Here is a 288358-nt window from a genome sequence, read left to right on the forward strand (position 1 = left end):
TTTTATTCACGGTGGGCTCAGTACAAGACTTGGAGTACCATTACCGTCTATTGTTGACATTCGTGCTGCATCCAGAGTGGACCTATATTCACACCTTTGGAGGAGGATCAGGAACCAAGCTTTTCCATGGCAGGTGAAGAGGTACTATGCAATTGTTAGGAATTGATTTTAGAAGTTTGCCTTCTCGGTATCACCTGCATTCCAACACTCAATTACTAGTTTTTCTGTTTTATTCTATGATCCAATTTTTGCTTTCATTGCAGTGAAATTAATGCTTATTAGCCCAGGGCTTCATTGTACTTGTCTTGTATCTAGCTGCAGCCCAATTTCTGTCTTGCGGTTTATGCCAGAAGTCATTGCTGACTGCTACAGTTTTAGACATCTGAATGCAATTAGGTTGCAGGATCTCCCATCTCGTTGCCTTTTTAAGCTAAGTTCTGACTTTTAAATTGTACTGATAAAATAGAAAGAGCCTAAGTCTTAGGGCAGTTACGTACGTGGAGTGTTTGAGTATACTATTACGGAGTTATTCTAACTGCACTGTCCCGTTGGCAAATCTTGACACTTAGGTTTGATATGTGGCGGTAGGATGAACTTTTAGTACACTGCTAGGATCTTATGCATTAGGTTTGTTTGTAGTAAAAAAAAAATTGAAATCTTCAGAGTCAGACTGCATTTTGAGATCTTTTCTACTCTACTACACCTCTGATGGAGAAAAAATATTGACATCTGCTGTGCCATTCTATGGGAATATCTACCCAAACCCCATCTGAGCTTTGATTTGAATCTTTATACATAGGAAAAGCACCTTGCAGCAGTGTTTTCCCTTTCAGTTACTTACAATTATTAGTATTTCCCAAACAATGAATTGCTGTTTGTGTTTCTCAAAGTTCAGGAAAATAAATTCAGGAAAATTGAGTTCCAGAGGATTTTTAAACAGCTTAAGACAGTCTTAAGATCATTGAAGCGTCAAGTTAGTGTTCTTTGTGGCAATAAGGCCTTTGTAATCTGTCCAGCTCAGCACATTATGAACACTTGAGCTGGTTTTTATGTGCCATGCTTTCTTCTAGGGAATATATAAAAGAACTTCCGAAGATCTGAGGGTGTTCTGATTTCTATGTTGTGTGCAGAGCTCCAGACTGAACTGGGACTGTGACCGGAGCCATAGAGAGGGATCCACACCTAAAGAGCTTTGCCTTTTCTGAGGTCAGCTGAGTAGAGCTGGGATGGCAGCCGAGTTGTCAGGCTTTCTGAGCAAGACGTATACATGCATACAGGAACGCAGAGATGTGGCATCCCTGGTGCATGGGTGCTTTTCCCAGTTAGGCTCTAGAAGCTGGAGTCGAATGTGTATTTTGTCAGTGAGATCCCTAAATGGGCATTGTACGATGAATTAATTCAGGGAAATCCCGTGGCCTGTGCTCCGCTGGAGGCTAGTTGATCACAGTTGTTGCTTTTACCTTGTAGTCTGTGCATGGATGACGTCTCTGAGAGTACAAGAGAGAAATACAGATTAATAACTCCAATGTACGAGATCTTGCTATTTTCCTCCAAAATAACTCATTCCGTTCGGAGATTCTCTGAATGATGTCACAGAGAGCACAACGTCTACTGCATATGACCCAGCTGCTGCTCTTTTTTTTCTTCTCCATAAAAAGCATAAACTATACCCATGAGTTTCATTTAACATTATAATTTCTTTCCTCCCTGAAAAGCTTTTGATAAGTAGCTTAATACCAAAACACTGTGGTGTTAGGTGGTTTGGGTTTTTTTATTTTATTTTAAATTTTTTTGAACAGAAGCCTCTATCCCAAAGGAAAGAATTTGTAATGCCCGATAATCTCACATTAGTCTGATGTTTAATTAATTTTTATTTCAGTTGCTCAATTTCAGGGAATCTAAAGTGTTTTGCAGGAAAAAAATAGAAAATGGGAGCGTTGTGAATTCTGCTTAAAAAGGAAAAAAAAGTCATGAAAACAAACCTCATAGGAGAGCACTGCCTCCATTCAGAACAAAATCTTTTTATTCAAGTTTCTTTTAATGAAAACTATTCAGATTGCTTGTTGTTTTGTTATTCTGATGGATGGATAGTTTGAATGCTTTGCAGGACTACTGGACCTCATAGAACAAGTTAGCACAGAGTCAGTGCACTTAAGCTGCAGCGAGCTGGAAGCTGTATTTTATCATTAGTGAGTGTTATTATTTGCTTCATTTGCCTGAACCAGAGGAGCAGAGGGCAAAATCAAACTAGCAAAACCCTACTTCTTTACATAGAAATACTTAACCTGGCCCCAGATGTTTCATCTGTAGATCATAATTCCTAAACAGTAAGAAATTACGGTAGTAAATATTTCCAAGTGACTGAAATAGCCATTATTTGATTGCTGTTGGAGTGAAAGGAATAGGAAAGAGGCCGAGTCTCTCCCTGGATCAGTGCCGGTGTTTGAGAGGAAAATGAAAAATGGAAGCCCTAGAGAAAGAGTGTGAACAAAATAGAAGAAGGCTCTCTACCTTCTGAGTGGTCTGCTGTATGCAAAGGCCGAAAGAGATGATTTTTTTTATGCTGTCTCTTTTTTTTTTTTTTTTTTTTTTTTTTTACCCTCAACTGTTTAGACTTTCAGTCCCATAATATGTACTGACTTTGCAGGCATAAGCAACATTGTGCAGGACTTAGCATTACTTGCCGTCCGAGCACAGATCAGGGACCATTCCCCTCACTAAGGGTAAATTGAATTTGTCCCTGTTCCTACAGCTTTATATGTGAACAGGTGTCTTAGAATATAAACTTCGATGACCAGGGTAAAAAGCAGATGCTTTTTTGCTGATGCCTCCTTTTAATCTTTTGGGAATGTGGTTAAGTTTAATACATGTTGTGAAGATAACAAATTTACCCGTGTTGAACACATATAATCCAAATAGAAAATCCCTAGTTATAATTTGTTTTTAAGTAATGGTAACAAGACAACCCTCCATTTATCTTGACTGTTTCTATACTGCTCCAAGGTCTGGTAACCCCTAGAGAGTTCCATGTCAGAGCAAACCGATGAAAAAAAGCTTCATTAACCATTTAAGACATCTAAGAATGAAACTTTTACTGTAATTTTCAAGACCTTCTGAAAAGAATATGATAAATCCATTGATGAACACTACCAAATACTTACCAGAATATCAGAAAAATATGCTTTTAAACATACCAAAGATTGATAATTCTTCCTCTGTGTTTTGTATGTCGGAGTATCTGAAACTAAAGCATAGTGCTCAGAGGAAATGTCTGACTAGCTGAGCAGCAAACTCAGAACAAAACTACCTGCAGAAGTGTTATTTTAATGTTATTTATTTGAAAGTAGGGCTAAATGCCTTACAGACTAATGTAGTTTAGACATGGGCGTAGCTACTGCTTGCCTTCAGTAACTTGCTTACACGCACTTTAAATCTCACCATACCCAGCCTCATGGGAATTCAGTTTTGTGGGGTAATGATTATTCAAATCTGAGTAGAAGCTGTTCTGAAAACTGTTACTTCTTGTCTTTCTTTCTCCACCACCCCCCCCCCCCCCCTATTTTTTTTCCCATAGGCATTTTCTACCTGTGCCCTTGCAGTTTGACAGGAGTTTGATCCAAACTTTAATGGGACAAGGGGTGGGCTAGTGAGGGACAGCTCTGGTCTTTTGAACAGTCTTGTATCCCTTTTTTAAGTACTTTGGGGGCACCAGGCATGTTTATCATCCTTGCAGAGCCATGTCAAATTTTTTGGTAAGAAAAGCAGAGACACCTGCTGGGAATACCCTCGATGACCCCCGGTTTCGTAACCGGAGCTGTGAATTTCTTTAACTAGTCTGAGGTACCCTGACAGGAGGAATACGAGCAGGAGTCAGGGAAGAAATCTGAAGCTTTCCTGCATTCTTTGTGCAGGGCTACTCTGACCTTTTCTAGTAATCCTTGTGTCATTTCTGGCTTTCTGTCGTATCTTTGCTTCTTGATTACAACTTTCTTTTCTGCGGGGAAGCTGTAGGCCACGATATAAAGTGATTAATGCGTTCAGAGTAGAGTGGTTTATTTCACTGACTACACTGGAAACTCCAAATCGGAGAGTTTGTTTTTGTGGCAATAATTGCAAGAACTGGAATGGTGTGAATGAGGAAGGTTACACAGGCACGAGCTTAACTTTCCTGGAGAAAAGCTCCAAATGAAACCTTCAATCCAAACCCCTCTGAGTCCTTACTATAAAATGTCTTAGCATCAGTGGGAAAGACGTTTGACGTAAGATCACTGGGAGCGATGCATACCGTCAGTGTGTGTACAACATTGTTATTGTGTAGAAGGGATTGTACAAATGGGCCGATGTAATGTTAGTGTGGGAATAACAAGCACGCCATTAAGGACTGCAGTAAATGGCTTGTGAATTACAGCACAGCAGAAGTTGCATTTGGCAGAATTATAAACTACGGATGAGCATATACAGGTGGGACCCAGCAATCCATCAGAAAGACATGTTTCCTAATCCCTAATGCCAGGAGGGCTGGCACTATGCAGCTAATAAAATGAGAGAGACAAGGGTATGTGAATGCATGCTTTGCAAAGGGTCCTGTCCATGCATGCAATTAATGACGCTTCTGAATTATGGAGTGAGGACAAACACCATCACTATTGCAAAGGATACCAGACGGTTCATTCTGGGCAGATAAAATAAATTATGTAGTCATAGAATCACAGAATGGGTTGGGTTGGAAGGGACCTTAAAGATCACCTAGTCCCAACCCCCCTGCCACGGGCAGGGACACCTTCCACCAGACCAGGTTGCTCCAAGCCCCGTCCAACCTGGCCTGGAACACTGCCAGGGATGGATGGGGCATCAACAACCTCTCCGGGCAACCTGTTCCACTGCCTCAACACCCTCGTACACAGCTCCTTAGATCTTCTTAGCCAATGGCCTCAGGCAATTAAATGAGCCAGAAACTGAGCTCTCCACAAGCATTTAAATAGCAACTGTTCACATGCATGCACAAGCAACTATTTGGTGTTGAAATAAGAAAAGAAAATTGAGGATAAAATCTGTTGGGTAGGGAATAAAACTATTTCAGTTTCTTGGTCAGTCAGAAACTTTGCTAAGCACAGTTCCAAGGTTCGGATTAAAAAAAAAAAAAAGTATGAAAAAGAGAATAGAAACACCAAGAAATTTTGGATAGTTTCTATATGTTTGATTAAGTTGTGGCACAGTGTAAACACTAGTCTGCATGAATGCACACCTGCCTTTATTGAATATTGTGTGTTTCAAAAAGTAAAAGAACCATTAAATGACTATCTGTACCTAATTACCTGTAGAAGACCCTGCAATGCTAAGCAGACCAATACCTTAAACTTAAAATTACTGTATTTTGGTTTCCATATGCACTGGGAACATAGGCAGGGCATCCAAGTGAATGATGACATAATTGGGTGAATCACTCAATAACTTGAACAGTGAAAAGCTGCAAGGCACATATTTGGTGGAGGCATTTTCTAAATGTAAAAAATGGGCTCAAGTTCTTAAACAAATAATTTTGCATACCTGAGACAACTTCCACAGTATCACTCTGATTTGTTTTTAATTTCTTATTGGAGTTTGGTAGTAATGCAAACTTTTAAAAGATCGCTGCAAGCTTAACATTTCAAAAAATCATTAGTTGTTTTTCTTTCCAATCAGCTGCTTCTGATTCCTTACTTTTTTTCTGCAGTGCCAGAGTCTAGCACATGTGAAATCAAAATTCATTAGCAGGAAGAAACTGTGAGTTATAGTATTAGATTATCAAGTTAACTAGGTTCAGAATGTTAAATGTGTTGAGGGACTACAAATTTAAAGGGCAGACTTTTGGGGATGGTTATGTCTCTACTCCTTCCTGGACTACAAATTCTAAATACCTGTAGAGACTTTGATCTTTAAATGGAAACCGTTAATGTCAAGTTGTCCAGCTCTAGATTTCTTTTATTTTTTAAATGTACTTAAACATCTCATGGGCGTTTCACATGCAACTAGATCCCATTAAATTCCAGAAAGTTTAAATATCTAAATGGGTTCCTATCTTGTACTGGAAGGTCTTAAAAAGTCTGGCTCTAGTGAAGGGTGGATGAATGTTTCAACAAGGAACAGTCTTTTTTTTTTTAAAAAAAAAGATTTTAATTTTATTTTATTGTGTTCTCTTTGTGCAAGCAGAGTAAACGACATTGGCGTCTGGGAGAACCACAGTGCTATAGGATGATGAAATCCTTTCCCGACCGGTAATAGAGTCTCCAGGGCTGTCTGGGTGTGTTTGGTGCTGCTGCCTGGGAGTTGTTGGGTGCACAGCTGGGCTTTGGGATTTGGGCTGTGGGACCTACAGCCCCTGGTGTCCTAAGGGTAAGGTGAAAAGCAATTCATGCCTTTGCTGGAGAAGGTTCTTCCTCCTGGATGGAGGAAAGTTGCAAGGAAGTTCTTCGTTTGTGAAGCTACAGCAAGATGCTGAGAAATTCAGGGAATGTCATAAGGTTATAATACAAAGTAAGATTTTAGAAGTTTGCTCAAAATTCACTGCCTTGTAAGCGGCTCCTTTATTCTCACTGTTTTTATTTTCTTTTCTTAATTGTGATAGCAGATGGTACAAAGATATCTAAATAAATTCAAATCTTTAATGTACCCGATCAGTGCATGGTGTTTGCATTAACTCACTTTCATGAGTATCCATTTGCTACTTTTATGGTGAGTTTGTTGGTAGTGCATTGTGTTCCAAACAGGCACATGCACACACTTTTCTTTCCTTCAGATTTTACTTTGGTTCTCATCTTGCTGGTTTTTTTCTTCATCTAAAGTAAGATGACTGTGAACAGAAAGTGCATATTTGCTTTTCATATAGAGAGAAGATATTAAAGTTTTTTTTTTTTCCTATTTATTAAAGTTTTCTAAAGTGATACAGTAAGATTTCCAGATGTTAAAAGTGAAATACCTTGTAAGCTGTTTTTTAAAGGAAAAAAATAAATTTTTTTGAACTATGATCTATAAGCTTATAGGCTTTGAACTCGTACATAAAATGGCATGTCCTTATTGTGTTTTAAACTTGTGTATTTAGCTGTACTAAAGCCTTTCTCTGTAGTACTGTAGATTTTTGCAGTGTCACCAAACCACTGTAGAGATGTGCTGGCATGTGTGTTAAGTAACCTTTTATTCTAAGGGAATTTTAATTTAGTGGTAACGTTTTTAATAGGGTGCAATTAAAAAGTCAATCAGCAGTATTCTGTGTGCGTAGTGCTGACTTTCAGAAATGTAAGTAAATATATGGTGTATTTTTCTATGTTAACATGTGTGAGCATCTTCAGTTGGAATAACTGCTTTGACTTGCCAACTACAGAATCCATAAAAATGTTTAACGTGTATTTCAGAATGTGCAAAACAGCAGAAAGCTTGCTATTAAACACCTTATTTTCAGAGCTACCATGGTCCGAGAACCTGCTGATGTTTATTGAAGTTTTTCTATCTGAGACCCTGTTATTGAAAGATCCTGTTTTGATAAAGATAGGTATCTTGGGGAAGTCATAGGTGATTTGTGTGTGGACTGAATCACTCTGAACAGCAGTAAAGAAAGGCATTTTAAATAAGAATGGAAATAATGAAAGATAATCCTGGATGATACATCAGTTACTTCTCGTATCTTGTCCACTTCTCTTCCATGATAAAAACTGTTTCTGAGATGGGAATTTAACAGGTATTTCCCATGAAATTTCTTGATATGTGCTGATCTGTCAAAACCAGATTGTTGATGGCAGCCAGTTTATTCTGATTTGTTTCTGCAGTCGACCATCTTGAAAAAATATTTCATGCAGTTGACAGATTGGATTTTTTAATTTAACAAAATTCAAATTCTTGTGTTGAAAATTTAAGAAGAAATTACATCAAATCAACCCCCTGCCTGTAAAATTGAAGTTTGACTCAAATTCCAATGATTCAAATTCTTGAAAAGGAATATTAAAAGTATTTCAAAGTGTGGTTCCCCCCTCCAGATTTATGGCCGATTTTGTATACTCAATTTTTAGCTTAATATTTGTAACACTCCAGCGTTTGTGGGTTGGTGAGGTATTTCACATTCCTCTTCAATGTGGACTGCCATTGTGCTTCTCAGTGTTAAAAGGAAGTTAGTAATTTATTGTTAACAAGACAGAATTTATGATTAGAAATGTGTCTGGCTTTTTTATTTGGATAAGGATGCAGGTGCATGAGAAATTCTCAAGGAAGTCAGAAGTGCTGAGATCTAGATTGAGTGACTGGTATCGTACGTCTGTGAGGGCTTAAATATATTCCTCAAGAATCACAGGGCAGCAGGAAAAGTGTTGCTAAATTCTTGTACACCTGAAACTTTGTCTAACAGAGGGAAGTGGAATAGATCAAGTTAAAATGAGAGGGAATATCTAAACTGAGATTACACAATGAGCTTGAGGAAATTTTTTTCCCTATGTTATTGCCTTGGAGTGGTGCCTCGTATACATGGCTGTGACTGCACCAGAAAACAACTTGATGTTGGGGTGATTGTCCTTTAATAGTTTTACTTTTTGATGATGATTTAAATAGAGCTGCAGCTGACTTTAAAAATCACCAAACGTACTTGGATGCTGGCGGTCTCCCCTCCCTCGTACACCCTGCCACCACGGCGTGATGTTGCCAAGATGAAACTTAGAGCGACATTTGCGGCCAGTATGTTTCCATTCAGTGACCTTAAACCAATTTAAAACAGCAGTTTCTGCCATTACAGAATTTAGTGTGCTCTGTTCCTGGGGAGGAACATCACATCCATTGAGCACAGCACTATAAAAACCAGCGCACAAGTACACTCATGATAATATAGAGAATTCTCCTGCATGTTATCCCTTTTATTTTCCTGCTACAAAAATAAAGGGCAAGCCTTAAATCCGACTGAACTATAATGTAAAAGCTGAGCAACTGTCGTTTTTATTTTGGCTGGCTTCCCTGTGGAATTTCGAAGACACGAAGCAAACCAAAGGGCCACCATGTGGGAAGTATGTAGAGTTCGAGGGCTCCCTTTATGTCTGCTGCAGTTACTGAAGTAAAAATGCACCCTAATTCCATTCAATTACCTTCACTGTAATGCTATTTTTGAACTACCATACATATGCATGGTGTGCTGCTCAGTGTGACCCTGCAAAGGTCAACGGAGCTTCAGGAGCTGCATGGTGAAAGGAAAATAATGATCCTACATGGGAAGAAGTGTTACTTTTTAATTATTTTTTTGGTTTCAGCAGCTCTTCTTTTTCTTTTTTTTTTTTGCTGTATCTCATTTGCCTCATCTGGGAGGAGTGCTTCTTTCTGGTGTTATGATCAAAGGGAGAAGGATGTCTCATAATACAAGGACTTCCAGAGTGTGCCAACGTTAGTAAAGAAAAAAGAGGGGGAGGAAGGAGAAAGTGACTTTTCAAAGTATTTTCTTTTCAAGAAATATGGTTTGTTTCAAGAAAACATTGGTGTGCAAATTGAATTGAGACCACTCTGAAATCATGCTGTTGTACTTTTATGCTTTAGGAAGGTGTAATTGTTCTTTCACAGTCATCTTTTTTTTTTTTTTTTTTTTAAACTGTAATGTTTGTCAGAATATTTACCCTGGCTTCCATTGCTTTGGCTATGAATTCAATGGTATAAAGCAGAGGAAAAAACTGGGGAAGATAAATCCCTAGAAAATAATAACTGATTAAAAGATGGCAAATCTTATCCTTGAGAGTAGGAAGTGTTAATGAGACACAGAAGTGATTTTGTTCCTTTCTACCAATGAAGGATTCATCTCAGCAGAGGAGGCTCAAATTGTACGATTGATACCATCTGCCTTGGAAGCTGGGACTTACCACTGTCACTTCCAGGATGGAAGCACCCAACAGATAGATTTTTACCCAGTTTTCAGTAACTCAGACAGGATACAGAGCTGGACTTTGCAGCTCATGCTTATCTTAATAAGAAATATCTAATAAGTCAAAAACTGTAGTGTTTTGTTGCAGTGCAAAGAGACAGAAGGTCACTCCTGAGCTGCAGATGAATGTAGACACGTAGCAAAGCCTTTTTCCCTACTTCTTACAAAAAGTTTACTTCTCACCATCTTATCTTTGAAAGGCCTAAGAAATTGGGACTTAGAATATTTAATTTTTGTTGTTGTAATCTTTTTATGAAGATAAAAGTATTCCTTTTTGACATGGAGGACAACGTTAGGGATTTTAGATTTCCCTTCTAACTCTCTTTTATCAAAAACATTGAATGTCTTGCTCTATTTTTTTTCTTATGTACAGCAGAGCTTGCAAATGCCTCAGTCTCTTGGGGAAACAGCAGTATTTGTAAGTGAAGAATAGAAAGGTGGATGAAAATTTGTTAAACGTTTGCTGATTTTTTTAAATTTATTTGGTGAAAACAAAGCCTGTTGTGTGGGTTGCTTTCATAACTGTCTCTTCACCAGTGTTCCTACAACTTATATTAATTAGGATCTGCACCACGTTCTCAAACTCTGTTAGGTTGTTCATAACTTCTAAGGAAGGGTCTTTCCAAGTGACGACAATTAAGCTCCTACTTCTTTACAGCCTAAGACAATTCCTCCCTTCATCCGCAGCGATTACGGCTATTGGATATGAAGCCACCTGATGTATTTTCTGCTGAGCTCCTATTTTAAGTGAGATTCAAAAGTAGAGAAATTACAATATCTACAACATTAACAGTCTTGATTCTAAGGCTTTCACTTTCTCTCTTCTTTGCATCCAGTTTCCTCGAAGTGTGTGAGCTCTGCAGTCGCGTCTGTATGTCCAGGGGCGATGGAGAAGGTGCTGCTCAGAGGGTGGTTTGTATCACCTTACCTGACAGCCATCTCACAACAGCCTTAATTTTGTTCCGCTGCAATCTAGTGACCTCTGCTCGCTCCTCAGTGATGTGCCCAACCTGTTGTTATTTTTCTGCTCCACCGAAGAAACGTGGAAGTATTTGAGCTTTTTTTTTAAAGCAGCTCAAACATCTTCCGCTGAGGTGTATTTGAATAAAGCTACCTGATCAGCAGGTTGCCGTGCAAGGTGCTATGGCTGAACTGGGTGGTGGGAATTTTGTAAGGAAAGAAGTGCTGGAATTGGTGGTGCCCTCTGAAACTAACAGCATCCCTGCCTCTGCTTTGGTTCTCCCTGCAAGTGGGGGAAATCATAGATAGCATTCATCTGGGGAGGCTTTTCAAAAGCCTGTTTATGCTTGCAAATCCCACTGATCCCTCGGCAGCCTCCTCCTCCTCAGCCTTTGTCCCGGTCCTCGTTACATTCTCTCACGTTAAATTCCGTGAACTACCTGTTGGCGTTGAGAGACTAGAACTGGCTGGCACTTCGCTGCCCATGTCTCTTTACATGGCATTTTCAGTTTGCAGGAATTCTTCACAGGGCTGTGTCTCCCAGATTGGGATCAGAGTTCACTATCTTATTGCCTGTTGAGTCATGTTGAATTTGTATCTGGATCGAGAGCTATTGAATTGACTTTGAGGCTGCTCAGATTGTAATTAATAAGCTATGTGTAACACATTGTGATAATTTATATTTTAAAGACCACCAATATATGCACAGCATTGGGCTAAAATGTACGCTCAAACATAAATACTAAAAATTACATTTTGAAATCCATATATTGATTCCGAAGTTTATGACCCAATTTCCTCCGTGTATGCTATGCATAGTCTGTGTTTCCGAGTCAGGCTTTCATTTAAACTAGAAATATGAGCTGGTCCTTAATAATTTAAATGACTTTATTATAAAATTTGAAGGAGAAGGAAAAAAAATATCTCTTTTTCCTTGTGTACCCACCATCTCCTTGAACAAAGTGTATGAAAATGTACCTAATGAGAAAGAATAGGCATCCAAATTAAGAGTAAAGTTTTTCACCTGGTTTCAGGATGCAATAAATGTCATGCTCTTAGCTGAGGTGTTAGAGGTCACTTGTTTAACTCAGAGAAGCATGGTATCCAATTAAATATGTCACTTAGTGTGCTGTAATTGTCACTTCTTGCCACAGAGGGGCCAAGGAGTGGGACATAATATAGTAGACTTAGTCACCCCTTGGGTTTAACTGAACAGCTCTAACTTCAGAGATAAAGGATGTTTGTGGGTGGTACATGCTGTTTCTCTCGGCTATCTCTAGATAAGTTACACGATAGTCAAATCATTAAGAAAAAAGTGGTCTTTCTTTTGGTGCCTTTTGGTAAATCATGAAAAATAGCACAGCATTGTTACTGATGCAGCGTCAATGATTCTTTACCTTCAAGGACTTTGATATAAGAATAGATAAAAAATAAAGACAAAATGAAAGGGAGCACGGAGATGCTGGAAGTGCGGGCAATCAATCTTTACATTAGGCCTTTAATGTAGCTGGCTCCTCTCTCTGGGATTTCCCCTGTAGAAATGAGGTGAAATTACGTGTCTCCAGAAGCAGTCCACATCACCTAGAATAGGCTATTATTCAGAATAACCTTTTCAAAACCCCTGGTTGCTCTCCAGTCTTTGTAAGGAAGTCCACAGAGACTAGCAGGCGAACTAAGTTCGGTGCCTAGAGTTAGATCGAATGAGTCTCCTTAAAACTCTAATGATGCAACTCTGCAAACGTGAACAAGGTGTCCTTGAGGATGCCATGTGCTCGGAAGAATAACAAGATGTGAAACAGGCTATGTTCAAAGTTTCTCTTTTGGATGCATGTCAAAGATCAGGCAGATGTAGTGAGACGGCCTGCTTCAAGGACCTTGAAGTCTGTCTATTATATTACTGTTTCTTCCACGAGTAATACCCGAGTCATGGGCTCTAGCTAAATTTGCTATTCTGCTTTTCAAATGTGAAATTCAGATGCATGCTGGTTTCTGTGACGGTATTGAAACATACTGTTGCTTTAATTCTTTATAGTTAAAATGTAGTTATATTTATTCCTAGAGATGGTAGTATTTTGAAAGAAAATTATTACTTCTTTATTATCGGTTTGCAGAGTTCTTTTGGGATGACAGGTAGTACTTAAAAAGCTAGGGTTTGGTTTTTTTTCCTTTTTTTTTTTTGCTTTTTCCAGTGCAATGAAAAATTACGCTCAGATTCTAAAGCAATTGAAACCAAATATTATAAAAGCTGAAAACATGATCAACAGACAAAACAAAACCTGCTTATTAAAAGACACCCCCCCAAATCTGTCAAAAATAAAAAAAAATCCCTCCTATTGATGTTAAGCAAATGTAGGTCATGGTTTCAACTATTATTTTGTAAAGCGTTGATGCAGTGAAGTTGGGTTGCTTTTTGACAAGAAAAGAAGTGACTATTCCACTCCAATGGTAATAAACAACAGATACAACTGCATTCAGCTCTGGGGCCCCCAACATAAGGACCTGGACCTACTTGAGTGGGTCCAGAGGAGATGAGGAGAGGGCTGGAGCACCTCTCCTATGAAGACGGGCTGAGAGAGTTGGGGTTGTTCAGCCTGGAGGAGAGAAGGCTCCGGGGAGACCTTACAGCAGCCTGCCAGTACCTAAAGGGAGTCTACAAGAAAGCTGGAGAGGAGCTTTTTACAAGACCAGGTGGGGATAGGGCAAGGGGTAATGGCTTTAAACTGGAAGAGGGTAGATTTAGAGTAGATGGAAGGAAGAAGTCCTTCGCTGTGAGGGTGGTGAGGCGCTGGGACAGGTTGCCCAGAGGAGTTGCCCAGGATGCCCCATCCCTGGCAGTGTTCCAGGCCAGGTTGGACGGGGCTTGGAGCAACCTGGGCTAGTGGAAGGTGTCCCTGCGCATGGCAGGGAGGTTGGGACTAGATGACCTTTAAGATCCCTTCCAACCCAAACCATTGTATGATTCTATATACATAGGATATATTTTTTCATGCAGAATAACATGGTTTTTGGAAAATGTACCACTAGTGCAGATGTAAAGAGAGGAGAGGAGACCTCCTAAGCATGCCATAAACTCAAAAATACTGTCAATCTGATAAGCTGCAGTGATTTTGCTGTTCGTTTTTATTAAATGCAGTTTATTAGGTTCTTCATGCTTCAGAGATATCTAAAGCACAACATATTTGTAGTTTCAGTTTTCTAATTGACTCTGATTTTTTTTTTTTTTTCTCAAGAAGTCTTCATTAAAGGGAAACGATTTTGCAGTCGATACCTTATGATTTGTTATAATGCAAATAACATTTAGCACATCTTGTAGACTGACTGAAGAATTCCCACAAGCTTCCTAGCAAATGTCATCTTACTTCTGAATTGAGCGAAGCACTGCCTTCCTTTTGCTTTCCTGCAATTTGTCATGCTTCATACTTGGCTAAATCTGCCAATTTTCATTGTCCTCACTGACAACAGCTGTCAGCATGCCATTTATGTCTTCAAAACTCTTGGTGGCAGCATCCTCTAAGTTACAGGACTGACATGCAACCTGAGCAACTTCGAGATTTAGATCTATGTGACTTCTTGCCGTATCATGCTCGGAAATAGCGCCACAACGTCCCTTAATTGCCCTAGAAAGGAAGAACACAGCTAGATGTAACAAAGTGGCCAGCAAGTCCAATAAAGTCATCCTTATCTCCTACATTCCTTTGAAGAACTCATGTTGACAGTGATGGAATTAAAAGTCGTTTGGAGAAGCATACATGTAATGAATCCAATGTCTGGAAAAGACAGGGTGCAGGCCAGCTAAATAAGTTTCTTCTTTTGTTAGCTACAAGCCGAGTAGATGCTTTTCTTTGTACATTCTCATTTGTTGCAAACTCACGACTGTTTTTGAATTCCTCCCAAACCTAAGAGCTGGGAATCTATAAGATACAAATTGCGGACAATTCCCACTTTTGACAACAGAGTTGGGGATAATTTTTGGTCTGCCATGAGAGAAGTTCCACTCATCTATAGTTAACCTATCAGTTGGGGAGGGTATTTTGCAGCTTTTATTATGATTTTTTATTAATTTGGGAGAAATGTTGGAATTCCTTCTGAATCACAACCTGTAATTGAGTTTGCATCTGCTGTAGATAAAGATGTATTGTAATTCAGTCACTGTTTATCCAAACTCACAGTCACTGTTGTAAAGAGCTGGGTAAGTTATTCCCATCTTCCTGATCTGTTGTTAAGTGGAATAACTCCAAGGAGGGTTTTGGTTTCTCGAAGGTCTCTCGTTCAGAATTTTCTTTTGAAATCATTCAAAAAGTTGATGATTCTGGTCATTAATTTTATCTAACACAAAAATATTTGACTTCGTAATTAGGAGAAGTAATTCCAGTTTGAGGCATGGTTCAAATAATCATTATTTATTGTTATTATTGCAGTTTACTGTCATTTTATGAATACCATAATTTTCACTTAAATGTTTCAATTCTATGTAAAAGGGATGAATACAGAAGACACTGAAAAATTATTTTTGCCTATTTTAAAATGAAAAGATATCTAAACATTATGATATATAATGTTGCAAGTAAGAAAACAGAGGCCCATGAAATCTGTGGAAGTAGAAAAAAATATATTACATTGAGGGTTAATCTCAAATAATGCTTATCATTTGGAGTAGTTTAAAAATAACTGCGGTTTTTCTCTGCCTAAACTTGAATATGCAGCTTCAAGGAGGATGACATAATGGTTCAAATGCTGCATTGGATATTTGGGATGCTTTTAGTTCATGCAGAAAGACAAACAGAATCTGTGAACTCACCTACCTGACAGCTGTTTAAGGAGCTGGGGAGGGTTCAGCGACAGTATAAAAACGTTTGCTGGCAATACTTCTTCTTGCACAGATGTTTTGGGTCTTCTCCTATGCTAAGAAAAACGTGGCTAGCTCTCGGTAGCTCTATAGAGAATCGTTAATAATCTACGCTCTTTCTAACCTGTATTTCCATGGGTGTTTTTAAGGAGGGGGATGTGTATTAACATGGATTACTGGGTTTACGACTCTGGACGTTCTGGTCCTCCATAGTTGATCGTGATTGCTTGTTAGATGCTTCGTGTAAAAGGGTTTTATTATGTCCAAGCATTATGCTGGCACTATACGCTTAGCTTGTATTTAGGGATTAAAAGAATAATAATAAAGTGACTCGAGTCTGTCCCAGTAAGCCCCCCATCAGTTAGACTGGGTGTCTGGAGATAGCAGCCCTGGAGCTATTAGCTTAGCCTGCCAGTGAGTTTGCTGCAGGGTAGTGTTTTAGCAGCCCTTCTCCTGGATGAAGAGTTTATAGTGCTGTTGGGCTCAAGTTGCTTTGGGCTGCAGGTGCAATTCCACCCTTAGGCAATTCTAGTTTGTTGTTCAACTTTCTTTTCCACTGAAAGGTATTTGGAGGACTGTCTCTCTTTGCCAGTGTAGCTGTGGAGGGTGGTCACCAGAAGCGGTCAGGCGTGGCGTAAGGGGTCTCTGGCTCCTGGGAATGGTTGACCCGAGCAAGCGGTGTTGGGCTGTATTAAGAGGTTATCATTTTGCACTGAGCAGGGAAGGTAATTTTGCTCGGGTAGGTTGGTACAGAGGTTTCCATAATAGACTGCCTGTAACTTTTTAGGGTTGTCAGTATGAAAGTTTTCTGCTAATTTTGGGTACGGTCTCTAACTTGGCAACACTGCTGTTATAGACCAGCTTAACAGTGGGTCTTACTTTGATTAGGTCTTAGCGACAGAACACATCTAGAATAACTCTCTCTCCCCCAATATTTTTTGCAACGCTTTCTGGCTGTGATGTCTGTATGAATATCCAGCAGCGCTCCCTTACGTGTCCGTATAGACGTGGTTACGCTTCAGCGACTGCCACCTCGGTTAACTTTTAACAGATTACCTAGCTACAGCTTTGCTCAAAAAGTTCTAGAAGAGCTGTTGCCTAGTGGCTTATTTACTTCACTTTCAGGCAGGTTTCGAGCTCTGCTGTTGAAACCTCTTACAAGTACCTGAGACAGCAAATTCGGCTTCCATCCGAGCTGCATCTCCACATCTTTGTGTTGTAGTAGCTGTATCCTAAAGTGCCGGTGATTGGAGAGGTGCACCTGGTAATAAATTGAACTGTCTTATGGCTGGTGTTTGGGTAAGAGCAGAACGACACCGTCGCTGGAAATGGTCTTTAATTTATTTTTTTTCCCCCTGTTCACCACCGCAACCACGAAAGCAATGTGTTTTATCTATAAGCAGTGTCTGTTATCTGCAGACGATGTGGTTTTCTCTTGCCTCAGAAAAACATCATTAGCTCATACTACAGCAGCTTGCGCTTTTGTTTTTTGATACTTTCAGTTTATCAGCCAAAAATGAGGATTAGCATGCATAATCTAGTGGATCACATGAAGGCCAAGCACAAAGTTAGCCAAAATCACAATGTATCCTATGTAGCCTTCCCTCACGGCTGTTAAAAGGAGAGCTAATACCGTCCTTATCTCAGGGACTGAGGTAACAGGGGCCTATCACCTTGGGATCTGTGTCCTGCTGTGCATCCCAGAGTATACTAATCTCCGTATTTAGCTCTTCTTTCATATGCATTTATGAAAGAGCTTTGCACAGATGGGTAAGAGCTTTTATCCACATTTCTTGGTGGTTTAGTGTACTTACATCACGAGGAGTAATTATTTCTATCAGCAAGATTGTGACAGCCACCCCATATTATGGAAATTTTCTTCATTGAAGCTTTAAATATTTTTTTCCTTTTGTTTGATTCTCATAGTAGCACAAAGAATAGTTAAGAAATATACTTTCAATCTCTAGAAGAAATATAACCAGACTGGCTATGAAGCTGAATCGCATTAGAGCGCTGGGAATAGAGCCACCTATAAAAGAAAATGAGCAGAGAGAAAATCACAGCTTGAGCAGTTGTCGTTTGTCAAGGAAGGGGAATCTGTGCTGAACCACCACCAACCGGCCACCCAGGAGAACAGGCATCTTGACAGTGATGGTTTGTAGCCTGCCACTGTTGGAAAAATCACAAGGTAGTTCTTTAACAGCAATGTTTACTTCATCGTCGAGCACATGCTGTATAGTTATGCTGCTTAACTGCATTTGTCTAACATATCTTACCTTGTATGGCCTTGGGTTAACCAGTGGTGCAGAGTGCTAATACATTTAAAGTCTCAGTTAAGACCTTGAACAATCAACAAAACCTTTCCTAAACTCAAGGGTTTGACTTGTAAAACATCTGTGCTTTGCTGCCAAACAATAAACCTGGCTGCTTGTAAGGAATCGCAAATGAGATATTGATACAGTTATAATGTTCTCAAGAAAATCTGTGTAAAGGTTCAAGTTACTTTATTTAATGAAAGCATTAATTCACGACACAAATCTTTTAATGCCTCACCCTTTCTTAGTATTGTGCTCACTGAATCACAGTTATGTATATTACACTTTCAGATATTTTTATATTATCCTTTCTTGGCTTTGCATACGTGCGCTCTGTAGTAACATACAATAACTGCCTGCAGAAAGTATTAATAATATTTTGTATTTCTATGTCTAGTAATAATAGACTGTTCTAAATTTTTTTGTTAGGTGAACCTCGTAAAAGTCTTGTGAGAAATCCGAATTAGAGTTTCACCAGATTGAGACATACACAAGTTAACTTTTGAATCCTGTTCTTCACATATGCTTTATGAACCTAAAACTTTTAGATTGACTAATGCTCACTGACCCAACAATTCACGTCAGCATCTCTTTCTCACCTCTGCACTGTGAAGAAATCTAAAAGTCATATAAGTTTTTTTTTTAAAAATATGCGATAAATGTAAACCTGCAGCAATACGCGATTTAAAAATGTGTGTGCGTTCATATTCCAGTATTGCTGCGGTACAAAAATATTAGTCCAAGACATCCTAGAAATAAGTGTAGATCATCTTAACTGCAAATGAGAGCCTTGCGTTTAAAAACAAAGCATATTTTAGATTGGAAAAGAGAAATGTAACCTTCTGACATTTGAGACTGGGATAATTATCTTTTATTAGTATTTAATTGTAGTGCATGAGTGTAGAGATATTACCTAGAACTAATTACTAGTTAAAAACAGAGGTATGATTTGTTGAATGCTTTTATATCTGCAAATTCAAAATAATTGGCTTAGCTATGAAAATATGCATTTGCCTAGGGTGTAGAATAGAACTTAAATGTTTCCCCCTTAATTTTAGTAAGTACTAGTTTTAAACATTATTTAAACATTGCTAGATACTTTCTTGCAAAATCTCGAGTGCGTCGTCAAATCCTTAATGGGGCAAAGGCTCCGCTGAAAGGGTGGCCTCTGTATTTATGTCCATGTAAGGAATAACAAGAACATTTTCAAATTAATAAACTCCTTACTGATTTTGATCATCCTGGAATCATTTAGGCCCTGAGAGACAGCTGGTGAGGAGCACTTTTATTGCGTTTCATGTTTCCACCACTCTCTTTAAGAACTCTCTAATGCCAAGATGGAAGGAGAGAATTTTGTCCCCCCTAGACACAGAGTGGATGTTTCAACCCTGATAATTGATGGAGAACTTCATAGAAAAGGACAGTTCATGTAGTGCTGTCCCAGCTGCTGCTATTTCTGCCGGTATTGGTTCATCCTCACTGTTTGTGTAATTGCTATAGGGACGTTGTGTCTGTAAGAGGGAAAGGTGAGCAAATTTGTTGTGAGAGGTAGGGAGGTGATCTGATAGCAGCTCATAGACTTTTGGATCGTGCTATGGGAGTTTGGGACCGTTGGCAAGAGATGGTATTCCAGGGTTAGAGCATACATGTTATGTATGATAATCGTACATGTTACGTATCCCAAGAAGCAAGACCAGAGATGCGGGGTTTGTAGGAAGAGGTAGTAATTTTTTAATTAGAATGGCTGACATGATTGAAAAAGTGATGAGTTTTGAGCTTTGTGTTCTTTTGTCTGGTCCTGAGAGCAGATTGGTTCTTTTCCATCAACATCAGGTTTTCTTAAAAAAACCAAACAAACAAAAAAACAAAACCAAAAAAAAGAGAAGGAGAAAAAAAAACATCTTCTGATAATTTTTTTTTTTTTATCAAAGTACTTTATTTTGTGAGACCTAAATGGGGACAGTAGGAAAATTTATTTCTATGTGTGATGATAGAGCTTGATTTATTTAGAGTGAATTACAAGAATCTGAAATCCTGTACCTGATCTGAAATGGTATCATGGTATAGCTTATCCAATTTTCGATCTGTAAATTAACAGTTGAATTAACCACTGCATCATGTAATTACTTTAGGAGTTGTCATCTTATCTCCACGAAGCGCTGAGCCCTCGCCTTACACAAGTTTGGTGATAGTTCCCGTTATGATCATCCGTTTTCTTTGTCTTTCCAGCTGTCTAGACTGAAAGTGTAGCAGCAGGGAACAGAGGGAGGAGGACTGGTGGAAGGAGGTCACAGTGGCATTTCTCTCCGAAACAGTCGCCTTTTGCGTCAGTCGCACAAAGCCACGTGTTCAAGCTGCAGTCATCTCTCACCTCCCTACACATCAAGGCAAACAGCTCGTGTTTGACATTTTCTTGGTCAAGTTTGTGCCCTTTACCGGACTTGCGATGCTTAGTTCTGCGTAAGGACTTCTGCGCTGTCTTAGGTATGTTGGGTCTGACTTTTTTTTTCCTTTTGAGGCAGAGGTTGGAGGAGGGAGGGGGCGAGTGGCTGCATCTCTGAACTTCATTACAAATGGCACAAATTGCTGGCTTAGGTTCTTCTCTTGCCATTGTTGCATGTGTTGGTGAGCAGAAAAAAACATTTATTTTGGTGCCATCTGGGGACTTGGAATCACATCCTTGTCAGTGAACTGAGTCAAAACTGGTTTTAAGATACTCTTAACTCAGGCAGATGCCGCTGTACTGTCATTGTTGTTCCTACCTTTAAGGCCATTTCAGACATTTTTTTTTTTTTTTAATTAAAATGTTTTATATTAAGAAATACTTAAAAATAAGGCTTTTCATCTAGAGAGCAAGTAGGTAACATTTAAGAGCTCTTAACTGCTCTCAATTGCAGTATGTGAAACTGAAGCAGAGCTTGACTGAATTGAGCTGACAGTAGTCAAGAGAAGTGATGTGATGCCCAGAAAGCCATGGGGCTGGCCAAGATACTCATTTTTGCAGCAGGTGAGTGGGAGGAAATGAGTTTCAATGAACAAAGACACCTTTAAAGATGTCTCCTTGACATTAAACCAAAGCAGCGTTTTACTGTTAAGTCCCTGAAGTCCTCTGAAAGAAAATTTGCCTGAAACATCTATGGAAATTGGCAGGATATGACCAAGAATAAAATTCATCAATTTGATATTGCAGTGTAAATGACATTGATTTGCAGCATTCTTACACTGATAAAAGACAAAAAAGAGAAGGAAAAAGGAAAAATTACTCTTAAGAACTAAGTTTTCTCATGTTTAGTTGTGATCACTTGTGACAAAGGAAATGAGTGTTTTCATTTCTGGAAGTTATTCTAGATAGAGATAAAGTGGTGGAAAATGTGTGTTCAAAGGCTGTATCAATGCTTTCACTACTGGCACTTTTTTCTTTCAGCCATTCATTACAGGCCAATAAACTAGGAGTACAGGGAAATTTAAGCAGAAAGGAATGGCAAGTCAGTAACAGGTAGCATGTATTGTTCAAATGATTTAACGCAAAAACCTCTATTATGGAGTATTTCATGGGCAGAACTTGGTGAGTATCTTGCATCATACAGTTTGTATTTTAAACAGCTAGCAGAACTACTATGCTACCATTCAGAAAGTAGAAAACTACCACTGTGCAGAAGTGGAAAATACCTGCTATTGTGCTGATGGAGCTGTCAGGGGACTCTTGCCGGAAAAAAATAGCTATGAGCTTGCTTGGGTTGAAATCGGTGAAGTTAGGCTGACATAAGCTGGAGAAAAACAATTGTGAATTCAGTCTCAGGTATTTCATAGAAAATGTTAAGGGGTTGTGAGAGGTGTGTGTTTTCAGGTAAACATTTAATATTTTATACAGTGACTTTTTAGTATTGGTGTCACCACTAATAAAAGTATCATAAAAGAGAATTCTGCTTGTGTCTGCTTTCTTATTTTAACCTTTTGAACATTTAATTATTTCTTGTAAAATTGCTTAGCTTTGACAGTTACTCTTACATCAGAATAAGCTTCAGTTGACAGTTGCTTAGGACCGAGAGGTTAAGACCTGTCAAAAAAGTAAGTGATATAGACATGAATCTCTTTTGGGTAGGAAAGGAATTGAATATGGGTACTCTTGTGCCTCTGACTAACCTAACTACTGAGCAGCCAAATAAATGGAAGATAATATTTTGTCCCTCAGCTTCTTTTTTGTTCTTTTTTTTTTCCTTTTTTTTTTTTTTTTTCCCTAGCTGAGGCAAAATAATACTAGTTGGTTAGGTTGTTATGGGGTCTTTATGCTAGGGACCTCAACAGATATGGTGAGTTAGGGACCTTGATGGATAGAGCAAGAAAATTGTGATATTTGTTTTTTGGATGGGTTTGATTTTTTGTTTGTGGTTTTTTTTTGTTTGTTTGTTTTGTTCTGTTTCGTTTTGTTTTGTTGTTTATTTTTTTAAAAAACCTGTTGCCTGTGTCGTGTCATGAATTTCTCCAAGTGACACCAGAAATTCAGTGTATTTAAAAACTAGCCTTTTGAAATATGAGTATCATTAAAAGTAATTTTTAAAATTAAGGCAAACTCTTTTGAAAAATTTACCCTGGGACAAGTGTCAAGAAAAGATTAAGCTTTGCAGGCAAAGTGTGCTGAGATGCACAGTCATTTTGGGAAACACTTTTCTTTGGTAGCACAGAAAATGCAGACACAGAGATAACAGTTGATTGCTTTTCACTGTGGAATAAAGTATAGTTTTTTGAATTCCTTGGTAGTTACTAGCTTCATTAAAGATTTTTAGTGAGCAAATGCAGCTAACAGTGCTTTGATTCTTAGTTAAGTGGAAGTTATTAAAACAGTTGTCTGAAGTTTTTGTAAAAAACAAAAGATGTAAATAATTGAGGTTTTATATAAGTTAGGAGTAGTAAGTGTAGGAAAATATTCTATCTTAATAATAGGCTTAACAAGGGAAGGCAATAAATCATTTCTAATTACTAGTCTTGTCGATTATATGTTTCCTCATTCTAATCTTCCAAATTGCATCCTAAGCTCAGACTTCTTGGTAAATGAGATTGCTTTTCTTCTTCTTCCGTTTTGTAGGATGTGTCACATTGCAGAAAGACATGCATGTCCATCAAAATCACTTTCCTGCCTTTTGGATCCCTATCAACATTTTGTTGAAAAAGAGGGAGGACTTTCTACAGCCATCTGGAATATTGCTGTTGTATGGCTGGCTTCAGTTCTTTTAGGGGAAATGGGCAAAATGGATTCTTGGTGTGGTCGGTCTAACGAATTAAATGTTGATTACTTTTGTGTGTCTGTTTGATTTAAAGTCTGTTATTGAGAGTCCATATTTTAAAAAGAGAATTATTGAGACGTTACATCTCTGAGGATGATGGGGGAAAACGTGAGGTAGAGCTGCTGAAAGATGCATCTCCTTCCATCATTTTAGGAAAGCACGTGGTACACAAAGCTGAGTAAATACTGGTAACTTTCTTTTCCTGAAAATTGAATTGAGTCTTTGGTTTTTACCTAGCCTTAGGGGCTAGTTAATGAGTAGTGAAAGAGAGCTTGGGTTCTCTGTTTTACTCCTTCCAGTGTGTGTTCCACAATACTTTGCTGGTGTCTCTGAACACACTGGGCAGCAGGGATAAAAATGCTCAGCGATCCAGCATATTGGGAAACTGTATGGCTAAGAAGTAGGGTCCGTAGCTAAAATCAAGTGTTCTTGTGATTTTTGCTTCTTGTCGTCACTTAAGCTCAGCATGCTGATGGAAAAAAAAAGCAAAGAAAAATCCCCAAAACACTTAAGGCAGTACTGTGCTGTGGAACAACATTTCTGCATCACACTGCTTTCCTAGTGCTTCTCTGAGGGCTACAGATTGTATACTTACACCCAGGAGTTTACAAAAAAGCATGGTTTAGTTTTCAAGTGTGTGCAATGTGATACCTTTACATTTCTCAGAGTTGTTTACTGCTAAATTGGAGAAAGTTTGGCCCAGTAGTACGTATAATTACAAGAAGAAACAAAAGCCCTGTTTTTGCAACCCTGGCCCCTGTAGGCAGTCACTTGCTGACACAAGTGGTCATTAAAGTGAAGTAATTACCCGTCCCCTGACCCGCAGAGGCTGCGCGTGGGAGCGCGGGGCTGCGGCTCTCGCCCAGACCTTGCCAACCCCGACAGGAGCTGCAGGACTGCGGACACCTGGTCCTTAGGAACTGCACTTGGACCAGAAGCTGGTTTCACACGAGTCACTGTACAGCCGTCAGAGCGGTAATGACTTCTGGTTTTAATTATGTGGTTTAAAATCGCGGGGTTGTTCTCTGCAGCTGTTAGCGTTCGCTGTCTTTTGACAGTTGTAGATTTAGACAGTCCATTCGTAGTCTGTTCTCCCAGGATGGGGACCTTACCGATGACTGCAGGAGCCTGCTGTTGGCAGTTTTTCTGACTACACGGTGGTTTAGTGTTATGAGAACCGAATGGCCGTCACTTTTTTGCGCTGAGCTTAATTTTTTTTTTAACCTGGTCTTGTTCAGGAAGTTCACGTATCTATGTGCAGCTCAGGAAAATGAGTCTGAAACACCCATAACAGCTGCACGGCAGTACCCTGGAGCTTTACGTGGGAACGCAGTATATATTTGCTACACTACATGCCATATATTCCTTTAAAAGATGAGTCTTGGGGGATTAATGCAGTGGCCAGGCTCTGGCGTGTTGTGCAACCACATGGGTATCGGAGATTAAGTTTGATGGTTGGTTTCTGTTCCTTTCAGAGACCTGCTCTGGCAAGAGGTGGAAGCACTAGCGAGGCAGCACACCAGACGCCGGGGGAAAGAGCAACTTGCTCGCAGTTGATGATACCTCTGGCCAGCACCCAGAATGGTACTGACGAGCTCGGTAAGAGCTGTCTCCAACCCTGCCCAGCTGTGGAGATGGCTGTTGTGTCTGGCCTTAAGGGAAGGAAAAAGTAAAGAGTGGAAAATTAGAATGTCATGCAGGATAATTGGTCCTGAACTAGTTTTAATTTTTTTTTTTTTTTTTTTTTTTTTAATTAAGGGCTTAGGTTAGCACAAGAAGACGACAGTAAGCAAATAACAATGTCTCATGACCTGCCGGTGATTTAGGGAATATATTTTGCGATCTGTGAAATTATAGGTAGAATACAGATTGATTTACTTATTTTTGTGCAATAGATTGCGTCTATCTGTGGTGTAGTGGCTTAATAGATGTGAAAATCAGAGATTTGGGGTTTTTATTTTGTTGATTTCACGTAATTTATGTTTTTAAATCAGAAATGGGATAGAGTTTCTGGGGAAAAAATGATCTTGAGAAGGTTCTTATAAAGAGGTTTAAAGAAGCTAGAGGTATGATGGGAGAAGCTGGGAACCACAGCATGTGATGTGTTAGGGTAATCAGAAATATTTGACTGAAGGATTTGCAAAGCTTTTTAAAAATCTCTCTCCTTTTCATATTTAAGAGAACTATTATGCACATCTTCAGCTCTGACTTTGTTCACATGACTGGCTTAATGCAGCTCATAATAGTGCTGAAGGAAAGTATTTGCAGCAACATTTCTGAAGTATTTTGTCATCGATATGATGCAAGTCTCCAGCCACACCAATAAAACCCAATATAATCCGTTGAAATGTTTGCCAGTTTCCCTCCAAGCTACGATGACTAAATGTATTTAACAGCCTGGTATAAATATAACAGGTAAAGCCTGTAATATGGGCAGGTGTAGATAGTATGAGGATACTGAGAATTTAACATTGTCTTCGTTTATCCTATTCTATGCTCAATATTCAAAGCAGTGTTTTAGAAGGAGTTTTAGCCTATGGATTAGATGTGATAATATGGAATTTCATTGGTTGACCAGGGATAATCTAAAGCAGCAGCCGCTTTTTTTTTTTTTTTTCCCCCCTAGACATCTCACCCATTACTCTAAGTCTCATTAACTTGTAACCAAATAATATATTTTAAAGAGCAGCAGTGTTTTACAATAAGGCATTCTTAAGAACATGGGCCCACAAACAAATTACCATAAAGTAAGGAAAGGTGGAAATTTACTGACCGTGTGTATTGGTTGCTTTGCTTTAACAGCCTCCGGGCAGAACCTTACCCCTTGTACTGTAGGAGCAGTAAACCACTTATTTTATTGTATTGAGGGTATGTAAGGGCATGAGGGTAGTAAAGTGGAATAGTTGGGATTAGTTCTCACTGTGACTTACTTTCTGGAATCTCTGCTGTTTGCTTGTTCTTGATGGTAGTTTCTCTTCTACCAAGTTTTGGTAGGGTTTGCACTAAAACACATGTGAACAGCAGTCCAAAAGTCAGTAATAATTTTTGCTATACAAAGACCCCCACAGTAACCTGGAGTAGGTGTTTAAGGGAGATATCTTTGGGCAGCCTTTCTAACGACTACGGAAAGTTGCATTTCTTTAACTCGCATGAGTGTTTGTGACTAGAGTTCATGTTGCTTCAGGGAGCAGAGAAGGAAATAGGTTGTGAAAAGTCAGTGGTCGTGACACGACTTGCAGTGAAAACTGGGAGGCAATGGAAGTTTGTTGGACCTCGCGTGCCATGGCAGTGCAAACAGCTTTCCTACCACCAGAAATCTTGAGGCAAATTATGCTGAAAGAAAAATTCTCCAGGTAACTGTTGGCTGGAGTCAGAGACCCTTTCCTCTTAGACTGAAAACACGTAAAACTTCCCGAGTATGGGTGTACAACAGTGTAAAGAAATACTTATTTTACAAACTTTTGTTGTCTGCGCAGCTGGAGTTTTCCTAGGTTATCTTGTTCCCGCGTGCATAGTCTCAGAAAGGCGTAACAATTTGTATGCTCCTGTCTGTGCTATGAAGCTCCAGGCAAAATGCCTCCAGCGCTCCCCTGGGGCAGTGAGACTCCGCGTGCTGCCCAAATGGCCCATAAATTATTTGCTCACCTGTTTTGAATATTTACAGCCTCAGCAAATGAGAGCCTGTATAAACCTGATGACATTGAGGTGTTTCACAAAACCTGATAGTTTCATTCTTTGATTGTCTCAACTTTTTGAATTCAAATTGTCTTAAGTATAATTTAAAAGTTGTCTTAGTGTGGGAACGTGAGAAACAACATCCTTGCAGAAATTTGTCAGTAAAATTGTCACTAAAAGACTAATCAGAGCACAATTCGAGAAATTAAAACTAGGTTTTGGGGGAGGGTGCTTTTCTTGTTTTAATCAGGGCAAGTTATGTGCTAGGAGTTGCAAGTCTGAAAACAAATTAAGCAAATCACAGGAGCAAGAAAGCGTAATGTAAAATTGGTGTCAGTACAAAATACATGTAATTCACATAAATCTCTAGGACTCCTTTCAGTGCTCAGTCAAAATAAAAAAGTTGTAATGAGAATATAATAATCAACTAAGGTATCAGCCTGATAATACACCAGATACATGCCTTTTTTGTTTCAAATGGTATTTAGTACCGGTCAGAATAAGACAGATAGAACTCAACATAATAACTAGATCTCTTCTGTTATGTTTAGCAGAATAATTTCACCACAAATGGTATTTTAACTCTGGCTGGTTCACAAGTCCAAATTTTCTAACTAAGCTATTGTTATAGAAAGTTCACTGAGTACATTTCCATTATGTGAATTGCAGCATTCTGGGGGTGCCTAGCTCAATGGAGGATGATAAAATTAATATCAAATCTCTTGGTTTAATACCTTAAGGATGGAGAAGGAGTCACAAATAAAGCAAATTTCATAACTGGCCTAAATAATATAATCATTTCAGGGGAAAAGGAGAGAGGGTGAGATTCCTCAAGACTGATTTGTTGGCCTTTTATGTAGAACTAGATAAAGAAGATCTGTTACAGAAGTAGTGCAAGCTGACATAAACGGCCTTTGTAACAGAGGCTACAATGGATTTAAGATCTCTGAGCTTTCAACAGTATCATGGAATTTTTGCGAGGTGTCCAGTTATTTATCCAAATTCATCCTGAAGACTTCATCTATTGGTGAATATTGTATTGAGATCAGGATTTTTTTCTGGTGTGTCCAAGTCCATTTATCACTAAGTTTTGATTGTTTGTAGTTAATAGAAAACTTTGTCGGTACAGGCGTCTCCTTAATAATCCAGATGCTTTATTTGAGAATTCAGGTAATATACAATTTACAAGTATCCTAGGTATGGAGAGAGACAGGCTGTTCTTTGTTTTTAATGCCTTGGCTTCATGTCTGCCCTTTTCTGTATTTTCTGCTCACTCTTTAAACTTTTAATGGGTACAAAGTTGTAGCTCTCAGACCCAAATTTCCTCAGGTAGATGGTGTTGCCTGCTCAACCTCACACCATTTCTACAGATCTCGTCTTCAAGAGAGAAAAGGAAACACCATTTGATACTGCCTTTGAACTCAGACTTTGACCTAGAGCTCAGGAGAAGCAAGGACTCTTACCTGCCTAAGTAAAGAGCTGATATCATCAGAGAGCGAAAAAGATTTGCACTTGTTACCTTTTATTCTTTCCCTTTTTTCTTCTATCTGTGTTTAAGTTGGTATCATGAATGTGGACAAGAAGTTTCTATAATCTCCATTTTTCTCGTGGGGAGAATGCAGGGGGAGCTTCCAAGAATTTAGGTTGTGTTATTGCGAGGGTTTATAGCATAGAGTGGCAGACACGTGATGCTGGTATAGAGGTACAGACAATGTCGCCATACCTCTACAGGTTGAACAAGTTCTGCAAACACTTCACTGATGCAGTAAATACTTGACAAAGAAAATGAGGATGGCTTTATTACAACCTGTCACATGTAATGTGTCCGTTGTATAATGCTAGTGTACGGTCTTGTTCAAGCTGTGTACTCACTTTCTGGTGGAAATCAGTTCTAAACCTGCTAACAGTTAACCAGTTAATTCCTCTTTCTGAAATACCTGAAGATCTTCTGATCTCTTATGCTGCGTGGTGTGTTGGAGACACTCTGGAACTTGCCTGTGCGACACTATCAGTGTGGTTACTTACTCAGGCTTAAAGGGACCTTTGGGGCAAGAAAGTCCCAAGTCTTGGACGAAGCTTGTTACAGCACTGAAATCCAAACAGTGACTTAAAACACAATTACATCTTAGGTCAAGCGTCTGTTATTCTCCTACGTGGCTTCTAGTTATGTACTTTCCGTCTTGCATGTAAATTGCATACGTGTCCATCTGTGCAGCAGTTACACGTAACTGTGGAGTGTCTCGTGTTTCCCAATGTGCCCAGATTAGCCTTTATGGTAAATTTGCTCTTTTGCAAGTTAATATAACTACAGAGTTTTAAACATTCTCATTTCATTACTACCATTAGACTAGTGAAGTATTACATCAGATCATACTTTTTGCGAATGAGAACTTTCACTTCCAGTGGCCCTTACCTCCCCTTCCTAGCCAAAGCAATTACATTGAGTTATACTTCATATGTATAGCCACTCAATTACTTCCAGAAGGCAGCTGCAAAAGTCATTGTCTTAGGCCAGAGTAATCTCTATAATGCAGCTCTACTGTATATATTAGCTCTTGCTCTTTTTTGTAGCGATACTGGCTCTATCAGCCTCTTTACTTTGGGTTTCTCTGCCTAAAGCTTCTCCAAGTTGTAAAGCTTAGAGAAGAAGTGCTCACTAATTGGGTATATTGTAAATGGAGAAAAATCTCGTTAAAATCAAGGAGTTATTTGTGGATGTTGAAAAAGAAAATAAACCTTTGTAGCTGGAGTTCACTGCATCGTTATTTTAATTTATATGTGGCTTGGACCCACATACAAAGGGCAGTCTGGGTCACTCCTACAGGAACTTAATGGTAGCTGTTACTGTTTAATCAAGAAAGGAGAAGATGCACTAACAATGGAGATACATACACACACACACACACATATATATATATATTGCTGTGACAGAGAGCTGGTTACAACATCCAGAATTCCCCAAGGGTCTTGGCATAGATTTACTTATATTTTTTTTAAATACACAAGGAAAGCTGGTCAGTTTGAGATAATTTTTTATTACTGAAGTATCGCAGGCATCCAGACTGAGTTTAACAAAACTTATTAACACGTGTATGTTCGAGCACAAACAGGGTGAAGTTGGGAATAATTCCAGTCCAAGTATCTTTCAATAGCTTTGTTCAACTATTCTGTGACGTTATAGTTTGAGTGTAAATACTTTCACATCCAAAGGATGAAATCAAATATGAATAAAGGTTGAATAAGACTTCGGATAGGTTTTAAAAAAAAAAGATTAATCAGAGAATGGGAGAGGAAATAATAGGAGAATAACTATGAATCAACTGTAAATCTTTGTATTATAATGCTCTTGGATTTCTTTACCTTTCTCTGCAGGTCTCTTGGATTCCCATTCCCTTTTTTCTCACGCAGAAATACATGTTTGAGTTATACTTAATAGGTGAGTGAACCCACATTCCAACGATGTTCCTGTGGTGGGTCCTGAGAGAAGTGTGAGTATCAGCTTTATCACAAAGAACTTGCAGGACAGCAGTAATTTTTCCAAAACAAAATTGTATTAGTTTGAGCTATGGAAGTTGGCTGCTTTTGGCACCCTGAGGATTCAGTAAGGAATCATTTTTCGAGAGGCAAGTGTGCATTTCACGCATGCTTTCAGGGTTTCTTGAGATACTCTTTTAAAAATTAAATTCCCAACAGTGTGACATGATTGTATATTTCCCCTCTGTACTCCATTTTACAGGGTGTGGCCAGCAACTTGCAACAAGCACAGAGGTGATTTCATTAGCAAGTCGTTTCATGGCTGGGAGACACAGAAGTAGTTTCAGGATCTGATCTTCATGAATGGTAAATAATGTCCTGGGTTCTTTTCTAAGGAAACTCATTTTTTTGATAAATGAGACAGAGCAGTGCATGAGATTTTAACTGAAGGTTGTTCTAGTTATTTTTCCTTAATTTTGTTGGAGTTTTTTTGTGGGGTTTTTGGTTGTTTTCTGTTTGTTTGTTTGTTTGTTTTTTCCCCGATGGGAATGCAATTGATTTGGTAGACAATGTTGCACTAATAGCTAGATATATTTCATGGGAAAATAAATACCAAAATAAAATTAGGGATTAACTAGCTCTTCTTAGTATTGGAACTAGTTCACATAATATTCTAAAGAGTTATTCTGCCACTGGAATAGAGGCCCTAATTAACTAAACCATGCCAACTAGACATATATAAAAGGAAGAAACCTCCACCGACTTAAACCTGTAAATGAAGTTTTCCATAATTAATAAATAATGATATGTATTTATTATAAAATTGATTCTGTTATCCTTGCATTAAGAAATACCTTGGTCTGCAGCATACCAAGAAAGAAGTAAAGAAATTACTGCTCTGAGGCTTTGCGGACAAGACTCTTCTCTCCATGCAATTAGAACTTCTCTAGAAATGTTGGACTTGTTTTACTGTTCTATAGATAATTTACTTGTTTCTTGAAAAAACTGACATTCCTTACAGCCTACTAAGACCCTAGGATGGCCTGGCCTAGGTTTCTCTTTGTTGACTAGTGCTAAAGTGTGATTCTAAGTTCTTTAGGCTTGATTTGAAGAGCATTAACGTCAGTGAGGTCCTGGATCAGGACTTTATTAAAAACATTCACTAGAGTATCCATCAATAAATGGTTCAACGCCTACTGTTTAGGATAGTGATACAGCATTGTTACTTATTGCTTATATTACCATATATTTCTTTTCAGAAGAGCAATAAGAAATACTTCTCAGTGAAGTTACATATCATTGAAAACTCCTGCAATGTTGTGTTCCGTTCTTTCTCTTTCCACCACCTACCTTTGGTCTAAAAGATGGAAATGTATTCATCCAGTATATCTATGCACAGCTCCAGAGATTTTAAGAGTATCTTGTCTAACAAAAGTTTACGAAAGAGAAAACTCCTTTTGTTTGCTTTGTTTAAGGCCAGAAGAGAGTACGTAGCCTGACCTTCTGTAAATGTCAAACCTTAAGAGCTCCTGAATTGTTCTTTGCTTCTAATAGAAAACATGCAGTCATTCCTGTTACTGTTAGAATTGTTATGACTTCTGATGGGTTGTTCCAATAATTCGTTAACTTAGTTATACACGCTTCAAGGCTAATTTGCCATGCTCAGCCTCCATGTAGTTTTTCTACTCGATGACAAAATTATGTTGTTAATATTTTGTTCTCAAAATTCATGTAGCATTCTATACAGATGCCATTGTAGAGGTTTGTGAATAAAATGGTAGACATTCACATACCGCAACCTTTTCAAAACCTTGAAGGTGGAGACACATAATTCATGCACATTAAACAATCACATTATTTTGACAAATACCATTTGTGATCCTATAGGCCAGAACATAAAGCTAGTAGATAGTTAAATGTACTCAATCCTTCAAATAACTTTTGACAAGTAGATCATAAAATTTACAGTCTGATTCTGTATTTTGTCTTTTCCTTTATTCATTGATGTAAACATCACAGCACCTGTAGCCTAAGTAGTACCCCCTGACCATACAGCGTGCACAAAGCGTATGCTGTACCACTTGTGTGATCGACTGCATTTCCAAACTAGCAGAGGTGGTGGGTCGCTGACTCTCGATTATGTGCTGAGCAGTTTGTAACTCCGAAAATAAGACATTCTTCTGAAAGATGGAGTAAGAGAAAGAACAGTTTTGAAAATGTACACGGATGAATTGTTCTTTCTGAGGGCAGTCACGAAATACTTAGTAATATTCAACCAGTCAGACTGCACCACTGATTTAACCATCCATAAGCTGTAATTAAGCAACACAAGCTGACGGGTGGTGCATTTCTATAAGCTTTTTGCACATCTCAGATGCCTTTGAGATAATTAGGCTTTCAGACTCCTCTCTCCCTTTACTCTGGGCCCATAGATTCAGAATCGATTTGACTTTCAGCAGTTCCTTACTTCTGCCAGGTGCAATTATATTTCCATTCTTTGCAAACAAAAGAAAATCCCAAAGTATTTAATGTTTCTTTTTTTGGTCTCAGAATCAAACTGGTATATGTGGCGACAAAAGAAACAGTCTTGAAAGCCACTGCATGAATCTGACATTCAAGGAAAGGAACTTAAATATGGCTGGTGTTATACATTTCCCAGTCCTTTAATATAAAGATGTGTTTCCAAGGAGGAGGAATACTGCTGACATACAATCCAACTCATGCTTTTTTTTTTTAATTTTTTTTTTTTTTTTTTTTATTAATAGAGCCCTTCATTGAGAGCATCATATAATGCTTTATATCAAGTGTGAATTACAAGCTGTGGATAGTAGCTTGACTACTGCATTAAAGGAGCTCTGAAGTTGAAAGCTGGAATTTAGGGAGGGCATAAAAAAGGGGAAGGGGCCAGCAGTGTAGCAGCTCAGGCATGGGTAAATCCTTTCGTGGTACAGTCAAGGTGGGATCTGTGCTGGCAATATTCCACTTGCGATGGAAGATCTGGGAGAGAAACAAGAATCTGGAGTCATAACCATCCCCTGGTATTTTGCCACCTAAGTCACGAGTGAGGAGAGTGTGGAGGGAACGGGTGGATCCAGAAGGAAGAGTGGAGGAAAGTGCTGTAACCCCAAGGAAGGTTTCTAAGCACTTTGAAGCTGTGGCTCTCTGGGACCTAAGCATAGCATAGCAGAAATGATGGGAAAGTCAATGGTGATGGGGAACTGTCTTTGCAAACACTAGAAAATTAGAATGGGATAAGGGTAGATTTCTGAAAAAGCTAACCAAACAACGAAAAACCAAACCCCTGGGGCTTTTAAAAGACTTCAAGGTCTCTTGCAGGTTACTTCTGAGTTATGGAGAAAGCAGTCAAATTTAAGAATATTTCATTAAGTTTGCCTTTTCACCAGATAAAGAACACATTGCTGCCCATACTGATTTTAAGACTACTCTGATCAGAGACTGAAAATCATCATAGAACAGTTTGTCTTCCCAAAATCTTACAAGGGACCGAGACTTATTTTCACTTCTTAAACTACTGCGGCTTGTATGCAAGACCAAATACACAGCTGTTTTAAGCAGGATTGTGTTGAAGTCTTTTGTATTGAAGTTAACCAAATTCCAGCTTCTAGAGACAAAAACTAATCATACCGAAACTCCAAAACGAGGATCCGGAATAACAAGTGATAGGTGAACTTGTTGCTTTTATAGGGTGCTGGGTATGGTGTTATTACTGTCCCAGATCTGTGTTTTTTTCAATACCAAGAGGAGTAAATGTCATATTTTTGTCTGCCTTTTTTTCTAACATAATTATTCTGCTTTAAACACTGAGAATTGATGAGGATAATAGAAAAAAAAAACCGGTCAACTAGTAATGCTTTTCTTTTCTAGTTAAATGAATTTTCATAGAGCACAAACTTTAAAGGTAAATAGTATAATTTCTTAAGAAAGTTTGAACAGCTAACAAGTGTCAGAGAGCAGTTAGACGATTATTTGGAGTTATAGTTATCAGAAGGAAAGAAGTTTCCCATTTAATATCTTGACAGGGATAGTAAGCAGACCAGAGGTCTGAACACAGAATCAACAAATGCAGGCCTCATTGATGTCTGCAGCATAAATGCTAGAAGGGACAATCTGTTTTAGTTATGCTTTTGAGCACACTTTACATCTAATTTTAGTGCACAATAAAAATGAATGCTCTGTTTTCCAAATGCATCTGCTGAGCTTGAGTTTCCATACCAGATGGCTTTATATTATGTTAAAACTCAACATACAGTATGCTAGTGTTCACTGGATCTGCTGAAAGTGACCTTGCATTTTTTTTCTGTGTGAGCACAAAGTATGACATTTATTAATTTTGACATGCAGAAATGTTGGTATTTCTAGCTTGTTGTCATGTTTGGTTTTACCTGGTTTTAAGGGTTAGTTGGTCTTTTTATGGTCAGAAGTGTGTGGTGTTTCTGCTTTAAAGATTGATTCAGATACAAGCCATAGCAAAATTGCATCTAAATCTTGTACTATATATACAATGTATATATTACTAAATACTGTGCACAAATCACACCGAGGCCTCCAGTTACGTCTCTGAATTTTGTATTTTTGAACTTACATCTGGCTGATGTCCATGCTGTATCGTTCATTCATTCCTGAGCTTCCTCTGCCCTTGCGCTATGTCATTGCATCCATGCAAGCTCTGACCTAAAGGCGTTGCCATGCTGACATTAAACCAGTGCAGCAATGCTTTTGGATGGCAGTCAGCTGCTGTCCCTGGAGCTCTGGTGGCTTGACCTCAGTTTCTTCTGCAAAGACTCTGTGCACAGAGCAGTGCCTAAAATTAGACCGTGAGTAAAGCCTGGGCTCCACCTTACAGGTGAAATCTCGATGAAAAATGAAATTTCACCATGTCATTGACTTTTGTATGATTTATGCCGCTTCCTACACTGAAAACCCTGCAGTCCTGCAGAGCTGTAGCTGTGCAAAGTGTGTGCAAAACGCTCCCTTTTTGATTGTTTTTCTTGTATCTGCTTTAGAATGGCAAACGACTATCCAAGCTGCATGGCAGCTGTGAACGTCTAATTATATATTTCTTTTCATAGTCCTCTCCTCAGAAGCTTGGCCCTTCTTTAAAAGCAGGGTGAAGTTATAAGCATGATAACCTGCTAAGGGCAAGGGATGCTTCTGAGCACGTGCGAATGTGGAGCTGGTTGTCTTTGCATTCCTTTGTGGCTGCCAGGTGCTGATAACAATTCATTTTACCTGACCTTTAGGTGGTAAGTACGCGGTGTAAGAATGAAGTGCTGCTCTGGTTGGTTTCACTTTGATTCTTCTATTACTTGGACCATATTTCCCAGCTACAGGTCATGCAGACTACCTATTTCTCGGTGATTTTGTTAATTTGTACTTAATTGGCCTGGCTGTTTATTAGTCTGAAATTTTATATGGTTTCCATCCTCTTTCCGTTTCAGTTATCAACAGTCATCGATAACATTAATCCTCACAGAGTTTCTGAAAAGTGGAAAAAAATGTATAATACTTTATTCTGAGGCTTGAGAGATTAAAAAAACCTCACTTGCCACCAAGCGCACAGGAATCCGTTGGGGATGGATTACCCATTCCAGGATATTTTCCTAACTACTGAATCATCTGTTTTCCTTCTAGCAGCAGACTGTTATTTTATATGTGAATATAATGTATATAAACAGCGTACAATTTAATATTATTTAAGTATTTGGTGTGACCCAAAACTTGTTCTCTCATTATTTTTCACGTGTTTTCCACTGTTAAGTCAATGTTTACTCACAATTGAAACACTGCGATAATATTTCAGCTACTGAAATTATTCTCTTAGCTTAAAAACAAGTATATTTTAGAAAGTGAAGTAATATCCAAAAAATTGGGGAACAGCTATACGCAGTGTCTCGTTACATGTTGTTCTGTTTCTCTGCACGCCAGATTTCATTAAAAATTTGGGCCTGAATGCTTTATGTCCTCAGTGTCCTTTTGAAAGTCCCTATGACAGGGTTTGCTTCTGACTTTCCTTGGTGGACTTAGTCACTGCGTTAGCGGGTGTCTAGCAGGCTATCTCTGTGAGCGTCTCATATCTTCCTGACATTAAGTGAAACAGAAACAACGGTGATTGAGACTGGCAGTTTGTTGGCTGGTTTTTGGTCATGTCTCACTGAAGTCAATGTCATTTGAGAGCTTCTAACACCTTTTTAGCCAGGAACTTTTGTGTTAGTTTTGGCAGCAACTTGTCTTTTTTCATTTTACTCTGGTACCTTATCTAGGTCGTGTCACCGTTGCTTATTTAGTAACTTAAAATACACACGGAGACACGCACAATATTCTGACTGCTAACGTTGCCTGCCATGCCTTAATCTAAGGGTTCATAGGCTTATGGTGATGCACAAAGAGGTGGACATTTCGTTGTTTTGATGTCTTAAACTGCTTAAAAAATATCGAAAGATGCGTGAAGCAGTTTTCTTTGTAAGCAGTCCTCACATTCCTACAGGCCATTTGTGAAATGACAGATGGAGAAGTAAGAATCCCAATGGCAGGTACTATAGAAATTCTTGTTCATTGACTAAGAAATGTTGAGCACCCCTATAATAAGTCAGTATATGGAAATTTTGTATTTGGGCCAATTCAGAAGTTTGTTGGATGCATTTTCTCTCCTTTCCATTGCGTGTGTACATTTTATCCAAAAAGATCTTGTCTACACAGCATTCTCACAGGACGGGGAAAGTGGAGTGATGCTGCATAACAAGGACAAAGCTTTTTAGACTTCAAAAACAAACAAAGAAACTGCAATTTGTTAAACGACAGCAGTGACCGTGTTCAATTTTAGGCTGGACTTGTTCATTTTTAAGAAAACTATTGAGTGCAGGTACATTTTTGTAACAATTATGGCAAAGAGAAAGACAAGGTAACAGGAAAAAATGGTTTAGCTGGGTCGCAGCTTTATTCACTAATACATAAGAAAACTATCTAACAGTAACTCAGCCCTAATCCATATCCTGGCAGAGCGCTACAAGAAGTGCGTTTTGTCTTCTCTTAACACTGTTGATAGAAGCTCACTGAGGATGAGAGGGACAAGCAAGAGGCAGGTCCTCTCTTCAGGGGGTTTTAGGAACCCGAGGCCCTTTCATTCACCTTCTTCAAAGGCTGCTTTCTGTTAAGCTCATCCCAGTGTACCTTGCCAGAGAAATGTGTGAGTGTGTAGACATTTATACACTCAGGAAGCTAGGGGTATTGCTGAGACTCAAATTCACAGCTATTTGTGTAACTGGTAAAAATGGTTAAAATTGTAAAATTTGGGAATTCAAAGGTTATTAAATTTTTTTTTCAATGGTATTTTCAGTTTTGGAAATGGGAAACTCTTGCAGTATTCTAACTCCTGTTTACCTAGCTATCCCATCTCAGATGAATCATTTCCTCAATTCACCGGTGTGTTGGAGTTCCATCTACTGATGTCACTCCACCTGTTCCATCTGTGGTGAAATTAAACGTGATAGTTCAATGTTTTCTACGGCTACATTTTATTTGGTTATTTTTGGTCAGTTCCTCTAGAGCAATGTAGCATGTGACGGGGAATTCTCCTTTTTGTTACTTTGCAGCACCTGGCTGCTACTCTGGCTTTGATCTCAGATACGGAAATATTTTTTCAGTGACAGCATCTGTGGTCTTTTGGGGGGACTGGAGCTGACAAAGCCACCAATAGGGCCATTACGATTTTGCAGCTCACTGGAAATTGCTGTCTAGGGCTGTGCTTGGCCCTGTGTGGCCGAGTGGTCACTCTGGGATCTCTGAAAGACCCCTGGCTGGCAAGGCAAATTTTTCCTGAGATGTAAGTAGGAACGAGTCAGTCTTTTATACTGATTTCAGTAGACAAAGAAGCAAGAGAAAAAGGTATACAATTTTGGTCTTAATTGACATTTGTCATCACCTGCTACTTGCAGTCCTAAATGAGTTTCTTGTGGAGGCATTTGGGTCTGTATCTAAGACTCCTGTTAGATACCCTTTGGAGATCTTGTGCTGATTCAGGATCAGTTTAATTTATTTAATCAATTTTTTCTTGTATGACACAGAAAACAGTTTTACTTTATACTTTTAAGATTAGACTTGGTGGTTTTGACTTCTTTGTGTGTTCTGATATTATTGAATTATTACCTGAGACGTAGTGTTTTTGACTTCTTTGTGTGTTCTGATATTATTGAATTATTACCTGTTTTACCATACTTTGTCCAGTATTTATGGAAGATTGCATATCATTGAATACATAATAGTAATAATACGTAATGTGGATTCTGGAAATGTCTGTGGACGGTTGTGAAACATGAAAAGTCATCTTATTATTGATGTGTTACTATTAATATTGATGTCATAACACAGTGTTGCATCAATTGTAATAAATTGCTCAGATAAGGAAAGTAAACAGAGAATGTTCCCAGTAAAGTAATTCAAACCTTACATATAGAACAGCAGTAGCAAAGTCAAGCAAGGAGACTTTACAATGGCATTTTACTGAATAACTAAAATTTTATTGACTTATGTTTCACATGATGGAGCATTAAGCAGTCCCCCACACCCTAATTCCTTTCTCAATGGCAGCAGGAATGACCTGCAATTCCCATCAAATTATGTTTCCTTGGTACTGTATCTTTTGCGCTTTATGTTGCTTTTTGACATTACCGCCTTTTTTTTCCTTCCTCAAACCCATCTCTAGAGTTAAGGATTTTCTTTAGAAAAGTTTAGAAGCGTGTTTTTAATGCATTTTGAGAAACAAAACTTTTCACAAGATTTGCCTCTATTTCACTCTTCTTTAGAAATGCATAACGATAATCAAAGGAGTCCTACCTATCTGCAGAAATCTTTACCACAGACCAGACATTGGAAAGTGTTGATTCATCTCCCCAAACCACAGTTGAGCTGAAAGATGACAATATGCTGGGTTGTTTGACTGCACCAGCACTTTGAAAAGAAAACTGCTGATGTGAGGGCTCAGAACTTGTCTTTTAAGGGAGAGTATTTCAGGTTCTTTTATAGTTCTTATACAACACATACCGCAGTAGCATAATACATATCCAGACTGGTACTCAAGTACACACAGGTCAATGCAGACAGCATGTTATGGTTTTAAGTTCAGGTTGCTCCCAGGCATGCTCTGGAAGTTGCGGGACAAGCAGGGGTAAAATGCTGCTGTCCCAAGCAAGTGCTCCGCTTGTTAGGCCCAAAATGGGTGGTGGATTTCCTGCTACTGTCTGAATTTAAAGGGAAATATTTGATTATGCAACCAGTTGTATACTCTCAAACATCCTGCTCTGGTCATCCACGTGAAAATACAATATGAAAATCTGAAAAAACTGGGATTTAGGCCTGTGAATCACTCCTTCTGCCTAGGTGAGGTAAGGACATAATCTAAGGAGTTGTTTCGAGTTGGAAACTATCTCACTGTTGCTTTTTTTTTTTTTTTTTTTTTTTTTTTTCCCCGACAAATGCATTGAGAGGACTTTCCTCTGAAGGCAGTACTGATGGTAGCTGTTCTCACACTGATTCTAGAGGTGAGGAGGTGCAGTCCTGCGCTGAGTCATCCAGACTCATGGCCAGTTATAACTACACTGAGGAGCTGCATCTGGTTGGATTTACTTCTCCTTATATGTATGCTAAAGCAGTCATCTTAACATTTTCAGGATGAAACTTGATAAGTTTGGTCTAGCAAGGTAAAAATTCTCGATCATGACGTTGGAAAGAAGCTTGCAGAAATAAGGAGAACATGTCTTTGCTTCTACTTGACACTGATTCTTTTCTCATCTATCAGAATTCTTACAGCATGTCTCAAACCCTGGGACTGTAAGAATAAGTCACAGAGCCACGTTTCGCCTCCCAGATCCCCCAAGAAATGAGCTGCAAGGCAATGGTTATGAACTTCTGTAGTCTGATGTCAACTTGAGGCCATGTAGAATAACAGCCTTCTGAGCTACCTCTTCCCTTGTGGAACTTTGCCTCTTCCTTGGGCTTCTGGATTTGTATCCATACTTTCATCTTCCAGTTAATTCCTCTGGTATGTTTGGTAATACAGAGCTTTATGTTCATTTTTGCATTCCTGACTGCTGTAGAAATGACACCTGTCACTAGGAAACAGACACTGAGGAAGCCAGATGTGCTTCTGGGACTCAGATGCTCAACCAAAGGAGTCATAAATTATAATCCTGTTCAGATTATCAGTGTTCCCACTTTATTAGTCTAGATATCGCTCATGGGATGGTTGTGGCTAACTTTATTGCAGTGTTTAATCAAGCCTTGTATTGTCTCTGCTGTCCTTTTGCTAGGTCAAAACTTTCCCCCCTAGTACTCTTAAATTTCTGACTTTTGAGGATACTGCTGGTGACTCTTGCAGGGGTTTTCTGATTAACACCCAGTAACTCTATACGGCAGTTGCTGGAAGCACTGCTGGTCTAGCCACCTTGCTTTGGACTGTTGTTATACCTCCCCTGGCAAAAATTTCGAAGACACAACAGGGAACCTTTTCAAAGATTCACTTCTATGGTGAAAACTGGTGCATGAAACATGAAAAGGCTTGAGATTTCCTTGCATGAATTGTTCTTTCCTAGAGATTTCGTCCTTATTAGGTGTTTAAAAAGGGCAAAGATTATATTTTTTTCCACATATTTTAACTATGAATGAAGTCTAGTTAAATTCCCATTTTCTTCCTGTTGCTGAAAAGAATGTTTCCAGCACTTATGAAATAGTTTAGAGGTTAGACAAAGTGGAAGTTATTGAGTAAACTTTATTGCCTCAGGATAGAAATGATAATATTTCCTCCTGAGTCATCTTATTTTTGAGTAGCCATTCTGTTCGCTTAGATTGTGATATTTTCAAGGACATTTTTAAGAAGCAGCATGTACTCTTGAAGACAAAATTTGCTTCAGATGTCCTTGTATTACAACATGCAACTGCAAATGGTCAAACTTCTCTTACAGTTGGTGCCCTGCAAGCACCTTGGCCTTAACACATCCTACCTAGTACCTGAGTGCTTGCCAAAGAGATTTTCCATACATACATACACAGAAATATTTGTAAATTGCAAGGGCACTGTGAAAACCAGATGCAGTTGCAGTGGAAGATGCAACTTTTAATCATTTACTGGATGTATTCCACATTTTGAAGTGTTTGAAGTGGGGAATACGACAGCAGGCCTTTAATCTTTCTGATGTTGATTGAGCTCTGTAATGTCATGACAAAAGACAGTATATGACAAGAGAAAATATAGCCCTAAAAAGATTTTCCTATTTCTCTTCCTTATTTGTAATTCGTATTAATTTCCTTTTTGGACATTCTATTATCTGTTAATGATATTTTGCCTTGTAATCTTGCTAGTTTAATTTAAAGGAGTGATTTGGAAAACAAGGGCAAGATAGTCTGGTGAATAATTGCAGAAATATGTGATACGTGTTGAAAAAGTCTGAGCTCCTTAGGCAAGACAGCCAATATTTTCAGCTGACCTCTAAAAAAAAAAAGTTTGCAGGTGCATGTATTTGAATTTGAAAAGACCAACATTTGCATATGCGTATCACATAGCTGTATTTGCACAGTATAGTTGGATGAGCAACTGATTACTATATGTGCAGCAATAGTCATTTTTGTGTAGGTGGTGGCTGTTTCACCCCTCTTTTAATGTTAGTTTTGTGAAGCTGTGCCTGACCATGGTTACTTTTTGTGTCAAAGGTAAAAAAGATCAATTTTCACAGCTAAGGATTTGCAGAGATAGGTGGACATTAGAAACTTCGACTCTAAAATTGCCAAACAGTCGCATATTTTGTTTTTATTTAAATCCATAGATCATAACATAGCTCTTCAACTTTAGACTTTTCATTAAACATAAAATTGCAAAATCTATATTTTTATCATTCTTACGCAATATTGTTATTGAAATATGTAGACTTAAGATTACAAATGTTTAGAACAAATCTTGCAAGGGTTCAGCATTTAATGTGAAGTGCAAAATCTAACAGAACCAATGTAAAAAGGCATATTTTAAAAGTTAATAAGCTATGCTTTGTCTAATGCTGCCTGCCTACGCCTGTTGCCTCTTTTCCATCTCTGCCTATTGATTTTCTATCTCTGCCTATCTATAGAGCATAATTTGGAACCAGAGGGTGACTTCTTTTGGTCTTCTTAGAAGTTTAGCTTGGATTTTTTTACGGTTGTGTCCTGAAGAGGACATAGATGTGTAAATCCCAACTGTCTCCTTGGTGCTTAAACTGAAGATAATGACAACCCTCTCCCTGACCTGTGACAAATTACCTATCTTGTTCATGCGTGGAATTCTTACGTGCTTCAGATTTTGCCCATGGAGTCCCCTAAGAGTTGAAAGTTTTGTTTCTGGGCATGCCAAGCTCCTTGTTCTTGATACTGTAGAAAAAATAGAAACTAAGATCAGGCAGTTGTACCAGGGATCACAGACTGGATATGCACATATCCACAAACATACCTTGATCTGATAGGATTTCCCAGACAAGACTACAACAGATTTCAGAAAAGAAAAAAAAAAAAAAAAGATCTAGGTAGGGTTGCAATGGCTTCCTTATGAAGAGCTTGGCAGCCAGAATAGTCAGCCAGCAGCACGCAGGAGACAGAAGCTCATTTCTTACCTTCTTGCAGGCATTCAAATCTCCCTTTTCATCAGGAGACTGTGCAGCTCACAGGTGTGTAATAGCTTTGCTCAGCTCCTCTATCTGACAAGATTAACTCTCTCCAGAAAGCGGTAGGCCCCTCTTGGAGGGAGAGATGTTAGGTGAGAGAGAGACCAAGTAAGCTATTAATCTCATCTGTTTTTTGTGCCAGAGAGAAATACAGCAAAAATAAGCCTGAATTACTAGCCTAATATTAAAGCAATCACTGGGGACGATTAGGTGCTGGAGCTTTCACTAGTGACTGTGCCAGTCATTAGGCGAAGTCGTTAAATAGTCATGGGAACTTTTGTCTCCCCCTCTTTGGTACAGACTTTATCCATCAGGAAAGAAATTTTTTTTCTGCCTTTGGAGATGAGAGCGATCAGGCAAATGATCCACAAAAGAAGCAATTACTAGCTGGCTGAACATCATGGTTCAGGTGTAGCAGAAAGAAACTGGGTATGCTTCTGTCTGAACCGTGACTGCTGGAGGAGGCAGTCAAAATGAAAATCTGAGGCTTGTTAGTTGTTGATGTAGTTATGAGAGGTGATCGGGAGTTTGTGTGTGTGAATGCTTGTGAAAAACTTGGATCAGTGGGAGCCAGAGTATATCCTGTGCTGAGCCCGGTTTTTACAACCCTTGTGAATCAAACCAGACAGATTTATATGATGCAAATAGAAATGTCCCAAGTTCAGCTTTCTGAATATATCTTTGGTCAGCCTGGCAGGAAAAGTGAATTCTAGCTGCAGCGAATTGGACCTACGGATACTTGGAAAACTGGGTGCTGAGATGTAGGAACTATGTGATGTTAAAGGAATAAATTTCAGTGCTCAAATGGAAAGAAGGGACTCATCAAAGAAAGACCCTCTTGATTGATTCTCTTCTCACATGCATCACTTCTAGATTACATTTTGTTCTCCAGGAAGCTCAATATGGCTTGTTACCATCACTATGTCGACAGAGACACGTTCCAGCTACAGACTGGGATAATGAATAGTACTAATTTATATTAATTTTCTTGTCTTTATTTGGTATTCTGTACCACCATATAATTTTTTGAAGTTTAATTGTGATTAATTTTAACCTTAATGATTTTTGCAAGCTGCAGAACTACTGTGACACTGCAAGCACCGTGGTGATTTCCAAACAAAGAACTTAAGAGGTATTATCTCTTGCTTTTAGTGTGAATACAGGTTTTGTTGTACAGAGCTTTTCTTTCTGTCTTTCCAGCTTCTGATATATGTTCGTTTCCATCAGGTCCCCAAAGAGCACATCCAGGGATTGGTTTCTGCACTGTGCAGTCACTAATTCTCAGTGCGGCAATCCCTATGAGGTATTAAAGCAGAAGTGGTGGTTCTTAAGGATTTTCTGTGTAATGGAGAAGACAATGTATATTATTAGAACTGCAATTTTTTTCCCTCGCACACACTCATCTGCATCGGGAGGTAAATATTACAAGAGATCCTGACAGAACTGGAATGTCAGGCAAAGCATTTTGATATCTCACTTAACCAAATAGCCTAGAATCACTGTGCAAGGGCTAAGCCAACTGCATCAAAAGCAAGAATGAGTGACCCTTTTTATGTAGATTGTTGACCTAATAATGAAACACGGTTCTTGGATTAATGATTGTGATCGTGACTATATGTGTCTGAAAATAAGAATTCATTAAATATTTGTGTATTAAGCTCACAGGCAATGGACATTTGTTTATTGCCAGCTAATTAACTACAACCCAATACACCTACTAATGGTATCTTTTCTCCTGTGCGGTAGTATTAACCTTTCTTTGCTCTTGCTTTTATTCATCCTTTTAGCCACTCAATAACATTGTCTGGAGAAACCAATACTGATACGGAGGAGAAGCATTCATTGTAATCAGAAGTGGAGAGGACAGAGGGAAGGGAGACAGCCTGAAAGACTCTTTTGCCTGGTTTTACTGCAAGTCAAAGCTGAAGGAGGTCTTCTGGAGTGGCTCCACTCACACCTGCTCTGATGGCTTTTCCCTGTTGCACCCCAATGTGACATCTGCCTGAAAGTCTGTATTTCTGGTTCCATTTAGGTCTTTTCTGCATCTCATTTCCATCATTTTATGAAGGAGAGAAATTTTGTGAAATACCTGTTGCTGGAAGTGTTTTGGAGCAGGTAAAGATGCATTTCTATCAGGAAGGATGTAAGTACAGTGGAAGGTGCAGGCATGATGGGTTTAGATAACCTCCTGATTTCATGATTTGGTCATTCAACCTCATTTGATGCATACTGACTCCTGTATCACTTAGATACGCTTCAATCATTTCCTAAGCAAAGGCTCTGAAGGGAGCACTTTTTATCAGGGATTAACTTAGACTTTAGCCTAGGGTGCTTGATGAGTTCTAAGACTTACTTTTTTTTTTTTTTTTTTTTTTTTTCCCAAATGTGGAAAGGAAGAAAAGAGAAAGGAGAGGCCATTAGTTTCATATGTAACTTCTGTCTTAGTGAATTATTGTATATTGGTCATTTTATTTCTATAATTTTAATTCAATTTGTAAAAATGCATAATTATGATATAATGAAGTGCAAAATATAAAGTGTTAATGCAAAAAAAAAAAAAAATATTCCAAGTCTTTGTGAGTATATGCACTCCTCGTGTAAGTTGTTAGTAAGTTGTGTATGTTGTTAGTAATTTGAATTAAAAAATCAGAAAGCGTTTCATTTGCAGGGTTACCTGTTTATGCATGCAGCATATTTTTTTTGTTAGTGCTTTTCTTTATACAAGAGGAAGATGTTGATTAGAGTTCTCATGGTGGTTTTTTGATACACTTATTTATTCCTCACACAGAGGCGCTATCTCATCTGGATCATCAGACTGGTCCCACAGAGGCTCGTTCTGTTCTTGTACTGAACTCACTGACTTCAGCAGAAACTCCGTAATAGGTGTTGGATTTCCTCACTATGAATGACTTCCAAGAGTAGTACACATTTACCTTTTAGAGAAGGTAATCAATTAAACAAACAAGGCACATCTACTGGGAAAATTGAGTATCTTGTTAGTCCAGTGGACAGAGATTATGAGAACTTCATCCCAAACACCAGTTCACAGGTGGAGCTACATGGGAAGAAGGTGGACAGCCCATGTAATTCCTTGTACTTCATACAAACTTGCACATTTCTGTAATGTCTTGTCCGTCAGAGAATTTTTCCTTCATGCCAGAAGACAGAACATCATGTGTATCACAGAAATGCATCACTTAAATATTTTCATCATTTTTATTGGAAGGAAGTGTTTTACCTTGTCCTGCAGACCAGATTTCTCTTTCATTCTTATTCACACAATGACACATGTAGTAAAATCAATCACTATATTTCAAAATGAAGCACAACTCTTTCTTCAAAATACTCAGCCTTTGGGTGAAATGCACATGAGTGTACATAGCTTGATAAATTAGGTTGAGATATGTATGCATAAAATGTAACTTCTATGCATCTTCATGATCTTCCCTGGTCTTCACTCACTCCTGAGGTCATGTCTCCTTTCTGATCCTTTTCTTGTAGTATCTGTGGCTTTGCTATCTTGTATTCCTTCCTTATGAACTGAAAGCAAAAGATTTGCGCAGATTGTTTCTTATGCTGAGGGGACTGCACAAGCTGCCTGTGTACCATATATCTTCTGCAAAACGATTAAGTGGTCAGGTAAGCGATGCCTTTTTGTATGGGGGTGAATATAGGACTCGCACACGTGACCACCAAAATAACTAGGAGTTGAACACAAGCAGGACAGAATTTGACCAGCGTTCTCTGGGGAAGCATCTCCCTTCAAAGAAATTCATGTACAAAAGTTCCATCTCTGAATGATCATGTCAAATAAGATGATGTTGTTTTAGCAAGGCTATTTATATCACCCTTAAAATACGGTTAAAAAGGATTAGAGTGGTGTCCATAGTACATTCTCACTTTCTATACAAATCTGAATTTCATTTATACAGAGGGACTTGGACAACAGGAAAAGGAAAACTTTTTCTTGATGGGGATCTTGAAAGGAAACTTTATTTTTTTCAATAACTTTGTGTCTAGAGTGGACGACAATGTAAGATACAAGGATGAAAGAACAAAGGCAAATACTTTACCTTGAAAGAAAAAACCTAAATGTGTGATTGAAGTGGCCATGAATTGCCATCATTAGTATAGTGCTGACAAAATACTGATCCCAAAATTCCTTTAGAAATCTTTCAGCATTTGACTGATTGTGGTGCTAATAATAGGATGATGCAGCAATTTTATTGTCAGGGTTGTTCTTGGACTTGACATTGTCTTTATCAATCTGTTAATGAAAATAATGCTTATGTAAGGTGTTACTATGAATTCCTGGTTCAGAGCCAGAGATGGCGGCAGTGATATTCTGTTCTATAGCATGTTACAGAATAGTTTTGTTTAGTTTCTTTTGTGAGCACTGGAGAGAGAAAGATTTGGGTAGTGGAGTCTTTTTTTAAAAAAAAACACACAACTGTTCTGAAGCAAGCAGTGAATCCACCCACATTGTCTTTCAGATTTGAAAAACATCGGCATCAAAAAGTGAGTAAAAGCTAGGAAATTCAATGTTTGATATAATTCCGTTGACTTTTTCAAACTGCAGATCCCTTTCTAACATCTTTAAAATATAAACATGGATCAGTCTTTGCAGCTATGCCTGCACTTGCAAAATCTTGGGAGGAAAGCAAATAGCTTGCTATTAAATTCCTAATCTATGTTAGTGCTGGGTGTGCTATGTTTCTCAAAATAAGTCAAAGCTCCATGTTATGTGCTCGCATAAGCATTATTTCCTGGACTACTACATTTTTTTTTGAATCCTAAGTTTAGGCACATTATAGCAATATTTTGTTCCCTAGTTCTGTAGGAACTGGAAGGATTAGAAGAGGCATGTGCTTATGGTGCTGTACTGTTTGTCCCTGCCAGATGATTCCCAAAGTCTTCTTCTGGGAGAGTGCAGCTATGTTTCAGCTGCTTTGCGGGCAGATTGTAAACTGGCAATCTAGGTCATTGTAAATACAAAATAAAACAGCTGCCAATAAAACTGAAATATAATTCAGTATTCCCAGTACATGCAAGCAAAGAAACAAATCCAAGATATTTGCACTGACAGCTGACATTCTCTTCTCAGTTTATGGTGCTATGTTCTTCCACTCACTGAACAACCTCAGGTGTTGCAAGGACAAAGAAATAATACGGACATAGAGGAAGGAAATTTCAGATTCTGTGACACTTATGTTGTAAAGGACCTTACTTTGCAACTAAGCACCTGGCTTTGAGTTGAGCTATTTGCAGGATAAGATATTGCCAAAGGTGACAAAGGGCAACAAAATTAGAAATCAGATTTATTTTGAAAGAGGCACAAAGTTTGCAGTGTCATTTGGCAGCAGAAAGTACTAATACCAGTCTGAGCTCCATTAACATCTGCAGGATGTAAAAGATCAGGTAGGTATTTAGCTTTTTAAAAATGAATCTCACGACCACATGCTAGAAGGTGCAATCATTTCTAGTCATGTTATCACCAGACAAAAATATAAATACACAGGGAGTTCAGCAAAGATAATCAAAGGTTTAGAAATACTAACTTATGTGGATTAAAAACCTTTTTAGGCATAGCTTGGTTAAATGCTGGCTGAGCGGTGAAGCATGCTAAACATAAATATTTATATACACCGCATGCTAGCTTGCAAGTTTCCAAGGTGATTTGTGTTTTGTTGTTGGTTTTTTTTTTTAAACCTTCCTGTTGTTTTTCCAACATTTCATTTTGTCAGAAGGGTCTCTTGCAGGTAGATCATTATTTGAAGATGGGAAAATTTAGAAGGAATGATAGGTTGTCCTAAAAAATGAACCTACCTGAGAAACCTGTCAGGGATACCTGAGGTTGCCCATTGCCTCTCTGGCCCCACCTACACACAACACACAAGAAAACACATATATGCATACAAATGCAGCCAAGGAAAAAGAGCAAGATTTTGCAGAATGAGAAAAGGTTAAATAAATTTAATCCAGGTCAGCATGACTTGGGAAGTAATTCCAGACTTGAAGGGAATCATTGTAAATGCCCTATTTCTTACAAATTTGTATCGTGAGGGTAATCTATTAGTTTAAGTAGTTTGAGAAAACCACCTCAGATGTACGAAGTTCATTTAGATGTTTTGCAGTTCTTCACTCTAAAAGCAACTCTTTCTGATCTTAACCTTTGACTGGAATGTGGCCCTACTTTGTTGCTTCCACAGACATTGCTTTTAGTTTGTCAGGCCCACAAATTATATCACTAAGTGGGTCTCTACACATTTGCCAGTGTCATCAAACACTCCTTAATTGACCCTCTTTGATCTGGGACTGCTGACTAAGTCAGAATAATACCTGTGAAGAATGATGGCATTTTTGGTGGCACAAGCTTGCTGTCTACCATAAAGTAATAATTGCCATACCGCGGTGTGTTTTGTCTGGCAAAAAAACCAGTGCGAATACTGTGTTTTGCTGTTTTGTTGATGTTAGTGGTCTGGACTGGGCTTTCTACAGTCCTAGTGAACGGATTCTCAGAATGTCTCACGGTGAGCATCTTCTAGGGCTGTGCCAAATCGGAGACTTTTGTTTATTATGGTGATATTCTGCTGTCATAGCAGGTGACATGATTTCCCCACTGGAGCAAAGTCAGGTTCATAATCTGATTCATAATAGGAACAAAATTTTATCTATGGAGATAACATATGGATTTTCTAAGTTTTAGAAGAGATGAACTTCAGCATTCACTGCCTCTGACATTTTCACTGACCTGATTCTAGGAGTAAGGATTGGTCTCATTAAAAAGCCAAATCTATATCTTATTTTCACTCTAATACTGAACTAGAGAGAATTAAAGACCTGTTCTGATAGATTTCTGACAACACAAAAAATCTGGTGACATGCCATGGACTTCATTGGAGTCACTTCTAGTTGCATTAATTTGAGAGAAGACCCAGAAATTCTGTTTGTTTGCTTAAAGAAAAAAAAAAAAAAGAGCACAGTTCATTGTTTCTTAGACAGTTTTAGTCATTTTACTTGCCAAGTTTCTCTCACAGCTGGATTAAGATAAAGTTAACAGTTTACTCTCCTGCTCTCCCTCAGATCAGTCATGAGCCTGTGGGAGATGTACAGGGCTTTGGAGTACAGCCTGAATCTGTTCAAACCCAGGCATGGCTCATGCTAATGCTTCTTTGATTAAAACTGTATTCAGGCGCAATGGCACACGCATTTTTAAAACAGTGAAAAGGTAAACAGTCACAGCCATATACATTTTACACCATATAAATCCTAGAGTTTGAAAGGGACATCATGTAACCACCTTTGGTCAAACAAGTTGGTAGCATTTGAGTCCAAAACCATCTGGCCTTACCTGCAGAAAAACAGGAATTATAAGGAAGCTATAGAGGAAGGACCCCCCCCCCCCCCCCCCAGTTTTTTTCTATAGAAAAAGATTAATTTTATTGTGACTTAGTGAGGTAAACATACATTCTCCTTTTGCTTTTCTTTCTCCAGTGGCATCACTTGATGTTCCAGAGGCACACTGAAAAAGAAAAGAATCACTAACAAATGAGTCCTCGTGAAGACCCAGCTGAAAAGATGTGTTGTTATGCTTTTTTCCACTCTCCCTCATTCGGAAGCAGATCCAGACTTCACTGGAGTGGATGGAAGGATTTTTGTTGGCAGCAGTTTGCTTTCAGATGAGACAATTTATAAGATACAAAGGTTCAAATCCAATTTTGTGAGTGAAATTTATTCACAATGGAAGTTTTATCACTGAGTTCAGAGAGACCAGAACATTACCATAAAGATTTCTATATATTTCTGTTAACATTAATGTTATTTCCACATATGGTTTATTGAAATCAACAAATTCTATTGTTGCAAATGAAGCTCAGGAGATGCAGCTTAAGTCCATACTTATCTGTGAGTCACACAAGGCCTTTTCATAAGTTTACTATGGTGATCTATCTATGTTTAAAAAAAAAAAAGAGGGGGGGGGGGGGGGGAAGGAAAAAAAGCAATTCATAAAACAGTGAGCAGAATAGGGAATGAGATGCCTGGTTTCTGTTCCAAACTCTGCCAGTATGACCTTGCACAACCACTTCTCTGTGTTTCAGCATCCACAACTATAAAATGTGAGTAATGAGGTTATAAACGCATCATTTTTTATTGAGTAATGGTGTTGCATGGTTCTGTTTTGTCCTTATTTCTGTTTGCTCTGTAGTTTAATATTTGCTGGTAAAAAGCATGCAAGTAGCTAATTACATTTCAGGGTTCTCAATCCTCAGTTCATTGCAGCTGATGTATTTATTTGTATCTGTACAAAGGTGATATTAATCATTTGGAGACTGCTACAGCCAAGTTACCTAAATGGAGAAAGCCAAATGTGTAGTGCTTTTGCAGGCTGCAGGTGCAAGGCAGCACAAGGGAATCAGGTTTGAAGCATTAGAAAGTTTTCTACAACTCCTCCTCTAAAACCCAACTTCCACCCCACCAGCCTTCCTGCCTTATACAAGTCTATGCAGTAAAATTAATCTCCTTTCTCTTTAAGCCGTTTGCAAATCATTAAAAACATTTGTTATGGTTTAGTCTTACTATATTCAAATTATTCCTGTTCACTTACTCCTGTGTCACCTAGTTTCTTAATCTTTTATTTCTACCCAATATACATAAATAAAAGTCACTACTAGAAGCTTTGCAGTGCACAAACTCTACAGGTAATTTTTTTTTTTTTTTAATTTGAAGTTACACCTTTGAAGTTGAAAACCAAGTGACAATGAAAAGTCACAATGTCTCTGAAATTATATTTACCAATTTAGAATAAAGCTCCTGATGATTGCGTAGTAGTAAAATTGTACGTGTTCTGCCCGTATGCTGTATACTATCTGGCTCTTTCTTTGAAATTCTAACAGAAAGGAAAACTGCAAGAAACTTACAGATCTACAGAAACAGAGACAATAAATTTGTTTGATGCTGAATATGTTATCTATATGAAAACAAGGTCTGCTGTGCCCATTGTAGTAATTTCTCAAATGTGTACACCTCACTGGAAATCTGAAGTGTCGAAGTGTGTTTCAGGATGATGTTGTGGTGCAGTAATTAAGAAAAAAAACAAAGGTTGCCTTTTCTTCCCATTAAAAACTTTGTTAGCATACTTACTATCATCAAAGCATTTGTGATAGTAAATTTAGCTACACTTTTGTATTCCAAATTACAAAATTATTCTGAAATATGTTAAAAGTATTTAATTGCTTTAATGATATTTGTAAAACATTCAGTATATTGCTCTGGAAATTGTGCTTCGTGTTCTCTGTTTTTTCTATTCATCATTAGATACCTGTGGAGTTTAACAGAAATATATCTTATGTTAACCTTACTGTTAACAGGGAGTATTTTAAGTCTTTTTTTCTCTCTGTTGCACATCCTGTAAAGAAAAACTCATATTTTTTTATAAGAAACAAACACATGGATTGTGTTTGTCATCCAAAAGAATGCATGGCTTCTATCTAAATTGCTGGTGCAGCCTTTTTGAAGTGATGCTGGATGTTTAAATGTCTTCTTGCTAGTGGAGAAATACAGAGTTTGAGAGAAGGCATGGTCTGACTCACTTTGCAAGCCTGTGGTGGTCTTAGACATTGCTGTTTGAAAGCTGCAAAACCTGCAAGAGATCTTGGTGGTTCTCTCAGTGGCAAACACTGGAGGAGCTCTGCTAAGCTTGTCTCAGCGTATTTTATAACAATGATGTTTCTAATTCTGTAAAATCTTAGCTTTAAACTATTCCATCTCTCTCTCTCTCATCTATTTGAGTCATTCTTCAACTAAAAGTCTTTGATTTTAGTCATTTAATCACAGTTTGCCTCAGGCAAGCCGTGTGTCTTCCCCTGAATGGCCATTTGTTTCTGTGTTTCTAAAGAGCATCTTAATAAGGAAGCCAGAGAGTTTTAAAGATTTTAAAAGGTGTCTTTGTAAGGTCTCATACAGTATGAAATTCCTTCATTTATATAAATGGGAATGTTCGGGTTTTAAAACTTTTCCATTGATGTGTGCGACACAGGTAGGTAGACTGCTGAGTGTTATGAGCTGACAATGCCATCAGTACTGCAGTGATGGTCTGAGATACAAAAGAGGGTAAGCTTTCCGGGTAAAATGCAACTTTTATTAGGTCAATTGACTCATGCCCATGCCTCTGAGATCCAGTACACTTTTTTAAGCTTTATCAATTAATCTAGTACAAGCTATTGCCCCTGCCTTGCCCCCTTTTTTTGTGTTGTGCATTCATCTCAAGGACAATAGTTTATCTGCACATTTTTGCATGGACATTGGCTTTTATGATGTTTTTTTACAGATTTTCAGAATAGAGATTTAAAGAGAATGGAGAGATCAGAAAAAGGTAAAACTAGTAAGCAGTGATCACAGGTACTGTTAAAAAAAAACAACCACCAACAAACCAACCAATCACTATTATTTGTATTACAATACTGCATCAAAAATCCAACAGAGGTTGAAGATCTGTTGTACAAAGAACTTCAGAGATAGTTAATTTCTGCTTCAAAGGAATTGCATGCAGCAAACAAAGCTACAAACGTAAACTTATTTTCTCAAAGTTGCACAGTTCAGATCGGTGGCGAGATGAGGAATTGCCATGAAGTCTCCTGGCTATCACCTGAGCATTCGATACACTAAACCAATAAGAAGAAGAACCAATAAGAAAAGCAAGAGCAAAAATTTTCTGGATACAGTTTTATGTAGAAAACATTAAGAATTAGTGTGGTGCATGAAAGGAACGATCATAACCAAAAGGAGACTTTCCAGTCCTAGACTGTTAAAGCAAGTGACGCCATCACCCAGCACCTGCCAAGATTCCCTTAGATAAACGCAGGTGTAGTATATTGATTTTTATGAAAAAGATCAGGCCTCTGCTCGGGCAGCGGGCGGTTGCCCTGTGTGGGAGGAGGCCATGACCCACCCCATGCCCAGCCCATTCCAGCCAGCTCTGTAATGGCTGACCACAGCCCCCTTCCCGCCGACTCTGTAATGGCTGACCACAGCCCCCTTCCCGCCAAGGCTTCAGCCAATCAGAGGCGGCGATGTGGCGCCTCCTCCCTGGTCTGTTCTGGAAGGGGCAGTTGCAGCTGCTGAGGCGGGAGGCGTGTGAGGAGGCGGGAGGCGTGTGAGGAGACGTGAGGCGTGTGAGGAGACATGAGGAAAAAAGCGAAGGGGCTTGTCTGGAGAAACAGAAGGGAGGAAGGCCATGAAGGGGGGCTTGCTGGGGATGCAGCTGGAGGAGCAGCCTTGGAGGAAGGTCCTCTATGCTGGGCCCGAGGCGGGGCTTGGGCAGATCGACAAAGGAGCCCTCTCAGGTCTCCCCAGTTACGGTGATCAAGCAGACCGACAGGCTGGTGGCTCAAAGGAGAGCATTGCTGAGGGATGGGTGGGCCTGTGCCGCTTATAAACACCACCCTAGGCAAAGGAGGGTGGCTTTGGGATCCGCTGATGGAGGTATCTGTGGAGCAATGCTCTGATCCAGTTCATCCTGCCATCGAAATACCCCTGTGGAGGGACCGGGGAAAAAGGAAGTAAGTGATCAACTGCAGTTTGTCGGACTGTGGGACTGTGTTTGTAAGCAAGTAAGAAAGGACCCTGAAAAGGTAGTGATCACTAACATCGTGTCTGGCCAGCTGGGCACTGATGCCACTTGGGTATCCCCTGATAAGCTTGCTGAACATCCAATTGATCAAGAATTATGTACGCGTACCATAGTGGGGTTGAGCACATGGAAGACAGGTATGAGATTAGCAGCATGGCCAAGGATGAAGTAAGGAGTCCAGTAGTATGGTCAACCTTGAAAAAAATGTCAAGAAGTGCTGAAAATTTTCCTTGTTCCTCCACCAGGAGTTACAGATGTTCCTGAACAAAAAGGGGGAGGATGTGATGAAGGGAACTAATAACTGTTTTGAATTTCTAGCCACATTGAGAAACCATTTCCAGTTGCTTCCAACACGTTCTGGATTCAACTCATGATCTTAATGATGAAGGACACCACATCCCATTAGCAATCTTCTGAGCCATACAGTTCTCCTGAGAGCCTGTTTCAGTAAGTTGGTTGATGTTTCTGTGTGATGCATACAAAATATATTTTACAATTAAAGTATTTTTTTCATTCATCATTTAAATCAAATTACAAGGCACTTGAACATTGAATAATTTATATTCCCCAAAAAGATGTTAGGATATTAAATAGCAGGAATAATGTTAGGTTTATTAAATTGTTGCAGAGAACTCTTTTCTATCTTTGGTACTGCCTCAAACTCTTCATTCCTATCCAGTAATTGTTTCCATCTTTGGCTTGATTGTAGGGTTATTTCAGAGGGGTTTTTTTGTTTGTTTCTTTTTTTTTTTTTTTTTTTTTAGTGTTTACTGGGTAAATTGTTTCAGTTCAGGCATTCCCCAGCTGGCTCATCCTGTCACTAAATTCTGTAAAAGAAGGTTCTTTTCAAAACCATGTATTCTCTGCATTTGGAGAAAAATGCACAACTCTTTTTCCCAGATCCGTATTTCCCTCCTGGCAAAGGGCCGCATATTGCCTCAGTGCCTGGCTTGGTGATGTATTATCATATTTATATAAATGGATGCATGTCTTCTGCTAAAGAATTTTTAGAGAGATACAGAGGCATGTGGAGGGACAATTGTATGTGGGTTATTTGTTGGCAAGCTTCAAGTTGGGATGCTGACTATGTGAGAATAACAGCAAAAATGTTACAGTTGGTTTTGCCCCTGAATTTTGGCAGGATGATTTCAGGACCCCTCAAACTGTTTCAAGGCCGAGGCAGTATGCATAGGAATGGGAATTTGCCCTTGTGAGAGTTTCATTTGTAAACAGAATTGTGTAGACACAGTTGCTGCAATCCAAAAAGAAAATGGGGAAAGAAAATCTCATTGTGATCAGGCAAGTTAATGCTCTGTTTGAGGGAAGAGTTAAAACCGTAATGCAGGGGTCATATATAAACCTTACCTGCCTCAGAACCACTGAGATGAAGAAAAGGAAGCACTTGGAGGATGATAACAAGGATATTATGATGGGTAACATGACATTTAAGTGCCAATGGAATGGGCAATTCTATAAGCCCTCAGGAAGATAAGTGTTGCTGAAACATGACAACTTATTGAATGAATTTCCTAACACACTTGTTACCATATATTTTTCCCTGCAGTACCACAGTGAATTCTGTCCTGTCGTTTGGCACAAAAATAAAGGGAAGAGAATGTCATCCAGCAGCAGGGTGCTAGAGCCTGGAGTCTGTCTGTTCCCAAATGAAGAGGGTGAAGAAGTAGCTTGCTTGTTTCTGCAGAATATGGAGAACTTCTCCGCAGAAGATGGAAGGTCCAGATTGACAGATATTGTCAAAGGGACTTAAAGTAAGGTTTAGCCTATCTCACTTCAAAAGATTGGAAGTGGTAGTAGAAGGTATATGAGTGAGGGGGAAAAATAATTTTCCTCTTGTGGAAGGTAGATGGGGTAGGATAGTTTTTACATGGAGGGAAATGGAAGAGGGGGAATAATCAAGGTAAGGAAATAACATGGCTTCATTTGTAGTGGTGACTTCTAAGTGGACGTTTTGATTCCTGATTTCAAATAGTGAAAATGCATACAAACAAAACTGAAAAATAGTTTCATTTCGACCCCATCCTGCCCAACACTACCTGTTTTGTTTTATAGCAAAGGTATATTGGTGGATGCTGGGCATGAAGGCTGGCATCTGTTCCACTTGCTTGAACAGCTTTGGGAACCGCTACAATGCTATATTTGTAATGAAGGCTAATCTCGGTCCATATTAAAAAGTGACCACATAAATCAGCTGTGTTTCTCATCTCAATCAATGCCCTATAGTCATAGAGCTGCAGAACACAGTACTGACATAAATAGTAATTCATCCAATTAAAGTGCAGTATCGTTATATTGCATGGTTTGTCTGTGTCTAGCCACATCGTGTGACATCAATCCAGAGTCCAGCAGGTGACCTATGTAGAGACTCTACGTACTGGAGGTAATAAAAATTATGGTGTAAATTACACACTCTTTCAGGGAGGGTAACTGCTTGAGCTCATAAGTGAAAATAGTCTGTGTATCCTTCAACACAGTATAGGGAACAGTAGCAGCTGGGAGACGAGGGTTTCTGTGTCTTCTACCAAAGCACTCCTAACAGCTGCCATGTAGAAGATTCATGCTAAACTTGGCTTTCTGAGCCAGAAAGGGAAAACTGCACCATTTCAGCTCTAAAGAGTTCCATACTTTTCCCCCAAATTATGTCTGAATTTGATCACTAAAGACAGAATATGGTATTTTCTATGTGAAAGCAATAAATAAGTGGTATGTGAAGTCTTTCCTGGCTGCAATGCAAAGGGAACATCTTGTCTACACTACAACTGAGACTTGAAATCCTTTGGAAACAAATGTGGGATTTATGGATGCTTATCTAAACCAAACAAAATCTTTGCAAGTTTATACAGCAATGCACAGGAACATCAGGTGATAGTGTCTGTTTCTAATGGTTTGCCTAAAGACTCTGGTTGTAAATTTTCCAGTGAAATGGAATCTTATCAGAAAATGGCTATTTTTCATTCCAAAATGTTACAGAAAATGCCTTAGTTTCAGCAAGCTTCAGCCAGACCAGTTGTAATCTAACAGAATGGACTGCCGTGGGTGTCCATATCCCCTGATGTGATGCTAGAATAGTTAATATTAGTATTAACTGTTCCAGGTTATGGCTTTTAGCCACTCCTGATTAATACTCCAGTGTATGACTTAAACCAAGGCTAAAATACTTTCTGCCCGGTATCTGTAAACTGATCCAATTTTGTTCACCTCAGTAACTGCATGAGGTTACACTGTCACTTTTAGTGCTGGATCTAGTCTTTTATGTGTTTTTAAATTACTAGGTATCTGCTAGCTAGAAAGGAAGAGCTCAATGAAAAAAGGAGATGGCCACAAAGAGGGACCTTGTGGAGATGATAGCAGCGAAATATTTGCTTGAGCCTGAAACAGTGAACCAAGGCTGAATCCCAGCACCTTCACTACTTCGCAGTGAGTCACTTAACCTCTTCATGTTACAGGGTTTTTTAAATAAAATCAAGCTAATTACCTGCCTGAAAGAGGAGTTGTGAGACTAATTAATTAATGTTTGCAAAGTACTTCAAAATTGTAAAGTGCAGCAATAACTGCCGAGTGTTGTTACTACTTTTTTTGAGGCAGATACAGTATGAGCAGTACCTGCTTTTGTAAATCGGTATGGAGGACTGTTTTCTGTTTCAGACTTTCCTGCCTGATTTCACTGATTGCTTCAGTCTCTGATGTAGTAACCTAAAAAGAAACAAAACATATCAGAAAGCTAAACCCTTGGCTGCCTGCCCCTGTCACTCGCTTCTTGTGTACATTCCCACTCACAGGGATGGTATGTCCTTCACTGAAGTTGCCTGGAAAAAAGTGTTTCCATTTATGTTCAGCAAACTTTGAGAGAATTCTCCTGTTTCAAATGTTGTCTCAGTCACCCTGCCTTTCTCTATTCATTTATTTCTATCATTTGGTGTTATATGCCAGCAGGTTGCTGCTTCAAAAATTGCAGACAAAATAAGACAGATGTGCCAAATGCAAAGATATTAAGAGACCAGTTTCCATAGCAATTGTAACTATGGTCTAAGATCTTCATTCCTGGGTTTGGAGTTGTGTTATAACAGCTGAGCAGATAGAAAATCCTAGATATTGGTGAATGAGTACTTAATAACATACTGGCTGCCATCTTGTCCTACATCAGTTTGAATGGAGATAACCAAGTTCAAATTTCTGGAATTTCCACCACTTTTTGTGTCATTCGTTCCATTTCCATAATACAGCTCTGTCCTGGTTTCAGGATCTCATGTAAGGGTATCTCATGAAGATTGGCTAAGGGAAGTAGTTAAGAGCTTAAATAAATATTACATAAATCATTGTATATAATAAGATTCATACATATAGCATATAGTTAGAATATAATATGTAATAATATATGATATATATACACACACCATATAGTTAGCATATAATATATAACAATATATATTATTTATATATTGTACAATATTAAGATATGAAATACATGTTAGATTACCTAGAAAAGTACTAGTTCAGAACTGAGGGCTTCAGGGCTTCATCTGGAAAAAGAAAGCAATATACAACTTTTCCTGACATATTTTAATGTTTATTTGCGTTATAAACTCTTTGCTCTTTCATTGATTTTGGAATTGTCTCTGTAGAAGTATGCTTGCATACACCCACCTTCTATCATGTGGATGTTACATAAATAAAAATATTAATAGATAAAAGTAGCAGCCTTTTCACTGTAGCCAAGGCTGGGAGTAGATGAATTGTTAATTCAAATTAAATTGCTTTTATGAACTTCTTGTTCATTCATATTAATTGCTTGTACTGACCTGACCTAACCTACTTAGGTGGAACTGCAGAAATTAAAGATGCTTCCATTTTGCATGCACAAAATGCACAGAGAATTACTTGCTTAAATGCACTCACATACGCTTTCTACATAAAAATTAATAAAACTCATTGATATTGTGGCCCAATAAGAGTAGACATGCCTTTGAGGTTTCTTTCTATCAGGATTTGGGTTGTACTTCACAGCGGGATGGACCGGAATGGTTTGCCTTGAGGTTTGAATGCCTGATGGATTAAAAAATATTCCCATTGCTTGTCCCATGTGTGCTGGAATAAAGACAGAACTCCAGAGATGTGGTTTATTCAGGTTGCCACTTTATTAACTTAGCTCAGTAGGGGATTATGCAGCAATAACTCATGCAGTGTTAATTCTCATCCTTCCTCACCTTCATGTATTTATTTGAAGGCTTCCATCACTGCTCTTGACTTTGATTTTTGCTTGTTGGTCTCACAATATTGCAGGAAGAGGTTTGGTTCTTGAGAATGGTTAAGATGAGGAGTGGAAGAACTAGCCGAAGGCACAAAAAGACTTAATGTGTTATGTAAGCTACTAAGACTAGGTCAGCTGCTTGGAATTTTTTGTCTCTGCTTCTCCATAATGCCTCCTTCCTCTAAGGCTGGGGCCAGAGTAGTGTCCGCTTCCTTTACATATAAAGGTTGTGTGCTTTTGAGATTGTGGAAAACATAATAAATGCTTTGAGAATGGATTGTCTGCAATAAACGGATCCATGAAATTCATACCGTTACCTTGGCAAAACCCGCACAGCATACTTGTACATCCTTTTTGTAATTTGTCAAAGTGAAAATAATCTTTTTGGGTTTGTGCATGTGTGTGCTTCTGGACTTCTTTTTCAGTCAGTGTAAATGTAAACACTGGGAATTTGGTCATGGAGATTTTATTTTGAGTAATACCGCTCAGCATGACCAGGAGCTCTGGAAAAGGTTGCCAGAGCCATCTAGAACATAAAGAACTGATGGAAGCTGTCATATATATTGTGAAATTTTGCTCAGTTATGTAAACTAAAAAATTAACTTGAGAGTGTTCTAAGGTACTCAAAGCAGGCAGGAGAGGGAGCACATGTTGCAGCAAAGCCCAACATCCTTAAGAGTTCTGTATTTGCATACCTGGAGTTAGAATGGTTCCCGTTTTGTATCAAGCATAAGTGTCCACGTATTATTACCGTAATTGTGATTCCCATCAATCCCATGATAACTTTAAGAGAATAAAGATTGAGTGGCTTCTGTGAGTAGGCCAAAACTAAATAATGGGTATTTTGTATTTTATTTTTGTATTCTATCTTTTTTTGGACCTGTATCCAATTCAAAAATGAAAAGGAGAGGGGAAAAAGAATACTTGGCATGTTTCAGCAGATATCTCAAAAATACTTTTTAAATCTCAGAATACCTTTATGCGGGGTTTAAGGAACAAAACTGTTATTACTAACTTCTTATTTAACCATTTTCTGTGTGATAGTTGGCTATTTTCTTCAACATATCAGTCTCTAGAGCCCCATGAGTAGATGCGTGAAACAGTTTTATTTTGTACTGAAGTACGCTTCTAGCCATTTTGGCTTCAGAGTGACTGTGGCAGCCTTCTTCCCTTGTAGAATCAAAAACCAGAAAGCAGGTACAGTAAGACTTGAAAATAATATTTATGATTCTCAGGTTTAGAGTGACTCTCTCCATTTTTGTAAAGCAGGGAAATTCTCGCTGGAGACTTGCTTATTTAGCCCCCTGTGTATGGTTAAGTTTTCTAAAAGGTTTATAGAGCTTCCAGATAAATACTTGTAATAGAACTACTACTGCTTGGAGAGAGCAGTGTTGAAACCCTAGTGATATGACAACTTAAGTGAATGCACAGCAATTATCTATTGGAGATATTATTTTGAAGACTTTTTGTCATGCAGATTGGCACTTTGCCGGGATGGGGGGGGGGGGGGGGGGGGGGGCGAGGAGGGAGACACTCCCCTCCCCCCGGCCCCCCCCCCCAATATATTAGGTACGGCAGTGTCTTTTAGTTTCAGGAAACAGGCTTCTCCATTGAAACACACTATAGTCTGTTAGCAAGTTTTTCTGTTAGGCAAAAAAATTTGCACATGAAGAGCACAATGAGGTGCAAAGAGATTTGCTAGAGAACTGATTAGGCTTTAGTAAGCAAAGCTCAGAAGTATTATAAATGTGTATCATCCTTTGTGCTTATGGGTTAATAGGTGGTCTCTGTAGATTTTTCTGGTAAACACTGTGGGTTTTGATTCTGTGATGAAAGCCCTGTAACAACAGGAATAAATTTGTGTTTTGTCTGCCCTGTACTCAAATAACAAGTCTGCTGTTCTGTCCAGCTGATAACACCCATTCTGAAACTTTGGGGACAAGGTTGTTCTTGTAAAGTCATCTCCAGAGACTGGTGAGCAGTGCAGAACAAAGATTGTCACTGTACTTTATTCTGATTACTTCCATACCTTCGATAATGCAAATTCTTGGCCAGGATCTGGATTCTAAATAACAAACAAGCATCAGAGGGTGTCTCTTACTTCATAGTCTGGAATGATTTCCAGAGTTTGGCATTTGGGAGTCAGTACCTTGGAAAGGGAAAGAGCTCTGCTGTGTTGTATAATTGATGCATTGAACATATCAGATGCATGCTAATTTGATGGCTGCTCTTTTTTTTCATGTAACTCTGGACACAGATGATTAGCCAGAGCATATACTTAAAGACTTCAGTATTCCAAGGGTGTTAGCTCTTTTTTCCTCAGCCAGCAATATAGGAAACTAACAAGTAGATGGCATTCTATCTCTGTTTTTAAATTAAGAAAAAACTGCTTAGGATGTCTTATAGTCTATTCCTTTCGCTTCTTATGTTACATTGTTAGTCTGAATGAAGAAACGCATATTTATGTAATTTAACAGTTATAGCCTCTGATTCTAAAAATTATAATGATCAATATAAACATTGAATTAAAATTGATTCAATGCAAAATAAATTCACTTTTAGGTTGAAGAGCTCTGGTTTTGATAAAAGATCTGACAGGAAATGACCTTGTGTTGGAAATGGCCAAGTAATGAAATACCAATTTCCTGAAAATCAAAAATATCTGAAAGTAATCAATGGGGCTTAAAACCAGAAAGAAGAAAAAGGACTAATTTTTTTGGCTGTAGTTTGCATCTTCAGGTTTAACATTGAGGAAGGAATTATTCTCCCTCCAAAAGTCAAAGGGAAATGTGAACTAAAATGAGAGCATGAGTTTATCAGAAGGATTCAGTAAACAGTAGCTGAGTCTAGTTGTGGTTTCAAATAGAGATGGACAACAAAAAAATATATATATTGAGATATTGAAAAAAATTTTATCATGATGCAGAGAAAAGTAAAATACTTTCAGTTTGTCTTAAAAATTCAGCAAAACCAAAGAGCAAATACTCTCTTTTAAGTTTTACTTTTCTAATGGTTTATGCTGTCTTTGAAAATGTTTTACTTAGTTAATTACTTATATTATAGTTTTCCAGATATTTTTCCTTTTGAAAAATTCCTGGTCATTGACCATTTGTATATGTTTAGGTTTTTAATAAAATAGCTGCTTTGAAAAATTTCATGAACTGTCTCAGAAAATTCTACCCTAGTTCCTAATAACTACCCAATACTTGCAGGTTTTGTTTCCTTTCATTTTCTTTCCTTTCCCTTGTTTCCCTTGATGAGTTTATTCAATATCTCTCAAGAAACTATTTCTTTATTCATGACATTTATTTCTATTGTACTGTAACTAGAAATCTTACACCAGGACAAAGGGAAATTAAACCTGGAAGAAATGTGAGTAATTGAATCCAGGTGCCTTCAGGCAGGTGTGCCACGTGATCCCATTTATTTATCTGTCAAATTTCACCTTAAAGCTTGCTCCTCGAACTTTCCCTGCTACGCCTATTTGTAATTTTATTTACTGATTGCCATCAGTCTTAACCAGTAAAGATTTTGATGGGGAACTCCTCTGTATTTAGGAAGTTGAACCCATCTTTTCTGTATCCTTCCCACTCTAGTACTCTTTCCTGCTAATTCAGCCTAGTGCAAATGGGGGAAGTAGCTGCATGTTTTCTCACTAGAAGATAAAACACGTAAGGTATACAAACTGACCTGGATCCCAAAGTTGCTGATGTTACTAGTGCGTGCTCAAAGCAAAATGGCTCTAGCTGGCTGGCAGCCAAATGTATTTGTGCAGTGTAGGTAGTTCAAGTGGGTGTGGGGCCAGGTACTTGCTCTATGAACTTCTCATTTTGCACATCTGCTCTTCTGAATCTGATTCTCAAGCCGTTGAACATGGGATGGCTCCAGTTCTGTGAGGAATGTTAAATCTCTGAGCAGATCCTGATTCAGATAGTCTTAAAAATTGACATTGGTCTTAAGCAGTTGGTTCTAATACTTGGTTCTTAGCATCTTTTATTTTCTTTTTTAAAGTGCAGAGAACACTGCTAGAGTCATCACTATCTTTATCAGCAGAATGGACTTCATGTTTGCTGGTTGTGTACAGTATGAATCACAAAGTAGCTTGTACTTATTCACCAGGAAAGTGAATGGACTTTTGGCTGAACTGTGTAATTAATATTTCCAGCTGAATTGGCCCCAAAGGCTTGATTTATAGGTTAATGATGAGATACATATGTACATATATTGGGGTAAAGTTGTTTTGCTTCTTTAAAAGCCTTTCTTCTACACAAGCAGCACAGTGGTTAACTGTAAGCAGTTTCCATGTCTCCTGAATAGGAAAAGCACTTTTTATTTTTTCTGCAAAGCTTTACCTTCCATTCAAGGAATTAGCAAAGGTGGACCACTAAAGGTTCAAGGTTGCTGGCGTTTGTTTGAACTCTGATAGGAAAAAGTAGTTTAGCTAGTGAACTTAATTTTACACCAGATAAATATCTTGCACACCTTCCAGTACTTCAAGTTTCTGGCCAAGAAACCAGGCAAAGCCTTTCTTATAAGTGAGCATTTATTGTTGTTTTTTTCTCCACTTTTGGGGAAGAAAGGGGGGGAAAAAAGATGATACTGTGTTGTAATATTCTAATACTTTCCTCCACACATCACATGCTGCTAATACCATGCTCTCTATGACACCTTGGAATAGAAACTTGAGATTAAATGTTCCCAAATTGTCCCAGTTCAAACTCTTACACTGCCAAAAAGGTTTCAGTAGTGTGTGGTGGGTCAGGGACTCGACTGTATCTGAGGAGTGCTGCAGTGTTGCTAGATGATGCTGGTTGCTATTATCAGCTAAGACTTGCAGAGAACATTTTCATCCTCATTTCAGCCCAATCAGTTCACCTACCCAAACCATTTATTTTGGCTGTACAGTAATGATGTTCTCATTTTTAATAATCGTTACCATTTGAGAGAGCAAATCTAAAGTTAGCAAATCAGATAAGCATTATGAGTTGCAGTGGGTTTTTTTTTCACAAAGCAGCCTACTTTCATTTGAAAGGAAAAGGGTTTCTTCTTTGAATATCATCAAAATATAAATCCATGAATGCCCAGAGAAGTGTGAAAAGACAAAAAGTGCAGCACAAAGGCAGTCTTATGGTGTGCTGAAATTCCAGACTGCTTAAGCATAACGTGGAGACTTATTTAATTAGTGTCAGAAAATAACTTAGGATGAATTATTTTCAGCCAGCTCCTATTTATGTTTCATTGTTTCCTTAAGATTTAAATTCTTACGTATACTTTGAAGAAAAAAAACAATTCAGAAGCTCTAAATATTAAGCACTATGCAATACGTAAAAATATTTGCTGTAAGTATATGACGTTTGATTATGCTTTTAAACATACAAGAGAAGTTATTAACTTTAAATTTTCTTGTAAAATGTATGTTACATTTTCATTTTGCTTCATAGGCATACCCAAGGTTGTTTTTATACCTTATATTTGCATTACAATAATGTGTAGGACTCCTGTACGTTAGATATTGCAGTCATATACGTGTATATGGGATACGGCCATAATGGTAGTCCTCAACTCAGACAATATGCTTTCTCTTGTCTCTGACGAGACACATAGCAAGACGGTAGCAAAATTAACATTGTAATCAGGCCCTAAATCATATTCAGTGATGAATTTGAACTTTGCTTATCTCCTGCCTGCTGGAGAAAGGTGCTTCCGAAATCAAGGTAAAGGTGTTTCCCTTAAGTAGATTGTCCTTATTTGCTCTGACTTGAGCAAGCAGACTGTGTCAGTTTTGATGCCTCTTCTAGCCATGCTTAGCTCTAGCTGGATTCAGTGTGCTCATCACAAGGAAGGGCACAGTAAATACACAGATACTGATTCAAGTTGCCTAGTTATTCCCGGTAGAATCTAGGGTCAACACCAATTTTTTTCTTTAGGCCAGAAATGTGGCCTAAAGTATCTGACTTTTCTCTAGAGCTCTGAACTGATTAACCCATCCATGACAGATTGAAATTTATGGACCTTTTGCGTAATTTTCTATGGGACTGTGCCTTTCATAGCATTGCTATCTGTAATGGCAAAAAAATAACTGTTAGAAAAAATAAACTTTTTTAAAAAAAGAAAAGGAAAAAAAAAAGTTAAACTTTGCTTTTTCATGGTCCAGATTTCCTTGATATTCTTTCCTTTTTGAGAAGATTTGCTTGCCAGAAAGGTGACTGCAATTAAAGAGACTTGCAGTTCTTGCCTGAGGGCTTTCAAGAAACTACCTCACCTTAAAGTACGTTGTTGAATAGAGGTTAAAAATGCAGTTTAAACTTAATGAATAGTGATGAAGTGTTAAAAGGCAAGGTATCTAAATGAGAAACAAAAATGTATTTGAACTCTAGTCCCATAGTCTCATTAAAATCATATTAAAGTTATCTCTCTAGGAAAGATTGTCCAAACTGCATGAAGATTTGCAGCACTGATGGACACGATTGCATCTCTGAATTTGGTGGAAAATCTTTGTCTGGGTAATGAAGTGCTACCATGCCCTGCTAGGAAGGGCAGATTCCAGTGTTCAGAAGGGAAGGGAAGAATATGATCAGCTGTAGCTTCAAGTTGCGTGATGTTTCAAGGCACAGGAGGAAACAGACTCTTCTAAGGATATCATAAAGCATCCCTTGTCCTCCTTCTCTCTCAGGGGTGAGATTTATAGAGCAGCAATGGGACTGTAATATCAATAGTAAGGGAAGGGAGAAAGGTGCAGTGCAGTGTTTGGACTATGAGAGGGTACTGTGCTAACCGAGTAGGTTACCAGCTCCTCAGCCTTTCTGGTAAATCTGTGAGTGCAGATATATTAGTTTTACTAAGCCAGCTTTTAATATGATTGAGTGCAAGGCTTTTATGAGCTTCATCAGCTGCACTGGCTCTAAAGAACCAGCGTCTTTGCTGGATGAGTGATTTATCTGGACTGCAACTGCAGCTGGAGCACTGTACTGCTGGGTTCCATGGACCAGATTTTCAGCAGGTATAAAATGGGGCAACTCTTTCCTAGATGATGTGTAGACTGGAAGATCTACAGCTTTCACTGCAGGGAAATAAAGAAATCATCAAAGGCATCCTAATTAAATAAGTTAATAATGCAAAGGGATTATAAAATCCTATATAATTAGTTAAAAAATAAATAAATAAATAAATAAAAAAGTTCAGTCCATATAATTAGTAAACAAAATGATATATTTAAGTTCAGTCCTACAGCCTGTGTCTATAAGCAAATTGAGTTAATATTTTTAAAAAATCTAAATCCCTATAACTATTTTTCTGGGATAAGTATGATAAAATATTCAGTAAATATCACAAACATGATAAATTTTGGACTAAGAAATGCATGTGCTTGGTGAGTGTCAGCATTCTGGCATTCTTAGAAATAGTGGCCAATTTTATTTTAAACTTGTAAATCCTTACTAGATTATTTAATATTAGCAGTAAGGAACTCTAGGCAGAGAAATGGTGACTGCAATTTTATTAAAATAACACTCTTGTAGATTGCTTCAGTAAATCTAGAAGATCATCAAGATAAATGAAGAAATTAATTAAAAAAACACAAAGGCCATATCCTCAGTGATTCTAGCTATTGTACAAAGAAGCAGTGGTACTTAAATAAAAAAGTGCACAAGTTGAAGGATTCAGTACAGTTTATTGTGAAATAGTCCCCTTTATTCAAATTCTTATCCCAGGAGTAGTCATTTCAGGGGTTATCTGTTTCATGTGATTCCATTCTTTTCTTACACAAGTATCAAGCAATTATTATAAAATTAACATTTACAAACAGTTGAAGTCATTGACATTTGAGACTGAAGAAAGAAGCAGTATATTTAATGAAAGGAAGATTGGAGTAGCTCAGGTCACCTTGCATAATAAAATAGAAAAAAAAATATCTTAGCAATAATGGCTGCACCCATATTAGTAAAGGTTGTTTCATATATTTGGATACTTTTTCAATGTTACATCTGCATTAGAGCAACAGGTACAGTTTTTGGACTCTAATAACAAAATACATGAATATAATATTTCTTGTTTGTGCAGTAAGCATCATGAACCAGACTGTATCACCTTAGTCCCTTTTTCTATATGTGCCTGTTAAGATTTTGCCACAAATACATGTGTTGCACCAGAAATGGGACTACAATGTTTATCCAGCATTTTAACTAGTGTGCTTTGAGTTTTGGCTTTGATACTTGCTCTGAAAATTTTTGGCATTTGCTCAACTCATGTTTGACATTTAACAGCCCTATTGCAGTTACTCCATGTGCATGTTACTAACTCACCCCTGATACAACTTATTGTTCTTTCACTGGAATTCAAACTAAGTCTTGTTTCATCTCATCTGAGAAGGCTACAGGCATGCACACACATGGTCAGAGTTGCCACAGCTGCTCTCATATATGCTGAATTTGTAAGCCATCGAAGTGTCTGTTTGAGCCTTCCTTAGAACAATGAGGGATTACGCCTTACCACGGCAAGAAAAACAATAGCTTGATTATACAACAATTGCTCACTGAAATAGAAATGAAATCAAAGAATGTGAGTCACATGGCTGCACGGATCATCAATCATGTTCCTCATTACTGTTTGCTTTCTGAGAATTTAAATACGTAAAACATTTTTCATGGAATTCTCTACAGAAAATATCTTATTTGGATCTTCTAAAGGTCTCAGTCAGCTAAGTCTAAAGGCTTGCTAGACTCAGTCTACCTCAATCTGCCTAAAATTGCCTGATCTTACAAGGTAGGGCCCACTGGGCCTACTTGGTGACAAACCCCATAGATATCATTGACAGAAAATTGAAAGTCATGTTTCATCAGTTGGCAAAATTAAAACATGAAAATTGTATGAGCTGGAAGTATCAGTTGTTCTCCATCATAAAATAAACTTAGGGAAGAGAAAAGACAAGGAAATTCCAAAGAGATAAGAAGAACTAGTGATAAGCTATGAAAAGAGAAAAATTAAACTCTTAATATAGAACTTAAATTTGTGTTTCCTGAAACTCATAAAATCCAAGTGCTGTTATCCACAGCCAGGGGACACCTCACCTAATCCGCCCATGATTTCTGCTGTCCAGTTTTAACCTCCTGACTAAAAGCTGGATGAATGTGTTAGTTTGCTGCAGAGTCCAGGGTGATAAAAGATGCCAAAGAGAAAAGTTTATTACCTCAGGTTGTGTGGTTTCCGCACTGAAACTGGCTTGGGTCTGGTTTACCTGGTGCCCACATTGGAAAAGGAAATATTAAATTTCCATATTGTAACATTTTTATGAAAATAAAAAGTAGATTCTGCACTTTTGCAGAAATTCTTTTGATGTCATGGTCAGTTTTACTAACGTAGTGATCATGAGAGATGTGTGAACCTGGGGGGAAACTTGGAGGGAGAACAGATATTCGCTTGCGTGACTGAAGGAAAAAAAATGCTTATTAAAAAGCCCAGAAATATTATATAATTAGATTCAACAGAGAAAATTTAAGCAAAAAGCTAATCAACAAAAAAAATGAAACTGATAGATCTAGAATTATTATTTTTTTTTATCATCTGGAAACCAGAGAATTTTCAAAAGAATTATAAATACAGTACAGCTTACTGACAACATACACGTAGTTTATTTTTGAGAATTTTGTTGATTGCATTTTTCTCCACAAATGCACATGGGATGATAACTTATAATTAGTGTTAGAGGTGCTGCAGGCATTTGATCTCCAATTCTGAATCTGTAATAGAAACTTTGGAATTATTGTTATATTGCTGCAGTTTCATGTTGTGAATATAGACAACTATTCCTATTGGAAGTGCTTCAATTTAAGCTAAGTGGTTTTTTTTAAAGTAAGGCTTTGTAATTTACTCCAGATCTGAGGGCAATCATCCCCACATTTGTGTATATAAACCTAGTTCGTATAGTGGAACACAGAAATGTTTTACATTTCAGATGGAGTAACTGTGAGAGAGTGGTTTGAAATGATCTGGGCAAAGTTTCTTGGCCTACTGGTGACAGTGCAGAGAAAAGAATCCATTATGACATTTCCTTTGTTTTTGTTTGGGGTTTTTTTTGTGTGTGTGTATGTGTATACATTCACATGTGTTAAATTTGTGGCTAAACCATTTAAGGAAGGACAGCAGTGGTTAAGGTAGACTATGTTAGTTTCAATTTTTATTGGGAGAAATACTATTGGATTTTTAAAGATACGTCCAGTAACTCAGAAATTTGATTTGGATTTCATGATTTTGGGGGGAAGTACTTATGTCAATACCACACCAGTGCTCTTAGGTAGCCATGTATCCCCCAACATGTGCCAAAAGTTTGGGAAGATCAGGTGAGGGTTAGAGTAAAGGCATAATTTAATGGATGTTTTCATATCCCACTACATTACTTTCTGCTTTTTTTTGTGATTGTGTAATCTGCATTTAGATTATATATGTCCTGTCTCCTCCCCCCCCCCCCCCCCCGCCTTTTTTTTTCTATTTTAAGCCATAACAATATTTTTGCCCTGTAAGACAGGTGTCTTATTTTCTGGCAGTTAACTATTCATTGGTTTTTGTATATATCCAAGCAATGTGGATACAAGGTTGATACCCAAATGTTTCACTTGGCCTGTATTGGTCATATATAAAGCCTTTTGTTAATTGTTTAATTATGAACTAGACACCCACCCCCCCCCACCCCCCCGTAAATGACAAGATCAAGCTAAGTTCTAAGCTGTATTAGATTGTCAAATACTTAATGTATTTGCCCTGTAGTAAAGCTAGTTTTTCTACAAATTGGAAATGCAACTCGGTCCTTGATGTACCTAATTTCCTCTATAAGGACTTTTTTTGTCCAGGTTGTTCTCCTGCTTGTATTTTATGCATATATACTGCCCTTTCCCTCTTGCTACTTTAGCTATCATCAGTTTGTAAAATCCTCTCTAATAGCACTTGTTCTTTTCCAGTTTGAGAAGTGGCCTTCCTTTCCTTGTGCCCTTTGCATGCTTTGAATACTGACAGATAGTATAGGATCTACCTGGTGTATACAGGTGTATGCAGGAGAGAAAAATTTTACTTCTTGTTACAATTGTTACTGATATTAAAGGCTACAAAGGTCTCCAGTCCTTAAAGAGGATGCTTCAAAAAGCTGCAGCAAGGTAATGTCTCAAGACTCGACCCTTTATTTAGAATCTCTCATCAGAGATATGTGCTCATGCTGTTATTCAGTGCAGACATTTTATTGCATTTTTTATTTCAATAACAGAAAGGTATAACTTCCTGTATTGAAGATGCCTAGAACTTTATCTGTAGCTCTTTTGGATTTGTTATTCAAAAGCATCTCAGTGACTTACGTATCTAAGTCCCAATGAAAGTCAGTGCAACGTAGATAAATGGATTTTAGGGACAGGATTATAAGCATTTGCTATGAGTTTCAGCATGCCACTCTCCATGGAATCTTAATTACTAACAAAGGTTACAACATGTCTCTAACTTCTTCTTGAGCTATAATAATTATCTTCAAAATATAACAGTCTTGATAACAGTCAGCTGGGTGCCTGGGCTGCATAGGTGAAAACCTTACTATTTATTTTTTATTCACTCTTCTTACTGCGTCTCTGGAAATCTCCGTCACTCACTTTGGCTGGCATTCTTCTAATTTAATAGACTGTGCTTGTCAAGATTGTATATCAAACACTGCAGACAATCAGCTAAGTCCTTATTCATCTGTCAAATAACGGGGTCTTAGGTGCACTGAGAATAAGTTGGCAAAGTAGGGTATGTTGCATTCTGAAGTTTAAACTGGAGCCCTGTTTACTCGTAATACAAAAAGAGCATTAAGAGATTGATAGTCTATTTGAAATTCCTTTGAAAATATATCCCAGACTGGATCTTTTTTACTGCTTGTCTCTTGTGAGCCTCTTCTTTTAAAAAAAAAGCCATTCTTTTAGATCCACACTGCTATAAAACCAGAAAACTGTCAGAGCCCTGCTGATCCAATTACAACTTTAAAACTTTTAAGCTTTTGATTTACAGTAAGCTCATTCCAGTTAAATACAAAGGAATCTTTTTCTCAAACTCTACATTGTTTAACAGTGTATTTCACACTGTATTTCACCTCTTTTTCCTTTCACTTATGGAAAACAAAATAATCGTAAAATCATAGAATGGTTTGGGTTGGAAGGGACCTTAAAGATCACCTAGTCCCAACCCCCCTGCCACGGGCAGGGACACCTTCCACCAGACCAGGTTGCTCCAAGCCCCATCCAACCTGGCCTGGAACACTGCCAGGGATGGGGCAGCCACAACTCCTCTGGGCAACCTGTCCCAGTGCCTCACCACCTCACAGTAAAGAATTTCTTCCTTCCATCTACTCTAAATCTACCCTCTTCCAGTTTAAAGCCATTACCCCTTGTCCTATCACTACAGGTCCTGGTAAAAGCCTCTCCATCTTTCTTATAAGCCACCTTTAGGTACTGGAAGGCTGCTGTAAGGTCTCCCCGGAGCCTTCTCTCCTCCAGGCTGAACAACCCCAACTCTCTCAGCCTGTCTTCATAGGAGAGGTGCTCCAGCCCTCTGATAATTTCTGTGGCCCTCCTCTGGACTCGCTCCAACAGGTCCATGTCCTTCTGATGTTGGGGACCCCAGAGCTGGACACATGACTCCAGGTTGGGTCTCAAGAGAGCAGAGTGGATGAGGAGAATTGCTTCCCTTCATCTGCTGGCCACGCTCCTTTTTATGCAGCCCAGGATATGATTGGCTTTCTGGACTGCAAGCACACATTGCCAGCTCATATTCAGTTTTTCATCTGCTTCATAAGAATTAAAGGTAGGGAATAATTTGTTTTCCTAACCTCATTAAAGCTGGACTATGAGCCATGCGCTGTTCCTCTGTTGAGAGAGGCAGTGTTCTACTGTAAGACAAAAAATGATTTGTTTGGTTTTGTTCTTTCTTTTGTTATGTGAAACCATCAGTAAGTTGCTGGTAAAGACAGTGTAGGACTGTGTAGTGCAGCAGACCAACCTTGCAGTACGTGGTGTGACTATATACTTAGGTTTTATTTACTTATAATGTAACTTTTAGGCAAAATATTTAAGACAGTTTAGGCATGTGCTGCTGTAACTGAACTGTGTCATTAATGTCTCTTTTTAGTCTGGCTAGAGTTCTCTTAAGATAATCCTCTGGCTCCCCAGTTGTGCATTCAGAACTTTCTTGTTAAAATGTACAGGAAGACAATGCTAGGAAATTTGGATTTTGCAGTTTTTCTCAACATTCCACAGCCCACCACGAACTACAGAGCCATGAAGTGTGGAGACTTTATGAAACGATTTCTAGTGAAGTCTGCTGGACATATTTGTGTGAATGTAGGGTTATTTCAGTTGCAGGGTAGCTGCATTTCAAAAGCAATAAAATTTCACTCCATAAAGTAGATACTTGACTATTTCATCCTCCCAATAACAAAGAGGCTGAGGGGAAGAGACAGTCTCTAATATGCAAAATGCTTTGTGATTCTTCAGGCACCAGAGGTTAGGCTGAATAGAGATGACCAAAGTCATTATTTCCAAACAATCTTGTAATTAGTTTAAAGAGGCAGTACTACACAAAGCAAAAGCAATATTTAAATGCTATCCTTTCAATCCTTTGAAGTAATTGTCATGTAGCCTCATCACATCTATCAGAACTAGTATAATTGGATATATTTACTCATTGAAACTTTGAGCTGGGAATTATCTTTGTGCACAGATGTCATATACATAAAATGGTATTTTAAACTTCCTAAATAGTTGTTTCTGCAGCAATGGTGTCCAAAATAGTAGACTTTTTTCTGCTAGATGTCATCAGATATGCTCACTCTTGATTTGCAAGTAACAAGAAATGTGCATGTCCAAATAAGGATAGAATTTGCCTTATTTATGATGAGTTATTACAAATCACCAAGAAGGATGTGATCTCTTAGCATATTGTATGATTTAAAATGACCAACTTTATATAAACAAAGGCTAGAGATCTGTTGTAATAGTGTTGAAATTTGCTTTGTAATACCACATTTGGCAATTACCTGTTAAAAATAATTATTATTTAATTTGATAATGTTCCTGTAAACCCCTGAATTTGTAAATCTATTTGCTTATCATTTAATAATAACTAAGTTTTAAAATGGAACAATGAAGTAAAATGTTACCAGTTTCTCTGGTGAAGATCTCAGTCTGTAATGCATGAAAAGCTATGTATTCATAACTAATGAACTTAATCAGCTAGGACATTATAACATATTTGCCTTCTCTGTTTATAATTAATTCTGAGGGGATGTCATTATTAGATGCTGAAATATTTTTGTGCTTAACAGTTCTGATGATTATTTCCAATTTTTGAAAATATGTTCTGTAAGGGCTCTGTGCTAAAAACAGTTATGCATGGGAACAAATTGTCTCGAAATCGATTTAGTACAAAGCAAATGAAATCAATAGGACTACTTATGTGAATTTCCTTACTCGGATTTGTAACTTTTTACCAGATCAAGGCTATACTTCACTTGGTGGCATAGGAGTTGCCTTTTTCACAAAGCTGGAACTGTGGCAGTTGGTTGACCTGTGAAAGTTACTACTGAGCAAAGATAGTGCATAGTCAGGAATGCACAGCTTTTGATTCCTAAATTTAGGAGACTGAAACCCTATAAAATGTTATGTGGTTAAAATAAGAAGGTAAATTTCTTAATTCTCAATTTTTACTAAGGTTCATGTTGGATCTCAGTAATGTTCCTCATTACCTCTCAAATATACTTTTTTTAACTTCTGTATGCTAGGTTAGTGGCCGGCACTTGTCCTGCTCCCTGCTCCTTCCCTATTATTTAAAAGTTCTTGCTGAATAAATCACAGTCCATCAGTTTCTTTCTGGAATATAGTTGTTAGTATTCACATTGTTTATTTCTTAATATGAATTTAGAGTTTACAAAATAAAAATTACTGTGTTTCTGAAGTAATGGAGGAGCATTCTCATAGATTATATACCTGCTATTTAAATGTTTTAGACATAAATGACAGCATGGATTTTTCTTCAAAATGTAATGTTCTTTAAAAGTGTCTGCTCAATTTCTCTTAAATAACGATATTGTTCTCAAAAGAAACATTCAAAAAAATACTGTTTACTGTATCTCATTTATGTAGATAAATTTAGTGAATTAATCCCATTGGATGACAATGGCTACCTTACACACATAGAGTGCCAAAGCTTTACATGAGTGATAATGTTCAGTATAAAGTGTCTGAAGTGACAATTCCCCTGAGCACTAACGAGACCTTCAATGAAAGATGTGTTTGTGCTAATCGGTTTTGTGATTGCAGAGAAGCTTGCTGAATAATCATCTCTGAATCTCAAGAGCAATTCTAAAGCACAGTAAAAATGTTTACATGACTGATGTATTGTTTGTATTGATACCCATCAATGGTTATTTTCATAAGTTAGACACATCACAGAGGGAACATATCCAAGCCTACTCTTTTGTGGGAGTAGTCATGTTGTCACATTTCAGGCAAAATTCCTACAAAGCCCAGAGGATTATGTATAATGACACATTTGGAACTGAAGGCAGAAATGACAGAATTTCTTCACGTTGTAAGAAACCTTGGTGTTTTGACATCGTTAGTCCTTCCAGTGTGTATAGGTCTAGTAATATACATTACACAGCTGTGTGATAGGTGCAGATCAGTTTGACAGCTCTCTAATCTCCTTAATCTTCAAGAAATGTGGCAGGTGAGGAACACCGCAAGTCCATTTCTCTAGAGACCATCTTCACTTCCGTTAACAGAACTCTTCCACCCGTATCTTTGTTTGGGTTACGCAGTAAAAAAAAAAAAAAAAAAAATCATTCTCGTTTTCCTCTCTTCACTGCTGTCTCCTGGTTCTGCTTCTCTTGGCTGTACAATTTGCCAAATGATGGTGCCTGTGCACTTCAGAAACTTTGCGGTCTCATTGCCTTTATTTTTCCAATATTATTCTTTCTTCTTATATTAATGTTGAGGTACGGTTTGAAAATGCTTTTGTACCTGTCATCTATTCCAGTAGATCTTGTTATGGCCATTATTGCTGTTTTTATTTGTATCTCATTTACAATTCCAAACAACTCAGCTGATGTATCTGCCCTGTTGTTTTTCGCATTGTGCCTAAACATAGTGAAAGTAAGGCTGTTTGTAAGGCAATTCAAGTGAAGGGTGGGAGTACAAATGGAGAGAGCGAAAGTGATAGTCCTCATGGTCCTACCGCTGAACACAGGATGGAAGTTGAAGAGTCCTGAGACATCTGTGTGATCTGCCCCCTGTTTTGTCATCTTCTATTGACTTGTCTGCTCTTTTGACTAGTCTGACAACCATTTCTTCACTGTGCTATCCCACAAATGTGCCTTTGCTGTAAAACCCTATTCCTCTGAAGACCCTGCCATCTGGAACAGCCTTTCTGAATCTCTCTGCCTCATTGACTTGCTGTATCTTTTAAAATCTCATTGGAAAGCAGCTTTTCTCACTTGTCTGAGCCTCTTAATACTATATTTCATCTCTTCCATTATAAGCTATTTAATTTAGTGATTACATTATTCTAATCTGTAAGGCGCTTTAGAATACTATTTGGAAGAAAAATGCCCTGTGTTATAATGCTGTGTTATATTGTACACTTACTTTATGAGGAAAAAAACCACATTTGAAGTTCTCGATCACAATTTTTTCAATTTTTGTTGTTGTTGTTTTGCTAGCATGTCCTTTTTGAGTAAGTGTTGTCTACTAGTAAAAATGCAAGTAAAATTGATTTTTTTAAGGTCTTTTGAGGGTGTCTAGGACAGGAAACTTGGATGACTGCACCGCAATCATTCGTACTTACCCCAAGTCATAGTAATAGTAAACAATTTGTTTTCCCGTATATAGTTTTCTGATCAGGTATAACTGTTCCACATGAGAGGGGGATGAAACTGAATTCAGACTTAAGACCAAAAAAAGCCAAGACTTGTTGATAAGGAAAGGGACTTCTTTAGTTCTTGACTCCATGCCATCTGATTCTTTATTGTTTATATGGATTTCTGTGTTACCGGATCTGATACTGCAGGTTGTAAGGCTTGATATTATTACCGGTCCCTGATTATCTTTTAAGGGAAGCATTTTTTTCCATTTGCAAATACATAAGTCTGGTAGAAGGAAGGTTGGTCATCAAAGACCCAGTTATATGGCAGGAGCACTACAATAGATGTGGTGGAAGTCCCATATACAAGGGTGTAGCTCAAGAGAAGATTGGCAGTGGGGATGTCAAATGTGTGACTGTCTCCTCCATGAATTGTCTTCCAGAAAGCTGAAGGGCAGCACAAAATTATCTTTCCTTAGAGACTCATCCATTAATGATGTTAATGACTGTCGGTTATATTTAATTTGATAATTATCATCCGAAATGATTGATTGTAGCTATGCTGCACATGGATATTGTTAGCAAAATGTCCCTGCACTTTACTTATCCTAAAAGATTTTGACTTACTAGCATTATAGGTTGATGGCTAATACTCTTTCGCTGATGCTGTACACATCACTGTTATACATCGTGCTGGTTCTTTGTTGACATGTGTGATGGGAATATTGGACTGTATTGTGAAGGGAAAGCAATTTACAAGTCTACACTAGCTGGTTTGCTGCCTGTCTCTGAAGCTGGCTTTGTTTACCAGCTTGAGCTCCATATGTGATGCCCTACCAATCATGGAAAATGGGCTACTGGCATCCTCAAACGTTTTGAAAGCCCTATTGCCACAAAGGCTTCCAGCTCAGAGGAACCTCTGCCTATAAAGAAGGAAAGAGATACTAGAGCATAAGTGTCAATTTAGATGCCATAGTTTGTCTGGCACACCTGTATGGGGCTGGCAGAGGTGACTATGAGTGGCAGAGAGAAGCTAAGCAGCAGCTCCAGCATGTTTACAGCACTGGTAATCTGTGTCTAGGTAACTGAGTCACTCCTTGGATTTCTCTCTTGGGAATCTCTACTCATTATGTTATTACTGGTTAAATCTTGGAAGCACTGCTTTGTCACACTGGACTTAGTTAAGCAATATAATTAACTATTTATGTAAAATCTCAATTTCTCCCAAGTTCAGAGGGAGACAAATAAGATAGATTCTGGTTTGGCCTATTGCTCAGTTGGACACTTGAGGCAGAAAGCTTGGGTTCAGATTCATTTCCATATCCAAACTTCCTTGAAGCTTCAGGTCTGGGATTGGGACCCATTATCGTAATGCATTATGTTAATGCTATAGATGAAATTCCAATTCAATCTTCTTCATAAGAAAGCCTTTGACATGATATATTAACCGTCAGATTAGAAGTAGACTGACTAATTATCATTTAATGCAATTGAATGCCAGGGTTTGTCATTTGATGAGGCTGGCTGGGTGGGGAATATAAATCTGTTAGTACCGATATCGTTATGAACTTCAGATGGAAGGAAGATTAAAATTCTGTGAATGCAATATTTATTCACAGTCATTATTCACAGAATGACATACCACAATGTCATAAAAATGCTAGCACTTACCTTTTTATTCATATGTAGTTTTAGGAAAAAGATTAATATGATCCCAGTCACAGTTTATATGGACCTACATGCTGTTATTCTTTAACAGTACTTCATGGGCAAACATGTCTGCGCTTCTCTATATTTACCTGAAAGAATCCTGCGAATGGGTGGTAATTCTGTATTATAAGGGCATAAAGAATGACAAAGGAATAAACCCTCTGAGTCATTAAGTCTAAATCCTTGCTATCACAGGGAAATTTAGCCTAAACTCATCAGTCCACTCTTCTGTCTGTTTCACATGGTTCTCTGGCCATCGTAATTTTTTGTGCTGATCCTGATCTAGACTACTTTAATGAATAATTTCCAGTGTGACAAGTAATCAGATATTTTACTGAAGTCAAGATTGATTAGATTTACCTCATTTTCACTTCCAAGAAACTGGGGGTGGGTGGGGAGGGAAACCAGAACCAGTAGGTCAGCATCACTAATCTTTCCTTGGAAGCCTAGGCTCCACTGGATCCTGTTTTTTTTTCATTTCCTTTTGAGTTCTTTATTTCCACCCCCTCCTTAAGGGTGTTTAAAATCTTACATGCACTAGAACTGCAGGAATAGGTCCGTGATTGCAGTCATCACTTATTTCTCATTTAAAAAAAAATAAAATATTGCTTTCACTGCTCTCTAGTCACTTAGAGAGTCATTTGATGTCCCTTAATTTAAAAAAAAAAAAAAAAAAGTCAAACATTCACAAGACTTGAGAATTTATATGCCAGTTACTTTAATACTTTGGGATGACAATTCTCTAATCCTGCTGACTGATAGAGGTAGTAAGTATTTTGCTTCATCTCAACTTTGGTCATTTCTGTGACTGTGCTGTCATCCTCACTAGCCATTTTACTTTTGCCCCAGGTTCAGTACTGCTGTTATTAAAAATTTAATGTATCCATTTACATTTTTGACTATATCTAGATTAAGTTTTATCTTACTGCCTAAAATGCCCACTCCGTCTTTTCCAGTTCTTCTTTTACTCATGTGATGAAACATTCTTGTGCTATTTGCTTTCATTTTTGTTGTAAAATCATCTTGAATTTGACAGTTTTCGGTTTCTAACTTCTAAAATCCAACTTCTTTACTGATTCGGCTCTTTGTTTCATTCTCTGTGGGCTTTTTCTCAGTACCTTTTCTCAGGTGGTCGTTTCTCCAATTAAATGAGGAGTAGGTGTCCAGTCTGCATCTGAACATTTTAGAATTTTCCATAATTATATTATTCTCCAATGTATTTATGTCCAAACAAATTCAAATAATGTCTACTGATACAGAAATCTGACTGTAGGATCTTGTAGGAAACTTCTTAAACTGTCCCAACAGAAATTATTTTACAATTACTTCTCAAAATCATTTCAAACCACTGTTTTACCTGCACTACCATTTCAAATCTCCCGAGAACTTCTTGCTTTATTTATATACAATCCTAACCTGTGCTTCCTTCATTATATTTCTTTTTTTCCAAACAGGTTTTAAATGCTTTTATTTAATAACAATTTATTTGTGTACTTCTACTGAAGTTTTAATTTTGTTCTCAACTTTAAGTCACATGGTACTTCTGACCCCGCCTTCCCTTCACATCATCTCACTGCTTCCAGATAATATCAGCACAAGGTGAAAAAAGAAATGTTTGGTTTTTGCTAATAGTAATGTGTAGCCCCTGAAAAGTGTCACTCTTAAACTGTACAAAGGAATATTATGTGTAGATGCTATCTTCATATCAAACATATTCTTTTATTAAGTGATATGCACTGCCAAATGATGTGTCACAGATTTTTCCACAGCTGGTTTAACTGCACATTTCTGGTAAATTGTAACAAAAATAGAGACCTTAATTAAAAAAAAACAACAACCAAACAACAGTTGCAGAAATCTGGTTTAATATCTGAGGGTGCCGATCTTGGACCATTGGAAGGATCCCCATTTGTCAGCGAGGGAAAATTAAACAATGAGTTTAGATGTAGGCATCTAAAACAGTTGATGAAGCAGCTAGAAGCCATTTTTCTTCATTAATAAAATGTGCAATCTGCAGTCAATATTGTATGCAAATTAGAAACTATTGCAATTTTAGCAATATAGGAGTTTTAGACACGAATACTTCATAGGTGAATCAGTCTTTTTCTTAGATCAGTGTGTATGAACCTCTCTGATGCTGACCTATGTGAAATTCATTTTTAATTGTGCAACATTTAGTATAGAGGAAATATTTTTAGGCTAATAATATTGCATAATATTATGCAATATGTATATTATGCACCTGGAAGACTGTAAATCATACTTCTAGTTTGGGCTATTTATGTATAAATCTTCATAGGCACACATCTCTTTTGGAAGGGAGATCAACATTTTAAAGCCACCTCTAAGCATTTTAATAAAACACTCAATATTCAAGCAAATGTCTCTTAATTTTGAGGCAGCTCTAATGAATGATAAAGGAAGACCCTTTAACAAATTTGAAAAAGTTTAAATGTATAACTTGCTAAATTTTTAACCTAGAAAATATTTACCACAGAGAGGAAGGAAGGTTTCAGAATGTAAGGGCTAGTCTTCAGCTCCTAATTAGATATTAGATGGGGTTTTTTTCCTCTTTCCTTCTGACCTGTGATAGCTGTACTTCTGTTTGAATGAACTCAGGAGTGTCAGCAGGTTTGGCATCTTGCTAGTTTGGCAGCTGTCTTCAAATCTTGTGTGCTGTAGGGCATCTGTGAGGTTCAGACAAACAGTTTGGACTGTTTTCCAAATGATATAATCCAAAGAAGACTTAACTAAATATGTTTGCTGTAGCTCAACAGAGACACTTCCAGACCCAAATAACCTCCTCTGTCACCAGAGGACTTATTGAAGTATAGCAGCAAGAATGTGAAATATGGTGATGTGGGTTAACAACATGAAAGGGTGTGCTTTTTGTCTGGTTAAGGGAGAAAAGTCTCTGAAAAAGGACTTTCAGGTCATAAGAACCAAAGCCATGAATTTCAAGATCTCTCTAGTGCAATTCTCTGATCCATGCCTTCAGCAAACAAAGCTACTGAGGAAAATAAAACTTTATTCCAGAGAAAAAAATGCATAAGACACGATAGAATCAATTTCATTGTTATTTATTTTCTTGTAATAGTTTACTTGTTGTAAACTGGCATTATCTATCAAGTATCTATCCACTTTCTCCGGCCTAACAAAATTCCCACTCTCTTTGGCAGCAGGACTGCCTTTCTGATTGGCATAATTACATGATTTCTTTTATATTCTGTAGTGACAGCTCCTACATGGGCTGGTCCACGTAGTTAAGTTATTACCACAAAATTTTTACCAAAACTGTCCTTGCTGCCTCCAATGTTGTCAAACTAGTATTTCTTTTGAGCACAAAAGCGGGGGGGGGAAGGTAAGTTAAAAGCTATACACATCATAATTTACAGGTGTGTTTACAAATATTTAAAAATGTCTATGAGTTTTTAATTAATCCTATTTGTGTGTAAATGCAAGAACCAAAATGTCCCCTACAAAAGTGTTCTATAAAAGTGTCTAGTGTTCTATACTATTCTCAGTAATTAACATGCCACAGGCATTTGAAAGACATGCAAATTTTACTGGAAAAAAACCCTAGTTTTTATTTATGGGAAAATCTTGCAAACACTTTTCAATGAGGTCTATTTTTAGTAACTATCTATATTTCTGGTCATCTGTCTCTAATCTCGTGGGCTATAATACCACCCAGTGGATTAGGTCCTGTCAAAAGAAAAAGAAAGGCAAAAATATTGTCATTCTGTGAGGACAGAGTGACACATATTTTTATAAACCTTCCTTGAACAATTTAATTTCTGGTAATTAGAGTTGTTGCAATCTTTCAGATTAGAAGGGTTTAGTGTTTATTAAGAGGTTGCCTTCTGTGTTGCAAGATGGTTATCAGCATGGGTCCAGTCTGGTGTTACCAAAGACATAATATTCAGGGAGATGGCTTTTTTCTACCTCTTGCCTTTCTTAACCTGAAGGAAGGAATTAGATATGTAAGAGCTTCTGATCTTATTCATGCTCTGTTGATCACAGATTTCCTCTACAACTTGAATAAGTAGGTAGTGACATATTTTATGGCAATGCAGACCAGATCACCCCAAATCAGTATTCTCCCTCTTTAATGAAACTCAGTGCAAGTTCTGGGAAGCATGCCAGGTGCGTGAGGGGATTTCACAAGCTGGGGTGGGGGGAGGGCAGGGATTTTACAAAAAGGAAGGAGATGGCAGGTTAGATGATGTAATCTCTTCTCATACCATTTTTGACATAGTGGAAAAATTGGGTATATGAGCTCAAGGTGCCCTCAGGCATCTTGACTTGCCAGTGGTACTTACTCAGCACATCACTGACCTTGGCATTGTTACAGAATCACATTTGTTCACAGATGAACTGCTCTTGAAGAGTTTATCCAAATACCAAGGCACAAAGGCACCTGGGTGCATTACTCTTACTGACTTCCAAAGTTGATCAAAATTGACAGTGCTCCATAGAATTTTTATTTTTTTTTTTTTTTTCTGCAGTCTGGCATTTTACTTTAAAACCCTAGGTACAGAAGTCTCACATCTCTTCTAAAACTTGCTGTCTAATGTTATCCGAGTTGTCTAAGGTGGACTTTAGCGAGCAGAGAATTGATTGTAAGGCTCCCAGGTTTAAGGTCGGCTCCCTGTCCATGGGCCATTTGTACTGATGTCTTCTCACAAAGTTTGGTAGGTTATTCAAATTCAACAAATTTCTGAAGTCCTGAGAAGGACATCTTTTGTTAGAAAAAAAAAAATATCTTCCACCTCTGACAGCATATTGAAGTTATCTCTGTAAGGAAACTTCACATTGTTTGGTGAGAGGATGGGAAAGTAATATGGCCCCTGCTATGTATTAAGTGGTTTAGAAATGACAACTGTATATACATAGATAGTTTACCACTATTCAACTTAATAGTTCTAAATTTGATTACATTTAGAATATCTGAATTTGTGGTTGTACAATCGGGTGGGATTTTTATTTTTATTTTTAAATTTATTTTTAAAAGTAGCGTTGATATTTTTCAAAGCCAGTTTTGTTTTTCTATCTGAAGTGTTTTGAAACCTTGGTATGTTACCTGATCACGCTGTTGACAACTTCATCTCTGTGGGATTGTTACAATGTCTCTTTAGTTGAGATGTAAAGATATATGATGGTAGTATTTTCTGGTTTATGTCATTAAAAGCAGAGCTTTATCATTTCAGGCTTCAGAAGATCCCAAACAAGTGAACATCCTAAAAATGGTTTAAAATTGTCCTTCCAGATTTAGTTCCCAAGATTTTTTTTGTATGGTAAATTATATTTCTTATGTTCTTGTTACTAAAGTTTTATTAATTTTTGATGGCTGGTTATGATCTGAAAATACTAGATATGTGATATCTAAGACATTCATCTAAAAAGATTAGAAACTAAAATACAACAAACTAGAATATTAGCGACAAAATTTTTATTGGTGTTGGTATAAAACTGTATGTGAACACTAAATACTCCTTACTGCAATTCAGACCTTCTTAGTTGAGTAAGGGTAAAAATATGTCCTGAATGCACAACAAAACAAGCAAGAAAACAGTGTGATACACATCGGTCACCCCTTGAGGAGTTCTTTTAGACTCACCGTGCACATGGATCACAGTCTCATCTCTGTTGGTGTCCTGCAGGGTGTGCCATGAGGTCTGTGAGACTCATGGTTGTAAAATGCTACCAAACCTCTGCTCTTTGCCATGATGGTCTTTATTGTTCTTCAAGTCTGGCTTTTTCAGGATTTATGCAGGGTTCCCACCCCCAACCCCTACCCCCAGTGGTCTGGGTGCTATGTCTCCCAGATCTGCAAACACGGTTTTGTATTTCCTTTTCTTGCTCTCTGTTTTCTCTAGTCACAGAGTCAGCCGAAGTACTAGATAATGTTAAGCATCTCATTAGCATTCAAGAGACTGTCTCAGCACTCACCTAGGGATTCAATTCCAGGCCAGGAGTCACTGACAATACATTTTCTACAGTCTCCTTTCTTGCTGCTCCCTTTGTTTCAATTGGCAGCTTCAAACTTCTCACATTTCTGTTCTTTGAATAATGTTCCCAACATCTCAGGCTTTTGCCATGCATAATGTCATTTTCCACATTTCTGTCTTTTAGTACGAAAAAGTATTTCTCGGGTCATGGTAGGCTTTTTAGCTAAGGAGTGAGTAAACTTGCTTTTGGGGGCGAAAAAGGGTGTCAGGTTGAACGAGCTGAAATCAAAGACAAGAATGAGCCATTTCAAGGTAGGGAAGGAAAATATATGTAGCCTTTGCAATAAAGGAATGAAACAGCTCACAGAAAGCTGAGATGCTTTCAGTTAGTGATCCACACTACTGCAGAAGAGATTTCTAGGGAATGGTGCTTATTTGGCTGAAAGCACTGCAGTATTTGGTTTTTTCCAATGGATCTTTGTCAGATAAATATCTTTCTGACTCTCCCTCTACCTAGGCTAGCACCTAAGATGTAGGTTTAGGCTTCTAAAAAGTGAATCTTTTCTTAACCATCTGTCCATGGACTTTCTCTTGAGTATGTGTCATTGCTTTTTGAAATTCCCACAAGTCTACTTCTCCTTGCTGTCCATGCGGATGGCAGACCTGGAAGTGTGGCATGGTGAGCCGTGAGGTGCCAGTCTAGCAGGCATGCTAACATGCTTGCTGGATCCTCTCTGGGGGCTTAGTCTGACATCAGAAGAGCCTGGTCAGGGAGTGGGTAAATCTGGGAGTCTGACAGATTCCTCTCAGCTACTGAACTGCATCTTAAAGACCAGTGTAGACACAGATAAATGTTCTCCAGCTTTGGCAATAATTGTCAAACTGAGTGGGTAATTTTGCTGCCTTTACATAGCCAGTTGACTTTTTTTTTTTTTTTTTTAATATTGGCAATAATAAAGTCCTTTTTTCAGTTTTCCTCTGTGGATTTAATATAACTGTGGATTTTTTCTTGCTGGACTGTAGTTTTTATGCATGATATCTGCCCTGATAAATGTGTTATTAAAAAAAATCTTTATTCAATAATAAGTAAATAAATTTTTATCGAGACAAGTGTCAGTAGAGAGATTCCTGCATGGCATTAATTGAAAAATAGTCAGTACCCTTCTGAGTCATGTCTGTGTATACAGGCACTGTACATATGCAGTGCCTGTATGTACCTGACTCACCTTAAGTGCTATGTTTGCTAATGAATTAAGAGGCCTGTTCATTAGAATGACATAAAACAATGCAGAAAGCCTATCTGTGATGGGATCTGATCTTCACCAGTGTGTTACGGAAGCTATGGCTTTGCTAAAACTCTGTGGTGTTTAATTCCTGTTGTTGTTCTTTGGGTACACTGTGAGGTATCTGAAATCCATTCATTACTGGTGGGACCTTTTCAGAATAACTTCAGAGAAGTATTCTCTGAAATTCCTGAAAATATTGCAAATTTGAAGTATAGAATTTGAGGACTTAAGATTTTATGTTTGCAGAACTTGTAAGCTCTGAGTAAGAATCATGTGAACAGAAACATTAACAGGTTTTCTCCTCTGTATCGGTCATTGAATGTTTAAATAGCTGGCAGAAGTCTTTACTCTTTTATTTTAAATAGTATATTCCCAGCCTTAACCTTTACTATTCATTTTTCTTTGAAAGTATAAAAAGATTTATTACTATAATATCTCTTGCTAAGCAGATCTGGAGACTCAGTGCATTACAAAAAAAAGTAGAAATGATTTTAAGGAACTTTTTTTATCCTTAAGTCTTCTGTCTTTCCTGTAGGCTGGTTGTTTTCAAAGCTTAGGAATGTAGGGACTTTACTGATGTCATCAGTTCAGATATTAATAAGTTAGAGGATCTGTTCTGTGGTATCAGGCACAACATGAAAGAAAAAAAAAAAATCCACATTCTCTTTTCTCTAAATCTAATTGGGAATACCTTCAGATTCTGTGGTAAGTTCTGCTGGGTTATGTCCACTGTAATACTGCTGAAGCAAATTTAACCTGGCTTTATGTTGAGGAGACTGCACTGAGCTACAGAGCTACCAGGTATGTCATACAGTGCAATCCTCCTTCATCCTCAGGAAACATGGCTTCTGAGGATATTCTGTATGCTGATAGAATGATATCAGCTTAGAACATGCCAGAAGATACACCAAAAAGAACCACAAAAAGCCACAACAAACAGAAAAGGATGAAGGAATTGAGGGCATGTTCAGTTTGTCTTTGAAAATAGGAGTAAAATGCTGTACCTTACTAAGAGTGGCGCAGTAATTACTCCACAGGAGGAGTAATTCACCTTAACTGTGGGAAGCTGCTTGCCTAGCTTTGTGGTCCTTCTAATAACTTCTGTGTCTTATTCACTGTTCTTTCACAAAATGTCTATTGATTAGTGATGCAGTTTACCCTAAGACTCAGTAATAAGCAAAGAACAATATTTTTTGGCGCTCTTTGGTACATGAACTAGCTCAGGAAATGTACACGCATTCCTCTCTTCTGGATAGTATTTCTACATAGGAATTGATGCACCTGGTGTGTAGACTGCTGAACTAACAACAGTTAAATCACAAAAAGTGTTGTGAAGAAGCTAAGATAGTAAGGCAGCTTGGTACAACAAAAGACCAAGAGACCTGAGGACCTGAAACAGAAGTGAACCCACCTAACTTCTGGAATTGCTAGAAATAATGGTGAGTGTTTGCAGAAAAAACTTGTCCTAGCTATTCCACCAGCTATTGTAAAACTCTGACTTCTAACTTTTTGTAGCATCACTAGAGAAAATTTTCCAATCTATTCTCATTTTTCACCCACACCAGTACTGCTGTTTCCTCTAAGACTTCTCTCCAACTGGGGGTCTTGCAACCTCTTCTTTTTTCACTCATCCACCTTTTTTTTTTTTCTTTTCTTCCCCCCCCCCCCCCCCCGCCCCCCCCCCAGCACCTTCATTATCTTCAGTTCTCCTCTTCATCTTGGCCAGGAGTACCTTTTTCCCTTTATGGGTAGGTACAGGAATCACTGCTGAAATCTCTGTTTGACCCAAATGAGCGTATCCAGAGTCAGGTAGCCCTCATTTATTCTTCCCAGGTCTCATGGTCCTTTTGCTGTTGGCTATTGCTGGCCCCCTTGGCCCTTTCTTGGTATCTGACCTTAGTTGTGTGGTAAGACAGAGCTTCACGCTCTTGGGAATGAAAGCTAAGATCATGGCTTGTCCTTTGACAGTGGAGATGGATAATGGGCACTTCAATGCATTTCTTTCAATGCAAAAACAGCTGAGCTAACTGTTCCCATAAAAGTCCAATTGATTGCTGTAGGCATTATATTCATTCTGACAATGATAAAATGATTGCTTTAGTATCTGGCTGCGTAACCCACTTACAGCATGTGCACTAGTATTATGAGAATGTTTCAATTGTGAAAATCATTGAGATGTAAATGTCATGATCATAATTTATCTTCATTAAAAATTCCATTGGAAGAAGGAAAATTAATACATGTGCTGTATAGAGTACCAGCTACTAAAAAGTAATATGTTATACTGAAAATAGGGACTTAGGAATGTAACTACATCAGAAAATAACTCAGAAGCACATTCTAGTGATGTGACAGGTGGTTATCTCAAGGGCATTGCCAGAAATATTTTATTGGCTCTCAGTTCTAATCTGGAGTGGTGTAACATTTCATCTTTCTCTAATAGCAATCTTAACAGCTCTTTCCCCCTCCCCACGCCGCCAACAGAGACAACCAGCCAAACAGAAGGGTCTGTCATTATTGTGTTTTAATGTTTAAAAATGATTGTATCACCTAAAACTGCCATCATCTTTGAGCACAAAAGCCAGCTCTGAATTTTATTAATGTCACTGGAAAGACTTCCATTAAATTCATTGATCATTGACTCACATTATTTCTCCTGTAGTCATTCCTGGTTCTTTTATATTTCACATTTTCATTATTTTATTTACTTGCTGATTTATTGACTGACTACATATTTGTTGGATTTTTTTTTTTTCTCTTAGCATAGATGACTTAATAGATTAACTTCTTATACATATAGTTTTGGGATGTTTTTTTTCCTTTATTCACTGGTGGTGTGGTGTGGAATTTTGTGGGGGGTTTTGTGTTTTTTTTTATCTAGTCCAAATAAAAATTGTGATATTTGTTCCATTTCATTTGACTCCTCTTTTTTAATAAAATAAATTGTGTTTGTTTGGTTTAAAATCAAATATTTTAATTGGAAAACAGTGGGTGGCCACTGAATATTCATAGATTTATGCTGATTAAGTGTAATATGTTCTATTGCTCTGAGATATTTTTTCTTTAATTTGATCTTCTGATAGCATGTAAGTGCCTTCCCTGTGGTTCTCCTATAGATGAAATGTTTCATCTCAGTGAACAACTTCTCTGCCAGATTTTAAAAAAAAAAGAAATATTCATCGTTCATGTTACATGTTCTGTAATTGCCGAATCTCTCTGTAAATATAGAATAACTTCTGAATTTATGTTATTATTTTATTTGCTTTTAAGTTTTAAGGAGTTCTAATGATCGTCACAGGATGAACTTTCTTTGGTTGTCTGTCTTTCTGCTTCTACAATTGTAGTACCATTGCCGGTGCACAGCCTGGTCTTACTGCCATAGTCGATACCAAAGGCCTGTGATGTAGTAAAAGACATTTTATAACTTGAGCAGTTAATATTAATTTCCATATTGTAGATATTAGAGATTTGAAAGGTATACTTTTTTCCTGAGCTGAGTTGTACTCTAGTTCATTAGATATCCCACCTCTTTGTTCATCAGGTAGGTTTTGCTCCTCGCGTTGGTTCTTTAGAGTGCAGTACAGTGGTGAAAAATGTGTTGGAACAGGAGAGGGAGCTCTCAGCCTGGCTATGAGGGAGGGGAGGGCATGTGAGGGCACCGCTCCCCCAGCTCTCAGGGGGAAGGGGAGCTCCCCTCTGGCTGAACAATTATTTTTACCTGCCATTCCGGGCTTTAGCCATAGTTACCTCTTCTGCCGAAAGGATGGAGAGTGACCGCCTTTGAAAAAGAAATAAAAAGAAATAAAGAATGTTAGGTAAAGGGTGAAGAAAGTTAAGGCTAAATGACCATACGTGTAATGGAAGAGCTTGGGGTCCAGTCTACTCTCCATTTGGCATAAAAATGGAAATGTTCCCAAAGGTGAATGATGGGGACAAAACATATTTTGAACGAGTGCCGTGAAGAGCCTTGATCTTTCAATTTTTAATTAACAGAACTTTCTCATGTTTCTGCTCTCAGTGATGCAGGCCTTCAAATTTACTTTAAGGGGGCTTGTTATAGGTGTTGCATTCTCTTTTTTACATACATATACTTACAGGTATAGGTACATGAGCCTTTCTTACAGGCAGGCAAACAAATGTGGTGCCTGCTGGCATAAATTGGCAGTACTTTTTTCAGTCGAAAGTGCAGTGGAAAAAAAAGCTATACAAAAAGGTTTACGCTGCTCCATCAGAGCTTCTGATCAAACACCTTCTGTGAGGTAGTTTGTCTTCAGCTGTCATTGACTTTAATTCAGAGGGTGGGGAAACACTTGTCTGGGTTATTTGGCTTGAACTGATTGTGGCTGAGTTATTTCACAATTAAATATTTTACTTTTAACAAAGACTGTGGAGGCTTTGAAGCTTCCCATAAAAATAGGAAAATACACCAAATAAGCACAGTAAACTGCTTCCACCATATTTCAAATAGAAATATTTGTTCACAGTTAATTTTTTATTTAAAAGTCTCATACTTTTTATATCCTGAAAGTAGACTTTTATCCTGAAGGAGTGTTGTCTTTTAGAACCAGGGCTGGTATTTTGTAACCTCATAGGATCTGTCATCTTCAGTGCACTCCACCCCCTCCCCCCCCCCCCCCCCCCCATAAACTACTACTAGCTTCTCAGTAGGCTTCATGAGGTGCTTTACATGTTTCCATAACAGAATCTACAGTGCAAAATCACTATACTGCTGGCATACAGCCTAGATTTGTGCTGGCTGGGCCATGTGCACATCTGGGCAGCTGATGTGGGCACCTTCACTTCCCACTATTGGGAATAAGGCTTGGGTGGAAAGGCTCCCTGTGAATCATGAATAGCTAGAGCTGAGGAACCACTACTTTCCACTTCAGTGGTGCTTATACTATGCAATAGGTTGCTGAATACAAAGAGGCTGTTTAGAGCCATGTCTGCAGCCTATTACTTGCGCCCTTTGTCTATCAGAGACTAGTAGTTTAGCTTGACCAACTCTTGGACAGCTATCTTGGTTTTCAACTACATAGTATGTTGAAATGGTTAAGGTTTTAGCTTTTATGTCATACAGAAAAGCAGTAGATGAATAGTATGAAAAAAAAGAACAGGGGTTTAAAGTCTTGGAATTCTAATAGAGAAATTAAACTTTTTTTTTTTTCTTTTTTTTTTTTTTTCATTTGGACCCATGTAGATGAGAAGGAAATCCACCAAAGTCAGCGAGTAACACAGTTGGAAACCTAGGGTAAATATTTGTGACATAACCTTAGCGAAAGTCTTTCCAAAATGTGAACATTTTTGACAGAATGCTAAAATACTAACATTCTGTATCAAATCTTATGAATGGAACATGTACCGGAGATTTTGTCCAAAAGGCAGGTGAGGTAATGGTCATGTATCAATCTTTATGGTGGCAAAGGTTTCACAAACATTAACATGCTTTGGATGTGCACAAGGTTTTGTTCTTTGTTTCCATGTTAGTCTGTGGCTCACATTTATAGCTAAAAATTGTGGGAAAGGTAGCTGTCAAGTAAACCAAGATGAGAACATAAATGAAAGCTGCTGCTTCAGAAAATAAGAAAGTCAATATAAAATGTTTTAGAGGGACTCCTAATGATCTGCTTGATCTTTACAAAAAAGTCCCTAAGGATCCACTTGTACAGAGTCAAAAATACATTACTTTTAAGAATGTTTCTGCACTTGTTGGTATGTTTTACCAAGGAAAGAACAGTTCTTTTTCTGACATTCATATATGAGAGAAGCATGCTGGAGTACCATTTTCAACTTAATATAAATGCGCATTATTGAAGCTTTAATAGAATATGGCAGCAAGTAGTAACATCTGTGCCTCTCAGCCTTGTTCTTTCACAACATACTTGAGGCATGTTTTCTTTTCAAAACTGTGTCGCAAGCACATAAAAGTCTGTTTCAAAGGAACAACATTCAAAAATATGAAGTGTCATTAGTAGTGACGCCCAAATCTAGGCACTGACTGACAGGTTACTGCCTGTCCTTGAAAAGCTTTACATACAAAGTGTAAGAGCAAAAGATGTGAGTGATTAAGGTTCAACAGCCAAACCAAGCTCCTGGGTCAAAACAGTTCAAATGCAAGAGTTTAGAACCTTACTGGAACTTTAGTGTAGCATTGCAGACCCACACGGTGTTCCACTTTTTGAGAAAAGTTGCTTTACATCCCCTTGTATGTTTTGTTGGATTCACCACTGGGACTTTGAGTTTTGTAGAAAGTTTTGAAGACCTGTAGACCACACCCACAGCTTGCAAAATGTGGTGTTTGACAACGCCTGATGTGAAGAACATGCCCTGTGCCAGTCTTAATTGAATTATATTTAGAGCAGGTGAGGTGTTAGTGTTCTTCTCAAGTAAGAGAGCATAAATAAGAATGCATTAAAATGCACTCAAACGGCTTTTGGTTATTATTGTGAACAGGTTAATTTTCCACTAATGTAGAGTGTAAAATAGGAAGGAAGCACAAATCAGGACTGTTGGGCATATGTACAAAAATGTATTTCTTGAAGCAGTTATTACGAAGTGAATGTTGCATAGTCTTTTATACTCCCCCCCGCCGAAATGGGCTACCTGCTTGTGCCACTAATTATAGCATCGTGATACAAGATCACACTAATCTACAATATAAATTTATCAATTCTACATGTGCCTGCCTTGGATTAAGGCTATAATCACTCTTTAAAGGGAATGATCCAAATTGAACCCTTGTTTAAATGTGCGCAGTTCCTTAGGACAGTAGTAAAAACTGACCCTATTTTTCTGGCTGCATTTTGTCTACTTTCTGTTAAATACCCGTCTTTTGTACTCAGTTATCTGTTACATTCTCCTAGAAGAAAAATGAATTCCTAGCAAAAATCTAACCTTCCTCTTTGGAAGTTTAACCACTTACAATATAACCTATAATTGCCTTTTTTTATCATCATTTTTTTGTCATAAACCCTGTGGTTGTCCTTGAATAAGGGAAAATGTAGATTTTAGAAATGGTGGAGAGCTTAGGAAAGTGAATTACTTTGGAGTTTATTTCTTGAAAAATGCATTACAGAATAAATTATGTACTGTCCTTCAAAAATGAAGCTTTTGGTAATGATCAGACCATAGCTGTTGCTACCATTAAAAGACAAGCTTTTATGAATGAATAATTTTGGGTCAATAGTATACTGCAATGCTCACACTATACTTGAAAAAGAACATTTTAATAAATTTTGAGGTCTTAATCTCACTTTCAGGTAATCTGTGGGATTAAAAAGAATACAATTATTAAAAATTGATATAGCAGTATTTCGTACTGTGGCTTGTTGTGAATATATAATAACTTCTTTTATGCAAGCATCCTGTAATAAGTTGAAAACTTCCCTGATGCCCTTACATATTAAAAAAACCCAAACAAATGGAAAACAGGTTAAATGAGTAAAGGACCCCTGAGCTTTTCCTTGTATACTGTGGCAGGACATCTTTTTAATGCACATAGAAATTATTTTTAATATCTAAAGGAACTAAGTTAATGCACATGTAGATTTATTTGAACAAGCATAATTTAAATCATCACATTGCTGTCCACCATAATAATTACTGTAACACTGATTTTCAGAGCTTTCTGCTGATTTAGAACTACTTGGAATCTTGTATTAATATAAAGAACATAATCATGTTGGAACCCATAGACTCGATTAATACTGAGAGGTGTTTGCAGAGTAAATATCAGAACTGTATTTGGGTTAGAGGCAGATGAAATACCGGGAGAAAGCAAAATTGATGTCTTCTTCAAAAAAGCAAAGTACAGGAGCTATGATTTGGAGACCAGTCTGCTTAATTTCACTTCTCATAGGTATCTATAAGATACCAACTTGATAAGTGCCAACACATCTTTTTTTAATATTGATCAATGTCAGAGTGATCTGATTTCTTTATATAAGACAGAAGGCTTTGTGGGTGGAGTACAATCTTTGTTACATATCTATTGATATGGTTAATATTAGATATTTTAAAAAATGGTAAAGAAACATTGATTAGAAAACCATGCTAGAGTATTATAAATGGATGAGAATCCAGACTGATCTTAACTAACCATAAAAAACACCATTCAGCAAGGCAGGAGTGCCTAGGCAGAATTAACTACCTGTGTAAATACAGTATGGAAAACACCACCTAGACATCGGAAGACACTATACAGTATACAAAGAATCCTTGCTGGACCATATAAACTAAATGTTAGACAACTGTGTCAAAATACACAAGAAGGGGCAAACACAGTGTTCTCGGTATGTAATAAGCTATTTTGAAGAAGCTGTACATAAACATAAATAGATGTGTGATTAAACTTGTTCTGTTTGACACACTGGTCTCAGATTGTGTCCAATTTTGAGCACTTCATTCCAAGAAAGATGAATCGATTAGAAAGCGTGGCATAGAGAAGCAAGAGTATCAGATTCTAGAAAAGATTTTACATTTTGTTTGTTTCAAATAAAAGGCTGAAGGGAGGTATAGTAATACTTTTCAAGTGTGTAAAATAGCGATACAGAAAAGACAAGAATAAAATGGTCTGTATTTAGATAGACAGGATGTAATGGGCTTAAGTTGTGGCCAGGGACATTTGCACTAAACTTGGAGAAAAAGGGCAGTAAGACAGCGCGATGGATTGCTTAGGGTGCTTATAGACTCCCCACCGCGGAAGGTCAGACAACAGTGGAAGGCCAGGCAAATGTCATGTCGTCTGTCACGACAGGTGAAGTTATAGCTGGTCCTTCCTATGAGCATGGGGAATGGACCAGATGATCTCCAAGTGCCTTCCGTCCTTGTGTTCTGTGATTATATGTAAAATCTGTCTAGGACCTTAAAATAAACAAACCCGAATGCTTATTAACATGACAGTGGTTGTTAGCATTAACTAGACTTAATCAGGCCTACTGTCCCTTTCTGCAGAATAATAATGAAATGATACAAGCCGTGCCTGCAGCAGCTACTTCTGTTTACAAAGAAGAGAAAGATGATCATGTCATCTACAAAGAGTGTGATTCTATAAGAAAATGAAGTGTTTAATGAAGACTAGACATCAAACTGACATTTAATTTTAAATTAAAAAGCCTCCGAAACATAATATAATATACTTTCTGGTAATAAATAGGAACAGTGAAGTTTGAACATTGTGTTTTTTGACTCAGATGGTGGTTGAATGGGGCATGAGCTGATAGTAACTGAGAGAGTGCTTGAATCGTGTTGTATGTCTGTCTGGCAGAGGAACATAGCAGCAGCAGCAGATTGAAACTTCCATCAGGACTCCTCTGAGTTTGACCCTATGCTGCTGCAAGTAGAACAGGTTTAATTTTTTGCAAGACTGAAGTTCCAACACTAGGTTAACAAGGTGAGGGACTATCCATACCCTATTATTTATTTATTTATTTATTTATTTATTCCATTTGAATTTATTTCTAGTTTCAAACAAAAACAAAACCAAAAAAAGGTAATTCTGAAAAAAAGAACACACTTATTTTGCTGGTAACTGTATCTTTAAGGCTATGCAATGCAAATGAGCTAAAGCAGATTTGAGAGTCTGTCTCTTGTCTAGATTAGGACCTTGATTTTTCATAGATTTTTTTAAAACAGAAAGGATTTGCCAACACCATCCATACCAGAGAGAATGGGATAACTTTTTGTAGTGAGCCCATTGTCTGGGTATCATTCTGATTGTTGCAGACTTGACATATTAATATATGAGAACTTAAGAATTTTAAAATACCAGAGCACTTCTGGCCTTTATTCAAAAAGCAAATCCACTCAGAGTAAAACATCTGTCTATAGACAATCTCGATAGCACAGTCTTTCAACATCTTCAAACAATACCTTTTTTTATTTTTTTTTAAACTTTTCTTAATTTTCAGCTGTGAATGCTCAGGAAAGGAATTCTTGAAGAAAGTCTGGTTGCTTTCCCTTTTCATAGGCAAAATTAGGCATTTTTTTATGTTATTATTTGTTTATGTTATTATTTTTTTATTATTACAGAAATGATCTTGTATTGAATTCATCATGTCATATTTTAAAAGCATGAAATGTATCCTTGAGAGAATTTAGATTTAATAAAAAAATAAACTTTCTGTTAAATATTTGAATCAACCTACCAAATTACATAACAGAAATCCAATCCTCATTCAATTCAGAAGTTTAAATTTTTTAATAACAAAATAATATGTTCTGTTATCTTTACTATAATAATATAATGACCCCTTTATCTCATATTGGAAACTAATATTCTTATCCATATTAGAATTTCTTAGAAATCTAGGACGTTTTCATTATGCTTTTTAGTTTGCCCGTAGTGCTACACAAATATAGCCAAACTGCATTTAGATATTAGATGGACTTAGTCGTCTCTCTCTCCATTTGTCTGTACCCACAATATAGTGAAACCCAAAATATTCTGAAGGAAGTGTGAAACGGAGACTCAGTTTTCCGCTCTGTGTCTCAGTTCTGTTAGCTTGATAATGATACCCGAGTTGTTTGTAAAGCACTTTGAGTCTGATATGGAAAAATGCTATAGAAAAAGCTCAATTTTAGCTCATTCAACTTTTACAGTTAGATTACAATTGTAGTATTTTATTACAATATAAATGTCATATTCATATCATAATGATTTTTTTCCTCTGAAGTATAATCTGATTCTGTCCATATATGCTAAATATGAACATGTTTTGTTGGAATTTTCCATATTTTAGAAATTTCTTAAGCTTACCCTGGAAACTAGCAGCAATGAACTGTAAGTTCCTCAAACTGTATTTCTTTTAGACAGATGTGCTGGATAGTATGTATTACTTTTGCTCATCAGATAGATGCAGCTACTAAGGATAATTGTGATGCAGCACATTCTTTCTGCTTTGAGAAAATGAAAACATGTAATGGATCCACTATGCTAAAGGAACAATATTCTCCGCAAGCAAATTGATAAATTTTCCTTTTATACTTATGTAGCAAGGTTAAATGTCTTTCCTTTTTAACAAATAATTTCTCTGAAAAGAGCCAGCCCACTAGTCACACAATATCAGAATCTCATGCCAAAATGTTGAAAAACGTGTCCCTGAATCTGCTTAGTGTGAGACATCAAGACTTGCTTTAAACTACCTTTACACACTCAGACTGATATAAAGGGTTCTTAACATAGCTGAAAGTAGGGCTTTGATCTCAGTAAGTTCATACTTCCCTAATAAGAAGTTGTTCCTTATATAATTCAAAAGAATTAACAGTACAGCAGAAAAGAGAAACCCGCATATATTTTATGAAAGTCAGAAAGAACCAATATTTCACTGCAAAGAGATGAACTGAAAGTGCTTCATATTGTGCAAAAGCATGAAAAGGTAAGTGTTTCAATGAGGTGTCACAGGAGAAGCCTCCCTGAGCCTATATAATCCAAAATGTCTTTAGGGAGGGATAAGAGGGAAAGGTATATTAGAAATGATAGAAGGAGAACAATGATGTCCTGATGTTTTAGACCAAAACGTTAAGGAGAGTCTTTTGAGAGGGATTCTTGTGGCGATTCACAATTTAAAAGCCCAATGCTGCACAAAACACCAGGGGGGGAAAAAAAAGGGGGTCCTGTTGCATCTTATGGAAGGATTACTAAAATGGCAAGTAATTACTCCCCACTCTGTCATCCAGTTCATAAGAGAACAGAGTGAAACTCTGCAATATCTAATAATCAGAAATAAACAGCACTAATGGTATTTGCGCAGTAAAAATTACCAAGTCCCCAAAAGAACAACAAAAGAATCCAGGCAAGTTATCATGTCGAGAAAGTTGTTATTGCTGGTAAAGTGACAATAAGTAAATAAAATTAAATTAAAACTGTGAAGAAATGTTGCTGCCCTTGAGACTTGGGTAATTCTGTGGCATATTATAACAAGAAAGACAAGCAATATACTTCAATGCCAATTAATGGCAATGCACTAAGACCCCCAAATTCCCTTTCAGTACTCGCTGGCATCACGGGTAGGCCAGTGCTGCACAAAACTCTGCTGGCTTTAGTGGCTGTGTCTTTATAGGAGTGAGGAAAGTTCTTTTTCTTGTTTCTGCCAGTAATGATGTGTGATTTTTGTGAAGTCATGTCCTCTTCCTCCCACATATTTCAAGCCACTGTTTAGGTAGTGAATCAATCACAGGCTGTTTCTTCCTATGCATTTGCAAAATACTTAGGTAAATAATAGGTTTGTGTTATATCATAATAATAATCACTTACAGACTATTCTCATAAGCTTAAATCCTAAATAAGCTCTCTAGGATTTGGCCTAATTACTCAATTGTCTCTCTACTGTAGTCAGCAAAATTTTTTTCTCTGACTTTAATTGGAATGAAGCTCAAGTCGTAAGTCTTTGTGGAACGCATGGATTTCCCTGTGCAGATATAATGTATCTGATTTTGGTTTTATATTCAATTGGCAACTGAACAGATTTTTTCCCACTAAAAATATACTTTGATTTGTAGATCAGGATTTTAGGAGAATTTTTAATTCCACTCTGTACAATCTCTGAAGGAAAATCTAGTTTAGTGATTTTGAACAAATTAAATGCTGAAGAGAAATCACACTGATTTCACACTTAACTTACCCAATGGTTCATTTTTCATTATATTAGTATTACATAATCCGTATGTGTAGGTGCGATAGAGTGATGACATCATTGAATTCAGATGCATTTGTGGAAAAACCTTCTAATTTTATTCCTTTGTTAGATCCAATTTTATTCAGTACTTGATGCATTCCCTTTTGGCTGACATCTGAATGACTATATTTCATAAAAAGTATGTTGTGTCTTTTCTTCATAGCAACTCAAAGAAATGGCCGCCAGTAGCATACCAGTATATCTCCAAAAGTAATTCTGATTGAGTTTGGAAGTAGTTAATAAATTTTATTTCTTTCAACAACATTGGATTTAGTTTCTGAGTCTTTGAACATAGATCAAAATAAGGTGGTTTAAAGTCAATATAAATCAAAGCATGGTCTGAAATGTTAATATACTACCTATGTCACTGGTAGCAATTCTGTCAGAAATTCCCTTAGATATCAAAAGAAAAAAATCTGTTCTTGAGTGTGTTTCTGGGTGAAACACATAAACTTGATGCAAGATAGAAGTTCCTCTATATATCAGTATCATGCAGGTTGTTACAAAGTTGAAATAAAAGTTTAGTATTGGAGTTGTGCACACAGTGCATCCATCAGTTATTGCTTTTAGGAAAATAGTCATATTTAACTGCTGTGAATTTCAACGAATGTATCTCTTACTATCTTATGACATAATGGGAAAAAATTAATTTGGAACATAAGAAAGGCATACTGTTCATCCAATGTATTGTTCAGTTAAGTTATTAAGAAAAATGTATGTTGGAGTCAGAAGTAAAATATATTTATTTTCAATGGCACTTACTAACTTGGCCAGTTTGGATTTTTATTTGGTGGATTACAAAGGAAGATAGTAACAAAATTGAAAAAAAAAAAAAAGGGAGGAAAAAGCAACAGTTAAAATGAATGAGTACTAACAATGTAGAAGGCTTTTTCCAAGCCATATTCCAAGATTCGGTAATTATCTTTTCAAAGAGCATGCAGGAGAAAGTATTTCCATGGAAAAATTCATACTAACTCTTGCACACTCTTATTTGAGCTGGTTTTATTATTTTTCCCAGGGGTTTTGGGAGGGTCTAGTTTTTTTGTGGTTTTGGTTTTGTTTTTTTTGGTGAAAACTGTGTTCAAGAGCCTCAGGTGGGTGCTAACATTCTGAGTGGTGGAAATTTCAAAAAATTTTTCTTGTTTTTGGTGTTGCTGGTTCAATTTATTGGTGCCTGTTTCTGGTTTTGAACTTGTTTTCGTGGGAAAAATTGAATTTTGTTAGTAATTTCTCTCTTATCAAGAGCAAATTTTGATTCTCATACTTTTTGTCCTTGAAATCTTTTGGTGTCTCTTGGATTACAGTCTCATGTTTGTCCACCCAGAAAATGTCTGCGAGTAATCTACAGGTTTAACAGAAAAAAAGAAAACAATACATTATCAAAGTCTCTTTAAAAAAAGGGATGTCTCCTCTACAACATGCTTGAAATTCTCTGCCTCCTGAAATTGATACTGCCTTTGAAGATAGCACACCTGTATAAACTCCTTGTTGTAGTGCATATAGTGCATTTGGCCTGTTAAAAATAACATCATGCAGATACCTATTCTGCAGGACAGTAGGGAAAGTGCCCCAGCGCTTGCAACACCTACAGGAATACTTTCAGCTATGGAAACCTAGCACCAAAAAATATACTGTGTTTATTCTGGGCGCGTAGGTTTTCAGAAATGTTTGATTTTGGAGAGCTGTCCTGTGGTAAGGGAAAAGTCACTGGAAATCCCATTACGCTGAAGTCATAGGCTACATATGGCTGGATAGATAACTTCTCTTTGAGGTACACAGTCTACTAACAAGTGTCCAGGATTGTTTATTCCTGCTTCTCTAACAGAATTGGTAGCTGGACTTGTGCATAGAGCTTAGCTTTATTGCAATTGTTTCTCCAGCTATACAATGTAAAAAATAAATACCTACTATATGCAGTCGCGGGGGATGTTAATTCATTAATATTTATGTAGCACTTTTGGACAATTTTATAGAAGGGACTATAAAAATGCTTATACAGATGAGGCTATAAAAATGTGAAATTGTATTCCTGCTACTTATAAATTTTTTGGCAGTAGTGGCATGCACCTTGTTTTCACTATTGGCTCCATTCTTTTATGCAGAGCCTTCATTTAGAATAGGATAAATTTAATCTAGTTTTAGTCACCGAAAATTTAGGTATGTAGTCTAAGCTAATAATTGGTATTCCTGCTAGAGCTAGAGGAGAGAAGATAGACTGAGTTGCCATTGGCTAATTCAGCAAATATAAAAGGCGAGCTGGATGCTTGATTTTTAGACTCTGAACATTTCTTGGGATGAATCTCATCTCTCTAGTAGAAATCTTTGGTTGCAACTGTGGGGAATGATCAGCTTTAGAGTCTTCCTTCGCATACATGTTTGGAGCTAGTCCAAATGTAGTCTAAGACTGTCTACAGGTGGTACAAAACTAAAAGCTTCTTTTGATAGAAAAATGTAATTTGTTTTAGAAGAAAGTAGTCTTTTGGCAAAACCTATTTCTAAAGCCTTAAAATGAAGTTTTACATAAAATTCCGGGTAGCTGCTTGCTAGCAAGGCAGTCTAGAAATCATGGAACTGCGGCACTTAGCAGGCTGAGGACCAAAGTCAGACAGCCTGTGGCTTATACTAACAAAGCAAGCTGGCACAGGAAAACCAGGTAGGCCTAGTTATGGGGTGCCTGGTAACCATCGCAGCCTGCATGGCTCTGACACCCTTCTGGAGTATCACAGTTTGCCGCCTGGTTTTGGAATGAAACTGCTCTATCCGACAGTCTGGCACCACCTCCCTTAGACACTTCTGGTTATCTGAGGAGGATTTTCTCCAGTTCTGTTTATTTAGTTTTTAAGGCAGTACTAATTCCCAGAAACACAAATAAAAATGCTCCTATTATGTAGATAATGAAAGTATGTCTTATTTCATGTCATTTCATATATAGAATACATGAATGTATGGCTGTTTAACCTTTATATTTTTAAAACAGTTGTGCTTGTTTCCACATGAAAACACAGAACGGAGCTTGCCTGTGGAGAAATGAAAGGCTGCATTTTCTTCCATGAAACCTGAGGAAATTTCACTACAGGTCTGAGTGTGCTAACAATATTAAACCTCTTAACTGTCACATTCATCACTGAAATACTTTATGGTGCAGCCTTTTGCATGAGCACTAGCTAAAAGCCTGATTCTAAATCTCTGAGGGGAGACAGAAGGATGAATTCTATCCCATGGCCTAACTGCCAAGTATTTTACAATCGTTTGCACTTGTCTGAATGGCAATACTGAAGAATTTGACAAATTACATTTTCAGATAGTTCCAAGAGAATTTTGCTTCTGTTCATTCACAAAATAACTCATCTCTGTTGCAGAACTTTAGTTTCATTATTAAGTAGCATTTAAAAGGTGAATATGAGTTATAATGATACCGAAAGAAAAACAAACTGTTTTTTTAATCCGACATTATAACGTTGACTGGGTACCTATCTGGTAAAGGAAGCGCATAAACTTATATTTTAGTACAGTAGGTTCATAAGATAAATCCCCTCAAGTGCGGGGTAGAACTGGTTTAAACTGAAGAATTGTTCCGTAAGCAATTCTAAGACATAATAAACAACGATTTACTTCTTGGAGGATTCAGTTTTCTAGTATGATAATGATCTAACTGTAATGAACCGTGTCTTCTTGTTATGAAAAAGAATCAACCACAGTTGTTGCACAGACCTCCTGTGTATCTTGTCTGACAGCATGCTTTCTTTTTTTCCCAGATGCATGGATTTGCTTGTAGGGAAATGACAAAGCATATCTCCAGCTTTAGTATCTTAATGTGATAAACATGTTTTCCTTTATGCACAGTAGACATAAATGCATTTCGGCTTTTGGGTTGTTCCAAAAGAAATTCTAGCTCTATAGTAGTCCTGTATCCTTTGGAAGTCAAAAAGCATTTTCCATGAAAAAGTGAACTATACATCTGTTTTTCTGCATTCTGTACCTCTGTTAGGTGAGCACAGCCTGCATGGTATGTAAGTCACATTCCCAAATGCTTTCATGATTGATCATGATAGGGATTTCCATACCTTAAATTGTTTTGGAGAAATAGTGTGTGTGTGATGAATGTTATTTGTTTGTAATGACTGTAAACTTAAAGGAAGAAACCTGCCCCCTCTACCCCCCGCCAAAGGCATATTTCTTTTGATATGCCGGAAACTCTGACACAGAATTTGATATTAGCACTGAGTTCTGGTAACTCTTTTATGAATGTACTGTAATTGTACCACTAAAATGATATTTTTAAGTTCTATTTCTTACCTCCTTAAAACACTTTTTCTTCATAATGAGTTTATGAATATGTCTGTATTTTAGTAGCCTGAATTGATGAAAAAAGCAATTTTACTTTTGATTTCCAAACATCACTTGTCAGTATTAACAGAAAAGCTCTCGTCAGTAGCAGCCAGCTCATAGAAATAACTGGTAAAACAGCCACTTACCATGGCCTTAGGTGTAGACAGAGTTGAAGTCAATAGCAGAATGGCATCTACATTATACCAGTATTGGTGAAATTTGTAATTAAAGAGGGTGCAGAAAGGTAAGTAAAAGTGCAAAGGGTTTGTATGCTAGTATTTTCTGAAAATAAAAACAAATGACATATCTGAGGAGGTCTAAATCCATGGTCGGTTCAAGATGATGCCTTTTAGCTCAAGATATGATTTATAAAATCCTGAAAGATATGGGCTGTATGAGAAGTAGTTTACACCCTCTAAAAAAGGAGCATACCCCAGTGACATCTGCTAGTGTCCACTCTGGTTTTCCATCCACATCAGTAATTATCTCAGTGAAGTCAGTCAGGCTGTACCTGGTGTAAAACTGGTGGTCAGAATCAGTCCCAGAAATACAGAATGTCAGTCCCTAGAAATGGTATGGGTGGCAACAAACTGGTTGCTGGTTAATGAGGGTCTTTTAGACAGAATAGTCTAACCTCGATAATATAAAGAATATATGTCACATATAAAAGTGAGTAAAAGAAGATTGACAGTTATACAAACATGCCCACATGGGACTTGACAATAATACTTTGTAGCTTGCTGACTCATGCCTATAGCCTGCTATCACACTGAGTTTGCAAATATAATCAAAGACTAACTTGAGCTATCCACATTGTCAAGAACCCTTGGCAGCTGAGAAGGAGATAGCACTTTCGGAAGAGGAAGCTGAATGAAAAATATAGAAAATTCCTTTATGTGATCCAAATAAGGCCTTCAGTTTGCCTTGTGAATTTAAAATAGAACAAATTTTTCATCCAGAAACTTTTGATTTCTAGGAAAGGAAAATGTATGTTTTCTTTCCATCATAAAGTTTTGAAATTTAATTAACTTTCTTTCTGTAAAGGGCTGATGCCTTAGATACCAGACAGAAAGCCTGCGTAAGCATATAATGGCTAATAGCATACCTGCTGTCTTATGTAATCTTTACATTTATGCCAAAAAAAGATTTATGTTCTTATGAATAAATATTATTTGGTTAATATATGAAAAATGATTTCTAATGGGAGCAAAGTTGAAAACTAGAACTCATTTACACTGCTGTTCATAGAATCATAGAATGGTTTGGGTTGGAAGGGACCTTAAAGATCACCTAGTCCCAACCCCCCTGCCACGGGCAGGGACACCTTCCACCAGACCAGGTTGCTCCAAGCCCCGTCCAACCTGGCCTGGAACACTGCCAGGGATGGGGCAGCCACAACTCCTCTGGGCAACCTGTCCCAGTGCCTCACCACCCTCACAGTAAAGAATTTCTTCCTTACCTCTACTCTAAATCTACCCTCTTCCAGTTTAAAGCCATTACCCCTTGTCCTATCACTACAGGTCCTGGTAAAAGCCTCTCCATCTTTCTTATAAGCTCCCTTCAGGTAGGGAAGGCTGGAAGGCTGCTGTAAGGTCTCCCCGGAGCCTTCTCTCCTCCAGGCTGAACAACCCCAACTCTCTCAGCCTGTCTTCATAGGAGAGGTGCTCCAGCCCTCTCCTCATCTTCATGGCCCTCCTCTGGACTCGGTCCAACAGGTCCATGTCCTTCTCATGGAAGGACAGAAGTCTTTGACAGAAGTCAAGAGAAAATATAAATAACAAAAATTAACTAATTGTAAAAGGAGGATCAGTATATCGACTGATTCAACAAAAACTGGTGAGAAAATACATGAAGAAAATTACTTTCCCTAAACTGAATTCAGGATAACAGAACAATTTAAGAGAGACTCAAATCCCTTATACTTATTGGGCCAAGGCATACTTTAAGCGTTGAGCTTCTCTAAAACTCAGAAAATATTTTCTTCAGTCTTTTGTGAAAGTAGGCTTTCTAGAGCATGAAATGAGAATCAAGATTTGATCTGAATCCAGTCTTTCTTAAAATTAAAAGGTGTTTTTTCTATTAGGTAACTAATATGTGATCAGGATATATGGTAAATAGTCACTAAGCAATGTTTACAACCTATAGAAAAGATAATTGAGATTCCCACATATATGTATTTTTCTCTGTCTCTTTACTGGAGTAGCACAATACGCATTAGGCCAGGCCTGTCTGTGTCCCATCTAGGTTTGTGGTAATTTTGACATGAATTTGCTTTGACTGAATTAATAACTTTTTGTGATCAGTTTCATAAATATGGTGCCTGTTGGCAAAGGTACTTTTATGTACTTGTCACAATGTATTTCCAGAGCATATATTTCAGATATATAATGAAGACTTTGTTCTGGATATTTGATTCTAAGGGTTGATGTTTATCTGCCAGGAGAATAACCCATCTTGTGTGCTTTGTGTCTGATAGCTTTGATTTAACACTTTGAATAACATTAATACCAGAGTATTACTAAATACTTTCAGCAGATTGATTCATACAGCTGATGGGCCAAGAGTTATTTAGTTTTCAGTGAAAAAAAATATTGAAAATGAATACATTTACATGATCAAGTTTGATCAATTAATTGTAATTTGATCATCAATCATGACTGATCATGGTCAATTCATGAGCTGAAAATGAGGTGAAATTTTCATCAATATATATTATCCCTGTAAATTATTTTCCATATGCTACAAATAATGCTTCTTCACTTTCTCTAAAATTAAAACATTGCTGAAAAATAATGAGCACGAGTTATGTACTGACAAAAGGCCAGTACTCTGTAGTGATAGAAGTGGAGTCTCTCATTACTGATTGCAACTATTCACATGTTTTAATGCAAGCATCAACAAAAGTTGTCAAGAGTACTTGAATTTGTCTTTTATATTGATAAATACAGCAAAAGAGACTCTTGCATATGAAAATGTTCACCAGGTGGCACAGCAGCTTTGCTTATATTAACGGAAAACTTTGGTAATAATATGCAGCTAATTTAACTTCTGTGGTCCTCAGATCACCAATGCCACATGGAAGCAATAGTTGGTTACATTACAAATTTGCTTTCAGAGCTAGTGCTAACATTTAGGATTCCAGTGCATTATTTCTTTTCCTTGCTTCCCTCTCTGTTGCATTATTCTGAACAGTGATGCATTTTTTGACATTTTCTAACCTACAAGTTCAGAAGAAGGTCTGCACTCAAGGTCTGTGATGAAAAATGAGCTATAATTCAGAGCTTGAAATTTAGGTCCTTGGTATTTTTGAAATGTTGAGTCATCTTTTCCTCTCTTTTTTTACATTCTGTAATCATTCCTGTTGCCTGCACGGATATGTAAACATAAACCCACCCCTATATAGGTGGAAGTATAGACAAACCAGTAGAAACTGCATTTAAAGTAACTAAACTAGGCTTGTGCCTGTTTAGTTTTTCAGGAAAAGGCCATCATTGTAGTCGCATTATGGCACCATTGCCAGAGCTATTTAGCAGTTTTTAGCAACTGTTTAAACCACCTGTCCCATTTTGGTGGCATACTTTTAGATGAAAAGGATATTAATTATTGTGGCAATTCAAAGGAAAGCTGACAGCCTGCAACTGGGACTTGGCTTTGCTTCTCAGTAAATCCAAACTAAGAACCTGCAACTTATGACATAATTAACTTCTCATTGCAGTCCTAGTATATGCAGGTGTTTATATTATGCAAAATATACAGATGCCAAAGTATCTTGTTGCAGAGAATCCAGTAGTAAAATTAAATAGGAAGTTACAAGGGTTCATAGAGAAGTGTTGTTTTGCAATGAATTATGTGTCAAAAGGCTTGGTATTGCTCTGGAAGATTTTAAAAGTTATGGAGTCATTGTAAAACTCTAAAGAATTCCATCACGTAATACAGTGTTAGATTATGTTTATTAGCCGGGTGAGGGATCATCTATTACTAATCTATCTTCTCTGTAGCATTAAGTAATAATGCTTTTCCTGTCCTGCTGTGTAACAATAATGCATAGAACATTGCCTATGTAATATATTTTCATACAAACGTGTGTGAGTATGTGTATGTATAAATTTTTTAAAAAAAAGTAACTGGCATTCACACAGTGGCACTGATTTTTTTCCAGATATGTTGTGTAACATGCATCTTTGGACTAGCAAATATCAAAAAGTGTGTGTCCAGAACAACTGATATGTTTTGATCCAACACATTATGAAAGAATGTATAGAATTTCAGCACAATTTCTTTGTGTCCTGAGTCTATGGGCTCAGGTAAAATGGTGGCTAGTGTTATATTGCTCCATATTCTTAAGCCCAGCCTTGGAAAAATGAATGCAATGGATGATTATAAATATCCAGATTACAGATGACTGTAATCAGTGAGTTCCTAGGTGACTGGGATCATTTAGTTAGGTTTCATATCAGCCATCAGTGCTTCATATGTAAAGTTCAATGCTATAGTCTCTGGAAATGTAGTGTCTGGAAAGTTTAATTTCAAGTTTTTACCTGGAAATGAGCATCTGCAACTTTTTGGAGTTCTTTCAACTTCTCTGGTAAGGGTTCTGTCCTATTTATTGCTTCTGTGACTTCAGTGTTAATTTTGCATTGAAGAAAGCCTCATATCTTATGATTGTTTGTTTTTAATTAATTTTATCAATTTGCTGAGCCAGTTACTCCTTTTCCAACTGTGATGGAGAATCCGTAACAGGTCATACTGCAGCATGACCTACTTTCAATTTTTAGCTACAGGAACAGGCAAAAAGGATTAAAAATGTCAGCAGCAAGGGTAACATTTGTTTGGGTGGATTTAAAAATGAAATTTTTACTAGCACCAGAACTCTGCATTTAAGAGCTCTCAGGACATGTCATGTATATTACCCATTGCAGCTTACAAATACACAAGCTGCCTTCTGCATCATAGTGCTTTTTCTCTTGAAGGTCTCTGTGTTTTTTCCTACTGCCCAATAAGTATGTTAAGAACTAAACTGGACTTGTATGTAAATAACCATAACAAAAATGAATATATGCTGAGCAAAATTAAACTGAAAACAAGAGTCCTACGCTTTCAGCTAACAATAAATAGTATCTTTGTTCTCTATCCATTTTAAGGAAACCACCCCTCCCTCAACCAGTTGCACTGTTAAAATAGTCATTCTTTAACCCATCTTGAACTAAAAGGTTAACATATATGTGACTTAGGAAACACATCAAAAACTGTTTTCTCCTACAGAGTGTAAAAATGAATAAAGAATACAATATAATAGAATAGAAATACATTAGAAATGTAAACTTCCCTCCTGCTGGGAGCAGCAATATTAGAAATGGTAGTTGCTGTCCTCTCTTCCCCCCAGTTCTCTAATATAATGGAGGTGGGGGTGGTGATGGCAGTGGTGGTGGAAATAGTTCAAAAGCCTGAAGTGTGCTGAGCTGGCTTTTTGAAGTGATGAATAGCTAACAGTTATGAACAACTGAGCACAGGCACAGAGCCAACAAATGTTTGAAATGGCAGTTCTGGATAGCATACGAGGTATTCCGTATGAGGGAAAGGGGGAAACCTTTCCAATGGAAAAAATTGTTCCACACCTGTTTACTGCAGCGTGTTTTGTATGTCTGCCCGAAATGCCAAGGACTGGCCATTCTGATAAATAAGATGCTGAACAAATGAACCATTCATCTCATCAGTTTGTTAATTCATACATTTCTGTATTCGTTTTTAGCCAGCGAAAAAATGCTGGTTGAGATAATTGTGTAATTAAGTAAAATGACTTTCCATACAATCTAAAAGAAAAATATGGTTGGCTTCCCACCTTTTCCTTCAGAACAACTTGGAATATCTTATTAAACCCTTTCTCATTTAAATGCAAATATGATGTAGTATAAGATGCTGAGTGGATTTGCTCTTGAACAATGAGTATCCTTTTTCTAGTCTGTGTATTGGACGCAAGAACACGTGAGGTCTAAGGCTGCGATCAGGCCTCCAAAGGCATTCAAGTACAAGAACCAATTCTCTTACTCGACACTATTCCAAATTAGTGTTTTATGAGCTTTATTTCATCTTGGCTTATTCATGGGAGATGTTTTTAATTTCTCCGAAAGGAAAAAAAAAGAAATAATTGATTTATTGAATTAATATTATCTTACTGGAAATAGAAGTCAGAAGACTTAACATCTCTAAGGTAAGACCGACGTTGATTTCTTGATCAGACTTAATACACTGAGATTGTATCAGTGGCTTCAAAGCACTGGTAAAAGTAAAATAAGCGATTGGCTTCTAATGATGTCACATGAATGGTAATGATTCTCTAAATTTATGATTTCATAATATAAAATTGATCTATAAGTACATGTTACAGAAGTATGTTATCATGACTTAGGATACATTCCTATATTTAGCATTCAGATTGCAATCATTACATTTCTGGTTTCTATAATGTCTTTACATTAATCCTAGAGTTCTTGTGTTTAAGTTAATCCTTCCTTTTCTTTAAAAAGAACAAAAAAAAAAAAGATGAAGCAGAAAGAATACAGTAGCACAAATAATGTTTTCTTGTGATATAAAACTGATACCTCTTTCTCTCAAAAGCAAAACATCTGCTCCGATAATAAGAGTGTAATGGGAAAGAGGCTTAGTTATGACTGGCATAACCATCAGCCACAGACTTGCTGTCAGAGCTGACTGAAATGAATATATGGAAAATCTGGAAACCAGCTTAAACGGGAATTTTTAAGGTATTACTGCTTGTTAATTACCTTTTAAATTAAATCTTGTCCTTTATAATTGTAAAAATATTTCAAAGAATAATATTGTAATTATAGAGGTGCAAGCACTCATGGTGCTGTAATAATAAAGGTGTCTGGAAGAATGTTTCATATTTACATTAATTTAATATCTACTGATGTGAAGAAAATGTATTGAGTTGTTAGGAATTAAGTTTATCAGCTTATATTTGTATTATATTATTCAGTTGTATATATATTTTCATCACACACAGCTTTTCTCCCGCTTATCTCAAAAACCTATCCATTAGGTCTTGTGCTCTTCACACAGTGTGGCAGACAAATCGATTGATCTCCAGCCAAATATGATACCAAATATTGTTAAGATGCACTGAGTATATTAAAAAAAGTTCACAGGTAAAAAGAAAATTTTTGTCACTAATTTGATTTGAGATGTTTTTCATTTAATCACATTAATTACAATGTATTGTTCTTGTATTTCATTATGGTTTTTATATAAATACACACACACATGCATAAAAGATAGAAATCAATATATGCATAATTATCCCATTTAAAGAACTACATTACATGCTAATTGGACAAAGTGCCATTTTGATAAATCTTGATTTCCCAGGACGTTTGGATTTTTTTTAGCGTAAATCTCTACTTAACAGATGACATTAATAAAGCAGCAAATCACTATTCATCTGAATGAGCCTAAACCAAACCTAATATACATTATAGGGTATAGGCACTCAACCCTTTTTTCATTTGTTTTTCTTTCAAAACAGACCTGCCAGAACCAAAAAATCCTGAACATCTCACTGGGAGCAGGATAAAAAAACATTTGAAATAGGAACCACCTGTCCATGTCATTCATTTTAAGAAGAGGTGACCCCTTAAAAGGCAAGTTGAACTATGTCATAATGTAAGCCACGGTATAATGGCCACGCTTTACCCTTTTTTTAGATATCTATCTCCTTGTTTCTCTCTTCAGTTGCATGCAGAATCAACAAAAACCGTACAGTCAGAGCCTCATCCAGTTTATACTGAGTAAGGCTATATCTCTCTTGTTAAAGCTGTACCAGTAAAATCAGAAATTCAAATATTCCAGGTGTTTAAAATGTATGAAGAGTTCACACAGTATTTGCAATGAAGCTATTGTAAGTTTGTCCTGTGAACCTTAAAGTGCAACAGGAATTTATAATTATGATGTCTACTTATGTAACTTTTCAAATGAAGAACTGAGAATATTTTGCATTTATTTACTTGCTTTTGGCCAAATTGGACAAGAAAAAAAATGGTTTTCTCTAGGAGAAACCCACTTTGCTGTTACACTTAAGAGTGAAGAAGTACTCTAATATATATGGTATATTTTCAAGATACCATCTTGAAAAGAAAACACAGATAATTAAATAATCACAAACTGTAGTGCAATTAGAAGACTTTGATGAAAGATGTGATTTAAGTAATACAATTTTTAATGGCAAAAAGAGCAGTTCTCCACTCAAATGCATATTAATCATCACAGTATGTGTGCTTTATCGGCTGCTGATAAACTTTTTATTTCTTTCTTTCTTCCGTGCACTCTGAATAAACATCTATTCCCAAATGCCACCATAGCAATGAATGGAAAGAGTGAGTCCTTCTGTAGTCTGACAGAATGGCATCCTGTACTCAGTAGCATAGATATCAGTAGTATCTTTTCTTAAAAAATAGTTTCTAGTGGCAAAGGGTTGACTAATGCTTGGGACCAGTAGACAAAGCTGAGAAATTTATGATAGTGGTGATTGCATTTGAGTGCAGACTTTAAACAGTCTCCCTTTCCCCCAGCATCCAGTATTTATTTGTTTACCTGTGAAAATCTGCTAAGCAAAAGAATTTTTGTTATTACTGGTATTTCAGCACTAGCTAGAAGTCTCAGAGCAGGGTGACTTCGGAAGAAGATACGTCCTTGCTAAGAGGCAGGACTCATGAGTGGATGTATAGTTGTATGCTAGTGCACTTAAGTGCTCTTAGCAGAAAAACTGTCTTGAAATCACCAAGTTGGAACAGATACAACACAGACCTGATCTGTAGTTTTTTCTCCCAAATCTTGAATGTTTGGCTGCTGTGCTTTTGCGTTTAGAGAAAACAATGAGGTTCCACTCTGTCCAATATTGTCATGTGTCTATGAGAAGAATTTATAAGTCATCTGCAAACATGATCTTTTTCCTCTACACAGTTTTACACATTTTCTGAAACTAGATTTTACTTCTCATTTTCTTACTAGCTGTTCAAAGGACTGTTTTGAATTAACACCTCAGTCAATAGTATGTGTTTGAAAGTAAATGTTCCATAGAAATGTGAAAAAAATATTTATTAACCTCCCACAACAAGTGAATTGTCTTAGATCTGGGGGCTTATATTGTAGCCATTACACTGTATTAGAGAACAGTCTTAGCTGTGGGGAAGAGACAGAGACATCTGCAGTCTAACACAAGTAACAGAATTAAACACAATGGGAACATAGAGAAACTGGTAAAAATTATGCTGCTGTATGGCTCAGTAGAACTAAATGTTGCATAACATGTTTTTTGTTTTTTATTTTTGCAGTGCTTCACCATTCAAATTAATTAAAGAATCTTCCAGAATGAGGTGCAATGTTGCTTTGGAAAATATTGCTTTAGCAAGCTGTAATGGGCAACTCAGCATACTTCTGTAAAATAAGTCTGTAAACTTGTACCAATTATAGTTGCTGTGCTATAAATGAATTTTTAAAGTTCCTTATTTCTAAAAGCCATTTTTAATTCCTCCCACCATTAATGCTTTCGCACGCAGTTATAGTAGCACATCATTGAAGTACATTTCAGTTTGTTATCAAATGTTATGAAGAAATAGATGATTAAATTTCACACTGATTTTCTTTTTCAATACACAGTGGAAAGACGCTATCTTATTTTAGTCGAACCACCAGAAGAAAAGGCATTAAAGTCACCACACAACATCACTTTTGTAGCTGATGCAAACATCCATTTCGTTGAAGATACAGCTAAAGATCTGACTCCAAACTTTAAGGTGCTCTGATTTCTAATCATTAGAAATTATATCTACATACATAATGTGGATGAAGTTGTAGTTAAGAAAATGTCTCCGCTCAGGACCATAAAAGAACAGATCAAGTTATGATAGCCATTTGGTACCTATTAAGGACAGACACTAAAACAAATAGAAGAGTAACATGCCATTTCAATTTAAACTGAACTGTGATAAGCATGGTATTGTATCATCTGATGATTTTGTTCCAATGAAGAAATAAATTGTAGCCTTCATGAGGGGAAGATTCTTTGCTAATTTAGATTGCCAAAGAATCTTTCAATTTACTGAAATAAGGATGTCTTGCTCAACTGAACATCAGCTATCACATTCATACTGGCATCTTTACCCTATTCAAGGTGGGGCACATGTAAGGGGAAAAAGTAATGGAAAAAAAAAAGAAGCTACAATTTATGGACTGGATTCATAGATGTCTGCTTACCTCAGATAATTGTAATATCTCAGTAAAGAAAGGCTTGCACCATAAATAATCAAGAGGAAAAGAGATATTCATATGCATTTCAGCATGATTCATTCAAGCATTCTTAAGTGACTACCCACAAATATTGTGTAAAGAAGCAGAAAAAGAAAGGCCACTTGGTCTGAAATATGCTCAAAGGAATGTATGTGAGCATGAAAGATTTGCACTGCATTGGAATTAAGGGAATTTATGACTTACTCCTTAAAAGCTGTGGTTTCTTTTTCTTGAGATGTGGGTAAGGTATTTAATAGCACATTCTGGATAGTAACTCTTTTTTTGTAGTTAGGGCACTAAGGACAGATTAGAAACTCTCAGAAGGTCAGCATGGTGGCCAGCATTGAACTTAAAGTTCCTTTTGTGTCTCAAACTACCATGATATTACCAAAGTTGAACTGACTGACCGAATGATGAATTTTAAAGGACATTGTTAGTTGTCCATTCACAGAAAGGAGCTTTCACTTGGCATTTAGGACGCTTTTAATAAACTTCTCACTAGAAATAGTATTTGATGCTCTATGCACGACCCCTTTCGTAGAGCTGTCTGGCAACAGGTGTAGGGACTCTCTGCTCAGCCAACCAGGCAGTGTGAACTCCACATGCAAACTGTTGAAAATGTGAGCATTAACTTACTGTGTGGTTTCTTCTTACTAAGGTTTTTGTAAAGGTTAAGCTGAGAATTGCCATACTTGAGTGACAAAGGCCTTATGGAAAATTTATCTCACTAGACATTTAGACGTTTGATATCTACAACTAAACTGGTCATCATAACCTCCTTTTACTGACTAACAGAGAGGGCTCATCAATGTGGAATTACTTCCCCTCAGACATGCTTATTTTCCTCTACTGACTACGCTGCAGAGCTAGGATGGCTGGTTCAGATATAGGTGCCTACAGCTTAGATATCAAAGAAGAATCATTCCTTCAACCTCGTTGAACCTCAGCTCCTACTTTGTAAAATTTTGATTTTGTGTTTTAGGCTGAATTTTTTTTTAATTAGTATTTATCATTTAAGTAATTATTTGCTAAAAAGTCTTCAGCCATTTATGACAGTAGAATTATGGTTCTGTACATTCCCGTATTTCCTTTTTTACTGCTCCGGACCTGCTACCTGAAAGACACATAACTGATTCTTTCATCCACTGGAAGCTCATTAGCATGACAGAATACAAGAACGACAAAACCTGCCATGGCATCACAACTGTGGAAGAGGAATTTAGCTTTTGCATTGTTTCTGAATATTTTCAAGCACATCTATATTTCCAGGGTGAGGAAAGTGGGAACTGGTTTCTCAGCACTTCTCACACAGTCAGACTTTTTGTATGGCATCCTTCCCTATCTCCACTTGCGCATTTGACTGATAAAGATAAATGCCATTCAGAAGACCAGATAAGGTCTGGTACAAAATTTTTGAATACTTTATGTTAATACTAGTGCTTGTAATAATGCGTCAAGTAAATCTTAGCTAAAGCAAAGGTCCCCTCTTCTGAGAAACAGCAGCACAAAATATAGACCTCTCAATCTTCTTGATTGAAGGAATTATTTGAATCACTTCTTTCCTCTCAATGTCCCTTAACAGTAGCGTACCATTCAGCAGTGAAGTTAAGATGGGAGAGCACCGCACTTCTGGTCCCTTCTCAGCCCAACAGTGGGCTGTTATTTCTCTTGCTTTATCTTCTTTTAATGAATATTTATTTCAGTGCTTTCTTAGTAAAATTGGTTGAGAGTCTTGTTTCAAAGGTGCTAGAGCTCTGTGTCATACCACTGTAGCCCTGTGTCTATGCAGTGAAATTAGCCTCTCTTTCTGTATTACTGATAACGCTACCCCTGTTGTCCTAGTCCTGTGGACTAAACATGAAGTTGTTTGGGTACATTGAAGTATCTAGGACTTTGTATACTTTGTACACTGTTCTACTCGGGATTCAGGGCAATAGAGTTATCCAGCTAGCACAAGGCTCGCTAATTCTGAATTGTAATTTCTGTTTAATTACAAGTTATTGAGTTTGTGATTGTGAGATTTGGTGAGTTTCTTTAAGATCATCCCAAACTCCCTAACATTGATGTGTAATATTCCACAAAGCTATGAAATAATCTTTCTCAAAGCCAATGTGCAAGGGTGAATAAGTTAATGTATGTCAAAACAAGCGTGCATTTTATGAATTGTTCACTTGTAATCGATGTCATGTACAAAACAGTCCAGCTACAAGCCTTACCAGGGTTTCCTTTCTATCGTAAAAAGGTTGACTTGCCATGCTTTTCTTGGGCAACGTTTCAGAGAACATCACTAGTAGAGAATCATCAGTTACATAAGCCTTAGGGAATATCTGCTGTTGTTCGTACTGCACAGCCATTACTCTCATAGCTACAGTTCTTAGTTGTTACAGGTACCGTTTCTAAAAAGTGTTCATTGAAAGTACTGACTAGCTCCTCTAGTGTAAGTTTTTCAGAAAGGAAATTCAACCCACAGAATCCATAAGGGCACCACAGAGTTTTTGTTTTTGTTAATGAACTGGAATTACAAGTCATCAGGGCTAGAGAATGAGAACTAAATGTCTTGAAAGCAGAGGCCACTTGGGTGAAATTGAAAATCGTTTATTTATGTAAGAATGTATACCATGTTGGGTTGTATAATTCCAGAATTACAGAACAAAGATATGAAGAAAAACTATAGACTGTAGTGTATAGACATGCTGTATTGTATGTTACATATAAAAAAGACTAAAATATTTGATTTTTTTTTTTATTCACCTTGCCTAGTTTATTCATCTTACCCATGTTTTGCCCATTTGCTCGCTAATCAGTGTCTAGTGTAATTTATCTTCATTTACTTAAGTTGGCTGAACAATAGACCATTGCTCATCCTAATCTTTTTGGCAATCTCTGATTGACATTGTTCATTATTGTTTGCCTTTCATCATGTCAGCATTTCGAGCTGACATTGTTTATCTTTGCTCTCCATGCATTTATCTGGCAATTGTTGTCTAGTATCATTAGTCTTGGTTCACTCCTGTCCGCTTGGCAATCATTAGGTGACAGAGTTCACTTCTGGCGGGTCAGCTGTCATAATTCAGTGCTAAAATGAGGAGGAAGAACTTTCTTGAATGTTTCAGAAATTTAAACTGAAAGGCCAGACTCACGAAAGGGCTTGGGAACATTGCTCTATCAAAGAGAGAGAAGCTGAGGCCCTAAATATGGTTTCAGTTTTTATGGGTGTCTCATGAACTTTTGTATGTTCACACATACAGGTGTAAAGCATAAACTGTCGGTTATGGTCCTGTTTAACTTTCAGCCCTCAAGATGTTCTCCTAAGTCCAGTGTGAATATTTACATATCTACCTACCTGAATGAGGGCCTTTGAATATAGGCCCGTACACAAACAGCTAATTACTTTGCTAACTGGGGACTATGAGAATGAAAAAAAAAAAAACAAAAACAACAAAAAAATCTTGCACCAAACAAATACAACTTAAACATAGAGACCTTTTTTTTGCTCTCTGAATCTTCAATGTTATGTATACTTTTCATGATGAGAAAGTGTCTATCAGTGGGATCTTTTTTTAAAGTAATTGAAACAAGCCAAATTTGTTCCTCAGAAATCTAGAGTCTAGAATGTCTGAAATTTTGTTTACTTCTAAAAAAGATTTTCAGGATTCTAACATAGCCTGTTGTTGTTGTTTTAAATTCTTTTGCAACTGCTTTATTTTTTCCACCTTAGAAATTGAATGTTGTCAGTACCTTTCAAAAAGCCTTGATTTAGGAGTTTTCAGAAAGGATTTTGTACCTTCAAAGTAATTTGAAATTACTTTCTATCAGTTGTAGTGATGGCTGTTGTTGGATAAGAAAGACCTGGAGGCCAATATATTTCAGAAATGTCCTTGTTTTATTACATAAGAAATAAAAATTATATATAGCTAATCATACCGAGTTTATACAAACTGCATATGCAATTGAAAACCACCTGCTGCCAGTCTTCTTTGGAAAAGATTCTGAGTCCAAACCCAAGCCAGAGTCCTGACATATTTAAGTACAACCAAAAATGTGCTGAATGTGGGTAAATCCACTGTCTGAAGGTTGAGCTACGTCTTGGTGAGGTAACAATTACACCTGCAGTTAAGTAAAATCTGAGCGTGTCTTTCGCTATTTGAATATGTATAACACAAATTTCCTGGTTGGCATTTAGTTTTCTCTCTCAGAATTGTCAGAAAAGTGCTAAATGAAGTGGCTCCAAAATCTTGGAACTGTAAATTGTTCCTCACCTCTGTAAAACAGAGACTAGCTGACCTCCATTTCTTTAAGGTTATTCTCAAGATGAAGTTGATGACAAGTCACAAAGCCTTAGCCGAGCTATGTTAACAACTTTGTGTATCTTTAAACCATGACAAATAGTGCCAACTACTTCATCTTAGCTACGCTGTGAAGTAGAATAAGTTTTTTTACGTTTGATGTGGAATAAAACAGAACACGAAGGTATCCATTGTTGAGGAGCTTTTGTGTGTTATCCTTTCACAATGTGACATATGACAATTTGAGCTTTATTGTTATTTGCTTAGGCATTGTTATTTAGCACAAAATAATGTATGTTTCATGTGTTGAACTGTCTCTATGATATTTGGTATAATTTTTTTTCTGTAGTATCCCAGAAATATAGGTCAAAATTTCATCTTCAGAAATAAAAGGCCTTTGGGGGTGGGGGGTGGGGGGGTGGATGTATACTGTATACTGGCTGCAGACTTTGTATTTTATACATGTCATTCTAAATATAAATAAGCAGACTGGAAATAACTCAAAATAATGAATATACTTGGTTACTTCTCAAATGTCAGATGCCATTTCTTATCAACAGTTAAATATAGTTCATACTGTTGACTTGTTCTGTGACTAAATCTGAACAGTTGCTAGACAATTTAGAAAGTTTCAGACACCAAAAACTTTGTTTTTCTTAAAAGAAAAAAAGTTTCCATAAAGATCTGCATATACAAATGTGTCCAATTCTTTTTAAGCAGCCTCTAAGTTAATTTAAGAGAACAAGGTTTTTATTGAAAGTAAGAATGCATATTTGTTTTCTAATATAAAGTACTCTGATTTAAATCAGGGTTATGCAATTATACTCTTGTTTATATTTGAACCGGTAATACAGAGATTTTAGAAACTAAATCCAAATTCAGGCAAATAATGAAAAATGAATCAATTTTCTTCATATACATTAATTTTAAGGCAGGAATCATATCTCTTGAGTCAGTCTGTCATTTCTACCAGAACCGAAGATCCTGACTGCTTTTGCTACAAGCATGCTAAATGATGCAGAAACTAGCCCTGCATCTGCTGGTACAACATTAGCTAAAACGTTATTTTAATTCCTGAAATAACAGGAGATACCACTTTAATTATCTGTATTTATACATAGTAGTAAATATATTCTCATGTTCTGCAGGCAACAAGTGTATGGGAGGTATAAAAGAAAAAAAAATATTTAAATGTCAGAAAATGATCAATAAGTTGAACACAATTTCATGGAATATCTTTGGAGTCCATTAATCAGTAAGTTAGCCTTTGTGACAGATGCAGTCATATGAGTTAAAAAAAAAAAAAAAAAAAAAAGAAGTTGCATTGGTTGATATTTTATGTCCTTTACAATAGAAAGTGCACTAAAGGTTATTGAATAACAAATACTTCAATGTCCACAAAGTACAGTGTCAGGAACTCTGGGCACATCACAGAGTAAACTTTATTCTTTTGTAATCTTATTCAGTTCCCACCTCATTTCAAAAACTTCTTTTCTCTAGTAAAGATTAAGTTTATAGCTTAATAGTTATAGTGAATGGCTCAAGATAGCCTAAACTGCAGAAACCGGGTTGCCTGAATTTCCTGATCCTAAAAACTTTTGCAGGTAGGAGTGTTTGGACGCTACACAGACACCCTTTGAGGAGTTATGGTAGCTATGTATTAACCCTGCATATACGCGGCCAACTGGAATCAGGTGGAGCTCCTGCAAGAGTGAGTCTTCCTGCCTCAGGCTTAATATTTGTGATAATTTCAATACCTTCCACTGTACCCGCAACAACATTTTGTATTGTTTTCTTGTCCTTTATATGCAGTGACCTCCTCACAGGGCTTCATTGTGTACAGCTGTCACTACAGCTAAATACCGTTGTCCCTGGATTGCCTCAATGCTTTGATCTGTCATTGAAGGTAAGTGCATAATATGTTTGGTACTGTAAGTAACGATATTCACAGTCTCTCAAGGCAAGAGGAAACATAACTTCGTTCAGCTGAACAACAAAAGTAGGTCATCATGGTGGTTTTGCTTTTATGTCACATTAGCTATTTCCCTTCACTAGTACACTTCACGTTTCCTTGTAATAAACATCCTTCAAGTGTGAACAGTAGCAACTGTTGGAAAGAATTCTTTTCTTTACTTAGATAAAGTTTGCTTCAATTTTGTTGGAATGGAAGTTGCTGACAGACACGTAAGACCACACCTTGTTTAGAATCATTTGATATACTGATTATGGGTATGCTGAGTGCTACACTAGGCCCTGCGTTCTCTTTTAATTTCATTACAGGTAAAGCGTGGGAAAACGGCACAGCTTTTACAGTGGTGGTTTCCGCTGACAATCCCGTGATGCTTCCTGTGAAAGATGGTGTAAAAAAATATTTCGTGTGGGATAAACAAGTGGATAACACAAAACGTCATTTCTCACAGCTTGGAGATTCTCTAACCAGGAGACATTTCTTTCACATGCAGTGGAAACTTCAAAGAAGAGTGATATAATGTAATACAGCTTATAATTGTTCTGCGAAGACAGTACATATAATTTTCTTTCTGATGGAAGTCATATAGTTGTGTTGACACTGGTACGTTACTGAAGTGAGAAGAAGATTGTATTTGATAGTGAAATAAGTTTTGTTCTTCTCCTACTGCCTACAAAATTAGTATTTGATCCCAAACCTCTTAGAGTCAGTGATGGCTTTGCTGTTCCTTTGGTACGCTTTGAATTACACCTAGCTGAAGAAACCTTTAAATCATGTTAAAAAAATCAAAATGCTCATTCCTCAAAAGCATAGATGACAGCAGAAAATTTTATCAGCATGTAAAGAAATTAGGGCAGTTTTTCTCATTAGTTCTACCAAGGCTGTTAATTCTGTATCGTCATAATAATTCTCTGTCTTCTAGTTCTTGTTAGTAACATGTTGTTTGCTTTTTTTCTTTTTTTTTCTTACTACTACAGAGATTGCATGACTATGTAATATTGTTGCCATAGTGAATGTTGCCTGATATCAAGGGGCTGACAATCAGGAGGAGTTATGAAACTAAATGATGTGCTGTTCATATCATTCATCAAAACAATTACTAGGGAAACATGATGGTATGTGCTGGAATTTTGATTGTGAAATGAAAATAATTCTGTCCCTTTGTTTCAAACTAAAACCATTTTTGTTATAACTGTGTGTATATATATATATAATGAAGAAAACCAGATTTTTTAACATTTCTTTTACAGTATTCTCAGATTCTTTTCCTAACCACATTCATGCTGTCACACTGATCTAGTTAAACTGTGTAAGTGATAGTCTAATTAGCAGACAGCACTAGGCCACTTATGTCAATTGACATTTATTAGCTGAGGGAAGGCAGGAGAGACATATAACGCTTTCATCCCTCTGGGGGAATCATCCAGCCATGGTCCCTCTCTTATCTAGGCACAATGGAAAAAACCTGAATGAAAAGGAGGAATTAGTTGTGGTGCTTAGTTTTGAATACCTTAACTGAAATGTTCGAACTAGCTACGGGTATAATATTGAAGCCTAGGAGGACTTTTGTTTTCGTGCATAACAAGATTGATGTTGGAGCACTGAAGAGAGAGAAGCTATGCTTTAAAAACTGATCTTGTGCGGGAGAAGATAGGGAGACATTCCAGGATCTCAGCTCCTTGTCTGGAAAGGGAGAATGTCATCATTTTCATTCAGCATTGCAGCTTACAGTACCTTTCCATTAAATAATATGTGCAATATTTAGGAAGGGTTATAGCTAGCTATTTCAGTAAAGAAACCTAATTCTAGTCTCACTTCTCATCTTGTATGATTATTCAGTCCATAAAAGAAATCAGCATGTGTGGTCTTGCATTACTATTAGTCATTTAGGCAGAAGGAACACAAAGAATGCAGGAAAAGACAGAAAAATGAGGGGTCTTTTCCTCCTTGCCTCAAAATAATATATACCTGCAGACTTCACAGTTCATACTTTCCTGATGTTTCTGCAGCTACTTCACTGTAGCGTTACCCAGAGTCCATACAATTACAAATGCACGTAGCACTCCATTCTCTTCTCGAGTTACTGATTAGGTATTAATTTTTTAGTAAAGTCAAAATTATTAACCTCTGATGTTGACAGATCTTAGTCCTCAGTTTGACTATGTATACAGTAAAAATTTTTTTCACTGTGTTTGATCAGTTCACATTAGTGCCTTGAAACAATCAATATCACACTGTGTTTAAAATTATCTTTTAAGGGACACAAAGTAGTCAGGTGGAAAAAAATCTCAAGAGACCAGCATGAAACTAATAAGATTTACTAATAGCTTTTGCTTTCGTAATTTGAAGGGAAACCAAAGAGTAGACTCTGAATAGCTAGACTCTTAATTGGATATTGATCTAAACAAATATTCTCTTTCTAAGTACCTGTTAAAATCAGTTATCGCTGTTTGTTAGGACACATTATATTTATCCTTATTTCTGTAGAAGTGGTACTGCTGTTCTAAGTTATATAAAGATGTATTAGCACTACACTTTGAATAGACCTATTAAATTCACTTTGCTTTGATTTACTCAGAGTTTGAGTATAGGCTGAGTATTCTATACAGCTGCAGAAAGAGGAGTACTGAAAATAATATAATTATCACCATTTATGCTACTATTTATTTTGTTAATTTGCATGGAACTGTGGTTTATGGAGCACTTGTGCTGTATCCACTTTTAAACACGCCTTATATGTGGCTTAATACAATTTACTCTCCAGTTTCACTGAAAGATCCTTCTTTCATTGGCATTTTCTGGTTTTGATTCTGCTTGCTTGTTTGTTTTTCACTGTTGTAGAGAGACAACACAGCATTATTCCAGAAGTTGTATATCATTCTTTTTCCAGACAGGCTCCTTTCAAGTTAAAATGATGTAGTCACACAGGCAGAGCTCTGCAAAACAGACAGAACATACCAGTGACCTTTTTTTTTCTTTTGCCAAGTTTCTTAACAATTAAAGAAACAAACAAATAAAAAAGTCCAGACCCCAAACAAACCCAGAAAGCTGTTGAATTAAATAAATTACTTCCTAGAAGGATTAATGGAATGTGATGATAAATACAAATCTTTATGGATTTGGCTTTGGTTCTTTACAGTATAAATCGAGATGACATCTTTCAAATTAAACCCATCTAAAAATTTGGAGTTTTGTGATTCATTCTTATTCTGATATATTCACACCTGCTTTTATTTATCCCTAAAAATGTTTAGAATAGAAACATCATATTTTGGGAGGCAAAATAGCATAGGAGTACAGTAGATGCTATTATATGTCTTTTAAGCAGACTTCTAGAGGATAACCTAGTCCTTTCCTTGAAGTTACACCTTTATAAGCCTCCATTAGAAGTATAGTTCATCCACTGAACTATATTTGTATTAAATTAAAAAACCAAACAAACCAAAACAACAACATTACAACTGATAGCTTGATTTTACTCTATAAGAAAATTAAACAAATTAATAGTGATTGTATCAGTTCAGGGAAACTTAAGAACTGTCTGCACCTTGAGCCTTGAACTATGGAACTATTGACTCCAGATTAATTTGGCAATAATATATCAGGGTACTATGATTGGAGAAATTGCCCAATGAAAGCAAAAGTGATGGTTAAACTTGCAAATATTCAAAGTCCTCTCTCTGTTCTTCTCAAACACCTATTTTTATTAAACTTGAAGCAACTTAATTATATTTGAATCTTTTACCTTTTCATGAAATTTGTGAAATCTGCCAGTGGGTTTGAAAGTGATTGGGGTTTAGAAAGAGTCACAAATGCCTATACAGAATGAGTGACTGTCTAAATCAGCTCCCATAAGCTAGGCTAATAACGAAGGTGCCAGAAACAATATTCTGATGCTCTACAGTATAATCCACAGCACTGGAAGAATAGCCAGGAGCCTGGTGTGAGGTGGCCACTCTTCACTGTCTTGCTAAAGGCAGAAGAAGTATAAAATCTTCTGCGTTGATTAAGAAAAAGAAAACTGTTAGAGCTCAGATTGAGAATGAGCTAACTATGCCAAGTGAATCCCGAGAAAATTTCTAGATAACATTTTTGTGGCTAAAGCTCCTGGTGTGGAAGACAGAGGCTGCTAGTGTGCTGGCCCAGCCTCTAGATGTGGCTTTGGAATGACAGAGATCGTCAAGCCAATTATGTTTCTGTTCTGATATACTGACTGCAGAAATGTTTTTCAGAAGCACACAGTAACACGCTGATGTCCACCAGCAACACAAGCTGACACAGGTGCCAGTCCTATCTCCATCTAGCTCTGTAGGAAGCTGTAGCCAGAAAGGTTTGAAACTAGGAATGTGTTCATGTCTTCCACTGCAAGGCAGGCGTTGTGTCTGACATCACCCCAGTTTATCAGTAAACAAAGTGTAGACAGATCTTCGCAGCAGCATCGAAAGGCAGTGTCAAAACAGTAGTTTTCTCTTTTAAAATCTTAGTCATTTTGTGTAATACTAGGATTTTAGAACAAATATATTGAAATACATGGGAGGAGGACAGAGCTACCTTCTGAGTTTGTTACAGGTTTTTTTTTTCCGCAATATATTGTTCTGTTTGTGACTAAGATGAAGAAATACCTTTGTCTCTGTTCCAGAAACGCAATTCTGTATTATTTTGGTTCCAATCCCAGACTTTTTATATGATAGTTCTATTTAGCTTAAAATAATCGAATTTGCACAGACTGTAAAGACTTCAGAACTATGCTTACATATGTCTTATTTACTTGTCCTTTGAACAAATGTTTTTGTAAAAAACAGGAACATGATAATACTAGCAGTGACAGTGACTGAAATTAGACTCACAAGTCTGGAGAAGACCTGAAGAGATCATTTCTTCTATCTCCCTGTTCAAAGGCAGGTTTCATAGCTGTAACTCTACTTTGTTTTCTCATGAATGTCTAACCTGTTCTTAAAGACCTGGAGCACCAGCAACTTCCCAGTCTGCTCTATTGCCTCATTATCTTTTCTACAAGAGAGCTTTCTCCTAATATCATCCTATGTTTTTTTCACTTTGGTCTAATCCATTGACTCTATGGAAAGCAGCTTTATTTTTCCTCTTGAGGAAGCTTTCTGTATTTTTTACTATCGTGTCATCCCACTTTTGTCTTCTCCAACCAATGACCGTAACTGGTGAGTCTTTCTCTGTAAATCACAAAAGCTCAGATTAACAGCAACTGTGTAGTCTGTTGTTACCCCAGTTGTGTATTTGTATGATTGATTATTCTTGTCTGTGAAGTTTGTCCTGTGCTTAGCTCTACTTGTTGCTCCCAAGTTTATCAGATGCTATCTCAGATATGATTGAATCAACTTGACTTCTGTTAACTCTGTTGTCCAGTGTGTGGTGTCTCCCCACTGGATTTAGCCTTCTAAATACCCATATTTGAATTACTGCATTAACCCATGCATGATCTCCATCTAAGTTTATATTAAACTTATACAGATTTATTACAATGTGATAAATATCTAACCACAGAGGATGATGACAAACTCACTGTCTCATTGAAGTAGGGCTCTTTGAATACGTGTCTAAATATAGTTTTTCATTCTTCTAAAATGTTTTTTCTTTGAACTACTTCGTTTCCCCTAGCCTACAGCTGTTCAAATACCGTGATGTATGCCAGTTGCCAATGGTACTAACTTGCTTCTGGAGCAGCTTGGGGACACTGGTGCTCAGGGAATCCTGTCTGTGTTTCATTTTCCCCAGGTACTTGCTGGGCCAGGAGAGAGGGGGCTGACATTGCAGAACAGATGCTCTAGTGTAGACATTCGTCTGATCACCCCGTGGGACTCGGCACAGGGTCCACCATACCCTGGGCCACAGAGCACTGACACCAATATGAGGATGCTGCAAATGGCGTTTATTCAACTGCGTCACGCCCTTATATACTGTCTGTCGGTCATCCCGCCTCCCTTAACCCTTCTCTTTCCGTACATCGCGAGATCTTCCGAGCGCCAATCCCTACAAGTCCCCCCTCACTATGGCGGATGACCGACGGTACAAACTGGCGTTACAGCTATAAGTGATCCCACCACCTCATGGTAATTCGTGTACTGGTGGGTACCCGCACTCTGTATAAAGAGTTTCCGCACGCAAACAGTCAGTGCTGGTATCCCACAACAAACCATAATAACCACCACCAAAAGGATTCCAAATAGGGTCAACGTTTTTCAGTCAATCAAAGACAGGAGCCATTGCCAGGTCGACGAGAGGAGATTGTCAAGCCACTGTCACCTGCCTCCTGTAATTGATTGGCTTTGTCTAAAAGCATATCATAGTCCCCCGCTTATGGGGTACACACAGCGGTTGCTGTAAAGTGGATCTGCGGTGTTCAAAACATCGGTCACACCATTTTGATGTTCGGCTGGTGCGTCTCCAGAGTTGTTGTCCACAGCAGTCATACTTGACAAGCACCCAAGGGTCACAACGACCACAGTGCAGGTACTCAGACGATCTTTTGAACGGCATCCTGCAAAATAACTCACAACAAATCGTTATTGACCGAGGTCTGGTTTCAACCACCGTGACGGCACCCAGCGCACACGTGAGTCTGGGTGCTCTGATGATTGTACTGCAGCATACCCTCTTCCCTGTGTCACCAAGCGCCACCCTCCTTCCCACTTTCCTGTTTCTGGGTCACGGACCAATACTGGTGGCCCTACTCCCCTTATCGCCTGTTGCCAATGCTTCTGCATTGGACTCTGTGACTCTGTACCATGGGCAAACTGATTGAGTGCAAATAGTGCTAAAGCCAACAACCGTGCATTACGGTGCACAGGGGTCTCACGAGCAGAACGTCGGCATTTGGGATTTTGTTGCTGATGATTTTCGTGGTCAAGAGGGTCTGTCTCTTGGGGTACCTGCTCCCCCTCCCTAAGAACATCAAGCTTGGCTTTTAATGTGTGATGTGCGCGTTCTACAATGGCCTGTCCCTGACTGTTATAGGGAATACCGTGAAGCAGTCGGATTCCCCAACGATCTGCCCACTGTTGGGTCTCAACTAGTGCTGCTTGTAATCTGTTTGTCCAAGCTTCTTTCTAAATCAAAAAAAAAATGGGAGTCAAAATCATACTGTAAAACTGTCGCGAATCCCAGGGAGTCAGTGAACCGGAAAAAACCACATCTAAAAGAGAGCCTGTCATGGGATGTCCTAAGCCGTAATCATCCACGGTCTTCTTCACTTGTTGCAAAAGCTTGCTATCTAACGGAGACCACTCCACCCCCACACCACCTGGACCAGCTCGGACTGGGCAAACTAAAGGGGGTCCTTCAAAACGTATGCCGTCCATAACACATTCCTTTGCTACAATTTTCCAGTCTGGCAACGTGATCTTTGGTGAATCGGGAACTCCTTTCTGTTCCCCAGCTGCTTGTAGCAGCTGCCGCTGTTGCTTCACCTGCTCCTGTATCTCCTCTACTACTCGCTGCAACATCTGCAGCGGATCTGTAGCTGGGCCGGGCACAGGTATTAAAGACATAGGCGTTGCTGTTTCACTGGCTGCTGCCGACTGCGCCTTACAGTCGGAGATAGCCTTTTGTTTTACCGCTGCGTGCGGCGGACGACAGCGGTGTCCGCCCACCAGTTGCCACGCCTCCTCTAACCGTTGAGCCGACCCCTCGATTGAGTCCGGACCACTCTCTTCCTCTTCCGCTACGCGCGTAAGAGGGGGTGTCCTGACTTTCCTTCCTCCTTCCTTTGGCCGTGCTCCGCCTCTCCCGACCTCCGGAGAGACATCCGGGGAGAAGGCGGATGTCGGCGCCATCTTAGGGTGAGCTTGTGGCGCGGTTCGCAAAACACGTCCCGGCACCCAATCCTCCGGATCATACAGGGGAACCGCTCCCTCCTCTGCCTGCTCCTTTTCCGATCCCTTCATCACCGCCCTCTCCGCCTCCTCTAGTCTCTGCCTCTCCTTCTCCCGTCTCCTTTGCTCAGCCACGGGTTCCTCTGCCTCCTGAATTAACTGTCGCTCTTTCTCCCGCTCCTCCTCTCTCGCCCGTTCACGCTCCCGTTCAAACTCCTCCCAAGGGTATCCCGGTGGTTCGGCCGGTGCCGACGGCTGCACTGGGAGCACCAGAGGCGTCTGCTCCGCTACCTCCGTCAGCCCTTCTGTCCGTGCCCCCCCATCCGCCTGCACGCCCCGCTCCGCCTGCGCGTGCATCAATCTCTTTGCTTCCTTCCATGTTAAGCCCTCCTCCCGCACTTTCCTGAAAATCGCCCTAATCCGCCCCCACGTCTTTAACTCCGGACCATGCTGCGTCGCCATAGCCCGTTCCGCTAAAGCCGCGGTGCATTTCGGCCAGCACTCAGGAGACAATATGTCCCCCGGGCGCTCTATCGCTTCCTCTTTCAGGAGCCGCTCTAGGCAAGCTTTCGCTTCTTTTTGTCCCATAGGGATTTTTACCTCTCTAGAGCACGAGTCCAACACCTTCAGGACTCCTTCCATGCCTGGCCAGGCCTTCAATTACGCCCCGCGTAATCCGCCGATGTCCAATCACGTCAGGGTCACCACTTGTAGACATTCGTCTGATCACCCCGTGGGACTCGGCACAGGGTCCACCATACCCTGGGCCACAGAGCACTGACACCAATATGAGGATGCTGCAAATGGCGTTTATTCAACTGCGTCACGCCCTTATATACTGTCTGTCGGTCATCCCGCCTCCCTTAACCCTTCTCTTTCCGTACATCGCGAGATCTTCCGAGCGCCAATCCCTACACTCTAGCTTGGTATTGCCAGAAGATTCCTTCCCTGCTGCAGTCCTTCTATAGTTAGTTATGCAATCTCTAGAGTTTCTTTGAATTTACAAGACAGAGCAAAGACACAATTTCGGGACAGATTAGTGGCTGTAGTTAGGTAGATCATCATGCTGAATGTTACAAATTAAGATGAGTGAACTATTTCTCAGTTTAAAGAGTGGGAGAAACAAGTCTGGCAATCAGCTCCTCAAAAAAAGAAGAAAACAGCAAGTGGCCTTCTGGCTGTTCCTTTTGGACCAGGACGTTTTGAGCCTTCACAGAAAACAGAGGCTTTGAATTCACTCATTGTTATGTAGAATCAAGACTAAACAGAAGGAACATATAATGAAACCCCAAATATGAGCACAGTCAGGTCATTACATTAATATCCCAATTTAAATGCTTGTGAGAAAGAAAACATCTCTCCTTTCAAAAATGAGACTTCCCTAGAACTTGTAAGGGGAGGATCTGTGATACTAAAGAAAGGATCAGAACAAAAGTATTTTGGAGTTCTGGGTCCATCTGCTGGTAAAATTATTCTTTTGATATTTTACAGGGCAAGCCACATGGTATTAAAAGCTGCAGACAACTTCATTACCCATGTAAACTGTCAGAATTACTAAACCCAGTGAAATTACATGAGTTCACAATAGCAGTAATTTTGGTTGGTAATATTTTAAGGATTTTCTTCTCTGTTAACATATCCTGAACCAGCTTTGGTATGAACTGATTTTCTTATCAAACTTCACTTAGGAAAATTTCCAAAGTTTTCAGAAGCTATGATCCATCAGTACTAACTAGAGCACCACCTCCATGCAGTGGGGATGTGCAGGTTCACAGGGAAAGGTTAGAGTAGACAAAAAAGCAGCGTGAAGAAGAAATCTTTCCTGCTGTTTCCAATCATGTTTTTGGCTATTTGCCTGGCTTCAGAAGTGACTTATTTTTATTACTTTCTGGGGAATATTCTTTTGTCTTTTTCACACGTGAGATAGAAAAAGGCATTTGTGTTCCTCCTTTAGCCACTTTTCAAGTTATGATTTTTTTTTGTGAAGACCAGTTTAAGTTGAATGACTAAATGAAAAATTATAAGTAAGCGATTGTCGCTCCTCAGCAACTTATTCACAAATATGCAGGAACAAGTCAAATGAATAAGGGAATGCACAGGATACATGCATATCATATGATACATAAATCAGCTTGATTTGAACAGACAAAATAGCATCCATCATTAAGATCTGTTTAGGCAAGTATATGATTCATCATTTATTTTTGAGAAAGATATACGTAGTTACAGATCTCCCTAGGAAATCTCCTTGGCACACAGTAGAATTGTGAGACTTCCTCTGATGTGTTCTCATTCAGAAATAATCAAGCCTACCTGATGTATCTTAAGGCACTTTAGAGAGAAGAGCTAGTAAAAGTCAGGCAGTATGAAAGTTTAAAAAATGATTTGGTCAGTTATGCATGCAATTCTTTCAAATTCTACCTCTGCTGTTCTACCATCTCTGCTGGCAGACCATCTCTGCCACATATAAAGTGTTTGACACAAACACTATTGTGTAACACCCTCAGTTCACACTACCATTATTTAAATGTCTCTGGCCAAGGCATCACAACTGCTTGTTATCACTAATTTTTGGTTTCATTGTTGAAACTGTTAGAATAACTCAACATACAAAACCTTCAAGCCTACCTCGTTTCCAGTTAAAAGACAAATGAAAATTAGAAAGATATTGTTACTTTGGAGAGGAATTAATTTTTAAAAGTCAGCTTGAAATACTACACAGAGGAAAGCTGAACAGGAGGACTCGTGTCTTTGCAGAGTTGGATCAGGGTACCCAAGGGATTTCCATGCTTCTGTTTAATAATGAAAAATGTTTCTTGAGTGAAGAGACTGTGTTTTCCAAACATACATCAGTGCATCTGTACATGCCTTGATGATCTTGGTCTTCATGATTGGATGACCATAATTACTGAATATAACCCCCCCAAGCAAACAGAAAATACACCCCCCAACCCCCTTTCTCTCTCTCTCTCTCTCTCTCTCTCTTCACTGTAGGAAGCTAAACACTTTAAACGGATGACCTTATAATGAAATATGGCTCAGGAAAAAACTAAGCCATGAATCACAAGTTTAGACTGTGCTCTTCTAAAGAAAGGAAATTCTCATGAAATCTAATGCGTTTTTTGTTCTTCAACAACTTATGGAACCATGCCTAGAAATAAACAGTCAAATTGTGTTAAACCATATATTCTACTACTCAGCAGGTTATTGGATGCCATTTAATCAGGAGGACATGCAAAAGCTGTTTAACAGATTATCTTGAATTCAATAGATTAGCCACCACAGACATTTAAGAACAGAAGCACTTTTTACAAGGGGTAATGGCTTTAAACTGGAAGAGGGTAGATTTAGATCAGATGTAAGGAAGAAGTTCTTTACTGTGAGGGTGGTGAGGCACTGGGACAGGTTGCCCAGAGAAGTTGTTGATGCCCCATCCATCCCTGGCAGTGTTCCAGGCCAGGTTGGACAGGGCTTGGAGCAACCTGGTCTGGTGGAAGGTGTCCCTGCCTGTGGCAGAGGGGTTGGGACTAGGTGATCTTTAAGGTCCCTTCCAACCCAAACCATTCTATGATTCTATGCAAAGAATATATATATTAAAATTTCTGTGCAAAACAAAGAAAACTATATACAAATAATACAGATGATGTACATTTCCATATATTACTTACCAGTTAAATAATAGCTGTAAATTTTATCCATGGGAAATAGCTGATCTGTTGACAAATTAAATATATTCAGTAATTAAAATGGCTGTCACATGAACTTTAGAGATAGAACTTGGGACGTATCAGGTGTAACCAGCCTGTGCAGATTCATTGTTGAATAGTTACTGTTATACTTCATTAGATTTCTGCTACTTTAGTTGGTATAAAGCTAGACTACTGCTGATGATTTAGTACAACACTACCCCTTAACTGGACTTAGAGACTTAAGTCATGAATGTCTTTGTTAAACCTGAAGTTAGATTTATGAGACTAGACTTTTCAGAAGATCCTAGCACTCAGATACCTTTTATATCAATAAAAATCAGTGTGGTGTTTGAAATATATCTGTGTATATATACCTTTGAGTCATCGTTCTTTTGCATCATCAAGGTGGTTGGAGCCTTGCTGTTGACTTTAGTTTTGATATACACAGAAGTTATTCTTTTTTTTTTAAATGAAGTGTCTGAACCTGGTAGTTGTCTACTTCATGTTTATTTCAAACATAAAGGCAATTACTAAAGCTTTAATCATTTACATGTTTCACTGGAAGTCTTTCCTATAAGTCATTACTTTGGAAAATACCCCCCCCCCCCCATACACCTATATTATGTTTAGGGAACTGCATTTCATATGCAGATGCTGTAGTCTATTTTCAAATGTTCTGAAGTTGGAGAAGCTGAAAACTTTTTCTTCCCTGGCAGTGCCTTTCTATCTAGAACCCTATGCATTTTTATAAACTGTACTTTGGAGTAAATATGATAATGTCTTAACCTTCTAAATGATGAGTAATGTGCCATAGAGTAGAGATATGAGATAAATCTAGGTTTATAAATCAGTGGGAATTTACTGAAGTGAATATAAATTTCATTGAGATCTAGCAAATATTGTATGTTATCATGAAGGCAGGTTAGATTAAATTCTCTGGTGTACTCCCTCAGCAACCTTATCAATGCCAAAGGTCATACAAAGAATAACAGTGGCCCAAGTTAGAAATTTTAAAGCAGACATAAAGCAGAATTTTCAAGTTTTTTACTTATGAGAGAGCTTTTTTTAAGAATTGAAAATAACTGACAGTGATAAGCAATTAAACATCTTTATACTGTTAGCCATATTTATATCTCAATGAATTACTAATTATTTCATGATAAATTAAGGTACCAATACCTTACTTACAAATACAAAAATCACCGAAGTGGAAATAAAGATGACAAACATGCTAATGACAGAATTTAGCATTTAGGAACATGTTTATCCTTTCAAACAAAACTGACTGGCTATCTTAATAAATTCATCATTATGGAGAGGCACTGAGTGAGGCATAACCATCCCTAATTGACATCTTTTATAAAAATATGTAAAATATGCACATTCCTTTAGCTCTGTGGCATGGATCTGTTGTAATCAATCAATAAGCGTTAATGTATCCTGCTTTAAAAGATAACTTGAATTCTACAAGCTTCTCCACAGGTGAGAGCAATCAAGTGAAGGAGATGTTGTACTCTCATGTTATCAGCTATTCAGTCTTGATTATGCTGGAGCTGCAGTACTTTATTTCTGTTAAGAATTGGCTATATTTTACCTTTTTAATGTAGAACTAAAATATATGCTGATCCTTTTCCAAACAGTTGAATAATGTTTTCTTTAGAAAACTGGGAAAAAAAGAAAATTTTTTCCCCACTTTTTCATCATATTATAGACAATTTATTTATTTTAAGGGGCTGTAACTACAGTTTAACATTTCCAGTCTAAGTCACCTCTTCTTGTTCTTATTGGACCTTGGGCTCCAGTAGGGTATTGTCATGCTTTGCCATGTACTGTAGTGATTTAGTTGACTTACTAGTGAAGAGTTTAATGTTATTTCAACAGACAGGGATTTATTTTGCTCCTAAGCCCAAATATTTGGAGGGTGGGCTACATTCTGGGGAAGTATTACTTGCTCTGTCCTTATGAACTTCCCTAGAGCAATTCAGGCTGTCCTCTGTGGGAGACAGGACTTCAAGTTAGAGAGACTTTTGATCTGATCAGTCTGATTTTCCTTATGATTTTGAAATGTCCACATTAATCTCGTGTGGTTAAGAAGAGGAAAAGCATTGACAGCGCCAGATAGGCCAATCATTTACCAAAGAGCTGCTGCTTTAGTTTTTATTTTACAGACTGCAGTTCCCTTCAGTTCTTTAATAAAGAGCACATCATTAAAGAACAGTATGCACAGATTGTTAAATCAGTCTAACTTGAAAATCTTATGGCTGCTCCTGTTCTGTCCGAAAAGAGACTGACCCCTGGCTGGCCTGTAGATAATGAAGGCATAATGATGATTATTGTTCTGTGACAGGAATATATGTGTAAATGAGGCTCGGCTCATTCTTAAGAAAGTGGAGAACGTTAACTTCCTTATACAAAAATGAGTAGCTGAGGGGATGCTCTTATACCTAGCACTTTCAGAAGAAATAAGCAGCGGTCAAAATTATGTCTCTAGTATGTGTTACTATATGCTATTTAAAGAAGTTCAACCTGATCTATTACCATTCATGTGTTTTGCAGTGACTGCATGCAGACCTGATAAGAATAAGTTCTGGTGCCAAATGAAGCGAGCAGGCTTCATGTATTGTCAAAAAATGTCACATTAGGCAAGTTTGGATATTTCTGGAAAGATCCCTCTCTCTTTTTCCTGTCATCCTTGGTGAATCCTGTCACAAGTGATTGGTGACTATATATTATAATGATGTAGATTCAATAGCAGCACCACGTACATATCAGTTGTCTACAGAAGTTCTGCAAAACCAGCTTGTTTCTCATGCTATTGCTCAGTATTCCCACTTCTTCACATTATTTGGTGAGTTATTTGAATTTCCTCTCTTTCTGTGTTTAAAATATATTTCGTTTTGTTCTTTCACCTTCCTTTCCCAATTTTGTAGATGGATAAATATAGATAAATCCCCTTCCTGAGTTTCCTGCATTGCAAGTATCTTCCGATTATCATACCAAGCAAGGCTGCATTGTGATCTGTGTTTTAAGTCTGCCAAACCTGATGGAAGTCTTTTGTCACATCTTCATATATTGCCAGTGACAAGTGGGCTGTCTTATGTGCAAAAAACCTGATGACATCGTGAAATACCATAGGAAATGTCTAGTCTCTGAGGTATTTATATTTTTGGGTTTTTTTTTGTTTTGTTTTTCATTCATCCTTATTTCAGGATTATTTGCAGAACTAGTGACTTTTTTTTTTTTTTTAAATTTCCCTCAAGATGCTCAAATTCTCTTAAGCACAATCAAATCAGATCATCCATTCTCTCTTGAAAAGCACTGAACATTGAACATACCTTTTCATTGTAATGTCCATCCTGGTCATCAGGAGACAAAGTGTTATTTAATATAATCAATGGAATGTAATCCAAGTTTTTAAGTAACTCCTAATTTTACTTGTATACAGAACCCTTGAGATTGAAGTTCAGAACTCCCTTATATATCAGTGTTTTTTGTACCTTGAATCAGAGCATATAAATAATATATATTAACTTTAAAATTATTATGTTGAAGTAAAATTGGAAGCCTTCTGTGATGATAAGTGTGTTCTGAAAGAGAGATTAAAAAGGCAAACTTCTAAAACTATTTTTTCTGTAAATGACCAATACTAAGTCAGATGAACAATGAAAGGATGCTCTAAACAAAATAATTAATTAATACTTTCATAAAATTTTGCTGTGTTTATGATGACTATTTCCCACTTTTTTTCATGTTTTCCGTTCATTTGTTATGATAGTAACTTAGGATAATTTAAATTCTTCTAAAGCTATTTGAGGCTTAAAGGCATCTCTGGGATATGCCTACATTTTATAGAAAGGCTTTGAGGCATACCCTGAGTTCATATACTTATTATACCAGTATTAGACTGTGAGTGGGGAAGACTCTTGATTGTCTCATTTCACAAAAAATGCAAACTAAATATTTATATCATTGATAGCTGTCTATGGGAAGTCTTGCCATATTAAATGTGCTCTTTGGTTTAATTCTTTCTAGTCTAGTATTAAAATTCATGAACTTCTATGTAAACAGAAAATTTCCTTTCATCATTCATTAAAAATAACAAAATGCACCCAAACAGCTGAAAATCTAATATCACATTAAATGTTTCAATGCCTATATACATGCATTTACAGATACGTTCCACAAGTGTTTTTGTTTAGCATCTATACACAAGTATTTGTGCTTTTATTAAATCCAGAGGTCAGTTGAATACTGAAATGCTGCAAAATAAAATGCACAGTAAAGGCAACTGAGAGGATAAATTCATTAATAAACTGAGTTTGACAGTTTAATTAATGAACATTATTTCTTTACATGAGTTAAGCCTTCCATGCGCTGTCTTGTACTATTTGAAAAAGTTTTACTGGCAGGTCCCAGTGCTAATTTCTTGTGCCCTTGATAAAAGACACATAATACAATTTATTCTGGATCCTAACTGGTTTTATCCAGTCCATAAGTTTGCCAAACATCTAATATGATGCTCACAGTGTTCCTACAAATAACTCTTCTCAGTTGGCATTTGTTTTAGGAGCACACAAAACAAAAGCATGGGAATTAAAATACCATCACTGGTACTGACAGCAGGAATCTGAAAAGTTTTTTCTCTCTAGGGGTTCGCAGGAACTGTAGATCTCGTCTATAACTGCTACCTGTGACACTTGATGCTTCTGTCTCTAAGGGCCCGTCTGGTTGGAGATACTTAGCTAACTCATGTTAATTTTACTGAAGTGTCAAAGTTAATGAACATCAATAAAACTTGTCTGCATACTCTCACTCAGGAAAAAGTAAGACGTAAGGAGAACTGAGGTGCAAAGATCTAAGTCTGTTTGACTTTTGAGGGAAGCATATGGTTTGAATTTTGTTTCATGTGCTGTAATGTGTTCAGCACTTTACACTTACAGGTCAATTGAATAGACTTTCTGCTTTGACAGACCTTCATGGTACAGGTAGTCATTCCGCTGAAATCTGTAACACTGACTAGATGGAAAAACTAGCATGAGTAGAGAAAAGGTTTTGTATTTCTGTTATGGCCAAGAGACAGTATCAAGTCATCTTTAATAATTATCGACAGCAGTTAGTGTAGGAAGAAATGGTCTGATCAACTTGAGTAGGAGTTTTGTCTGACTTTCAGGGGAACAGGAAGTAGCGTTGAGTGCTTTTTGAAAATCCATTCCTAGTGAGTCAGGGCTTGCCTTTTCAGAATGAGTAAATAGTTGTATTTATCTTCTAACTCTGCTTCTAAACTACTCTCTTCGCTGAAATGCAGGTCCTGTTACAGTGCCAATTTCCTATGAATCTGGGCCAGAATTTTCATTTATAAATCCAAATAATGAGGTGCAACTGGTTTTTAAGGCTCCTCTAAGGAAACATTTCATAGCTCAGCATGGCAGAAACATGTTATAGGAATACTTTCGGTTTCGCACGGCTCAGAATACTACTACTAAACTGATTTCAGGATAATTCATGGTCAACCCACGGTTTTTGTCACATCAAGTTGAACCCTCTGTTCAGAATCCATCTCTGGTTTATGTATGCCTCCAAATCCGGAAGCTCCTTCTTTTGAGAGGCTTTAATAGGCAGCAGATTTGACTATACTGGAAGGAAGGAAAAGCATTGCAGATCCCAGACTCTCTTAACTGAGTCAGAGCCACAGAACAGTTACAAGTGCACTGCAGATTAGAGGTACAACATTATTGTTAACAGGACTGGTACATTAAATCCACTGTGTGCAACGATTGTACTAATAAAATGCATTACTTGGAGTTTTAAATCCTCAATCTAGAAATTCAATTAATTTCCAAGGAATCCAATTTTGAAATACAAGAACTTTGCTCATCTGCTGTCACCTTGTAAAGCTTCAGCATCTCACACTGTGCTAGAATGAATTTTGTATACAAACATGCCATGAAAATCTTGGCTTAAGACGCGTGTTTGTAATTTCTGAAGCAGGAGTGTAGCCTTGTTTAAAGACAGAGTACAAAATAAAAGTTCCAAATCCATGCATTGCCTGTAAGCACCTCGGCTCCCAGCACAACATCCTGTTTATCTCAGAAAGTCTGGCACTACTCCATCCTCCACTGATTTTAAGTACGGACTCTTTTCCTGGAATTTTACTCATCTAAATGCATGTTTTCATCAGTGATGTCTTATTTTTACACCAATGAATTTTTAATTTTCACATAATAACGCTCTGATTTTTTCATTTCAATTCATTGCTTAGACATCTGCACAAAACTCACGAAGCACAGTGTATTATTGACTTAAAAGATACCCATTGACTTATAGACCTTGTTGAAGCAGGACCTGAAATAGAGCAGTTCAAGCCTACTGTATTTTAGGTAATTTTATTAGAATCGACTCTACTCTGTAATCATTTTGTTAGGGATGAAAGTTCTAAATATATTACGAAGCAAAACGCTTATTACAGCTGAAGAATTCTCATGGCTAGGAACTGTGAGAAAACACATTTGATTCAGAGGAGAAAAAAAGAAAGACATCTTTGTTTTAACATATGAGAAGTAAAATATTTTAGCCATTTAAATAAAACAGTATTCTCTTAAACAACTTCTAAGCTTTTCTATCTAATGTATAAAAACCCTCAAGCAATAGTTTTAGTTTCAACATGGGAATTTGGAAGGATGGACAAAAAGCTCCTGAGTGCTTTATTAGCTGCCTGCTATTCTTGGAATGGTAATCAATAAAAAATATTTCTCATAAAATAAATTTAATATTTCACCAGTAAAAAGTGATTATATTTTTTTCTCATGACTGACCTTAATAACTCTCAAACTCTGAAGGCACTTGTGATGCCTATGAGTTATGAAACTTTCATAGTCATGAAAGGAATATAATAATCACCCTTCACTGTTGAGATATTCTATAGAACACATATTAAGTCAGTAAAAGGCATGAATTCTCTTGCGACTTCGCTCCTGGTGAGTTTACTATACCAAAAAAATGAGACACCAGGTTTCACTTTGCTTTTACCTCAGGATAAGGCAATGAGAGCATTAAATAGCTGAAGTAAAATTACAGGGTTCTTCTTGTAGTGAAGATTGTGTCATAGCTGCGTGATGACATTTAGAAAGGAATATTGTTTAAGGACACTACTGGACCTGTATTACCTTCTGCTCAGAAGAATAATGTGATACCACACTTAACATTTATTCAGGAGATTTCTTGCCTGATTACTTTTAGTTTCAGAGTGGCCAACATTACATGCTACAGTGTCTCACAAGAACATGGGTCTCCTGGGAATATCTGGGCATGATCCCAGACACTGATATATGATTTATGAAACTCATATAGTAACACCATGCTCCAAAACATCATTTGGCATATAACAGACTGATATTCAGTATACAGGTTATTTTGATCTCAAGAGTGCAGGATACAATAAAAATCAGTGCATAGACTTAATTATCTTTTTGTTTCCTAGTTACTGTTGGTTGAATGCAGTTTTCTGGTGGTTCATACACAAGCTGCTAGATCGTGCCCTGAAGCTTCAAGAAGGTGAGAGGACAAGGATTGTGACAAAGGTGAGGATATGAGTCATTAGCTTACTAAATTTGTAGCACTGTTGAACTGGAGAGACCCTTAAAAACAAGAGTTCAGTGTAGATAAAATAAAGCTTAAATTATTAATGAGATATTTAGAAAGAATGGGCACAGATGCTGGACAAAATGTGGGAAGCAGTTTTGGATGCTGTTGATAGATCTGGTGATGGCTTTGAGGCCGTCATGAAGGTTGTTGAAAGTTACCATGATAAAATATCAAGCTTTGATAACAAGGGTGAGAGCTGGTTAGAATCCAAGAGGTCATCTGTGTGCTGGATGCCCAATATATTTCTTTCACAAAAACTGTTCTGCCTCACATACCTAACAGAAGTTCAAAAAGCTCAGGTTTTAAATCTAATTTTAAGTGGTGTTTTTGCTTTCATCTACAGAAGTGAGAAAGTCTACTTTCTTTAGTTAAAGTAGAACTAAGCCTGTACAGAACAGATTTTGCTTTACTCTTTAGTTAAAGTAGAACTAAGCCTGTACAGAACAGATTTTGCTTTACACCTAATGAGTTTTACTAAACTAACGCGGAACACTTGCTTGAGATCAACCACTTCAAGATAAAAGCCTAACCAATTTGCAGCGCAGGCATAGCCATGCATTGTATTGTGACTAACAGCCTGAACAATAATAATCCGTATGATCATTCCCCATATATGTTGTTATGTTCATTTTTACTTTGAACAATTGCATTATTTTTTTCAAAAAAAGGGGAACATGATTTCACATCTCCTAGCATCTGTCAATACATTTTAGAAGAACAGATTTGTAGAGGTGGCTGCAGGGTTTAAATTTTATTTTCCTAAAACCTGGGGGCAGAGTGAAGTAAGGTAGAGCTTAAATCAGATGCTTCAGAAATGTTCTCCAACAGCACTTAAAATTTCTTTTTCTAGAAACCTGACCAAAAAAGTCACAAATAAGAAAACAACAACAAAAAAGTATTTTCATAAATTTTAAGCAATAAGTATGAGGCTCAGATTTTTCAGAAAATTTCAAATTCCATCTTGACACTAAAATGGGTTCCAAAGCCTGCAATACTTCCTAGTATCAGTGAGAAAAATGCATACTTGTAACTAGGACATGTTTTATGCCTTTACATGTCCGCATGGCCAGGAGAGCTCCGTGTGCTGAGGCTGCACTCATTGACAAAAGCTGTTAATAGGAGCTAGGGTACCTTGGACTTTAAAAATCCATTTCTTTTTTAGGTGTCTAATAAGGGGAAAGTTTCTTCAGGGCAGAAGTATCTTTCCTGGACATCTAAACAAAAGTTTCTGGCTTTTGTTTATGAGACTTTCATTCTTCACCTTACCTCATTAAAATATGCCAAGCACTGGGAAATTCTTTGTTAGACTGGAATTAGATTTATAAAGATTAGATTAATATAAAAGCTCAGCTGGTTTGTTTCTGAAATTGTTGATTCAGAGCTGGAAACCCTTTTATGTTAATCAAGATAAACTTTCATTTTGCCTCAAGACTTTGTCCCTATACTCACCAAATGTATTTTCATTGTGTAATTTCATAGTTTTTGAAATTTTAATAATTTTTATTAAATAGAAAATCTGAGGTTTCTAAGCTTCCATTTGAAAATACACTTCAAGATTTTCCAGCTGTGATAATAGCTTTCTCTATTTAAAGTAGGGCAATATATTGCTAGTGTTTAAACCAGGGCTGCAGGGAGCTATCTACAGGGCAACCAACTGAAATGACATTACTAACCTGTGTACCACGGCACTGTCATTTTCCTTCCAGGGCATTACTTTCTTAATCTCACTGGTACCAGGTATACTCTTTTTACTTCTATATTCCCTAGATATAAGAAGCCATCCAGTTAATAGTTGCATGTGCAGTTCTGTGTTTAGATTTTTGTAAGGGCTTATGGCACTTTGTAAAAAGAATTATTATCAATATTCTTTTGTGGTAAATACAGTTTGATATCTGCACAGACTTTATGAGCAAAAGGCAAATGCAATTAAGATAAGGAGCATTTATTATCATACTACTCCTTTTTGTAAACGAGTAACTCATAGCTTCCAAAGAACTTGTGCAGAGACTCAGACAAGGTTAGTTAGGGTAAGAAGAAATAACAGAACATTGCTTTTGCAGCAATAAATGAAGTTAAGTTTTCTCTATAAAATAAGATGAAGGTGTAGTCAAAGAATTTAACCTCATATATGGCACCTTTTAAGCTAACACATTTTTCCTATGGTTTAATTCTGCCACCTTTTTTTTGGCTGGACACCTTTATTATGCAAGCAGGTTTCTTTGGGACCACGTAAGTAGTGTGATAATGCTCAGAGGACTCAATCTTCACTTGTGCTTTTACATATGCTTCTAGCAAGACACAGATTAGACTGCGATCATCTTCCCAGTGTGACATCTGTTCCAGCCACAGTTCTAATGCAGAAATGTATGCTCTGCCATCTTAGCAGCCTGAATCTTTTCTGCTGCTATTACTTCAATTATTTTTCTTAAATTTCTTTTTAAAGAAAAGGGTCATAGCAAATAGAGCTTATTATGAGCTCTAGAAGTCAACAGGTCCTATTCTGATGTTAGAAGGGAGAGAACAAAAGAATACAAAAGACAGAAATCCAGAAATTATTGAAATTTAACAGTGCTTCAGAAGATCACACTTCAGTGCTGAAAAGGAGTTTTCACTCATGATACAGGGCAATGCCTTTGAAATCCAGGAGCTAAATGAAGCATAGACTGGGGACATCTACCATTCTCATCACAGCTGGTACCACATCATGGAGAGTATTGCTAACACAATGGAAAAAGAAATTAACTGCCCATCTGTGCAGTGTAGACTGTTTTGTCTGCTCATGGTTGATTAGTGAGAGAAAATGGACTTGTGTGAATGTTAGGGTACAGTTCTGGAATGTGGAACACCCGCATTCAAGTCCCTCCTCTGGCTGATTAAGAGAAAAGCTTTTACTGTTATTTCAGTATATTGCAGTATTTCAGCCCTATTTCAGTGCTTCTCCACAGCTGCACTGCTTTCAGTTACCCGTCTTTGAGTTTGCCCTCACCGAGCCGAGTAGTTTGGATCACTGAACTCATGCCAGGAGACTAACTTAATCTCTGCAACTTGTATTAGTTACATCCACGCTCTAGCAGCAATGCAGCAAGGCTTGCTAGGGGTCTGACATGCTTTTGAACTCCACTACAACAGATCCTTTTATTATATGTATTTCACCAAATTCATTTTCATGCTTTTCAGTACATGTTCTACCCCAAAAAGAACCTTAGAGGCTCTGGTGTTTCAGCATTTGTACTGCACTCATTAAATTACCTGTAGCTTTGATGCTGGAAAACAGAAGTCTGTATTTCATGAGTTCAGGAGCCTTCAGCACTTTTAATTGACTTTTTTTCTTTTCTGTTTCTTTCAAAAATATTAAGAGGGGATGGGAGGGGAGAGGAGGAAAGCATATTAGTTTTAATACTTATATAAAGTAAAGAGCACATGAAATTGTTGACTGATTTTACTCACCTGAAGGTGAGTAACACCCATTCCTTTTCTGTACAATTTTATTTCCATTAAAGTATTTTTATAAGTTTCTTTACCTTTTGGTGATGAATGAAAGAAAAGCCTGAAGCCTGGTTACTCTGTGACAGAATTGCCATTTTGTTTTCAGTATTTACCCGGACTGGTAAGAGGAGACGTCCCCTACCTACTGCAGAAGCAGACAGTACTAAAATGTCATTTTTGACTAAAGGTGGGAATTGGAGAGATCATGTGAAATCTTGAAGGCATATTTGCAAATCAGTGTAACTTACTGATCTTACAGGGCAAAATTTGACTGGGTAGCGCCGCAGACAAGGGAAAGACTTGCCCTTGCTACTCTTCAACCAAAGGGTCTTTTTCTGTGTTTTCACTCTGCATCAGCTACTGCCATTGCTGCTTCTAACAGACATTATATTTTTGACGTTTTTCCTCTGTTAGGAGCAAGGCTGTGGGACTATGCTTCCTCAAATACAGTTTCAATCTAAATACTACTGCTGGGTTATTGCTCTCCACTTCTAAAGCCCCGGTTTATAATTATAGTTTCAAATCTGTTCCTTCAAGCCCACATGGTGCATTACTTGCTTTAGGAGACTGGATAAAAAAATATATATTTAAAAATTAGAAGAGCATAATTTGCTTAAAGTCTAGTTGAAAGAATTGATCCCAACTCTAAGTTTTCAGTTAAAGCTCTGTTGAAGTCACTTTTAGTATTATAAAAATCAAGCAACCAGCTAATGAAAAAGAAATAGAACAAATTAGAATGAAAATGAATTGAATTTTTTTGGTTGAAAAAACTTCCCAAGCTAAAAGCACAGTGTCTCTAGGGCAAATCAGGTTAAAACAACTCTTTTGCAGTTGACTATTAATCATTTGGAACTTGTTCTTTGAGTGGTCAAGAATCATTTTCTCTGGATTATGTGATTAAAGAGATCAAAGAGTTCATTATTGCTTTAAATAAATGCTAGCAAGTTCTATTATCCTGCATGCAAAGAGAACAGGTCTCCAGTTATCTCCCACCATTTCAAGACTTACCCCAAAAGTGCCCTATGCACTTTAATTAGTTATGTATCAAAGTAATTTTTCTCTAGAAAGCAAAAAAAAAAAAAGTCCAAGGAGTGCACTTTGCTCTCAGCTATGCCAATGATGGCTTAGAGAAATTAGTGGGATTTTTCAGCTTTATCTAGGGACAGAATTGAGGCCATGAGGACATGGAACTTTTTGACATTTGGGATAGTTTTATTTTGCTTCTGTTAGCCCCTGAACATAGAAGACTGGCATTTTACATCTTCATTTTGATAACCCACCCGCTTGTGTTTCCTGATATTCATTAATCTCATCGGTTTCACTGGCAGCCATGAAAGGAGGAAATTGCTACTGTTCTTGTTAGATGCCGAGAATGAAATGTCCCCTCTTGGGTGGCTGCGACTCCAGAGCGGCCTCCTGTAGCCCGTGAGCTGTGTGAGCACCCATCTCGGCTTTAGGAATCGCTCCAGGGATGCACGTTTTTCTCCCTCCAGCCTGCAGTTTTAACCTACAGAAATGGGGGTTTTCCCTTGAGGATTTGTTTATAACTGCCAAGTTGTTGATCTTATTACCCTTTCAGCTGGACAAAACTTCTTGGAATGATGTTCTCCATGGTATTTTATCTTGGATCACAAAGGGTTATAGCAAGCTGTTGCAGGAAAAAGAAATGGAATACACTGCACATCTTATATTGCATCACTTTTTTTTTTTTTTTTTTTTTCCCAAGATCTTAGAGCTAACATTACAATAAAAGCAAAAAGAAATTGATCTTAGTCAGGTTCCCACATTATATACAATATGGTAGGAGATATTTCTGACTTTTACATTTAGAGAATGCAGATTCATGAATTAATGCCTTTTACACTGGTGGTTCTTTTCTAAAGGAGTTTATGTGACAGTTCTTCACTTTTCTTTCTGAGTCCTTCTGATAATATTTATGTGAATCTGTGAGCCATTATATTGAACATACGCAGGAAAAATGGTGAGTTGATCAGATGCCTTTTAACAAATAAGCCTGACTATTCCTAGTTCCATGTAATTTATTGCTCTGGCTGCCACAATCTGATCTTTGCATTACTAAAACAGTCAGATAAAATAATCAGTAGAGACAGACAGCCATCTCCAAAACCCGAGTCCAAGATCAAATCTGGCTTTTTGTAGAAGTATATGGCAGATATGAAATGAATATTATTCTATCTGTTATAAAACATGAAAAAAAGAAGTTCAATGTGAACAGAGAAAAAAACATTTCTCAAATGCAGCTGGAGAGTTATACTTTAAAATAATTTGAATGGTTTTGAAGTCTAAGGACCAGATTTTAAAATTATTTATGAACTCATTTCTTATTAAAACAATTAAAGTTAATGATGTAATAATGTACCTCTTAGTTCTGGAGAGAAGAAAGGGTCCATATGGGAAACAGGGCATGAAATTCTGTTTATTTCAATGGGCCACACTCTTTTTCTTCTAGTATCTATATCTGAGCCTACAATATTTGTTTAAAGACTTAAAAAACCCCAGCTTACTATTTTGTTTAATTGAGACTTTTGACTGACCCAAATAGCTTTATAAAGTGATTTATATTTTTTTTCCAGAAAAGTTTGTAAATGAACATACATGTTCTGCAATAATACAAAATGGAAAGCCAAATCATCAAATTCTTAACAAGAAAAGAAAAAAATCCAACCAAGGTTACTATAATTTCAAAGGGACTTGAACCTAAAAAATTTATATTTTCTTCTAACCTAAAGACTTACATCTTCTTCTTGTTACTATCACATTTTTCTTTGTCAAAAGAAAAATCAAAACCATGGTTGAAAGCAGGAAAAATACTTTTTGTCTTTTAAACTATGAATTTGTCTTTTTTAAAAAAATATTATTTCCATTATTTCCATTAAAAAGTTAACAAATTCAGAAATAGCCATAGTACATTAGGAATAATGTAGGGGGGTTTTGCATGTTTTCAGTCATTTACTTTTTTCATCCAATCTGTATAAATTGTTTAAGCCAATGATATTAGTTATTGCATCTGTATTTACTGACACTAGGTAGGGAGCAGCATAATGGAAAGATTGATTTTACTGTACGTTCCAATTTGGGAAATGGTCCTTGCAGAAGATTTAGGAATTTATGGACATTTTTGACATCTAAAGTTATATTATTAAAATAAAATTTCCCCCCCTCCCCCCACCTTTTAATCTTCTGTTTAATCTGTGGGTTTAATTTACTGTTTTTTCATCTTGTATTCATGGTCTGATTTCTTTCTCTCAACCTTGTGTAGTAAGCTACATTTAGAGTATTGGCTTAGTTAGTTCTCAATTAAATTGTTGCTTCACTTGGATTCTTCAAGAATTGTGGAACTGACTTTCTTTCTCCTTTCTGTTTCTCTATGACCAACTACACCGTACCCTCATCTGCCTTGTCTAAGGTGTTACTAGTGGCAGCTGCAGGCTTTAATGATTGCCCTTAAATTTAAAGTGCCTCCCAGGGCAATTTGCTAACACAGCTGAAATGACTTTCCTCAACAAAACAAAGTACTTGTATCAACAGGGTTATCGTGTCACTTAAAAAATGAGTCGAATTGTCTTGTTGAGAACGGCTAGTGCTTCGGTTCTTACAGACACAGTCTCAATAACACATGGCTTTGATTAGACCTGGGCAAAATGTTGATAGGGCTATTAGCCACTCCATAGACTTTTGTGTTCAGACAGACATTGGAAGTTTTTGTTAAATGAGGAAAGTAAAAGATTCAGACAAAGGGACCTTCCTGTGACTCAGAATATGAAGTACCATGCCACTTTCTGTATTAAAGAGAACATTTTCTTACCAAACCATCAGGTCCATTATATAAAGAAGATTCAGTCTCCAGGGTTATGAATATATTCACATAAATGTCCTGTCAATTATGGCAATACAAAGTAACCCAAATGAAAAATAAAAACACTGAGAACAGAATTCATTGTGGATTACATGCTGCAAACCAATAGAAATTTAATTACTTGCATTTCACAGACTGAGTAGAGGAAGTCTAGAAAAATTATGGCACAAGAATGTGATGAGTCTCTTTAAAAAATTACCCTTTTATACCCAGTGTCTACAGCAACACTAAAGCCATAGACTCCAAGATTCCTTTTCCTCTCTGTATTAGACTGTGCTGCCTACCCAAATTATTTTCTTCTAAGAAAGTTACTGTTCAAGCTGTACCACAAAACTTCACTTCTTTCCTTTTAGACCAGTCACTATATCTCCTAAGGAGTCATTATACATATGTCTTAATTAAGCTAGTGTAAGTTTGTTTGTGAGTGCAACTTTGATTTTTTTTAGGCACCCAGCAGTTCTGAAAAATGAAACAACGCCTTGCTTTATTTAAAGGAACAAGGAACCAAAGTACACATGCATCTTATGACATATATATTTAAATAACTATATCATAAATACAGTTAACTTTTTCAGAATACACTTAATCCAATATGTACACAGTCTAAAAATCACTTTTTATGCTATTGAGATTAATGTTTTGTAACAGAACTTTTGAAATATAAGAGAATTTCCTGGTTTCTCAAAATGAACTTCCACGTTTCGTAATTTTTAGAACTATAATAAACATGTCTCACCAGTCACTCATGATTCTCATGAGAATTCTTCTAAGTGTTTTCCCCAAGTATGCATAAATTCTAAACTTTCTGTATTTTCCCTATCACAGATATTGGGATATTAAAAGTATTGCAAAGTTTATGGATCTCTAATGTATCAAGGTTCAATCCCTTGCATGTTTCTGGAAAGCAAATATATACCCTCAGTAACATGAGGCACAAAAAAATCACACTGTTTTCAAGGTCATCATACAAAGCTATATATGTAAGGACCTTTGGTTGCAGAGATATTTTTAATTAAGGAGGAGAGAATAAAGCAAATTGTGCATCGTAGAAGGAGGTAGGATTTTCTTAAATTCCCCTACATTGGGATGAATATTGTAAAAGTTACCAAAACCTAGGCAACTGTGAGTTAATTGCTTAGTGATTTGAGTTCCACCTAAGTTTGTATCTTCAGAGATTTGACCAACATTTTTCATACTTTAAAGCATTTGATCTAAACAGAAAGGTGGGGTTTTTTTTCTGCAGGTTGGTTGACGTAGCTGACTGTATCTTAATCAGCTTTTCTGTCCTACAATGATGACTTTGCCTACTTTTTTGAAGATTGTGGTGATCATCCTTCGAGGAACTATTGACTGTTAAAAGAGGCCCATTTTCAAATAATTCAAAGGGAAGACAGAGATGAAATGGTGACTTGCACTGCTAGAGATTACATACAGTCTCTGTAGAATGTGTGTGAAAATCTACCTTTTGTTCATTGCAGTGTTACTGTTTGATTCTTCCCTCACATCTCCAGGGTAGCCTCAGCATTTTTTATAGAAACGTCTGAAAATGCTATTCTGACCAAGAGTTGAAGAAAGAAAACCCAAATTAAACGATGCCAAACTCTTCTTGCCTACAATATGTGTAGAACCCGTATAGTCTTCTATTTCAAATAAATTTGCCTTTTTTTTTTTCCAATACAAAACCTGCTTAAATTGGTCCAAGGCAATAATTCCTCTTTTTTTTTGCTCCCCCTTCCCCTAATATTTATGGTACAAAATCTCCCCTTCTATATAGTGTAAATTCAGCCCAAATTGAACTGTCAATCATTTCTGAATAGGTTATGCAGGAGATGTCAAATGTGAAAAAGGCAAAGCTAAGAGGACATTGTAAGATGTGAAAAAAAAGAGACTGTCACGGTGTATGCAATTAGAAGTTCAAACTGGAACCGGCTTTGCTTATGGAAACAGCAGTCAAGATACTGCAACAGAGTCGTTATAGAAAAGTTTATCTGTAGTGCAATTAGGAGAGCTTCTCAGCCAGTTTTCTAGTACAGTGTTAGAAATTAGTGTAGTTTCTAGTTAAACAAAGAGGACATTGTGTAAATGTATCCCAAGATTATGTATTTTATGCAAGCTTGATTGCATATTTTAATTGCACTATAATCATTAAATGTATCTGCTTAGTATTTTATTTTTTAATTCAATCCAAATTCTTGGTATTAGACAAGAATTCTGATGTCACATTTACAGTTCATTAGATTCATAATTAAAATGTACAACTAGACTAGAGAATTAGAGAATATTTAATTTGGAAAACCATTTTATTTCATTGCTTCTCTAACAGGCTAGGCTAGGTTTCTACAAATGAGTTGCACATGTAACAACTACAAAAGCTCATTGCAACAGGAGGATTTCATTCCATTTTACTAACATGTCCATGGATATAAGGCTAATACATAATACATTTTAAAAATCCCTATAGTGTGAATGTTACAGATATGCCTCCACCTCAGTCTCACAGATTTTTAAAACACTACAATGCAGAAAGAATTAAACAGTGAGGTACCAGCGTTATATCAAAACTGCATAAATATAAATAGGGTCTCATATTTTTCTGACTGCTTGTACTAATTCAGGCAATGAAACAAGACAGAACCCAGTGCTAACGTGTCCATGTTTGGTGACTGTTTGTCCTAAACCAAAACACATATTCTGTCTTAGTACTTCTACTCTAAAAGTGAAAATGAATAAACAACAACAACAAATAGGTGTTTGGGAAGGATTGTGGGGAGTACGTATTCTGCATAAGAGAAATTTTATCACTAGAGAAGATATGTGTGATGAAAATCCAATGCACTAAATCTGTAGACTGGACTTTTAATCTCTTAGCAAAGGCAGGACTAATAAGGAACAGCGAGAACACGTTTTTCTCGGGACTCCTTTGGTTCCCTTTTGTGACCCCTGAAGGACTGCGGTCCTGACCACAAAGAATCACATTGTGGAAGTGCTTCAGTAACCAGATAACTAAGGAAGGCCAGGAAAGTATTTCTCTTTGGGGTATGTTCTCCACGGCTGGAAGGGGTTAGGTTATACTTCTTACAGTTTTATGTTACCAGAGCCTTGTGTTTTTCTCTGAACCTTTCCTTTGGCCACTACTGAAAAAGGGTTCACTTGCTAAATGAGTCGTGTTTCCTTTCTGAATTTCAGGCAGTTGCCCTGGAGAGCTGCTCACTGAAGTCCATACGAAAGGTGTTCCTGCAGCCAAATAACAATATCGGGAGTAAATGTGGAAAACGTGCTTCTCATCTGGTGAACTTTCAAGCCGAACGCTGATGTTTTTGTCATTCTAAAATGTGAAGCTACTCCTGGCTCTGCACGCATACGGTCTAGAGAGTTTGGTGCTCTTTGTGTGATGCATCGGTATACTTTTCTGTTATTCTTGATCCCCAGAATGCCATTTAAATGAATATGCAATCAGTTGCTAGAGCAAAAAGATAAGGGAGGGCAACAAACAGCAGTAAAATTTCATATGTCAGAAATTGTTAGTGGAGCAAAAAATTTACAGAGGTAACAAAAATAGAAGTAATTGTCTTTCATCTGAATGACAGAAGAGACGGAGATAACCTGCTTTTTCAGAACCGCATGATGAAGGAGAGAAGGATGATTTCTGCAGTGACAAATGATGGTAAAGTTGTTTTCCACCTCTGGGCCACTTACTACAGTGGACAAGCAGGCAGGGGAAGAGCTGCCATGAAAGCCTAAGAGGATGACCTATCTCCTAGGACTCACGAGAGACAAAAACCAGCACTATGACAATTACTGTTATGTCAAAACAAGTTTTATTTTAATTAGTTTGTATTTACCGTACATTTATGCTGCAGGTACAGACTGGATATCTGGTAAGCCTATTTACTTTCTAAGCCATAACCTCTCTTTGCCAATAAGTTTTTATTAATTACATGTATATTGTGTGTGTGTCTGCATACGTATTATGTGTATATACTTATATGACTACATATATGACTCCACGTAGCCAATTAAAAATAGGACCAGATCAGCATTCTGTTACCTAAAAATACAGTCTCTCCATATAGGCACTCTTATTAACATAATGTTTATACACTATCAAACCATGAAAAACTGTTTATCTCCTTCTGACAGAGAAAGTGTATGGATTTCAACATGTGACATTTTCATTGATGCCTATAAAATAGTCACTAATAACATCCCTGTTATTGAACTGTTATGTTTTCTCTACATGCAGTATGAATATAGGACTAATTAATAAGTTAATATTTGTGATAATTATATCATTTTCAGATAAGTTTCTATACACCTGAATTAAAAGTTAAGTAGTTTTCAACATAAAGGATGTGTATTGAAAAGGGGTCATTTGAGGAATGAAAGCATTCCATTGCCACCTAAGATTTGAACATAAGTTCCCTCTTTTCAAACACAACTAATAATTTGACAGTTTTGTAAGTTCCGTTTCATTCTTTTATTAATAGAATTTGTAAAACCTTGTAGTTCTAAAGTAATGAAATTATTATCTTTAAACCTTTTACTAGAGTAAAAGGAGTGAAAATCTACCCCATTAAAATCAAGTGCCTGTGTGTAGTTTCAATGGTTTAACGTTGTATTTGGCTCCACTGGGGGAAAAAAACCCCAAACATCCAGCCTATCTTTTTTCCTAAAAAATGTGCTAACAGATGTTTAGTATGAATGTCTTTTAAATCTTTTATCTCCTAGTTTCAGCTATAAGTTATCAATTCCTTGTAGACTTAAAGTTAAACTTCTTATATATAAGTCTTTTTTTCAAGACAGGTGATGAAGGGGAGAAAATGATGATACAGAAGCAAAACAAGTAAGTGCTATACCAAACGTGTAAACTGTATCACCAGCCTGCCTAATTCAGCTGGAATGCCTTTTCACACTTCAGTTTCATTTATGTGCTGGGAAGTCAGAATATTGTTAGTATGATCAAGAGGTCATATTTCTTCTTTCATAAGTCCCTCTGCCTCAACAATGAGGCAATTAATTGCTAGTCATCTGTTTTTTACTCGTTACAGATTTCTTTTCTCCTCTTTTTCCTTTTAGTTTATACTCATGAACTTTCTTTTCAGTTTGTACTTATGACATATATTTGAATATGTAACTGGTTTAGAACTTTCTGTTTGTAGAAACTTTTTTTTTTTTTTTTTTTTTTTTTTTAATATTTCAACTTGGACTGAAAACCAGAAAGTCAGCTTTTTATGAAATGTATATGTGACAGCCCCACTTCTTGTTTCAGTTTGCTTCAGTGTAGCTTTGGAACTCTTTGAGTCACTGTTTGTACCCTCTGCCACCAATATTTGCAGTCCTAGTGAATGTTTCACTACAGGCTCTACTACAGAAATACCACAAATACCTGATACTCAATGCCCTTGTTAAATGAATTACCGATTTGTAGGCCTAATTTTAAAATATAATGGAAAATTTACCATAAAATGATTCATTTTTTTTCTGTTCTTGGATTTCAACATATGTTCTATAAAACAAGAAAAACAAGAAAGTCCTGTGAAATGGACACTGCCCAGAATATAGTCTAAACCAGAATGATTTGAAAGAAAAATTTTCATTTCAATAGTCCATAGCTGGAGTACTGCAGAGTAAAAACAATATCAGTTGTATGGTGTGGATGCTTAGCATGGAAAACATAAGGCGCCTGAGTTTCTATTACTAACGACAATTTGAGACTTAGTAGATGCAGTGTCCATGTCCTATCTGTCTCAATTACATCTTTAAAACACTTTTAGGAAAGACTCTTGTAGTCCTGAGAAGCACTGAGAAAGCTGTCTTCCAAAGACCATTTCTAAAATCCAATATAAGTAAATATCTGTGGCGGCTGTCATCTTTTCCAATTTCACCCACTCTTTGTCAGAACATTGAATTTGATTATTTTTCTTAATGTTTTGATGTACACTATTCTCTCTAGTCCTTAATAGTCATCTAGCAGCTTTGAGAAAATGATTTTCAGTGAAAGACAAAGGCCAGCTTACAGAAATCTATCCTAAGACACAGAAAATGTAATTGACTCTATAAATAGAAAATTAAGTTTTGCTTTTGAAGTGGAAGCAGTGGAATAATTTCCAGTATAGAGGCATTTTTTATTCCTATGAGACAGGTCCTATTTTTGTTCCACTGAAATTAATGTAATAAAAATATCAGTACCGAGGACTTTGATTAGAGAAGGATTAACTCTCTAAATATTGATTGACATTTATAATAGAAATAACATTTGGACCATAACTTGGAACACAAATACTTGTATAAGGAAAAATGTGTGTTGCTGTTGCCATCGTCAGTTTAAAATCAATGATACCACTCTGTAGTGCTCTGCCTGGCCTTTCTCATTTTTCACTAGGAACTTATAAACATTTCGTTTAGTTTTTATATTACCTGAGAATTTAAAATGTATCAGACAGTGTCACAATCTTTACCTATATATCAACTAATGCGAGAGAACTTACAGGAGAAAATAATAATATATTTGATATGACTGAAATAATAAATTGCCATTTAGACTAAGACTATAGGGTCACTTACTGCCCCTGTCTAACAGGAATAAATCCAGGGAGGCCAGTAGAGTCGAGATAATTCAGCATGCCTCAGAAAGTCTGGCTCTTATTTGATTTGTTCTGTTAGCACACCCCATCATGAAGCTGGATGGAAAGTCATACAGTGCCCGAGGACATGCCATATTTGTTGCATTCAAATATGGTCTGTGCAAAAATCCAGCTTCAGCTTTTCAAGAATGCCCAGTATGGTTATTAGGAGACAAAATATCCAGTTAGTTTTATAAAATATTGCAATAGCTAGGGCAAAATTAAAGCTGTGACATGTTTGAGTACAGGAATTGTCTATGTCCAACTCTTACTGGATCAAGCCATGAAAGAAACATGAAAATAGAAGAACAAGTCATGCATTTCTTGCAAGGTCTGGGTGGAGCATAGGCATGGAAGGAAAAGTAAGGAGGATTATTATTTAACAAAGGTGTGATTCCTGGTAAATACAAGGTGATATATCTAAATTTGATTTAATGAAATCATCAACATTTACAGTTTTAAAGCTATTAATGGGTAATAGCAGAGTTATAATTAGACATTAAAATCAGAAGATGAGCTGTGGTGTTTTTGTTTTTCCAAAGGTTTCCTTAAGTAAAGACTCATGATTATTATTTCAGTCCTTCTTAAGTTTAAGCAAACAGTTGCTTCTAAACTTGTTCAGACTTGTTTAAAGTTCAGTTATGTCTGAATCAAGACCTGAGCTATATTCATAAGGGTAGTCGCTACTCATTTTGAACACAGCTGATTAAAATAAGTCTCCTGTTGGTAATTCACTGAAGTTTCATTTCAACAAGGTACATGTATTTCATTAAATTTGTTTCAATCAATTATATTTTTCTTTTAATTATTTTTTATGGTCTAGTGTATGGAAAGATATCCTGATGCCATTTCATACAAAATCATTTGTTACTACCAGAGTTTACCTTTTAACGTCAATTCAGGGCTTTTTTTCTATAATTTGTATTAAGCAATAACTATGTAATTGTATTTTTACTATTTATTAAAGTTTGAGACAAAGACACGTTTGTAAAATGTTGGAATGAAAATTTCACTTTTCACAGTTTCCATACAGCTCCTTTAACTGATTGAAAGACAATACGATAGATTTGAAGTTGGAGTTTTGAAAAATATTATATTAGAGAAGGAATTGAACATATATTTAAGTCAAGGATTATATTCAGTGTTTATTTTAACACTTCATGAAAACACATGAAAAAAGGTTTAAATATTGTGAAGTGATTGCACATCCATTTTTATTTTAAATGAATGGAATATTTCTTTTCAAAAAAAGAAAGGCAAAAGAATTTCCATCTTGTATGTAAAGATATCATGGAAATGTTATAATTGAAACTCATAACTGCAAAAACTTACATTGTTAGGAGAACAGTATTTGGAACATAACTGATATTTAACAAATTTCTCACTTTTTTGAGCACTGTTGTTTTAAAATAATTAAGCTAGCTTTAATGATAGAAAATATTTACCATGTTAGTACAAGCTGTTTTATTTTCTTAGATGCACAATGGATTAATTGATTATTAAAATAGCTTTAGAATGCATTTTCCCCCTTCTTCTGATATTTTCTGTATTTCTCACAGTAACAGATAGAGAAAAGCATCTGTCATATGAAAATGGTACTATGCACAAAGAATTCCTTTGATAAGTATGGTGATAACTAAGTTTTCTGGATTATTTTTTGACAGGAGTTTTGAAAAGGCGTAACAAAAATTCTACATAGCTTTGTCTGGTTAATCAGTGTCTTTATCACTAGTGAAGTAGTAATATTTCCTTCATTGTCTTTGTGTCATTTCCAGGTGTTTTTCTTCAATGACTATGGAGGAATGTGGAATAACTTCAGAAACTTATACTGGTTTACACTGAAACAGCTGCAGTTCTTCAAAAATAAGTAAACTTGGTTTTCTTTTAAAATCTACACCTATTTAAAAGTGTATTTTAAATTATAGTACCCTATATTAGGGTCTAGATCTACTGTAGGATACAGTATTAGCTAATACAGTTACGAAGAACAAGCAAATAATAAATTTATGTTAATAAAAGTTTAAAGAAAGCTGAAACACTGAAAGGGAGAAGATCACTGATTACGCACTGTTATTTGGAATTTCGTAACTGAGGCACCTGCTTTTCACAGCTGTGGCCTCTGAAGATGTAAAAAAATATTTTCTTATTGCAGTTTAATAATTTTAATTAAATTCAATAATTGACACATGCTAACAGATTATTAATTTAAAATTTGGGCCAGAGGAGAGAGAAGAATTTAGTGGTAGATAGCAGGGAAAAAAGCAAAGGCAGTGGAAAGATAAATGCAGAAGGAGGAGTAACTGAGAAGCGGGCTACTTCATTTTCAGTGGTTCTGTTTCCTGCATTTTGCTGTTATTGACCTGTAGGGAAACCTTAAAGTAGGAACAAAGTGTTCTAAATGACCACATTACTACAATTTAACAAGTTACTGTTTCTCAGTTGAGTCTCACTAACCAGCTCTCTGATTCTCTAAGTTTATTTCAAGTGCAGCATTAAATATGTTATCTCAAAGCGTTATAATTACTCCATAATTGATTGTTTTAAAAGAGCGAGAGAATCTCGCTGTAAGAGAAAATGAATATGAAATGAATTGATACAAATAGTGTATACTGGAAGCACTGGATACTCTGTTTTGCTTTCCTACAATGGTAGCTATTCCTGCATGAAGTTCTTCAAAACTTGCTTGATATTTGTCCTTTAAAGAAAAAAATAATTAAAAAGAAAAGCAGACAGGTTTGGGCAAGAGAATTTGCCAGCTTTGCACTATGAATTTCCACTGCAAACCTGTATAAACTTGAAAGAAGATTCACAACAGCAAGTAGTGCTAACCCTTCCACTTGCAAAAGAAATAGCATAGTAAACCACAAGAGTGGAATTACATAAAGGCCTGATACCAGTGTGAAAAGCCATCCAATGAAAAAATGCAAGATTCCATCTTCCATCCGCGTTCCTTCTTTCCATGCAGGACTTTCTATGACTGGAGCTTACAAGTCTAAAAAAAATTATTTTTTCATTGATTGACTTGTTTTTTTAAAGTAGACTACCCTTATTCATACTAATAATCTTATAAATTATTGCAACTGTACTCTAGGCTAATTGAATTAATTGTACTGAGATTGTCTTTTTAAGTTTAAAATGTATTTTCCTCTTCTTGAAACTAGGATTGAATTACAGTGACCCAGATGGTTAAAATTTTTCCTTTTAATGGGTTTTAAACACTGAATTATAGCTAATATTTTTTTCTATTTTTTTCTAAGAAGGCAGAAAATTTTCTTACTAAGTATAAATAGGGTTTGATATACCATATTACACAGTTTCAGCTGGGGGTTTTTTCAGTGTAAAGTAATTACAGCCCTAACCATGCACTGATGGAGTGCTACAAATAATGTTAACTGCAGTATTTCTTGAAGCCACTCGCAAAAGTAAAGGCTGGGTAGAGCAGAAAGCATCAGCAGGGCCAAACCCTACATCTAATGAGAGCGCTGGGCTGACAACCGATTTGGCAGCAAGCCTCTCCTAAAGACTCAGCCGCGTCCTTGCCACTAACTTTGGTGGCCACAAAGCTCTTGCTCTACAAGACTTCCCCTGTAGTGATCCAAAAGGGTCATAGATTGTGCTCTCATTTATTTGAAAATGGATCTAGACTCTTTTCTTTAACACACCGTGTGTTCTGGTTTGTGAATTTGTTATGTCCATTGGAAATACCATTTTATAAATCTAAAAACTTTAAATTAGTCTAGCTACAAGCAGAAGAGCCTAAGATAAAAAAGCTATTTTTCTCTTCCTGCAGGTGTTTGAGTTAGGAACCAATATACACATTTCCTACAGTGAGAAAAATCAAAGTGTCTGTATAAAAGCAATGAATAGTGCCTCTTCAAGTAAAATAAAGAAGGCAACTTTTTATCTTTTTCATTTAGAGGAAGAAGCCACAAAGTTAGTGTGGTTGCAATTATGTGGATGAAGCAGCTTTCTAAATATGAAAAATATCTAGTTTACATAGTGATTTGTTTCTTTTGGTTCATAACTTGCTTTCAGCCTTTTTGCTCGGTTTTGTGCAAAAAAAGGGGGGAAAAGGACAAACTTTTGGCTTTTATCATGCAAATATGCAGGTTTGCTCTGCTATCAGCTGGACAACGCAAGTCAAATGCTTACTTTGAAACTTCTTTGTATATAATTGGATCAAAGGTATATGATTACATTCGGAAAGGAATACAAGTGAGGACATACATGAAGAGAAGATGATTACATATAACTGATATGATGAGGTAAGTTTTTTTCTCTACTATTTGTTGTTTAACTCTGGGGAAGTGAGAGAAGAGCATGTAACTAGTGTCCTTCAGGTTAGTTCCTCGAACTTTCATGGACAGAACCCCTTCTTTGCCTCTAAGGTGCACAAGATTACTACCACCAGTGTTGCAACAAGGGAAAAAAAAAAGTTCTTTTGTAATTCAATAAAACGATATAATTCTTTCTGAGATGTACAACACAGCTTACTGTATGAGATCTGTGGTAACTAATGGCTTTCAGAGAGTGCGTCTTCATCTGCATGACTCAGCATGGGAAAGAGCATTGCAGTCCCTCTTTGCTTTGGTTGGAGAATGTCATAAATCACAGAACGCTAGACGCCCTGTGCAGTACTTCCTTTTGACTTTCATGCATGAAACCAAATGAAATTGTATCTTTGCCTGGAGAGCCAAGGCTCACTTGTGGTGTACAGTACTTTCCAGTGTGAGAAAGTCTATTAATGCCCTGCTCTCTGTCTGTGAAGACTCAGACTATGTAAAATTTGATTTGCTAAGTAATTGAATTATGCTTTCTGGAAGAAAAACAGACAGTTGGATTTAGGCTTGCTGCTCAGACCTTGTGGTGATTATTATCCTGTTAGATATTAAACAAAAACTTCATCTTGGGCAAAATGTTGTCCTTCAAAATTATATACAGACTTCTTTTGATGAAAGACGACTATTTCTGTACAAACCGATGTTTACCTATGAGAATTAGACATTGCGCTAGATGTTTTTTGGTCTTCAAAGATGCAAGATAGAGGCTTTATTATTTCTCAGGAGTAGCAGCCCCAGATTATGGAAGCTGGGCATTCAAAAACCAGATTTTATTCAGGTATAAAGAGGGAGTAAGACAATACAGGAGAAGCAGCTGAGTGAGCTCTATGAAGGTTTCCTACTCACTCTTCTGATAGTTGGCAGCTGAAAGAGCAGAAATGGTAATATTGATGGAAGCATGAAAATTCCACAGGACTCTGCACTCTACATTTTCTTCTTGCTATGCTTGCTGACTCCACAAAATGCTGAATCTTAGTTTCTCTTAAGGTTTTCCATAATTTCAAAGGCATTTTAGAAGAAGTAAATGCACTCATCTTCTGGAATGATAGACTTGAAAAGAGTACACTTTTTCTTCTTCTGTAGTATGTTTTTTGAGTATAATTTGGAATTACAATACTGTAAATGAAAATGTAATTTATATTCATTATTGATAAAACAATGACTGTCCAAATTAGTGAAAGTAAAAGTGAGTACTGCTTGAATAAGAGCGACATCATGAGAAATGATGAAACTGTCTTTAGATTCTTCAGGAGAAAATTTGACTTTGTTTTATTTAAAAGGGATTGATCAACAGTACTTTTCAAACTAGTGATGTTTACATTAGGCAAATAGTTTACTAGCACAGCTGAGTTGTTTAAGACTTGTATCTAAGTAAAAGCAATATCCTAATTATTGTCAAATCACTGCAATTGCCTGGTGACAATTTTGCAATTGTATTCTCATCAGGCGTGACCTCGCATTCTGCAAGGTCTCTCCAAATGTTGACTGAATTGGTCATTTATTGATCATAGCTTCATGCTAATGCAGTGTAACATTTCACATGCAGTTGGGATGCTTATTACTTCAGAGGAAAGGTGGCAGATTGATTCCCACAGGAATCTGCTGAAACATACGTTAAGTTACCAGAAGCAAGGATATTGGAGAAAAAAAGAGGGGGAAAAAAGTGTTGAACTTTGTCTTCTGAACACAATTACTTCTTTAACTGAGCATCAGTATTTAAAGAAACTTATAAATGTTGTATACGGTAGTTTCAGGTAATTCCAAATGGTCATAATAAAAGTTGTAAAACATATGCACGATTAGATGAAATCCTCGTATACTGTGACGCTAATAGATATATTGAACTATGAAAGTCTACTCCTCTCTGAGCATTAAAAGAATGCAACTTTGTAGACTTTCTCATATTTGATATAGTGAAAATATACCCCACATACATACAATCTATTTTCAAGACAACAATGTTAAACAAAGATTAAAAGTTTAGTATGCAATGCACGCAATGCACAGAGTCTTAGATAAATTGCTTTCTGGTTTGTTTGGAAAATGTTCTTGAATGTTGCTCGAATAAAATTATTTTACTATCTGTTTTTCAAACATCTGGTTTAATTGAACTCTAGGGATATAGGGACCCAAATTCTAATTTACTATGTCATTAAGTAGAAAGGAACGTAAAATCTTATATATCTAGCATATTTGGTTATTGTGAAATAAATTATCTATTACTTCTCCAGACAGATTCTCAAATATCAACTCACAAATGCACAGGACATAATTATATGTACTTTCAAAAGACTATACCATAAACCAGAGTTGTTTACACTGTTTCCATAGTTAGTAATTTATGCAGAGGTCTCAGCAGTTCATTAGAAGCAAATTATGAAGGGTGCAACATGGAGAAGACATGAGTTTCCAAACTGATAAAAATCTGTATAGTGTTACTTCATTGGAGCTGTGTCATGGCTGCAAACAGCTAAAATGATTTTTTTTTTCCATACAATTATTTTTTGGTGGAATTTAATAGTATTAATTTATATTTAGATTAATACAATTATATCTGGAAGAATAATCAATAATCAGCTTTCCTCCTTGTTGGCTGGTGTTTTTTTGTTTGGTTGGTTGGTTGATTTTTATTTTTTTTTAATTACTAAAAGCGTGTAGGTTTTCATTAAAATCTTAATCACATAGAAAAATTGATTTTAAAAAAATGTAAATTTAGGAATTTCTACTGAGGAAAACAGATGGACTAAATATTTCAATTTGCAACAAAAAAATACTAATTGAAATTCATCTCTACACCTACCACCTATTAAGGATATTCAGTTGATTGTAATTATTTTTCTTAAAATTAATCAGATTGAAAATATATTAAGTGTGAAATCAAAAGCAAAATTGCATATGTTCATAAAGTTTTACAAATTAAATCCAGAGTTTTACTGTTTTTATATGCTGATCGTTGAATTAATCTCTCTCTTCTTTTCTTCACTGAACTCACATTTAAAAAGCTTCTCGAGATCTTGTAGCATGATGTCTCAGAAATCCTAAGACCATGTTAATAAGATGGGTTTAAGACAACAAATGTAACTATAAAAGAATGGTGACTGAACTTGAAGATTGTTCAGACCAAGAACACAAAGTCTAATTATTATATATAGAGATTCAAGTGAAATTTAGATCTGGGTTCACAGTCACCTTTAAAAGACCAGGTTAGAGGTATATTAGTCTGGAACTACAGCTAATCCTTTAGACTTGAATGCCATAAAATCAAGTGCCGAAAGGAATATTTAACATAGCTACCTAAGTTTAAAGTCATTAGTTCTCATGGATTGCATTAGCATTTCAAGGATCTGAACTCTGATCAATTAAAGCACAATTAGCACAGAAAAAGAAGGGTAGTTTTGTTTAAATGAGAATGTCAATTCAAGTGTTGCCAAAGCTGCTAGTGAGGTGTTCACACTTCTGAATGCCTCTTCAGACAGATGTCTTGGCTGTGGCTGGACTCAAATGTAAAGAAATACCATGGCTGATATTAGATGGGAATTACAAAGAAATGAACTATGGCGCCTTCTGGCTTTAACACGCATGAATGTATACTATTAAGCTTATTTTTCTGATGATGTTACTAGAAAAGACCATTCTTTTCATGATGTTTACATAATTATATCCACTGCAAGCTTGAGCCTTGAACAGCTCCTAAAATGCAGGAAGGAAAAAGATCACTTTGACCTTTATCTGAAATCTCTTTCACCTAAAAAATACATCTACTGTGCTCTTTTGTGGTGCTGTGCAAATCTGGGTTTTCTTGCAAGTGAAACAGCCGCCACACATCTGGTAGAAGAAAGGAAATAAATGTTTTAGGGATGTGTCCGTAGGTCCAAAATGTTGATGAATACAGCAATTAGTTAACCAGTGGCTTATCATTATTTATTAATTCTTTATGACAACTACACGCTGCTTGGAGTGATTTATTTCTCTTTATTTGTAAATCACTCTGCATGCCTGAGTGCCCAGGGAGGATGTGTGTATGTCGTGGATATACAGAGCTGTGCACTGCAAGCTGCAGCTCCCCGTTTCTCTTGCAGCTACACGTGGCCTGAGGGAGTACGGTTTTTCATCGTGAGCCATTCCTCCTTGATTCAGTTGGGGAACTGGAATTGGGACAGATGTTATATTATGGGAAACGCAATCTCTACAGATTCTAACCCTGAATAAAGTAGTGAGGAAGCCATTCCATTATATAAGAACTGAGCAAAGCCTTTAGCTACATACAGTCCTAGTTGAGGTATATACTGATGGTATGTATTAATGATAAAAAAAAAACAAACCCAAACGTAAGTTCTCACACTGCTCTGAGTAAAAAGTGAATTGAAATAACTTTCATATCACTTCTTTTGAACACTTTGAGTCAAATCTGTAATGTTCCTCCTCTGGTATTAGCAGAATTGTATGATGGATAAATAATTTCAAAGTTTTATCCTTTTATTAAACAATACATTCTGTTCTCTTTCAGTTCTGCCCCATTCGGGACCTACAGAGACTAGACTGATCAGTAAGGTCTTTTTACACTTCTGATAGTGGCCACTTCCAGTAATGGAGGAAATGTTGGTGCAATCTGTTCTGCTGAAGGGCAGATGAAAGATATTGATCTCAGATAAGTGCCAAAAAATGCAGACTCTGTTGAACTGGGAGAAGTGATGCCCACAGGCCACACAATTGCTTCTGTCTGATTTATGTGAAAATATATGCTAGATATTCATATGCCTGAGGTGAAAAGACTTACAGCTCTTTTACACATAGTCCTCTTAAATAACTCACTTCATTGCTGGAGTAGCTGTCCCAAGAAATTCTAATTGTCACCACACTACAGGGCTTTTTTTTAAATTGTCCTACATATCAAGAGGCATGGTGTATATACTGAAATGGCCTGATGAGAGTTGTAATAATCTCCTTTCTTTCCTTCATTTTCTAATTATCAGTCCCGGTCCATTGAATGAAGAAAAGAAGTTGGGGTTTTAAAACCACCGTGTACTTTGTCAGGGCCTTATTAAAGTCGTCGCACAAATGGTTGTGCCATGATTTGCACTTGTACTAATGCTCATAAAAACTGTTAAAGGCTTGCAATTTATACCACCTGATGTGTACTACAAAATAATTTATTTTTATTTATTTATTTTGTACAAATGAAACTAAAAGCGCACACAGACATATATATGTGTGGATAACGTAAAACCAATAAATAATACACTCTTGTTCTAAAGATGAAGGTGAAGCAAGAGAAACTATATCCTAGGGAATATTTACTTTCTTCTGATTTTACATTGAATTAATACTAATATTTGTGCTTTTCAGTGGAAATAAAAAGTACAAAAATGTCTCCCAAATCAAGCAAAAGAAAAGAATAAACTTTATTGCTAAAGTTTATTTTAGTAGTTAATACTTAGACATTGGTCCTGACCTTTCTCACACAGAAGCCATTTTATTTCATGCTCCACAGTGCTCATACCACACTGTATCTATTAATATTAAACATATACTTTTGGACACTCATACAGGCTCAGCAAGTTTTATAATTATAACCAAAGAAACAGATTAAACTGTTGTTTATCCACACTATAAAGATTATTCGCTGTTTTTTTAATATAAGGTTCAAGTTAGATCTTACATTTCCTTCTTCACTTCCCAAGCCTGAGGTTATATGAACACCAAAAAGTCAGAACCCAGACACATATGCTTTGAAAGTAATTTTCTATCTTTTGCCCACATCCTCTCTTTATTTAAATTTCCATTTTTATATAGTTAAATCCATAAAATAAAAAAAAGGCTTCTAAAAATACTTAAAATTGGTGGTAGCTGGTGGTAAATATGGATACTTCTCACAAACTCTCCAAACTTTAACAAATTTCTCATTTACCTCTAGCCTGGCTGGAATTAAGAAACATGTTTTCTACTGGAAGAAAGCTTCAAACAGAGCACAAGTGTTGGTTTGGTTTTTTTTTTACTTTTTCTAGAATATTTTGATTGAGATACTACTTGGAGGCCAAGTACAAATTTAATTATGCAGTTTCACTACAAAAAAATACAATTAGGGTAGATTCATGAACCAATTACATCAATTGCTCTGTGGCTTCTTTTAGATTTAGTAAATGCTTTCATTTTTTATCTATCGCTTGAGCTGTAATGAAGCAGATGGATTTCACTTGCTCTGAACCAGTGGTTAATTTTCAGAGGTTTTTTTTCTTTTTTTTCTCAGTAAACTAAGCAGGGAGGGCTATTAGCTAGCTGTATAAACTACCAGCACATCTTTCAAATGACAGGGATATTTGGTCATTGCAAATGCCTAGTTACAAGTTTCCAGGCTGTGTATGAGCCACTTCAAATTAAGTGAAGATTGGTAACATCAGTTGGTAATCTAAAGTATTTAATGTGATTCTTGTATTTGTAGCCATTTGTTGCATATTGGATTGATTTAATCAAGTGATTTGCTCAGTTTGAGGTGGTAGGCAACATCAGTAAAACAAGAAAAATAAGTTTAGGTATATTTGGCATCCTTTAGTGTTGTTTCTGAAGATAGTAGAAATTCTTGGGTACCACAGAACAGAAGTATTGCATGTCTATAGATACGGTGCCAATCTTCTTTCATCTGTTTTATGCAAGCAAACTGAAATCTAAGAATGAGAGTTGGTTATTTTCTCTTGCACAGTAATTTCTGTTCTTCCAGAGGAAAGAAATTAACATTTCTGTAGTAAAATTATTTCAAGATATGTTACTTGTATTTCATAAATATAGAAAGCAACTTGTGAAATCCACATTAAGGTTGAGAATTAAGGAAAACAGAGTGTGTAGCAAACAATTTTTTTAGTTAAATGGCGGCCCTGCTTGAGTAGGGGGATTGGATGAGATGAAATCCAGAGGTGCCTTCCAACCTCAACCATTCTGTGATTCTGTGAAATAGTGGATTTTGAACAGCTTCTGTGTTTTTTCCTTCCTTAGAAATGAAAATGATCTGAGATTCCTATTTTTGGAGCTTGTGCAATGTACCAGTTCCACCCATGAAGTTTAAACTGCTGGAAATCAAAACTGTGAAAGAGCCAAACCAGCATGATCTTAGACTTACAAGGTAAGATTTATTTAAGAGTGGTCATGTGTGGTTTCTCTTGCTTTCCATTTGACTGATGAGTGCTTTTGCAATGAACATAATCTGAATTACAGCAGCAAAGACGCCAAATGATAAACAATACTGTTTGTATCCTACCATACTTCTTCACACAAACAGAACTGCGTGCCCAGTGGCCTTTTATGTATGTCGTATGAGGATATGTTTTGTCTCCTCACTCTCAATTGAACAGTTAACAGTAAACACGGGCTTTGATGGCTCCTGATAATGTTCCTAAAGAATAATTACGTACTGAGTTTCAAGGGATAATGCAGCTAGCTAGAACATCCCTAATGGCATCTGAAAAGTGATGTTTACGTTTCTCAGAAATAATAGATTCTTCTATAAATTCTACCTTTTGTAAATGCAACAAAAAACGTTAAGGAGAAATAAAAAAACCAAAAACAACCAAGAACATTTTTAGTTGAGACGCATGTGGAAAAAAAGTACATGTTTGATATGCATCTACTATACACAATTACAGAGTCATTTTAGAATTGTCACTGGCAGAGTAGCTTCTTTTCAAAACTGTGCTTGTTTAGTTAAAACTAAAAAAATAAATTGCGGTTCAAAAATGTTTTAGTTCCAGAATACCTGTGAAGTCTGAGTATGGTAGGATGTCCTTTATTACACACTGAATTCTCCTTAATTGCTTTTAGTCTGTGTGCAAACGCAAATGAAAGACAATAAAGGGACTAACCTTTTCCTGTAAGCCTGACACACAATGATATGCAATTTCCATTTCCCACTGCAGTGGGAATGATCAAGCTTTGTTTGTTTGAATTTAGTATTTATGATTATAAATTATCTAGTCATAACCAAAGTCATTTGCATAAGAAAATTATCTTCCATCAAGTATGATTTTACTGCATGTGTTTTAATACTGTAACAGCCTGTTAGTATTTGGATAATTAAAGGGATACTGTAAACTCTAATTTAACCTAAAAGTTACCTAAAAAACCCCCAAACTGTTATGAAACTTACTATTACAGCTAAATATTCTCATAAAGTGAAGGGGGAAAAATCAAAATGAATTTGAAACTAAAATAACTAAATAACTAAAATAACTAAAACCAGCTACTGCATCACTAACAGCATGAAAACGCGCATGAACATAAGCTAAAGTTGCTGAAGTCAATAACAAAACTGTAACTGATGGCCCTCCATTTTGTTGTTCAAGCTGAGAGAAAAGCAATTAATAAATATGTTATACAAACACTAAACTTACAGACAAAGGTTTTCCTAGGAGTTTCTGCCTGGACTAAGGAGCGTGCTCAAGGGTCTCCCTGAACTAAGAGGAACCCTGAAGTTAAGGTGAAGCACGGAAAAGTGATTTTAATACCGATAGTATACCTACAAGTGCTAGCCTGCATGGGTAGCAAACAGCTGGTTTACCCCCTGTGAAAATGATATAAATATGCTTCAGCCAGCTGATACTTCTGTGCCGTAAGAGGAGAAAAACTTAAGTATTTGTGGGCTGAGACACCAAGGCAATGAATGAAATTGGGTTATCCCACTGCAGCCTTTGAAGAACAGGAAAACTGGGAGGGTTGGCAGCCGGACTAACTCAGATTGGCAGATCTCTGAAATCACTCTCGTGGCTTGATATTGATAGTCCCTCTATGCATGCACCATGTGGGGGAATGGGATTAACTAAATTCTGTAGCCCTTACACATGATTGATTGTAAAGATGCACCAAAGCATTTTCCTGAATCAAGTCCTAATTGCTACATTTTTTTCTATCGGTTGCCCAGCTGAGAGTGGAAACTTCAGTTTATAAAGTTGGAAGATGTTTACTTTTTAGCTCAATATATTTTTAAAACCTTTAAAAAAACTCTCTTGAAGAGCTAATAAAGCTTACTAGCTGGGGGAAAAAAAAATCATTTTATTGCTTTTTCTCCTTGGTTGTTTATTTTTGTCTTGCAGGAAGGGAGGATATCTTAATCTTATTGCTGTGGTATCTGTCTGGAAATAAATTAATCTTTGAGCTTTGCCCCTCCACCCCTCTCTTGAAAAAATCTTTAATCCTTATACGAGTCCTAGTGCTATGGTACATGTCAAAGAGACTTCCTATCAGGTTAGTCAGACTCTTCCAGCATCAGTCATCTAAAGGAAATATAGTACAGGAAGGCTAGTGATTAACTCTTCGTTACCAAGAGTCAAATTATTCCATCAAAGCAGTGTGCTGTTATTGTAAATGCTTATCCTTATATTATTAATTATACCAGAATAGCATTATCAACATTTCACCAACAATGGAGTTAACATTACTGTAACTGCTCTCAAGAGGTCTCTTGCCCAGGAGCTGGGTGAACCCTGCAGCTACTTTAGTCTGCTTGGGCGCTGCATGGGATATCCGTGCTGGGACCATGCAGAATTTGCACTGAGATTTAGAGTCTGTAAACCAGTTTTCAACTGTAAAACAAACAACCTAACTTCTAACCTGTGCTTATATGTTCCTGACTTAGATGTACAAAAGATACTTACCTAAATCTCTTCCCAGTGTAATGAATGGAGGAGACAGTAAATGAGAAGATCCTCAGGCTGTGTGACTGCAGTGATTTTTAGCTCTTGAAATAAGACCTGTAACTTCATAAAAATAATCTTATTTTCTTCCTGTTCTGTATTCACAATCTTCTTTTGACTATTGTACTTCAAATTTGTCACCATGTTAATGCATAGTAGGTAAATACTAGCGGTGCCTTATTCTTCTCAGACTAATAATGCTGTATTCCATAAAGTGTTTTCCATTGTCCATAGTAAGAGTGTGGACTGCAATGTATGCAGCGATCACTGCAACAAATGCTTTCTGCCTGATGTAAAGGGAACTGAAAGAAACAAATGGGATAACATATGGTGGGATTTCAGACAGGTTAGCTGTGTGATAATTGAACAGGAATTTATAGAGAAACAGCCATATTTTGTGGTCAATATACTTGCTTATAAAGAGCAAATATACAAGCATTCTCTTATTTTAATAATTAGGTAAAAGCAGTGTTGTCTCTTTCTCTGCGTGTTGATGAAGTGAATTAAGTGTTATGAACAGGGAAGAGAAGTGGTGTAGTATATGACAAAATAAGTAGCTGATATGAAAGGGAGATGGAATATTCTGTGAAAGATGCTACAATCTTCCTTTCTCATTTTATTCCTACTGTGAAAATGCATCAGAGGTGCATACTAATAATACAGTGAATATAAATTCATGTGCTAGCTGTGTGTGATCATCTGAGCAGTCTTTTTAAGCAATTGTAAATGCTTGTCCTGAGATTCCCATTCCAATTAGCTATGTGCATTGTGAGGAAAACCTAGCTTAATATTTTCGTTTATGTCTTCAGATTTTCTTTAAGTACAAGTAACTTGCCTTAAAAACGATATCAAAATCAGGTAATGATTTTGCTGAAGTTTGCACCAATGCTTATTGATTAGGGTAGAAACATGATACTGTTCAATAATTCACAACTCGGGTATTTGGGCTTTTTAATACTCAGCTTAAACTCAGCTTTCTGGATATGTCCCTCAGTGAAGAGGAAAAACCACAGAAGTATGTTTTCCTGGGGTTTTTTGGAGGTTTTTTTTTTAAAATGCCTATTTCTAACCTAACTAGTCAAAGTGAATTAAGATGTTCTAAGTTTTACATTAGCTGTATATTTAGGATGTTTAAGTATTCTAATAGTACTACCTTCTTTCCAAGCTCTATATTTTACAACAGTAGGATTAAAAACTCAGGCTGCTTTAAAAGTTGCTCAGACAAAGGCTGTTAAAGATCTATAAGGAATTCTTGAAAGTGCATTCAGGTATGACAGAATTGTTTGTGAGTGCTCTGGGGTGATGCAGTTTACTCTAGTGTAATCTGGAAAACAAAATTAGACCACCCTTTGAAAACTTCCTCCTGAACTTTAGAGTACAAATTTCCCTCTTCACAGGAAAATGCATTTCATACAGATTTTGGTTTTACTAACTTAGGCACCTGAGAGCAGAATTTAGCTTTGAAAAGTTTGCACTGTGTTATTTGCAAGGAAATCTCCCCGTGATTTGGTTGGACCAGATGACCTCCAGAGGTCTGTTCCAACCTCAACCATTCTGTGATTCTGTGTAAGGGACAAGAGCAGCAAATGTGGAATCTCAGGGGAATAACAGGGTTTTTTATCATTCAACTGTGACTTAGCTACTGTAAAGATGTGCTAGCAACCATTAATGTGCTAGCATTCACGGGCCCCGTAAAGGCTCTTGATTAAACGCAAAATGAAAAAAGGGCGAAAAAGAAAGAGAAACCTCTCAAAGTACTGCAGAAATACATTTTATTGATTGCTTGATCTGAACAATCATTCCTACATATTTATCATAATCTCCCTACTTCTGACTTCATTGATGAGGTAATGATTCTTCAATGGTATTTTCTCTTTATTCATGCATTCCAAGTAAGTTTTTTTGAACACTTCAGGTTTTGTAGGCTTTTAAAATTTTCACTTTAATTTTCCCTTTCACGAACACTTTAACTCTCCACTGAACTGAATTCTTTAAATATTTTATCTTCATTATGAAACCCACTCATAATTTCTTTTCCAACTTAAACATTTGACACTACTCTCCACTCTTGCATTCATCTACTCACATCAGAGGTCACTACTTTGACCTTGTCATCATTTTATGATGTATGTATTTTCTAGGTTTCTTTCTGTCATTTGATCATTGATCTTTTTGCCCCACTTTACAATAGATGTGCCAATACCAATTAGTCTTGAACTGCTTGTTATTTTGTGACCTTTAAAAAGGTCATGTCGCATGATTTATTTGCTTCTGCTGTGTGTGTTCAGATATTGTTTTGCTGTGGTAGAATCATGGGCCTTCTCTGATTTGGTAATTAATTTCCTTTTTCTAAATGAAAACCTATCAAGAAATATTGACATTCTCACTCCAGTGGAGACTAGTAAATGTTATCTGGAGAACTGTTCTGTTTGATTTCCTAATTTTAATTGCTTGAGGCAATTCCTCCAGCACTTAAATTAATTATATCGAAAGAGACTTCTAGACACTGTAGAGTGAATGTGGTTCTGCTGTGGAGAGCAGCAGGATCTGGGATGCAGAAGTGGATGGAGTGGGAGGAGGCAGGTGTCACATGGTGGCAATGAGTAGTGGAGCACTGAAGAATTTAGGGGAGGTGGAAGAGAAGGAGCAGAAAAGGAGGAGCTGGTGGATATCTTCATGTGGAGAATCAGGACACTATTTTTAAAAGGTAAGAGGTTGGGTGTTTTTTTCCCTTTTTTTTCCTATCTGCTTTCATGAGTATATTTTAATGCTTTTGTCCATTATTTTAAAATTCCCAATTTAACCGTTTCAAAAAGCTTCCTCTTCATTTTTTTAAATAGATGAAATAATTCTAATATTTCAAAACTAAATCACACTTTTTAGGTCATTTTTTAACAAAAGGGTCATTACCTCCTCTCTTGGATAAGTACTGATATTCATGTTTTTATGTTAACCTGTTTCTCCAGATTGTAATAATCATGTTTTTTTCTCTATATAATTCAAATAGACTGCACAGGAGAGATATTTGCCTGGAGGGGCTGGAGAGGAAAAAATATTAATATAATTTTTACTACTGGCAATTACTGCTATTTGACCCACTGGTGAGTTGTGGCCCCTCCTTTATGTGGAATCTGGAGTCCATATTTCTGACTTGCAGAAAATGAAAACTAAATACAAGTTCACCAAACAGAGTATGGCTCAGAAAGTCAGAGTTTTCATTTCTTTTAGACCTCATATACTTATCTTAGTATATGGCACCTTGTTTTAAGGATCACTTTTACAATTTATTTACGTAAGTTGCTGGAATCAAATAAAATACTACACAGTAAGCAAAGTGCCATGGACCAAGGTTTGAAGTCCTATCTCAAAGGAGTATTTATAAATGAAAATGAAATCACTTATTTGGGAATATAATGTTGATCAAATCCACAAGAGATGTTGTGGATCTGTTGTATTCAACAAATGCTGAACTTGACATTGAATTTTTCAATATCAAAACATAAGATTTTGCTACTCAAACTAAAGAAAAACTTCTGTTAAGGCTGTTTTACTTGATGGGATTTAGACCAGATCAAAGTATTCCAGGTTCAGTCAAGTGCCTCACTGACTGACAGGCAAGTGTCACCTAAGTGAAATGAAATGCATCCAGGCTAATGAAATCCTTGCCTTCTGGTTATGCCTATGGAAAGCTTTATTTGTGGGGTTACAGAAGTCAAACTATTTTGAACTGAACTAAGATCACCAGTAATTTAACATAGTCTTGCAGGATTCTACCCAAAAAGGTGAAGATGAAAAAAATTGGTTCCTATTTCATTCCCCTGAATCCAAAAGCTGAAAATCTTAAGCCAACATTCACAAGTTAAAAAAGTATATACTAAGCCCAATTTATAAATAGTCATCCCCTTCTCTCTTCTGACATCCAAATGGAAAAATCGTAGTCTTCTTTGCTACTTGGCCAGGCAAGGATGAAGGTCTCCCTCTGTTTCTCTTCTTCATCACTCTTAACGACCAGGCCAAATTTGCTGAGAGGAGTGAATGAGCCATTGTGGAAAACCTTGCCCCGAAATAATAGAGGAAGACAGATAAAACAATGACTCTATTACTTACGTTGTGCTAAAGATAGTACTGTTATTGTCGTCATGTGTAGATGGGCATTAAAGGGCACTGGCCTTTGAACATGCAGCAGGTTACTTCAACTCAGCTGTTATACTCCAGCTACTCTGCAGTAACTACTCACGTGCATATTCTTAACTTCAGACAAATATGAGGTAATGCAACGTGACCTAAAGTCACTGGCTTTAAATTAAACTGAATTACTTCAGATTCGTTCTGAACTATGAGCACACGCATGGAGAAAATGAACTAATCGAACAGTGTAATTTCGTGAGACAGATAATTGGTCTGTGGGACTGGCCCTTATATCTTTTTGTAAAGAAGAGAAGAGGAAAGGATGAAGAAAAGCACGTGCTGAATGTCACATCTAATGACCTGAAAAGGGTTAGGCAGGAAAGTAATGTAAGAAACTTACTGTCCCTCTGAGAAAACAGAGGCTTGCACCTTGCTTTCTGATAATGTCTGGCTCTATGAGGCAGTTTAGACCTCTAAGTCTGCAGACCAGATTTCCAAGAAAGAGAAATTCTAATGACACAATCCTAGAAAGCATTCTGCAGAAAAAATTGTGAAGTGAGTGTGGATTAATTTCAGTTATGTTAAGTACTGCTTTTAATATTCACATTCTGCAGCACTCAGAAGTACTAGTCAGAATTAAGAGCACAGTGTTGAACACGCAGAGCACAGGATAAGTCCTTGTATCATAAAGCATATGCAAGAATTTCTTAAAGGAAAGTGATATATGATCTAAGCTACCCAGATTTAAAGAAGTGCCATTTATCTCAGGAAAAACTGTCATTAAGTGTCGGTATCCACCTTGGAAAGAAATGACATAGACCTCTGTAACAGGCATAATAGGCATTTGTAGCATGCGAGAGAGTATTTTTCTGAGGTAAAAATTACTTACACAAACTTAATCATTCACAGTCTGCCAATCCAGGATATCCTAACAGGGATGACTCTAGATTTTGCTAATAACTGGAACGAAGTTCACAAAAGAAAATGTATTACAGTTAAAAGAAACTTTTCAAAATTGGTGGGACCTGTAAGTACATGCTCAACAGAAAGCTGGATCCTGCTGTTAAAGAGGGATTTCTCTTCCAGCCAATAAGTTCAGTGTGAACTGTCAGCATTGTAACTATAATGCATTTCACATTCAAATAAATGGTCATAAGAGGCCCTGTTCCACAGCCTTCTCCCTGTGAGTGAAAAGTTTAGTCCAGGGGCCTAGCAGCATGTTTCCTTGCATTAACAACATCTAGTAGATGAAATAATACCTAACCGTATTTTCCCGGTTAAATTACTTTTAAGCATTTCTGGGAATCAAATTTATATTGATGCCATCCTTGGCTCCCTTGGCTGTGCCAAGATTTTCCAAGTCATGTCACAGCAGATGGGCCTTTGTATTTTTTATTTTATTTACAGATTCAACAATCCAGGAGGAAGACAAGGTGCATTAAACCCCTTACCTTTGTCTATAAGTGTATTTGGGAACAAAATCAGAGTACTCCATCTTCCCAGAGGAGACTTCTGGAGAATCAGTTTTGTAAAACATGCACATCTTGGTAAAAGAGACCGTAAGAGTCGAGTTTTCAGTTGTGATGGTTTGCGAAGAGGTAAAGAAATTTAGACTGCTAAAGGAAGCTTCTGATAGAGATGCATGAAGGAATTAAAAAATAGAGATTTTAAATAGTTACATTTATTACCAGTACAAATGCAAAAAATTTCCATCTAAAAAAAATAAATGAAAATATGGAATATGTAGTAACAATAAGGGCTTATTTAGTATTGATTCTCTCTGTTCTTATTCCTCACGGTCACATTTCACAGTTGTAAACTGGGTATTTTCCTCTTTGCCAAGCCTTTGGCACAGCTCTGTCGATGCCTAGCCCTCACAGCTGGACCTTGACTTGAGTTACACTCGCTGCCAGAGTCAAAGTGTCCCTGTGGGCTAAGGGGGAGATTCCTGGAGAGGGGGGGATACTGGTGCAGAGCAGGAAGATCTCCTCTTTACTTTCTATCCATTGAAACTGAAGGCGGTTTTATTCCACTGGAGTGCAAGGCAAGATTTCCCTAGATGCTCATGTCACCCAAGTCACACTTGGATCATACTCAGACTGTCACAAATTTCTCCTAAAGTGGGTTGTGGACTGAAAAATCCTAGATATATATGCTCCTTCTTAAGATGACATAGACGTCAAACAGAGCCCAATTATGCTTCTGGCTTAGGAGAAGCGGCAATGTTAAACTGCCCGTCCAGTCTGCAAGCTAATCTATGTCATCACCTCTTTGTCATCTCAGAAAATAATGAATGTAAGGCCTTGATACAAGGACAGGAGCCTATTTCAGCTGTGGGGTTTTTTTTGTTCCGAGTTAACATTCCTCTGCCTCTCTCATTTATCTCTGACAAGTAAAATGTTTAGGAGTCAGAGACTTATGCACCTTTGCAAGAAGGTCTGATTTCTAGATCAATAGCGTCCTTCTAATATACCAATATAATCCATCCTCCACCATTAGGTTATCATGAATCAGAAATGTGAGAATACAGTCTAAGCCCTTTGTTACCTTTGGTAATTCATCCTGCATTTTCAGGTCATTTCTTTTTTTGGTGTTTCAGTCTTTTTCATATAACTTCACAGTAAACCCTTACATTTTTGGCAATGTGCCCAGGGTCTAAGTAAAAAAAAAAAAAAAAAAAAAGAGGAGAAAAAAATTCTTATGTTTCCCAGCCCTTCAATGTGAATAAACTGTTAAAACTTCCAAACTATTACTGTCGTTTTAAAACCAAAATAGTTACCACCTTTCTAAAAACAGTGGTGCAAGCAACACAGCTTTGTACTTCTACAGTGTTTGACATTTTATGTGCAACAAATATTGACTCCAACGTTCCCTTGACAGAGTACAAAAATTCATTTTGTGAATTGTATTGACAGCCTAAGTAGGTTCGTTCTTTCTCACTTGAATAGGCTTCTCTAACTTATTAACTCAGTCTTGAGGGTTTTGAATATTTACCTCTAAGATCTAGATATATTTACAGCACAACATATATTTTGATATGCAAGAGACATAGGATGAAGGTTACCATGCAGTCAAATTATCGTAACACTTCATAGAACACCCAAATGATAAGTAGCCATCCTCATATGATAGCCCCTAGATCATTAAATGGATAGGTCATCTTCAGGCAGACTGACTGTAAAGTGACATGTTCCCTAGGTAGTGGCTTTCATCTGCCATGACTTTCAATCCCCAGTTTGCAAGTTTGCCTCATGACATTGAGGTACATAAAGGAAATTTTATAAATTAATTTCAATTAATTTTACTTGATGAAATAGGGACTTTGGTTTAATAAAAAAATATTTTGTACTAGAAAACTCACCAGACGATCCTGCAAACACCCCCCTCCCAGTCCATGCCTCTAATTTTGATGACAAACAGAGAAGGACAAGGCAAATCTCCAGGAATATTATTTAATTTGATTTGATAATTTGATTAAAACCACTTCAGGATACTATCTTTAGCAGCTCATCTGGAATATATCAGCTCTCCCAGTATGAGAGTTTTTCAAAGGATATAGCAGTGAGCTAGGTTTCATATCTGATAAGCTAGACTTGAGAGGACTGTATCTCAGCTCATTTGGGTCTTATACCCTAAACAGACCAAGATAAGTTGGGTTTTTTTTGCTCATGGAGTCATCCATTTTTGCCTTGATAAATGAAGATTGGCCTCCCTTTTCAAAGGCTAATTCAAGAAACTTCAAAAGTCTTCCTTTCTTTCTACTGATCCATCAACATTTTCATAAGCCAACTGTGCTTCTCTTTGAGCTGTAGCTGGTTCAATCAAATAGGATAAATCTGTTCAGATTCTCTGTAATTGGGAGAAAGTGTGGTAACAGCCACTCTTGCTTAAAATCACCTTGGTGAACATTGCAGCTGTGGCAGTCAGGGGAACTCATTAAACCCTCTCCGTAGTTTTCCAGTATACAACCTAGGTCAAACGTTTGTCTTCTAACATGCTGCTTACTGTGAAAATTCATGCTTTATCACTTAAGTCTGCTCTGCAATAGAAATGAAGGTTTTGGTGTATCCCTCGGCATCCTAGCCCTATGACCCTAGAATTCCTCTGATCAAGTCTTTGAGTTTGTGCTGTGGCTTCCTAGTTAGGGTGGCCCTGGAGAGCTTCCCTGGGAAGAGATCTTCTCTCCTACCACCTCAGCTTCACCTCTCCGGTTTATTCTCTGTCTCCTGCTTTATGCAGTATGAACTTTTAAAGGTCTGAAGTCGAAATATTGTACCCCAATTATACAAAGGTACGATGAATAGCAAGATCCTTTAGTAACTAATGGTTGGCTTTACTACTGACTGTGTTTCTCAACCTTTTCCTGAGGGTGCAGTCCCTTTCTGCTCCATTTAGGCTCATCTGTCAGAAGGAGCTTAGTTCCTCCAGAGCTGGGGAATGAGAAGTTGCTCAGCTGGAAGTATACGTGCTCTCTCCTCTGCCCTAAAGGCAGGGAACTGCAGGTAGCAATAGCGTGCAGTTAGTTTCCTGGCTGGCATGAACGATTGCTGCTGGCAACTGCAAACTGGTGTCTCTTCCCTCACCCTGAAGGACTGGGTTTGCTACTACCATACTCCTGAGCACAAGTCATCGTTTGAAATGAAGTTCACGCAATCCTAATGTTACAGAATAGTAAAATAAAAAAGCTAAGCCTCTACAGAAACTGTCTGCTGTGAAATAGTTTGATTCCTGTAAGTGTCCTTTGACTGAGTAAAGCAAAGTCAAAGAAATCACATGCCAGCAGCTGTAATTAAGAGATACTTTCTGTTCTCTAGAATATATGCTGTTAAATACATCTATGGATCGTGAAAATTAAAGAATACTCACTTTTTATTTATAACCACCTCTAATGTAAATACCAACATACAGTCTCATACAGCACCCAGTATATTTCCAATTGTGTGGGAGTTTCATGTTTGCTATACAAGTTTCCAGGAATCAAAACAGGTAATTGTCTGAGCATCAGTGAAGAACTAAAAGCCTTCTGCACCAAAGGCAGGCAAGAAGTAACTGGTCTTGGAGAGATCGTGAGGAACATTGTATGTATATTTACATACTTAAAACAGTAGTACTGAAGCCCTGCCACAATAACCCAGGAAAATCCCAGAATAAAACCAGTGCAACAGATACTCCAGCCCAGACTGGAGGATCAGCGAGTGCTGACAGTTCACAAACAAATGCTGCGTGACTATGAGAGTTTGATTCCAAACATCCACCAGTACAAGTCAAATGATCTGTACCAAAATCATCAAAATAACACTGTTACAGGACAAAATTGGTAAGGTCAATATTGGAGTTTGCTACTTTGCCTTTGAAACACTGATAGGAAAACACTAGGAGAGCATTTCAGTGATTCCAGGAAAATTTAATCTTGTTCTTTTATTTTAAGTTTCCCAATACCAAGTTCCTAGGAAACATTTGCAGTATAACTAAAGAGGAATGCAGTATGTTACAGAGTTATAAAATATTGCAGTGTTAACTGAGAAGCACAATAGTTTAAAAGCTGTCATTAGCACCAAGAACTGAAAATACTGCAAAATTCTAAATTAATTTTAACTTTTAGTGATTTTCATACAGAATTTAATTTTTGTTTCTTTGGCAAACCAGAGAGCCCTTGCCTAAAAAGCTCGGTGACAGCTATATAATATTATTGTAAGATCAAAGACTTTGTTTTCAAAGTTAAAAAGGCAATCTATGTTGAAGGCAGTCATAATTTTTACTCTATAGCTACATATGTTATTTATTGGTAAGTTAACTGTAAATAAAAATAATAAATGCTAATTTTCATGTTGTGTATCAAACTGAATGAGAAATAATGCACTAGCTGAGGCAAAATAAATACATGTGTTATATTCACTCAAAAAAAAAAGTCATTAGTCAAACCTTAGATTTCTAGGACTCAATATATGTTAAAGGCAAGATAAAGGTAGAGATTAATCAGTAATATTAGAAGCAGCTTTTTCAAAACACGTATTTTTAATTTGGTGGTGGGACAATATATAATATATGCACTCATTTCTCTCCAATTATCTCACTAATGCTTTGTCTTAATGTCTTTAAACTCACCCTGGATTCCCTTGTTTGGTGGAAGGGAATTTCACAGTGAATCTCAGATGTCATGCTTTCATGCTAATAAAGTTAACATCAACAATCAAACCTGTAATAAGTTCAGATGGAGATGGTCTTTACAGAGTTCCTAGGAAACATACATTCATATGTGTTCACAAAATAGAAGGAACCTGTAGAAAATGTTGAAAGATATTTTTCTGAGAATAATACCACCGTGGCTGTTTTCCATTAGTTTTAACATGACTGCAAATGTGTAGTCACCCATATACAACAAAGTTGTTCATTTTCTTTCAGGATTTGTGAATGCAATACAATAGATTCTTTAATGAGACAGGGATAACTAGAAACGTTTTAATGATAGGAAGAGGTTCTTGTTCCCAGAGGTTGTTTTTGTCTTTCACTTAATAGCACATATCTGTCTTCACTGAGGATTAAAAGCTGTCTCTGAGATGATTAATGATAATTAACAATCTCTAATATACAAAGGATGGAATTTATCTTCAGATTTTAAACACCTGAATTTGGGTGCCCCAGTCTAGGCACCTATATGCGAATGAGATGCCTCAACTTCCCCAAGGGTCCCTGGGCATCTTGTAAGTACAACCAGTGAAGTCTGGAGAAATACCCAGCTCACCCTGAAGTTGAGGGATCCATTTGGCCTATTGAATTGTCCCAGGCTTTGTTAGCTTGTACCAATTTGAGTTTAATTTAGCTGTATCACCTGTTCCCTTGGGTTATCTGGGTATCCTTTCCTAGAAACCACCTGGAGCTTAAAGAGGACATTGGCGTTTCTTATGTCCTGTGCCACCACTGTCAGACCCATGGATAGGAGGTGGATATGCTAGGGGTTTTAAATGGAACTAAACTATTAATTTTATTGTGTAAATAAAACAAAAATTATTTCCAGTTCATATGACATGAATCACATCATTTATTTTCATCCTTTATCCCTAGTCAATCAAAAGGAAAAATACAAACAAATATGGAAAGTCAAGCTTCGTCTCTTTTAGTCATTTTTCTTTCTTTGATTAGCTACCATGTTTGAATTTCTCCACTCAAGAAATTATATCATCAAACAATCATTTTCTTCTCTTAGCTCCTCTTATCTCTCAGTTCTAGTACATGGAACAGCTTGAGTTTCACAGATAAGATTTGGTGAATGTTAATAAGCTAAAGTCAGTAAAACATCTGTCCAAATAATTTATTACAAATATTGCACTGTTATATAGGTTTAGAAGGTATTGGAAGCCATTAGAGAAGTTAACTTGCAGCAACTTGCAACATTTTAAAATTTTCTAATACTGGGTTTGATAGAGTTTCAAATGCTGCAATTTATATAAGATAATCAGATGTGGTTTTATTGTGCTGTGAGTATTCTTTTTCATTTCCTTTGTAAAGGTCATTTAATTTTTCTTACTTCTCTCTACAGTGAGCAAACCCCTCTACGAAAACCTATAAAAGAGAAGACTACTCATCTATTTCTGTCTCCAGCTTCACCCTGGTATGTGCATTTTACTTTTCTGTATGCTGTGTACTACTGTAAATAGCTGTCTGTATTGGATGACACTGAAGGTATGAGTAGTCTAATATTTTATCTCCAACAGTGGCCAATAATTGGTGCCAAGGAGATAAAAAATCCCAGAGTAAGGACCCACTATATTCTCTTAGTTTACTACCACATCCTGCTCAGAGATTTACAGAAACTGAGTCTCGTAGCTGTTTCACTAGTACCAGTTTATATCCTGTGTCTTTTGCAAAATTTAATTGACAATGTTTGGCCATGGTGAAAAATATTATCTTTAAGTAGAAACCTGAATGGGATACTTTGTGCACTCCCACCTGGATGTCAGAAAGCTGGACATCTAACTGATCCTCACAATTTCTGATTCCTTTTTCCATTCCTCACTCTGACAGACTGTAGTTTTATTAAAACAATGTTAACACTAGCTTTTTATCATACCAGTGAAAAGAGAAATATTTCTGCATTCTAAGGGGAAGGTGAATTCATAAGAGAACAGTATGCACTTGTCATAAATAAAAAATATGTAGCAGGTAATGGGTAAGTTACGTGTTTGATTGGTCAAAGCTCTTTGCCTTCTACAAATCCCAAAGGTACATTTGGAGTAACCTATCTATTTTGATGCGCAACAAAGTCTTTTCTAGTATACAATTTCAGACACTTGAGAAAGTAAAGTATCGAAATTTTCAAATCCCAAGTGAAAACAGAATGTATGTGCTCTATCATGCCTAGTTTTTTCTTGTAGGTTTACCAGACTGTTTCTTGTAGGATCCAGAAAAAAATAAGACATCTTTGCTGACCTGCTGTTTAAACAAGGTAGTTAAGACAGGTTAAACTTGGCGTCACTTAGTACTAGTATTGTGGTGAAAAGTTCATCTTTCTTAAGAGTTTAGCCAAGTTAGTTGACAAAGTAACGCCTTCAGATCATTACTATCTGATCGCTCATGACATCATTTGGAAAGCAGATGTGCTGTATCTGTATTGGTTAATATTACAACCAGCCAACAGCATGTCCTCCAGAATCTCAGAAGTATTTTTTCCGGAGTCATCAAGAGTATCCCTTTTTTAGCTAACAATTCAGATTCAGTTAGGAATTTGAACTAGAATCCCCTGAAATTTCTGGCTCTTGAATGAACGGAAACAGACTTCAACGGAGTTGATAATGACTTTGAGTCTGGTAGGAAATCAGCTCCTGAAATAATTTCTTGACCATCCCACAGGAGAGTTTAACCACACGTGAATCAAATGCAAATAGTAACCAATACATATACTGCATTCTCAGCACTGAAGGTTGATTTATTGCTATTCTCCATATGAATGACACTTTCTCTTACTAGTCTGCGAGTTAATGGTGGAGATTCTAGACTCCTTATCAACTCCTTGTCATTTGCTAGTGATATTTCTACTAAGTCAAGCAAAAAAGATACCATCAGCTTTCCTTCATCTTAGTAGGAAAGTGCAACATGCCAACTGTTAAAAATTGAGAACAGAGAATCCTCCAGAAGTCCAACCTTTGCAGGGCCTAGGAACAGTTTGGAGGGTAAGAAAACTCAAAGTAGAGATTCACGGTCCTCTTTAACTTGGCTGTCATCTCTCTGTGAAGTGTTAAATTCCCATAGGAGGAGAACAGGGAGTTGCAGACTGTAAGAATGTGTATTACACTGGACAGATCCAGAAATTTGCTCTGTCCTAATAACCTCTGTGATTTGTTTCTTGTGATTTTCCAGTTCTTTTAATTTGCATCAGAAAAGTACATTTTTTGTCAATGTTTAACCTTTTTCAGTTGAAATGAAGGTTACTTCAGCCAAAGGAAACATTTAGTAGGATGATTTCTTTTATTTACTTAAACTTTGGTAGGTGACTTAGCATCTGAACAGCTCTTTCTTTGAGCTTTTTTTTTTCCCCCAGAAAAGTACTTCTCAAGGACTTGCAGAGAGTCTAAAAATACTCAAAATATCTCTAAACTCAGTTCATTCTACAACTGTATGGATGATGGAAAAAAAGATATGTCTAAAAAGCTTACCATATATAAAAAAAAAACAAACCTGGGGAAAACCTTGCTTGATTTTAAAGTTGCTTTGCAAGAACCTCATTTGTCAAGTTTCAAATAACTTCTCTAAGGCTTTTCAGATTAAAAGCTAAAAATCTCACTCCCACTCTTCTGAACTTTGCGACATCCTCCTTTTCAACACATTGGAAATAGATGGTATGCATAACATTCCAATAATACTTGTCTCAAACATTGTAAACTGAGAGCTGAAAAATCAATTTTTAGAACAATCAGATGTTTTATCTTTATTATTTCCTTTCTGTCTCAAGCCATACTTTTCTGTACTTTACTTAATAGCCAAATTTACAAACCAAAATTATTGATCTTTCAAATACTGGTACAAAAATACATTGGCCTTTTGTGAAAATACAAAATGCCAACTTATAACAATTTCAGTAAAGCCATTCAATAGATGCAGCAAACAAGAAACTTCAGAGTGATAGTTTTCTTGGATAGGAACACCTTTATAACTAAACATTTTACTCTTTGCCCTGATGACCAGTGGTTAAGGACTCTGAGGGATGTTTCTGCCTGAAATCAGAAGGGACTTTCTTTCCATGAAATGTACGATTATAGCTGTGCTGGAGGAAAATAGCCCAGAGCAGCAGAATTAAGGCAAATGCTATCAAACGTCAGAAAACTTTGGAGCTGTTGGATAGTAACAGGGAAGCAGCCCATCTCTAAAATCAGGCAAAGTTTAAACAAGTTTACTGGGTAGACAGAAAAAGAAGCAGCTATAGAGATCTAGCGAAGAATATCATGGGAAGCAAGTAATAAAGATAGTACGCTGGAAAGCAGTAGGATGAGCTGACTGTAGTTATTAAACAGAGGTTGAGAAGAAATGCCCAGAAATTCTCCAAAACATAAATTCTACAGAGTTCCAGCTGGCGTTATAGGAGATTTGGCACTAGAGTAGATTGTTCTTATTATGATTTTGGAAAACAGTTTAAGGAATCTACTGTCGTCGTACGGCACTCCTCAGCTAAGAGCCTGGTTCCTTTACCAGCTCTGTTCTAGCAATTTATTGTCATGACTGAGGCTAGAAAAAGGAGGTCACTTTACTTGAACTCTCAAGTTCCATATCATGACACAATGCTGAGAAAATCAGTCTAAATCCTAATGAGTTAGATCTCATCCATTTCAAGTTAGTGAAAAAGAAAAATTTCTTGGTGATTGTGTGCCTAGAAAATTTACAACCTAAGTTATGCACATGAAGCTTCAAAGAAAAGTGTCTTACAACAAATGATACCTTTATCTTGTCCAAGATGTTGTCACACTTGAATTACTATACTTAAAACTCTGCAAATTATTACTGCAAAAGGTCAAATATGTAGGTGGCAGAACACATAGAACTTATTAACTCAGTTGCTGAAATATTATTGCAGATACTAACATCAGAAATTTCACTGGTAGCATCTTCTGCATGATTTGTCCACTTAAGGAAAGTAATTGAAAAACAGCAAAGGGCACAAAAGAGGACGGTTTGCTATTCAAGCTTTTTTGTGCCTCTCTTTTCTTGTAGGCTGGGTTAGGCGTCTGGCTCATGTTAGGAGAGTGCCATTTTGGATTGGTTTGAGCAGGTTTTGGAAATATTTAATGTTTCTGTTTGCTTGTTTGTTTTTATAGCCCTTTAATGTATTTTGGTCACTATGGTTTCCTTTTCTGAAGTCCCTTAACACATCAACTATTTTACAAACCTCTTAATCTTGACCATTCAGTTTGTTTATTCTTTGAAAATGAGGCTGTCTACTCATGTAATTCTGAATGAGCACTCATTTTAAGGTTGATGAAAGCAGGTGCCTCTTCTTTGACAGTATTCAGATTAGTAGTAATGTGATGGAAATGAAAGAAAATATATCCTTATACAGCCTGATCTCAGTTGTGTCACCTAGATTCTCCAGAATTCCTTTGATACTAATATGATGTTCCCTATGGAGATGTACCATTGTGTCTAGTATTAAAAACTGCTCCTCAGTATTTTAATTTTATTTAAAGAGGAGAGAAACTTTATTGCATTTGTTGAAGAAATTACCAGATAATTAATCACCGTGAAGTTTTTTCTTCTTTATTTTAGCACAGCACACAAGGTGAAAATCACTGCAATAGGTACCCATCCCTTTCCATCTTATATCTAGCATACATTCCTTTTTTCCTTCTTGGTTAGTATACTGTACATAAATACAGGCTCAAATTTGAACCTTAGAAAATATTAGTGTTTGTTTTCTTCCAAAGGATTATTAAGCTACTTTCTATTAGCTGTCTCATTAGAAAGAGATCCTAGCTTTTGATGCAGTTCTGATAAGGCAGGAGTACTGTCATGCTGCTTTCCCTGCCTAGGGCAATGACATACATCTGTAAGGGTATAATATGCAGCTGTTGAAAACTAATAATGTGCAGTATAATTATTACTAGTTCAAGTGAAATTTTGGAAGAACAGGTAGTTTAAAGTGCATATGGATTTAAATAAGACACTCTATCCTATCACTGCTAGAATATTAAAATCATTCTGCTGTCTGCAGCTGGGTTGTAGAGTTAACTTCTGTGGAGTTAGGAAACAAGTAACTATTATAGCAATTGGTTTTCATGAATATTGGCTGTAAAGACTTACAAATTAGAATATGGTAGAGTTTTAAACTTTAACATCTTACATTACTTTCATCACATTCAATAAAATATTATATTCTTCTATGATGTTTCATCAGTATGCATAACTTCATTATCTCCATCTTCTAGACAAATCTAGTGAAGTGCAATGTTTTAAATCATGCTGCTGGTGAGTAAGTTTTCCTCATATCTTCATTATTCTTTTCACCAGATTTCACAATTCCCAAGTCCCAGAGCAAATTCCTGGAAAACAGTTTAACAATGTTTTAGGAATAAAAAGTGCATGGAAGGCTATCAGAACTTTATGTGGCAAAAATTGTGGTGTGTTCATTTAAGTATATGGAACTAAACCAGGTGAGAGTAAATATACTACAAATATTATGTGTCTAGCCACACTCAGACTAATGCTAATATTCATAGTCTGGATGATAACAACAAAGGATTTCTATACCAAAAAATTCTGTTACCAAAGTGTACAACAGACTAAATAATTAAAAACCAGCTGTGTAATCGAATAAGCCTTCACGCTTTCTTATCATGACAAATTCTTTATTAGAATTCCTCTATTTCATGATAAACTTTTTGAATTCTCAACAGTCCTTTCATCTTGTGCATTTATGAAATATATTTTCATTTATAAATTAAAAAAATCCTTTAAAGTTCGAATGTATGTTAAGAAGGTATAAAAAAGATCAAATTGTTGAGGCATCATTAAAGACTGTCAGGTTTGACCTGGTAGTTTCAAACATGCTGGTTAGATAAGAAACACGGACATTTACGGGGCAAAACTAAATTAACAGAAGGCAGACATGGGGTTAGATTACAGAATTATCTTTAAGGAGTGTGTATAACCACATGTTAAATGGCTGTATTGGGGACAACAGAGGAATGATTTGGCATGACTGGCACTACAAGTTAATTAAGATGACAGCTGACTGCACTTTGGTCTCTGCAGCAGCTCCTAAACAGTATTATGATGTCCTCTAGTTGGTATTCCTTGAATAAATTATTTTATTTGGTTAGTTTTTCTCAGGCTGCAAGATGAGATGAAGCTTTATTTGAATTCTGAGAACTCTAATTTATTTGAACTTGGATGACTTCTTCTCTGTTCTAGCCGCATATATTTCCAAGTCAATATGAACATGCTTATTTACTTGAAAAAAATCTGCCTTTCTCCTAGCTCTTCAGCTTTCCAAACAAATGGCTATTGGTTTTGGTCATTATGTTATGCCCTGTCTGCTATATTCATGTCTTTGGCTGGTATCTTTACAGCTGTGTAGTGTGATTATGGGTAGTAACATGAATAGATACTGTTTAAACTTGCAGGGTTATTTGGAATGTACTGTTTTATTAAAGCCATATTTTAACTAAGTGGATATTTTTATTTCTTCCATATATCCATGAGCAAGCTGGAAATAAAGTGAATTTATCAGAGCAGCTAAGAATTATTGTTTACCTGCTGAAGAGGTGAAGAGAACCTGGACTGATACTCAGCATCATTAGCTGTGAAGAATTCTCACAAAAGTCAGGAGGAGTTTTGAATAAACATTGACAGCAGGGTAATGTCCTTAGAGGTTATTTCTGTTTCAGATGAATCTTCCTGTTCTGCATTACCACCTGTGCTGTCCCTTGTTTGACAAATTTAAAAGAAGCGTCACAGATATTTTAATAAAAATCACAGAGTGCTGCTAGTATTTTAAAGGATAAGGCCGTGCCACAGATTTTTGAAATTCAGAGTAATGAATAGCAACTTTAAAATATTTCAGTCTCTGGGCGTATTGAACAGCACAACCCATTCCCCTAAAGCCAAATCAATAAATGGAAAACAAAGTAAAATATTTTTTTTTAAAAAAAAAACCATAACAAAGCTGTAACACATTTACTGGAGAAAGGAACAAAGGGCAAATAATATATTTGGATGTTCACCCATCACTTGTTATGCTACGGGAAAGTACTCACATTGAGCAAGAATGGACAGAAAGTATCATGAGCAAAACTTTGTTCAGTAGAAACTTTGCTACCTGTTTACTGAAATACACCACTAATCCTGACCTCTTGATTCAATTACGTTGACAGCTTTTGTCATATTCCCATGATGCATTGAGTGATGTTGACTAAAAGGATTCAGGCATATTTTCACTGCTCTTATGCCAGATATATATTAGTAGTTTAATACGATAGCTTATCAAAACCACACTTAAATATATATACAGACTTTTAAACTTGCCTTATTCCCTTGCAGCACTATTAGAATCTGTTTTATGTGTACAACTGGGTCTTTTATTTTGGGAGATTGAAAACTAAAGGTTTTGATCAGATGAATCCTTTCTAACTACACTATTGACATATGCTGTCAGCTGTCATCTGTCAGCTTCATAATTAATAAACCAGATTCTAACATAGCATTATCTAAAGACAATCAGTTTATTGTTTGATGTTCCTAGATGAAGCTTATGACTTCTTGACTCCCATTTCTCATCTTCAGAAAGCAACATGTTAACTTCCAGTGATCAATGTGAATAACATTGCTGATGTGTGATGGGTGTATACTGACTTCTTAACTCCCCAGGTTTCACCCTTTCTTGTCACTCTTCTTTTCCTTCTCTTGCTATATACCCCTTATGCCCCTGCCTTCCCAGTCAGACACAGAATTAGCTCAGAGGGCCTGGAGGCCAAAGTTCGGTAGCGGGGTCTTCCTCTTCCTACTTGCACAGGTTAAAATATACAACTAGTTCCCAAACTCCCTTTTATAATTACCTTGAATACCTTCTGCTGTCTGTCTTCCCTGAACTATCTTTGCTTTGCCTCCTTGTCCCAGAATTTCAGCCTCTGCTTGGCTCGCCAGACACTTCCATTCACTCTGATATGGATCTGGAGATCCTTCCCAACAAACAAACATGATCCTTAAGTGAGTAAATATACACCAGTTTATCAGTTTAATTTTTAAGATGCAGGTCTCATAGTGGGTAACACTTTCTGTGTTGCTGAACTATAGTTGAAAAGCAGAATTTGTATCAAACAGTAGGAAATAGAGTTAGAAAAGACCTTCAGATAAGTCTTGTCTGTTGTCTTACCTTTAAAATGTCATTCCTTATATGTTCTTCTCCATGGGTCTTGTCTTTTCTTGTTAGAGGCATACGTTTTGGGGCATACGTATTTGTCTTTCCTGTAGAATCTTAACTAGTAGTTTCCTGAATTGTTGACATTTGTTTTCTTGGAACAAATTATCTTGATTTTGCTGTACTGTTCACTTCTTACCTAAACATTGCCTAAGAATTCTCAAATTTACTCTTTTATGGTGACTTTCCTGCAAGTTGCAAACTTCCCCTTCTCCAGAGCAAGACGGGAAGATGCACATTCCTGTGTCCTCAGTTGGATCCTATCATCAATATCAGTGACTGTGAATAAACAACCAAACTTTGGTTTAACTCCAATAGGAAAAACCAAAAGACTGTCTGATCTTGAATCATAGAAACCAGATAGTGGACTCACATTTCTCCTGAGTGCTTTGACTATATTTTAAAGTGCTTTGAGTATTTTTTTCTTATATACCATCCCACATCAAGATTATTCAGTTCATGTGACATTGGGTCTATTTCTTTTGTGTTAATATAGAAGAATTCTAAATAACAAAAGAGTTAAGTTTGTTTTTTTTTTTTAATATAACATCGTTTATTTTCTAGCTATACTTAGTCATGTTTTTCATAGGAAAGATAGAGATAAAATCAGCTGTACAGCAGAGTCAACCAACTATCCACAGTGAACATCACTGTGTACACCACAGAATATTATATTAGTTAATAAATATGTGCATTATTACAATAGCTATAATAATTGTTGCTGCAAACTGCATCATGTAGTTTGTCCTATTGATTGGTAAAATTACTCTAATTCATCATAACTTCATTTTCATATCTGTTTTCTTTCACTAAGTGATAGATACTTGATTTAAAGAAATTTAAAAAGAAAACCTGTGATTCTTATTTTCATGGTGTAGATAGCTACCTAATGAAAGTGACTTCAAATGAACAACTAATTTTTCATGGGCTGCCAAACAACAATGATTGGGTGCTAACAGAGTATTTGAATTTGCACTACAGCCAATTAATATTGATATAAAGTTTAAAGTGCTCACAAACTTTTCCTGGTGCTTGGTATTAAATTTTCTGTGCCCTTAGGACCATGGGTTTTTTTATGTAAGTGCTAGAATTCGTCTTTGATTATTTTCAAAATAGGAACTGGAAATATTTTCTAATTAAGAAATGTGTCACAGTTTGGAATTCTTTGGTTAGAATACATCATTTGGCAACATACAAGGTGGTGGCTTCTGGCTTGCAAAGGAAGATGATGTTTTTCTGTAAAAAGGTAGCTGTGGAGATGTCAGTAGACGTTGCTCATTGAAGATGAATATGCAAATTGAGAGTTCAAAAACAAAAGAAATATTGTGCCTTGGGAATATTTCCTTTGTTGTTTTCTTTCCTCTTTTCTTCTGTGGAGAGAGCTGTTAGGAGACTAGGAATATTAATTATTATGATAATAATAATTGAGATTATAAACAGGTGAACATGCTGCAGTTTAATGAAAAGGATAATTAAAAGTTGTATCAAATGTATATTTTTTACCTTTTTTTTGGTTTAGGACTGTCTTTTCTCCTTATTCTTATAAAGGAATCAGAAGTCCCCACTTTATAAAAGCAGTTCTGAATAATTTATGTAATGAACGGATGGAAACAAAAATGGAATTTATAACTCAGTGATATTTCCCTGCTTATTGTGCAAGAGGAGGAGAAGAGTTATGTGATAAATTAACTGTAAAAAGGAGTGGTAACTTGCTTCATAGTGAGTAATAAGTAAATCACAGTGGAATTCAATGTAAAATGTGTTTCATGAAAAGTATTAATAGGAGCACAGTTTGATTACATAGAAAATCCATTGTCATTTAGCATTTAGTTTACATTTCCAGGTAAAACCTGGTTTATAGCAGAGACATTTGCTAATGTATTTGGAATACTCTGCTTCCTACAATAGGCCTGAAGCTCCCTGCCTGGCTGGATGGCTGAAGTGGAGCCCTTAGTTAAAAAATCATTTCTTCTACTAAATGTCTTGTATCTTTTGCATAAGGTTGGGGGCTTTTTTTGTTTGTTGATTTTTCTCCTGTATGTGTTCAAATGCAACAATTCATTCTCTGCCAAAAAAAAAATCTTTAAACACAACTGACTCTTAAAAAAATTAAGAGTTCAGGCAACAGCTATCAGAATGGTGACTGTACCAAGTCCCAGCATTCTAGATGTGCCTAATGCAAGCTGGTAAGATTTTCCCTGACATGTACGCTAACTAGCAAACATTTCACTTTCAATTTTATCTCTCTGCCCACTATACACCTCTAGCCTTATCCTATTTGTCGCACAACATTTACTAGAGATAAATATAGGGCGAGTAGACATTGCATTTGCTTTTGATGATACAGTTCAGAACTGACCTTCAATTCTCCTGTAATCTCATTGCAGAGTGTTTCTCGGGCAGAATTTACCAAATTGTACTGAATTATGCTGAGCTCTGGTGGTCTAGAGATAGCAATAAACTAAATGAGTAAGTGCATCCTACTTTCTCACAACTTTCTTACCAAAACTCTACCTGGACTGTAGGGATCTTAATTTCCATTCTGCAGATGTTTTGCTGCATGGCTGGCATTCACATAAGACTGTGCATGACTTGCAAGATGAAAAAACACTGTTACCCACCAGGTTTTCCAACTTTTTGTAATTTTCTCTAGAGACTATTTTTTTTATTCATTTGTCCCCAGAATTGGTTTAATCCCCGAATGAAGTCCTGAGACGTGCTGGGCACCATTTACAGCAGGCCTGAAATTTCAAACTAAATTTTATTATTGCTGGTAGAAAGGAAACCGGACCCATGCGCACATCTGTCTGTCTGTTGCAATAAGGTTGTAACCTGGGTGCCAGGTTTAGAGTCAGTGGGAAATAGCACTTTTCAGCAGTTCTTGAGATTTTATCCACTGTGTTTTTATGTTGGCTTGAAGTTTATATCAGAAATATGCATTGGCTACAGGTAAGCAGTCACCTAAAATAATTTAATATCTATTGTTACAGTTTAATACTAGGTCACATTGTTGCTTGGAAGCCCTATGTCCTTTTTCAAATACATTCTACCATATTAAGCTATTGGGCTGTCGTTGTTGTCTGGTGGACTAGGCATATTCATAACCATGAAACATGCTAGAATCCTAAGTGCAGACAACATTCATGCCTATCTTTACGTGATACTAAGAAATGTATTGCTAAGTTATTATTTGAGGAATCTATATGCTCTTTCTAGCATCAGCCTATAGCATCAGAGGAACATAAGGGAAGATGCAACCTAGCCTGTGAAGGCTTGCAGGTATTTGTCATCTTTATAGCTAGAAATGTGTAATAATAACATGGTGAACATGTTTAATTCCAGAACAGCTGCTAAGTATTAAGCTGTGATCCGAGCACACTTACTGTTGAAAATGTGGTTCTAAGGGAGAAGTTTTACAAACTATTTGGAAGGAATTTTAATACTGCAACCTGCTTATGGGAGGACTTTCTTCAGAAATGACAGAAAAGACCATGGGATAATTCTCATCTCTCTTTTGCTCAAACAGATGTTTCTGAGCTCCTACTAGTCTCAAAATCCAGAGTTTTGTTTTCAGGCAGGACTTCGGGCAAAATCTGCTGTACAGAAGTATGGAGTGAAATCATGAAGTCGCTATTATTGAGATAATAATTTCAGTGATAGTATTTTTGAAAAAAGACTGCAGGTTTTGACCCATGCTTTTTCTGATTTAGCCAGGGCAAATTTCTTGCAATCCTATTCTCACAATGGCAGCTTTTATAATTAAATGTGGTCAGAACTTTAGACTCCCACAAACCAAAAGGAAGTCTTTAACAAGCTGGTTATTCTCAAGCTAGTAAACCAGTTAGCCTGGTAAAATCCATGCTGGAGAACACCTTCAGTACACATTCATTTAAGATGTCTACCGAGTCACTTACTGTCTGCACTTTGAGTATTGCCTCTTAGAAATAAATATGTGGAAAAATATGTGATACATATGTGATCTTAAAAATTCTTCACAGCTCAGTTGATTACATTGAATCACACATGAACACTTTTTAAAGAAAAAGAGGAAAACCAGGGAAGAAGATGACACGGAGGTCTACTACACAAGCGCTCATTCAACCTTGACAGCAAGCATTAGGTAGGGCAATGGTCACAACCGGAGCTTAATAGCTAGCTAGTGAGATTAAGGAAGAAAGACATTCACAAGAAGAAGGAAAGGTGTTTCAATTTGCACTGATTTTCATGAGGTAAAGTAGTCTATCATTAGAAAGCGGCAGGTTGTTTGGTGTGCTAGCTGGAATTTTTGTTCAAATCCCAAGTTTTGCAAGATCTGGCTGCAAAGTGAAATGATGTAGGTACCACCTGAAACAATGCTGACTGTGCTATCTGGCTCCTTCCAGCACAAGATTTCCTGTGTTTAAGTGTACCATCACACTGACGTCATTACTAGTTAAATGACAGAGAAACACACGTCTTTTCCATGAAAATAATTTTTTAATTAATTGAATCATTTGCAACCCCTTTGTGTGTCAAAGTTAATCAGAAAGGTCTAACTTGCTCTCAGATATAGGACTATTTGTGAAAGGTGTTGTTATGAAACACTTTTTCAGACCATTTGTACCTTTGCATGCTACAATCTTCGGCTTATATTGCAAAAATAATTACCTCCTTTAGGTTGCCTTTATATTAAATATTGAATTTGTTAGTTAATAATAGCTATAACTCAGTTCTGTGTGATTAGTAAACCATCCTGATCATGCGAGTTATGCCAAATTTCTTGAATTGTGTATTCTCCTCTGGAGGCAGCATGCAAAATAGAGGAAATATGCAGCTGGTTTATTTGACCTCCCCTCTCCTTTGTCAATAAATAATGACATTACTTAAGAAGCTGTTCATGAACCCATGAAATTAGCATTATTGGCACAAATATTCTGTCTTATATGTCATTAATTATTAACAAGCTCTTTGCTGAGCTTCTCTGTGAAGCCACTGATTACAGCAGACGGGGCAATATACTTAAAAGTATAGGTGGCCTAATCTTATAGTTTGTCCCAGCTGGCATTTCAAAAGCATCTGTGGTTTAAAGGCTGGACTTGCAAAGAGTTTTAAAACCACCTAAATCTAACTTTTAAGAAATCAGTGACACCCTCACTGCTAATGAAAGTCTTGAGGTATTTAAGTTTTGCTCACTGCTTCTGTTTTTCTTTCTCTCAGTGCACATGCACACCACGAAGCTGTGACATTTCTGATTCTCTTGGTGTTTGTGCTGTGTATGAATTCACAGATTAGATTTCCTGATTGTTCTTTCTTTGGGTCTGATACAGTAGGCATTTTCAGAGCACTGATAAGGCAAACAAAAACCGGTGAGAAAAATGTCTGTTGGCTTCCCCATGAGTAAAAATATTCATTTGGAATGTGGGAAAGAGTGTAATTTCTTTTTTTATCTGATTTCAAAATCTGTACCGAACATAAGTCTTCCCCCATAGGAGGATTTTGGTGGCTTAATTTTAGCTATTCAATAGTGAATCCCTCTCAGTCATTCCTGTTTAAGTTATCCCACTTAAAAAGTTAACATATTTGTTTTAAGATAGAGTATTTCAGATTTCCAAAATCAATATCTTATAATCAGGTAATTATTAGTCTGTTTCTGATTATGCTACACTTCAGTTATACTATACAGCACAAGTTAATTTCAGCTGGAAATAGCAAGGGATAAAGATTGAGAAGATTTACTACTGTGAAGTTGCAAGTTGAGGTATGTTTGGATTTTGTATCTAATGTCCATGACTTTCACAGATTTTGAGCGAATTAGGTTCTAAGACATAAATGAAGTGCATTAGTGAAAATTTCCCTACTATGTGCAGTATCAGTTTATTAGTGAAAATTTCTTGAAGTTCCTGACACTGTATCTTCAGATGATGTAAACCAGTACAGCTATATTGTCTTAGTGGAGTTATATTGGCCACGGATCAAGTGTATATCCCTTTAACTCTTTTCAGGAAGTCTAAATTGAGATTAGAAAAGTATTTTGGTGTTTATGCAGTTTCTAAATGGTTCTAGTTGTCATTTCATTTGGGGGAAAAAAAAAGAGAATAAAAACTTGGGCACAAATTTTATTATATTGAATTGTGCTGCAACTGCAAACACACAATAAAAAGGCAGTGGTTATATCATAGCACTTTATTTCACTCTTAATCTTGTAGTGGTAACAACTTTGCGCAAAACGAAGTTCTAAAGTTGCACAAGGTAGAAAAGCTCAGATCTTAGCACATTCAGCTGGTTGAAAAAGTGAAAAGGAGATAGAACTACGTCTTCTGCAGCATTTGCTCAGCCTGTAAAATTAATTTCTGAAGGGGTCTTGAAACTCAGATATTTTTATGGACACTAATTTTGTTAAATGGAAGACAAACCACTAGTAATTTGTGTTCAGGCAAACTGGTGCGTACAGGATGTGCACAATCAGATCTCTTGCCTTGTCCTACTAGCTGCATCACCACACGCTTCCAACACTGCATGAAACTACCACAGAATGTGTGAGATTGTGGGCTTTTTGAAGTGCATATTACATTTTTCTTAATTCTCTTTTCAGAGCCTTTAGGGTGCTTGGGTTCTGTTTTTTTAGCTTCTCTCTTCAGCAACAGAGAATTGAGTTGCTGTAGCCACTAATAAAAAGCTGTAAAAATAACACATGAATAACGTTTGAAGAAGTCTGCCATAGAATTAGATGCCAGATTCAAGATGAGTATATTTAATACAAGAGCAGTGCTAGTCAGGATTTCTGAGTCTCATTCCAATCAAGGAAGTTTGTTAAAAGAGAGGAATTCTGTTTCTCTTCCAGTTAATGAGACAGGATGGTTTCCCTTCATTTTCTCCATTCATCACCCTCTGATTTCTTCATGGCCAACTTGCAATGCAGTGGGTTTTAGTGTTGGTAAACAAAGTAATGAATGAAACAAATAGAAGAAACCCTAGGCTGCTGATCTGGGTTCTTTCAGTATCCCCTTGGATAAGCCTTCTGATTCATTAACAGAGTCTTTGTAGAATTGCTAGACCTTTTAGATTCAGTACAGTGTGCTCATCTCTGTTCATTTGGAAGGAATCATGCTTGATTTAGTTATTTCACATAGTAATGTATGTCACTTGATAATTTTCCATAGCTTTCACAGATTACATATTACCTTGCATTTACATTTGATTTGCTGGCACGTATTAACATTCAGGAATTTGCGGATTAAGTATAAATAGAATGTGCCTGCTTGCCAGTCCAATTCCAGTGAATTAATACCTAAATGCGAATTACAACAATCGTGTCCTAGGAAGGGTGCAAAATACGTGTAAGACTGAGAAGTGGAAATTTTCACTGTATGTGATGTTTTCACAGAGTTTTCCCCATAGGTCACCAAGCTTTTCAGGTAAGTTGGGACATATATGCAATCAAATTTTCAAAAGCTCATAAGCAGATTTGACTATGCCTGTATCGCAATCCAGAAGCAGAACTTCAAGTCAGCTATATATAATTCAACAAGCTCTAAATAAAATGCAAGTTGTAGCGGTATGACAGTGACAGCACGTAGCTTCATTGCAGACTGACTGAAAACCCATCTTGGATGCCAGAAAAATACCTGGCTAAAAAGCCTAGAGGGAAAATGGTGCATTCTGCCTACTCTCCTCTCAGGAGACGAGGTAGTTTAAAATTAGTTTTTCTGTCGGTAGGTATGCTCTCAAGGGAACGGCTGAAAGTGCAGTAGACTTGTGCTTAGGTGGTTTTAGCCTATAGGCAAGAATCCAGCTGGACTGAATTGGCAGCTGCCCGGAGAGGTGGGTATGGCTAGGGTGAACTGCAGCTGCTGAGTATCAAAGCTTGGGGATGGTAAAGTATTAATGCAACTCTTGTATCTTCAGTCATTCCCAATTAGTGCAGCAACAGTGTGGTTTTATAAGTAACCAATGCCTTGCAAGAGAGAAATGTGTTGCCTTATTGCTAACATTTGAAATGTTAGGGAATGGACGAATATATGCTGGAATAGGAAAACAGGTGCACTACCTGACATTTAGGGTATTTTCCCTTTGAAAAAATGGAGTTTTACTGAATATGTGTGAGTTCCTGTAGAAAAGAAAAGAACAATATACTCCAAACAGGACCACTGGCATCTTTTGCATGGTTGCTTACAACAGACCCTGTATTTCCCACAGTCCCATGGACTCGTACTGCAGAAAAATCTTCACTGATGGGTTCACAGAGCTGTACTTGCCTATGGGCTCTTTTTAATGTTAGGGAAAGATTGTGTTCACGTCATGCTTGAATCAGTAGTGCCGAAGACTATGTCTAGCCTGCAGAGCAGTTGAATTCTAGGATACGCTTCATGGTCTTAGAGCACTGTGGGTTTCTTCCCCCAAAAATTGTTCCTGGGCTTATTCTGGCATGAGTTATCACTCTGATTTGTGTGGGAAATGCTTTTTGACCCCCCCAGCTTAGACATAGCTGGCAGGCCAGTGAATCTCTGCGGGGCTGTCACCTTAGTTGCTCCTCTCGGCATCCACATAATCTGTACCACACTATTCAGATTTCTGCTTTTCATGTCACGTTGGCTGTGTGTCGGCTGAGTGCTACCAGTGCTGTACCACACATCGCCAGCTGCTGCATGTCGTTTCTACACATGAATCTCTCTGCCCGATTGAGTTTAAAATATTAATCTACGACTTTGTGATAGCCTTTCTAGGTGATATCCACAGCTTGCAGAACTCATTTAGGATATTTTCTTCCAAAGCTGCCATCTTTATAGATCTGAGAGAAAAACATCTTCACACAATTATGTCAGACAACTCAGATTCTCTTCTCTTTTTTTTTGTGAATCTGTTTCATGGTTACTAGTTGGATATCATCTCTGTTTCACAATTCATTCTTTTCTTTCTTTTTTTTTTTTTTTTTTTAAATTAATTTAAGACAAAGCAGTGCTAACATACCTAGCTGAAGTTTTTGATCCCTGGGTGCTTACAGCACGTTGTTCCAAGCCTTGTAATTGATGGACTCCAACCTCTATAGAAGTATCACGGTAAATTATTAAGGGCTTCTGGTTTTGTGCATTATGCCTTACAGCTTTAGAAGAACTTTATTATCAGAAATACTGAAGGCTAATGTTAACCCTTCAAAAGATTATCTGAATGCACTGTAAGGAGTAACTTCAGCTTCACTTTTTGCTTCAGTGAAATGCTACGGTTTTGGCTAAAAAATTCTGTTGTTCTGATATGCTTTTTGCCTCAATTGCAAAACTGCTTCAGTTAATCAGTTTTCACTTTTTTTCATGTTGCCTGGCAGAAAGGTAACATTTTAAAATAGTTTAGTAATTTACCCTACTTTTTTTACAATCAGGATGGAATAAAATGTAAATGAGTGGTATAGACCTGGTCCACACCCATCAAAGTCAATGAAAAGACTCTAGGTACTGTGTAAAGGCTTAAGTTCAGTCCACCATTGAGCAGTAAATTCACCACACGAATGTTTTGTAGGCCAATGGAGGATCCAGGCCCCACTTTGGGACTGCAGGTATTTGTGGTAGCAAACAAACTAAAGAGAAAAGTTATCTTCAACTTGATATTTCTATCTTACTTCCCAGAGCACTGTACGATTAACAGCTTGCTTTTCTTCTTTTTTTTAATGAAGTGATTTTCAAGTAAGGTCAAACCAGATGAATACGGATATAAATGGGCTCTTTAATTACAAACAACTCTATAGCTTTTGCATAAACTACCTTGGAAGATTTGAATGCGTTATTTGCAAGTATAAGACAAATGGTTGTGCACTTAAAGTGTCATTCACAAAGTCACCACTCGCAAAAGAAGTGAGTTAGAGCGTGAACCGCCTGTGTGCCTGTACCAGCCACGCACCCCTTTGCCCCAAGGAAAAATTACCCCATTGACTTGCAGGGCACCATGGAGACAGAAGTATTCATTTAGACAATTACTGTATACTAGCTGATGAGCTATAAGTTCTAGAGATATTATAAAACAGAGTCAGCTTCACAGGAAATTTTCTCATTTCTGCGCTGTAAATCTCACCAGGTTGTCTCCTGCCACCATGTTTCATATACTGTTGGCAGATAATAATGGATTCAGTGCTTTTAAAACTAAATTGGCTCTCCATCACTAGAGCGATACACAAACAGAGAGCAAATAGAGACAGTGCAAAGGTTTCCTATCTCTTAAAACCTCCAGTAAGGTCAGTCCTTTTTGAAGAGAACTCAAATATCTGAGGAGGCAAGGAGGGTAGGGAGCAGGCGGCAAGGAGACCTTCAGGATATGTCTGTCCTACAGAGCAGACGGTCAATGTACTCCCAATGATGAGTCACATCACCTCTTTCTGTGTTGTTGCTAATGCACAGAAATTCTAGGAAAATCAGTGGAGCGTTCTTTTTTTTTTTTTTTTTTTTTTTTTTAATACATTTGGTAGAAAGTAGTTTTTTGAAAGGTGGCTAGGATAAATGCAGGTGCCAGGGCTATGTGCTGCACTAAATCACAGAATCCACTCTGTTTTACTCCACCCCCCCCCCCCTTTTTTTTTTTGTTTTTATTACTAATTTAGTTTGGATTATTTTCCCGATACTTTGCCCTTGTTCCTTTTTGCTGTCCTTTCTTGCACCTTTTTAAGCATACTGTATTTCTTCATTGTGTCTCTTATTTTCAGGTTCCAAAAGGAAAAATACATTCCAGTCTTAAAAAAAAAGGTCTTGCAAATTTACTGAGTACATACACTCTCAGAGGTTTTCTAGGAAGGGAAGAACTGCTCAGTGCTTGCAGCCCTGTGCACTTAGCTGTGGTTCAAAGATATCAGAGTCGGGCATTTTCTCAGCTGTTCTGAAGTTTTCCTGGACTTTGGAATTTGGATTAGGTATTTTCAGTAGACTGGGCATATGTCCTATCAGGAATCAATAGGAAAAAAAAAGGTGAAACAAACACAAAGTTACAGAGGGCCAACATTATAAGCAAATAAGTACTTCTTGTAGCTTTTTTATAATTGCCCTTCTGCTTATTTTTCACAGCATCATGTGAACCCCTGAGGCTTCTGCCAAGAATCTAGGGTCTTATTTAAGTTGAATATATGTTACCATTTTAAGTTGCCTTAGAGTGCATCTTACATAATTACAAGCCAAATACTTCTATTTTGATTCTTTTTATCATTATTTAGAGATCCTCCAGGCCACACAGCATGTCCTTGTGAAAATGTAGCAGCTACCAAAGCGATGACTAAAGTGACTGTATAACACCAGCAGTCAAAAACCTTAAAAGCTAAATAATACAAAACATTAATGGCTGGTGTTTTTTCATGCATCGCAGCTACTTTAGCAGATATAATATTATTAGCTTCATCTGTTCACAGTAAATTAGATATGCAATCAGTAGGGGTAAGAGACAGATTTACAGAATATAAAAATGGCCTGTAAAAGATTATTCACAACAGCAATTAGCTCTTGCTGAAACTTGGGGCAGGTAAAGTATTTTGTAAACAGTAAGAACCGTGGTTTCTTTCTAGAAGTTAATTCAGGCAAGGTACTTTATTTCCGAATGCTGCTGCTGTTTTCCATTTTGTGGGTGGAATCACGTCTGTGGCAGGTGGTTGGTGGCAGCGGCTGCAACAGCTCGCAACTTGTAGCCAAAGGAGTTTTCCTGGTATTTCAAGTAGTGGGAATCTGTGTTGCGTAAAGGATTTATAACTGGCAGGTTTTAGAAACAGTTGACTGCAAACTGGTTCAGCATGGCAAGGCCTTATCTATGCCACAGTTCCAGCTGGCTGCAAACCATTTAAATCAGTTATGTGACTGCCTGCTCTGGCAATAGCATTCTGTGTTTTTCTCCCCTTGGTTTGGCAGACATCTTTGGTTCAGCCAGACTCCATTTTGTTGATGCTTTGTGTTTGCTAACTTAGCTCCAGTCGGTTAAACTTGTGCCATGGGCTTGCTAGAGACTGCTAAGAATGACATTTGGTCTACAAAGTTTTTAATGAGAGGATGATGATGAGAATCTCTCTGAACACCTGTGCTTTATTCAGAAACCTGCAGCTGCTTTACATGGTTTTTTGATTAAATCTCAAAGAAGTCCTAAAATGTCTCCATATGATATCCTTTTACCGTAAAGCAAAAAACTGTCATGCCAGCAAGTTAGTCTTGAATTTGGAACAGAATCTAGTGCTTTCTGTTTCTCAGCCCTGCATTATAATTATTAAATCACTACCTGAAATATAACAGAAATTGAGGGCTAGGTTTTCACTTGACATAAACCCCAACCAGTCTCAGAAGCTATTAGGAAGGCTCAAGTATGAGAGACCACAGTGACTTACAGTATCAGAGTAGATGGTTCTGACTCCTTTCTTAAAATTCTTTCTTACAATCCATATGGATTGACAGCTAAACTCAGTGCTTGATTTAAACAAAAAATGGGTAGCTGTAACACTGGGCTTTCTTTTTTTGCCTCCTTTTATTTTGAAAACAAATTGAAGGAGCAATATAACTGTATAATGGCGTGATAAATCAGTCAATTTACATTTGGCAGAATAAAATTAGGATTGCCATTACTTCATAATAGGGCATGGCTATGACTATGGAATTGATTTCAGAGTAAAGCCGATACATTACAATTTTGTTAATATTGAATTTTAAATAGGATGATAAATTGCTAATCAATGCAGTTAAAGAAGCAAATCAGGAAAAAAACCCTATTGTTTACTTTTCTAATTGTGTCATTTTACTGGGCTTCCATATTAGGAAGTTCATATAAATATAGTAGATAATATATAATATATAAATACTATTGCAATTACACTGTGGACACTTGTGCAATTCAAGGAACAATCTTCGTTAGACTGAGAGAGAAATTTTCCACTCATTTGTACTCACTATAAACTTCCACCATTTTGGGTCCACTGTGGGCTTGTTCTGAAAAGATGGACCACTGCTCTTGTGCTGTTTCATATCCTAAATAAAATAATCTAACAACAAATGGAAGGAAACTTTGGTTAATTCCTTCTTTGTACAAAGCACATTTCCATTTGTTTTTTCTTAGCTGTGTATACTTCTTATTCTAACCTATAGACAGAGTTTAGATTTATGAATTTATCCTAAACCTGAAGGAGGTTTTAGTCAGAGGAATTTTGCTCTTTGTCTCACTTCCAACTTCTGTCTCTTCTGGTGGAGAGACCATACCACCAGAGATACCTCCATCTCAGATATGTTTAACTGAACTGATAAAGCTAATGTATGTGCAGTCTTTGCTAGGAAATCTCTGTCATGATAGAAGTAGAGAAAATATGAAATCGCATTCAACCTGCCCATAGGCTGGGAACAGAGATCTCTTATCCTATGTATAAGTTACTGGAAATCCCTCTCACAAATCTGCGCTATCTTGAAGAGAAATGGAAATTCAATAATGCAATGATGCTTCATTCTGGTGACCAGCATCGTTCCTTTATAAGAAAAGAGAACAGAGGCTACCTCTTATTAGAGTGAGAAGGAGTTTCAATTAAAAAATGAGTATTTGGAAAATGCTACTTTCCACATGTCTTTATTTTAGCTATTGCTTTCACAACTCCTGTAATCTGAGACCAAACACAAATTACAACAAAATGGCAGCTTGCAAAATTTCCAGAACATTGAAATGAAATCAATTATTAAATCAAACTGAATTCATGAAGATGTAACTTTAAGAAGTACATATAGTCTTTCTCTTCACCTACAAGATCCTCTTTAACATGGACACGGTAATAATTGTTAATCGTAATTCCAATGAATTCCCACAATGAGACACTGCTCCAAAGTGAACAGAATATGTTCAGTCTCTGGGAAGAAACGTTGAATAATAAACAAACTTTTTGCTCATGCTGTGAAGTTTCATTAATATAAGTGGGAGTCTGAAAGATGTTCCCTGACAACTGTTGGAGTACTCTCTTGGGAAATACTGGCACTCCTCAGAGAAGTGATGTGAAAATCTTTTGCTTGGGCAATTTTCCGTAACGACTGGGTTATTCCACAAGCATTCTCCTGAAATCAGTTGAGACATTCAACACATGTGAAAACAGACATGCCACCATCCTTTGTCAAATGTTCTTGAACTGCATCCAGCAAGCAGGCTTACCAAAATAAGGTACTGCTCAGCGTGAATAGGAATGACAAGATTTGGCTTCAATATCATGAAAATATATTTGTCATTCTGATCCACAATGACATGGGAAAAAGTCTATTGCTGCTAAGGAGAACAGCCATTTTACTGTGAAGAACCCTGGCACTTAAAAACTCAGTGTGTTTTCAACCATTTTCTTCTCCCTCCCCCCCCCCCCCCCCCCCCCCCAGTTTCACAACAACTTTTCTCTGAAATGGGCCCTTTATTTCTAAAGCATTGAGATATATAAACCTAAACCAGTATTTCCCATCACTGGAAAAAAAACAAACCCAAAGCATTGTTTTTTCTGTTCTGAAAATTGTTGTCTTTTGCCTCAGAATTGCAAAACAGCTTCCTACTACCACAACCCCCCAACTTGTACAAACATCTATCAGTAGATTTTAATGATCTACTTAGCATTCCGAACTATTTATGTATCTTTAAAATAATCAGTTATCAGTTTCTACTCTCTCTATATGCTGTCTTTCAATTCCTGTCATTGCATGTTTGAATGACTAATATTAGGATCATTCAGAATTAGAGTCAGTTAATTTTATAGTATATATCTCTAGATAAAAAGTTAAAAATCTACACTTAAAAAGTATATTTATAAAATATTCTGACCAGTAGTTTAAGAGATTGTAGGAAAACAAAGTTCTCATCTTGCTTCTGTGTGCTTATGTAGCTGAAATCTGGATTCATACGTTGAGGGGATCACACAGAAGAACTCGCTACCGGGGAAATTCTCATCATAGGTTTTGTAAAAGTGCTAAGTTTTTTCTAATCTTTGAGGTACTGAAAGTGTCCTGATTCCTGGGTTTATCCCAGCAAAGAATAAATGTCTGAATGTCCCTTTGTATGACAAGCTCCAATTAGGCACTGCAAATGACAATGGGGTGATAACAGTCCCAGAAGTGGTGAGGCAACTCTGCAGTAGGGATTTGCAAACCCTTGCTGGGTTACTTAACCGCTCAGTCTCTTCACAATTTACAACTCAAAATATGACTCTCGCTTCATCTTCTCATTAGGGCTAAACCCAGGCAAAGCTCCTGGTGATGTTTATGAAGGCCAGTGCTTTGAATTTTTTCCATGTATAATAAATATCCTGGGCTTGGATGAAAAATGGCAAGTATCTGAAAATCAGACACAATTTTTTGGAGTTGTACTTAACTGGGAGTGAATTATCCTGTGACACAGGCTTTCTTTCTGCTGGACACTCATCTTTCAGCTATGGTCATTTTTTTCTGCAATTAAACTGGGACAGATGCGTAGACAGGTAGATACATTGTCATATATTCCCATTCTCCTGGTGTCTAACAAAGAGCCATCCCGTCCCTTTCATCAGATAACTCGAGAACAGTAGATCAACTGGCCTTTAAACCTCAAAAGATGACCAGGCAGCATTTTTAATGGGAAAAATTATTTCTTCGCTGTCAGGAAGGGGTGGACCAGTGCTTGAGGAACAGTATATGAAATTACACATCCTTGGCATATAGAATGAAAGGATTAATAGACACAACAAACATGTTCTGTGACTGGAAACTGTAAACAGAGAAACAAATGCTTCTTGTTCAGTTTGAATTTATTCATTTGTCATTGTTTCTACCTTTCCGACATGAACTGTAGAGGTACAAAATCTTTGTGTAACCAATTAAAACAGGACCATGCTAACAAATCTATCCCTTTGGGTTACTCTCCAGTAGAGGTTGCTTCTTTATTAAACAAGCACTTAATTACTCCAGGAAAGTCAAGAGTATATTTCAGCACGATGAAAGCATGCAAATACCAGGAGAGCTATTTCTTTAAGATTTTGGTGAGAGCTTTAGAAATTTTGCTCTCCCAGCCACCTGGAGTCATGCCTGGTGCTACGCATGTCACTTTCTGTGCTTTTCACTCTAGGAAAGCCTGACTTTCAGCATCACGGGGATTAGACTATTAAAAGGGTTCTTTAGTAGCGGATTCAGAAATTATACTGCCTGGGACTTCAGGTCATTCTAATTCTGCAAAGACCCCTTAATGAAACTTTTTGATACACCTCTGTCATTCAGGGTAAGAGGTGAGTGAGTTTTGCCTTGTTTCCTCACAATGTTTTAGTCTGTGCTCTCTGCTCAAGTTTTAACTAGCACATGTTTGGGAAGGAAAGGGACAACAGGGTTGGACTTGCTGTTCCCAGAAATTGGTATTTTACCTTTTTCCGACTCTTTTTTTAACAGCTGCAGTCTTCACGCTGAGGCCACACAGCTCTCTAATGTTGTGTCATGGAGGAATTGGCTAAAGATGTCTGCGTAGATACACACGAAAGAGTGCATTTGAAGTTCTCTTTTGTAATGCAACATGGAGTGGGAGATCTGCTGAGGCAAGAGATTTTATTAACCTTTACTCCTTGAGGCTGAAGGTGCAGATCTGCAGGATTAGCCTGTTTTAGCAGTATTTTGGGACTTGCACTGTTGGTTCCACACCTGAAGTGCAAGACGATACAAAAAGGGGAGATATCGGTAGGATAATATTCAGGATTTCTAACCTTCTGAGGAACAGAGTTATTTTAGGAATGCTTCCTTACAAAGTACAGATCATGGGACCATTCACTTTTGTTGAACATATCATCTGAAAAACTGATGCCTACGTGAAGCAAACAGACTTATAGATAGGGACACTTTTTATTCCAGTTTGAGGAAATATCTCTTTCATTTGCTAAGTATTTTTTACACTAGTAGAGATGTCCAGCATTACTGAACTGCAGTTAATTATACCAGGAATTTTATAAACTGTAGCCTTTGTCAAATAAGAAACTTAGTACATGTTGTATACCACTCAGTGTTTTCCCCAGTGGTTGCAGTATTATTTCACATGAGTCTCCAGTGAAATAGAGTAACATCCTTTTGTTCAGAAAGTCATCAAACCCAGGGAGCTTATGATCTTTATCAGCAAATTATTTGCATTTCTTTTGCTACAGTATCAGAGAAAGGAAAGAGAGACAGGGAGAATGAAATGGGGAAAAAAAAAGTAGAGCTGTGTGGCAGAGGTTCTAAAGCAAAGCCTGAAGTGTATTTATGGTTATAATTTTGCACAGATCACTTGGTGCTCTAACACCATGCTGCTGATCACAACATAAATCACACTTTAATTTTAACCTTTGCAATTCATCAATAGTTTCAATATCAAATATAATTCAACACTGACACTATTGGTTTACAGGTAAGTGGAATAAGAATGGAGGAGACTTAGTAATGGATTAGTTGGCCTGTCAACAGAGGCAGAAAGATTCATGTTGTCTTCTCTATGTTTCTATCACATGCACAAAGCTATAAATAATGGCAACAGCTAATCAGACACAAGAAAGATATATGCTGTCATTGAAAATCAGTTATTTGTACCATCTAAGCTTTAAAAATTTAGCCACTAAAAGGGAATCCATTTAATAAAAGAGCATTTTGCTGCTTGTTTTGCATAGATATATAGATTTAAATGATTTTCTTTTGAACATACAAAATTATTTTCTTTTGTCATGGTATAATAGTTCTGATTCCGAATAAGTATTTATGCAACTCCAGAAAATTAGCAACAATTTTAGGAAAAGAATATCTTATTTGGCCAACCAAAGAATATCTTTTTTTTTTTTTTTTTTTTTTTTTTGTCTTTGAATATGGTAAGACTGGAATTTGGCTTATTCACTGCTAAATGTAAAAATATGAGATTTGTCTGCTGTGAGTTTTCTTAGTCTAAACTTGTTCACTCTGATATTGGAATTTTGAAAAATGTCTACCCTCCAAGAGTTTCAAGTTTGCAACAGCTCCCTGAATGCTGTCCCCCAGCAATTCAATGGGATGAACAGGCAACTAAATCTGCATTGTGGTGGTCATGGTGGTGATGGAACAGGGACCTACAGAGGCTGATGAATCTCTGTCTTTGCAGATAGTAAAAATGTTACTGGATGTGACCACAAGTAGCCTGATTTAACTTTGAAGTCAGCCCTGCTTTAAATGAGAGTGGATCAGGTGACCTGCAGAGGTCCCTTCCTACCCAAATTGTTCTGTGATTCTCTATGGTGACCTGTAGCTCTCGTTAAGAGATTCTGTATTATCTCCTGCTTCTTTTCCCTCTCCTTTAATCCTAAACCTGGGGGGTTTTTTTGGATCACATCCAACAGAAGCACAAATGCCCTTGAAGGCTCTAATTGGGATGAAAATTCCTGAATATTCAGAATTTTATTCTTCCTTGTCTTTATCCATTCTGTTGACTGAATTATTTCCATCATACTAAATCTCTATATGGAGCTACTAATTCAATGTTGATAATAATATTAATCTTCCTTATGCTAAACTTTATACCCAGAATATTGACACATACATTCCATTAATTTTATGGTTTGTGGTATAATGTCAATAAGCTGGAATGAAAAACACAGTGAGAAATCATTCCGCATCGATATGTCTGTGAGCAAGCCTTCTTCCCCCTCCTTCCTCTTCCCGGGGGTTACAGGGGTTCCTCAGTAAATGCTAAAACTGTTTAGTAACACACTGACACGCATCCTTCAAAACAGTTTAAGATCTTTAAGAGAAATGGTTGGAAAGCTGCCAGTGCTGGGTATGGGATACTTGTCTGCACTTAAGAGATTACACAGCGTTAGCTCTATGAAATGCACAGTGAGTTAGAATTTTCCTCTAATCAAAGTTATGCAGACACTCAAAATGTTTCTCTGTTTTACATGGTCCATACAGATTGTGTGTTACCTCCAGGGAAATACTGAGAAAACTTTTAGTCTGTAGGAGTGTCCCAATCTCTATGAGAAGTTTGTGGCTTTGGGTTTTTTTTTGAGGGAGGGATGCTGGTGTTGGGTTTGGGTTTTTTACTATACTTCGACATATATTTAATTGGTGGACTAGGACTGTTCTATAAAATGTCAATGTTTGTTACCTTTTAGGAAAATCAGTCCTCTTAAAAATGCTTAAGTGTGTATGTAGTACATTATAATACTAAGGCTATATATTGACTGAAAAAAGTGAAAGGACTCCTTTAAATAATTCCTACTCTTGTAGGAGGACATCACATGCAGTTTATCATGTATCATGAATTTTCATTCAACCAAAATACTGCTTCTTCCTTCCTTCCTTCCCTCCCTTCCTGAAATTCTATACAAAATAAAGTAAAATTAATCCAGACCTAGATCTCCATAAATATTGCAAAAAAAGTCAAGTAAAATAAGAGTCTCCTAAGGAAGGGTTATACATAACCTTTTGGGGTCTGAGCTTAAAGTAGTAAAAAGGACATGGTATCGGCATTGTCTTTGCATTTTCCAAAATTCATTGGCTTATGTCAGAGCATAGAATTAACCTAGATATTTGCCATTTTTTTTCCTGAAGAACTTTGTCTGAGCAGTACTGTGTGATATCTCTGGTGAAAAGTGGCATATAATTTTGAAGGCAAAGCATGTTACAGTATCATTGACTACTATTATAATATTAGGATAGTAATGTGGAGTAAAAAGAAGCAGTAAGACTAAAACTCTTATTTTCAGATGAAATGATCTGCTGTCAAATATTCCATCCTTTTTCAGGGATTTAAATGTAAAAATACAAAAAGTGCAGCAACGATGGATAGAATGGTACTTCAGCTGCAGGTTTTTTCCATGTACAGAATGTACCCTATGGCTTCTGCTGACATTTGTGGGAGAGGTGAAATCACAGGTACAAATCAGAGCCTTTGTGAAGAAGAAATGGTGATAGAACAGAGTGCTTGGGCCTGTAGAGACTACTGCCTCCTTGTCTTTATAGCAGACAAATATAGCTGAAATGGACTTTCAGAAAGGACCTAAGCCATGATTTTTAACTTTTAGTCCTCTCTGAATAAATTACTGCTTACGATCAGCTTCATTACTTTCTCAAAGCCTGGCCATAATCAGAAGTAGGTAAAGGAGGAGTGCTTTTTATCATTTCTTTGGAGAAACACAGCATACTCACCTCACAAAACCGTAATTGTACATTACTTTTCTCTGACACGTTATAGAAAAAAGAAAAAGCATTAGAGAGTAAGGTAAAGAGACTAATCTTGTTGAAACATTACATTCAGGCTAATGGCTTATGTTAGAGGAATACCATACTTCATGCTCAGGAAAGCAGTTTGGTCCGTGACTGGTGTACGAGAGTTGGACATGGAAATTTGAGTTCAGAATCTCCTACAATACTTTGTGTAGGTGGTTTAGACTGCAGGTAATCACGGAAAGTCTCAGCCATATCCCACAGTTAGGTATCATACTGCTTAATGTGATAGATCTTGGGTAGGGCCTACCAGTAAAATACAAATAATAATATATCTCAGTACCAGAACTTTTAATGTACACTATTCTCTTATGTAAAAGGAGATCAAGATTATCCCCAGAACATATTCTGAATATTCATGGGTTGGTATAGGTACTGCAGTGTGAGAAGTCTGCAGAGCTGGGACAGCTGTCAGTTGTGTTGTAAGGTGTTTTGGGTTTTAAAAAAAATCTTTGCTAAAGGAGGGAAAAATGCTGATTCTTCTGGAATGATTCCTCTGCCAGCCACTTCATATTGTTCACTAGCAAGATTACCAACTCCTACAGCTCTCTCTTTTTAAAAAGTCGTTGAAATCATCTCTGCTCCAAAACACCAGACCATAAATACCAGTGCGTTAGATAAAGTCAATGCATCAATTCCCCTGTCATGTCCTACAGCATTCGCAGGTTTGGTTGGAAACAGTTTAGATGGCAATTTCAGACTCTCAGCCTTAAAGCAGAGGTGTAGATCTTGTCAAGGCATTGAAAAGAAGCAGTAAGAAGTTGCTGAATGTACAAGAAAAGGATGGTTTATATTTTTGTTGCCTCTGTTCTATTATTTCTCCTTGACTTGCAATTGTAGTTTTTTAATTGCTTCTCTTTGTTCTTTGAATCACCATTGTTATCTGGAACTGTAATTGCTTCATCTTGAGATCAGCCCTCGAGAGCACAGCATTTATTTTTCCTTTCCTAGCCATGAGCCACTCTTTTACCATTTACTGGTCCTGCCATGGTGTGTGTTTCTCCATAGGGCCCATGGTAAAGAAGTGTCATTGCACCTGAACAATGACAGCAGATACTAACCTATAATAAGGAAAAAACTCATAGCTGTCATTATTCTTTAGCTTGTTTTTGCTACTGATTGTTACTGAAAGAATGTTGTGTTAAATTCAATGGAAAATTCTGCTTCCATGTGCCCTAGCATGTAATCAGCAATCGCTACCCTGGCTTGTAAAACATTAACTCACTTGTGAAAGGTGGGAGATTAATAAGAGGTATTTTAATCTTCATTTATTCCAGCACAAACAGCGTGATGTGCAAGGGTGAAGGGAGGAAACAGAAGCTATTTTCTTTTTCTTGAGCTGCTTGCTAAATCTATCACTCCCTGAAAAGAAACTTCAGCAGAGTCAATGACAGTTAAGACCCTGACAGATTCAAATAAGTCACAGGCCACACGTGTGTCAACGTACCTCTTGGAAACTAGCTTCTAAATAAGTGCCAGCTCCAACAGTTTTAACAGGTGCCCACTGAAAAGCACCCCCAAAGTTCAGTCCCCCCAGAAATCCACGGTGGTCCTGTCGCAGTGTGCCGGCAGCCTACACTGCACAGCCTGTGCCGGTGCATATTAATAGCTCACACTGAAATATTAACACAATCTCTTTCACCTTCTGCTCCATACGAACTCTATTCTTGAATCAACGCACTTGTGTTCAAAGCTCTGCTCGGGCTATGAAAGACTGTTTTTTAACTATTCCAAGTAGCCAATTTCTCATATTCTGTTTCTAAGGCTTCTGGCTGTTCAAAATCTGTTTGGGACAATCCAGCTAGTCATTCTAGTCTCTTGTATTGTGAATTTTTAATTTCACTTGGAGTGGCTTTGCTTCGGACTTGCTTGAAGGTGGAGGGACTATTTGTACAAATAGAATAAACAGCTCAGAGCCCTAAAGCCGAGAAGTCACTTTTAAGCACTATCTGAAGCCAAACTGAAGCTCTCCGGCCCATTAATTTGCAGGAGGCTTCAGTAACGTTGCCAGATTTACCCTGTTTCAGTACGCATAATCGCAGCGGTACCGTGTGTGTCCTAGGACTGATGCTTTTACCAAGCTCTGCAGTAGCAAGAGAACATGTTTGTCTTCCAGAGGAAGGTGGTTCTTTAGCAGCCCTTATATCCTTAACCCTTAACTGCCAACATAGCAGGGAGCCTTTTTCAGGCCCCTTAAAAGCAGTAAAACTTCTTTCTCTACTTCTCTCCACCTGCCAGGCATCTTCAGTTTTCTGTCTTCCCAGGTCTTTCTATAGCAGACAATCACTGCCATTAAGACAAAGAACTCTCTTTCCCTAGATGGTAGAGCTTGTAAAGAGAAAAAAAGAAGGAAAAAAAAGAATGGAGTATTTCTCTGCAAAGGGCACCTGTCTTTTACAAAGGATAAAATGTTGCCAGATGAGCTTAGCAACATTATTAATCAATCGGCGGAGACATCTTTCTTATTTTTTGCCTTTGTTGGAAAAATCTTTAGAAGAAAACAATCCAGGCAGAGGAAGACATATAAATCTCTGCAACCTCAGATGGAGGGGGTTACTTCTCCTCCTTGTTAAGTTAGCCCTACTGTCTCCAGTAGAAATTTTTTAGGGAAATTATATACCTTCCATTTAAGTTTATATAAAGACATAGGCTTTGAGCATTTGCGGGTTTTTTTTGTTGTTTAAGAAAAGTTGATTATTTCTTTGAGAGCTCCATGCAGCATTGGAATAATAATAATAATAATGCTTAATTGTCTTTTTGCTTCTGTCCAGATCCTTGATTGAAGACCATCACCTTTATTGCAAGTTTCTGCAAATGGCAGTGTTTTCCATGCAGAAAAATACCCAGGCAAGTATCTGTTCTAATAAATTATTCTTTGCAGAGATTTACTTAGCTATTGGGAATTGTAGAGAAGTGCATATCAGTATATCAAAGCATTTTACAAACTCTGTAAAGTAGGGAACTAACACTTTATTGATGCTTATTTTAGACTGACAGAAATACTGAGTGATTCACCCAGATTCCCATGGCAAAGACTGCCCTTCCTCCCCTGTACCGTCATTGTTTGGCTCCTATACACATCCTCAGAAGGCGTATAACTGTAAAGTTCTTCAGTATGAATAGAAAATGCTTTCACTAGTGTGGGATTTTTCACTTTCTTTGTACTGCATTAATGAAAACTCCCACTGCTACCAAGGGATTAGGATGGATGGATGCGGGATGCCATGGCAAAGCCCACCCTTTATGGATACAGATGCAGGAGTTTATGTCTAAGAGCTCCTTCCAACTGTAGTTAAAATACCTGAATAAACAGAATGAAAATTCAGAGTGAAAACTAAAAAAAAAAATAAAAAATCCTGAAGTTTTCTTCAGAAATGGAAAATGAGTGGGGAAAAAAAACCCTCATTTTGAAACAAAACTAAGTAGCCTATGCCAGAGGGAAAGAAGACTTTTCCATAAGAGAAGAAGACTCTTCCACAGTTTTATTTTCTGCATCTCTAAAATAGAATATATGCAATTCAAAGAAAGACAATGCCACTTACTTCAAAAGAAATGGAGCACAGGCAATACGTAAAAAAATATGCAAAGTAGTTTGAAACTATTGAGTGAGGTGGTGAAAAAAAAACATTTTTGCACTGCAAAGACTGTTAATTTCTACTAGAACCGCTATTGAAATGTCCTAGTGATGCTAGTAAAAAAAATAAAATCTTTTGTGTTCTTTTTTACTTCCATACTGTTTATAAATTTTACCAATATCATCGTGGACTCTTTGTTCCTCATTTGTAGTTTGTTTGACTGTATCACGTTTGAAACTGAGGCTGACAGTTAATAACTGTATGGGAAGGGTCTTGTTGACATTATGATCATTGAGAGCGATGAATAATAAGGTGAGTATCTGAATGCGTTAATTTCTTGTCCCACCTGTCGTGGTTATCAGCATAAATAGCTCTTTCACAGTGGTTCCTAAAAGTCTGTTTGCATATAATCTAAAGATGGGCAATGAGGGAGCAATAGCTTATTTTCAAGCTATGGAAGAAGGAAGGCAGGATCAGACATTTATAAATTTCCATCTAAGCCCATTTTTACTTTTTAAATTTTCCACTCCCTTCGTAAGGCTGCTAGAGAATGAAAATGGTCAGTGTGGTGGGTTGACCCTGGCTGGAGGCCAGGTGCCCACCAAAGCCGCTCTATCGCTCCCCTCCTCAGCTGGACAGGGGAGAGAAAATATAACGAAAGGCTCACGGGTTGAGATAAGGACAGGGAGAGATCACTCAACCAATTACTGTCATGGGCAAAACAGACTCGACAGGGAAGAAATTAATTTCATTTATTACCAATCAAACCAGAGTAACGTAATGAGAAATAAAACCAAATCTTAAAAACACCTTCCCCCCACCCCTCCCTCCTTCCCGGGCACAGCTTCACTCCCAATTTTCTCTCCCTCCTCCCCTCCAGCAGCGCAGGGGGACGGGGAATGGGGGTTGGGATCAGTTCATCACACCTTGTCTCTGCCACTGCTTCCTCCTCAGGGGCAGGACTCATCACACTCATTCCCTGCTCCATCGTGGGGTCCCTCCCACGGGAGACAGTCCTCCATGAACTTCTTCAACATGGGTCCTTCCCACGGGCTGCAGTTCTTCCTGAGCTGTTCCAGCGTGGGTCCCTCCCCCGGGCTGCAGTCCTTCAGGCACAGCCTGCTCCAGCGTGGGTCCCCCGCGGGGTCACAAGTCCTGCCAGCAAACCTGCTCCAGCGCGGGCTCCTCTCTCCACGGGGTCCCAGCCTCCTTCGGGCATCCCCCTGCTCCGGCGTGGGCTCCTCCCCGGGCTGCAGGTGGAGATCTGCTCCCCCGTGGACCTCCCTGGGCTGCAGGGGGACAGCCTGCCTCACCGTGGTCTTCCCCTCGGGCTGCCGGGGAATCTCTGCTCCGGCGCCTGGAGCATCTCCTCCCCTCCTTCTGCACTCACCTGGGGCTCTGCGGGGCTGGGGCTCTCACATCTTCTCACTCCTCTCTCTGGCTGCCATTTTTGTGTGCCCTGCAATTTTTTTACTTCTGAAATATGTTATCCCAGAGGCGCTACCACTATCGCTGGTTGGCTTGGCCTTGTCAGACATCAGGGAAGCTTCTGGAACATTCTCACAGAAGCCACCCCTGTAACCCCCCCCCCCACTACCAAAACCTTACCATGCAAACCCAATACAGTCAGGAAAATCTCTCTGTTTTTTCTGGCCCTGGTGCTGTCAGAAATCTTTGACCAGTCCCTACCTCTCATCCTGTTTGCCACTGCCCTTGGTAAGCAGAGAGCAAAGGCTTCCAGAAAAAAAAGCAAAATCAATAGGAAATTTATCTGATTTTCAGTCAGATGCCTGCCACTGGGCACACATTCATTGTCTACCTGTCCTTCCTTCTGATCAGTTAAATTAATGGTCGAGAACCTGAACTAAAGGAAAACCAAACAAATTTTGTACTGGAAAAGCTAACATGAGGCATATTGCTGGCAAAAGGCAGAAATCGGGAGGGTGTATAGAAAGATCTGGAGAGTTCAGAGCATTGGATTGAGTCCAGGGATTGGTGGTTGAAAGTGGATAAGTGCAAGGCATTTCTCTCAAGGGGCAGAAAAAAAAGAATAACAAGCAGAAATAAAATATAGGAGAGCAGGACAGAGAGCAGCAATGCAGAAAAGATTCTGAGAGAGACAGCAGGTAACAAATTAAATATAAGTGAAATGTGAGGCTATTAGGGGAAAATGCCACAGCTATTTTGGAGTGCATTCCTCACGAGGAGAGAAAAGCGATAACGCACATTCCCATCGCCTTACTGTGATTATAACTAGACTATTGTGTTCATTGGGGGAGAACTGCAATGAATTAATGGTGCTGATAAACCGGAGGTGTCCAAGCAAGAGGTACCTGTACACTTTCTCTGTTAACAGGGTCCTTGGAAATCACTGTGGTTTACCAGTGATCTATGATGGTCAGAAGAGACTTAAAAGGATGCTGTGATGCCAGGGAGAGTTTTCAGAGGGAAGATTCATTTAGCACCTGGACAGGTCTATGATAAAGGCTTTTTGCATTGCTGTGTTGTGGCAGTAATTGACTCTTAAATTTGAGAGGCTATGGAACATCTCTCCTCCTTGCTGATGAAGAAGTATGTGACCAAAAGAATCATCAGAAAACCAAGAAGGAGCTGAATATCAGTGCAAATAGATGATATTTTCTGCACTGCCCCGAATTTTCTCTCCTCCTCCACAATTCACAGAATTCTACGGCACCCTTGTCATATCCAGTGAAGGTATGAAAGCAAGTTTGTGTTAATCAGGAATCTAAAATAAATCTTTCATTTTCAATGTGAATTCTGTCCTGCTTTGCTAAGACACATGGAAGATTTCAAGTTAGGGAAATGGAAGATAATTTCTGGACTTTCCATAATTCCTTAGAATTAGAAAAAGGAATCTCAAATCCTCTAAAATATCATAATTTCAAGTCAAGCTAATGTTAAAACTGTTCTTACATTTTCCATTTTACCTTTCCATGTTCTTTGAGACTGGCCTCTGCTCCCTTTGGTTTTAGTCTATGCCTTTTCTCTCAGTGACATTGTTCCAAAAACTCCAAGTGCAAGAGTTGGGGGGAAAAAAATCTAAGAGAAAAAATCTTTGTATCAGTAAAAGGTGAAGGGTTCTAAATCTTCCACTCATATTGGAAGTCACCTTCTAGGCAAGCTACAATCCTTTTTTTAATTAGAAATTTTAATTTTTAAAGACATTACACTGATAGGATCAGTTAGTGACTACAGTTGGTCAGATATCTCAATATATTTCTGGTTTCAAGTTTATAATTATACTGGAAAATGCAATAACATTCTGTTACGTGATAGATTATACTGTTACGTGTTATAAATTCAATATTCTCGAATAGCATTCATTTTTTCCAGCCCTTTGAAAAGGAAGAGGGTGATGAAGTCTACAATACCCTGCATTTTTTCAGCCTTCTTAGTTCTTAGTCCTTGAGGCAAAATATTTTTAAAATTACCTTGTAGATACTTTCTAAAATCCTCTCTCGCATTTGTTTTCCATTTGAATCATACTTTTATTACCATGAAATAAGTAAATACATTCATATTATGCGTGTAGCTCTACAATTTCCTTTGAAGTATTTCTTATAGGCTTAAAGGCTTTGATAGGGAATGTCTAAATTTTTACAGATTTTCACTAGAGCTACATTGTAATATTATCATATTATTTTCTCATACTGTTGGGTTTTGCTGGTTTTTTTTTTGGGGGGGGGGGTTGGTGGGAGGGTTTGTTTAATAAATATTAATTCTTGGTGATATAGTTTGGGACATAAGTGAGACAACACTTTTTACCAGAGCAGTTAATTCATCATTTTTCGTTCCAAAGAACAGTAATACAATAAATTATTAAAACAGATTTTGTGCATCTGTGACTATGTGCACATGGGAGAGGGAAGAAAACCTTTAAAATCTTTGCTGTTCTTCTGAGTAATGCCTAATTTCACTGTTCATCCACTTGCCCTTGAAGATCAGTCCATCAGTCCTTTGAGTTATTTGCTAGCAATTGTTCCTCCTCTGGAAACCCTAGACACTATCCAAATGTGAAATGGGGGGCCTTACCCCCCCGAAGTGTACAACAGAGCTCAGCTGTTGCTGGTATCACCGCTATGAGAACAAGATAAGGACAGCAATATTCAAGCAGGGGTGTTCAGATCAGACTGCAAAATCTCCTGCAAAAGTAGAACAGTTTTCCTGACCTGAACCTCAGATTGTCACCATCACCATCTGGGTAGCTTAGAGCAGACTTAAATATTTCTACGTTATACTGTAGTAGTCTTTCCCCTGGTACTTTGTTATCCTTTTCTCCAGGATTTCCATTGGGTTTGATAGGTATTAAATCAGTTTCTTGCTGTTTCTCTTTGCATGCTGACTCTTTAAAGACGTTGAGTCAGGATCAGGGGGCTGGTCTTGATGGAGCGTTACACCCCACTGGCTTCATCTTCATCCTTCACTTAATGTCTTCCTAATAATTTATTTCTCAAACGTTTCCTCTTCGATGCCCAATTTTAAATAAAAATAGATAATAAGCCCTAAGCTGTCCCTTTTGGAAAAAAATTCTGATTAATATTTGCTCTTATTCAGGAGATGTTTGCTTCACAAAGTTAGTCGACGTTTAAAATTCAATCTATTATAATCTCACCTCAAATTTTGTGCTAGCAGAATCAAGCACAAGCAGTGTACAATAGTTAAATCATAAAACAATTAGGAATAATAGCTCCTTTAGATACTAATACTGTTAAATAAAATTAAGCTTTGCGTTAATTGTTTCAGAAGTTTCTAACTGACAACTACTTCAAGTCAGATTTCACCATGCTTTCACATGAGATTTTGCATGTGAGGAATAGGTAGTTTAACATATGAAGAACAGTTGGTTGCTAATCTCTGGATATTTTATCCATGTGATTTACTTACTTGGTTCTTTTGTGCTTTTTTTGTGGAAAAAATATTCTGACTGAATATTTTCTGGTGTAATGTGACGTGAAGGAAAGTGAGAAAGAATTCAATGCTTTATTGTTAAATTTTGAAAATGGACATGTATTTGTGAATAGGCAGGGAACTGGTAGAGTGTACTGTATGTATCTGAACTAGGAGTCCTCTGTGACAGAAACTTTGCTTGATCAAAGCCAGGATTTCTTTCATTTTTCTTCAATAGCCAGCACACACAAAGCAACCAGGGTATTTCATTAAATGTTGCATCTTTAAAAAGTAGTGGTTGCACATTGAAACCATCTTGAATGTTTTCCCAACCATCTATTGGGAGCAAAGAAATAAGAGAAGAATATAAGAACATTCAATTGAATGAGTCCTGTAGTTAAAGGTTTTGTAAACTTCCTTACTTTGTAGGTTGTTATGAGCTCCATAGAGAGTATTACCACCTGTGTCAAGGCAATACATTTTTTACTGGAAATCATATATTTTTCTTTTCACAAAAAATGTATATTCCTTCTGCAAAAAATGTTCTTATTTTTCCCCAAGTGTCAATACATATTTTGACTTGGAGATTTTTTTTTTTCTCGTTCTTATTTGAATTAAAAATTAAATGCAATTTTTACATTTTGGTTCCCCCCCACCCCCAGCAAATCTCAGTTTTACCAGTTTGCCAGAAGAGTTAACCTTGTTTTCCTCCTGCGTTAGTTCTTTATCTTCTATGCTTCATTCAGAGCTCATCAACTTGAACGTGAGTAACCAAGCTTCTTCACAATTTGAACCCATAACATTTATGACATGATTAAGAAAAAGAAAAAAAAAGTAAAAAAAAACCCCGAACTGAAATAGCTTAGCAGCCCCATTGCCTTACACTGTAGGTTCATTTCAGGAGCATTGAGTGTAATCTCAATGAGACTGCAAAAGCCTCCTGGAGCTATTGGAATCCACCTTAATAAGACTGGGTAAATGTCTGCGCCCTGAAAATGTTTTACGACAAATCCCATTACAATTTTAAAAGAATCGCCTGTCACTATCACAGTGTACAATGACATGTCTCTCCAAAGACCCCTTGTAGTTCGCTTTCTGATTTGTCATACCACCTTCTAACACTGCATTAGTGCTGAAGGAGTCATCCATTATAATATAACGAGGTGCCATCTCATCAAGTTAAACTCTTGTGCACCAACATCTCTGGGAGATGATGAAGGCCTTTTATTGCTCCTCACTGTGACCTTGGAAGAACTGTCTAATGCATCTGCATATCCAAATTTCTGCGGACACTCAGAAACCTTTCCGAGGACTGTTTTAACAACTGCTTACATATATTACTGCGACAGACTAGGCAGAACCGCAAAGATGTATTATCTTCTCAGGTTCTATCACAGCAGGTGGCACCTGTAGGAAAGCTCTTCAAAACTAAAATCGCATAATGAAGGAAAAGGGGGGGGGGGGGGGGGAGGAGAAAGTTTGCATAATTACACCAAGTGAGAACAATCAGCTAATCTTGGTGATAAGCAGAATTTGAATTTAAGCCAAACCGTAGGCCAGAAACAGCTTTAGTGCGCTGGTAGGTCATGTCTTCTGTCAGCAGAGGAGTGGTAAGTATAACCCTTCATCTTTTTAATGTTCCTTTGCAGTCCTGCCCAAGGCTGGGTGCCAGTGAGGATGCTAAACTGCTCCAGCTGCAGGGAGATGCAGCCTGAGCCACGAGTGGAAAAAACTGCTTCTGATTTCTGAGGCTCCCTTCTCTCTCACCACAAGTGTGCAGCTCCCAGAGAAATCTGTAAGAGTAACGCTGTGATTGAATTACAGATAAGGAAGTTGAAGGTTTCTTTTAAAAGGGAAAGATGGATTACAAACCTGTAAAATGACGGTCAGGTTACCATTCTCCAGCCTTTTCTCTTTCCTTTTGAAACAATTTGACTAGCTGACATTCCTTCCCTATTTTTCTCAGATCTGAGTTGCCTATTAGTAAATACAAATCTATTTAAAATATACATATTCCTCTGAATAGACCTTTAGCACGAAAGAGAATCTTATTCTTTTTACAAGCCTTTCCCTGTAATAAATCATATCCAGGCCCCAGGCAGGCACTAAAATATGTGTGAGGCATTGGACATATCTTGTCCCATTTGTGTTAAAATTTAGATACAAAAGCTACCTGGGCAGAGCATCCATTGGGCCAGGCTTTAGAAGGACTTTTTAAAGTTTTGCTGGGAGGAGGCTTTAACAGAGCACAAGATACAACATTAAGTATTGTTCTCACATCTATGTAACTTGGATTTTTACTATATATAATCAGCCTAAATGCCATGTAGTTGTTTTTCATCTACGATTTGACAAGCAGGCTTGTCAAGCAAGGTAGAAGTGTTATTTATACTATGAGATGAGCTAAATATATTGCTAGCCATTTGAAAGAAAGGTAGCCAAAAAAATAAAAGGGTGATATTATGGAAACTGCAAGCACAATATATTATGATGGCTGTTGAAAAGAAAATCCAGAGAACAGGTGAAATTGTTCATAGTGTATATATTATTGAGAAACAAATCTTATGCACTTTGAGTACCACTTGCACAAAATAGGTGATAAAGTGAAATATGAAGAACCATAGACCCATCAGCCTCCTGTCTAAAGCACATAATGTCTCGCCTTCACCAAAGTAAATGGCACAATGTATTAATGGCGTTTAGTCAACCAAAAGAACCGCTGGACTTTCGGTCAGGTTCTCCAGTCACTTTTTATGTGAGGAGTGAAATACTGTTTTCAAAAGTTTGAAAGAGACATATCTTGGCAATCCCTGGAAATAGCTTCTCTGCTAAGCTGTGCTGTGATTTATGTGAATTAGTATCAGTCTGGCTTCACTGTGAAATTAAATACTACTAGTCCCAAGATATTCGGGTAACTTTTATTCTTAATTTTCTTTTGATAGGTGTAGTGAGTACATTTAAAAGTGGAACGGTCATTTGAATTTTTCACAGAAAGTACAATTATAGATTTTTCTCTCCTTTAGCCCTTAGTGTTTTTTCCTTGTAATAAAAGCAGACTACTTCCTTTCTCCATCAAGCATGCTGTATAGCTGCCTTTCAGATGAGTTATACCATGCTTATTTAGACAAAAGTGTAGAAAATACACATCTGCAGTCTTGCTTTTCAACTCGTGAGTATTCAAAGAATCTTGTAAAAGGAAAACTTGTAACAGGTACGTGTTTAATAACAACCTATAGTAAGATTTATCATGTCTAGATGTCTGTGGGTTTGGAGTTTTGTGTTGTTTTTTTGTTATTGTGGTTGGTTTATTGTTTTGTGGGTTGTTAATTTTTTTTTTTGGGGGGGTGGGGGGGGTGGGGGGTGGATCCAGTGAAGAAACAACTGTTGATGACACCCCTGAGAACTAATGAATTCTCTATAAGGTTAAAATGCTGCAGTAGATTTTTTTTTTAATAGTCTAATCATGTACAAATCCACCACTATATATTTCTCAGAGCAGGGAAAAAATAACTGAAATAGTATCTCTGTACCATATTGTAGAGACCTAGTGCTATGTTGTGAGATTTTGTTCAACAACAGGATTTGAATTAGAAGCTGGGATGCTTTAAAAGTGTGAAAGATGTATTTTGTGTTAGTGGAAGATATATCAGGACATTTTATCATTAGCTTATCTCTGACTCTCATTGGCATATAAATAACTTTTGTGACTATATAAGAAAGCCACTGGAAAACTGCAGGTTTGGTATTGAGATAATCTGAGAGAAAACAATAGGAAAGTAGCACTCTTCTTCAAATATTTCATAGTGCTATTGTTTTAATGTCAATATCATGAAGCAAATTGTACAATGTCATATCACGCCAAGTGATGAAGTCTGACATTTTGAGATATTGCAGTTTTCCAAAGCCATATTTATAGGAGTGGGCAGAAACAGTTTCATAAGTCCTTGCAGGAATGCTTCTCTTTTTTGGAAGAACAGCCATCATGTTCAGGCTATATCTTTCATTTACACTTTAAATAGTAGATGTAGTTCAAGGTTTTTTTCTTGTAGGTTCTCACGTATCATTTTCAAAGCCAGATACCATTATAAATAGTTTGGTTTGTTTGTTGTTTTTTTTTAAATTAAACTTTGTACATAAATAAAAAAAAAAAGCAGGAAAAGAATAACTTTTAGCTAAAGCTAACCAAAAGCTAGATTTTAATCCTGTTACTAATTTTGATCATAAAACACAGGGCTTGAAGAATGTATGAGAAGTCAGTGAGTTTGTTCTCTTGGTCCAAGGCAGGGTCAGCTTTCCCAACATATTTCTGATGAATGTGTAACAAATCTCAGTCCCTAAATACTGCCATTGGGATCTCTGTGCATTACAGAGGAGAGACTGACTCCTCAAGTACCTCACTTATATGCAGTACAACAAACAGCTGTTATGATTAGCATAGCAATAACCTCATATCTTCACGAACCTCTTATTAATTCACAGAGCTGATCTTTTTGGGTTATACAAGATACTCGGAAATGTAGGTTGCATTGCAATATTCCTAAATATAAACTTCAAAATGTGCTTTCTGCCAGTCAGCATTATATACTGAAGTAAAGAAGGAAACCGAAGCCGAATGCGTGATTTGACTAGACATAAGTCTGGTGACTTTTGCATCTGAAGGTAGAAAGTCCTTCCACCTTTGTTTGTGAACTACTCACCAAGGGTAAAGACTATCCCAGCTAAAACGATTTAAAAAATTTGGAATAATAAGTCTGAGAACTTTACAGCTCATTGGGAAACATTTTGTGAACAGAAAATTATGTCAACTTTATGAGAAAAAAATTGCTTCCCTTGCTACTTCTGTGACCCCACAGCGAACAAAAACCAACAGGAGAGTAGCATTGATAAGTTGCTGTGAAACTTGAAATGAATAACCTAGAGATGGATTAAAACTCCTCATAAAGAGTGCTTCATCTTCTGTACTTTTTCTTGAGATGCAACTGGGAAAGAAATGTTCTCTTTGAAACCTTCGTGGAAATGGCAGGTTTCAAATAATCTGTAATTACCTAAAATGTCATGATCTAACACATGTATTTTCTACAATTTTCAAAGCAAAGGGCAGACATCTCCATCCAAGATGAACAAACAGGTTTAGTCAAGAAAGAAATGCTATCTGCAAGATATGCTATAATTATAGTACTCTGTTATGAGAAAGTTTTCCGCTGGAAGGATTTAAGTTTTTGATACTTTTAGCAATAGCCTCAACACAGAGGGTACATTTTTTTATTTTTTTTATTTTTTTTTATAAAAAGGAGAGAGTTTATTACCAGCAATGAGTTAGCAAATACAAAGACTTCTGCTACTGGTAACAAAGAAAACTCCTCGGTTGTCACTTATTTGCTCTGTAAACACCACAGAAACACGTATTTCTTTACAGAACAGTTAGCAAAGCACTGGTTAATTTTTACTAGAATAATGAACAGTTACAGTTTGGGGTGGGGTTTTTGTTCTGGTTTTTTGTTTGTTTATTTCCGTCTTTTGAAACTCCCTGCATACAAAGACTTTTCTGAACCTGTTACATTACATACAATAAATCACTATCTCATGGGCTTCATATAGGAACAAATTAATATAACTATGAATGCTGCACCTGATTATTTAAAGTAGTACAGCTTTGAACAGTTACCTACAGAAGTGTGCTGGAAAAGACTAGAAGAAAAAGGGGGGAAAAAAGCCTCGAATGAAGGGGGGATCCAGCAGCTCACACAGATAGCTATGCAAATTAAAGTCAAGGTGAATTTGTGTCTCAAATTCAAATAGGATATAGTTTTGTGTTATTCACCAACTGGTCATTAGTAGAGGAGTATTTGCACTCATTTTTTCAGTCCTGAGAGACTCGTAAAATATATTAATTAAAAATGACTGAGAGGTGATATTTTTCCTCTATCTGAAACCCAATAGGAACTTTTCATATGGCAGAAGAAACTAGCATCCGCCAGGGCCATAGGTGCAGCACTAACTTGGAGGTTATCTAATGAATCATTGCTAATACTTTCTCTCCAAGGATTTGGTAGCCTTGGAAGGTTTCATTGCAGAAATTGTTCTTTTTGTGAGATACAGTGAGATCACAGCACTGGGTAACATAAATAATTATATGTCAGGCTCGCATCTAGCTCTCTCGTAATCCATGACTATTTGGACACCAAGGAAGCGTACAATTTATAACAATAGATCAGCTCTGTTTCTGCAACCAAGTGTGTATTAAGCTCACATTCTGTATTTGCTCAATTTGCTTGGCTTCAGACTGGAGTAAGGAACCTGTTATAAAACACCTGTAATAGCCGTCTGGTAAATAGCATAATTTGTTACATAGCAGATAGAGGAAAAAGGGAGGTTTACAGTGGAGAACTATATCGGTAAGTGCTTTGGTTTCAATCACAAGTGCATCGCTTTTTTATTTCTTCACATAAGGTGATAATGAAGAATGATGACCTCATGTCTAGACCTAAGCTTTTAACTTTGTTGCAGCTCTGGGGGCTTTAATGTTTTTCAAAAAGCAATCAATCAAGTGCCAAAAAGTGTCTGGCTAATTACCTCTGAGACTTTGTAAAGCTCTCCATTCTTTCCTCATAGAAAAGTAGTATTTATAAATTGCTTTGTTGAAGCACAAACCAGGTTATGGCCTATTCTCCTCTCCACCTTTCTTTGCTTCTGCTCTATGCTTATGGAAGTGCTAATTTTGTGAATCTCAGCATTTGACAGCATTTCTTTCTATCTGAGATTGCTGTCACTGTTTCCTCCTGAGCATTTCTGGAAAAACATATTTATCTCTTGATGTAAGACTAACAAGAATATCCAAGTTGTGAGTGTCTTGGGGAGAGAACGTAAGAAAGTGTAACTGATGAACACCCCCAGTCACCCAAAGACCTGGCGTCACCCAGATCTAGTGAGATCAATAGCAAGAATGATTTATTTGACTAAATTTGAGATCTCTGTGAAGTATCTATTAACCTAGAAGTCAGAGTTATTTCAAACAGAACAACATATAATCTAGGAAAAAAAAGGGAAGGAAAAAAAAGCTGGAAGGGACCTCTGGAGGTCTTGTAGTTCAACCTGCTGCTTCAAGTAGGGCAAACCTCAGTGCTAGATCAGGGAGCTCAAGGCTTGAGCTTTGGCAACATATTCCAATGCTCAATCACTGTCCCAGTGAAGAGTTTTTTCCTTACGTCCCTAGCTACCTGCTCAATAGCTCTCTGCAATTGAGGTAGCATGGACTTTCTGAGCAAAGATCTCAGGAAGAGGTCAATACTCAGAGCAGTGTTCTTAAGGGTGAGCTACGCAAGATGCTGTTTTACATCTTTATGTTTTGGTCCACATACTTGAATGTTTTGGTCTTTTCTTTTTTTTTTTTCTAGGACCTTCAGGCACAGAGAATATTTGCAATTGTCTCTGTCTTGACAAAAATGAAAATGCATAATAAAAAAAACACTCTAAATATATGGGCCTAATGTTCACTCAGATAATTTTGGGAGCTAGTAGCTTTTCTGTAAATAATATTATCTTTAGTGGAACAGATAAATGACAAGCCTAAAATTTCAGTCTCAAAGTGGTGTTCACACCTGCAAAGTCTGACCAGTAGCTCCAGTTACGAGAAACTATTTGACTAAGGGGTGATCGTGGTCCAAGAGAGCACTGTTAAAAAGCTTTCATTTCATAGAAAGAATCTACCAAGGCAGGAACAAAACTAAGATCAAAGCATACGAGGTAAGGCTCTGCAGGAAAACCCATCATTCTGTCAGGCTAGCCAGACAACAAGCAAGGAGACCCTCGCGAGCATGTGCAATGGAGCTAAGTGTACAAGGCAGCATCACATATCAAAGCAGTCAAAGTATAATTTCCATATTACCGAGAAGAAAAACCCTCCAAAGTGTAATGAAATCATTCTGGATTCAAAACCCTCACCCAAAAAGCAAAAATCTGCTATATAAGCCAAAAGGGGTACTCCAGTTGTTAAGGCTTCGTGAATATTTGTGATGTATGTGAAGAATGCTCCAAAACTAAGAAAAACAATCCAGTTTCTGAAAGGGAAACATCCCCTGACACACATACTTTGGAAGGAGCTGTGTTTCACTTGATATCAAAATGTACCAGCATTACATGTGTCGTGAGTAGAAAGTGCAGCGAGTAAAAGGGAAGACAATATTCCAGACGGAAAGCTGACTGCTACTGACACATGTGAGTCGTCCCAAACCGCAACCCAGCACCTCCCTCAGAATTTAATTATTTTTTGTGTTCCATGCTTAGAAAGAAACTGCATATGTGGAACAAAAACATATTCACATAATGTCAGAGTAAGGGCCTATATTCATCTCAAGCCACTAATATAACCACCCCCTATAGCCACATAACAAAAGCGTGGATAAAGCAATGAATATGTAAACAGTTTAGTACGTGCATATAGAAAGTCTTTATATAAATCATTAATGTGGTACAAGGTAAAAGACAGTCTCCACAGGAGATTTAATGTGACATCTGAGAACATAAAGAATTTGTGGTTGCTCCATTTCAAAACCCAGTATTCCAAACCTGTTGGACTTTTAGCTGTCTTCCAAACAGAAAAATATTTTGAAATGTCAGGATATTTTATAGAACTGCTCTAGGAAGCAATACTTAAATTTTTATACACGGACTAGCTGTTTTTTCCTGTTTATGAGTTTTAAATATTCAGCTGTTTGTCAAACTACTGGGCTTACAACCGCATCTACTTTTTTTTTTTTTTTTTTTTTTTTAACCACAGGGATATTTACTGCAGTAGGCTCCTAGAGCTGAATTTTTGTATAATCCTGCAAAGACTGAACATTACACAGGGTCATAGGATAAGTCAGCTTGGAAGGGACTCAAGGAGGACATTTAGTCCAAGCTCTTGCTTAGAATAATTAGTGTACACATTTTCTTCTAAGTCTAAATATTAGTGAGAAAATTCAGATACTTCTGGTTTATATTTTTTCTAAACTCAACATTGTACTACACAAACAGTTCTGAAATAACAACAGTGAGTGGTAAACCCTCCCTGAGCTTACTTTTGTGTTAATACATTTAATATATGTAATACTTTTTCTGACAGTGAAACTTGAAATGATGAAAAGTTGGAAGTTTATCATTAATTTAAATACAATGAAGTAAACACACGGTGTGTAATCATAGGAGCTAGTTTTTTTCTGGGTAAACTGAAGTATAACTCCAGTGTTCTTTGAACATCAACAAAATCAGGAAATGATTGCAACTGGCATTTATAATAAGCACTAGATATGGTTGATGTATGAGATAATTATAATGCTTTGCAGGAAAATCTAATAAATCCCAGAACAGTTGCTCTGTAAAATCTATTTTTATGGAAATAAGGGTATGAATGTGTCATCTATTACAGCAAGAGGGCTATACAGAAAATTCAGACAGCCTCAATCAAAAGCAGTGTCCACTCCTGAAAGGTAATTGTTTCTGAAGTTTTGAGCACACAAAATAACAGGTGCTCTATTTTCAGAAACGAATGGTTTAATATTAAAATATGAAAATCTTCAGAATTTGCACAGCTTGATGAACTTCTACAAGAGACATGCACCTGTTTTGACACAGAGGTTAAAAGACTGAATTAATTGTGGTAGATGTAGTTTAATATTTTGGGAATCAATAATGTACGAAGAGTTCTAGTTTGAGTTAAACTTCTGATACATGTAGTGTCCCAAGACCAGCTGAGGCTTTGGATGCATATGGTTCTATTAGATATGAGTTATAATGAGAAACACCCTAATTTTAATTCTACAGTTAAATTGAAAAATCCCTGTTATTGTTTTTAGAAGAGCTTAGTAAACTGGAGTTACTTCTGATTTACACAGCCCAAGGATGGAAAGCTCATTCTCAATCTTCCATTTACAATTCTTTAACTTCTATGGATATGAAAAACAAAAGACAGACTATCCCCTAGAGAGCTGACAGATGATCGTGAGAATAATCTGTCATTCCTAATCTTGGTTTTAAAGCATTTCTTGAATGCTTCAGGTCCTTTTTGCCTGGGAATGCTCTTGAAGTTTTCATCTCTAAAAGACGATAGAAAGCTATTAATGTGACTTTATGCTTGTCTGAGTTCCCCAAGGGCAAGCTTTCAGTATTAGATATCTAAGATAAGCATCTATAATCCATTTTGCATCAACTAGGATGGCATTTGCACATTTGCAAGCTTTATAACCAGTAGGTAACTTGATGCAGATGCCTAATTTTAAGTACTGTAGCAAACAGTTCTGGAAAACATCCCAGTTCTCAAAAAGTCACATAAACACATGCTTAACCTTGGACATAAGCTTCCTCTGAAAGCCATGCAACTAGCGAATTGCTCACATATTTTCTGGAGTCAGAGTTGATTTAGAAACTTAGAAGCAGATCATGTGAATTAGATAAATCTCAGTCTTGAGAACTGTCAATAATCTGCCATTTTAGCTACTAGTACTTCAGTCATAATTTTTTATCACTGATATGTTAGGACTTCTTAAAGTAGAGTGAAGATGAGTAGAAAATACCCAGCAAGAAAGAACACTAGCAGACAGAACAACTCCTTTAGCAATCTGCTTGCTGTTGTGTTAGTAGGCGTGTCACTAGAAACCAGCTTCACCTACACTTTCAACTAATATTTCTGGTTGATCCCAGCTGCTCAGCTTGCAACAGGTTTTCTTCTTCTTTAAAAATGTTTCAATTCAGCCCTCTCACTGAAAACATTTCTTATTCACTAGGTTGACTCAGGTGTCCTAGTCTCCTTGACATGATAGCAACATTTTTGTCCTATCAAAGAAAGAAGTAGAAACATGAAACATAATGTGGAACTTAAATAAATCTTTGCATAAGATCTTCAGGTTTTGATTCAGAGAAGCTGACACGCTCTCTTCACTCAGGTCTTGAAGGTATTAATTCCCTTTGAGTCAATTCTCTAAGCCTTTTGTTAGCGTTCTTCTTCTGTACCTGCTTCTTTGAGAAAAGCCATTTCCCCATAGAATAAGAAATTTCCAAATGAGAAGTGATATGAATCTTTGAGGAGCCAAGTGACTACCACATGAAAAGAAGATAATGGGATATATTTTATCTGGATTGAGAAGCATCTGCCAAGTACATCTCAGAGGAGCTGCCTGTTAAGAAGAGTTTAAAATAGATTGTTTACCCCATTAAATATCAGCAGAAACTCTACTTTTGCATTGATTTCCTCCATCTATATTCTCAGCTGGGAAAGCACAAAAAGATTTTAGAGAGAAAAAAAAGAAAATATTGTGGAGTGATGCAGCAACTGGAGAAAAAAATAAGCCTGTATTGGTAAGACTATCACATTCTTTGCTGTCCTGTTTTTATACTCTCCTTGTATTATTCCTACACAGTGTTTATAATTAAGGAGAAGGATTAGGGTCTAGGCACAAAGCCTGTTGCTACTACTGGGAATTCTTTTCTCAACAAGGTTGAAATCCGGCCCATGAATATAGCTTTACCCAAGGAGGGAAATGAAGACCCAGACTGTGTTTGGGTTTTGGGTGGGGTTTTTAATTTCTTTGTTTGGGATTTTTTTTTTTTTTTTTTTTTTTTTTTTTTTTTGGCTAACACCATGAATTCCCAGTTTCTCAAAAATTTGAACATCTATTAAGTTCCCAGATCAATTAAATTAGGCACATGAACAACCATCTTGATAAACTGAGGCCTTAGTTGATAGTAGAAACTCCTGAGGGCATGTGGGAAGAAATTAAAGCTGGGGCATTCCAAAGAGCAAGATCCTGGTATTAGCATAATGTCTACATGGAAAATATTGATGAGAGCCTGGTAAAAGAAACTGGGTTTCTTACATTTTAATTTCTTCATTAGGTTTTTAATTTATTTCAATTCAAAGGGTTTAACTTTTTTTTTTTCTTCAAGAACCTTTTGAAAAGTTCATAGAGCCACTACAGAATTAAAACAGTTTGGTGGGTGCTATAGCATACATTATCTCAAAGATATTATTTTAGCATGAACAGCTTTTAAAACTTAATCACCTAACCAGCACGCATTCCTAATTGATCTCTCCCTCTAGGACTGCTACATTTTCTTGACCTTTTAATAACTGATGGCTTTAGAGAAAAGATTGTTCAGATAGCTTCTTAAAAGTCAAAAGAAGATCTGAGGTATATTTGCAAGATCTGAAGAAGACTTCCCTAAAGCAAGTCACAGCCTTGTGAAGTTCTGATTTTCTTGTTCTTCCCACATGCTGCAGGAACTCTTCCAGGGACAGAAGCTGGAGACTGGGGTGGGCTGAACTGGTCTGCGTTTGAGGAAGCTCATCTGGGAGATGTCAGTCACCTAATGCTCCCTCTATGTGTGAGTGTGGGTTATTTAGTTTATTAAAGAGAAAATAAAGTCTGTGTCTATTTCCAGTTCAGGTATCTACAGCTGCTAAACACACATGCAGGAACAAGTAGACAGTAAAGTCTTTTACTATCCCTTTTACAAAGGGAGGTCTCTTGTCCTCCCTATCAAACTGTTAAGTTTCAGATCCTTTCTACAAAAGTTTGTAAATTATGGTTGTTTTTTCTTCAGTTTCTTCTTTTGGTTTTTTTGAATCAACTTCATTCTTTAAATAGCTTCATTCTCACACCCTGCATGTGTATTCTATGTAATAGTTGGGTTTAACTCTAAATTTACACTGTATGGGTAATGCTTTTTTAAAAAAAAATATTTAAGTCTTAGAAATGACTTAGCAAAGTTGCTGTTGCTTCTGCCAGCAGGGATGTGGCCCCATGAGCGGAGTTTAGGGTTGGATAACATCTGCACTGCCTACGTTATTCTTGCTTAGGTACCCAAGGAGAGCTGTCTCTTCTAGCAGCCAGTCATGCGTGTCATTGTAGTTCCAACTGATTGAAACCTCTTGCTTAGAGGGTTGTAGTATTGACAAGTTTGTGTCCTGCTGTGTGGCAGACAGAATTTTTCCACTTTTCTGAGAAATATGAGAGCTCATATTCTACACTTTACTGTTTGAACTTTATACTGATATGACGCTACCATCTTCAGTAGCATTATCTTAATGTGAAAGCAAACTGACTTGATGAAAATCCGGGCTGATTTTCAACTAGGAAAAGATTTTCTGATGAGCTCAGTGGTAGATCTGCTGCTTCACTTTTGAAAGTTTGATCTGTCCCTTCTGTGTGTTACACCTGCTTTCTGTGTTGCAGAAACCACAATTTGTTTATAATTGCACTTGGGTTTTGCCTGGCATATGTTTGGGTAAGTGCACGTGCCAGAAAAACTGTATGAAATATTCTTCTTTGTAACGAATGTAAACAAGTTTCAGAGGTGCGTAGTCTCTCTGATAGCAAATACCATTTTTTATAGTTGCAAGGCTGTGCATGTGATGTAGAAGCTCAGTACTCTTGAAGCGAAGACCTGTTTACCAGATCTTCCTCGGATGCCTGTTGTCCCAGATCTACCACTCTTGGCTGATCTCTGACAACTGATAAAAGCTGAGGGAATGAGCGTATGCTATCGGCTGAGCAGGCAACACTTCGTACTGCACTAATCTCCTGAAGCCTGGTGAGAAATTTTATGAGTGAAGCAGTGAAGTGGCCTCAAAGAGATTTATTGATTTGTTTCCTATTGAACATAACAAACCCCCCCAAATTTTATTAGTAGTTTTAGACAACGATTATAATAGAAAGGTGTTCATTGGTCTCAGATGGGTTTTGATTAGACACAGGAAAGATTGAATTAAAATATACAGAATGTTTAAAAAGAAGCCTGAAGAGGACAGTAAAGATCAGTCAGTTCTTATGGCAAAACTATTCCTTGAACTGTATAAGCATCCTGAGGATGTTGAATAATACAAATATAATTTCTTATAATTAAAAAAAAATTCTAGAGGGTCACAGTACATCATATTTTGCAAACTGATTTTTTTTTTTTATTTCTTTTTTTTTAAATGTTTGTATTATAAGCTAAAATGGATTTTACCTGGAACATAGAATAAAATGTTTAAGGATGGAGACATGTCCATTCTGTCCTGTTTAATAGTAGTTCATACTGCACAGCTTCCTATGTTTTATACTTCACTCTTAACTCCTTCAGCTTCCTATGACCAGTGTCAGTGCATCCACTCTGAAAAGTGAACTTGAAGAAATCCTATTTGCATAATGTTTATGTTCAATTTTGAAAACGTATCCTGGAGAGTGAATGGAAACATTATAGTCCAGAAAAGATGATAAATATAAAACAGTATTATAAATGTTCATTGACCTCAAGAAGTCATTGCTTAAAGGACCATGTCAGTCAAGAGAAAAACTAACTTGAGTATAATGTTGATTATGTGATTCCTCTTACAAGATTGTGGGTTTGTTTGCTTAACTGTGATATTAGTACAATTTTGCACAAACCGGAGGTCAATAGTTCTTCAGTTTGAACTAGAAGACAGATCTGTTGTAGAGTAATTTAACTGGAAAGAACTACAGATATGAGAAGTCTTTCAAGTAAATGGAAGTTTGATAATGAAAGGTCATGGGTTTAGTGTTGATTCATGAAAAAACCAAAACAAATTTTGCAATAGCTTAGAGCTGATGGTAAATGTTAATAATGAGCAGGGCCAATTTATTTCAACAGCAACTAATAGGGGGGTGGGGAGGAAGAGGTTTAAAACCTTCCGTATCCACTGCAGAATTGGAAGGAATAACAGTTATATGCTTTGTTTCAGTTTGCTTGCCTGACAGCTCAGTCACCAGCTTGGAATTGAAACCTATTATTGTGACTAATCTGAGCCAGAAGCAGCATTCAGAAGTTCAGCAGTACCAACAAGCCCCAGTTTTACATTCCAGAAAATCTAAGCATCACGGAAGAAAGGCAGAAGTTACCTGTGGATGTATAGAAAGGATGACTGAACCCATTCTGAACTGTCGAACAGGTAAGCAAAGAGTCACTTAAGAGAAAGTAAACTCAGCTGCTTTAAAAATCACCAGAAAGTCAAGCAAAATCTAAGTGCAAGCTCACCAAGTCAGCATATAGCTACTGTTTGAAATGGCTTTTGGATAACACTGAATACAGAAACATAGGTTTACATTTCTAGCAAGGGGGCATGTTGTCTTCATGGAATATAGAAATGCAGCAGTTAGTATGCTTAGCTACTACCGATGACTGTTATTTGTCTGAAGTTTTAATTAATTCTGAAAACATATTGAAAATGCTAACAAACGTTTGACTGTAGGTTTTCCATCATTTTCCTGCCTGCGCAAACACAGCGAGCAAACCTCTACCGCCGTGTGCCAGCTCGGTGCCGTCCAGCGAATTCATCCTGAATACATCTGCCGAGCCATAAGCAGAACATACAAGGTATGTTCAGATTCATTATTCTTCTCTTGGCTGTAGGCATACTGCACACAAGAACAGATTTAACTGCACTTTAAAGAAATGGTACTGGAATGAAATTGAACTGACTTCTTAAAATGATGTCCTGCCTAACCAGGAAACAGCTACACGTGCGCTCACGCTTCTTCCATATATTTCCCATGAAGATTTCACATTGCTGTGACACTAGCTATATACAATGAATTTATTCCATGTTTGAAATACATCCACAACACTGTAGTCATTTATTTTGACAACATAGTCATCACAAAGCAACAGGGCGTGTAAGTTCTTTGCTCCAAGGGCATTGGGGATTGAATGTTTGACTTCCCCTCTGAAAATGAAGCCCAATAAAACACCCAAAAGGTGACAGTTTTATCAGCTTAAGTGAAGAAGCAGTTCTTGGAGTGCTGAGAACTTCATGAGAAGTTGGAAACTGATGAATACATTAAGTCAATAAACTTACTTCATTATTAAAATGTTTGGTATACCCTTGCTTAAACACATTAAATATGTTGATTTTTTCATACTTGAAAACTAGTTGGAAATACTGTTGCATTTTTGTATCTCCACAAGTCACTTTTTCACTGAATTACAGAACACTTCAAGGTGATTTAGAGAAATCAGTAGTTAATTTGACTAACTACTTGAAATTTGGTTGTCTGACTATCCCAAACCTTTTCAGGTTCCTGGAGAAGTATAATAACTGCAAACCATCCTGCCTGTGACAAAAATAAGGTAAAATAGGGACAGCATTAGCCCTAGTCTGGCCTGATATTTGGCTCATCAGGCCAGTTAAACAGGAGCACAACACTTCTTTCCCCAGTATGCAGTCCATTGGTGTACATAATCACCTGGGATGGGGTTGGATTAAGAGATGTGATTCAAATTCATTCCCATGATGCAGAGAAAAATTCTAATCCTTAGGGATGCACTAGATCTTTGGGGGATTTGCTCTATTGAGGAAAAACTGAGAGACCCCCATCCAAAAAACTTGCCCACTCAGGTCCCACCCAGGTTATAAGTGGTTTGTCCATGAAACTCCCACAGAAACTCTTCTGCTGCTTTTACGTGCTTGTTTTCAGCCCCATTCAGTCTGCAAAGTTTCTGATAGTTATCTTAAGAAAGAGGTAGATTCATCAATTATTTTGCTTGAAAAAACCTGTTAACTTGATGAGTGGCTTTCAAAAATGAAGTTCAATAACTTCACAAGTTTTAAAAGCCAAATTTTTCCAAACCCATGTGTATAAAAGGCCTTAGGCATTAAAGAAATGGCAATGGTTACACCAAAGCAGAGTTGTGTTTTCTCGTACATCAAATAGCATCACTAATTATTTCATTTGAAAAGTACTTTCTTTTGATGAGATTTTTCAGAACAAAAGTTTTCTTAAGTATAATAATTTGTATACATAATACATCTTAGGAGGAATGGCAGATCACAAACTGATGGAGGCAACTTAAGCTTCGTCAACTCATTATGCAGGAACAGAGAGTGGGAGATGCTGAGATATGAAACGGAATGGGAAATTACACCAGAAGAACAGTGGCCTATATTTTGCTCTTTACAATACATAATTACTTTCTAGTACATCTGTGTATTGTGTGGTGTCCACTTTGATACTCTTCCTTCTATAAAGACACGATATCTCATCTTCCTTCCATTGAAGTCCAGGGCAAAACTCCTGCTAGCTCAGTGGGGGCAGAACAGAGCCTGTGCTTCCCTCTTCCCTATGGAAAACGCACTGGGATTATTTGCCATATCCGCAGTTCAAGAGCATTGTTCAAAAGGTAGACTATTCACGTTTTGTCAAGTGAAAAGTTTTCAAGAGAGTTCAGTCATGAATTATATAACTGAGGAAACTGTCTATGGAAAGCTGATTTTGAATCACTGAAGCATTTTAAGTCTTTTTTGAAGATGGCCAAATGTTCGTGTCTTTGTGTGAATTTATTTTTAGCTCTGTTTTCTCTTCTGACCTGTCTGACCACTGGTCTGGTAAAGGTTTGCAGCATTTTTCATATCACAAAAAAAAATAAATACCATGTCCCCTCAAATTTACATGGTGGTAATGAGGAAATGCTTATAGTGTTTTCAGATTTGCCACTAAGTTCTTGTGTGAAGTTTTGTGGAAATCTGTGCTCTGGTTTTCATCTTTCAAAACCAGACCTCCTCCATTTGACTATTTAAATTCAAATATCTGTGTGTATAATCTCTTTCCTCTGAAATTTATGTCCATCACAAACAGTCAGAGTTGGGTTGTGAGAACAGTAAGTTGATTAGGTGTTACTGATTTAGGTACAAGTCATGTCATACATCAGCCCACTGAAAAAGAAAAAAGATGGAATTTCATCTAGAGTTAACAACTTCATTGATATTGTATGTATTACTCTTACCCATTTCATTTTTTTTATTCAGAAGTTTCACATTTACATCTGATCTTTATACTTGATCAAATTCTTAACATCATAGACAGTAACAAACACTTTAATGTGTAGATATGAACTGTCTCTCTTCCTTCAAACAGTCTGTCTATGATCTTTTATGATTCGGCATCATTAAAAATATATTTTAGGGTTGCAGAGTAAATAATTTGCAAAGATAAAAAAAAATAAATAATTGCTTTCAGTAATCTTGCCTTTAATCAAAAAATCTATTTTAGTAGAAGTAGTGTTGATTAAATTCACTTAAAACGAAAGGCTAGATGCTCAAAGGAGCTTAATAGTGTTCACACAGAAACCACTCAAATATTGCAAGTAATAATTGGATAAAGAAACTTTATATGCTCTACACTTCTGAAAGGTCATTAAGAGATAAGTAATGCACAGGTAACAGGCAGAACCAGTTGACATATCACATCTTGACTCCTGAGGGGAATCAACACAAGGGGCCCTAGAAACAACACGCTATTTAATTTGCATGACCACGGGACATAAATTCACAAAACGAGTAGGACAAATTCCCATCTCTGGGCTACCAAAGTAAAGCTGGAATATCTTAACTGCCTGCAGAGGAAAGGCTCTGAAGTGACAGCACAGGAAAGAAGAAGAGATTTTTGGTTGGGTGCCGGGAGTATTTAGGCATACTGAAGGGCTTAGGGAGAAAAGGCATCTGACAGAGGAAGGTGAAGAAGGTCTGGTCCTCGCTTCCACCAGCTCGTCCAACCATTGAGGGGTCAGGATCATCACCGCCAAAAGAGATTCCAGCAGGACCAGCATCCTGTAAAACTGATTGTAACAAAAAGAGATACATGTACAGGTAGCATGAAATTTTGGCTATGTATAGGTTAATGGAGTTTAGCTATTGGCCTACATGAGAGCAGATTACAAGCACTTTTTTTTTTTCATGGTATCTACCTACCTCTTATCGTGTCAGGGTAATACGAGGAGAGCAAATGGGAAATTTCATCTCGTGAGCAGCACTGAAACAACCTGAACGGTGTGACCGCTCTGTATCCCAGCGGGACAAACTGCACACTGGCTTTGGAGAAAGAGGATGTCGGGGAGCAGATCCCAAACTGCTCCAGGGATCCTCCCTCTCCTCAGCCCCACTCGGAAACAGAAGCAAACTTCAGCTGAGATAAAAACTGTTTTCTTTCGGGTGTGTTTATACAATCTAAGCAGAAAACTGACTTCAAGATGTCTAGGATTGCAAATTATGCAGGGACCACAGTTAGTCTATACTGATGTAGAGGATCCTCCTTAGGGCTGGAGATTGTCCCGTCTCTCTGACCAGCTCTCAAGCCTCAAAGTCAGAGCTAGAAAAAGTCATGTCCCAGTTTGTTTTAAATCTGGCCGGATGATAAAGGCAAAGACCGCCTGTTGCAGTGGGAAGAAGAGCCTCCATCGTACACTGAGTGTACCTCAGCATCCTTGTTGGGATGTACTGTCAGACTGGGCAAGAACCAGCAAGGAATTGGAACATAAAACAATCTCTGGCCCCAGGAACTGGGAATCTGTCAAGAGCAGCCTATGGACACTTTGCAGGAATGGCCACCTGGAAGCTGAGCACCTTAACTTGCAGCAGAGCCTGTGTCCTTAAGCATGTACGTATCTTTAGTGCAGGTAGTGAATAGAAGGGTTATTGCAAATGGTAATTACGTAGTCTGAAGTACACATAGATCTTATTGTATTCCTGCACTCTATCTCTGCTCACCAATAAATATGACTAACAGCTACAGCAATAATAATAATTGGGGGGGGGGGGGGGGAAGAAAACCCACAGCACAACCTCTAAATGAAAAAATAACATATATTCTTTTATTTAGTCCTCTTAAACTCCAGTTGGACTGACTGGGAGTAAATGAAGACAGAATAACACCCACAGTCTCTGTAGGAGATTGCTTCCCACACTGACACGTATGCTTGGGTACTCAGAAGAAATTATATGCACTGAAAATACAACTCGTTGTGTCAAAAGAACCTGGTAATTTTGAATAAAAAAACCTGTTAAGAGCCAAGTTATACCCTAGACCAGTAAGTATAGTTCCTGTTGACATCGTACTCATCCCTAGCAGCAGGAACCTACAGTATTATGTTCCATAGCTGTGTTTCGCTAATGATTTTTATTAAAATGGTATTTGCAAAGAACTGCGTATTTCACAACATGCAGTCTACATAGGACTCTTACCAATTTACTGTATTCTACTTGTCTTAAGACTTGAAAAATTCTTTGGACATTTTCAAACATTTTACCTGGCTGTTTTCTTTAGGATTTGTTTCCCCCTGCCCCAAGTTTTGCATGGGGTGACATGCATGGCAAGGACTGGGAACAGTGATGCTGGTCATGATGAAGAATCTCAGCAGCATTGTTTTTTTCTTCCCCCCTCCCCCCACCCCCTCTTTTCTATTACACATGGTGCAATTTTTACCTACTGATCTTTGCCTCGGTGTTTGTACACTTCGACAAAACAAAGACTTTCAACTTGCTGGGTCTCAGGGGGTGACTCTGCAAATCATCCTAAATCCCTGCTGCGTTTTGGGGGGCTGGAAGATGCGTGCTGCACATAGTGTTCCTTAGCACTTTCAATCTCCTCTTTTATGACAGCTGGGAAGGAGGAAAAAAAAAAAAAAATAAGTGAATGTGACAGTAAAGAGTGGAGAGGCAAAGAACTGCAACACTCGAGAGGAGACTGGGAAGGACTGGGCTTTCCTGGTTCAGGCAGCTGTACCGTGCTTTGGATTTCCATCCAAGACAGAAATGATAGATTTCAATAAGGAAAGAAGAAACGTAAGGCATTTGCAGAAGTGAAGGACTGCCATGTTGTTGTAACAGACCACTGTAGAGGATAATTCATGCTGTGGTAAATTATCGGTGATATGTGAAGTTATTGGTCACAAGTGATTTTGGGGCTCATTGGCTTTCCTTAATCTATAAATGAAAGTTGCTCATATAGAATTGCCATTAGGAGGCAGATGCAAGATCTGTTCTTCATCTGGGTCTCATCCGTGATGAATATGTGGTTATTGTCTGAAGTCCTACAGCAAGATAATAACTTTTTGTGAAAATGATGGTGCTACTAATTATGCCACTTTTGCATTGCAGTATCAGAGCCCACTGTCCATCTGTGTTGTGTGAGCTTTGACACAGTAAGAATAGCTGAAAACATTTCAAACATTGGTAGGTGGATTCTTATGCAGAAGTAAAAAGATAAAATAGTTTCTAACTCCCTCCTTCAAAATTGAACACCTTTCAGTTTTTCATTTACTATCAAAGGCCTAAATTCTTTTATGAAACATTCATATTTTGCCAGATATATCTTAGTTTAACAAAAGTAAAAAGAAAAATTGTGCTTCCAGTAGGGTTTAGTTTAAGAGAAAAAGGATTTTTTTTTTTTTTTTTCCATTTTTAATTCAGTTCTGTTGCTTTATTCTTTTTATTCCTTTTCCCTGCTAAGGTTTATCTCATTAAAGAAATTAAAGACCTACATTTCTTTTGATTATGATAAAGCAATAGAATATCTGAACAGTCAGATTATGGACAAAAATGAGTTTGCTGATGTAAAGTTGTGTGATTCAGATCAGGTATTAGGGTTTTTTTTTTTAATTGACTTCCTTTATGGCAACTATGTAGTCAGAAAATGATACAAAGTTTATAAACAGTAATCTAAATTTTAAAGTTTCATTTTGAATGAAAATCACAGATGTAGAAATGTCCGGAATAATCTGAAAGCAACTCACTAAATGTGGAAAGACATGAACAAGAAATGCCAATCTGCTCCTGGGGGGGGCTGATAACTTTTGTATAGCTCCATTGCAGTGTAAGACCTTCCCACGAAAGATTTCCTCTGGTCAGAAAATACATATAGAAATAATAGTGGACGAGAAGGGAAGATATGGAAATCGAAGGCCTTCTTTGCCTCTGATGGACATTCTGCAATCTATAGTGGATATTTTCTCAGGTGCATGGGGTAATCTAACATCCCCCAGCAACCACAGAGCAAGAAAACCTTTCCCTGCACTTCTGCAAACCCTCGGTACTAAATTACTTCCCGTTGTGTTTTGCTCACATACGTTTTTTGTAAGATAACTGCTTGGGTTCAGACAATTTAGTCTGATTTATTTTTTTTCCCCCAACTATCTTTATATGTGGGGTACTTTTGACTCTGAGAAACTGATTTCATTTTAAATGAAGAAAAATTAGAAACTAGTTAACTTCAGCCTGTTAACAGACAGTGTGAAGGGCTCAACTGGATAAAGGAAGAATGATTATCAATTCAAACCAGTAGGCACACATTTTCTTGACAATTAATAAAAGATTTTTTTTTTTTAATTGAGCATCTGGCTTCTCCAAAGAAAAGTGTCAGATGAAGAAAATGATGGAGAAGAGTGAGCGCGATCCTTGTCACTTCACCACACAGAGCAGGTGCTCAGGCACTGGCACGTTATTCTGGGTTTTTACTCCTACCAGCAGATTTTGTCAGGTGTTGCGTTGTGTATATTTGGGGTATTTCCTGTCGTTCTTAGTCTTCTCCTCATGGCTAGAAGTATGTTTCTGGTAGGAACAGCTTGTAAGAAAGAAAGAGCAGCCTAAGAGCTCTTTAAAACGTCAATGGGTCTTCAAGATAACAGCCTGGGTGTCAGCAGAGCCGGCTCGTGACGGCGATTTTCACAGAGGAAAGGGGAAAAGGCCACTGCGCCTTCGTGACAGGTGTCACACATATCAATGATAGCTAAATAATGCTGTCTGATAACAGGAATGAGACAAGGCTTAGCAGATTACCTGCAATATCTTTATTTCCCGTAGCTCTATGGCAGTTTTATTTTCACAAGGCAGGGACGGGTGTAACCCTGAAGGAGAGGAAAAAAAAAAGTCAAGCCGATTTCCCATTTGCAGCTGAAAGCTAATCAACAGGCAGGCAGCAACAGCAGCGGCGTTTGTTAATATGAATCATGTGTTGGTGTGACACTGGGTTAAATTTATTGTAATGGAGTTAGAAATGTTTTACTGAACAGAATTTTAAAAATGTAATTGCATGACAGGAAACAAAGTTAATCGTGAGTGAAGCGCCTCAAGAACCCTTTGCAGTTCCAAACGGAGAAACTAGATAGAAGAGGCTGTCAATTTGATCTTTATTATGATAAGGATTTATAATAGAACTAGCACTCCTGAGTGCTTCCTTGAGTTAGCCAGATTTTCCAAAGCATTCAATACCTGGCCGAAATAAAACGAGGTTCTGCAAAGAACTTTAAAATAAAATGTTGAAATGTCTTTTCAACAACAAAAAGGAGATGTTTTAATGCATGCTTCCCTTTGTCCCCCCCAACAAATAGAGTGCCTGTGTTTGTGGGACAGAGAAGTAGATTCAGCCCTTCCTTAATTTACAGAGAAATCCTGCTTTCCTTTTTCTTGCCGAACAACATAATTCTGTTTGCATTTTCAGTATTATGGAGACTAGACATCTTTAGTACACAACGAAGGACATAAAGCTATTTTGTGTGGGTGTCAGATATTTGTCAGATTTTGAGAAGTGCTGCTGCCTTAAGCCAGACTACCCAGTACTGCTCGGCTCGTGTGACCTGAACAGGCAAAACAGCATCTCATTATTTTCCCTTAATTGCTCAATTAAGTCTCTGGTCACTTTGCACCTTCAGAGCAGCAGGGAGAAGCCAGAATGTAAAGGCAGCCCTATACCTTGACACTGTGAAGTATGCAATACCTTTTCTTATCCAGCTAAGTCCTGTTTACATGACTCAGTTCACTGCTTAGATATACTTGAAAGCGGCAAAACCGAGGTATTTTTTCAGTTCCTTTCTTCCCAAACATGATAATCTTGTTTACATAAGCACCGTTTGAATTCACAGACAAATAAACCTTGAAAGAAGATTCATAAGACTCTGTGTGTGTTGCGAGTTCCAATGATGCCAAACTCTAATGATAAAATTTGGAATAACATTAAATGTAGAATGAATGCTAGTATTCTAATGCAAATTTGAAGCTGATTAGCATTTCTAGTTTTAATAATATTAATAGCAACAATGTCAGATGAAATAAAGTGATATTGTTATCTGTGTTCTATGCAAAAGTTCCTTTTTTATTTTTTGATTGTAATTCTGTATAAATTCAGAATGTCTTCAGATTCCCCCATGGCAGAACACTTGGTCAGATCCTTTCCTTACTCTTGCATTATTTTTCAGCACAATTTCTGAGCGAACTAGCTTGATAAAGTGTAATAGAACTACATAAATGCCTACATGGAAGAGATCGTGTATAAAAGCTGTATAAATTAAAGGTAAGAATTTTATAATTAATTTCATTCTTGCTTTTCTTAAATTTATTGTTTGAAGTAAATGTTTCAAAGTGCTAAGAAGCAAGATGCATGATTTATCTATGTTTCTGATAGATTCAGTATGAGCTTTTAAGAGACAACATTTTTTACTAGTTAAGTACAAGTTTAAGACCTCTGCAGTTTCATCACCTTTTATCACCTTTATCAATTTTCTCATTAGGCACCAAACTTTATAAGAATGAACTTGATTTCACATCCTGACATATGAAAATGATCAATGACTGACATGGCTGCCTTAATGTGTTAATTGTAAAATAAATATTCTAAGCTATTTATAATTATATTGCATTTAGGAAGAAATTCATCACTGCATGAAGCAACAGAAAAAGTCTGGGCTTCACCCTTTAGCTCTGAGTAACAAATTGTTTTAACTAGATTGCTAATAATTATGAGTCATGACATAAGCCTAAGAGTTTAATGTCACTATTTCATCACATGTGGACTGTATCCACTAACCACCGTTATGACTCAGTTTATCAGTTTCATTATTTATCCTGCAAGGATAATACTAACCAAAAAAGAGCAATGGAATACAATAGATAAATTCAGCTCATTTATGCTTTTTCCTATCTTCCAGCCACCATTGAAATTGCACTTTTTAACAGCAAGAGTCCTCTACTTTCTTCAAAGACAAAAAATGTCTATGTTCAAAATATAGTCAGTCAATATTAGCCTAAACGGCTAAAACTACATAAGAGTAGCTTAGTTAAATATTCTAAATTAAATATATTTGGGAGTCTGGAAAATGGTAAAGGCAATAATCAGATTTATATTTGTATAAAAGAAAAATGACAAAAAGCATTAAACAGTGTATATGTAAAACAGATGAAGTAATTAGTCAACCAAGTGAATGAGAGACGATAGGTAGTGGAGTACCTAGTAGGTAACCCATTGAGACAAAACTTTATTAATTCAAATTTCTAAGTATCTAAATTGCTTTGTTAAGCAGAATGGAAAATTAATTAAAAAATGAAAACAGTCATGACATTTAACTCTATTCAACCTACAAATGAGGTGAATGAATCAGACATTCTGAGAAAAAAAAAGAAGAAGAAGTTCAATACTAAACAGGTAAAAATGAAGTACAGAATTAATGGTTTTCAGCCTCTTGAGTACTTCCAGAGCGACACATCTCATCAGAGGTCCACCTTTTGTAGCTTGTCTTGGTCTCTATCTAATGGCTTAATCACAGAAAAAATAATCTCTTTTCTTAGTTTTCTGCTTCATTTACTGATCATCTTCAACAAGGAAGGGCTGTGAAAAAAAATTATCATAGAACTAAAAAATTGAACATTCTGGGGAAAATTTTCAGCGTGGGAATGGTATATTTCTTCTCGAAATTAAAATTCTCCCTTCGCCATAGGCCCATAAGCACTTTTGTCTTAGTTTTAACAGGGTCTCTGATTTTCTTTCTTCTGCTGTCTTAAAATACTTCATGTATTTAATTCAGACTGTCTAAATAGAGAGTCTTTAAGATAAAAGGCTTCCAGAGTTACAGAAGAATGTTTGTGTGGCAGACTGTTAATTCACATATAATCAGAATTTTATATACTTTTTTATATATAGATATAATTTATTATATTATAAAATATATGCTTGTTATAAAATACTTAGCTTCTATTGTATCCAATATTGCATTATATTCTGTTTACTATAATGTAAAATTATAACATATTTTATATATATAAAATACATAGTATATAATACTAAACATATAATGAAATTGGACTATCTATATGAACAGTTCCCACGTCCCGAATCATAGTTACAGTGCTGCTTCCCACGTTCTGGGGAGGCATGGGAGTCCCTTTATCCCCTATAGACCATGCTGAAGCCAAAGAAGGATGAGACATGATCCTCGCTGTACCTATGGAAGTATCTATTTCCTTTTATCTTCTGATACTTAACACGGACAATTGGCTTATAGATGCAGTTTCTGGTACATCAGGCTGCTCCCAGCTGTCTTCCTTCTCAGGACTGGTCTTTGGCCTCCAACCACACTGAACTCTAATTCTAGGAATGGGCTGTCCCAGACTGGGTTTGAACCACTTAATTCTAGGAAGGAAAAAAAAGCTGTTCTGGAAAGCCAGATTGCCTGGGAAGGCGGTTCCGAGTACCTCAAAAAATTCCAGAGTAGGGAGATCAAGATTACTTTACAATCTCAGTGTTAAGCGCATACTTTTGTGTGAGGCTGATGGGAAACACTAATGGTCTAATCCTGCTCCCTCGTTCACTCTTACTACTATTCTGAGAAGTCAACCCATTACAGCCAGTAGGACTCTTCCACATGAGCAAATAAATACTTACTGGGAGTAAGTAGGACAGAAAAGGCCCTTAGTGGCTGTGCTAAGAAGCCTATTTAAACAGTAGTTAGCGAGGGGCCAGGAGTGTGCCAGAAAAATCCCAAACTTCCAGCTAGAAATGTGCCAGACCCTGAGCTCAAAGGGCTGGAAATACTCTCGTCACGCATACTTAAAAAAACATCCTGCATTTTTCACGAAACCTTAATTTATTTATAACTAAGCTCAAGACTAGATTCCCTTTCCCCGAGTTTGTTTTACCATACAGTCATATGCAGGTATAGAAACAACAATTATAGGGGTAAATTTTGAAACATGTTGGGTTTAGTTACTTATTAAGAATATTTTATATGTTTGTATTTAATGGTGTTCTTTTAGAAGAAATAACTGAGAGACAATGGACTAACACTGCCATGTGTGCTTGATGAAGTAGGCAGTGGAAATGAAAATAATTTGAGAAAACCATATATAAGATCAGAACTTGTTTTTTTGTTCAAAAATTACAAATAAACAAACAGGAGGAGATACTGAAAAGATATTTCACATGTATGTATTTCGAGGCCTTTGAGTTCAACCAGTGAGGGCGAGTGTGGGTTTTAGGGGGTTTTGAGTTTGTTTTTTTAAATTGGACTAGCTTTTGATCCCAAGCCATGTCTGTGAATAATCAGAGACGATAATAGCTTCCATCATACAAGTGACATTAACCTAGTTTTCCTCTGGGAATAAGGAGAGCAACCATTTAAGCCTTAGTGGAAATGGCGGGGCATTACACTCTTTTTCAGAAAGCTGCTTCTACTCTGCACTTACGCCAGCCTCGCCTTCTGAACAAAAGGAGAATGGGACCTACTAGAGAAAAAGTGCTTCTGCTCTATGTATTTTGTGAGCTCCCTAGTGCTCCTCAGCGTTTTGTAGATTAAAACCCAGAAGACATATAGATTGTGTTTATAATTGAGCGGCATGTTATGTATCATTAATAAATAGAGGGTATTTATTTCACTGCGCCATGTATTTATGTCATATAACATACCCATGAGATACATGGTTAGAAACCCTTCTTTACATCCTACCTAAAAGAGCAGCACTGCACCTGATAGAAATTCTTAGCTGGTAGAAAACAGTACCAGAAAGTGAGTTTTCCTCCAAATACCCTGAATACTGTTCCTTGAGGTTGTCGACATATTTAGCAACTACTCCAACCCTCAAGAAGTTTTGGTTCAGAAGGATTTCTTTTTCTGAACTTAAAACCACAAGGATAGAGTCTATTTATTTTTTTTTTTTGAAAACAAGCCTTATTTCTTTAGAGGTGTTGTTGGGTTTCCTAAAGAGATACTAAGTCCTATTAAGCTTAATATTGATAGATAGTTTTCTAGGAATTCAATATCAAGCTGACTGTTCAAAGTCTGAGAGGAAAAACCAGGTAACGTCATACATCCTTTTGGTCACCGGGAAACCTTCTGGGAAAGTCTGAGAAATGAAAAACCATTGATCCTATTTCTCTGTGATTAATGGGTCAGTGAAGAGCTGCAGTTTTGAGCTGCATTTCTGACCATTTGGGCAATCTTTTTCATTGAAGATGAACATTTAGCCACAGGCTGAAGTTTCACTGTACATTTTCTGACGTTAGCCTGTCAACAAGCAGTTTATTTTTAAGTCACTGTGATCAATTCCACTTTAATGACAATGACAGCTAATTCTGATCTCATTTTTGCAACTGCATTTGCATTTGCTAGGAAATGCAATTGCATTTCTTTCAGTGACCTGCCAGGAAAAATACATAACTGCTGTAGCCCTTGCAAACAGTCCACAATGAATAATTCTCTCGGTGAGTTCAGAGTCTGTTTCTCAACATGGAATCATCATGAGTAGATTACAATTTCCTTGAACGTATTCATGATTAGACTGAACTCTGGTGAGCTGTTTTCCTTCATGGATTAACTGTCAGCAATTAACTGCATGCCTGATTCTTGATATTTAGCGTTTGAGGTGTGTTAATTTGTGGTGATAGGCTTTTACTGGACGCTTCTTTTTCCGCATGTCTCCAAAGGGATCGGTTGGAAGACAGCATGGAGAAAAGTTCATTAAACAAATATGGGACTTTGCGAACAAGACAGATGTTTTTTTTCAGAAGAACGTATTTCCCTCTTAACCAGAGCAGAACTAGATATCTGTTATGCAAAATAAAGAAGATTGTTTTCTATTAGAAACAAGGCCGTGTTGACTGAGTGCTGAGGAGCCATCAGGGCAGGTAAAGAAATCTGCCGGGAACTGCAGACACGCAAGGACCAGTACTCTTAACTGGACAGACTTAATCTCGGGCAACAAAAGATGGTGGTTTCTTACTTTTGCTTATGCAAAACATTTTAAACATGACATAAATTAACACAAATAACTGAAATGTCTGTAAACTAAAGTGGGCTGCACTTCCATACCCATTGTTTTTCTTATCAAAGCCAGCATTGGCTCTGACTTTAATGAGAATTAACTCAATCCTCACACTAACATTTCCATTACTGTTTTAGAAAAGCAAAAGTAATGTTCTGCTGCGACAATATTTACTTTATACTAGTGTGTTTATGTTTAAATCATACATCTTCCTTTGCATGTCCTTCTATGGTCAAGCTTTCTTCAATCCTAACAGAAATAGTTATTAGAGTCATTACGTTATGTTTTATTTACAGTACTAACATTTTGAAATTCTGTGCCAAAAATAATTTGGTCTTATCTTTCACTTGGGATTCAGCTGAATTCTCTTCAACCCATATCCTGCTGAGTTCTATCCTGATAATACAGCTTATGTTTATCAGATACTATGAAATAAATGTTGCCTTTTAAAAGGCATGCTGCTGTTGTCTACATAATTTCTTTTCACTCGCTGAAGATCACATGTATTTTCCTTCTTGTCTGTAAACTACTTCCTCTGGTTCTACTCTGCTATTACTTTCCCCGTGTGTGAAAAACTCTGTCAAGTTGCTGAAACATTTCAGAAACAGAAAAACTGGGGAACAAGAGAGTCACAGTTTCTGAAGTGCCAGCTCCATTGCAAAACAGTCGTGATCTCTGTCGTGATCTGCTCCACAATTTTGCTGCGTGGGTGCGTGTGATTTTTTTTTTTTCCCTTTGTGTTCCCTGACTCACAGAGCATTTGATAAAGTGTGTGGAGAAAGAAGAGAAGCGAAGGCGCGGACTAGCCATTAAAGCTGTACCCGTACTGCGATGAAATGCAAGTTCTTCTGTAAGAAATATGTCCCGAGCAAAGCACAAGGGTCAAGACCCAGCCATCCACAAAACTCCATGCCTGTACGTTGGATTGTGAAAATCTCTTTGTGAGAAATGTGTTGTGGGCAGCGGCCAGCAGTGCTGGGGGGTCCACAGGGAGAACGCTGTGTTTAACGTCCTCTGGCAGATATATCACCTCTTTTCTTAGCTCTTTCTTACCTCATTTAAACAATTTATATTATGGCTTATCATACTCCAATAGCAGCATAACAATGTGATAATGTGAAATGGACCACTACCAGTACGATTTGTTTGCCTGAAGAAACGTCAAACTCCCAGAAAATGCAATACAATAATCTAATACTGTAATATAAGGATAATATATAAGCGTGTATAATAAATAATACATGATTCTGTATAAAAATCATGTAAGGTGGGGTTTTTTGCTAAATCTACTGCTTGAAAAATATATACTTATAATATTATTGTGTGTATATTTATATATATCTACAAAGAGGAAGAAAATACAGAGGAATTTCATTAAAACTAAAAAGCCAAAAGAAAAAGTATGTAAGAGTTAAGCTCTATTATCCTGATTTAAGAAAAAAAGATAGGATAGAATATTTATAAATTCTTTCTGGGCTCTAGATAACGGAGTTATTCTGCACAGAATAAGGGCTAAATGGAGAAAAGTGAAATGAGATGGAAGACAGTTTAATTGAATATATGTCTGTCTAAATACTTCCTCAAAAGATTGATGAAAAATGACTGGCTAAACCTCTTAATTAATCAATTCTGTAACAAAAAATAGTGTCAGGCACAATTTCCGTTTTTATAGTACTTGATGGGTTTGCTTTAATTGTAAATTTATTGCCAAAATACACCTGAAAGGTAGATGAACTGGAAATATTCCGTGTATAGCAAACTAGAGGTTACGACTAAAGTACCTCTAATGAACTTCTCTCTTTCTTGGGTATGTACAATACCCATAGAAGCAATGAGAGTCACAGAAGGAAAATATAATCCACAAAATACCTTCAGGTTGTATTAGCAGTATGCAGTGGATCAAACAGATTCTTGAAGAAAATTCGTCGCCTTTGATGGAGTTACATCATAGACAAGTTCAGTTCAGCGTATTTAATTTCCACTGCGAGTATTGAACCGGGGAAGGGTGTTTAAGCTCATAATTGGCACACCAATGTATGGAAGAGAAGTAAATATGCTATTAATTAGGAGCTAAATATTGACACACAGAGAGATTAAATTATATCAAAAAATTAAATGTAACTTGCTTAATGCACTATTAAGTATCCAAATATTGTGTATATGGAATTGTAATTACATGCTTGGATTCTGAACTAATTATATGGCAATAAAAAATAAGATTTCTCCAAATGCTTGGGACTGACCTGTCTTCACCTGACAGAAGTCAATGACAAAATAGAATTAACCAGCATTGTGTTTCGTCCCAACTATTACCACTCGTCACAAGGCAGTGTTGCGCTGTTGCTTACATCTGCGAACATGGGCTTTCCATTAGGATATGTGCTGCTGTACAAAGCTGTCACATTAAGAAAATCTTTAATTTACTTTTAAGTGTTGTACTTCATTACAGGAGAAAGCAGTGTCACTGAGCCTTATCTGCTATGGATTTAGCATTTGTCTTTTGCTTACTTTATGTCAGGCATGCAATATCAAATTCTTGGCAACAAAAGCACAACAAATTCAGTAAGAGTGACTTTTTATAGCACATACAGATGTTCCTCAAAGTGTAAGCATAGGAAAAGAAACCTCTGAGAAAGGTAGAAAGGCAGACTGTAATTTTTCACACAAGATTCAGACCTTCACAAGAAGTGACATTAGAATTTGTAGCACCATGAGGACTTTAGAAATGCTCAGAAGCTTTGGTAGCACAGAAACCAGAAGGGAATATGAATTATTAGTGCATATCATTGGTTATCCTGTTTCACATCATGCTTCCAGAATTCTTCCTACTTCAGAGACATCAACTCTAACAGAATATATTGATTTCAATCCCTATCTCAGTTCGATAAGATTCATTAAAAGCTAGAAAATTGGCAGGCTGGTTGCCTTAGAACCAAGAGATGGAAATAAGTTAATACCTGTGGACACAAGTGGGAGAAAGAACAGTTTTTAAATGAAAACACTTTAATATATAGAAAAACAATTATATAGTTTTTGACATGTGGCTTATTTTTTTGTGGTTTTTTTTTGGGGGGGGGGCAGTGTTTGGTTGGTTGGGGCTTTTTTTGTTTTGTTTTTGTTTTTTTTTCCCTTGGGAACATTACTGAGATACTTTAAAGGAATTTTTTAGAGGAGGTAAAGGGTCTCGTACTTTGGCTCTTGTTCAGGTTATATTCTATGCACAGTAGCTGAAAAGGTATGCCATTAGGGCATAAATATGTATAGGTTGTTAGTATAATCACATTAATAGCTTAAGTTCTGCCCATGTAGCTGAGGTAACAAAAAACCTTGTAATTTAAATATGTTTTCATAGTGATAACTGTTATATCGGGTATCAGAGTAATACTACGTTAAAACCTATATATATGCGATTATCATACTCACAGGTCTATGTAAATATATGTCTTGAAATACCTTTAATAACTACTTTAAAATACCTCTACTTACAGATGATGATTATGCATGTAAAATAAATAAATGTGCACGCACGCATGTGAAGATGAAAATAATTAGGATAAATAAAATAACTTACACAACAAGGGTAGACATAAGATTATGGCTGGTCCATTAAAGTCTATGAATATCTGCCCATTGACTTCAATTAGCTTTGAATTAGGCACTTAAACAGCAGGAAGCAAATGGAATATTCTATTTGATTATCCTGGTCAATGAGCAATGAATGCATAAAAACAACCATCCACAGGCCTCTCTAAACTAAGCTAAAGAACGGCAACTTTTCATTATGTTATTCTTACTTATTTTTTTTCAGCCCAAAGCATTCTGGGTATTTCAGAGATAAAGAAGAACCAACTTCGATGTCTACAACGAATTGAGGCGGTTTCAAGGTTGCAGAAGAACGGGGGACCACAAGAACACATTCAGGTGATTGAAAATTTACTTTAAGGGGATATTTTTTGATGGTATAAAACCACTTTTCACTACAAAACCCAGCAGATGTGCTATATGCTCATGAACACAGCCAGCAGCCAGTTCAAAGGGAAAGGGAGACGTAGTGACTTTAAGCCAAACCCTGCAGAGAAGTCACCGGCACCTTCTGCAGTGGTCGACTGCAACGGTGGGTGAGTGACCACAGTGCTGCAGATGAGAGGAGACCCAAACAAAACCCAGGGCAAATAACGTTTAATGGGCTGAGATAGACAGCGTTTGGGTAATGAATGTATCGATTTCCCAAATTTATTAAAAGTAGGTCAGCGGTTAATTGGGGAATTCAGAGGCCTGCCAAGTCTTGCAGTCCTGCCGTGAATCTCTTCCACTCTCTCCAGTGCCAACCACAGCCAGGGCGGTATCTCGTACGGTTTCCTTGACCGGCCACTTTGTCGTGTTCAGGGCCAGTGGCCGATGCCAAGAGGTTAATTCACCCAGATGCCTCCCTCCCGCTGCTGCCCAGAACAGCCATCCACGATAAAACAGGAGCCTTCAGGCTGATGGAGAGGACCTTCCTCTGTCCTCTGGGCTTCTTATTCTGTGTTTCTTCTCAGACTAATTCATTGCTTATTTCTCTGCCTCTTACCCTCTTCTGAAGTGGTTTTGTATTTATCCCTAACTTTACCAAGCAGTTTGGACGTCTCTGGATCTGAAAAATATGACCAATTACTTTGTGCCAATTGCTGTAGGTCTCTAGCAGGAGGGAAGATATTAATTACTGCAAGCAAACCATATTTTTTGGCCTTTCTTAATCCAAACCACACAATTTTGGTCTTGGTTGAGAGATATATGGTTCTGATGCCAGCTGGAAGGAGCAATATTGGAGGACCTCTCTGTTTTACACTGCTGAATATATCAGAAATGGCAAGCACTCCCAAGGAACATTTAAAACTTAATAAAATAGAAAAGAACCTTGGTTATCAGTCACAAAAAAATCAGTGTTATATCTAATTTCACCAAAGGGAAAGTGTACAAAACAGTGATTGAAATGCAAAAGAAACACGCTTACTAAAATTGAAGATATCGTACACTATTTTGACACAATTGCAAGAACAAATGAGACACAGCATCTTGCTACATCTGAAATATTAATTACAAAACACTGAGAATGGGAAACTTTTAAATTAGATTATGCCTTAAAGACTGTAGTATAGGAAATTACAAGATAATAAGTTTGGGGTTTTTATTAGTACAATTTTTTATTCTTGTGGTTACAAGTACATTGAAAATAAAAAGTGAATACAAAGTCAGATGGCTGCTGGGGTAGAGGAGCCAAAAGACTCTTCAAAAGCTTAGAACTATAAAACTAGCAGTCTACCTTTGGGAGACAACGTCAACGAAAAGCAAGTACAATTAGGCGCTTTTGACCATCAGCCTTGCAAATCATCCAGGTAAGCACTCCCTACCGATACCCACAATCTAGAATGCTTGAGCAAGGGGAGCAAGAAGGAGTTGTGACGGGCTGTGATTAACACGAGCATTAACGGTTGAGATTCTCCAGCTGCAGAAGTTGGAGGGGTTTCGAATCTTGCTGGTTTCAGCTATGGTGGCCTGAGCAGCTATGCAGAGTAAGAGAACCTCTAAGCAGAGAATGTGCAGGGGAAAAAAGTGTAATGTCAGCTTAGAAACAGGCCATCAAGATGAAGAATAGAAACTAACATCCAGACCTGAACTAATACCTGTGGTATTTGAGGAAGGATGGGCCAGCTGGAGTAAAATATCATTGATGTATTTTAGAATAAGAGTTTGCATATTGATTAAACCCCATAATTTAGATTGCTTCAGGTTTGCTCTGAGCTCTTATACTGATACCTGGCAGCCTCTTAACTGTGGATGGAGAAAAATTACTTGTACTGTCAATAGCTGTTTACCTATATGAAAATAATTAGCAATCAGAGTGTACTCCACTGCCTTGCATGCAGGGAGTCTCATTAACTTTCTCCTTTGGATTTATACGTCTGCTAACAAATAAACAGAAAGCCATCCCATGTCCTCCATCATGGGAATGTGTCTGTCTTTATTTTGGAAAGGCAAATACCAGTTCAAACAAGGACACACTTTATGTCAGAGATTTGTCATTGTAGCTTTTCAGTGCATCGTACCATTATGCTGCCTTGGTCAACACAGAGCATTATTCAACACGTTACACTGAATGATGCACTGCAATGACAAAGTGTTAATCTCCATTAAAAATTTAAAAGACATACAGCTATTTTCATCTGGGGAAGCTGCTGCTGCTTCATTTGTGGCCCATCCCAGCTGAGGCAAAGTGGCAGCCGTATCTCCCAAGCTATTACAAATTACCAGAGAACCATCTTTCAGTTCAACTCCCAGCAGCAGAAGCTGGAAAGTAAAATTGCTTCCTAAAAAGATGAAGTCCAGTGCTCTTTTTTGCTACTTAATATATTACTAAAATGAAGTAGCATGACTTTCCTATTATCTGCGGATGATTGTCAGAGGTTTAAGTACGCTAGCCACCATTACCATCTCGAACATTATTTTACTTTGAAAAAACTTCAATGTGCTTACACCTTTCTGCGGTGGGAGGCTTCCAACTAATTCTGTAGCAGTTTGTGCTCATCTCCTTGGGGGTTTGGGGAAGGCAGTGTCCTGCAGAGAGCAGAGCCAGGGTTACAAATGGGCGTTGAATGTTGAGAATAAGAAAACGTCATCCGTGGCAACGATCATCTACCTTAGAGATACCTTTTTGGAAGATATAGAAGGAAGAGTTGCCCATAGTAACATAATTTAAACAAAGCTTTATTTTGGATGGCCATGGAGACCAGGCATAGCCTGTTAATGATGTCACGTAGTGCTGCAAAGGCATCACAAGCTGGTAGGCTTAGGTGGGTTGCAAAGAAATGTTGGTTTCATGTGCCCCCAAAGTGTTGATTGCATTGCCTGGCACCTTTTCCCTCACACGGTTACTGAAACTTTTCTGATGACGTTGAATTCATACTCATATAGCCTTCCATAATGATGCTTTTCACTGAGAAATTGAATCCACTCTTTATATATTAATCTTAATAATGGCAACATGAATAAAAGGAAGAGAGGGAAGAGGGTGATGAGTGAAAGCTCAAGGAGGATGGTGTAGGTGCTCATGACTAGACTCATAGAGCAACGTCTACATCTTTTATTGTTTGTTTTTAAGAAAGATGCAATTTAACTTTAGAAATGCAGACTCTTCTCATGCTTTTATGTTGGGCACGGCACATTAAACATGGTGACCACAGCCAGATCACAAGATCTGCAAAGTTGGGAACTGTAGGGTAAGGCAAGAAAAGTAGCGGCTAAACCAGGTAGCCCGAAGGAACCTAGTCCACCAGGAATTATGGATTCCCTGACACAAAAAAAAGCCAAGACCATGGACAAATATAGAAAAAGGGAGGGCAAAAATCAAGTCTGGAAACAAAAAAAAAAAACATAGAAAATAAAAATGGAAAAGTTTTTATTATCCTAATTGGGGAAGCTTATGAGAAAAGATGAAAAACGTTACCATGAGTAATGTCTGAAAACCACATAAATTGGTAAAAATGTGTGATGGATGACACCAATTATATTGAAGAGATACCATTTTCTTAATCAGAAATAGAAGAAACAAAGCAAAACAGTGAATTTATGTTACAGATCTGAGCACTCAGACATTCTCATGGAGTTATAAATAGGCCGTTTAAATAGGGTAGTTTGTGGGACACGTAATTCCAGCTGACATGAGGAACTGTTGAAAAGCTAGAGCAAACCTGTCTGTGCTGCTTGTTAGAGTAACAGCTTATGACTGCATGCAGAAAGAATTCTCCTAAAGATCCAGTCTCCTGTTACAAAGAGCACAAGAATGGATTTTTGACTATGAAGGGGAGTGCCATAGGTGATTACAAATAATGGTAAGGAAATTGTAATCCACTGTCACAGTAAATTTAAGTGTAAAGAATCTGAGTATGAAATAATACCTAATGCAGATGAAGCATGGTAAATATTTTTTCAAACATAATTTTAAGAAGTATGCAAAAAATAAATAAAAAAAAATCCCCAAGAGCATCCTAATTTTTTTTTATAAAGCTTGTTCTTAAAAATCATAGAAATCCTGTATTTTAACTTCCTCTCATGAGAAGATAAAGATCCTGTTCTGGGCTGTGCCAGCACTGAACTGAGCGAATACTCCATGACTCCGGTAGCACAATGAAAAGCCAAACTAATAATTAGTTCAGGCATAATACTAGCATAGCTACGTGACTTGTGGTTGGCTTGATGCATGGGCCGAGTCCTGTGAGAATACACCATACATCTAAATACAACATATAAACATTCCCAGGGACAACTAGCACTTTGTACCATTGTTTAATACGTTAGTGAAGGTGTAACATCCTTCAGCATCTACAACTTATTTTTATAGTTAGATATCTGGTTTTTACATCCCTTTACAGAAATGAAATGCACGTCACCTCCTTCCTAAATTTTGTCAGAGTTTACACACTGCCTAGCAATGCAGCTTGCAGGTGCTGCTGTAATATACAAATTGAATAAATAGGAGAATAATGGTATTAAGAATCAAAGACTTTTACTTTTGATTCACGTAATATTTTAATTGTAATTGTTTTTCTATGCAAATGCTACTTCTGGGAAGAGAGTTGTGGGAAAGCCCAGAAAAATCTATGTTATAATTTTAACTCTATATGCATTCTCAGCCATGAAAGTAATAAGTGAATGTATTTTATTTATACGCTAATAACTCTATGTGTACTTCTGCATACATTTTTTAAAATGTCAGGAAAATGCAAAAGTTACTATTATTTAGAAACGTGGAAGAGCAAACGCAGGAGTTTTGCCTCAGGGACAAGGAAAGCTGCGATTGTAAACTAGAATTGATGCCCTGGTGCTTAGCAAGCTGGCTGGTACATCAGCTCTGGGATCAGCTGTGGGACCAGGTGTGCTCGTCACTGGGGAGACTATAGAAGTGGGTTGTGGGCCACTCATCAAGTGATTTGGTGGAGCTCATCAAGCAGATGCCCTGGAGTAAAGCTGGAGGATGAGGGTAAGAAAACGTTGCTGAGGGCTGGGGTAAGGTTAGAGCATCCTCTGCTCTGAGGGGTTATGATACAGGGTTAAAATTTGATGCTGGGAGACAGGGCTATGAGGGAAGGCATGGCTTCTTCTTATGGCTCTGAAAAGTGACTAGTGAATGAAAACATAACTTCACTTCTTTCTTCAAGGCCTCTGCTTCGTATCTTTTCATATCTATTACAAAGCCTGCTTCAAACTTCTGTTTTCTTTCTCTGTAACGGTTATAAGCAGTCTGTATGACTAAGCTGATCCTTCTATTTTACTTTACCGTGTCATTAATTTTCAGGGAAAGGGAAACCAGAAACCAACAAATAAGTTCTTACTAATAATAATAAGCTTGACCATATGAGGAGTAGAGTTTTTAAGATAAAGTCAGCTGAATTATCTGACCGAGTTATGAGTGGGCAGAGTTACAAGTGGGTATAACTTATCAGAGTTTAACCAGCACTTGATACGTCCCATGAAAATTTACTGGACCGTGTAACCTAAATTAGCACAGGGCTAACCTGTCTCCTGAAAACAGGCTAAATGTAAGCAGCAGGGAGCATTGGATCTTGTTGTGCTGGGAGATGTCCCGTGAGGCAGAGCCGGCTTGAATTTAAACTAGTGCATCTCCTCCCTCTTCTAGGAGTAAATGTCAGCTCGTTGAATTTCTAGCCTGATATTAAACTAAAGAACTCCTGCCCCAAACCAGGGACTTAATATAAGGGAGCCAGGGAGATCAGACATAGGGGACTAAAACACAAAATTACACCCTTCTGATATAAACAATTTGCAACACACTCTGAAGGGGTGGTAGAAACCTGAGGAAGAATAGTGCTGGAAGTGTGTCTCAGAGAAACCTAATCTGCAGTGCAAAGTGGTTTAAAAAAATAATGCCAATACTACCCCCGCAGCCCTTGTTTACAAAGGACAATAGAGCAGTGAACAGAGAGAAAAACATTTTCTCTCTAGACCATCAGCCTCGGCTGCATCTCGATACGGTGGCATTTTCTCAGTGTAACAAGATAAAAAAAGGAGTTGTTCTGAGAGTGTCCAGAGAACGCAGAGTTCAGAAGAAAAGAGCTTGAATAGCCTCTCAGAAAAGACGAAAGGAGATAAGTTGCTTCCTCTGCTTTTCTTCTTTGTATACAAGTCCACAGATAAGGTGGAAACCCGGATTCCTGGCACTGACCATGCCCAGCCCTTGCCCAGTTACGTACCACGTCCCCCAGCTGCTGAACAAAAGCAAGCAAGTCACCTTTGCGCTTCTCTTTTTAACTACGTTAATTGCCAATTGCGCACGTGATCAGGTATAGGAAGTGCTTGAAGGAGAAAAGAAATAGAAGAGATTTTATGGGTCTTTCCCAACTATACACTCGTTCTTTTCTAACTGCTGAAAGCCACTTTTATTTTCCTTATGGACAAGGTTGGTCCTGACTGTAATGACAGCAAGAGAAATAGAAGCAGCTTATAAAAACTCTTGGAAAGTTGCTTGCCGATTCATGTGACAACAACTGGTGTCTGAAATGGAGCTAATTAATATTCTCATTATGATAATAATCTTCAACATTTCCCTTTATTTTTCCAGGCTCTTTTCCTTAGCTATCTGTCTCTGAGATAAGAAAATTATTATCAGTGTATCAGCCCAGATACATTTCAGGGGAAGAATGGCAAGAATTAATTCTAGTCTATCTGAGGAGAGTACAATTAGGAAGCCTTCATGATGAGACTAAATCTCCAGATTATTGAATCAGATATCCTGGATTCAGACTGCTCTGAAAACCTAATACTCCATTCACTTTCCAAAATGCACTTAGAAATAATCACCACTGCAAGGGGGAGGGAAAGCTACCTGTAAATGGTCTGAGACAAAGCAATCATTTCATAATCATAGAAGCTTGTTTACAAAGTTAAAGCTAAAATATATTTTATTGCCTTTTTGTAAATATTAATTTTATTGGTACAGTGCAATACTTCTGACATCTTATTTAAAAATTGGTATCTTTGGGAAGTTATCTTTGACCCCTTTTTTTCACACTTATTTTGTGCTGCTTGGACCTATGATCAACACAATGATAGCTCTGAGAGAATAATTATAATAGATGATGCTGCCAACTGATTTTGTTTCACTGGAAACTCATTTGGGTAGCATTATCCAAGCTTTGACACATCAATGGCTTGTCATCTGTTTTGCAAAGAATTCAGGGGGAAGAAAAATTAAAGGCAACTTCAGATTTGATTAATGCTTTCCACAAATATAAATGAATGTTACTCTGACTTCCAACTTCTCTTTGATTCTCCAGAACTGAAAGAATTTTGTGTTCTCTGTCTTCTGGAGATCATGACTGTAAGGAGTACAAAGCATTAAAACATCCTGTTATCCAAAATTTGGGAAGGAGGTGGGGGTAAAGAAATAAACAAAATACCCCGCCAGGCAGACTTTTCACCTGTGTCAAAGAATGGGAGTGCAACGTAAAAGGAGACAGGCATATCTTAGTGTCCTTTTTCCTCCCTAGTCACTTTTTAACTTACCTCTGGGAAAAATGGTCATTGAATAATTCCATCTATGGTGCTTGGAGTGGTCTCTAGGACCTTTTGAACAGAAGGTCTTAATTTCTGGAGCCATGCTTAATAGAGAACTCTAAACCTGATGGTTTCGTAGGCTTGAAATTAACCTGGGAGCAACAGAAAGAGTTGACACTCTTAACAGATGATTGATTATATTCACTTTGCATAGATTTGCTTGAAGTCTAATCCTCTGAACTGAAGTTGGAGCCTTTCAGTAAGATCTGTCAGATGAGGGCTTGCTGGTATAAGATAACACCAGAGCTATCTGAAAATCTGCTGAATGAAGTCCCACCTGATGTATATTAAAAGAAAAACAAAAAAAACCCTCCCCCTTTTGACTTAATAGACTCCATGGAAAACACATCACTGTACCCCAGCCTTTCTCTTCTCCAAGTGTCAGCCAACTTTGTGGGTCACATTTCTTGTGTTGTTTCATGGTTTACATCCTCTTTTTTAGCTTCAAGTTCCAGATTCAGGCAACGCAACAAGCGGCTCACGAGGCAGGTGAGCTCTACTGGCCTTCCTCTGCTGGTTCCACTAAGAAGCTGAAATATTTTTCTGACTTTCAAGCAAGAAACCAGCAAATGCACTCAGTTTCTGGTGAAATTATCAGCTCCAAAGCAGGGAGGTAAAAGAAGGCATCCACACAGCAAAGGTTATGGCAAAACTTTCATATGTGCTTTCCACACTTTATGTCTGGAGGCACAATTAAAGTTTTAGTGTTACAAGACTGTCTAGCCTATCTTCATCTTTACAATTGGGATGTCCTTTCAATTAATCTCTTTGCCTGTTAAAACCTTCACGTTCATACCAGAATTTAAAATGTTTCAAGGCATAAATAACCTTTCTGCAACTGACAAGCTACAGAAAAATTGCTAGAATGGCATTTTTATGTAACCTGGTGCAGAATTTATATCTGTAATCAAATATGCCCATATAAGTTTACTTTCATTTCCCAACCCAAATTCCTAGTGTTTGGGTTACTTCAGCTGAAAAAGTTACCTGTTAAATTATGTAAACAAGAAAATTCTCCTTAAATAGTGGGATGTAGAGACTTTCTGAGTATGCTATACTGCATAACAAAGACTTCTCTATCATTTCATGAAACTGGTCACTGTTTTGCAATTCAAGGAAGAAAATGTATGAACCAGGTACTCAAAAGGAGTGGAAGAAAGCTCTATAGCCTAACTGACTAGTTTTTAATAGCATGAGCTTTTAATTATCTTTTTTTTCTGTGGTTTTTTTTTTTTTTAATGAAAGATTTGCATGAAATGAACTTCAGGAATTTTTTTTTGTACCTATATAGGTTAAATCTAGTACTAATTTTAGCTCTAATCTACCACTAACCTTAACAATACATGTATTTTAAAATAAAATTGTTAAAACAATGTGCAAACACTTAAAAAGTTATATAAATGTATTAACTGTAGGACTGTCAAGAAAAAGGGGCAGAAGGAGTGGCTGGACAAGCTCACATAGCCTGTTAAGTCCAAATACAAATCTCACATTTTCTCTGTGGGCAAATGCTGCTCAAGGCAAATGTATCATCCAAAGTGAAACTCCCTAGGGTATGACCCAATGATTACATCATTAAGGATGTCACTAACTGGCTGGGTTTGCTCCTGCTGCTGAGAGCGCTCCTGGCTGGAATAACCACCCACCTAGATCTGCTTTGTTGTGTAGGTGGGAAAACTGCCAGGATGCTCAGTGGTAAGAAAGTAATGAATGGGGAATAGAAGTGCTACATGTACAATCAACCTAATCCACAGGGAATAGAAAGAACAGAAAAAAGGAAAAAAACCCAACCCACCGAACCAAACAACTTCTGAGATGCTTTGAAACAGAATAATGAAGTTGTTAGATGACAAATTTTCTGGGGATGTTTCTGTACAATTGAGTCATAGCCTTCTACTCTGAACATGACTTTAATTCTTTAAATTTCCTGAGAATGCACACTGGTCTAAGGAGTTATTTATATCCTTAGTAAAAGGAATTCCTTTTCTCTTTTTATTCTATGGATTATTTATCTGCTGTGTAATAATTGATCAAAGCCGGAAACTACCAGTGTTGATGGCAAATAGACTAGTTTTTAAGACTTTTTTATGATGCCTATTTTTATTTCAACATTCTCAAACAAATTTAAAATGTAATTCTTCTGGGCCTGTATCAGGTAAAACACCCTATACTCTTCTGTACCCTATAATCTTTCTTTTTGCTTCCTCCCCTATATACACCTTACCCCCAAGGGTAACTTGAAGATACTTTTATCTATTTTTATCAGACTGGTCCATGGCTGAGCACTCTGACCACAATATTTGATTCTGGATAAAATTAACTTTAAGTCAAGTACTTGGAATAGCATTTTTCCCAATATTACTTATAGTAGTTGGTAGAAGATTTGTGCAGTAACAGGTGACTATTGTAAGTGACATGTGGTGACTATTAGGAAAAAAATCAAAAAACTATTTTGAGATTTTTTTTTTTTCTTTGTGGGTTGGCTTTCCCCCAGGTATTTGTATAAGCAAACCTGTCCTCTGAGAAAAAACTTATGATCAAACTGAATTTGTCCAAAAAGCCTGGATACAGCTGAGCATTTGTGGAAATTTCATGGTGTACAGTCTAGCTAAGAAACTCACTAAATACAAAAAGATTTAACCCAGAATGAATTTAAGCTCATAAGAACAGAACAAAATATGTTTTAACAGTTAGTGCATAGTTTATCCCAGAAAGAAGGCAGATCCTAAGATCCCTAGCTATACAATTAAAGCAAGTGGAAAAAAATCTGCCTCCATTCTTCATACTTCAGCACATGCACTTATATGGCCATGGAAAAAAGAAATTAAATTCAAATTCTGCAACCAGCCAATAAATCTTGCATTAGCCCGGTGGGAACTGTGACTCTGTTGAGACCTCAGTGAGCCAGAAAGAAAAAGCTTTAACGTTTTCCATCATTTCGTAACCCACTTATCTTCCAACCCTCTCTGAGTGTTTCAAAGCCCTTGAGACAACATCAGGAACTTCTCCTGGTTTAGAGAATCACATTCATCCAATCGAGGAAGAGAAATTACACGAATGCAATTCTGTGATTAATCACAGCTGACCAGCAAAGATCCCTTGCAGATCCAGAGTGCTGAACACTGTGATGGTCAACAAGCAAAACACCTTGGAGGGAGCAAATATCACAGAAGCCCAAAAAACAAATTTAAAGGACTCCAGATCTGCTCATGAATATTTCATGAACTGAAGATGAAGCTAAGTTTGACAAATTATTATTTTTCCATTTCTGATAATAAGCATTTTCATTTTCCTGAGATTTTTATCCCTGAACTGTAATAAAGTATTTCTGTATTAAGAAATTTTGGGGAAGTAATTCGTTCATAATACATGAGGAAGGGAAATAATTACTTGCCTTTGAGTTTGAAAAATAAATTCTGATTTCTTTTAGTAGACATTTCCTTAAAAATACCTCTCCATGTCACCGTATCCCTATGTGGAAATGAAATCTAATTATTACATTGTTGTAAATACACGATTATGGTGTTGAAGAGAAACATCCTAGGCTTTTGTACTTTAAAAAATTCCTTTTAAATATACCTGATTTCAGTGTTGTCTTCTATGCTGCTCGGAGTTCACAGAGCAGTGCTAAGATCTCGCTCTGTTCCTACTTACCGAAATATGTTAAATTAAGTAAATTAAGTACTGCTGCCCTTTTTGACCTTAACAGTTTACCAATATTTGAATTCTGTCAGGATCGATCTCTGCTGAAAACATGTTTGTTGAGAAATTGATGACAGGTTAGTGATGTAACAGTCCTTATATATAAATCAGTTTTCAGAAATTCCTGTATCCTGAGCCTAACGGGAGCCAGAATACTCCAGATCTGGTAAGCCATGGATGGTAGTGTCTGATTGCCCTGTCACCCAAGGTTGCTCCGCAATTCTTTTTCTACTTTCCGTAACCTCCTCCTGATGCCCTAACCCCCGAGGGGGGGAATCCTTTCCACGTGTCCTTGTTCCATGCTGTTCTCCCCAAGCCAAGGCTTTTCCCGGTGAACGTAGAAGAGCGTGCCCATTGCACTAGCAGGCTGTCACGCGGCAGAGTCCGTGGCAGCAAATATTGTTCTTGCTGCATATATGCAATTTAATGTATTCCTTCCCCTCCTTTCTTCTGCAAACTCTACCAATTGCACGGTTTTCTTTTCAAATCTCAAGGTGTGGGTTTTTTTTCTGTTGTTTTTATTATGGAGACAATCTTCCTTTCTTTCCTCCCCCCCCCCCCCCCCCCAAAAAAAAAAAAACACCCAAAAACCCCAAAAGGGAATATTGGCTCCACCTGGCTATCTGTAACTTGAGAGGAAAGTAAGTTAAAACTGGTCTGTGAGGCGTATGCTTCCACCAACGGACTTGTTCACGCTGTCACAGAAAAGATTACAGAGCAATGATTTGTGTAAAGAGAGAAATACCTTCTACAGTGCTGCTTATGAGTGTCTTAAAACAAAAGGTATACACTTGAGGGCAATGAATAGTTGTTTTCATCTCAATTTTGTTTTATGCTGTTCTTTGATCTAACATGAAAATCATTACAATTTATGAGATAAGGCAGCAGACAAGACCCCGGGGAGTTCTTCGTTATGTAACGCTACATCCAATTCATTATTTTGTGACTCTCTTCCTCAAATAGCTTTTCTGAAAGATCAAGTTAGTCAAAGCTACCATGGGTTTTTAGCTTTGCTAAAATCTACCGTATTACATGCTCAGTGAATTTCCACAGCTTTTGTTCGAGTCACTGACAGCACCTGTCATTTGCCTTTTTATGTCTTGAAAGCTGCTGGTGGCAGCATAATCAAAGATGCTGAGTAAAAATATATATCCCAGAGCAGTGGCCCATAAAAGAAGGCTGCTTATATTTTAGCATAGACTGTATGTGTCATAACCTGTAGGTTTGTGGTTTGTTTTTTTTCTCTTGTGTGTATCCACACTTTATTGCACAATCAGGTATCTGGGCGAGTTAATAACAAAGGTGTGCTGTTAAGAAACTAAAACTCTATCATTTCTTTTTATAGAAAGGAGGGAAAAATGTTTCCTTCACCAGTTGAGTATTATAGACAAAACAAACGAGTCAACCTTCTCTTTTAAGACGCTAGCAAAATGCTAATGTTCAAGGGCTTATTACTTAGATCTAAGTTCTCAATAGTTATAAAAGTGCCAAGATTAAGGGCCCAGTGTTTCCACTACAGCAGAAAATTGCAGGTCTCCCATCTACTTACATTTTAATGGAGGAAAACCATTTTTTCCCCTCTGCCCCATAAAGAAAAACAAGTAGCGTTATTTTTTGATTTTTCCAAGGAGAAAGCTTAATATTTCATTCCTAAACTTTTACTTCACTATATAGTTTATCTTTGTACAGTGAAACGGTCACAGAATAGAGACATCTGCAGATGATAAGAGACTTCTATTTCATTCATTCTCACTTCAACCATGGCAAAATTATCCAGTACAGCGCTCACAGCCCATGGCCTGCGAAAATGGGGCAGGCGGGGTGGTCCTCTCCTGCCCGTCCATCCCGCGGTTGTGGAGAATAGCAAAGCAGAGGCAACTTGTGCCCATGCCCACCCTAAAAGCAGAAATGGCTCATTCCTTCAGAGGGCAGATAACAACATTATCTTCAAGATTTCCTAAAGAGTTACGCTCTCTGTACGTCTACGAGTAGCACGTTTTGCAGGCTGGTATGGAGTAAGTCTTGCTGATGTGTGTGAGGAATACCTTGCACACCTGGGGGAAGCACTGGAGGAAGACTGGAAAATTTTAGTAAAGTTTGGAGTTGTGCCTTACCTGCTGGTTACCTTTTGAAAGAAATGCGTGCCTTTGGAGGGGAAATATTCAGTGAATGCCATGGAGATGCTGAAGTTAATGATTTGACACGTTCTGTGTGGTCGTGAGCAAGAAATGCTGTATTTGTTAGAGCCAAAAAATCGTGTTATTTTCTGTAGTAACCCTATTAAGTCACCCGTCGTACATGGATTGTATCATGGACTACTTTAGATTTCTTTTAGCTGAAAGCGAGTAATACACTTTTAAGAAATGAATCTTTGATAATATAATAGCTTTGTGTACTGAAGCCAAGACCATGCAGTTTTCTGTATGTCTTCTGTGAACAGCAGCATCTTAATTAAATGTCGTGTACTCCGAGACTACGAATGCGGTTTTCCACTCTCAGTTGTCACTACATCTTTGGACAGGAATAATCTTTGTTTTTATAACCAAAGTAGATTTTATGACCAGAATTTGCTAGCAGATTCATTCCTTCTATTCAAAGGATTATTTTTATTCTTATGACTTGCCAGATGTAATTATGAGAGATGCGCAGGCTAAACCTCTGCAGAATTCAGTGAGAATAGTTTCCTCTTCTGTGGCTTTCATAACACACCCAATCAAATTCCATAATAGGGCTATAATTTTGTTGTGTTCTCCTTCAAGACTTGAAATGTATTACAGGCTGTGTTTTAATTACATACTACAAGCTTTTTAAATTCAACTGCATTAAAAGGTGTGAATGGAGGACAGCCCTCGTCCTCAGGACATTAGAAGAAGCTGCCACCTCCTAGTAGCAGTTACATCATATGCTTTCAGTCAATACACTACTACGTGTGTTTGAAACCCAATCTGGATTTCCACCCACTGAGGTACTGTATGTTTTATTTATGGGCTTATTTGCTTGGCTGTTTCAGGGAAAGGGGAAAAGAAAAAAAAAAAAAAAAAGAAAAAAAAGGAAAAAAAGTAGTATCCAGGGAATTTCCACACTCTGTCATTTGGGAAACATAGTACTTCAGGGATGCAGAACTTAATAATCTTAATGGGGTCTAAAGCAATATTTTCCAGTCTATACCAACATGTTTTGATCCATGGGAGAACAGGTAACTTTGCAGAAAATTCATAATTTGCATTATTCTTTCCTATAGGTTTTGAGAGGCTTAAAAATTCCTTTTAAAGCCTGTCCCATCAAAGTCTAGCTTACTGGGGCGGGGGGGGAATGTCTGCATATCTCAATGACATTCTCGGAGATGTTAATTTTTGCCGCTTTATGCAGCAGTTAGAATTTGTGAATCCTTTGCAACATTCATAAGGGACCATAGAATATTTCTAGGAAAAAAAAAGGAAGAAAAAGTAGGTTAGACTTGAAAGTTGTATGGTATTCACAAAGGCTCTGAAAGATGCAAGCACCTGCATATTTCTAAACTGGCAAGAGATATAAGGTTTTGTCCTGTTTAACAGAACTAGTTGGAAAATAACTTAGGTTACACTAAAGCTGAGTAAAAATATGAGTAAGAATGAAAACGCATTAAAAAAGTTCATCAGTGTCTCATTAAAAACAAAACCAACGATGTCCTTTATTCATAATCTCCTTAGACCTTTACGTTTTCTTGGTTAGTGTTAGTTTTTAATGATTATATTTTCAGTAAAAAGGTGCATGTAGGAATCTCAATAGGATAAGCTATGCTTATAAGCACCATTTCCAGGGTTTTGTTGTTGTTGGGTTTGTTTCCTTTTCCCTAGGATATAGAAAGAAGCAAAGAGAAACAGGAAAAAAAATCTGATTTTTTTAAAAATTAAGAAACATACTACTATTCAAGTTTTTCTGAGCCTTGCTGTTCTTATTTCATGGCAAATACTTTCAAAGATAAACAGTAGGATCACAGCATTGGTTAGGATTATCAGAAAAGCTTAAAGTTAGCCTAATTCTTCTTTTGACATAGTGAAAGGTTTATCAGTGGTGATGTTAGGAAAAATTATCATAGGAGGGTTGAGAGATTTTGAAAAATGCAACTCACTGCATGTTAATGAATACATTATTTTCTGTGCCAAATTCAAGTAATTTACTTCATCTAATATAGGAATATTTAATTTGAAAACAAAATCACATGACAACTTTTTTAATGTCATTGGTTTAGCAGTTGCTATCAAGATGATGTAGGTAGAGGGAAAACGAAGGCAAAAGAAATGCAAAGTGTGTATTTTAAAAAAAATTGAGTTCATTCTTATCCCTACATTTCTGTTTTGGGGGTGGGAACCCTCTATGGAGAAGGGTTAAATATGACTAAGAATATTAAATGTTGGTGAAGTCAATATAAAATAATTTTGATGGTTCTACTGGAAAAATGGCAGCGTCTTTAAACGTCCCTATTTATAAGTCTGGAATACTGTAGAGCTGGAGGTCCTCATTCAAATATGCAATGAGAGCATGCTGGAGGTGGGTTTTTTCCTTCACCTAAAAGTGAGCGTGGCTTCCATGCTCTCTCTGCTGAGGTGCACATGTTTTCCAACGTCTACTTCTGAGGAGTGAGAAGAAACACAAATTTGCCCCGAGATAGTTTTTATGTCTTCAGAACAGTGAATAATTGATGAAAAACCTATTCTCAACTCACAACGGGAGTACAACTGTTTGAAGGGTAGAAACTCTTAGGTTTAAAACACTGGCCATATAAATGCAGAGAGACAGAGAATTAAATTAATAGCTATGAGTGCCCTGTAAAGGGCGGGGTAGCCTGCAGGAAACAGACTGACAGCCAGGCTCAGATTTCCCATGCCAAAAAGCAGTCCTGACCTGGTGCAAGGCATGAGACAGATGTGAATGTCTGGATTAGGAACGGCAACGTGCTGCCAAGACATCTTTTGCATGAGGAGGAATTCTCTCATCAGCCTTTGCAACTCGGCTGCAAATATTTCTTGGAATGACTAAGCACTCCTTTAGATTACAGACTCCTTATTTAATCAGGTAATGCTCAAGTCAAAATTAACCCTAGAATAGGTCTCAGGACCCTACGATTCTCTTCTTGCTGCTGTTCAATTTAGAAATAGCAGTGCTCTATTCCAGGTTTATTTCATTCTTCTTTTATTCTGTTGCAGTGGCGAGGATAAATCGGTCCTCCTGAAGCATGTGTGGTTTATATACAAGGGATTATAAACCAAGTCTGAGAGGGAGAAAGTAAAATGCCATCCCTACAACTGGCAGGATGAGGACCATGGCTCAAGGAAAGGGGCACTCGGATTGCCAGGGCTGGCTGAGAGTCCACGCTGGTGGTTTCTTTTCAAGCAGAATGAAAAGGGCACATTATATCCCCTTGCAAGGAGAGACTACAGTTATTTCCACTGTTTGGTGGAAGCTTCTGTGTATTGAGCAGTATTGCCAGGTGGCTACACCAAGTAGCAAGTACTCTTCTTGATAGAGTTATGCTTTCCTTCCACTGTATGTTCCCTTGCAGGGGGGGATCTTTAAAACATAATGCTTAAAAATAAGATCTTCACTTCTTAATTTGGCAGTTTCCAAAACATGGCATTTCTGAGAATCTGGCACACCAATTGTCAGAGCATCTCTATCAACACAAGAATGGAAAACAAACTCCCTGGCAGCAGCATGCACAGCTGTGTGTGCCCACTCCCTCCCGCTTCTTCCTACCATGTAGTGCTTTTTTTAGTCTAAACTGTTTGTGTGATTAGGGGGGGGGGGTGTGATGTGAGATCAGAAATGTCTTATAAAAAAAGAAAAGACCTTTAAATGCAGTTAATGCTTCTGTGGAATAATTCTTTGCAAACTTGGCAGTTGCTGATTTTTTTTTTATTATTTTTTTTCTAAGCAACCTGCCATCTGGAAATAACATACAATAATGTGGTACAGAGGCATGGGTAGAAAGGCCAATAGCAGTTAAAGTGTCTCTTCTCTGCTTCTTGTCAGCCTCTCCTTGGTTGCAGCTGGGATAGCATGCAGAACTTGCAGGTAATTTTTTTTTAATGTGGACTGCCTACCATGAAACATATCTTGTGTTCTAGGTAATAGGGAGAGTCTGCCTATTAGCATAGGAAGATATTTCATTTTTTAATTTTTTTTTTTAATAGCACTGTTTAGGAAGCTCGGACCCACCTGCTGGGAGCAGGGTTAAATTCAGATAAACATCAGTAAATACAGAAGATAAGCTGTAACAGAGCTGAATCCCCCTTGTCCTGCTGATGTGAGACAGAACATTGCCAGCAGGGAAAGACTCAAAACATAGAATAAAACAATTTCATCCCCTCTGTCCGGGGTAGTGATGGGGACGTAATTTCAGCTACTGCCATCTCATTCCTAGTGCTGTGTGCGAAGGACAAAGGAATGAAATGTTTAAAACCCAGTTGTTTCTGCATGATAAATTATTAAGCCTTGATCTTTCTACAGAAAACCTCCAAGGAGTCTAAACAAGCCCCTGGGACGGGTCCAGTCAGCCTCAGCCTGCGCTCGTCCACGATGGAAAACGGTGAGGGCAGGGGATAGTATGGCTCTTCTTTACGAGCAAAGCCAGAAACACAAAATTCACCGGCAGGGATTGGAAATACCTATCTGGTAGACTATAGTTTTGCCTTTTTTGGTTTTATGCTCTAAAAATGATTCTTCTTCTTGCTCAACTTCCTTTTTCCCTGCTCTACTTCATCTGAGACTTCTCCCTGTGCTTTTAATGATTTTTACCTTTTAAAAGGCATCAGGAACTTTTAATATGTTCATCAGGACATAAAGCTGCCTGCCTTTGGGATTTGGCTGGATTGGTTCTTCTCCCGGGCTTGGCCCACGCTTTCTGTCAGTCTTCTGCTACGCTGTCACCAGCGAGCTTGCACGTCCTGCCTTTATTTTTAAAATTTGGTGTTAAAAACAGAGGTGAGCTGTAGGGGGGCTGCCCATCATAATCCTTGGTAGGCAGAAAAACCAGAGCCTTGGTTCATTTGCTTGGGTGGCCACCGAATAACGGAGCGAGCATTCGGCATCTTGGTCTGCGTTTGAGCTGCAGGACTTTAGGTAGGAGCAGCAAAGTTGAAGAATTATGTCAAAAACCAGCAAATGCCTTCCAGGGGCCGGACAGCAAGGGATCTGTAAATGGTTATTGCTCGCACCGGGGCTGAGTTTTGCTTTAAGCAATTCTACTTTGCCAAGGGGGCTGCTCACAGCCTCCCCCCCCCCACCCCCCCGAGGGATTTTAATGCCACTCAGCCCCGTTTTTGAGTTTTCTTTCTACATTAAGTGAGTGTCTGGAGAAGAACAATAAATATCGTGAATGTACCACCCGCATGTTAATTTTCTTTTATTTTTCTTGCAATTTGTGGTCAGTTTGCTTCAGAGGGTTTCAGCTACTGAATGAGAAGTTTTTATTCTGCTTAACAATTTATCCATTTGCAGAGTGGGTTCACCTGGGCTTCTAAGAATACCATTACTGTGTTTCAGGTCTTTAAAAGAGAATAAATTAAAAGAAACACAACTGAAATAAGATTAGGTTGCTTATGGCTGCACAAGCAGTTTATATACATTCCAATGCTAATTATAATGTTTCTTTTAATGTCATTTATTTGCATATCTTTTGGTGTACTATACAGCTTGCAAATTCTTAGCAGGCATTTGGAAACTATTATACATTATTACTTCTTTAAAATCACAACACTTAAATCAGGTCACCCAGCTGTTTAGTATCTGATAACAAGATTAGAGGGATTGATTGTACTCTCTGTAAGACTGCAAATACCTATTAATCTAGGAGACTTTGGAAGTTAATCAAAATGATATTTTTCTTCCGAGAAAGATATATAAACAGTTGAAAATACATTCGTAATTTGCAATGGGTATTTTAGGCTCTAAGGTACATTGTTCTTTTTGAATACTAATCTTTTTAGTTCTGACTGTAATTATTATAACTTTGCATAGTAGATAGTTAATACTCCAAGTTTCTGCTATTTAGTATGTTGGAACGGTCCACGTTTTCATTAATTCCATCAATCAAACTTAACTCTCCTCCACCTCTAAGAAGTAATTATAATTATTTTTATGACCATATATATGCTAATGAAAGAACCATTTCATGACATTTTAATTAATTCTCAGAATGCTTATGGACTCAACACTGACATTGTCTCAGAACGACTACTGCAAAGAAAAAAAAAGTCAAATTATAAAGTTATGGCTAATTGGAATAAAGCAGGCAAACACAATCAGAGCCATCTTATTTTGGTAATTCATTTAGCTTCAAACTCTCTTTTGTGTAATTACAGACTCAAATGTTTTGCTTTCAAGGTAGCTTAAATCTACATTCTTTTTTTGGAAACTTTGGCACATGGGTGCTTTAAAATAATTACTTTTCTACATCTTTTCTCTCCTTTTTCATTCGTTTGTTTCTTAAATTTGTTGGTGCAATCTGGCTCCCATTCCCTCCCTTCACTGCAAGAAAACAAGTGAGGAAGATCTGAAAATGGCAAACCACTTACCTAAATAAAAACAATATGTATTCAGCGTTACAACTGTGATTTTCAAAGGTGTCTTACGGCATTTCATTGCCTAGAGCAGAAATCGCCAAAGTAATTTAGAAGCACGCTGTAAGTCAATAAACATGCATTTGATAATGAATTGGATAATTCTGAAAACAAAATGAGTGGGAGAAAATCTTCCAAATTTTTTATTTGGCTTTAAAATTCTGCCTTGTTTAATTTCTGAAAATCTCAGCCATAGGCATACATTAAAACAAATGTTGTTTGATATTTTAGACTTGACCATCTGGTACTATGGGAGTAATTTATGACGGTGTTTTACAAGGTGATTTCTTGAAGAATTGGGCTTTCAGAGAACTGCAGAGAGGTGTTAAGGGAAGGCACGCCATGATACTTGCAGATCTGTGGCCAGATAGAAATGCCTAAACAGAAATCGGTGAATAGGCTGCACTTTTTAATCACTTTTTAATTGACCTCCCAAGTGGACTGACTGGACCACCCTGGGAAGTGTCTCAAAACCTCCGTGTCCCTCCCTTCGATCACACCACATGATGGCAATGGACCTGGTGACATGAGCCAGTCCTTTGACTCAGGTTAGATTCAAACTCTTCGGATCTTTTTCCTCTTCCACCTAGGCCTGACCTCCCATTTTCTGCTCTGAATTCCTGCAGTCTCCCTCTGACACAGAGGTGGCTAAGGCAGCAGAGAAATTTCTGCCGTAAGCCCAGGGAAACTTCAGAGAGTACAGGGATTTGACAAATATTTGCTTTATAATGGCAAACAAGGTTGAACATTAAAGATATGAAATATGTGCCAGTATTGGCACAGGCAGTTTTAAAGTGAAGAATCTTGCAGAACTAACAATGTCATTTTTCCTTCCACTCATCATTAGCAATTCCTTTGTCAGCATATGTTGCGCTCGTTGGCCCTTTCCTGTCAAAACGGCGTTAAGGGCAAATGTATCGAGTTCAGCCGTTTCAGGAGTGCTGTAGTTCTTGCTCTTAGGCATGAGAAACACCTAAAAAAATATCGCAAATTGTTATGATTTGGAGGAGGCTAGGAGAAATTCATAGACCTATGCGGTGCTTTGCAGATGCTTATTCCCGCAGGGCAGTAGGGGGGGTCGGATTCTGGCTTTGCGGCGGTGGTACACGTGGCAGACCCCGTCGGGGACGGGGACTTTGTGACAGTGCTGGGGTTGGGTCCCCAACGCGCAAGTCTCGTTCCTTTCTGTGCGAGCGTTGGTGTATTCAAGCAGCTTTGTCGCATCCCCCCTTTCGGCACGGGTGACCCCTTCTGCGATTGCTTTGACGGCAATAAAAAATCTCATCGTTCCGACTGTCTCGGAGCCGGTGACTGCCAGGCCAAAGGACATACAGTAGCAGCTTTATAGGATGAAACATCTTCATATCTCTAGGAGACTCAGATTTGATGTGCTTGTTTGCTTTGCTCACGTGTGTAATATGAGGTTTACATGAGCTATTTTTGGTGTCGCCTCAATACGAGAAATATCAAGAGCTTTGCTTGTTTTCCTGAGGATGACGGGCAGAAGTGCTGCGGGTTGGAGCGCTGCTTGGTTGCTTATGTCTTTCCCTTTCCTGCTTAAATTAATTTCTACTTCCCCCCGCCTATGCAGAATTTTTAATGGAAAGCAGCCGTTGAGCTTTTTCTACGTGCAGCTTCTTGGGTCAATGAGTGGATTTGAGCGTCTCTTTGGAAATGCTGCTCACTTCTGTGAAGAGTGAAATGAGGTTCATAGCACTGGATCTTGATCTTGGGTTTGTGTTAGTAATTATTTGTAACCTAATGAAATTCCTATAGGGATATTTAGAAGTCCTAAAGTCTGTGCCCAAATACATACCATTATACCATATCCTAGGTCTTTCTCTGAGGTAGACAATATATGTTGCTCCAGCTAAATTCTGAAAACACTAAAATAAATGAAAATTTATTGGTGGAAGTTTACACATTCTGTGCACTAGAACTTATGTTTTTGAATTTAGCCATGTTAAAGTATTGAGGCACTAATGAGTTATATTTATTTTTTGTGCTTTTTATGTACTTCCTAACTTTTCTAAAATTATCTCCAAAAGTGTGTGAGAAGCTCAGTAGGAAAGTAATTGGTTTTGAAGCAGATATGTTAAAGGAGTAGCAGATATGATTTTTTTTTTTTTTTTTTTTTTTTTTTAGGTCCAGGGCTTTAGGAAGTATTGTGGACTTTCAAATTAGACTGTAGAAGAGTGTCCAGGGTTGTTCTATGTCAACTTCACCGTAGGACCTGGATGAAGATCTCTTGTACATATGCCTCTGCTCTGCTTTCCTGCTGAGGCTGCAAACGCAGAACAAGTTTCCTTTGATCCTGATGGCTTTAGGCCATCCAAAACATGAGGTGAAGGGTGCTGGAAGACTTTCACGATGTATGGATCCTCCAGGAATTTGTCTTGGTGGCACCACAAAGAAAAGCAGTGTCAGCAGGGTAGTTTAGCCATGCTGCCCCTAACTAAACTATCTTAAATGGTAATATTGATAATAATTTCAGTCTGGTTTGTACAGTGGCTGGTGGTTTTTTTGTTGTGTTGGGTTTTTTTTATTTGTTTGTTTTTTACTTTCTACTCCTAAAACTTTTCCTTTTTGTTTTCCTAGGACAATTAATCCTGTGAAGTTGAATATTTTTCTTTTTGAATCACAGTGGGTATAAACACTGTTTTTTCTCTAGTTCTCAATAGCTGTTGCTTTTATTAAAAAGAACCAAAAAAAAAAATTATTATTATTTTTTTATTGACTGATACTTGAGTTTTTTATGATGGGAGTAGAGAAAAAAATCAACAGCAGTTTTTCAGGGGAACATTTTGCGTGGGACTACCTTTCATCAGAGTTTGTGTTTAAGCAGAAGACAAATTTCCAGTGGTTTGATCCAGAGCTGTGTCAAAACTGCTCAGCACCGTGAGCTCCCCATCAGACACAGAGGCCAGATGAGTACTATTTAAGTATGGGAAGGGAAAGTTGGGGGAAAAGAAGCGTCCTGAGAAGTAGCTTTTGCTGTATCTCTGTTGCAGAGGTAATGGATTTGTGACTGTTCCACCTCCTCCTAAAACCTGTATCTTGTCCACCTTCATGTCCTGCCTGCCCCCTCTGGGACAGTGGCACGGTGATTCTGGCGATGCAGAGCAGACATCTGGAAATTTTGAGATCAGGTAGGAAACGAATGGTCATACACAACGGTCGTGTATAAATAACATCACAAACAACCTGTGTTCCTTTTTTAACCATACGGAACTAAAATATGTTATATTTGAAATGCATTCTTTTCTGGAAAAATCTATGGTATTAAAAACATGAGTGAATGTTCTAATGGAAGGAAACAAATTACTTGTAATGTGCTATATGAACTTCTGCTTCCTGAAAACTGAATTGCATATAGATGTGATTGAGACTTTGAAAAAAGATGGTGATATACAGATAGATTATATTTAATGGCTTCGAATGGAAAGTAAGTTTATACCTTGGAGAATTATGTAAATTTCTGCCTGAATTTCATACTGCTGTGTAGTATACAAAGCAGTGTATGTAAAACCAGTTTGAAAACCTATTAGCAAATACAAAGGTTAAACAGGTATAATAAATAATATTAATGTGATAGTAGAGTAATTGATGCCAAAACTGCAGGGATATGTGCATGGTATTATAATTAAATCTCTGAGAATTGCAATGCAGGTGGCAAATGTTGTCATTGGACTCAGCATGCTACAGAAAGCTGCTAAGATTCATACACATACACAACTGTTTATAATTAGAAAAATCTGCCCATCTAAAACTAATTGTGTGTTCAAAAGTTTGGGCAGTAAGCGTGTAAGTAAATTGGTATTTTTCTGTCATATTTTGATACGTGAGGCTGTTAAATGGTAAAACTGAAGTGTTGCTCTAGAAGGTGTCTCACAGCTTAATTTCCTTTGAACCAGCCCTCACTGTGCTGTGTTATTCTGGAGACGGGGTTTTAAGCTTGAGTTAAGTTTCGTGTTCTGGTGGAAGCACTTATAGGTATATGTATCTATACATCCCTTCACCCTTCATCACCCACCCCATCCCACGGTTTTACAACAGCAATCCCATGCAAGAGATTAGGTCAAATTAATAATTGTTTCCAGAGCTGAATTTTAGGGTGGAATGAAGTTACTCTCGATTTCATTCCTGTCACCTGATCCTGCAGTCCTAATGCACGATGCAACATTTACGTTTGAGCTTGTGCCAGGCCTCATTACGAAAATGTTTTTGTTTCTGCCTGCCTTCCCCTTTTCCCCCATAACATTGCAGGGAAAAAAAGAAACATTTTTTGTGACCACATTTTCTAGGGTAGCTTCTTCTGTGTTGTTTTTGCCCTTTTAATAAAGGAAAAACTTTGTCACTGAAATTATTTCAAGAGGGAGGGACTGTTTACATTCAGAAGGCAAGCTTTTTAAAAATAGCTTTTCTTGGCTGCTTATAAATCTTTATCATCACTAAACCCCAGCAATCAAATAAGAACAGTTAAAACAGTTCAAGAAAAAAAATTGGCTCTCCAGCAACTCAGTAGCTTTAACGATCTGGTAAAAGACCAAACAAATAGACATAATTATCATAAAAAAGCCATTACATAGCTCATCCCATCTGAATTGTTTATGGGATAAAAATTAAAGTCCTTAAAATCATCAGAGGTTTCCTTTGCTTTCAGATACTATCCTTTCCCACTGAGCTCATTGCAGCCGTTAAGACTCTTACCCTGAGAAGGCCTCGGATAATGAAATCCAGACTTCTCTCTTACTAGAGCAAAGTGGTTTAGTTCACTGATTTACCGTCTCTGCTTCAGTACCTGATGACACCAATACTTGAGAGTACATATCTGAGTTGTAGGTGTACATCTGTCCATCTCCAGCTATTCCTCATCATCACGCCTGAGTCTGAAAGTCTGCGGTAATAAAGTAGTCTGGACTTTATACGGGAATAACGTAGTCTCTGGCACTTCCTCATTTTCAACGTAAAAGATAAGTGAAAAAAAAAACACTTTATGAATTTTTGGGCTTTGATAATGTCATCTTTGTTTTATTTTAGCTTCATCTGTTTCAGAGGACTAAATTAGGTCTGGAGTTTTCAGTTGGGCGTGGCGATCTGGGTTAAAGGAGGCATCGCGGTTATGAGGGTCACTGATGCAGGAAGACCTCCTCAAACAAGACCAAAGTCCTTGGGTTGTAGGTCTGTGCTACCTTCTGGATCCCACCCTATGGCTCACGGGGCAAGCAAGGGACGTGTACACCTACTGCAAAGGGCTCAGCTTGTCCACTAGCAAGTGCTACTGGGACACGGTTCTTTCAATTCAGCGGTCTACTTGAAGTAAGGCTTTGCTGTTGCAATCTGTGCCCCAAGGTGGAGCGTAGTTAAGGCTTTTCCCCTAACTGTGCCCTGTAAGTGTTTCTGTACTACCGATAAGGAGCAAAATGCCTCTTAAAATATCTACTTGTGCACTAGCGTACTTCCACCCATTTTCCCTTTCTCCAGTACTTGCATGTTAAGTACGTAGCAAACTGTATTTGTAGGGCAGAGGTGACTTACAGTGACTAGATATTTTTTTCTTTTTTAATCGTTTTGGCAAATGTTTTAAGGTTTGTTTCTTTTGTTTGTGTTTTGGGTGTTGGGTTTTTTATATCAACCTTTGGCAAGCCTCTAAAGCAAAGAACTTTGTACTTGATCTTTATTCATGATGCATGTATGCTGTCACAGACAGATGCTTTCACATAGTTTTAAGGACAGGTTTCTTTCTGCTAGAGTGATTGATTTGCCCTATAAATCAGTTCCCACATAAAATTCACAAGGAACAAGTGATAGGTCATGAAGCAATGAACTGATGTTGAGAATTTGCTTCCTTGCTTGTATTTCTCACCCCTCTGATTCCAGTTTTAACCATTCTCATGCCTGCCCCTCTAAAGGGGGGCACTTCATTTTAATCTCTAAGTGTACTTGGACTAGAGGTGAATGAGCTTAACAAACCAAAGGGACAATGAAGGCCAGGCAATCCTTGTACGCTTGAAGGGCCTGGTGCTTTTTATTGCCCCTGGGTGGAACCCTAGTATAAATAAAAATACTGTACTGTGTGTATTCTGGCTGCAGTCTTTATGCAGAATTTATTGTGAAGAAAACCCTAGGCGGATGCACTAATGAAGTAACATTTGCTGCTACTAAATTTAGGAAAAAAAATCAACAATTGCTGCATTACATCAGTGAATTAAAGACAGACTACTCAAGAAAAATATGAACTGCTCCTGTAAGTAAGAATATATGGCATGTATATTGGTTTAATGTACATAAAAAGATATAAGTAACTAGAATACACCATTGTCAGGTTTTTTTAGCACAAATAGATGGACTCGGTTACCTGGGATCATACACACCCGCCCAAGGACACTGATACCTACTGGTTCAAAGACTTTGTGGAAGATTACAGCTGTGAGGAAGCTGTAACTTCCTCTATGCAGTTTTGTAGGAAACACAGAATCTTGGAGAGCTGATGGATAGAAACCTTAATTTTGATAATGATGTCAACTAATGGTTGCAAAACAGAGAAATTATTGTTTCACATAAGAAAATGGAAACTGCTTTTGATAGTCTGGTAAAAACACATTATCATCTTGGTGGGATTAAATGTTCCTTTTTCTTAATGATGTATTTGTTACAAATGAGTTTGAAATTTGCCACGAACAACTGTAATTTGCCAGCCTGAGACATGGGCACCTAACCTGTTGTAAAACTGAGGATTGGGCTGTTGTCTCACACAGGCGAGATGCATTGCCAGGTTTCCAACCTTCCGGTACCCAGCTGTCTGCTGCTTTCGTTGCTACTGATCATGGTGCAGGGATGATGGGTTTTGAGGGTCTGTCTTCTCTTTTTCTGTCCCTCTTCCTTTGTGCGTCTCCTGTCTTGAGAAGTCTTGCATCCTTTTCTCTTATTTAAGTCCAAGAAGTGCAGAAGAATGAAGAAAGGGTATCTGGGGGAGGAGGCAGCTCGGCAGAGGAACGAGGGTGCTGGATGATTATTAGCAAAAGACCTGCAGAGAGAACTCCTGTTAGAGGATGATCGGTGAGATTACGAACAGACATTGCATGACAAATCAGTTGAAGGCTGAAAGCAATGAATCAAAAGATCTTTCGTATCTCAGAAGGATGGCACCAACTCAGGCACGCATAAGCAGATTTTCCTTTTTTCAGTCTTGCCAAAAGGCTGGTTGGGAACAGGTTTCCTCTTCCACCAGGTGCTGTACAAATGGATAATCTCTCCACTGAAGAATCTGCACTATAGACAGACAAGATAATATCTGATGGTTTCCAGATCGCAAGTGGCAGAAAATCTTACTGCCATGGATCGAGGGACTGGAGTTTGTCAGATTCTTTGGGTGAAGTGAGCAGGGTGTTAGCTAGACAGAAGCAAAAAGGTAAGAAAGGGCACAAACAGTGTGGCAGGGTGAGAGAAGAGGGAGAAAAGGTGTTAGATAAGGTGAGAATGTATTTTCTTGCTTCTGGTAGAATGGCTTTTCGAATAAGTATGAGGGGAAATAGGGAGCTGAGAGAGATACCCATGTAATCTGTTACCATCACAGTAATGTAAAAGTGGGTTGGCAGCAGTAGCCATAGCTACCTGGAAGAAGAGGAGATATATTTTACTGAAACTTAGTGAAAACAGAAGAGAAACGACCAGTAACGTTAGAAAAACTGACATTTTACTTTGATATTTGTGAATCTACCCACATCAATGCATTTTATCATTAGATCCTTATCTCACATGTGAGTTTCACTACCTTGACAGGCACAATTTAAGATTTTTTCCTTGTTTATTTGTTTTAAAGAGTTTCAGCTGTAAGACCAAATGCTACTTTGAGTTCAAACTTTAGGTGACTTCTTGTTTTGGCTTTCACAGTGGGGACCTGAAAAGAACTGAGAGGACGAAGTGCTGCAAATAGAGATGGAAAGCATCTACCACGGCAGATCTTCAGGCTCTCCGAAGTGATTACAAAGTGTATGTTGGGGTTTTTTTGTTTGATTAAGTATGGGGAGGAGATATTAACTTTAATTCTTCTTCTGTGATTCACTCCAATAATAATGCCATGTGTTGTATTATTATGTAGGATACGCTTCTATACATATCCTGTAAATAGATGGAACAGACACTCTTGAACAGGTAGAAAATGGAAAAAGTCAAATGAAGAAACAGGCACAGAAAATTTAGGAATTAAATTGGGCCACTTACATCAGGTTTGGTTCTAGGAGGAGTTGTATGGCATAGTCATGAAGTACAAGACTACAGCAGACCTCTTTTAAATGCAGGCATACTAGATAAATCTAGAAATTAATTTTTTTTCCTCTCCTTCCTCTTTAAAAGAGGAAACCAAAAGACCTCATTTTGGTAAAAATGTTTTATCTTATGGTCTGAAATAGTTTGCTCTGTTAGTCTTCAAGGTTGTTCCCAGAGCAAAATAATTTCTTTGGGCTCAAGTTGGAATTTAGTGGTACACTTGATCTACAGAAGGTGAGAATTTTGTGTTTGCTGAGATTTATGTGCATTTGTATTTATCTTTGGCTTTGTTTCTTAGTTGTGTCAGATATACCTAAAGTGCGAGGTCAGAAAACTTCTAATTGCCTCACAGAATCAAAAAATTAGGTTGTAATAACTATTATCCTCTGCAGATCAGTGAAGGAATAGGAAAAAAAGAAAGAATGGACTTGAGAGGTTTGAACTGGCGTAAAGATAAAATCAAAACGAAGTCAAGTAGTCCTCTAAAACGTGAGCTGTACTCCTGGACTTTGGGCAAATATCGTAGAAGATAAAAGCACTGTAACTTACTCTTAGGCGCGTTATGCTGATGTGCTTAGCTGAGCATCTGGCTGATAACATTTCATATCGGCCAAACCATGATTTTCTTGAAGTTAAGGGAGTTTTGCAATAATGTTCTATGAGGTTGGTATTCCATCTTTTCACCTCAGAGATATGCATAATTTGCATAAAGTCTGACAGCAACTTTCCTTTCTTCAAGATGTGGAGAAAAGAAGGTTAGTGATTATGGAAGATAAATATAGGCAGTAACGATTAGTGAAAATGATTGATAAATGGGGTGGGGAATGGGAACAAATCTGAGACACAAAAAGGCAGAAACAAAATGTTTAAATTTAGAGTTCTGTCCTCAAAGTCCCTGCCTGTCAAATATGCGGAAATAAATTATGAAAATCTTGGCATCTGATATTTCGCAACGACAGCTATGACATTCATGAGATGTATGCTGCTAAGTCATTGCCCATGGCAGGTTTATACGGCATGTACGGCTTCTCCGGGAAACGGGCAGCGCTCTTGAATGTATTTTGGAGACTACAGAATACACCTACAGTCCGCTCTGTTTCCTAGCGCAGTCTGAAATCTTGGCTGGTCACATCATGGAGCACAGAGGTACCCTTTTTGTAACGTCTGAGTGCCAGCTCTGTGACTCTGGTACAGCTGGACAAAATCGTTTTAGGTAGTTGAACATTTATCTCAGGAGGTCAATGGTTTAAAGTCGACAATTTACGAAGGGCACTCTCAAAAATTGGATCTGCCTCTCTTGCCAGCAGTGACAAAAATCCTGTTGATTTCAGTGGAGCTGCATTTCATCCACATGTTCCTGGTACCTTACCATTCCTTTCTATGCTTGAGCTATCAGAAAATGCATATTGCTTTTTTCTTTTAATGTTTTCCTTTTCAAAATTTACTATAAAAGCAATATGAAAAGAAGTTGGCCACTGATGGACTTGCAACCCCAACCGGTGATGCTAATAGTTTTCATTCATTATTTCCTGTACTTATTTGTCTGTCTACACCTGCCTGTTATTTTCTGTAGACTGAAAACTTTGTTTATTCTGTTTGTACAGCACCTGGCACAATTGATTCCTTTCCCTAGAGAAAAGCTTCTAGAAGCTGTGATACGTGTAAAAAAAAAAAAAGTCTTAGTCACCTTTTGAGAACAGAAGTAGGGAATAATATAATAAATAATTCCTTTAACAAGATTAACATTTATATGTATGTGTATGATTTTTTTATTTCCAAATTCAAAAGTCTTAATAACTAATGAGCTAAAATAGTATAATCCTTTATTATAAGGATTCTTTTTCTCATTATTTTACAGAAGAAAATAACTAAAAGGTCAGAAAAATTTCAAATGTCCTGAGATATTAGATGGAGCCTGTATTTATTTTTTGTTACAATATTTAAATTGTAACAGGAGAAATAAATTATTCATTATAATTAGAAAATGTAGTTTTTTTAAAAAATCATTTATTGGTGACTAAGCAGCATATTCAGCAAGAATGTTTCTTCTTTTGTATAATAGCTGTGTACTTTGAGATAATGTTCTAATTAACCTAATTGTAGCTACTGTATTGAACTGTAGGTTGATCCAAAGTGTCATGGCAACTAGCAGAAAAGCTCTGCAAGCCTCTGCTTTCTCAGTATAGTCTCAAAAATAGCTCTTTATTATAGGAAATAAGGAGGTAAATCTTCTTAACAAGATAAAGCTTGAACCAAGAAAGAATATTCCCCTTTGCACTTGATGGTAAAGCATAAATTAAGCATTTCTGCTTCAATTTAATTAGCATAAGCCATCATAATAATGTACCCTATAAGTGTTTGCTTTTCCTGTCTAGAGCAAACCTCCTGTGCTCAGGAGATTTACTGTAAATCATTGAATATTAATTTCTTGGATTTTATTGAAGAACATTTTACACAGTCAGCTTAGGAGAGAGAACAATCATTTTCTTTCCCTTGCAGGAAAGATCTTATTTAATAATGTGATATTAACTAAAAGGAACTCCATGAAATGCTGCTCCAGTTTTATGATCTTGCTAAACTCTGGAGACTGCTGGAAGTAGGAATTTCAGAAAACAGGAAGTGTATATTTTAAACATGTCTGACTTAAATGCCTGATAGTATTATGTCTCTCTGTTTACTGCAAATCATCTAATATTTCGTTAACAGTTGTAATGCTAATTAGAAAATTGCTGCTTTGTTTAATTCATAGAAATATACGATTCCATACAGGCTGAGTAATGATGGCAAAACTGCCATAAATTCCGAAGAGAGCTTTGCATGAATAAAGATCACAGTTCAAGTCTGATAAATTATATAAGTGTACAACATAATGGATTGGAGTCTACTTTACTTACACACTGGTACTCTGGTAATATCAAACAAAGCAAAGGTTTTTCCTGTATATGCTGTTTCCCATAAATTAGCTATTTTGTCTAATATATACAGCTTTTCTCCACATTTTTTTTTCTTCCCCCTCCCTGAGAAGTAGAGGTCATGTATACTGGACTTCAGTTGAACTGCCTACTTACGTCTGTGCTTTCTGGAGCTCTCAAAATACTGTTCCATCAAATTATAATTTCATGAGCTTTTTATACTCTCTGTCATTAACTAACTGATATTGGAAACAAATATTTACAAGTTCCATTTGCTTTTCATATGCTTGCCTGGGAAGTAGGGCAGCTGGGAGCAGCCTGCTGCCAGGACCACTCGTGCTGTCCAGGAAGGGTTCCCTTCTGCTCTCCTCCGCGGCTCTGATGGGACATAACTGGAATTTTCTGCTTCTAAACATCACTTACCCATGCATCCCTCTCCCCAAGGCATCTAACATTCTTCTCTTCACAGAGGAAAAGCCTTCATAAAAGTGTCTTGACCCATGAGTTTGCATTGAATAGCTGGAAAGTATAGAAGACCTGAAAAAGAAAGACCAAAATCTAGACTCTCTTCTTCCTGCCCCTAAAATCCAGCCCAAATAGCAATTTAGGAGGAAAGGAAACCCACAATCTATATACTTAACATTGACATTGGCTTCCTAGGAAACACAATCACTTACTGTTTATCCCATCTTGTCTCCTGAATGCTGGAAATATCAATAGATCCATAACAAAAAGGAGGTAATGCCTGTTATTAGGGTAGACTTCGGTAAAGTAAGGGCTAAATATTTATCCTGGTGTTCAAATAGTTATTTACAAAATACATATTTGCAAGGCTTTTGGTAATGGCATTTCATATATAACCATTTGATATGGAGAAACGAGTACTTGCATAAAAGGAGACTTGAATTTCCAACTCTGCCATCAGTACACACAAATGGAACTTGTCTGTAGAATGTTGTAGTCATAAACGTTTATATTTGCAAATTAAAGCTGGTCAGGAAGTAAATCCAACTGAAATACAAATGCAGAAGTGGTGACCAGTGCAACACGCTATCTGGTTGACTGCACTTAATTTCCTTTGTGAGACTTTAGGCAGTTAAAGCAAATCCCAAACTGAAGAGTCACTACTGCTCTCTGACTGTTGGAAAGCTGGAATGCTAGTTCCAGCTTCTATGAGGTCTGATATAAATCTCAACAAATCCTCCATGAATGAAATGAATTGCAGCCTACAACGTTCTCTCATTTTGCTTTAAATTAAACCAGTACATATTTCTGAACTTTTATCCTTAGTTATAAGAGAAAATGTTTTCTCTAAAGAGTTTTAAGTACTTAAAAGACTATGTGATTTTATACTTCCTAAACCCCTTTCTGTAAGAAAAAGAATGTAAAAGGTCTACTAAGATTAAGGACTCTATCTAAAAGTAACCAAATATTCATTTTTTCCATGAATATTTAGATTAGCGACTTTTCAGAAGTCACACCTCAATCTGACAAATTCAGGGCTTTTTTTGCTTCAGTCAAGGACCATACATTTCTCCTGTCTGTGCTCCTGCATCAGACTGCCCAGTATCATCCAGAAACACGTCTGCTACGGCTGCTCTGAGCATGAGCAGAAACAAAAGTCTCAGATTCAAGAGCAACAAGATAACTGATCACACCACTGTACTTCTTAATCTGCATTGTAGAATCACAGAATGGGTTGGGTTGGAAGGGACCTTAAAGGTCACCCAGTCCCAACCCCCCTGCCACGGGCAGGGACACCTTCCACCAGACCAGGTTGCTCCAAGCCCCGTCCAACCTGGCCTGGAACACTGCCAGGGATGGGGCATCCTGGGCAACCTCTCTGGGCAACCTGTCCCAGTGCCTCAACACCCTCACAGTGAAGAACTTCTTCCTTCCATCTGCTCTAAATCTACCCACTTCCAGTTTAAAGCCATTATTCCTTGTCCTATCCCTACCTGGTCTTGTAAAAAGCTCCTCTCCAGCTTTCCTGTAGAACCCTTTTAGGTACTGGCAGGCTGCTGTAAGGTCTCCCCGGAGCCTTCTCTCCTCCAGGCTGAACAACCCCAACTCACAGCCTGTCCTCGTAGGAGAGGCGCTCCAGCCCTCTCCTCATCTTCGTGGCCCTCCTCTGGACTCGCTCCAACAGGTCCATGTCCTTCTGATGTTGGGGCCTCAGAGGTGAACGCAGTACTGCGGGTGGGGTCTCACGAGAGCAGAGTAGAGGGGGAGAATCCCCTGCTGGTCACGCTGCTTTTGATGCAGTCCAGGATATGGTTGGCTTCCTGAGCTGCAAACACACATTGCTGGGTCATGTTGAGCTTCTCGTCTACCAACAGCCCCAAGGCCTCCTCTCCACTTGGACATCACGCCATTGGCTGCAACTTTTTGATTGTGACCATCCAGCCAATTTCTTATTCACCGAGTGGTCCATCCGTCAAATCCACATCTCTCCAAATCCAATCACTCTGCAGTCCTGAAAAGCAAACATGAATTCAGGGAGAGGGATTCACGGAAACAGCATCTTATATCTAGCAAAAGGTTGTAGAGTTTTGAAACTAAGTCATATTGCAAAGCTGATTTTGCAATTTGTCAAATACAATGCCCTTAAGCTATATTCAGCTTGTTCTGGTTTACAACTGGAGGCTTTCCTTCTTTTTATCCCAAGACACAGTTTTAAGTAACAACAAATTGCACAATGTAGCCGGGTGAAATTTGAATATTTTTTTTTTAACTCCCCATCTTCTTTGCCAGTGGGGGTTATTAGATCTTCAGTTTCTGTGGTGTTCCTACACACGATAAGCGTTGCATTGTCTCCAGCTGCTGGTAGCTCTTTTCTTCCTAACAAATGTCAAGAGCTGTTTTGCTAATTCGTCTCCTACATGTCATCCTTCCTCATTTATTCTCCCACTGACAATGACATCTTTTCCAGAGACACTTCCCCCCAAGCTGTCACCTTATTTATTTCTTCCTTTGTCTTGCCTTGAGGAACAAGATAAGCATGAGCAGAGTCCAGAACATTTCTCACATTTGTTTAGATTTGTTTAATCTGCTTGGTAGAGTTGTGTAGGTCTGGCCAAAGCAGGTATAAATCTCTCACTCCCCCCCCCCCCCCCCCCCTTAAAAGAAAGCTATTTTTCTTAAATATACGTGTAACATTGTAAGGATTGAATAAAATTATTTTGTGACTTTCCACTCTGACCTCTAAATAGCACAGCCAAAGGTTTTCTTCAGTTCCACCACTGTGTCCATCACACCGTTGAGCTACACCTGATCTTTCATGCAAGTGCCTGATGGTGACTTAGAGAATTCAAGTAATGAAAAACCTTTAACCCCCAACAAATTAACAACTAACAAATGCTGCTGTTGAGATTGCATACCTTTAAATTCCCCTCCTCTAAAAAGTTTTCAGCTTCTTGTAGAGCTTTGTAGAAATATCGGCTTAGATTTTTCCACAAAGTTTGTGTTAAGGTGAACAGTTTTTCTCTTTCTAGATTTCTCCCTGTAATAATTTCTACTGTTATGAGAGTTTCTGCTGCTGATGTTTTTAATCTTTTCTGTTCCTATGCTCTCTCTCAGGAGGAAACATGCTTGTTCTCTGGCCTGTTCCTCCCTTGCTCACTCACCTTTCTTTAAATAAACATTTGCTTATCACATCTTCTTTCACTGGTGTCCGAGATGGCTATTGTAAGAGTAATACACACTCTAAATGCAAGAAAATAAAAATTCATGTATGCTAAATTTTCTTCAAAGGTCATAAAGGATCCAAGGAAAGTTGATGGGAGCTGGGTGTGTGATTTACCCATCTTGAAAATCCTGGCCACAGGCAATATTATTATCTATTAAGAAGCAGTAGCATGAGTCAGACTCCACCACACAGGAAGATTTCTTTTGCTAACCCAAAGACCACAGTAAAAAAAAAAAAAAAAAGCAATCAGTAACAGGAGAAAAAAAAAAAAAGAGGAAAGGATCTCAAATCTTATCTTGGTGTATATGAGCTCAGAGACAAGAAAAGCTCTGAAGATATAGTGATTTGTACTAGATGAGAAATAACTCATGTTAACAAAACATCAAAAAAAGGAGGGAGATATGGACTTCACAATATTCAAATAGATGATACTTTTAAAAGAAATAAATTTTATCTAGTACAAGGAAAGGATATGAATACAATTAGGAGATGACAGCAGTTGGAAGAACAGCAAGAGAATGGCAAGAGGAAAATGTGAGAAAGGATGAGAATAAATATCTAGAAGATGTATTCTACGCTGATGTACAGAGATTTATCATATGTTCTTATCTCCTCCATTAGTACTAGAAATATTTCCAAATCTCCAGAAATCTAATTAAATAATTCTTCTATTACAAAGTTACCTTCTAAAAAGGTGTTGTTTTACATGTGCATTTAAATCAGTTTGCAATATTGTTGGAAGCAGTTTTTTTCCATTAAGTTTTTTAATATTTCACATGCAGAATTATTTTTTCAATAGGTGTTTGCCACCGTGTCAAAGATCATACCAGGTGAGAAAGTATTCTGAAGACATTACAAAATCCCTTCATTTATCTTGCTGCCTCAAGAAGTCTCATGACAGTAGAATGTCTTGAAGTTGCATATTATCTAAACACATTCCTCTGAAGCATTAATTCATAGTTGACAGTTGGACTCTATGATCTTAAAGGTCTTTTCCAACCTAAATGATTCTATGGTTCTATGATTCTGGTTCTCACAGAGGTGCTGAACAAGTGTTTTTTCTCCCTGTAAAATAAATAGTGTGTCACAAAAATGCATTTTCACACTGCAAGGAAAAATAGTCTGTTGTAGAGTGCTACTGCAAGGACTGGGAAGACACGATAAAGTCTATCTCACTTGTGAAAGTGTAAGGAAAATCAAACTGCTGAGTATTACAGATCAACTTTAAAAAGGGAACTCATGATCCTTCTGCTGACAGACCAAGTTGTCCTAAACAGAGATCCAAGATTCAAAACCTATTCCCCGGTGTGGCATCCTACCTACACATGCTCTCTTAAGTATCAAACGGAGTTCTGGCTTATGGAAAAAAAAAATCTAGATGCTTTCCATTTGTTTGAAAAACATTTTCCATGATGGCTGTGAAAAATATACATTCCTAAATATAATGAGTTTACCTTTCTTATACACAGCTAGTTTTATTTCTTTTATTCAAGGAAGCACAGTCTGTTTCAGTTCCGAGAGTCCAACTGCTTGTATTCATCTAGCAAAAACTTAAAAGATCAGTATTTTCATCATTCTCCCCAAAATAGTACCCAAGTCCTGACTAACCAGTCTAGAAGATAGGTTTCAAAGTCAAGGACTCTGCAAGGACATCCAGAAACTAACTTCATGTGATTAAAAGGCTTTGCTTAGTTTCCCAGCTGACTCACAATCACTGTAATTCAAAGACATGAAGGTTCAGCAAGAAAAGATTTCCCTCTCTAGGAGTCCAAAATGTTTTGTTCTGGTGCATTCCAAGAGACACTGTGGAGATCTGAGCTTTTTCTTAAAGAAAAAGAAAAAAAATCCAACCACAAAACCACATACACACAAAAACCCAAACCACTCTTTTTTAATAAAAAAAATATCCATTTTTCTTTTATAGTTATGTTGAAAACAGTCAGCTACCTCTATTCAGGAAGATAATTCAATCAGATTTTAGATTCTGCATCTATTTCACTTACCTATCCATTTATGAATGTTTAAAAATTGACATCTATTTAAAAAGAAAATAAGCACCTTGAAATTGGGATGGTCTACAAGTACTTCAGCAGAGCAGTCAGGGACATCGTTATAACAAAGTTTGAAATGTGCCTTTATCCGTATTGGAACTTCCCCAAAACGGCATTTTATGGGGAAATTTCAAGAAACTTCTGCAATTTTCCAGCAACGGGTGAATTACCCTGTCCCTCAGATTCATGAGAAAGGTTTGCATCGCGCAGGCTTGTCAACCTGCAGATTCTGCGAGTGCAATTCTAATGTTACATTTACAAAATAGTCAATGCAATCTTCACATTTTGAGGTAAGGAGAGATATTTTACTGCCTTTTAAACCACTGGGGAAGGTGAGGAACAGCAGCAATCATAGGAGTATGAAGTGCTGAAATATACAATTAGAAGAGGTGTCTAAAAACTTAATTGAACAATGACATGCTGTCACCAGCAGCTTAAATGCAATCCCGTAATGACATTTGCTATAAACCATGTCAAAATGAAAAATAGGTGTAAGCTGACGTGTGGAGTGTCTGAGACTTCTGTGCTGCTGATGGATATTCCTACAGAAGAAAAACAACTGACAGGAACATGAACTTCAGCAGTGATTACCCTGTAATTAAATGGAAGCAATAAAGGATCAAGGTAACAAAACGTGGAACAGGACCTATGAAATATGAACAAATGTTGACTCAGTAATTCTGCTGAAAGAGTCCAAGATTTAGGCATAACAATAACAGTCGGCTGGTTGTCTCTGGTGCCAGATTTGTGTGCCTCCTGTAAAACAAAGCAGTCAATTCCCATTTCGCCCACATTTTTCTCTTTACTGTGTCACATAACATAGAGGTTTATAGCCCCTTGGTAATTGTGAAAGACCTTGGTAGTGCTTTTCCTAACATAACACAGCAACAGATCCCACAATTCCCACTGCAGGTTCACCTCCGGGAGTGCTTTCCTGGACTTTCTCTGATTGTCACTAGGAATGGATATGCCCTTTTCCCCTGACTGTCAGACTCCAGCCTAATTTTCAGTTTAATGGACCGCACATTATTTTAGGAGAGCGCTCTCTGGTTTATTTTAGCACAGTCGACACTGTCAACCGAATGCCGAGTTCTCAGCTCAGGAGCCCAAGACAAAAAGTCTTTTCTTCCACACCCTTGGTCTTGCATGAGTTTTATTTCAAAGAAATCTCAGTAGAAATATAAAAAAAAAAAAATTAATGGTGAAACCCAAAATGTGATCCACCTGCTTGCAATGCTTCAAGGTTTGAACATGAGCTATTAGATGTTTCCTACTGTTTATTAATTGATAATAGTAAATGGAATTTGTTAAATACCTTCAAGTAACATTCTTAGAAAAAAATTAGCATTATTTTCATCAAAATCATTTTCTATTATTTACCTACTCGTAGAGTTAATTTTAATAAGCTGAAAGCAAGTAATACTAACAGTAAATAATTCACCCTAAATTCCGTATTGAATGCAGCAGACCCTTACTAATCCACATTTTGCTAATCCTCACACTTTATAACTCACACAAAAGAGTCTCTTCCTTCACCTCCTGTCTCTTTGCAAAGATTTAATATCATAATGTTTCAGCGGCTTCTCAGATTGTTGGAATCTCATTATTTATACAGTATAAATAATTAAACTAGACCCTCTTTTTAAAATTAAATGAGCCATGTATTTCTGAACTAGTTACCTTAGTTATAAATTCTGCCAAAAGCTGATCATCTCTTACATGCAATTAAAGCGTTCACCGACCTCTTGCACTGAGGCTTCAAAATTAGGAAACTCACCCAGGCAAGGACAGACTGTATGGGATGCAATATGGACAGCTTACCTGTCAGCAGTATGGTACTTATATCCTCCCCCCCCACACACACACACACTCGCTTGGAAGCCAAAAGTCACTGGTTTTGGTGAATACGCGTCCAGGTGGTTCTGATGCTCACTCAGTCATTCACCATCACACACACTGGGACCACTGTCACATGGGCTGGTACTTGTGGATACCTCAAATTTGTCAGTAAGCAAATATTTTTCCCCTTGCTCTCACTTCCCAGCTGCTAGTCCATCACTGAGCAGAGCGGACAGCCAAGGCTGATGTGGTGATTAGTTCCCAGTAGCCGTGCGATGCTTGGGTGGCCCAGGAGACACCAAAACCTTTTCAAGGGCTGACTGCTATGAAGGCATCTCAGAAAGGGGGGTCTGGTGTTCTAGGTGCTCTGCTAAAATAATATTTCTAATTTATCAGTAACACCATTTCCATGCAATTTTTAAAAAGATTAAAAAAAAAAAAAGGAGCGTACAATATAACAAAGTCCTTTGGCCAAAAGGGCAGCACGTATGGCAGTACACAAGCAGGGTGTTTTGTTATGCAGGGAAAGTTCAATAATTTAGATGCATGACTTGTTTTAAACCTCATAGAGTAATATTTGTTCTGACTTACCTGAATAAATCTCTGTTTAATCCCTTGGTGATGACAGTCAGAATTTCTCAGCTCTAAGCTTTATGTGTTAACACTTAGCATTTGGAAATCCTGATTAGCAACACAGACAGTTGGAGGGGCAGAACCAAACAATAGACAGGGCTTGTGGAAAGCTGTTTGTAGCGAAGACAGCTAAATAAATAAAACATGCTTCCTTCACCACTCTTACTGCAGCCACTCGGGCTGAGTATTTGGTACTGAAAAATGCTTATGAAATAAAAATATCTGTCCTAAAGGTGTTTAGCATCTCACAGCCAATGCTCATCAGTATACAGGATTGGCATTAGCTGAGAACATTGAAGGTATGAATATGCTTTACTTGTGCAGACAAGACTCCCAATGAATTCAGTTTGGGTTACATGCTGTCACATCCCAATTTCTTAGGATGATGACTCAGGTTTGCCGATTCCCAGGTCGGGATTGAGGCGAAACAACATTTTAACTCACAAAACTCATTTTTTTTTTTTACTTGCTCACAACAAGAATTGGCATAGTCACCACCAAAATTGGTACGCTCACAACAAATATTAACATGAAACCACGTCAGTAAACTGTGTAATGTGTGCTAACCATGCATCACCAAACGTATACTACAAGCCTCGCTTACCTGGGAATCAGTGCAGGGAAGACAATAAGGAGATCCCTCCCGTTCAGTCCTGAGGTTCGGAGCAGACCCCCTTGCTTTCTAGACTCCTTCTCAGAGAAAGGAGCCCAGGGGCGGCTGGATCTGCTCCTAGTCCCAGACTTGGTCGACGGTTTATGCCTAAAGGGATGAAGGTGTAGGGATTGCAGAAAAAGGAAAGGGAGAGAAAGATTTCACCAGTCCTGGGTCCAGCATTGGTTTAGGCAGCCAAGAGATCTGGTTCCAGCAGGCTCACACTCCTAGGGCTTCAGGTTGTGTCCTTTTACCATCCTTGCCCCTCCTTTGGGTGGGCACCCAAACTCGTTAGGCTAATTAGGTAGCCTTTGGGCCATGGGCCTGGGGGTCGCTTGGGGAGTAACTTCCCGTTCCCTGGAGATGTGATCTTTGGCCACCCATGGTGAGCTGCCCTGCTCGGCACACCAGACCAGCATTACCATCAGAGCGGGGAGCTGCCCACCCTCCCCTCCTGGTGCTGGTGGGTGCTGGTGGGTGCTGGTGGGCTGCTTCTCACCTGGGGTTCCTTGCTAGGCAGAGTTCCTTCTTACGCAGAGTTAGTCCTTAAGCAGAACTTGCCCCACCGCAAGGTTTGAGACATTAACTCCTTCAGTCTCTCACACGTAAATGTAATTACAATGGCTTGCTCTCTTTATGTATGAGTTAACCGAAAACAAATGAGATTTGTTTGATGTTTCACATTGCACCATGGATAAAAGATCTGTAGCAAATAGCAAACCTATTGCTTTGATCCTGTGTTGAAACACAGGAATGTAGACTAAGGTCTGAATCCAATTCTCAGACACAAGAAAACA

The sequence above is a fragment of the Accipiter gentilis genome, chromosome 6, assembly GCF_929443795.1.
Source record: "Accipiter gentilis chromosome 6, bAccGen1.1, whole genome shotgun sequence".
NCBI lineage: Eukaryota > Metazoa > Chordata > Aves > Accipitriformes > Accipitridae > Astur > Astur gentilis.